At 43.7% G+C, this 264,572-nt stretch overlaps 8 protein-coding genes and 3 long non-coding RNA genes across 17 annotated transcripts; 5 read left to right on the forward strand and 6 right to left on the reverse strand.

Moving 5' to 3' along the window:
* The first annotated feature begins 2,880 nt into the window (after positions 1 to 2,880).
* RANGAP1 (Ran GTPase activating protein 1) lies at positions 2,881 to 19,928 on the forward strand. The gene is made up of 15 exons (XM_061363132.1): positions 2,881 to 3,052; positions 4,243 to 4,370; positions 5,459 to 5,518; positions 6,147 to 6,326; positions 7,630 to 7,764; positions 8,929 to 9,087; positions 9,261 to 9,374; positions 11,495 to 11,594; positions 11,973 to 12,057; positions 12,454 to 12,601; positions 13,068 to 13,181; positions 13,431 to 13,533; positions 15,253 to 15,341; positions 16,957 to 17,078; positions 19,047 to 19,928. The coding sequence occupies exons 1-15, from the start codon at positions 2,941 to 2,943 to the stop codon at positions 19,114 to 19,116; spliced, it is 1,719 nt and encodes a 572-aa protein (XP_061219116.1). The 5' UTR covers positions 2,881 to 2,940; the 3' UTR covers positions 19,117 to 19,928.
* Positions 19,929 to 23,707: 3,779 nt separating this feature from the next.
* Positions 23,708 to 29,061, forward strand: CHADL (chondroadherin like). The gene is made up of 5 exons (XM_061363145.1): positions 23,708 to 23,754; positions 24,733 to 24,903; positions 24,981 to 26,642; positions 27,756 to 27,922; positions 28,249 to 29,061. Exons 2-5 carry the CDS (start codon positions 24,751 to 24,753, stop codon positions 28,439 to 28,441), a joined length of 2,175 nt encoding a protein of 724 aa, XP_061219129.1. The 5' UTR covers positions 23,708 to 23,754; positions 24,733 to 24,750; the 3' UTR covers positions 28,442 to 29,061.
* A 738-nt stretch (positions 29,062 to 29,799) lies between these two features.
* On the reverse strand, positions 29,800 to 45,222 carry L3MBTL2 (L3MBTL histone methyl-lysine binding protein 2). 2 transcript variants are annotated; one of them, XM_061363156.1, is made up of 16 exons: positions 44,906 to 45,221; positions 44,540 to 44,673; positions 44,074 to 44,197; positions 43,010 to 43,089; positions 42,080 to 42,197; positions 41,584 to 41,718; positions 40,832 to 40,920; positions 38,974 to 39,205; positions 38,180 to 38,259; positions 37,512 to 37,616; positions 36,166 to 36,313; positions 35,234 to 35,316; positions 33,879 to 34,113; positions 33,047 to 33,112; positions 31,997 to 32,119; positions 29,800 to 31,162 (listed from the first exon to the last, which is right to left on the reverse strand). In XM_061363156.1, the coding sequence occupies exons 1-16, from the start codon at positions 45,168 to 45,170 to the stop codon at positions 31,050 to 31,052; spliced, it is 2,130 nt and encodes a 709-aa protein (XP_061219140.1). In that variant the 5' UTR covers positions 45,171 to 45,221; the 3' UTR covers positions 29,800 to 31,049. The 2 variants fall into 2 exon arrangements, with proteins under 2 accessions (XP_061219140.1, XP_061219145.1); XM_061363161.1 differs by lacking the exon at positions 33,047 to 33,112 and having other exon boundaries at positions 44,906 to 45,222.
* A 10,402-nt stretch (positions 45,223 to 55,624) lies between these two features.
* On the reverse strand, positions 55,625 to 120,232 carry EP300 (E1A binding protein p300). 4 transcript variants are annotated; one of them, XM_061363177.1, is made up of 33 exons: positions 120,112 to 120,231; positions 119,398 to 119,552; positions 118,183 to 119,082; positions 103,878 to 104,536; positions 95,136 to 95,312; positions 92,776 to 93,037; positions 91,906 to 92,019; positions 90,714 to 90,950; positions 88,623 to 88,716; positions 88,156 to 88,290; positions 87,498 to 87,615; positions 86,897 to 87,071; positions 84,676 to 84,753; positions 83,729 to 83,838; positions 83,083 to 83,238; positions 81,575 to 82,015; positions 80,851 to 81,039; positions 79,759 to 79,915; positions 79,077 to 79,195; positions 77,660 to 77,899; positions 77,023 to 77,111; positions 74,515 to 74,595; positions 73,945 to 74,001; positions 72,409 to 72,486; positions 71,477 to 71,544; positions 69,884 to 70,034; positions 69,391 to 69,537; positions 68,846 to 68,959; positions 64,031 to 64,196; positions 63,257 to 63,421; positions 61,085 to 61,246; positions 60,375 to 60,656; positions 55,625 to 59,071 (listed from the first exon to the last, which is right to left on the reverse strand). In XM_061363177.1, the coding sequence occupies exons 3-33, from the start codon at positions 118,274 to 118,276 to the stop codon at positions 56,843 to 56,845; spliced, it is 7,344 nt and encodes a 2,447-aa protein (XP_061219161.1). In that variant the 5' UTR covers positions 118,277 to 119,082; positions 119,398 to 119,552; positions 120,112 to 120,231; the 3' UTR covers positions 55,625 to 56,842. The 4 variants fall into 4 exon arrangements, with proteins under 4 accessions (XP_061219161.1, XP_061219155.1, XP_061219170.1 ...); XM_061363171.1 differs by having other exon boundaries at positions 118,183 to 119,552; XM_061363186.1 differs by lacking the exon at positions 80,851 to 81,039 and having other exon boundaries at positions 118,183 to 119,552; positions 120,112 to 120,232.
* Positions 120,233 to 121,224: 992 nt separating this feature from the next.
* LOC133217639 (uncharacterized) lies at positions 121,225 to 123,143 on the forward strand. The gene is made up of 2 exons (XR_009726911.1): positions 121,225 to 122,676; positions 122,710 to 123,143. It is a non-coding gene; the product is annotated as an uncharacterized LOC133217639 (long non-coding RNA).
* Positions 123,144 to 147,401: 24,258 nt separating this feature from the next.
* RBX1 (ring-box 1) lies at positions 147,402 to 158,216 on the reverse strand. The gene is made up of 5 exons (XM_061363273.1): positions 158,058 to 158,216; positions 155,875 to 155,953; positions 150,040 to 150,110; positions 148,654 to 148,739; positions 147,402 to 147,559 (listed from the first exon to the last, which is right to left on the reverse strand). Exons 1-5 carry the CDS (start codon positions 158,133 to 158,135, stop codon positions 147,547 to 147,549), a joined length of 327 nt encoding a protein of 108 aa, XP_061219257.1. The 5' UTR covers positions 158,136 to 158,216; the 3' UTR covers positions 147,402 to 147,546.
* Positions 158,217 to 159,816: 1,600 nt separating this feature from the next.
* LOC133217665 (uncharacterized) lies at positions 159,817 to 163,911 on the reverse strand. Its single transcript, XR_009726919.1, has 2 exons — positions 161,923 to 163,911; positions 159,817 to 160,002 (listed from the first exon to the last, which is right to left on the reverse strand). It is a non-coding gene; the product is annotated as an uncharacterized LOC133217665 (long non-coding RNA).
* A 757-nt stretch (positions 163,912 to 164,668) lies between these two features.
* Positions 164,669 to 176,138, reverse strand: LOC133217658 (uncharacterized). 3 transcript variants are annotated; one of them, XR_009726916.1, is made up of 4 exons: positions 174,056 to 176,138; positions 168,157 to 168,243; positions 167,973 to 168,068; positions 164,669 to 166,154 (listed from the first exon to the last, which is right to left on the reverse strand). It is a non-coding gene; the product is annotated as an uncharacterized LOC133217658 (long non-coding RNA). The 3 variants fall into 3 exon arrangements; XR_009726917.1 differs by having other exon boundaries at positions 164,669 to 165,859; positions 166,011 to 166,154; positions 167,973 to 168,243; XR_009726915.1 differs by having other exon boundaries at positions 167,973 to 168,243.
* A 4,396-nt stretch (positions 176,139 to 180,534) lies between these two features.
* Positions 180,535 to 195,519, reverse strand: XPNPEP3 (X-prolyl aminopeptidase 3). Its single transcript, XM_061363284.1, has 10 exons — positions 195,374 to 195,519; positions 193,584 to 193,700; positions 190,593 to 191,000; positions 188,646 to 188,848; positions 187,708 to 187,770; positions 186,659 to 186,772; positions 184,231 to 184,316; positions 183,400 to 183,583; positions 181,804 to 181,924; positions 180,535 to 180,964 (listed from the first exon to the last, which is right to left on the reverse strand). The coding sequence occupies exons 1-10, from the start codon at positions 195,432 to 195,434 to the stop codon at positions 180,798 to 180,800; spliced, it is 1,524 nt and encodes a 507-aa protein (XP_061219268.1). The 5' UTR covers positions 195,435 to 195,519; the 3' UTR covers positions 180,535 to 180,797.
* A 338-nt stretch (positions 195,520 to 195,857) lies between these two features.
* ST13 (ST13 Hsp70 interacting protein) lies at positions 195,858 to 215,376 on the forward strand. Its single transcript, XM_061363321.1, has 12 exons — positions 195,858 to 196,007; positions 200,727 to 200,784; positions 202,035 to 202,104; positions 202,213 to 202,283; positions 202,809 to 202,875; positions 203,459 to 203,543; positions 204,972 to 205,082; positions 206,429 to 206,531; positions 207,344 to 207,460; positions 208,144 to 208,207; positions 209,330 to 209,448; positions 213,540 to 215,376. Exons 1-12 carry the CDS (start codon positions 195,898 to 195,900, stop codon positions 213,666 to 213,668), a joined length of 1,104 nt encoding a protein of 367 aa, XP_061219305.1. The 5' UTR covers positions 195,858 to 195,897; the 3' UTR covers positions 213,669 to 215,376.
* A 5,546-nt stretch (positions 215,377 to 220,922) lies between these two features.
* SLC25A17 (solute carrier family 25 member 17) lies at positions 220,923 to 246,008 on the forward strand. The gene is made up of 9 exons (XM_061363336.1): positions 220,923 to 221,083; positions 231,506 to 231,566; positions 232,608 to 232,674; positions 235,902 to 236,053; positions 238,529 to 238,645; positions 239,326 to 239,471; positions 240,656 to 240,751; positions 244,866 to 244,948; positions 245,414 to 246,008. Exons 1-9 carry the CDS (start codon positions 220,955 to 220,957, stop codon positions 245,559 to 245,561), a joined length of 999 nt encoding a protein of 332 aa, XP_061219320.1. The 5' UTR covers positions 220,923 to 220,954; the 3' UTR covers positions 245,562 to 246,008.
* Positions 246,009 to 264,572: the final 18,564 nt, after the last annotated feature.

Genomic DNA, 264,572 nt, shown 5'->3' on the forward strand with positions numbered 1-264,572 from the left:
AACTCAAAGATAAGGGATTGCCTCAAGAGGATCTGTGCAATCACACTGCAGTAGGAAGCAGGTTTATACACAGCTCACCTTGACCCACCAGATGTACTTTTATTTCTACACTCGAGAAGAAAATGTCACACACAACATACCCACTAAGCGGTCAAGCAAACTGGTGCTTTTTGCGTCCTTAAGTAGGAATGACTGTGCACTGCTGGATGAAACCCTTTCCTTAATGAAAAAGCTTGACAGTAACACGTAAGTACAAGATGAGATCTGCAGAGACATTATCTAAATAAGGCTTCACAGGAAAAGGCACTCGGCTCTCATCTGTGGGTATCTTGGAAGCCTACAGAGCAACTCAGAGCTCCTCTGGTAACATCCTCCCTGAGCCACTGCTGTGAAAGGCCTGACCGCACACCCCAGACCCACTCGGTCCTCCGACACCGGTGGCACGGCTGCCACAGAGCCCAAGCGGCAGGAGCAGTGGGGGCCGAGCGCAGGGACAAGGGCCGGTGTGACACGGCCTCGCTCGAGCCACAGAAAGCCAAACCCGCGTCCCCCCCCAACACAGTAACTCCACCCGACGCATAACGGATATTCCCCTCCTCCGGGACTACACATCCCGGTGTGCCCCACGGCTGACGCCGTTTCGCAGGCCACGTAGCCCCGCCCACACGTGCGAGGCCGGCCGGTGCGGCACGCCGGACGTCAGCACCCAGCGCGGGTCCGGAGGGGGTGGTGTGTGACGTCATGCCGTACAGCCAATCCCGCAACTGAGAGCAGAACTGCCGGCGTTCAAATCCTCCGCCTCCGCCACCCGCCCCTCACCCATCGTCCCCGGCGGCAGCGGCGGCGTGAGGGTTTGTGCCGGTGGCACTCTATCGCCTTTTCCGGGTGGGCGGCAGGCGGATCGCTGGCCGAGGTGAGGTGAGGCGGCAGCCGCCTGCCGCCGCGGGGATGGAGGGCATCGGTGCCACGGCGCGGGGCGGCGGGGCCCGTTAATGGGGGGTGTCGGGGTGGGGCAGCGTGGCCGGCGCTCGGCAGCGTTCTCGGCGGAAATGGGGAATCCTCAGCCGTCACCGGGGCTCGCTGCGCTGGAGGCCGGTCCAGGGCCGGCTGGAGGGTAACCTTGGGCTGTCGCCCAGCGCTCCCGTGTGCCCGGGGAGCAGGGCAGGCCTCTGCCTAGGGTAGCGCAGCAGGTTGCTGCTGTGTGGTCTGTTGGCGTGGATAAAGCGTTGTAATTAAAGCAATTCCCGTTTTGGTTTATTATTTTTTTTTTAGATTACTGGGCAACATACAGCTTCATAGATTCTTTAAGTAACAAGGAAACATTTGTCCAGGTGTTTCCAGGCTGTGGTTGTAGTTGCTAAATTCACTAAGTCTTCAATTTTTATTGTGATCTCTTTAAGGCTTTTTCTCTGGAAAACGTAGCAGTTCGAAAGACTTCTGGTAGGTTGACAGTTGGGTGTGGTTGGTGTGCTTGCAGTAAAACATGCTTCAGGATGTGATGATGAATTTGTATGTTGAAATGGGGCAGTAGCCTGTGTGTAAGTTGAAGAAAGTAAAAGGGGATTTAAGAGAAAGAGAAGCAAAGGGTGTGAGTACACCTGTAGAGTATTGAAGGGCATCAAAGTAGAACAGAACTAATTTTTTAAACAGTAGAGTGATGAGGTATTTAAAAGTAAACTTAATAATTGAGCTAGGTGAATAGTCCAAATTCTTTGGATCCTAGCTTTTGTTCCTGTTTGGTAAAGCCCTCATGGGTGAGAGGATGTCCTCTTTATTCCTTCTTGGTGTTGGATTGGCAGATGTTGGAGATGTCCATCAGTTTGGTGTCTGTGGTAGGAGTGGAGTAAGTTGTGTGAGCCTCTTTCTACTGTCAGCACTTAACTGAGGTGACAGTCATCCTAGAAGAGTGATGTTGATAACCTTGGAGGTCTTTTTTCCCATGTTCAAAAGCAAAACTGAAGCTAATGGAAGTTGGAGGGGAGTTGTGCTCTGTGAAGCTGAAGGCTTCACAACTAGGTATCAGGAGGAGGGTATGAATATGCAACTTTAGGGGGTGTTTTAAAGACAGAACTGTTGAGCTTAAAGAGCTGCAAGGGTGTGGGGCCATTTCTATTTCACACAGAATGGACAGGAACCAGTTTTCTGTCATAGGAATGAACCTTCACCCCTTCTGATATCTGAAGTCTGTTTTACTAGTGCTTCTAAGCACTAGTTGTGTGTAGTCTTTTATTCAAGCAGAGGGGCTGGGGTAAGAAACGTGCTCTGTTTATCCTGCTGAATGAACGGAGGCCAGTTAGTTTATGCAGTGATTGATATTCATTAAATAATGGTATGCAGATTCTACTAGACAAAGCTAGCAAAACTTGCCTCAAGGCAAAATATTTGCTTATCCTTCCTGAGTGTAAGACCATTCTGCTTAATGTGTGATGAACCTGTGTGGGATATCTGCAAAGAAAGAGAGCCCACAAACCTGCAAGAGTTTTGGATGCAACACGTGATGTGTTCAGCAACGCAGCAGTTCTAGAACTGTGCTGACAAGGGCAGTACTGGGGACATCACTGGCAAGGAAAAACAGTTGTTTTCATTCTGGCTTGCTTGGGAGGACAGGGCAGATGTGCAGCAGGTCTAAGTAATGATTGGGGTTTGGGGAGAGGAATAGTATAATGGCAAAAATATTGCCCAGAGTAATGTCTTAATGTGGCCCTAATTCATAGTTTTGGCTACTGATTCTTTATGAAGTATTACAACTCCATCAAAACCCAAGTCCTGTCAGTACTGAAAGAATCAAGACCATCTGACTGACTTTGGAATGTTAATCTAGCCTACCCCGCTGTAATAAGCAAGCTATGGGAAAAATGTTAATGATTATGGATTGTAGTTTGCTTTCTGATGTTGACAGTTTCTTTGAATTGACAGCTCAACACTTAGAAAAGCAGAAAAATGGCATCAGAAGACATCACCAAGCTTGTGGAGTCTCTTGCCAAAACGAAAGTGGGTGGTGGACAGTTGAGCTTCAAAGGCCAGAGCCTTAAACTAAATACAGCTGAAGATGGTAAGAGAAAATACCCTTGTGTCTGGGAAGTGTCTCCCTGAAATTCTAAAGTCTTGTGGTAACCCTCCTGCTAATTCTGCAGGGACAAGTTGTCATATTAGCTGTGCTGCAGTGTTCATTCAGCTACAACTGCTTCTGATGGAGATGCTTCCTTCCCTTGTGCCCTGGTAGTGCTACAGATGGTAGATTTGTGGTTTGACCTTCCTGGTGCATAATTCTTGTTTTCTTGGTGTTCTCTCCAAATGCTTTTGGCAATCACTGGACATTAGAAGTCACTACTTTTAAAAACAGTAAGCAAGTGAATGACAGCTTACTTACTGACAAGTAGATGCCTTAAAGACCTGCACAGAGGAAATGGCTGACAGTCTATTGCAGTGGTCCAGTGTCTAACCAAATTGTGACTAATTTGTTAGACTCTTGACACTTTTTCCTGGATTCTCTCTTGCTGGTATATATTTCTCAATTAAAAATGTCTTCCAATAGCTGCTAATGTAGCAAATACCTGGAGAATATGTATATATTTAGATCAACATTTCTGTCGCACCAAGAAACGGCATGTTCTTCAGAAAGGTTTTGTGTAGTGCATAATTCTACTGACTCCAAAGGTGATGCTTTTTTTGTATGCTATTTTAATAGTGCAAAGCACTGAACTATGGGTAAAGGCTTTGGAACTTCAGAATAACTGACAGGAAAGGGTCTGTAGCCTGCTCCTGTGCCTTGCATAGGATTCCTCTGAAGGTAAATTGCTCCACCCTGACATGTTTGCTAAACAGGCATCTACTTTTACCAGTGGGAGCTTCTTCCTGTTAATGTGGCACCAGTTCCCATCAGCTTTTATCTTAGTCCTTACATCTTTGTAGTCACGTGCACTCTAGCTCCTAAACCATGTACTGAACAGCAGAGTAATCTTTCTTAGGAAGCCAGGAAACTTACTTTTGCAAATAGGAGGATGGCTATCTGAGAATAAAACTAGAAATACAGTATGAAAAAGCAGGATGAGAAATGGGAGAATGTTCTCTTTAGTGACCCGACACTTTAGGTCTGTTCCCATTGCTGTTTCAGGATTCTTTCAGATACTGTTTAGCTGTTTTCCATAAGGGTAGAGTTGAGTGAGTATTGCTGCTTCAAAGTGTTACTGTGGTACCCAAGGTGATAGCTGAAAGGCCTACTAGACTATCTGCTTTTTGCAGCTGAAGGAGTTATCAAGCAAATTGAGGAGTTTGATGGCCTTGAGGCATTGCGTCTGGAAGGCAACACAGTGGGTGTGGAGGCAGCAAAGGTCATTGCCAAAGCCTTGGAGAAGAAATCGGAGCTGAAGGTGAGATCCTCAAATGGGGGCTAATTGAAGGGGAAGTAATGTAGAAATACTGAAGGCCTAGCTATGCTTTCTCCAGTAGCCTGTCTTGAGTAAGGCCCAGAACTTGCTTGGTGGTTCTTCCATTAGGAAGAACATGCATATGAAAATATGGCAGAACTCGGGGACTTCAGGATAATGGGAACACTTTCTGCATTCCTAACTGTTCCTCTTCAGTTGGCTTCCAATTTTAAAGCTGGAAGGCTGTGCAAAGAAGAGCCTTACTGCAGAGACAGGATCTGTGAACAAATGACTGACAACAAAACTTAAGTTCTAATGGAAAAGCTGTGTCATGTAATCTTGGGAATGATCAGATTGTCTGAAACACAAGTCTTCAGGGAATGCCAGAATTGGGAAAACATAATGAAGTGCACCATGAGGTTTTTGTGTTCAAGATACAGTTTCTCTACTGTGTTCTAGCCTAATGCTAGGCGCTGGAACGGTTTGTCCAAAAAAATGGTGAATGCTCCATCCCTGGCGGTGTTAAAAGCCAGGCTGGACTGAGTCTTAGCGTGTGGTGTCCCTGCCTGTGGCAGGGGGGTTGGAACTAGGTGATCTTAAGGTCCTTTCCAACCCCTACTATTCTGATTCTATAATGCTGTGCTGCTAGAGGCACTGTCCTTTGCAGGAGAGGAGCAGGAAACACTGATTCACATTAATCACCGAAGTGTGGCTTTTCAAGCAAATTCAGATTTTTGAGCTTCATACCTTAGCAAAATCTGCATTCCTAATGTATTCCTCAGTTTCCTGCTGCTTTTTTTTTCTGTGGTAATCATCTCAGCAGAAAAGTATTACAGCTTGAATTAAAATCAACAACTCTTGTATAGTGTTAATTTATAATGTGCATTTCAGTGGGTTTATGTGCTTACAGGTGAAGTAATTGTAACATTGGTTGTTGTAGCTCTTTAATACAAATTACAAGCCCAAGGGAAGGCATATACAGTATTAAGATGTCCCAGTGATGTAATGCAGCTTGTATGTGTAAACCTCTGTATAACTAGTGACTTTCCCAAGTATTTTAATGGTTTCTACCTGTATGTTTATTATTTTAGAGGTGCCATTGGAGTGACATGTTCACAGGGAGACTAAGGTCTGAGATCCCTCCTGCTTTGGTAAGTAAAAACTAGGTCTGAGACTGCTGACTAACAACTTTTTTCACCTGTCATGCTTTTTGTGGGAGTGTATTTTTTCAGCAGAGCTGATCTTTATGCTGATAACAGTGAGTGTCTCACTAGATGAATAATTCGTACTTTTTGCTCCCTCTGTATAAGGTGAAAAAGTGTTAATGAAAGGTCAAATGCAAGTCCATGCTAGTGAAGGAGCTTGTCACTTGGGAAAATATCCTCATGATAGAACGGGAGTTAAGCTTTCTAAAGCATGTGGCCATCTCTTCCAAGAGCTCCCTTCCTCCTTGAGTCCTGTGAAACAAAAAATGACAAACCCAACAGAATGGAAGCAATGTTTCTTCTAGCAGTGTAGAGGGGGAAAATCACTTTGAAAGATGTGTTTGACCTAAAGGAATGGGATAACTTCCTGGTAACTTCCTTATGATTATCTTCAGCTTAATTTGCACAACTTCTTCCCTGGCTTTAGCTGTAAAGTTTTATTTACCTGTGCAGTTTTGCTGAAAGACTTCGCAATGGAAATTTTTTGCAGCATCCCTGTCATACCTAGCCACTGCAGTGATGCTATCACTAAGAGTCAATCCACTCCCACCCACTGCCATCTGTTTCCTTACAGATTGCTTTGGGGGATGCACTCATTGCTGCTGGAGCCCAGCTGGTGGAGCTGGACCTGAGTGACAATGCCTTTGGGCCAGATGGAGTGCGTGGCTTTGAGGCACTGCTGAAAAGCCCTGCGTGCTACACCCTACGGGAGCTCAAGCTCAACAACTGTGGTATGGGCATTGGGGGTGGCAAGGTAAGGATTTATCTACTTTTTGGGAATGAGGTTGGAGCCAGGACTTGGCTTCACACTGCCCTGCACAGAATCACAGAATGCTTGAGGTTGGACGGGATCTTTGATAATTGTCTAGTTCAACTCCCCTGCTCAGGGCAACTTGACCAGGTGGCTCAGGGATGTGTCTAGTCAGCTTTTGATTATCTCAGGGGATGGAGACTTTTGATAAGCTCTGTGGATAGTCTGTCCCAGGGTTTAAAAAACCCTCATACACACACACCCCCCCAAAAAAAACCCAAACCACTTTTTTGTGGGTTTGAATGGAATTTTTCTGTATCAGTTTGTGTACATTTGTCTGGCTTTCCCTTTAGGCCACCTTATCTTGTGAATAACATCCTGTTATTCTGGCTGTTCTTACACATGGATAAGGTCTACCCCAGAGCCTTCTCTTCTCCAGTTTTAATTCCATCTCTCAGCACTCTCCCAGTATGTAAAATTCTTCAATTCCTTAATCATCCTCAGGACCCTTTGCTGCACTCACCCAAGTATGTTCATGTAGGAGCCTGATGCAAGGAGTACTTGGATGCATTTCAGAGGGCAGAGCAGAGACTTCCCTTGACCTGATGACAATATTTTTCCCCAAGGTCCAGTAGATTTTCTCCTCTGCAAGCGCATCTTGCTAGCCCACAGTCAACTTCTCATCTACTAGGACCCTCAAGTTCTTCGCTGCCAAGTTATTTTACCCCCAGTTTATGCTGGTTTATGGTGTTACTCTTCCCCGTTTGCAGGACTTCCCATTTCCTTTTAAACTCAAGTTTGTTGTTTGCCCCTTTCTTCAGTCTCCAGATCCCTTCCTTGTACATGCTTTCCTGGATAAATTTCTGAAGTATGAAAAGCTCATCTGTTTTTGTCAAGCATAGGAAAACTTTTTTTTTATCCTAAAAGTTAGTTTCCCTGTCAAGGGAGCTGGTAAACTTAGATTTGTGAATATAGTGTTACCAACCCTAGCACTGAAGGGATGCCTGTTGGAAGAAGCAGAAAACTGGGACTACTATCTTTAAGATATATATGTTTACCTGTTTAAGATTCAAGTGTTCTTAGTGGGGTCACTGTCTTCTAGTTTTGCAAAGTTATTGCGTCTTGCTGAAAACTGTACTGTGGAAGTGTTGTAGTTAGACAGTTTTATTGTATACCCTATTATATGTAGATCAGGTACATATCAGTGGTGACAAAAGTGTTTCTTGAGAGCTGAGTCCTCAAAATACATTTGGGTTCCTTCAGAATGGGATGCTGAGGTAGTATAAACTACTTGTTTTATCTTCAGATATTGGCAGGTGCTCTAAAGGAGTGTCACAGGAAATCAAGTACCCAGGGCAAGCCTCTTGCTTTGAAAATATTTGTGGCTGGCAGAAATCGTCTGGAGAATGATGGTGCCACTGCTCTGGCTGAAGCTTTTGGGGTAAGTACCAAACCAGGGCTCCTTAACAGCAAATAGGAGCAAGGTGTGCTTAAGGCAGTGTACACAGAGCTTGCTTCAGCTTCGAGGCAGTGGCTGGTTGCTTCACTAAAGTAGCAAAGTTGTTTGCTGAAACTGGAGTCTTCAACAAGTGCAGGTAGAATTGATGACTGAATGTTTCTGTGACCCAGGTTTCCAAACACATAATTAGTGGCTGGGTAAAGTAGTTGCTTGAGGGAGAAATAGGTATCTCCTGAGTAATTTAATAATAGCCCTATTCCTTCTCCTCCCTCTGTGCTAATGGAGTTTATTTGGGGTTAGGTGTACCAGCTGACCTCTTGAGTGCTTCTTTGCCTAGTGGTTCAATCATCTGGCAAAAGTAACCTAGTATTTTCACTAGCATTCTCCTTTAAGGGCTCTAAATGCTTCCTTAGCTTTTTCTAGGTGTTACTGGCCAACTTGCACTGTTATTGGGGGAAGTAAATTCATTGTAGTTAGGGGCACATAATTCCTTCTTTCCTTCAGTGATGCTAAAAGTGATTTCTGACTTGTAATGCATATTGTCAGATATATTAATGATATTGCAGGTTATAGGTTGTTTTGTTTTTTGTAAAGAGCTGTCTGGATGTGACTGACTACTCAGTAATCATGGCAAAAATAAGATTGCTTAGATACGTATGCATAAGTGATTCATTAGCAATTTAGACTGAATGGTATTATGAAAATGGGATTCATGATTGTGTTTTGTGACATGCTGTTTAGACCATAAACAGTGTTCATACTGATTTTCCTATGGATTTGCTTCTGCAGTCAAGGTTAAATGTAGATCTTAATTAGAAAAATACTGTATCCAGTGGTGCTGCTTGGTCTGTTTCAGTATTATTGAACAAAGGGTGAAGAAATCCTGTCTTAAGGTATCTAGAGTAGGTGTGCCAGGAGGATGCTACTTGTGAATCTTAAAATCAGGGCTTTGTGTTAATATGACACTTGTCATGAGCCTTCAGTTTCACTTAAATTTGTGACATAATTGCTGGTAAATAATACTGTGTAGAAGAACTGAGTTCTGAGTTGGAAGAGAACAATTTTTCAGCAAATCCTAAAGAGTGGAACTGTACTCCTGAGTTGAATGTCTCCTGACAACTTTTTTCATATGCAATCCTTTCCCAGATCATTGGGACCCTAGAAGAAGTCCATATGCCACAGAATGGAATTAACCATCCTGGCATCACAGCACTGGCCCAGGCCTTCGCCATCAACCCACTGCTTAAGGTTATAAACTTGAATGACAACACCTTCACAGAGAAAGGGGCTGTGGCCATGGCAGAGGTGAGTTGTCCTAAGCAGTGGCTTTGGGTTTGTTTCTCCAGGTATAGCTAGCCTTAGCACCTCTGGGTGGTGGAGCCTGATGCTGTACTGTGTTGGGAAAGATGACCTTCCAGGAGTGATAAGACATTTACTTACTTGCGTGTCTGTACTTTCAAATTTGTGCTGTCATGCAGACTCTGAAGCTACTTCGGCAGATTGAAGCGATCAATTTTGGAGACTGCCTGGTGCGTTCGAAGGGTGCTGTTGCTATTGCTGATGCTGTTAAAGAAGGGCTTCATAAATTAAAGGTATTATAGTCTTGCCGTTCAGCTTTGAATCTCTTTAGAAAATGCCTCTTTCTATGTCTTGCTGTCCATTTGCATACCACTATTGATGATTATAGAGTGGGATTTACTTCAGTGCAGGCTCTGGGCTTACAACTCAAAAGCAATAAGCTGTAGTGTGGATCAGTGGCATCATCTCATCCAGATAAGCCTATTCTACATGGAGTTGTACCAGTGACACAGCTTGATGTTTTTGAAGCTCTTGATTCAACTCAGCAAGTTGCTGTTCAAGAAATCTAATAACAGAGGTATCTGCTTTTTTAGAACCTCTCAGAAGGTCTTGAGTGAGGATTGAGATGTTACTTTTCATGAACAGCTTCAGCATTTCAAAGTTCATGTAGTTAATGCTTTCTCTTTGTTAGGACATGTATCAAAGGTCCAAATATTTTTAGCTTTCTTGGCAATATCAGAGCTTCCTACCTCAGTATTTGCATTTGACAGCATTCTAGACAAGCCTAAGTCCAGACAGTAATGTAAATAAGCCAAGAAGACAACATTTCAGCTCAGTGCTAATATTTATTTACCTATATGAACATGGTACAGAAAGAAGTAGGTACTTTGTGTTGCGTCACTTGCTCAGGCTTCTCTTGGTTATACTGGAACTAGTCTGAATCTCCCAGGAAAACTGAAGTAAGGATTCTACTGGGAGTATTGAGATGAACTGCTAGAAGTTAAATCTTATTTTCCAGAGGAGAAGTGGTTAAGGAAGGGCAGCATGAAGCAATCATAGCAGATTCATTTTGTTCAAGGACTGCTTCCCTTTTTGTTGTTAATATTAAATCCCTTCTCAGCAAAGGATTGAGCACAGTGTGGAATGGTGGGGGATGGTGTCTAGCTGCTGGGTAACTTTATTCTTATTAGTCTGTGCACAGTTTGTCTTCTGGCTGTGTTTATCAGCAGCAGTACCACTTACAGTTTCATTTGAAGTCTAACCTGTGACCCAAGTGTCCAAAAGCAAATGTGCATTCCACTTTATAGTGTTTACCTTTCTTCAGTATGACTTACTGATGTGTGAGTTTTGGAATGCTCTCATGACCCTTGAATAAATGAAGATCACCAGTCAGCTGGTTGCTAAGGACTGAAGTGTCTGCTACCTTTTAGGTGATCAGTCAGAATAGTGTAGTCTCTGTGGCTATCTTAGTGGAGTAGTTACCTTCAGTAGTGCTGCTTACAACAATAGTCTGTATCAAAATGCCCCTTTTAGGTATATGAAGTAGGGGGTATGTCAGGTATTATTTCCAATTAAAAATACATTTTTTACGAAGATCATGTTCAAATAAGTCTTTCCAGAGCTCTTGTGAGTACATGAAACTTATGGGGATGATAGGTGTTAAGAATTCTGCAAATGTCATAGAACAGTGAATTGGAAGGGACCTTAAAGCTCATCTAGTTCCACCCCCTCCCCCGGGCTTATGGGCAGAGACACCATCTACTAGACCAGGTTGCACAAAGCCCCATCCAGCCTGACTTTAAACAATTCCAGGGATAGAGCAGTCACAGCTTCTCCGGGCAACCTGTTCCAGTCTCACCACCCTTGTAGTACAAAACTGTTGGAACAAGTCCAGAGGAGACCACGAGGATGATCAGGGGACTGGAGCACCTCCCATATGAAGACAGGCTGAAAAAGTTGGGGCTGTTCAGCCTGGAGAAGAGAAGGCTGCGTGGAGACCTCATAGCAGCCTTCCAGTATCTGAAGGGGGCCTATAGGGATGCTGGGGATAGACTCTTCATTAGGGACTATAGTGGTAGGACAAGGGGTAATGGATTAAAACTTAAACAGGGGAAGTTTAGATTGGATATAAGGAGGAAATTCTTTCCTGTTAGGGTGGTGAGGCACTAGAATAGGCTGCCCAGGGAGGTTGTGAATGCTCCAACCTTGGCAGTGTTCAAGGCCAGGTTGGACGAGGCTTTGGGTGATACGGTTTAGTGGGAGGTGTCCGTGCCCATGGCAGGGGGGTTGGAACTAGATGATCTTAAGGTCCTTTCCAACCCTAACTATTCTATGATTCTATGAATATCTAAATATACCCCTTTCAGTTTAAAGCAATTACTGATTCTCTTATCAATGTTCTTCTGCTTCATAGGAACTGAATTTGTCCTTCTGTGAGATCAAACGAGATGCTGCGCTGACAGTTGCTGAGGCTGTTGAAGATAAGACAGAGTTGGAGAAACTGGATCTCAATGGTACGCAAGTTTGCTAGATCAAAGTATGTCTAGCCTGATCCTAATGAGAAACCACTAGGAAGAATATTGACAGTATCACACATTCTAGCCTTACAATTGTCAGCATTTAAAAAATGGAAATCTAAGAGTTGCTGAACTTGGATGACTTTACAGGAAGTAAAAATTAGGGGGTTGGCTTTTCTCCAGCTGTTGTGTAATGCTGCTGAAATGGGTTTAACATCTCTTTGATTCTCATAACAGAGGTCTGCCTTGCTGCCTGTAAGGTATTGTGTAGGATAATGGTTCAATTTCAGAAATGAGAGAGACAAGAATATACAGCAAGTCCTCAAGGACAAACTTATGTGCATCTGTTAAATCTACTCTCTTCTGTCAACTTAGGTAACTGTCTGGGAGAAGAGGGATGTGAGCAACTCCACGAGATTCTTGAAGGCTTCAATATGGGAACTGTGCTGGGATCTTTGAGGTAGGCAAGATACCAGAGTTTAAATTGGAAATTTTATGTAAATTGCTATAAATACTTTCATTCATCTATCAGTTTTAAGGCAAAAACTAACATTCCAGATGGACATTGCACAGAACACGAAGTGTGGAGCACAATCAAGGGATTCCATAAGTAGGATAAACATTGTGTCTTGTTTTAATTGATGGACTTGGTATTGACTGCATTTCTTGCTCTTTGCTTCCCATTGTCAACTGGGTAACTGAAGCCTGAGTCCTCTCAATCTGTAGCTGGATATGTACCACCTGCAGTATATCTTGCAGGGGAGGCTGCTTTTTTTTGCTCTTGAAAAGATGCTGTGAGTTCCAGTGCACAGGAATTGCAAGTGTGTAACGTAACATGTTAACTCTCAAACCTTAGTGATGATGAAGGGGAGGAGGAAGATGATGAAGAGGAGGAGGAAGAAGATGAAGATGAAGAGGAGGAGGAAGAAGAACAGCAACAGCTAAAGGAGGAAGGACAGGGAGAACAGGAGTCACTCACTCCTAAGAAGATAATTGATTCACAGGTAAGCTTGCTTCCAGATGCATTCCTGTTTCTTCAGCTGGAGGAAATTAAAGGAGGAAATGTGATTTGGAGTGAATCTGAACTTGGAGTGCAGGGAGGTGTTAGTGTTCCTGTGTGGACTGCCAATGTAGTAACAGGGAGATAACATGAAGGCAATAGGTGAATTGGAAACATGCTTTGTTAAAGTGAACATGTGCACCCATGCATGGAGAGAAAAGCTGAGTAGTGGTCATAACAAACACAGGTAGAAGTCTTCCCATGTTCAGAAAACAGTGGGTACCTTGTACGTGCAATGCCATGCAGTTGAGCTAGCATATTTTGGCTCTTTCAACTCTGGGCTCATTCCAGCCTCGAATGGTTTTCAAATAGAACAAATCCTGACCTGGTGTATGTGTGTCCATGTGCCTTTGCTGCTGAACTGATTTATTTACTTTGAAGAGTAAACTGATGGACTCTGCCTGTTTCAGGATTCAACTCCAGTGCCATCTCCTCCTGTGGATGTTGCCACATTCCTTGCTTTCCCATCACCAGAGAAGTTGCTGCGACTAGGACCAAAGTGCTCTGTGCTGATAGCTCAGCAGGTAGGTGTTTTGCATCTTCTCCCCAGTGATCCCAAGGAACCTAATGGAAGCACAGGATGCAGTTAATGCTTATAATGGCACCAGAGCTTCTACCTAGAGTAATTTTGTGGTGTTCTATGCCTTGCGATATGGCCAAGGCAAAACTGATGTCAATCAGCTGAAGGCTGTAATTCTTGTCACAGCCTTATTGGAGATCTTTTTCTGTAGCTGGTGAGCAGTGTACTGAATGGTCTGTTTTTTATCTTTCAGACAGATACGTCTGATGTAGAAAAAGTAGTTACAACTCTCCTAAGGATATCATCAGTTTTCAAAGATGAAGCCCCAGTGAAGAAAGCAGTGCATGAAACAACAGGTGACTGGGCATTCTTCATTCCATGGCAGGATCTGCCTCAGTGTCAAGGACACCAGTGTGATGAACAGGGCCGTGTGGGCCAGGCCACTGGACTGTTTTGTCCCTGGCAGCAAGAAACCCAGATAACAAAGTACCAAGCTGTGCCATGCCATTGTGTGGAGTGAAAGTAGAGGTTAATTCTGAACTTGCCATGTTGTGTTCTTCTAAAACTCGATCAGTGTCTGTTGTAGTTGCTGTTATTGTACCTGTGTTGCCCTTCATCTCCTTGATGCTAGGCTGTCAATAGAGTCATTCTGTGTTCCAAAGGCAGTTACTTTTTCAAGGCTATTTACTTGGAGTATTTTGTACAGAGTAGCCTCACCAATGTAGTATCAAGAGAGTGTGAAGAGAGACCTCTTAGCGTCTCTTTTTATCAGTCTGAAACATTTTTAGTTTCTTCAGGAAGCAGATACTTGCAACATGAAACAAGGCACAGAAGCTAATGTACAGACAAGGGACTGTGTATTGTGGAGCAGTGATTTGGCTTAGGTCAATTCCCTGTACACTAACAGCATCCCCTTTATGTTTTCATCTGGAAATGGGAATTTCCAAGTGCTCCTAGGCACCTGACCATTGACTTTCATCTTTTTCAAATCCCCTAGCAGTTCTCTCATACATGAGCTATGTAATGTTACTGTGCAAAAAAGCTGGATCAATTACTTTTAAGACCATTTAGTGATCTAATGCTAACAAATATGCACTTCTCTAATTTGGAGTACATAGTCATTGTGAAACTGTTAGCTGTTGTCTGTCACAGTAACGTGTGTTTTCTACAGTTGGCTGTGGTTCCAATCAGCCAGAAATAGTTGGTATGTTGCTAAGCCAGTGCTGGCCTTGGCTCATGCTCTTTGAATTGTCTCAAAAAATGGAGCACAGGATATTCCTGTTGTCTGAATTGTGCTTGTAAATGCATTTATTTCAATAGCTGTTCCTTACTACTCTTAACCCTTAGGGAAATGTAGAACCTGGCAATTACTTTCCTTCCAGGAAAGTAAGCATAAGCTGACCTTGAGGTCCCTGGTTAATGTCTGACACTGTTCTACAGCTGCTCTAATAGGTTCTGCCTGTTCTAAGAAACCAGAACAGTCATGGGTCAAAACAAGGTGCCTTGCCTACCTTGTAGACGTGAGAGGCTAAAGCACTGTTTTGCCCAGAGCTTGTGGCAGAATATTGGTCCTGAGGGAGCCCAGAAAACAGCTAAAGAAACTTTTCTCATTGTGTTCTCATTCCCTTTGGTTTCAAAGGAAAGGTGAATTCTTGCTGGCCTTTAAAATGTCAAGCTTCTAATTTGATGCTCTGTTTCATCTGATCATATTTATATGTCTGCATGTAGCATGCATTTTCAAATGCATTGAGGAGAGCATGTTATGGTGCAGAAGACTGAGGTCAAATAGCATTTGAAGCTTGGCAGTGTGGGGATTTTGGGGGTTTTGTTGTGCTTTTGGGAGGGGGGTGTTTGGGTTGTTCTTCCTTTGTATTGGACTTTATACTTAAGGACTGGGTTTTACTTATCTCAGTGTTTCAGAGTTTATACCTGCTCCCTGAGAGACAACTGTATCTTAATGGGTATTGCACCCCAAAACAGATGATGCTGCACGAGATCCTGTATGATCAATCTCTATCTTAAAATCTGTTACAGCATCCCTTTCTCTATTGCTTAATATGTTTATTTCATTTTAGATGCCTTGATGAAAAAAGCCTTCACTTCTGCCACATTTAATTCAGATGCGTTTGTCACAAGCCTCTTGATCCACATGGGATTACTTAAGGTGAGGAAGCAGCAAAGATCTGTTTAGGCTGTTGAATACCAGGCTGGTTGGGGTTTGGGTAGTTAGGTTGCTGTGGAAGCACCTGGGTACCTATGCATGCCTGATGCCAAGGGACAATGGAAGTCTGCAGGTCCAACAGAAATTGCAGATTGCGAGGTTGCATTATGATGATGTTAGTTCTCTGTACCTCTTCTGCTTAATGTCCTGGGCCTCCTTAGTCATCCCTTAAAGGAAGGGAGGGTCAGGTAAGGAAATAGTGCTGCTGTTGGACTACAGTGTCTATAAAAAGCCATATCCAGGAGTTAACCTACTATGTTACTAATGTGACTTTAGGACATCTCTTAGTAGCATGACTCAAAAACATGTATCCCAACTACTCATGCTAGATCAGCAGCATTCAACTTCATGCTTTGGAGTATCTTGCCAAATACTAGTGTTAAATGTGTAATTACAGGGAATAAACTTTCTTGTGAGAAAAGATGGGGGCATCAGGAAAGTTGAATTAATGGAAGTTAGAATACCTGCAGCTTCACTTTCAGTGAGACGACTGGGGAGAGGTTCTGTCTGCAACCTTAAGCACTTCTGCCTATTTGTGCTACAAGGGCTAGTGTTTCTCATTGCCTTCAGACCTAGAAGCTGAGAATGGACCAGTGCTGAAGCTTACTGTTTCTCAGAGGGGTAAACAGAACCAGAGAGCTTTTTTTGCTCAGTGCCTGGCTTGGGGAGTACCAACTCCCTCTCACAGAAAATAGCAAATATGTATAAGGTACAAAGCATAGACCTGTGCTCCTGAAGAACTTCCAGACCAGGAAGAGCCATTGATGAAGCCAGCTGATTGTCTTCTAATATAGAAGACTCCTCATGGAGTAAGCATATGTGGAGAGGAAGTATCTTCCGTAATTTTGTCCCACATAGCTGGAAGCACATGAGCAATGGTTATTCTGGAATGAACTCATGATCATACATGTAGGAATACAGGTTTAAGTCTATAGAATGTCTGTAGATTGAAGGACTTTAGTTGAAATGGCAGTGGAGAAATAAATGGAAACAATGTAAGAGATGGGACACCTAGGTTAGCATCACATTAGGAGCAGGAGTAACTTGTGTATCATGTAAACAGTGGGATTAGCTTTATCTTGTACATGACTGTGAGACCAGTTCTGGGAATACTACACCAAGTTCTAGAGGAAGCCTGACAAAGAACAGGAGATGGTATAAAAAGGAGCTACAGAATAATACAAAAGAAGTTATTTTAGTGAAGGCAGCTGAATTCTTTGAGTTGAAGTCTGGAATTGCTTAAGAGAACACTCAGGGCCTCTGAGAAGATTTTGTACTTTCACTTGCAAGTTCACTACTTTCCTTTTACCATTATGACTGCTGCCACTTGATACGTAATAGAATGTTCTTGATGCTGCTTTGTTTCAGATGATGGTGCTAGGAGGCTGTGGAATTGCCTTTGTCTTGAGAAACACTGCACAACTTTAGTGACCATCTTTTCTTTCCTGCAGAAAGAAAAGCACTTTCAGCAAAGTTTATTGCCTCTGTGAACTATAGTGGATTAGATAAAACAGTGGTTTTTCTGATGTCTGACTTCATCTTCTTGTCCTTTTCTCAGAGTGAAGAGAAGGTCAAAGTTGTCCCAAGCCTCTATGGTATTCTTATGACCCTGAATCATATGGTCCAGCAAGATTATTTCCCAAAGTCTCTGGCCCTAGTTCTTTCTGCTTTTGTGACAAAGTGAGTATTGTACTTGCCATGCAATCTTCTCCATGGGAGCTAGTGAAACTGAGGGTTAATAGCTATATGCAAGATGTTCTGTTAAAGCCTATGAAATACCTGTTCTGAAATTAAGGATTAATAATATAATAGGCCTCTATTTTACCTTGTTTACTGCAGTATGCAAACTTTAGAGTAAAGAAAAATAAAATATCTTGATCTTAAAGAAGAGCTAATGGAAAGCTGGCTTTGCAACCAGCTGGCTCTGAAACAGACTACTAATGCTATTCACAGAACAGTTGGTTTTGAGCTAAAGGAAACCTGCTGAGTTTCTAGCCACTAATCTTGAGTGAACTATGAGTACACTGGACCTAACTGTGCCCTCAAATCATCCTTCTGAGTATGAGGGTCAGCAGAGCTCTGCCTGGATCATCATGCTGTGTAACACTGAATGCCAGCAGATCAAAACATTGCAAAACACAAAGGCTGAATTTGTTCCTAAATTAAACTTCCTGCTGTGACAGCAGCAAGGTTAGCAATTTTTGAGAACTAAATTGGGAGCATGTGTGCTGAAGAAGCTGCTTCTGCTGCCTGCCTCTAGTGTTTTTTGTAGTATAGGTGTAGAATAAATGTCCCACTAGCTCTAGGTTTTTTAATGTGCTAATGCATATTAAGTGTAATAGCTGTGGAAGCTGTATCTGTTCTGGATTAAATTGGTGTGAACTTCAGCATTGATGGGACTTGTAAAAAAACACACCAAATAGACCTTTCCTCAAGAATGGAAGTATTAAATACTACTGTTCAGCAGTCAACAGGAAAAACAGTTTGAGATTTGTCACTTAAGACAAAACAGCTGAAGCCCCAAATCCATCTGGAGCTTAGTAGTGCTTTGGTGTGAACCAAGTGCTGTGTAGGGTGAGAGCAGCTTTTTAACTGGTTAGAGGATGAGCCTTAAGCCTTCTTGATTTTCATGGTATGGGTAGCATGCAGATGCTTAGGATCTCTTGCTGATAAAAGGCAGAGGCATCAAATACTTGTGATCAGCACAAACCATGGGTGATTAAGGATGCAGTTAAATATTGGTAGTCTTTTCTTAGTTCTGCTGGGACTGGAAGCAGGCCAGTTGTGATAAGGTGTTGGTGTGACTGAAGCTGTTAAAGCTGATGTGTAACAGTGGTATGTGGCCAGCAACCAGCCATGCTAAGGTCAGTTTTGGAAAACAAAACCACATAACTAGCTTGTTTAGTGCTGTGAATCCTAACCTAGAGGCCCTTCTGGTGAAGCAGTTTGCTGTCTATCTCTTTGGCTTCATTGGGCTAGGAATTAGGCAATGATGCCAGTGCTTCTATTGCAGCAGACATGGTGCCCTATCCTAACCAAGCACTGCAGCTATTGCTTCTTGTTTTTACCTAGGTATTCCAATCTTTATTTCAGCTCACCCTTCTTTCTCAGATTGAATAGGCCTCACTACTATTACTTATTAAAGGTTAATTTTGCTGTGGTGGGAGAGATAAAATTGAGTCATAAATAGCAGATGACTTGGTGAGAAAAGGTTTGAGTAGGAACAGGTTTGTCTTCTGTGTTTTGGGGCCTGAAGAGTGGATCTATATGAAAAACCTATTGCCAGAAGTGAGGGAAGGGGGCTTCCACCCTCACCTGCTGTGTTCTACCAAAAATGAGACACTAGCATGCAGAAGCCAACAATCTGTTGCTGGTTTGTGTACCTGTGGAAATAAATGGTCTGATTCTTGGTTGTTGTCTTCCTGGCTTGGATGCAGCAACGGGAGAGTGTTTTCAGCAGCAAGCTCTGAGCGGGAAGCAGTGATCTGTGCAGCAGTGAGGGAATTGTTTCAGAAGAGAGAACCAAAGGGAAAAGATGTAGGCTTTTGGATGTGCATTTGAAACACTGTTTATTTGCTCGCTCAAAGTCAAATACAAAGCAATTCTTAAATTCAGTATTTTAAATCTGTGTCTCTCCTCTTTCCACAGGCCAAACCGTGCTCTTGACTCCTGCTCGTTTGCTCGTCACATGCTCTTACAAACCCTCCACCAGCTGTAGGAAAAAAGAGACATGCTGCTGTGCCCTTTCCTCCTCGTAGGACTGTCATCAGCAGAGAATGAAGAGCTGCATGGTGGGAGAGGACCCCAGAGCCTGTACAGACACACTGTCCATGCCTCTTTCTTTTCCCTTTCTTTTTCTCCTCCTCCCACCCCCTTGTAGCTCTGTCCTTCCTTCTGCTTTCATAAACATGGACAAATAATGCTGGTTTATTTTTTTCTTCCTGCTCTTCATGGAGTGACTCCCTGGTCTGCAGGGTGGGTGCTTATGCTCGAGTATGGCAGTGCTGCTCTGAGCTCTGTGTGAACTGAAGAGTTCTCCACTTTGGTCGTATTGGCAAGAGTCTGTCAAGACTAATGCAGGGCCCAGAAGTGCTCTCGTCAGGATCAACCCGGTTGTGCATTTTATTGGACTGTGACTCCTGTCGGGTAGCATTCAGCATGGTGCAGGAGGGAGGCGATAATGTTCCTGCTTCTCCAGGCCAGGCGAGTGCTTGACCCCCTTCTGCTGGTGCCAGGTCAGAGGGGCAAGCTGTGCTCCCCTTTGCTACTTCTCTCAAGTCCATTTGTCAACGGCAGTGTGTGACTGGTTTGTATTTCAATATACTGCTCCCCTGCTGCTGTGGCTTGGAGTATCTGTAGTGTGGCTAACCCTGGTGGCCATTGCTTAGGGAGCAAGTGTATTTTCATTGTGAATTTTTTTTGCCATTGCCTGTGTTCTTCCTTCTTCCTGCCCTTTCCCTGTTCCTTTGCCTTCTCTTCCTAATTAGATAGGCTTGGCTTGGAAATGAATACAAAAATCCTTGTGGAATACATGTTCCCTTTCTCCTGCCTTTGACAAAACAGTGGGACTGTGTGTGCTGTACGTGTGTTAGAAAACTGAGCATGTGCAAGACTATGAAGAACTAGGGCTGTGCTGATCATTCTTGGGTTGGGCTGTTCTTACTTCTTGCAGTAGAGTAGCAGCAGTATAGACTGCCCCTCAGTCTGGGTGGAGGGATGTCCATGGGCCTGCCTGTGTTTTGTGGCTTCTACCTGTACATCTCCTGAGCACCCAGGCTCATCTTGCTCCCTCTTCATTCAAGCTTCTGAAAATCAGTTCATCTCTTGCTTCAGGTAGCAAAGAGTTAGAATCATAGAATGGTTTGGGTTGGAAGGGACCTTAAGATCATCAAGTTCCAACCCCCCTGCCATGGGCAGGGACACCTCACACTGAACCATGTCACCCAAGGCCCTGTCCAACCTGGCCTTGAATACTGCCAGGGATGAAGCATTCACAGCTTCCTTGGGCAACCTATTCCAGTGCCTCACCACATGCACAGTGAAGCATTTCTTCCTTCTAGCTAACCTGAACTTCCTCCACTTCATTTTAAGCCCATCACCCCTTGTCCTCTTGCTACAGTCCCTGTTGTTCCTTCCCTCTGTTTTCATTTGGAGAAGACCATTCACTTCCCTTAACTGGCCTTGCAGTCAACATGCAGTATAAATGGGGATAGTGCCAGGAAAGGAGGCAGGGGAATGGAGTTAGGTGCCCCTTCCTTGTGAGAGACACGTTCCACAGCTGCTCTAAATGCAGGAAAAGCTGGTGCCAACTCCAGGTTGTGCATGGACGATAACAAGGGCTTGGGGTACTGCATTGAAATACAGTATGTGGTATGTGCAAGACCTGCTTGCACGCACTCTACTTACATTCTTCCAGGCTCTGGGCCTGTTCAGGGCAACCACTGAGGTAACGGGGGTGGCTGTGGGAGGGTTTTTGTGGCTCTGATCCCATCGGGCTCAGGAAAGCAGTGTCTAGCCTGAGGTGTAAGAGATGCTGCTCTTCATGTAGGAGCCAAATGCATCTTCTCCCCATTTCTGTGACCGAAGCTGGGAGCTCCTCTGTGTCCAGATGGATGAAAAACAACTGAAGGTATCTGCGCCTACAGAAGGAGCTTCAATCACTGCCGCTGAGCCCTGCCTCTTTCACCTCATTCCTGGCTCCTTCCTTCAGCTGCCTGTCAAGTTTTACCATCAGCTTCAGGGCAAAAGTGGGACATAAAAGAATCTGTGTTTTCTGTAAGTCTTGAACACAGCTTTTCTTGAGGCTCCTTGGTGTCTTGCTGCTCTTTGTGTCCCTCTGCCCCAAAGGGGGGTCATGGAGAAAAGGAACATGATGCAGAGACCAAACCAAAGGGTTACACTGTACAGGAGGTCATCTGCAGTGAGTCTGGTGGAGCAGTGCATATACAGAGCCTGCTAAAGAAGGTCAGAGGGATGCTGCTGCTCCCACACAGACCTGTGGGAAGCTCTGAGTAGCCATAGTAGCAGAACAAGTTTGAGATGCTGATCCCTAAGTGTTTTTCAAAAGCAAGCAATACTTAGTAGCAGGGTTTTCCTGGTCCTGGTATTCAGTGTCAAGGTCAGATGTTTATAGGAAAAAGGGGTGTGTGAGGGTAGAAGTTAGAGTCTCTGCAGAAACCAGATTGCTTCTAGGTAGCCCATGGACTCAGAAGTCCCTCAGAACTGGCTTGTCTCAAGATTAGGAAAAAAGAGGGTGGGAATTGTTAACTGTTGTTTCCAGCAGAAGTTGATCCCAGAGGAGAGCTGGTTCCCAGTGATACACTGAAGGAAGGCAGGGTCATTCCAGTACTGCTTCAGCCGGTCTTCTGCAACTATCTGACCCCAAAAGCACTGCTGGCTGTTGTGGGTAGCATTTTTAATTTGAACATAGCCCAGCCAGGAAGCAGTGGTGCAGAGCTCTCTGCATGGAGCAGCTTGGGGTGTCAGACTTGATCTTAAAGGTCTTTTCCAGCCTCGTTGATACTATGATGCATGAGCAGTGAAACCCTGTACCGGTCACAATAGGACTGTGCTCCTTTACCAGCAAAGGTAAAACATTTTCTTGCATGGAAAGCAAAAGTATGTGGCCTGGTAGAGGTAGCTTAAGCCCCATCAAGTGGAAGTTCAAGCCTGCTGCCATGCCCCATCAGAGAGCAAAGGCTGCCTGCCTGCCTCCCTCCAGCCTCAGCAGAAGTTAAGGTTCTGCTTTTGATCACTGCTGGGCAAACGAACAAACTAAAAGCCTGGGGGAGGCTGGGGAAAGGGCAGACGTGGCTCTAAATGCCAGGGTGCTTGGTTCCACGCCTCAACCTCCCCATGATCCTCCAGCAGAGCCAGGGATGTGTTGGTGCCTGGGGTGGGTGGGAGGACCTGGCCAGGATAACGGGTGGAGGAGCCATAGTGTGGGGAGCTGGGTGTGCTGGGCAGTGATGGTGGCTGCACAGGTAGCTCCACATGGGCTGGCAGATGGTGTTCCACTGAGGCGCAGGGTGGTCACAGCAGAGGCTCTGGTTCAGGCTCCTCAGACCCCTCCAAGTTTCCAGGCAGAGCTTAGTGATGCTCATTAGGTCTGGGAGGAAACCAGCCTCCAGCATGGGGAAGAGGCAGTGCTGCAAGGTGGTAGCACTGGGATCATAGAATTGTTAGGTTTGAAATGGCCCTTAAAGCTCATCCAGTTCCAACCTCCTGCCACGGGCAGGGACACCTTCTACTAGAGCAGGTTCCTCCAAGACCCGTCCAACCTGGCCTTGAATACTGCCAGGGATGGGGCTGGTGCACAGGGCACAGCACTTGTTAGTAACAGCTCAGAGGGGCATAAGGGCCAGCCATGCACACAGCGGGCGCAGGGTGAAGCCCACCAGCCAGAGCACCCAGAACAGACACAGCTCCCTTCAGGGGGTGCTCCCCAAGGCCACCACCACTTCAGGATGGGTCTTGGTGGCTCGGTGCAAGCTCTGAGCTGCCCAAGGTGACTGCCGCCAGCCCGAGGCAGATTCATCCCCTCTAGATCTGCATCCCCAGTGGTCCCCCCTGCAGAGCAGAGTGGAGATGAGCACCAAAGCGGTGCCACAAAGGTGCAGTTGGGTGACCCTGTGTCATGGGAGCAATAAGCACCCTGGGAGCTGCAGGGATGAAGGGGATGCCAGCCCAAGGCCACAGCTCGGACGGCTTTGGCCATCTGGCAGTGGGGAGGTTGGCAGGTGCCATCCAGCATCTCCATCACCCACAGGTGGCACCAGGATGGGATGTACTGGTTCTGGCAGCTGAGGTGATTGGTGAACAGGGGAAAGGCTTGAAGGGGAGAGAAACCTGAGCATGAGGTATTTGTCAGGCTGCAGATCTGCTTGTGTTCCCTGGGGGAATGAAACCCAGAGCCAAACAAGGGAAATGAGAGTCAGGGAGGAGAACGAAGGCCTTGTTTGTGTGTGTTTGGTGGTTGGGGGGGGTGGGGGGGGGGTGTTGGGGTGGGTGGTGTTTGTGGTTGGTTTTGGTGGTGTTTTTGTGGTTGTTTGTGTTGGGGGGGGGGGTGGGGGGTGTGTGGGTTGGTGGTGGTGTGGGGTGTTGGTTGGGTGGTGTGGTGTGGCCTGTGATACAGGGAGGGAGGTGATGGCTGGGTCTCTGCCCTCTCTCCAAGGTTGGCCTCCCCTTCTTCCCCCCCTTCTCCTCCTCCTGCGTTCCTGGCTCCATGCGGTGAGCGCTGCTGGGAAAGCGACACAATGGGCCCCTTTCAGCTCTCGGCTCTGCAGGGAGAGCAATCAGCGGCACAGGCGCTCGGCTGCTGCTCTCCTCCCTTTCCTTACCCCTCCTTGAGGTCCAGGTACCCCCAGGCCCCAGGTGGGTGACCCCGAAGGTGTGTGGGACAGGGTGGGGGGTGATGCCTGGCATGTGGATGGGGGCTGACAGGGGGACACTGCGTTGTGACACTGGCTGGTGGCTGCATGGGGGGCCTGGTGACCCCAGTGTGTGTGGGGGGGCTGAGGAAGGTCTGGCTGTGGCAGCGGGTGGAGGGCAGACTGGGGATGAGGAGCCAAGGTGGGCAAGGGGATGGGCACCATATGTCTCTATGAGTTACAGCCTTGCAGACCCCACTGCTTCCGCTCCCCAGAGCTTGTGGGGGGAGTGCATTGACCATAGCTGCAGCCCCACCACCCCCCTGTGCTCCCCCCAGCTTTGGCCTCTCTCTGGCATCTCCACCCCAGGGGTTCACCTCTGCCTGGCCAAACCCAACCCCTCCTTCCTGCTGCTGACCAGTGGTGATTTATTGCAAGCCCTGCTATGAACAGCTCGGGGAGGCACAGAGCTGGGAGCTGGGAAGGGGCCAGGGTGGCAGGGAGGGGACATTGGCAGTCAAGAGGTGGCAGCTCAGAAAGCCAGCGTGATCACATCCTGTGAATGGCTATGCCTGCTTGCCTTACACAAACCCTAAGCCTCTCGTAGGGAGTATGTTGATACCTTGTAATGATGAAGAGCATTTTATGCTAGAGCTATACAAAGAAAATGGGGTAGGGGTGTATCTGCTCCAAGCCAATTCCCCGCAGGTGACACCAATGCTCCTGCCAAGCCCCTCGTAGGTGCTCCCAAATGTCCCTCAGGAATTTAGGTTTCAGGTCTCCAAGTGGATCCCTGCTGTTTGTGCCCTTCACTCTTCATTCCAAATGTTTCTTTTCTCCTTCTTCCACTCTCTTCCTTGTTTATGGCCTGTAAGATCACTGTGTGAGAGCAAGAGGCAGTGAGACCAGCCCCACTAGGTCACAGCAACAGCCCCCTTGGCATCCGCTGCTGTTTGTCTCCACAGCCACAGGTGCCCTCCGCCATGAGGCTGTCCTGGGGGCTCTTCCTGCTCACGGTGGCACTGGGGGTGACGGCTGCCTCCCGCTGCCCCGCACCCTGTGTCTGTGACAACCTCCGTGCCCACGTGCTGTGCCTCAACGGGAGCCTGGCTGCCGTCCCCACCGCCATCCCGCAGGTGGGCAAGGGGACAGGGATTGGGGAGGGGGGTGGCAGCCCTGCGGTAACTCAATGTTTTATTTGTGTGCCCGACAGCTCACCAAGAAACTGGACCTTTGGGGCAACAGCTTCACGGCCATCCCAGCGGGAGCCTTCCTTGGCACCCCGTACCTCACGCACTTGGACCTGCAGCGCTGCAAGGTGGAGAAGCTGGAGGAAGGGGCTTTCCGAGGGCTGGGGAGGCTGGTCTACCTCAACCTGGCCTCCAATGACATAGCCATCCTCTACCAGGAGTCCCTGGATGGGCTGTCCTCCCTCCAGCAGCTCATTCTGGAGGGGAACCGCATTGAGGAGATCCAGCCGGGTGCTTTTGGCCATCTGGGGTCCCTCACTGTCCTCGACCTGAGGGCAAATGCCTTGGTTTACCTCCCAGACATGGTCTTCCAGGGCCTGGTGGTCCTCAGGTGGCTCCGGCTGTCCCACAACACCCTCCATGTGCTGGGCAGCGAGGCCTTCGCCGCCCTGCCCGCACTGCACAGGCTGAGCCTGGACCACAACGAGCTACAGGCGTTGCCTGGCGAGGCCCTGGCCAGGCTGGATAGGGTGACCCGGCTGGACATGGGCTATAACCCCATCACCTGCCTGGCCGAGGAGGCGCTGGCCATGGCCTCCCTGAAGCACCTCTTCCTGGACCACGCAGCCCTGCAGGACGTGGCGGCCGAAGCCTTCACCCGCAGCCCCCGGCTGCGCACGCTGGACCTGCACGCTAACCAGCTGCAGGGGCTGCCGGGCCTGGCTGGGGCTGGGGCACTCGTGAGGGTCAACCTGGCCAGCAACCCCCTGCTCTGCTCCTGCCTCCTGCGCCCCTTCCACGAGTGGCTGGTGAGGGAGCGGGTACAGGTGGAGGGGACCTGTGCGGCACCCGCTGCCCTCCGCGGCCGGACCCTGGACTCGCTGAGGCCCCCCGAGATGAGCTGCGGCCACCACGAGCTGCCCCCCACCCCTGCCGCGCCATCGGAGCAGCCGAGGGCAGGCGGCAGCAGGCAGTGCCCCCGCGGGTGCTCCTGCTCCCCCGATGTCCACCATGGGTCCTGTGAGAACAGGGGCCTGCAGGAGATCCCCCAGGGCTTCCCCACGGACACCCGCCTGCTTGACCTGCGCCGGAATGCCTTTGGGATGGTGCCACCGGGCGCCTTCCCTGGCCTCAAGGAGCTGGTGTCCCTCCACCTGCAGAGCTGCAGCATCAGGGCGCTGCACCCCGGGGCGCTGCGGGGACTGGACAGCCTGGTCTACCTCTACCTCACCGACAACCTCCTCTCCACCCTGACAGCCACCGCCTTCGAGGGTGCCCCGCGGCTGGCCTACCTCGACCTGGACCGCAACGCCTTCACCCGCCTGCCCACAGGGGCCTTCCAGCTCCTGCCCAACCTCATCTCCCTCCATCTGCAGCACAACGCCATTGAGGAGCTGGCAGAGGGTGACCTGGCCGGGGCAGGGGGGCTGCGCTGGCTCTACCTTGCTGGGAACACCATCAAGCACATCGCTCCTGCCGCCCTGGCTCCCACCGCGATGCTGGAGAAGCTGTACCTAGAGGGAAACCAGCTGGCAGAGGTGCCCACAGCAGCCCTGCAGGGCCTGCCTGCCCTGAGCGAGCTGAAGCTGTCCCGAAACCCCATCAAGCGCATGGGGGATGGAGTGTTCTTGCCTGTGGCATCCAGCCTGCAGCACCTCTACCTGGACAACATGGGCCTGCAGCGGGTGTGTGGGGCTAGGGACCCCTGAGGGGCAGTCACCACAGGGCACAGCCACTGGTCCCATCTTGTTCCATTGCCCTATAGGGGCTGGTCGCCCCTATAGGAGCATTTAAGCAGATGTCTCCAAACTCCTAAGGCTTCAGTTTGCTCCACAGACTGGCTCAGAAGCGAGGCATCTTCAGGCTCCTCTGGGACAGGCTTATTGCCTCCAGTCCTGAAAGACACCCAATTTCAGTTGAATTCAGACCATTCCCCAACCCCCCCAGCCCCAGCCATATTTCTTCTCTTATGGGCTGCCCTGGGGCTTCATTCACTGTTACTCTGGCTATCTCCATTCTCTCAAGAAAGTGGCATTAGCAGCACTCTTGTAAGTGTCATGGAGCTGTTGGAGCAGGTCCAGAAGAGAGCCACAAGGGGTTGATCAGAGGGATGGAGCACCTTCTGTATGAAGCCAGGCTGAGAATTGGGGCTGTTCAGCCTGGAGAAGAGAAGGCTGCGTGGAGACCTCATAGCAGCCTTGAAATAGCTGAAAGGGACCTACAGGGATGCTAGAGGGACTCTTCATCAGGGACTGTAGTGACAGGACAAGGGGTAATGGGTTTAAACTTAAACAGGGGAAGTTTAGATTGGATATAAGGAGGAAATTCTTTCCTGTTAGGGTGGTGAGGCACTGGAATGGGTTGTCCAGGGAGGTTGTGAATGCTCCATCCCTGGCAGTGTTCAAGGCCATGTTGGACGAGGCCTTGGGTGATATGGTTTAGTGTAAGGTGTCCCTGCCCATGGCAGGGGGGTTGGAACTGGATGGTCTTAAGGTCCTTTCCAACCTAAACCACTCTATGATTCTATGAGCTTAAGAGCACCCAGGGCTCACTTCAATACCTCCTGCATGTCACCTTATTTATTTCTAAGAAGGTTGAACAGGGTCGAATAAGTCCTAAAATGTGATTGAAACCAGTTGAGTTTTTACAGTCCCTACTGTTTAGAATGGCTCTTTCATGTGGCTGCCAGGTTGAGGAGAGGCTCGCAGCCCCCCCAAGCTAACTGGTAGCGGAGGGGCAGGGATTGGCTCTCTTGCACCTGCCAGCACCCCCTGACTCACCCTCTCCCTTCACTGCAGATTTCCCCCGGCGCCTTCACTGGCCTCGGCCCCAAGATCCGAAGCCTCCACCTGGAGGGCAACAAGATGAGCAGCATCCCCAGTATGAGCAACTTCACTGGGCTGGAGATCCTCAACCTGCGGGATGTGCCTTTCCACTGCGACTGCCAGCTCCTTCCCCTGCGCCAGTGAGTGCCACGGGGGGAACAGCCCCAGGGGACATCTACACCCTGGCACGGGGGGGGCGGATGGCATGCTGGCTGGTTTGGGTCATGGTGGTGAGGTGGAGCATGTGCCTGTGGGCAAGGATCAAAGTAGCCTGTGCTTTCCTGGCACAGGGAAAGCAGCCACAGGCTGCGGTAGGCACATATTCAGGTATTCACACGTCACCCAGGTGAGACCCTGAGCAACAGGGCCTGGCTCTGAAATGACCTGTGCCCACTCACAGGCACTGAGTTTCATCTCTCCCTTTGCCCATCCTGTTCCCTTCCCTGATCTCCTGCCATGTTTCCAGGTGGATCGACAAACTCAACCTCCGTGTAGGGGCCACCTGTGGGTCCCCTACAGAAGCCAGAGGGCTGAAAATGAAGCTTTCCACCACCTTCCAAACCTGCCCTGGCTGGGGAGACAAGACCAAGGCTGTAAGCAAGCCCAGCAAGAGGTCAGGAAAATCACTAGCCAGAGGCTTCAAGAAGAGCAGAACTTAGGAAACGTGCAGGCTGCAACAGGATTTCTAGACTTGTCCCAACCAGAGCAACATGGATACGGAACAAGATTCAAAGGAGAAAGGCTGGTGCCACCAAAGTGATGCTCATTTGCCAAAGCATCACAAAGCATTTAGTTTTGCAGGACACAGAGACATGACCTTGGAGAGACCTGGTGCAAAAGCTTCTGAAGTATTTGCAGCGTGCTTTGATGACTTGAACAACAAAGACAAATCCTTGTTTTTTCTTCCTGAGGCTCCCTCCAGCCATACAGGAAAGCTGGAATCCACAAGCTTCGTTCCATTTTTATGAGCGGGCCTGCAAATGGCATCAGTGAAAGATCCTGCACAGGCCTGGGCCTTGAGAGCAGGAAACACAAAAATTATCATGAGTGAAAACATAGCCTGAATTCCCAGCAGCTCCTCAGAATTAAAGCATAAGCAGAACAAAACCTTTCTATGTCCTGCAAAATTTGATCAGTGACCATGTTGATTGAATGGGATCACTGATCCCTTAATTGATCCCATCATAAGCATGTGCTCAACTTACTCCTCATGGCAGGCCAGGCTGGAATGTCCCAAACCCATTTTAAAGTCAGAATTTTGTTTAGATTGAGAAGGCTTTAAGAGGACAGACTCTTCTAGCCATTGAACTACCCTAGCTACAGCAAAATAAAAGAATCACAGAATCAGACTGGTTTGGGTTGGAAGCGACCTTAAAGCTCATCCAGTTCCAACCCCCTGCCACGGGCAGCGCCACCTTCTGCTAGACCAAATTGCTTCATGCCCCGTTCAACCTGGCCTTGAACACTGCCAGGGATGGGGCAGCCACAGCTTCTTTGGACTACCTGTGCCAGCGCCTCAGCACCCTCATAGTGAATCTCTCTTAATATTTAAATCTACCCAATATTTAATCTAAATCTAAGAAAGTTAAAGGCATTTGGAAATTATCATCCTGTGAAGAAAGGTGGCTCTCGATCCCAGCTGTTTGACAAGAGAAACATGCAATGGCTTTGCCCCTGCATTAAGCCATCTATGACAAGTTGGTGATAAGAGGCAGAGGTACTGGGAGAGGCAGCAGCCAGAGGCAGGTGAGCAGGGAGTCCCCATCAAAAGCCTTTGATAAACCTCCCTCCCCTACCATGCTCACCCCATGGTTTCCCTCTCCCAAGGGGCAGTTAGGGGTGGGCTAAGATGGCACCTCTCACACCTGCTTTGACACAGACCCTCCCCACTTCTCCCACCTGTGTTCTATTGCTGCCCCACAGCCCTTTCTTTCCTCTCTGGTGAAAGGCTTTGTTTCCCTCTTTAGAAGGGAAAAAAGAAGAAGACTGTTAATTACTCCCAGTCTCCACCCCATGCTCTATAGACAGCTTGCCAACATTTATTCTTTTTGGTCATGAAAAGCAGGAACTGTTTTAGCATGACAAGCTCTCACCTGGGAGCTTGAGGGAGCATGGCTGAGGCAGTCATTCCATGGCCAAGGCTGTCCCTGCAGGATATGACAAGGAGGCACTTGCTTGCCTCGCAGTGGCACTGCCAGACACATCCTCACCTGCAGACAGCTCACAGGGACCTGCTCCAGATTTAAAACTGGTTTTCCTCACTGTTGCCATACTGACCTTTCTGCTTTTCCTCCTCAACTTTGAGGCCTGTCTGGACAGAGGAATATTACTGTTTTGCCCTAAAATGGGAAATGACATCCCTTAAGTTATCAAAAGTCATAGTCAGCCCTTATGCAGAACTGGCACGTTAACAGCAACAAGTGCACAGAAAAATGCTACTGCATCCCTCAAAAAACATAAAAACCCAAACCCAAACCACTACCGACTTCTACTGATGCACTTAGAGCCCTCTTCTCCTTCCCTAAAACCTTGTATTTTGGTGGCCCGGAAAGAAATAAACAAACCTTTGGCCTCTTCCTTGAGTTTAATTCACAGGGCTTGAAGGTCCAGACTGTAGATTGTGTTTACAGTAGGACTGCTAAAAAAGTTTAAACTTCAAACTGTGCACCATGTCCTCTGCAGTTCTGGGTTCAAAACCAAGGAATGACGACACTCAAAAGGGTCTCTTGCTCCCCCAAGAGCCATCATCATCCCTTTTTGGGGTTTTTTTTCACCTCTTTCTACTCTTCCTGTGCTGACTTTCTCAAGGGTATCAGGGCTTAGAAGAGGGAGCACAGTACTGATGTCCTACAAGGGCATCCGATTTCCTGACACATGTGACCTGCACACATCATCTTGGACTGTAACTCACTACCTCCAGGCACAGCCAAGAACCCAAACTGCCCCTTTGTGCTCTGGCAGCCTCCTTCCCCCTTGGGAGCTCCTGCTCAAAGGCACCTCCAAAGCCAGGCACAGGCAACCCCAGCCTGGTCACACTCCTCAGTGTGCCTGTGGCCTTTCTGGAGTCTGGCTCCCAGGGATTAAAATTACAAATCTGGGGGAAGTTTTCTTGCACACCAGGAAAACAGAGTCGTGCTGTTGCAGAGTGATCTGCCCCAAAGAGCGAAGGCCCTCGTAGTCTTCTGCTTCCCTTTGCCAGGGCCCTCCCCAGAGGGCCACGAAAAGTGAAGTACAGGCTGCTGTGGGCAGCTGGGGGATGCTCCAGGATCAGTCTGTGACTTCCTCCTGCTTTATGCTGCTGATAGGAACAGGAAGTTCTGTGTCTTCAAACTCTGCTATTGAGGGGTCGATTGTTTCTTCTTTCACCTGCACGGCAATGACTAGGAAGAAAGAGAGAGGAAAATAAGTAAGTAAAACGAGCCCATTCTGCTTCACTCTACCTGCAGCACCCCAGAACCTGATCTGCTCATGCAGATGTTCAAAACGCCCCAGGATTCCAGCCCGCTTCTTGAGGGTCTCTTACTGTAGGCAGCCATGTCTTGCCAGCACAAAGCTATCCATGATCACAACAGCAATCAGGATGGGACTAAACCCTGGCAGCATTCAGCTGCCTGATCCCAACAACAGCTTCTCCTGCAGAACCATGGGGTTCCATTGGGGGTCCATTCTCTACCTGTGTGGGTCCACAAAGGGGAAATTAACCCTCTTTGAGCAACAGGAACCTTCGTGAGGCTTCATCCCCATGTGTGCAAAGTGCCTCACCCAACCCTCTTCCCCAGTACCCCCTAGGAGTGTCAGGTGACCCAGCTGCCAGATGCTTTTCTGGTCACCACACCTCCTGATGGTCAGCACAACAGACTGTGTTCACATGCTGCAACAGCCCTTAGAGGGACTGGGATGTGACAGCACACCTTGAACACGTCCATCTTGTCTCTCCTCCCAAACTGACCTCACACAACCAGACTGCTCAGTTAGTGCAGCCAGGCCGTCAGTGGCATCAGCAGTATCAAGATATCTAGCTGTACTGGTGCCACCAAACCTTCTCAGGAGGCAACCCTTCCCAGGGAAAACAGGCAAGGGCTTTCTTCCGCTCTGTCTCCTTTCCCTGCCTACGCAGCCAAGCAGCAGCCCAGGCTTTGAGAGGGCTGGTGGTATGCAGGGTGTATGCAAGAGAGCTGCATGTGCCTGCTGGCTAGAATAACTCACTCCCTTACTCTCATCAGGTGATGGCTCTGGCAAAGCCTTGCTGGCAGCTTTTGCTTCTCGTTTCGCTTTCGTAGCAGGCGGCTTCTTGGCAGTCTGCTTCATGTTGCGGGTTTTGATCGGTAACTTTTTTCCTTAACAAAGAGATAACAGAGCATGGGGAAAAACGTGTTTCTTCTTCCCTGGAAAATCAGCAACCCTGCTCCACTGAGAAACCACAGGCCAGGGACCAGCACACCTGACCAGCAAGCTACACGGTCATTAGCTGTCAACTGGTTACTCCACAGAAATGCCCTACTGGAGAAAAACTCTACAGTTATCATCTCAAGATACGCTCCTCCAGGTTCTCCATTAAAGGCACTTCAGCATGTGCTTAACTTCCAAAGAGTGAGTCCTGTTGGAATCAGTCTGGAGTCAGCTTTGCTTACCTGTCTGGGTCTAGTCCTAGGCAATGGGCATGTTGACTGCAAGGCACGGACATTGTAGCATTAATAAATTCAATTTTAACTGACATTTTTACTTAGGTTGTCTTTAAATTCTTTATATGTCCTTTCCTCTCCACCCCCCAGGAAGGAATTTCTTGTCTGTCTGCTCATGATTTGCCACAGCTACTGCAACAATGATCACAACAAGAAGATTAAACAGTAACATGGTGCAGCCCCGCTACTGGCCTCTTCAGCCATCTTAAGGCCTTCTTTCCCTCAGCACAAAGCAAGCAAGACTGCTCTCCAGCTACCCTTCAGCTGCAGCAATCTCCCTCTGACCGCAGACACAGTAGGGAAAGCAGCACGACCTCATGCCTGGAAGCAAGCGCTATCTATACCTCAGCCAACAGAAAGTAGACTGCAAAACAGATCCTTCCCGCACACAGAGCTCTCTGTTCTTTTAGGTAATAGGGCAGTTAAGAAGGATGAAGCTGTGTTGTCAAACCCACAGCTGAGTGAGGGCATCCACAGCAAGACAAGGCCTCTCTCTCCTGCTCTGAAAGGACATGGACAGGGTTGCTCTAACTGGGCCCAGCCTGCGAGCGAGCGGGAGGGCATTAACCAAACATCACTCACTCTTCTTTCCATAGGGTTTCCTCTTCTTCTTGAGCACCTCCTTGGCCTTCGCTGGAGTTGTGGGCTCTGTCATAGAGACGAGAGGGAAACGAAAGCCAAGTCCCATAACCAGTAGGTAACTGGGATGAAGTGACATAAGTGAGAAACAAGATACACCCGTCCCCCCGAGCTAACGCCCTCTTCCCAAGACAAGCAGCTGAGGAGAAAGCATGGCTCTGGTGGTTGCTGTCTGTGCTTCCAGGTGAGGGCCCAGGAGCAGGCTGGGGCATCACAGGGGAGAGAGGCCCAGTAGAGGTTTGGCAGGGGCAGTAAAGAACCAAGGTTTGTAGCTTGGGAGAAGGAAAACAACTGAAAGGTAAGGCAGTGGCCTCCTCGTGAGAAGGGAAGGAATAAACTCTTGAGAGGGATGCTCTTACCTTTTAACAGACAGAGCCAGAGAACTGATGAGAAAAGGGAGCAGGGGCCAAGCTCCCCCTGCTACCTGGCTGAGGTTGTAGGTAGGCTTAGTAAAAGGGAGCTGTGCAGGGATAGGACCACCTGGAACTCTACTCAACTTCATCAGGAGCAATACTCTGTTGGTGTGTAGGTGGGGAAACAGAGGGAAAACAGAGCCAACCTCAAATCTCAAGCTGTTTTCTCCCCACCACAGACTCCTCCCTCTGCCAGCTACTAGAGTGTGTGGCAGCAAGAAGACTTATGGTAGCCAGCACAAATCAAAGAGGCCATTTTCTGCTCCCTACAAGGCCCATAAAAAAGGAGGAGCCACTCACAGAGAAGGAAGATGGAAACCTTTTCCTCTAGTGTTAGAAACCACAGTAAAATCTTCCCTCACCTGGAACAACAGGTGGCTGAAGCTGGTAGCCTGTCAGCTCACACCACCCCACAGGATAAATGTCTGGAGACTCGCAGTCCACCCACTGGTCATACTCATTGTCCCAGCCATCAAAATGGATGCTAAGGAGACGGTGGACCACACGCTTCACTGTGGCTACACAGATGAGCCGGGGCTCCATCAGGTCCACTGCTTCCACCTTCATGCCTGCCTTGAAGCCATGGTTTGGGTAGTCCTGGTGGCAGAAAATGTGAAAAAAGAAAACTCAGGGACACAGTCCAAACCCACATTTGACCACCAGCGCCCTAGAACAGGCTTGCCTCCAACGTAAAGCAAGCACAGAGAGAGCAAGTCCACAGTGGCACAACAGAACCAACCAGTCACATACAAGAAGGGGGCACACGTGAACAGATCCAAGGCCAGCTGTGTCCTTAGTGAGGCTCAGCCCAGCCTTTGGAAACAAGATCCGGACCCTGGGGGGAGCAGCAGCCAGCAGTTAAGGAGCACCCAATCAAACCCATCAGCCTCATAGCCCTGGGAGATCAGAAAGACCAGCACAGGCCCAGGTGCTGCAGCAGTTTTCCTGGTGCAAAGCAGACCTCCCACTCACCCATATATCCACAGGCAACAAGCAGTGCAGTACCCGCCTGGAGCTCTTGAAAGCTCTACAGAATCACAGGTCACACTCAGAGGGACCAAGATACCATTACATTCACAAATGGCATGACACTGCTCATCCCAATCAGCCAAACAGGGCTTTTCCTCTGCTCAGCACTGGTGAGGCCATACCTGGAGTGCTGTGTTCAGCTCTGGCTTCCCAGTACAAGAGAGGCATGGACATAGTGGAGAGAATCCCAAAAAGAGTCATGAGGATGACAAGGGCACTGGCTCATCTTTTATATGAGGGGAGGCTGAGAGAGCTGGGACTGTTCAGCCTGGAGAAGGCTCAGGGAGATCTTATCAACCTATATAAATGCCTGAAGGGAGGTGCAAAGACAGATCCAGGATCCTCTCAGTGGTGTCCAGGGACAGGACCAGAGGCAGTGGACACAAACCGTAACACAGGAGGTTTCCTCTGAACATCAGAAAACACTCTGCACTGTGAGGGCACCTGCACTGGCACAGGCTGCCCAGAGATGCTGCAGAATCTCCATCCATGGAGATATTCAAAAGCTGTCTGTACATGGTCCTGGACAACCCACTAGAGGTGACCCTGCCTGAGCAGGGATGTGGGACAGGATGACCTCCAGAAGGTCCCTTCCAACCTCAACCACTCTGTGACAGCCAGAGCTCTCATGCTCCTGCTTGCTGACTGCAAGCACCCCTACACCTCTCTTCTTCCCAGCAGCACTCACTGTATTGAAGAGTCGTGATGGAACAGGTTTTGATTTAGTCTTTTCCAGGTAACTTTCCCAGTTGAAGGTCCTTGCGTCTTGCCCTGCAGCAGGAAGTGGTGACAGGAAAAAGGAAATCACTGAAGAGACCAACTGGTGGAAAAGGCAGAATAGGCAGGAAGGAGGCATAGCAACTGATTGCAAAGCAGTTTCATAAACCAGCATGTACAGACCGATCCTGATCTTGGACACAAATCTAGTGCACAGGATCTATGGCAGTCCAGCATTCCCTTCCAGGAGGCAAATACAGAACACTGCAAGCCGCAACTCTGAACATCCACGTCAAGTCATTCATCCAGACCACAGAGAAAGGTGAGAAGAAGCAGTAGGCAGAAGTATGTTCAAAGCACACCACTAAGAACAGTCTTTCTCCCACCAGCAGATATATCAAAGGAGGACAGAACAGCACTCCAGAAAAGTGGTGCAACACAGAAATTCAGAGCAAGCCTTTTTGGGTATGGCCATACAAAGCAGTAAAAATACTCCGAGGGTGATTGCCTCTCAGGATTTTGCAGAAATACTGGTCTCAGATTTATTCATACAAGAACAGAGGTAACTCCTGCCACTTTTAAGTACTGAGTCATGCAGCAATGGCTCTACTTATCCCTGCCCACCCTCCTTGTCCTTTAAACTTCTGATTCTGTTCAGTTTGGGGATCTTACACCTCTCCTGCTGATCTCCCAAGGAGCTATCCACCATGCTATTAATGCCATCTAGAGATGGTACTTCCTTCCACAAAGCAGTAAGACTTGGCATATGGGCAGAGCAAAAATAGACTGGATCTCTGAACCAGCCCTATCTTCCTGAAAACACACAAATCGGGACCTTCTGGTTTTCATTTGCCTGAACCTGACCCTGCAGGTTTGTACCACAGGGCAGAGCCCAAATCTCACCTTTTGGAGGGGTCAGAACGATGTTGTTCTTCTGACAGAAATTGACAGGGAAGATGGCATGTGAGGACGCATGATAGCAGAACCAGTCAGAGCAATCATCAGATGTGGCTCCATCGATGCTGATCATGAGATACCCATCCAAGAGGACCTGAGATGGGAGTGAAGAGTATGAGTGTAGAGCTTTGCTTGTTCTAAAATCTCTCTTTTCAAAGGATCCCCCCAGGAGTCCCCACAGAGGTATCGTAACTGCCACTAGAGAGTAAAATGCAATGTTATATGCTCCAGGGCATGCAGTAGCTTCTGCTTATGTGCCAGTCAACACAAGCTAGTCCCCAAAGCAGCAGCAATTTCTGCAGGACTGGGACCAAGGCTAATAGCCTACTGAAAAGGATTCAGCCATGAATGGTCATAAGCTCTGTTCTCCCTCAGAGACAGACTTTATTGGCAGCCTGGAGACCCACCACAACAGCCAGGTAACGAATTTGTTACTAGGCAGAAGGGAAGAGCATCACCTTCAAACTTGCTACTCCTACAGCAACAAGACTTGTCCCATCCTGTCACTCCCTGGTAACTGGTTCCTGCCAAATGTGATGCCCCAATCTCTTCACATTTCCAAGCAACGGCTGAAGGGAATATTTTACAAACACAAAGAGCTCTCCTAGTATCTCCCTGCCAAACCCCAGGTGTCAAAGTCTCCTGCTTGGGTTCTACAAGGGCAAACAGATTCTGGAGGAAGCAATAAAAAAAACAAGTTGATGCCACACTTTCAGGACATGCAGTGCACCTTGCTGAGGAAACCTGGCCAAGCAATTTACTTCCCCAACACTAGCACAGAATAGAGCTCACTACCACCTCATCAAGAGAGACTGCAGGAGACACATCCATCCTCAGCTTCATGTATCAGTGATGCATGCCCATAAAGATACACTGTTTCCCACACAGAGGTCATCCTGCAACTCTTCCGCTCTTCTCTCTCTCCTCAAGAGAGCACTAGAGGCCTCTCTTTATGCATTCCAAGAACTGGAGAACAAATCTTTCCGACTGCATGCCCAAGGGTGAAGGAAGGGTGGCTGCCAGTCACACACACTGGACAGTTAGCTTGAAGATCAAGCATGCTCATCTTCATGCTGTCCACTGAGGTACACATGGACAACAGCTGGTCTTATCAGCTCCTCACACCTGTGAGGTAACACTCTGATTCCCTCCACACAGCAGCTGCTTACCTCTCTTGACAGCTCTTTCCTAATGCAAAATCCTACCCAACCTTACTCGTTTGCAAAATCCTGAGGAGAGGCTGAGTTCTCTCAGCTAAACAAAGCAGACACCCTTCTGCCCACAGAACTTACCTTGCAAACTGTGGCCACACAAATGTTGCCCAGATTCAGGGGGTCAATGGCCTCCAACTTCATGCCTTCCTCAAACCATCCACCTTCAGCATAGACAGCTCGTACCTAAGGGAGACTCTGGTATACTATGTGCTGTCAGGGGTATGGGACAGTCCCATCCCGACAGAAAGTGCAGATTAGAGCTTCTTTACTTGGCTCAACCCAAGCTAGGAAAGAAATATTACAAGAAATACAAAGAGGCAGGCAAACCAATGCTGTGTTTGAGCCAGCAATCTCCTGCCAGGGCTCTGACCAGTCAGAGTGTCAGGCCCAGTATTCAGCTGCTGTTCGACACCAAAGAAAGTCTCCTTCTCATCTCAGTCCTTATCAGTATGATCCAGCTCCTTGCTGGAACTGGTCTCTCCCATGCAATCATCTTCCCTCTCAAACTCAAAGCTCCAAGCAACTGCTTGCCCTTCACCTGAGCCCCTCAATCTGTCATTGTCTTCTAGTTCCTCTGCCTTTCTATCGTGAGCTGTCCCTGCCCAACCACAGCCTTGACACCCCAAATACCTTACTACCTGGTAGCTGTAAAAGACACAAATAAGCCATTCTCAACAACCCACGCAGCAGCACATATAACCAAGGAAGGAAGTGGTATCATTTCTTCCTTTGCTGATTTGTTCTACCTTCTTAAACAGATAGGGGACAGCATCACAGTAAATCTTCCGGAAGGTGGGATGGTTTGACATTTCACTGCGTTTTTCTTCTGTGAGGAATGAAAGAAACAGGTAAGAAAGCTGCAGCAACTGCAGTAAGAAAACACATTGGTTATTAATTCCCCGGTGAGAGCTCAGCTACTATAAAAAAACCTAGACCAGAGACCATGAGGAGAGTAATAAGAATAGGTCAGTCCCTTTACACCTTCTCATAACATGGGCTGTGATGCAAGGTCTGGCTTAAAAGCAGATGGCTGAGCTTCCTGAGCACTACTGCTAACACCTCTACATGCAGCTGTAATCACTAGGGTGCTGCAGAAAGGAAGAGATGGAAACAGAAGGCTCAGCAGTGCTGGAATCTAGTTTGGGGTTTTTTCTCTACCAATCTAAGCTGATAAAAATTTTTCTCTGTGAAGTCCAGAAAATCACAACCTGATGGGATCTAGTCTTGCAGAAGCCAGCATGAATTTCCTCAAAAAGACTTTCAACACGTGTGATGTTGCAAACTCTGCATTCTCATACTGTGGGGACAGACCGTCTGCTTCAGGCAAGAAACCCTACAGGCCCCCTTTTCCTGAACGTGTGAGAGCAGACCACTGGGCTTTTATCTATCCAGGGGAAAAAGCAGCAGACATGACTCCATAGACTTTGTCTGTCAGATCCTGAGGCAACTGCCTGGCTCCTAATATGTCAAGACCTGTTAACAGCAGGGTCCAGACAGTTCATAGCAAATCAGAAGATGCTTGTGGTGCTATGATCCCTACCTGTCTTCTTCATGTTGTGGCCCACTCTCCGTGACCAGCCCACAGGATGGATGAGGGGACTCCACATGTGGCACCAGAAGTCATCATCACTGTCACCGTCCTCATACAGGAGTCTCAGTCTGCCCCCGATCACTGTGTCCACCACTGCCGTGCGCGTCCGGGAGACGTGGTTCTTATCCACCACCTCCACCCGCATGCCCTGCCGGAACGGGTACTTCATGCTCTCTGCCATCTGGCAACAACCAACAGAGGAACCAAGATCAATCACACTTGATGTTTTCCTTCTCCAAACACTTCAGAGAACAGCCTTCCCCTTAGACTTTGCTGGCCAACACCCTGCACTTCTCAAAGCTGACTGGGAGACACCTCTGGGAAGGGATGCATGGGAGCAGGTTCATCAGGGAGCAGCCAAACCCACACACAGCAGCACAGTGGGGTACATTCACTCATAAGTTTCCCCTGTTCTGTGGCCCAATAACAGCTACCCCCACCCTGGCCCAGCAGCCATGCTCAGCCAGCACCTTCTGTCAATGTCCTAAGTGGGAAAAACAGATGTCACTTCTTGACAACTCCAGCTGACCAAGAACTGAGTGAGGAATCGTGTGCCTTTTTCAGTCATGAAAAGACCGCAAGGGTTTCAAGGCTGGCTGCAGTTAGAGGTGCAGCAGACAGGGCAACAGGATTTTCAGTTGACTTTAAGAGGTCAAGTCCTTATTTTCACTTTTTCACTCTGATCAGAGGTTGAGCAACATGATGATCTATCTGCTCCAATGCCAGAGTTATTCTGCAGACTGACCCAAAGGCACAGGCATGAGTCACTGGCTACCTTCTAACTGATTTGTTTGAGGCTTTCAGTTTGCTGATCCAGCCTGGCCCTACTCCTCCACAAATGGCCAAAAGTGTTTATAGCACTCCTGACATTTTGGTACTGTGATCCCAGAATGCCATGCAGCAACTAGGAAGCACAGCTCAAAACCGACTCAGACAACCCAAAACCAGCCTACACCTGAATCCGAAATTTTTAAGGTAATATCTTTCCCTTTCACTTCCTGTTCATTAGAGGGGAGTTGAGATGCAAAGGGGAGAAAGAAACTGACAACATCTGTCTCCCTCCACCACTTCCCTTCCACGGTATGAGCTCTCAGCTACAAGCTGTGGCCCAGGACCAGGAAGCTACAAACATCCTCTTGACTTTGAGAAGCAACGAGGGAAACACCAACTCTGTCAAGGTCTCCAGCCCAGCGTCACCAATCACCTCACATACAGGAAAACCTACCACTTGTCTGCTGTCTCTGGGACCATCTTCCTTATGTGTGGTTTCCACAGCTGCCAGGGACAAAAGAGCCTCTTTTCCCCTGACAAGGTCTAACTCCAGCACAGGCTCAACCAAGCCAAGGCTGCTTTTCTTTACAGCTGCTTCCATGCACTCTGAGGGAACCTGTACCCCTCTCACTCGCCACAGGCTGCTGTGCTACCAGTACTTAAGGCAAAGGTTTCTGACTCTCAGAACTGAAATGAGGCAGGGAAAGCTCAGGCTGGAGCTTTGCTGGCCTTTCCTTTCAGCAAAAGCATAAACCTTATCCCCAGTATTTCCCAGCAGACTAAATGATAACAGCTTTAAAGCCCATCTATGACCCAAAGGAGAAACAGTTGTGCTGTCAGGGCCTGGAGGCTTTCGCATTCCCCACAGCATCATGACAGGTATCTTAGGAGTATGGGGAAGCATGTCCCTGTCATGCCCAGGTTTCAAGCAGTTACATAAGAGTTGCATGGATCAGAACCAGAAGAGACATGTTGCACATTTATCTCCCGGCTTCAGCTTCATTTCCACACATAAAATGACATCTTCCACATTTACCTTGATGTGAAAATCCACTGGGATTGTCCTGGCTCCCACCAGTTTTTTCATGAGGTAACTCCTCCAGTCAGTGTATTTGGCATGGATACCTACATACGCATAGGGAAAAAGCATATCTTTATGATCAAAGGAATTACAGCATCACACTACACCTTTCTTCCTGAGAGCCCATTTGTCTTAAAAAGGCCTTTTCAGATGCAGATATTGTACCTGCTCTCAGTTCTGCCAGCTTGCCCCCACAGCTGGCTGAAAAGGATGGCCATTACAGACTGGACTGGGCCAAGCAGACACCCAACTTGACTGATCTAGACATGGAAGTGACATTAGAGCAAAACCATGTGAGCCACACCAAGGAAATCTCAGCTTGCCAGAATTTTGCTAAACTGGCACCCAACTCTGAACTGCCAGCTAAGGAGTGATCGGAGCCACTGCTCCCCCCAGAGATGCTGCCCGGGATGTAGGACCAAAAAGTTCCTCCCAAAGGTTAAGCCTAGCCACTGTCTGGGTCAGGAAGAGGGACAGCAGCTGCATTAGTTTTTGTCTGTAGGTTTAACACCAGCTCTGTCACCAGTACCCCCAGGGTGATGCAGAGGGAGCAGTTCAAGTAGTCTCCAGCTTCCCAAAGAACTAACTGCTCCTTGTAAGTCAGAGCACAAATGGAGCTGTGGTCCCATATACACTGGGAGGACCTGTTCCCCTGTTCTAAGGCATAAACCAAGGCTCCTCCACCACCCCTCTCACCCCACACTCACTTTGTGGTGGTACCAGGATTTTGCTGTTGATGGCACACCAGCCAATGGGGTGAATATCCACTGTGCCCAAATTGCACCAGAAGTCATGGCTAGCATCATTCTCAAAGCCCTCATATCGCAGAAGGGCCCGGTACCCTGCCAGGACAGAGCAGACAATCACAGCAAGGCATTAGAGACCAGAAATTTCTCCTTTCCTGCTGGGCACCAGGGGCTTAGTCCTGACATCATGGCCTTCAGAGCTCCGCACGGGTTATCAGAGCTTCTCCAGCCATTCTGGAGGCAGAACCAACCTTGCAAAGAGCCCAGCAATCAGAAGAGGAACCAGATGCTTGTTTCCTCCCACCCCCACCCTGTGGTATTTCCTGTTCCAAAATCTCTCAGCAGTTGCAGAGCTCCAAAGAGCTGACGTTTTCCTTGACCAGCAACACTCAGCTCCCCAAAGGCTCTCTCAGAGGTCAGCCATCCCTAGCTGTCAGGAATTGCATTGCAGACATACCTATAGTCTGCATGACGGATGCAATCCAGTACACACGGCTGGGGAGCACAGCATCACTGTTCAGCACTTCCACTTTCATACCTTTCACCACATCATCCCACTGATCGAAGAGCGGCACCTGAAGGATCGAGGCAGCCACAAGAGACATGGACAGTTAGAGCAGGGCTCATTCTAGCTTTCAGAAACATGTTTCAGGCAGCCACGCTTTCACCTTAGGCACATGCATGCCTTACCCTTCCTGTATCTGCCAACAGTTTGAAAAGCAAACAAACTGCCCCAAACATCTCACTGGGGTATTCACTGAGGATCCCAAAAGGCAGAACACTGTATAGCAATGCTTAACTATTTCACTGTCAGCTGACCTAGAAGCCCAAAGTAATTGCTGCCATTCCTCTATGGTGTCAAAATCCCTAATCATCAATAAAACTGCCAAGTCTTTCTGACCTATCCTCTAGATAAAGGACATTTTGTTAGTATTATCACAGATCACAACTCAAAAGGAATATAACAAGTGAGTCTTATTACACAGAGAATAATATTACATCACATATAACATCTAAGAACTGCCATTCTTCCACATATGTGCCTCAGCTACTTGGCCCATAAGGACTGCAAATCCATGACCCCATCAGCCGAGTTTTTCTCCGCATACCACCCTGGGCTGTGCTCACTCAAACTGCAAACAGGAGCTGTCCCCAGCCAGCAATGGGCCATCACCATCAGCAATGCCTCTATCAAGTCACACTCTGTTTCCTCCCCCAGAACTCCTGGTCCCTCTATGGGACTCCCATTCTGAGCTATGAGAAGCCCCGACTTCCTTCCCTGCACCAGCTCCCCAGGCCTCTCCCCTCCACTTGTCACAGGAGTACAGGAGAGTCCCACACATACAACATGCCCCATGCACACTGCAAGGCACAGTAAAGAACTCACATGTTTAAAGCAACTGACAGGAGCTGCCTTGAAGCCATGTTCCTGCAGGTACTTTCCCCAGTCAAAGCCCAGGACGAGTGCTACAAGCAGACATGAGAGCAGAAAATCAACTGAGATTATAGAAAAGACACAGAGCACCCTGTTACCTGGGACAGATCCCTCTGCCCCAGCACACAGGAACTCTGCATTCCACCACATTTTCCCTGGTGGGAAACTCGATCCTATGAGTGTACAGGGACCAATCTTCCACAGAAGGCACCCAACATTATTAATTAATCCTTGCTGTCATGTGCTTTTGACAAAGAGGGGGCAGGAGGGGCAAGAAAAGGGGCCAAATTCATCCCATGGCTCAAGCACTCCAGGTAAGAGTGGAGAATGCATCCTGTCAGTGTTAAACCCCTTAGCAGCTTCGCTTCTCAGCAGCAACACTGCAGGGTCAGGTCAGCAGCATGTGCTTCGCCAAACGGTGCTGGGAAAAAATGAGAGTGAAGCACTGAGATATTCATTCCACAGTTGCTCCTGATCCAGGGCTATAGATCTGAACTAGCAGCAGCCTGATCAGGGATCAATCCCAGCTACCACCTCCTGGGGCTCATTTCACCCTAACACAGCAGCTTGCTACTACTTCAGCTGCAATAACTGGCTGTTCCTTAAGTTGATCCACGAGTGACTTGGGTTAAATATAAATATACCTTCCCACAGAGAGTGGGGCAGAAAAGGGCTGGGAGCAGCAGGACACCTTTAAGTCAGTTTTGGCAGCAGAATTCAGCACCTTGTGGGACTATGACTACAGAATTTGCACTCCACATCAAGGTGCACAAGGAGTGAGAATGGGGCTGCAGTAGTGGATGGGCAGGAACTCGCCCACCATTAGCACTTGCAGGGAGAGGGAGAGACATGCTTTGTGTCTTGCCAGACTGTGTCAGAGCGATCCACACACATCATTACAGTACAAGGGAGTATAGCAGAGTGGATGAAGAGGACTGCAGAGCTTACAGCCCTCCAGATGTCCCCTTTTCTATAACTCCAGCAAGCTGCACCTCCTCACTGTCATCTACACTCACCGTCCTGGCCTGTCAGTGTCCCATCAGCCAGCTGCCCTGTGCCCTGTGAATGGAGGAAAGCCCCGATCTTGGCTGACCAGGCTGCCTTATGCAGAACTTTAGCTTTCTTCGTTGGTGGCTTCCCCTACAAAAGAAAGCACATGTGGAATATTAGTGGCACAGGAGAGGAAGCCAGTCACTGCAACTGGCCAGCAAGGCATGCATCTCTTCCTTGGGGTGATTTTCAGGTTACTACAATTTTTACTAATGCTCACAGGAACAAGAAGAAACAGCAGGTAAAATAAATCAATGTGTCCTTCCTCAGCTTTTAGGGACCACCACCCTTCAGCTGGCATCCACTCTTTGGGGACTTCAGGCAGGAATAACAAGCCCCTGGCAATGGCAGTCTGATCTTTAGCTACAGAGCAACCACCAATTCCTGTGTACAAGGCACATCCTCAAGGAATAAGGAAGGGGTTTGACTTACCTGAAGTCTAGCCAGGATGCTGGCCTTCTTGGAGTTTGAGGAGTAGCTTCGCGAACAGGAGACGCTGCAGAAACGTTTGGTCTTGGAGAAAAAAGCCTCCCTGGTGCCCACAATCCCACACATCTCACACACAGCTGAGAGAAGGAAGGCACAAAAACATGAGCAGCTGGTACAGTTGATGCACCACAAGAACATAGCTGAGCCCAGGCAATATTCATTACACACAGCCAATCCCCCAAATAGTCCAGGAGCTGCAGTGTCAATCTACTGCTGCTCCCAAGGCATACTCACACATACTCTTCAGCTCCCCCAGCCCTTGTTCCTTCCATCACACACGTGGTTTAGGTAGAACAAACAGTGTAATACCTGGCTCGGAGCCACTGTCGTCTGGGAGCCGCACTGTGGATGGCTGGTGCACAGGAGAGATCGGAAGCTCTCCAGCTTCTCGGTCTGCCACCTCATCATCACTAGACTCATCCAGACAGGAGCTGCTCTCGCTGCCCATACTGCTGTTGTAGCCTCGGAAGCTGTCATAACCTCCAAAGATGTCCAAGTCCTCATCCTCATCATCATCACCTGCATCCTCTGTCCGCTCCAAAGATGAAGTTTTGTGACAGGAGGTAGACACCATCTAAAAATAAAGAGTCAGTCTGCCTTAAGACAGACATTTTACCCACATCCCAAAGTAAACCTGCCTTCCTTGACATGGGGAACCAAGGAGAAGCCTCAGGATGAGCAAAATGTCCATGTAGCAACCCCAAAGGCAAGAGTCCGAATCCTTGGCACCACTCGCTGACCGATGCCCAGCTCATCCTCCACCAGCAATCAGTCCCTTCCAGCCAAGTGCCCCTGTTTCTATGCCAAGCATGACATGCTGTAGTATGGAATAGCCCTTTGGCTGGTTTGAGTCAGGTGTCCTCTCTCTGCTCCCTCCTGGCTTCTTGTGCACCTCCTCACTGGCAGAGCATGAGACTGAAAAGTCCTTGATCAGGGTAGGTGCTACTGAGCAGCAACTAAACCATCAGTGTGTTACCAGCATTGTTCTCAGACTAAAGTCAAAACACAGCACTGCACCAGCTACTAGGAAGAAAATTAACTCTATTCCAGCTGAAACCAGGACACTCTCTGAACACAGCTGCACAGCACAGCAGTGCAGACACCCTCAACCTTAAAGTCACTATAACCTTTCAGCACGGAGCACAGAACTGCCCACTCTGGCTACCATAGCTCACAAGACCAGTACAGGCTGGATGTCAGCAGGACACACCTGACTCTGGGGAAAGGTCATGTTCTCTGGAAGCTGCAGTCCACAGCTGACATCAGTTCAGAAACTGCATCAGCAGGAAGACAGAACAATGTTTAAGAGTTTTTGCCCACAACCAGATGTCTCCACAGCTACACATCTTCTCTAACTCCTCATACTTGCTGTTACAGCAAGAGAGCAGAGAGGCAGTGATTGAAGAAAGCACAGAAATTCACTGTCTGTTTCTCAGATTAGAGAAATCTTGAACTAGGCTCCAACTAAAGGCAAAACGAACTGGGAAAAGGCATCATCAACTCATGAAACACCAGCAAGAAGTCAGCATCAGCAGAGGGAGTGACAGAACAGAAAGGTAGACTGGAACAGCCACACAAGGCACCAGGATACAATTGATCACTCAAGTGTGTGACAACAAAAGATGAGCAGCAACTCCATCAATGTTAAATTCCCTACGATCCCTGGCTCCTGGGTATTATTACAGGCACACAAACAGGAAGATCAGACTTCACTCACTGCTGTCTCCCAACATCCTCCCTGGGTTTCACACAAAACAGACCCATGCTGTTCCCTTAAGACTAAGTTGCTCTCCTGCAGATCCAGCCCTCAGACAGCATTTCTGATGTGTGAACAGCTCAGTAAAGAAGCACATTCACCTCTCTGACCGTAGGAAGTGAGTATCTTCGGGTCATTATGCTTCCACTAAAATGCAAATGAAACAGGCTGACAAACAAGGACAGCACCACTCACAACCACCACAGAAAGGAGAGGCGGCCGCAGAGATCCCTGCCTCCCCGGTCAGCACCATCACCCCTGCAGTACGGAGGGGCGCGAGGGTACCTCGCCATGGCGGCCGGGAGGAGGCGGCCCAGCAAACCCTCTCTCCCTCCGGGGCGCGGGCAGCCGTTACCTCAGTACCACACCACGGCCGATACCCCGCTAACGCTGCCCGGGCCTCGCGCCCTCCCGCAGGGCACCGGGCTGCCCAGTACAGTGTCCCAACGCTTTCCCCAGCACCCTGCGGACACCCGGAGCCGACATCGTTGCTTCGGCCCGGTTGCAGCCTGGTTCCGGAGTCGGAAGAGGCCGCGGCCCATCGCCGCTCGCCGCTCACCTCTCCCTGCTCCTGCTCCTGCTCCATGGCTCCCGGGACGCCACCAGCCCGCCTCACACGAGGAGAGTGCACCCCCCACCTCAACGGCGCATCTGATTGGCGGCGGCTGGGAAAAGAAAGCCAATCAGCGAATAGCTTGTTCTCGCCGTGAAGCACGATGGGAACTGTAGCTCTTTCTCCGCAGCGGCGGGGAAGAGCGGCCGGAGCGGCCCTAGTCAGGGGCTGTGAGAGGCTGGGCGCCTCTGGCACGGCCTCATCCTCTCCAGTAGCTCTGCGTTGCGTTAGTTCGCTGAGGCACAGAACTTTATGCAAACAGAGCAACAAAGGATAATAATGATGATAATAAAAAGCAAAGGCCCCCCCAAACTTCCACTCCACAAACTGATTTGATGCCCAGTAGCCACCAGCATGTGGGTGCGAGTGTAGAGGCCCTGAAACAATGGGAGTTGTACATCTTCAACGTAAGGGAGGAAGCACATGGCTTCCTATGGGAAAGGATTTGGGTTTGGATGGGAGGAATGCCTTTGGCATGGCAGGTACCTAATGTCACACTGGCAACTGACAGCAGCAGCGTATCACCCAGGCTGGGGAACCGCCACTGGATGCTGTGAGAGCTGCCAGCCAAGCAGGGAGGAGGATGGAGGACTCAGGATGGAGGACTCAGGATGGAGAACTGGCCATGCACCCCCACCCTGCCCTGATGGGTCTGAGACTCATACAGTGAATAACCCCTGTGAGTTAATGCTGCCCCTCCCCATCTCCTCATGCAATCAGTCTCAGGGCTTTCATGCAGAAATAGATGTTTTATTTGGCAAGGACAGTATGACCTTGCACAAAAGAGGCCTTGAAGTGCTTACTGTGATATGTAATTGGGTTTAGAATTTTTATGCCTTCATAGCATAGTTTTTTTGTAGTACAAACGATTTTCTCCATTTGGAAGTTGATTTTTGCCCCCATGGAAAAAGCAATGTGGTTGTAGTGGTACCAGTAGCAACATCCCTCATCCCAGCTTTTTGCCAAGAATCAAGTGTCTCACAGTATTGATTCTCTTTTATCCAAACAGTAAGTCTCCTGGAGTTAGTTCTATTCCCTGCTTTACCTTTTATTTTCTTATCACCTTTATTGTGTCAACACTGTAAAAAGAAAAAGCTGTACTGCACAGACTGTGTAGTTAAACAAGTAACATGTGAAGCATATGCACGGTTCCCCTCTGGTGGCCTGTCAATCAAACGGAAAGGAGTATTCCTGTCACATTAGACCATGTCACCCAAAGCTCTGTCCAACCTGGCCTTGAAGACTGCCAGGGATGGAGCATTCACAACTTCCTTGGGCAACCCATTCCAGTGCCTCACCACCCTCACAGCAAAGAACTTCTTCCTTATATCCAATCTAAACTTCCCCTGTTTAAGTTTAAACCCACTGTCCCTTGTCCTGTTGCTGGAGACCCTGATGAAGAGTCCCTCTCTGGCATCCTATCAGCTCAGACTGAGAAAGCAACAAGCAAATACAAAGTCACCTGAGGTCTTTATTTTTAACTCATGATTTTGGGGTGCTAATTTATGGCAGCTCTAACCCTGCAAGTGAACGTGGCTACAGACGCACATCACACCTCAGGCCTGAGGCTGCCCTGGCTTCATCTGACAGGCCTAGTGAGATGCCGGTTGTGTGGCTCCCAAACCTCTGCTTGCCAGGGAGACATTGTACTGGGAGCTCATTTCAGTGCCACACTCCGCTCTTCACACCCTATAGATAGAAAAAGGAGGAGGGATAAACCCTCAAAATCATCCTGGAAATAAGCTTCTGATTGTAATTCCCCACCCTATCCCAGTGCTGAAGGAAGATTTGCTTTGGAATAATAAATTTTGTAATCCCCTTGATTCCTTGGAGCTGAGTGAATTGTGAGAGGAACTCCTGTAATCAGAAACAGAAACTAGAGGAGTGCAAGAGGGAAGGGACATGCATGTCTCACTCTCCTGCCATATAACAAGTTTTCAGGCAAGACACAGCGCATCCACGATCCAGGAGAGAAACAGGAGGTTTCAGTAACAGGGTTACGGTAGATAGACTAAAAAAAACATGTCCAAAATACCTGCCCTAAGGGTTTTCTTTAGTGAAACTTGAGCTTACCAACCTGCTGCCAGAACAGCAGAGCACACCTGCGCAGGAAGAACGTGGGACTCCCCGACCACTGCTATTGCCCTCACTGCAATCTCAAGAAGCACAGGAAAAGCAAACGCCCAAAGGACTTTCAGCTTAAGGACCTAAGATTGCTAGAGCAGAAAAAGTGGCCCTGGCTTCCAGTGCTGTGTTTGCAGACACCACAGCCCTCAGCCCTGCAGCCACTACCCCTGGCAGTACTGCAGAGAGCTGGGCCCTAGCTGACCAAGCCTCATTCCCAGCCAAAATTTAACACCCAGGTCCTGCCTTCCAGCCCTTGGAGAGCCTCTCTGTCAGCCCAGGGATGCCTCTACATCTGAGCTCTTGCTTCGCTGGCCCCAGGGTCCCATGCTGCTGTGACTCTTGCTGCACAGGGTACGCAGCAATACCTGCATTCTTTCCCCATTTTAGAAAGGCTACAGAGGCTCTGTGGGGAAACAAAGACAATAAGAAGAGAAGAAGAAACAAACCTATGTGAGGACTCCTCGCTTTTCTGGGCGGCAGAAGCTATGCCCTTTCAGACAGAGGAGTGGGTTGGCAAAGAGCTTTCTTCTTGCAATGCCACTGTCACTGCCTTCCAATCCCTGCTGTTGCCATGGGGCCTGTGGGGGCATGAGAAGAAGCAGATCACCCACTGATAGAGCTTGTGGCTGCATCCCCCATAGCTCCGTGCTCCCAACATACATCAAAGCCTGACACCACCCAGCACACCTGGGGAAAACAAGAATCTGGGACATGCTGACTTCTCCAGGAGCTCTGAAAGGCTTCAAAGATGGCTGGGGCAGATGGTGCTAATCCTCCAGCCTCCCTAAATCCACCACATTCCCTACAACAGGAATGTAGACTGGCTCCTTGGCTGATTGCCCATAGGATACCCACAGCACCAGTCACAGAACAGGTTTCCCTTTCAAACATCACTGTGTACAGGATCCCTGCTGGGGAGTTACAACCGAGACCCTGCTCTAAGAGACAGCAACTTGAGCACGTCATCAAACCCCTGTTTCTCTAAATGAAGTGCCAGATCAAAGTTGGGCAGGCAAATACCAATGCATGCAATGTACCTATGAGGCTGATGGAGCAGCTCAGCAGCTCTTCAACCATGATGCAGGCATAGACTACTGCTGAAACCACTGCAGATGGAGCCCGCTGTGTTCTCAAAATTTCAGGGACTGGGCTAGGCTCTGTCTTAGGCTGGGATCTACAGCACGTGATCCATTTTGACAAGTCAAGGGGGGAAATGGCTCCTTGTGCACTGACAATTACCCAAGGGTGGTGTGGTACAAAGGCTCATGACAACAAACATTCCCAAACCAGGGCAACCTCTGGCTGTTCTTCAAATGAAATCTGGTTTTAAGGGTAGGAGGCATTAGGAACAGATGCTTCTGACCACTGTTGTCTTTCAATACAGGCCCCACACCAGGCTCTCCAGAGTCTGGGCCAGAGTCTTGGTTGTAACTGGGAGCAGCACAATCAAGGACATGGTGTGTGTAAAAAGACCACCTTGGAAACAGGAGGGGGACAAACTAAGTGTGTATCAAGCACTGCAAAAGGAAGCAGAACCTGGAATGGCTGTCACTGTCACATTATGCACCTCAGCCTTGTGGTGCTGCCACCACTTGTAAGAGGCCACGAGCTCTGCATTATGTGAGGTACTTGGGCCCTGTCAGCTGATTTGTCTGGACTTGTCTTGGCCTGCCAGGCTTTGCCTGGACTTGTCTTGGCCTGCCAGGACCTGCGAGGTAGCTCATTTCACTGTTATAACAGTTATCTAATGACTAGGTGACTGTTACCAACATCGTTCTAGGTTTTGCACAATTACCTGTTGTGACACTTGCTGTGTATGTATTATTGTAACTAACAGACAACAGGTACTAAGGAGAAGCCTGTGTAATTGCTGAGTCCAGAGCGCAGCTCCCAGGGAGCAGCTGAGAGATGTACACAGAAGCTCCCATGGTGATGAAACTGCCAGCTGTGTCCAGTGAAACATCTCAACTGCCTGAGCCATGCAACAGCACCACACTGATGGGTGCTGGCAGTGACAGACTCCCTGCTGCAGGGCAGAGAGGCCACCATCTGCCAACGTGCCTAAGGAGATGTGCTGCTTGCCAGGTTCTAGATGTGGGAGGTTACGGAGAGGCTGCCAAGGCTTGTCCAGCCCTTATACCATTAGTACCCGCTGCTGCTTTTCCATGTGGACATTGATGATACTTCCAGGGGAGACCTGGAGCGTATCATGTGTGAATTCACAGCTCTCAATGCGGCGGCTATGAGTATGTGGGCTGAGTGGTCTTCTGCTGGTGAGGGGGAGCATACGCAGCCTGCAGGTCAACAACTGTTTGTGCAGCTGCTCTCAATAGGGATTCAGCTTTTACGACAATGGGACCCTCTTCAGTGATCAAAGGCTGCTATGAAAATATGGGATCCACCTGACCAAGGGAGCAAAACCACCTTTGCTAAGCTGCAAAAGGCTGTCCAAGCTGTGGAAAAGTGCTTTAGACTAGAGTCAACATGTGAGAGAACTGACAATCAAGTGATGGACTAGCTTGCCAAGCAAAGATTGCACTGTGGCATGGACAGGAGAGATCTTGACACATGGCAGCCTGGGGCCCAGTCCACATGTATGCAGGAAAACAGGGATGTTCTGGGAGGACAGCATCCTACAGAAATGTCTCATAGCTTCTCTGTGAAATCAGCACAGCTGGGTGCCTCTCTGAAGGTCCCTGCCTTCAGCAACCCCAGCTCCGTGGGACCAGGGGGAATGTCTGGAGCACTCTCTGTAGAATTAGGTTAGAGAACATTTAAACAAACTAGACATGCTCAAGTCCATGGAACTTGATGGATGCACAACTAAGTGCAGAGGGAGCCGGCTGATTTCAGAGCAAGGCTATTCTCTATTGTCTTTGGAAGGTCGTGGTGACTGGGGGAAGCTCCTGGAAGAATAGACTCCTGTCTCAAAGGAAGAGAACCTGGGAACGACAGGCCAGTCACCCACACCTTAATCCTTGGGAAGGTGACAGAGCAAACCTTCCAAGAAACTATTTCCAAACACACTAAGGACAAGATGGTGAATGAGAACAGTCATCATGGATTTATGAGGAGAAAATCATGTTAATCATGTTTAACAGATGGTAAGATGACCAGCTTGATGGATGAGAGAGCAGTCAATGTTGTTATCTTGAATTAACCTAAGGCTTTTGACACAGTCTCTGACAACTTCCTCACAAACTGAGAAAGTATGGGCTAGATTAACAGAAAGCAAGGTGCACTGGAAGGTTGGGAACACTGACACAAAGTCCAGTGGAGTCAAGCCACTGGTGGGTGGTACTGGGGGCAATACTGTTCCAAACCATCTTTGTTAGTGACCTGAATGATGGGCAGAGTGCATCCTCAGGAAGTTCACAGATGGTACAACACTGGGAGGAGTGGCTGATACACCAAAAGGTTGTGGTGCCGCCCAGAGGGACCTCAACAGGCTAAAGGAATGGGGTGACAGGAAGTTCAACAAAGAGAAATGTGAAGTCTTGCACATGGGAGGGACAACCCCATGTACCAGCACATGCTGGAAGGCAGCTTGGCAGAAAAGGGCCTGGTGGCGAATTGAATATGCCAAAAACATGCCCTTAATGGCAAATACAGCCAACAGCCTCCTCAGCTGAACTAGAATGAGTGTTGCCAGCAGGTGGAGGAAGGGGATCCTTCCCCTCAGCACTGTTGGGACACATCTGCAATGCCATGTTCAGGACTGGGCTCACCAGTACAAGAGAGACATGGATATAGTGCACAGGTTAGCAAAAGAGACAATGAGAGTCTGGAGCATCCATCAGATGAAGAAAGGCTGGGGGTGTTGGGACATTTCAAGCCTGGAAAAAGAGAAAGCTCAGGGGAATATTATCCATGCATACACATACCTGGTACAGGGAGTACACTGAGAGACTGTGGCACATCCATCCTGGAGATGCTCATCTGGACATGGCCCCATACAGCCTGCCTTAGGAGGCCCTACTTTAAGAGGGGAGGTGGACTAGATGCTCTGCAGAAATGCCTGCCCACCTCAGCTGTTCTATGCTCCTGTGGTAACAAGTGGCTCTGTGCAGAAGAAGATACCTATGATGCTAGAATTAAGAAAAATAAATAAAAAAAGCAATGCAGACACATACAGCCACAGGATGATATGGCAGGCCCAAAGCTATACACAATTCACATTGCCAAACCATCAGAGTAACCAGAAGCTGGATAAAACCAGTTTTAGGAGTAACAAAGAACAAGTCTGCAACATACCTAAACCACTCCATAAACAGTGAATTTGTCCATAATGTGAAACAATGAAACAGGGGAGAGCAATGTGTATTTTTAACAAACAGATGGCCCCAAGACAGAGGGAGAACCCATAAACGTTCCTCCCTGTAACAAACTCACCATAAGCCCTCCCCGCCTGCAATTTCAAGTCATTGATCCTGGGAGTCAATGGAGCACTGGAAGGAGTTGACAACGAGAGAGTTTGCATCACTGAACTGCCTGTTATTTGACTATAAGCATTAGCATTGATATCTTTTTGCTGGTCCAAGTCTAACAAACACATGGCAAGTGAAACAAGCTACTCTGACTTGATGCAGATGATTGGCAAGAGCACACAGCAGTAGTACAGGTGACATCTGAAGTTTGTTGCCATCATGAAGTCCTACCCCATCCCCATCAGCAATAGTATTACTCCAACTGATGGGCTCTGGTTTTCCAGTAGAACTGGGAAAGCAGAGGCAGAAGGATGTAAGGGAAAGAAACCCCATACAAATTCAAGACCATTGATCATCCACACCACCTTAATGAAACATTTGAGCTTAGCTCAGAGACAGCATCTACAGAGGGGGACAGAGCCGCTGTGCTGTCACATAAAATGCCTTGTGGCATCTTTTAAGCAAATCGCTATGTTGGCATTCAAAATTGGAAGATCTATGTCTCTTTGAATCAAAGCTGCTCTGAAAAACCTCAAGGCTTCCCCACTTCAGCATAAGCCAGATGCTCCCATGCAGGCTGGGACAATTTCAAAACATATTCTGTGTGCTAAAAACATAGGCACAAGTAAAAGCAGTTTCCTGGTCTCAGATTCACAAAAGCATACAAGACAGAAAGCTGGGCACACTTTACATCTCACTAACCAGTATGTGGTCAGGAGGAATTTCATTTATATTCCATCCCAGGAAGTCCCCCCAAGGCTGAAAGTAAGGCTAGGCTTTGCTTCGGTGCTGGGAAGAGGAAAGCATGCCTATGAGGGTTACGGAAAACACAAACGTGAGCCAGGCATTCAGTATGTGCTTTTGTGCTTTCTGCTCTCCCTCAGAGCAGGACAGATGCAGCCCCTCCCAAAGCAGACAAGGTAACTGGGGGCTTGGTGCAGAGCTGGTCTGCACCATACAGGTGTGATTAGTACAGGGATTATCTAAGGGAGACTACCAAAGCACAAGGCTGCTTTCCTCCAGCCTTCCAGAAGCTTTCCACCGTCTTGCTAAAGGCTGGTTACCAAACCCCTCTTTTTAATGCAAGACTCATTGTCCTCGTGTTTATATCTAAACATCAGGCATTTGACTCCCTTTTTTTAACAGCCTCTTAACATCTGTGCACACTGCAATACACCATTACTTTGGTTTGGCACTTGGCTGAGGCTCCCATCCATGCAGGTTGCCTCCACATCTTCCACCAGCAGTTTCCCAAGAGCAGCTTGCTCCCATCGTTATTTGTCTTGGATTTGTGGATACACTGATGCTCAGCATACAGCTGGTGTTACAAAGATGTGCTCTGATCACATCTGGGTATTCCAGGTGTGTAGTGCTCTGGTACAAATTATTCCCAAGGCAACCTGCACTGCATGTACAGCACACACAACAAGGCTGTATTGTGGGAAGTCTTCCATGGACTAGCTGCATACATGGTACCCAGCCAGTGCACAGCATGCACTCAGGATTAACTCCATGTGCATACAGCTATGGGCAGCACACAACTATGCTTACTAGAGTGGTGCTCCACAGACAGACTATGTTCAGTAAATACCCTACATGTATCTGTCAAGTCACCACATTCCAACACAGGGTGATGGGGTGCCCAGCACCTATGGGACAAGCTTACCTCATGCTGATGCTTCGGTGCCAAAAGCTGGACAATATATTCTGAGTGAAAGAGCATTTTTTTAATATCACATATCCAAAACAATGGCTTTCATTTCAAAATGCAAAACAGGTCCTTTGAAGATGAGCTGCTCCCAGGCTGGGTGAGCTGATGGGGTATAGCTGTCTGGCACAACTGCTGAGGTCAGACCTCGGTTCTTTGGTAAGACACATGCCGGGAACAGACACGAATGCAGAGCTGTATCAAAAGTGTCCATGTAGAAGACTAATTATTACTCCATATCCCTTATTAGAGATTTACACTTTAAAACCGTCATATACATTAAATAGCTCTCCAACATCTAAGTAGTGAACGCTTGAAGCAACATCTACTTTCTGCTACCCCCATTATCTGAAGAGTAAGTAACACATGGGAGAGAAGGGAGGCATTAAAAACAGGCTGTCTGTCTCACACAGTTTATTTAACAATAGGTAATAAGAAATCAATTTTTAACAGTCTATACAGCGATCGAAAGTTCATATTTATAAGTAATCAACTTTAATTGCATGATTTACAACATTTGAGGGCCTTTTTTGCTTTCTATTTTCAAGTTTTACAGAAAGTGGAAGAGGGTGGGGAAGGGGCACGGGAAAGAGAAAGCAAGCATAAAGAAGAAACCCCAGGGACTTTTTCTCAGGTTAAAATCATCCCTTCGGAATTGTTTCTTACCCTCTTTTTTATTTATTTTTTTTTCCTTTGTTAGATGTAAAAATAACGAAAAAAATTCTTTCAAGAAAACAGAAACCACAATATATATACTACATCCATTTGGCAGCTGCCCCTGTGTATTTGCAAAAATGTCGTCTTCTCTCTACATGTACAAATTAGTTTAATACTTGAAGTTTTTCCTTTAAGCTCAGACTCTTGTATAGAAAATTCTTGGAGGACAAAAGTAGACTTCAGGAGGGGACTGAGTTATTTAATATTTTTTACACTTTTTTTTAATTCAAAGAATTGACATATTTCCAACCAAAGAGGAAAAGATTGGTATTTATTTTTTTAATATATATAATATTTATATATGTAATGTATTTTTAAAGCAACACTAACCCCTTTTGTCCTCCGGTTTTAAGAAAAGGTTCTTAGTTTTGTTTCTGGTGTGGCGTGTTTGGTTTTTTTTCAGTGACATGAAGAAAAACCAGGATAGGGAAAATGTTTACCATCTGCCTCAGTAAATAATAACTATCAATATTACATATTTTCATTAATTTAAAAAAGAAATTCAACAAAAAAAAACCCTATTGGAGGCATGAGGAGGGCCCAGCCTCTGGTGAACAGCCCAAAGACCACCCTCAGCCCAACCTCCCCAATGCACACGAGGAAAAGAAAAAAAAAACCCAAGAAAAAGGACTGGTCAGGATTCCAGCCATAACAAAAATATATTCTTTGTACTCTACTGTCCCTCAGGTTTGTTGTTGGTTTGTTTGTAAAACCACAAACTATTGGTGCAGAGTTCAGATGTGTTCCAGGGAAAAATGTTGGTTTAGCTAAGAAAGATTCAAAAAAATTTGTCTTCAGTACAAAAAGTCTTGAGAAAATAAGTTTTTTTCTTTAATTTTCATTTTTGATTTCATTTTTCTTTTTTTTTTTTTTTTGCTCCCAAAATGCTACAATGTGTCTAGTGTATGTCTAGTGTACTCTGTGAAAGGTTTGAATTCAAGTCTGAGTTCTCGGAGCTGAGCCCCAGTTCCGTGGCGCTTGTACCATGGAGGCCTGCCATGCCGGGATTGCTAGCAAGCTGGGAAAGCATTGCACTCTGGTCCGGGCTGGCAAAGTGCCCTTGATCCATGGGGTTAGCCTGGGCAGCTACCAGTCCTGGATGTGGGGAGCTGGTCTGCGGGGAGACGTGGTGTGGAGAAGGCTGAGGTTGCATCCGAGGGGATGGGCTGGAATGGGGGGGCTGGGACTGGGGCCGTGGTGAAGGGACAGGCTGTGGAGAACGCACTTGATTGGTGAGCGATGAAGGGAGCTGCTGGCCCTGTAGGTGTGGGGACTGGGCCTGGCTGGGAAGCATGTGCTGTTGGGGGCTCATAGGATTGGGCTGAGCTGGGGACCCCATCTGCTGCTGAAGTAGCCTCTGCTGGAACGCCTGCTGCAAGCTAGCTCCCGTCTCTGCACTCATTGCCTGTGGAAGCTGGCTTATTTGTCCCATGTTTCCTTGCTGCATCTGCTGCATGTGGTGCTGCATCCGCTGCTGCTGCTGTTGGGGATACCCGACGCCCTGGGGCTGCTGAAACTGACTGTGGTTGGCCATGCCTGGCCCCAGTGCTGGTCCTGCTCCCTGCTGCTGCTGTTGCTGCTGGTGGCGCTGCTGCTCAATCATCTGGTGCCGCCTCATCAGGAGGTCTCGAAACTGGGGAGCCATCCCCGAGTGATTCATATTCATCTGCTGCGCCTGAGGATTCATTCCAGCCATGGCCTGCTGTGGCTGCTGCTGCGGCTGCTGCTGGGGCATGCTGGGCCTCTGCACTCCTGCTTGCATGGGGTTTATGTTCTGCATTGCTGGGTTGGGGTGCACACCTCCCTGCTGCCCTTGCATGGCCTGCTGCGGCTGGAGACCCGGCTGACCCTGAGGCATGCCAGGCTGGCCCGTCATCCCTTGGGGGTTCTGGGTCCCTGCATACTTGGCAGCCCGCTGCTTGATGAAAGCGGCCAGCAGCTGAGGGTTGGAGTGAAGGATGTTAAGCACCTGCTGCTGCTGCATGGGTGAGCTGGGAGACCTGAGTGTCCGCAGTAGGTTTTGTAAGGCTGCCTGGGGCAGAGGTGGTTGTTTGGGCTGAGCAGCGCCAGGTACCTGACCCATCCCTGGCTGAGGAGCCATATTCATTGGCTGACCTGGCTGGGCTACTGACATCATCGATGGCCTTTGCATTCCTGGCTGCAGCTGAGCTTGGGGTAAGGCCCCCTGCACCCAGGGTGGCTGCTGCTGGATTCCTGCTGGCCCCATTCCTTGATCTATGTGACCACCAGGACCTCTGCCTATCTGTGGAGGGTTCATTCCCATAGGTGGCATCTGGGGCATCTGGTGCTGAATTGGCCTTTGGAAAATCTGAACCTGCGCCATCTGACGCTGGGTCTCTGCTGCCCGCTGGATCTGCATGGCCATTTCCACTGCTGCTGGAGGAGGACCCTGCACCGGTGGTTGAGGTGGCTGGGGTGGCGTTGGAGGAGTCACCTGGCCACCTGCCTTGCCCTGGGACACAGCGCTGGGAGGCTGAGTTCTTGGCATGGTGTAGGGTGGCATGCTGTTGGGAGGTGCAGGTTGAGGCTGCGAGGCAGGCTGGGGTGGAGGCTGGGGCTGTGGGGTTTGTGGCGTTGGGGGCTGCTGGCCTGTTGGAGTTGTCGGGGTGGCTGGCGTTGGGGAGGGCAACCCTTGCTGCTGGCCTACCACACCGGTCCGCTGCATACTCGCCATCCTCCTGCGGAGCATCTGCGCCTGTTGCAGGCGGTGCTGAAGCTGCTGTTGACGGAGCTTGTGTTTAATGTTGAGGCAGAACGGCACCGGGCACTTGTTCTCCTGGCAGTGCTTTGCGTGGTAGCAGCAGAGAGCAATGAGTTGCTTGCAGATGGGGCACCCTCCGTTGGTTTTGCGTTTGCAGCCTTTGGTGTGCTGGACAACCCGTTTCATCTTCTGACAGGATGGCAGCGAGCAGTTGGCATTACGGCACTGGCAGGCGTGCACCAGAGACTGGATACAGCGCTGAATGCTCAGGCGGCGTGAATCACCAGGGCTCTGGGTGGTTGCAGTCTGCTGGTTGTTGCTCTCGTCATCTAGACCAAGGCCTAGTTTTTCCATCTTGTGGTCATGGTTTTTAGTGTTATAGCAGGTGATGCACAGGTCATAATCCTGGAAAGACAATGAAGGAGAAGTTATCGGTGTTCCAGAAATTCTGTACAACAAGTAAATGACGTTATGCTACCTTAACAAATTACTACCAGTCTGTTCCAGGCAAATTGTTGCTCTAGGGAAAAATTCAATCTTTCACACCATGCCGAGTTATTCAAGAAGGAATAAATCCAAATTACAGCCTGGGTAGGTGTGTAGATGTAAGGATGTCTGAAATCTACACAAATATATAGCTTGAAAAACAAGTTTGCTCTGAGGTACTAAGTCACACATTATTCAGCTGGGCCAGGAAAATCCCTTTCTTTCCAGATAGGAAAGGAGAAGAAAAAGGGAGGGAACAAATAGCTGCCCATCTGCTGCTGCCTTAGGAGGCCAAGAGTGGCAGGAGAGGTACTAATTTTCAATGAAGAAAAGAGAATAAAAGCTGTATTTTTGATTTTCAGGCAAGCTAAAAAACAGAGTATGCTGACTGAAGTAACAGAACAGCATTACATTCTGTGAAAGCAACAGCACATGAGTTTGGGCTCAATAATTGATCTTTAAGAAGAAGATCCAAATCCTCAGGATTCATTAATCCACTGGAAAAAAAAAAAACAGAATTTATTTGCTGGTATATAAAAGGAAATGTGAGCATCCAATTTTAATCAGACCTTTTCAGAACTGAATCAGAGACAGTAATTTACTTCCAGCAGGCTAAAAATTTACATTCCAAACCAGATTCAAGGTTAGTCCAGCTTCTGGAGGGCAAAGAATTGACCCACACTGGTGCACTCGATGTTCAAACACACGTGCAAACAAAGATTTCTGAAAACAAAAATGCTGTTTGCAGCATCTACAGAGACACAGCAGAGTAGCAGAAAAATCACCCAAGTACAAGAATCTGACCTCTAGCATAGCAAAACCTTTATGCCAGTAAACCAATGGAGAGTCCCATTTACAGAAATACTGCAGCACAACAGTTCTAACTCTGGGAGAAGAAAGGATGCATCACTTCTCAGAAAAATCAGCTGATCCCGATTATGGCTCAAGCAATTGCTACAGTTCCAAACTGCTTAAGCAGAAGCACTTTAAATGAACTACAGGAAATACAGGAAATTCAGTTCTCCACAGCTTGAAAGTAGAAGACAAAAGTCACACCAAGTAGCGGATTAGTAAAACTGTTTGTTATAGAAACTGCTTCCTCTTGTTTCTTTTGGAACTGCCAGAGGATGAGCTGTACAGATCTTTTTTCATCAGTTAATACTGAGAGATCAGTTCAGGTAAAGATATAGGGACACAAGTAGGAAGAGCATCACCAACATACCTCACAAACAGTGCAGTGCCATCTGGTCTCCACATGATGCTTGCATTCATTGCAGGTGTAAACGAAGCGGTCTTGGCTCTGGGTATGCAGTTCGACCAGCATGCACATGGTTGACCACTGAGCCCTTCGTAGTGAGGAGAACTCCAGGTGCTTGTCTCTAGCAAGAGTTAGGAAAGCATCACGCCCATCCATCAAGTCACACGGAATGAGGGGGTCAGGCTCAACGATGGGGGGCAGGGAGTTGGCTGCAGGGCCAGCAATGAGACGGATGACAAAGAAGACCTGAAAGATAAAAAGACTTAATATGCCAGCACTTGTTAAGATGTTTTGGTTGCCAAACTTCATTACACAGACAGTACAATTCCAGGACCAGCTAACGCTTCAGTGATGGGCCATCAGGCTTGTAAGACCTGAGGAATTTCAAACCTCCAGGTACGTTGCAGGTTTCATCTTCTTCAAAAGCATTAGGTAAGCAGGACTGGACTGAACAGCAAAACTGTTGTGGCAATCCAGACTTTTAGGAAGTTCTGTATGAGCACGGTTGCATTTATCTGCACTGTCCTCACAGCAAAGAACCCAGACTTACTGGTGCACCACTCAATTCTCCAGTCAAACCTATATAATTTACAGGGCATGACTCTGAAGTATCAAAGCTTTGCACACCTCTCTACTGGAGTAAAATACACAGATCTCATTCTATCAACTCTTACCTCCTTGTGCTTCTCCATAGTGGCATACAGCTTTTGGGAGAGGTCATTGGACACATTGGGCATGCCAGGCTTTTTCTTATTGCCACGACTCAAGCTGCTCTTGTTCTTACTTGTCTTCTTATTGTTCTTCTTTTTGGCATTTTTGCTGTCTCCCTTGCTCACCTATTAATTGTAAAGGCATTTTATGTCAGGTATCTAAGCCACATCACATCAGCATTTTATTACTTTCACATCTTCCATAACTGCAGCACAAACCACACTTCACAATCGTTTACTCCAAAGACACTTACCACAGCCCCCTGAAACATTAATCACATTAGAATCACTCCAGAATACATCAAGATCAGCAGTTCTAAAAATATTAAAAGCATAAATGCTCAGGAGGTGCAAGAGAAACGTTATTTACTGAATCCTGTTTGTCTGCTATAGCTGAACACCAAAGAACCTCTTGGATAATCACAAAGAGGTTCAGTAGATGGCTTCTTGATGCAATTCAAAACTCAGCTGAGAAGTACAACTGATATTGCACTAACCAGAAGAAAAACTTAATTCACTTAGATTTAGCTTGTTACAGCTCTGACAGATTTATTTTTAATTTTTATTAGACTGCATTAAACTGATTTTGATAAGAAGCTGTTCTTCTGACTCCAAAAAGCATTAGTAGTGCAATTAATAGTATGTACCTTCCTCCTGTCATATCCTGCAACAGTCAAATGAACCAGGTCAGCTTAATTTCAATTATCATCATTTAGCAATTAATGGTTTATTCTTCTCTGCGCTTCTCAGAAGGCCCCTCAAAATACTACAGCATGTGACGATCAAGGATCAAAGCAATTCTTATCCAAACAGGCATTCTTCCTAAGCTTAAAGTAACTTTGTCAGGACAGAAATTTCCAGTGAACATGAATGACTATCGCTTCATTTGACAGTACAATTTGTTATTGCCTCATTTTCAATAAGTTAAAACATGTGGTCAATAAAGAGTTAAACCTCTTTTTGATGGTAAAGGTTAAATAGTAATATGCCACAAGCTTCCCCCACCACAGGATTTCAGGGCTGAACTCCTGTGAAGGATGGACAAAGTGTGATTCCTCATGACTGGTTTCTACTATAATAGAGAGATGGGAAATTGCAGCTACGCCAAGTAGAAAACAAACCTTTAAATAACACCTCCCTAAATAAGATGTTAGTTAATGCAAATTCATTATCAAGTTGCCTCATTCACAGGTTACTCTTGCACTTAATTCATTCAAAGTCATTGACAGAGCAGCACAGGAGAACCACAAATTCTAGCTGTAACGTTAAACCTAACTTTTTTGATCCAAAGGTCTTTCAGGAAAAAGATTAACTCTAAATCCCCCCAAAAAATCTAGTGAGGTGACAAAGCAGCAGTGCTTAAACAGTTAAGTACTACTGCATGAGCAAAAGTAGTAACCTTATCCTAGATTAAACACTTCCTCCATAAAAGCTCAGAAGATTCAAGGATGGGCAGATACATAAATTTAGCATCTGTTTATTTCAAATTTATTATTAAGAGGCATAGCCTTTTTTTTTTCCGAAGGTGAAAGCACAGTTGGTGCACATTCTCCAAGAAAACTGAACAAGAGAACAGCAAGAAATTTCTCTAAGTACCCCAACAACAATTAGCAGGAATTCGTGCTTCAGATTCACAATGACTTAAAGCTTTCTACTAAAAAAAAAAAACACAACCAAAACCCACCCCTATACAATGTAAACTACTAAATCAAAGCATTGTCACTTTCTCAGAACATTCTGCTAAGACTGGCATTAGAAATAAGTTACAAAGAAAAGACTTAGGCAGCACTCAAAAGCTAAGCTTAAGGAAAAAGCTTCCAAATCAGGCTAAGGTTGCAGCATAGTTGATAGTAATTGGATTTTAGCAGTAAAATATTCAACTAGCAGCTGTTTCAATCTAATTGACTTTGGTAATTAATTAGGTTTAAAGCCATACGAACAGCCACTGCTTGTACCAATGTAGCTGAGTGGTATTTTAACAGTTGCAATTTATGAAATGCAAAATTTAAATTTATATTAGAATAAAGCTAGAAAGGTGAAAAAATCCTCTTAGTCTGGCCCCTTTTTTTTTTCAAGATTAGCCATACATAATCACAACTTTTACATTAGGTCGTGAAATAGCAGAAGCATCCTTACATCCGTGCTTTCATTACTAGTGTTTTCCTCTCTCTTCCGTTCTTCTTCTTCTTGCTCTAGCTCCTTAATACTCTCCTCTAGAACATTAGGCCAGAAATCTCCTTCAAAGTAAGGTAGCTCTTTCGCACTTGTTAGACGATCTTCCGTTGCCTGCTTAAATATATCCTGAAAAGAGCAAAACACTTGGTTACCACTGTTTCAAGTCACAGAAGTAAAGGCAGCCTTTTCAGTATGTGATAAAAAAGGCAGATCAAAGAGCAGCTTAATATTTCATTTTGAGAGCACATTCTAAATGCAGATTTAACACTGCATCAGTTACAGACAGCTCAACAAATACATTTAAACATATGCTAGACTCCAATACACATACTTACCAAATGGGACAAATAATTACTATATTATCAACACTAGTTAAAGCCCTGGTGACTCCAAAGATTTTATATATTTCTAACTGCATCAGCAGCCTAACCCTCAAATCTTATTTAACAGAAGATTAAAAAGTCCACATAATTTGTATTAATGAAATGAGATGTGTGTTCTTTTGCAGTATTCCTCAATAATTTAGTTTGTTCTAAGTAGTTATTTCAACTCTCCTGCTAGAATCATTTCAGAAGCTATATGCTTTGAAAGGGATTTACTTTAAACTTTAAGAGCTCAATTAATTTAAAACTAAAACAGCAAGCTTTAAGAATCAGGTACAACGCAAAAGGCAAGGAAGAAAGCAAGACAAGACTGGTCAAGCCCACCCCCAGTACAAACATACACTTCACAAACCTTGTAATCATGTACGATCCGCTCTGACACAGATTTGTCCAGCATCTTTTTATACCACTCTTGCAGTCGTTTGGGCTTGGGTATCTTTTGGTCAGGAGGATGGCAATGGAAGATGTAGTCATCTCCTTCACTAGGTGGGCATGCCCAGATATGTCCAGTAGTATACCTAGCATAATTTAAAAAGTACATGTAGACTCTGATAATTAATAATAGAATTTGCTTTCCTCTCTGCCACGAGATGGAGCTACCACAGAGTTGGCTGGTGTTACCAGCTGGACAATAATTATAGCTCTCCAAGATTTTAATTCTAGTGTTCATCCCAGCTTCATTAATGCAACAGCATTACCATCTCTTTGCTAATGTTTTAAAATTCAGCACTATATATGGAGTAATTTATATACAGCGTGCATGTTTTTCAATCTGGATACAAATCAAAGCCTCATACAGACATACAATTGCCACCTCCCAATTAACTAATGAGAGAAAGAGGGAGTATTTCTACTTAGTATTACTAAGTATTTCAGTAGTAAAAGCCAGAATTCTTTTTCCTTGAGACAGTGCAGAGTGGTTTAGGTTGGAAGGGACCTCAAATATTAAATACAGAAAAGACAGGCCGGGCAGGCACGGAGGGGGAGTTGCCCTTTATGTTAGCGATAGGCTGGAGAGTATCGAGCTCTGTCTGAGGACGGGTGAGCAGTTAGCGGAGAGTTTGTGGGTCAGGGGTAAAGGGAAAATAGTGATGGGAGACATTACTGTGGGAATCTGTTACAGACCACCTGATCAAGGAGAACCTGCGGATGAAGCACTCTATAGACAGATAGGAAAAGCCTCACATTCACAGGCCCTTGTTCTCATGGGTGACTTCAACCACCCTGACGTCTGTTGGAAAGACGGTACAGCCCGGCACAAGCAATCCAGGAGGTTCCTCAATTGTGTGGAAGACAGCTTCCTTCTGCAAGTAATAGAGGAGCCAACAAGGAGAGGTGCCATGCTTGACCTTGTGCTCACCAACAGGGAAGGGCTCATTGGAAATGTGGCACTGCAGGGCAGCCTTGGATGCAGCGATCACGAGATGGTCGAATTTGAGATCCTCAGGACAGTGAGAAGAGCGTGCAGCAAGCTCACTGCCCTAGACTTCAAGAGAGCAGACTCTGGCCTCTTCAGGAACCTGCTTAGTAAGGTTCCATGGGATATCGTCCTAGAGGGCAGGGGGGCCCAAGACTCTTAGTTGGCCTTCAAGGATCACCTGCTACAAGCTCAGGAGTGTTGCATCCCAACCAGAAGGAAGTGCAGCAGGAGGGCCAGGAGACCTCCCTGGATGGATAAGGAGCTGCTGAGGAAAATTCAAATGAAAAAAAGAGTCTTATGGAAAGTGGAAGCAAGGACAGGCAGCCTGGGAAGAGTACAGGGATGTTGTCTGGGAAGCTAGGGACCAGGTTAGGAAAGCTAAGGCCCAGTTAGAATTAAACTTGGCTAGGGATATTAAGGATAACAGGAAGGGATTCTACAGGTACATAGCAAATAAAAAACAGAGTAGGGAGAATGTAGGCCCCCTCAGGAAGCTCTCAGGTGAACTAGCTACACAGGATTTGGAGAAGGCTGAGGTTGTGAATGACTTCTTTGCCTCGGTCTTCACTGGCAAAGGCTCTGACCGCTCCACCCAAGTCTTGGAAGGCAGACGCAGGGACTGTCAGAATGAAGACCTTGGGCCTACCGTAGGAGAGGAATTGGTTCGAGACCATCTAAAAATCTGAATGTGCACAAGTCCATGGGTCCTGATGAAATCCATCCATGGGTCCTGAAGGAGCTGGCAAATGAAGTTGCTAAGCTGCTGGCCATCGTATTTGAAAAATCATGGCAGTGAGGTGAAGTTCCTGACGACTGGAAAAAGGGAAATATAACCCCCATTTTCAAGAAGGGGAAAATGGATGACCTGGGGAATTACAGACCAGTCAGTCTCACCTCTGTGCCTGGCAAAATCTTGGAGCAGATTCTCCTGGAAGGCATGCTAAGGCACATGGAAAACAACAAGGTGCTTGGTGACAGCCAGCATGGCTTCACTAAGGGGAAATCCTGCCTGACCAATTTGGTGGCCTTCTATGATGGGGCTACGGAACTGATGGACAGGGGTAGAGCAGCTGATGTCATCTACCTGGACTTGTGCAAAGCGTTTGACACTGTCCCACACGACATCCTTGTCTCTAAATTGGAGAGACATCAATTTGATGAATGGACAACTCGGCGGGTAAAGAACTGGCTGGATGGCCGCACACAGTTGTGATCAATAGTTCAGCATCCAGCTGGAGACCAGTAACGAGTGGTGTCCCTCAGGGATTGGTGTTGGGACCGGTCTTGTTTAACATCTTCGTCGCTGACATGGACAGTGGGATTGAGTGCGCCCTCAGCAAGTTTGCTGATGACACCAAGCTGTGTGGTTCGGTTGATACGCTGGAGGGAAGGAATGCCATCCAGAGGGACCTTGACACGCTTGTGAGGTGGGCTGATGCCAACCTCATGAAGTTTAACCATGCCAAGTGCAAGGTCCTACACCTGGGTTGGAGCAATCCCAGGCACAGCTACAGGCTGGGCAGAGAAGAGATTCAGAGCAGCCCTGCGGAGAAGGACTTGGGGGTGCTGGTCGATGAGAAAATGAACATGAGCCGGCTGCAGTGTGCACCTGCAGCCCAGAAAGCCAACCTGGGCTGCATCAAAAGGAGCGTGACCAGCAGGTCGAAGGAGGCGATCCTGACCCTCTACTCTGCTCTCGTGGGACCTCACTTGGAGTATTGTGTGCAGTTCTGGTGTCCTCAGCATAAAAAGGACATGGATCTGTTGGAACAAGTCCAGAGGAGGGCCATGAGAATGATCAGGGGACTGGAGCACCTCCCATATGAAGATAGGCTGAGAAAGTTGGGGCTGTTCAGCCTGGAGAAGAGAAGGTTGTGTGGAGACCTCATAGCAGCCTTCCAGTATCTGAAGGGGGCCTATAGGGATGCTGGGGATAGACTCTTCATTAGGGACTGTAGTGATAGGACAAGGGGTAACGGGTTAAAACTTAAACAGGGGAAGTTTAGATTGGATATAAGGAGGAAATTCTTTCCTGTTAGGGTGGTGAGGCACTGGAATAGGTTGCCCAGGGAGGTTGTGAATGCTCCATCCCTGGCAGTGTTCAAGGCCAGGTTGGACGAGGCCTTGGGTGATATGGTTTAGAGCGAGGTGTCCCTGCCCATGGCAGGGGGGTTGGAACTTGATGATTTTAAGGTCCTTTCCAACCCTAACTATTCTATGATTCTATGATCACCTAATTCCAGGGCAGAGACACCTTCCACTAGACCACATTGCACCAACCCCATCCGACCTGGCCATGAACACTGCCAGGGATGGAACAGCCACAGGTTCTCTGGACAGTCTATGCCAGTGTCTAACTGCCCTCACAGTGAAGAATTTCTTCCTAATATCCAGTCTAAAAACATTTTAAAAAACAATTCACTTAAACACACAATTCACTTTTTCTACCATAAATCCTCTGGCTTTTAACTTTAAGAATCAGTATTGAAAGGTTTCACAATTATATCTGGGAATAAACAGTCACCATTAACCTATATACTATTGGGTGTACAATCTGAGTATTACGAAGACAGGTGACATCCGAATAGTAGCAGCTGCAGAGAAGATGAAACCACGAAGAACACTTTTTCATCTTCAGTTCTTTATTAGTTTTTGAAAAGAACTCCAGTAGGAGGAATAATCAGATCTCAAGTTGGAGAATAACAGCCATCTTTAGCTCTGCAGAATCCTACCCAAACCCTGTAAACTGCAGCCAGTTGTCATTCCTTCTGCCCAAGAAGGGAGAGATGATACTGCATGACCAATACTGTTTTCCCAAAATGAGAACCTGATGTTAGCCATTAGCACAGAAAACAGCCTTAAGTAAAACTGAGCTCTGAGTGCTAAGCAGCATTTTTTTTTTCAGAGTCACAGGTTAGAAAATACACAATAAAAAGGCCAGAAAAGTCTAATATATGCCTCTGAAGTCCTAAGGAACATACCATCTCACTGAGGTACTGAAGAGTACCATCCACCTCCATTCTGACCCCCCTAATTTTTCTTATGCAGCTACTCTAAACATAGTCCCTAACCATTTCTTCATGAATAACTCTGCCAAGCTACAACAGATACCTTTGACAACAGATTGATGTTTCCTTGACTGCCTTTTCTACTTCCATAATTATGGTAGTTTAATTTCCATCTTTCTCATTTCTTCAGTTGTTCTGTGTTCTCTTTTGTGCTGTCCAAAGTATACTTTCCTCTCTCATCTAACTTTTCAGTTTCTCACAAATTTCAGCTATTCTTTCTATAAGAGATTTCTTAGTGGCCTTACACAGCTGTTACAGTAAATCAGTACAGACAAAAATACACTTATCTTTCTCCTTATAAGCATGGGTAAGGACTTGCCAGCCCAAATGAAAGACCTGATTAAAGCACTGGCATTACACAAGGACTGCACTATCAACGCAACCAGCAAAATTTTATGGTCCAGATAAAAGGCTCACTTTTTCTGCTCAGATTTAGAAAAGTTTTACATAGGTTTGGAAACCTTAAAATATCTGAAGCATAAGCCTCTCCTGAAAGACAGGCTTTGTCATTTTGTCTCAACTATACGCAGTTTTGGTCAAGTTATCCTATCACCAGTTGATATTTAGACACCACATTCTGCACAGTAGGATGTAGTTGCATTTGCACTGAGAACTACCTAGCACAAACACTGCACAGAACACAAAAAACCCCAAACAAATCCAAACCAAAAACACTTACCCTAGTTTCTTGACATATTCTAGATATCCAATTAGTATTTCATGATAGACAGCAGTCCTCAAGCATTTAGGGCGGAAGAAATGAACACTGTCAAGGTAAGATATATACACTCGCCTAAAAAACAAAACAAAACCCAAAACAAACACAAAAGGCATTATGAGAAGCAAAGATTTTAAAGTAGTTCTACAAATTTATTCACATTTTTATACATATAAAGCATCCAATATAACAGCAGCCTTTAAAGCCTCTGATCCTTATTTACCTCTAGAAACTCAGCCTTCTTTTGATATCCTAGCCTCCTGTCTAAAATTATTGAATCCCTCCCTTGAGAATACTGACAACTGATCTTTGAGACAGTGCCTGTCAAGCCAGCATCCCCAGTAAGAAGCAACCCCAACTGCCATATTTCCTACAGAAGCTACTTTGTTTCTAGAAGTTAACAGCACTAAGAGTCTTCACAAATGCAACACTGAAGCTCTACACACAGAAGGTTCACCCAAATGGAAAAGTACCAAAATAAAACAAAGTTTCACACAGCTCCTCACCTTTGATTGGGTGGAGGACAGTCTGAGCCATACTCCTGTACATGCATCCCAAAGAAGCACAAGTCTACGCCATCAATCTCCTCAAAGGCAAAAAGCGCTTTTGTTCGATAAGGGAAAGACTCTGCCATCTCTCCACTGTCTACAAACCTGGAGGTTACCGAGGGTAAAGAGGAATACCAAATATATCCACATATTAGAGAATACATGTCACTAGGTAAAGGCAACACTAATGAAGGCTGCTGTAAGTATAACTTTAGTGCAATTTTAAATGCTTACAGACTATTCAAATATAAGGCATACACTTCTTACTGTGAAAAAGCTGACATTCATCACAACTAAGGCACATGCTGCTGTAACATCCGTCTTTCAAGAACTGGTCAGTAGTCAGGTTTTGAATAAAAAAGCATTTTTTCAGAACTGTAACATGTAAGTAAATTCAAATAGCTTCCACCTCCCCCCAAAAGAAGTAATATTAGAAATGGAAAGAACATACCTTGCTTTCATTCCAGGTTTTACTTCAACAGTTTTGTCAGACGCATGTACCACCCTAACTGTAACCTCTCCTGCCTCAGGGTGGTTCTGTCGTCTTAAGAAATCATTGACTCTGTTCTCCAAGAAGGTACCAAGTCTTGTAGCTGGTAACCCTGCAGGAGAAAAATACAGCTCTAAATATATACAGAATTGGAACTGTTCAAATGTGATTATTCAGAATTTAATGCAAAATGACTTTTAATGTATGCAGTATGCAATCATAAATTAAGAGCTTTATCTTTAAACACTAACACTTCTAGATGGGGTGAGATGCTTTTCACCTGCAGCCATGTTTATGGTTTATACATTATTTAAATGAAGACTTCATATTTCAACCCAATTTCTATCTGTCTTAGAAGTCAATTACAATTTAGGCTCCTCCTGAATAGAAGTTCTTTGTTGTTTCAACTATATTACAAAACACTGCTCTCATACATAGCGTCAAGAGCTGACATTGCATTTGGAAGTGTATTCTGCCTATGAAGCCACACTAGCCAAGTTAGTCTCTGTATTTACCAAAAGAATATATCTCAGTAATGGAAAGAACAAGTAAACACAACTGTATCTGCAAGTAACATAGTTTAGAAGTTTCTCAAACAAAACTGACAAAACCCTGAATCTGAAAGGGAGCGTAAGACTTCCGGTGTAACAGGGCCTGACTCACTGCTGCACATTACCCCTGGAAAGTGACACAGCTGCCAATCAGCTTCTCATTTTCCAATTTCAGTAACACATCTCTATGCTATGTTAAGTATACAATACATACAGGTTGCTCAAAATAAAACCTGATACAAACTATAAGAGAACACTTGTATTTTTCCTGTATTCTTGGCAAATCTCAGAAGTTTTCATTTTGGAGATTTTGGAAAAAGCCTCAGACATTGAATCCACTCACTGACTCATTTGCTGAACCTTGATGCTATTGGTTGGCCAGGGATATATATCTATATATTTATTATTATTTTTAGTAGAAATGTAAATACTCACTATTTGCAAGTACACCAACCTAAAAAGATTCTGAAAGACTTACTTGGTCTATAGAACAGATGGTGACTAAACCAATTTCTTCCTACAATGCCTTCAAGTCAGCTGCCTTGATCAAGAGGAAATGTCTACTGAGTGGTCTGGGGTTTTTTGTGATTGAGCCCTTTTCTCCACCAAAGCTTTTAAGAGCAGCAGTAGCATGGCAACTTGGTACATGTTATCATAAATTTAAGTTAGACTACAGTCACACAGTAACCCTTTCCCAATGCTATATGACAGCTGAGATAAAAGGATGTGTATCATGCATTAGCAGTGCTCTAGAACAGTGTGTTAACCTTCTACAACAGACTACTAAGCAAAGGTATCAGCTGTGAATGCAAACATTCTGAACATCACAGAACTGATGTTCAGAACTGATCAAAAGTACCTGCCTTTAACTCAAAAAAGGCCCAAACCCAAAAAAACCTAAACCCAACCCAACCCTGAAAGAAATAAAAAATGAGCCTAAAATCCACCTGTTCCCCATTCTTAAATTATTTAAGATGTATTGGTGTAAATGTCAGAATCTTACTTTTAGCAGAAAATTTGTTCTCCTTCCTGGTTCGTCCTGTTTTCTTTAGGCAGCCATCACAGACAAAGCTGAAACAAAAGGAGAAAAAAAATGAAAACCCACCTCAAGTCAGTCCATGAAGTTCCTTAGCATCTTAACATTAGAAGCCAAGTCTTTCATCAGATCTATCTGGTCTGGAAAATATGTTAATGCAAATTTGAAATAAAAGAACAGCACCAGCAAAAACGGCTCAAGTGTTTCAGAGCTGCAGAGGGGGATCTAAGCTCCACCCAAGTATACTCCATATCCAAGTATACTTCAGCATTGAAGGGTAGATCCTTCCTCAGTTACAGGACATCTACCCTCTTCTGCAGCAATCTGGATGGATCAACAGAATGGTAAAAGACATTTCATATAAAGGGAACGTTTAAGCTCATACAGAGCTTTATCTACACTTACCAGCTTTTTAAAAAAGCTTTAAAAGCAATCAGAATAAACTCCAGTATGTTGATCATGAACCATGGAGTATCTGAAGATCAAATTTTCAGATTTAATCTGATCACCAAAGTCAAAAAAGTGAATTCTCCTGCTAAAATTCTTTTAGTTTTTTTTTAGATGACAAAGCAGTGATTTGTATAGAAAACAGACCATATTAAACTGTTACTAAAACTAAACATATCTTTTCATGAAGGACTAGAATCTTTAAACATGAAAGGCTGAAACAAAGCTGAAAGGTCCTCTTGCACACAAAGGAATGTTAGAAACTTAAAGATTAGAAACAACTTTAGACACAATGCAGTAAGGTATGATGTCATCTTAAAGATTCTGTAGATTTTTCAGCCACGAATGCAGCTTCTTTCATTCGATGCTCTTTTATAACCAACGTAAGGATGTGCATGCACTAACTCTAGTAAATCTATCATATACTCTCTACTTAAGGAGAAATTTCTCACCCAGAAGGCCAGATTATCTCATTGTGAAGAACACAGATCTGGTGCATTTTTCTTCCACACTCTATACATTCAACAAACCTGTAGAAGGAAAAAAGGGGGAAGGGAACAAAGGTTAGTAATAACATTATTTGCTTGTGTAGTATTTTATTAGAGAATTTCTAGTATTTAGGGTCTTGAGCCTATTTAACACAGAGGGCACATCTATGCTGAGAAGTGCCTCCAGAATGCATTAAGAATCTGTCAGCTCAAGTCAGGTACACTATGCAGGGAACACATTATTATTATTACTTGCTTGCTTTACTGCAATCCACTTAAGTCTGTTTTGTTATTTTGTTTTTGATGGGTGTTGGTGTTTTTTTTTCCCTAAAGTGAAGACCTTATAAAGTTAAAAATCTGGAAAGTGCTTGTTGCTGTAATGAAGAGAAGGGAAATAGATCCACAGGTGTCAGAAGCCAAGAACCAGGGGAAGTAGCTAGCTGTTAGTTGCCCCACTATACTTGAAAGCTGGGGTACATTCCAAATATACTACAGAAGAGTGGGCAGGAAGAAAACAGTAGCAACATCAAAGTCACTTTCAGAAGACTAGCAAAGATTTAAAGACAACTGAGGTAAGTGGTAAGATTTACTTCAAATGTTGGTGAATGTAAGTCTCTAAAATACATAAGATTGCTTCATGTGTCGAGACAATCTGACTCCTTTTGAACATGTGTATTTATAAGAGTGAGATTTTGAATGAATAGCTGTCATTTGTGTTGAGCATACGGTACCATACTCTAAGTTAGGCTTGTATTCTGTGTAAAGCTGTATCTTCAGTGTAACCAAGGGAAAGTATGAATCAAGTTACTATTCTCTCCTTCCCACAGGCCTTGTAAAACAGAAGAACTGAGTGACCTTTATGCCCTTAGAAAGATGGTGTGGGAAGAATACACATCCTTTTTTGCTCATTCATTTGAGAATGAGAATAATTTTCGCACAGTAGCGGCACAGGTGTATAATGCAGAACCATGTAAAGTGAATTCAAAAAAAACCCTCAGGACTATAAAGAAAAGCAGCTGGGTCACCATGATCTTTAGTTTACTGGACGTCTACAGTTCTGCTTTCAAAGTAGTGTAGAACCACTGACTGATTCAAATTTAGCAACTTCTACTACAGCTGCCTGTAAAATATGACAACTAGAAAAGCCAGCAGCACTCAAAGAGCTACTGCCAAGCGACTCAAACCAATTCTGAGACTTTGCCACAACAGGGTTTCAGAGCAGAGTTATCTGCATTCATCCTTCTGTGAATCCACATTCAAGAGAATAAAATGCAATAGTTTTGACCCATATGTGTTATGTATTTCTCAAGTACAGCTGTGGTTGTTTGGGTTCTCAGTACAGAATGTTGCTTACTGAGCACCCCCTGCCTACTAACAGAGCTACATGAAATTGGAAAACACTGGAAAGCAAAGCTGATAGAGAATAACATCTTGTTACAAAATAGTAGTAGTAGTAATAATAATAATAATGCTCATTCAAAGTATGACAACATTACTTACAGTTCAGGGTCCAGTGTATCATTTTTCCGTTTTGAAAACTGTTCTTTGTTTATCGTGCTATGGAGAAACAAGCAATAAAATTCAGTTTTAACACACAACACATTTATGCCGTACCACATGTGTCAACATATCAAGACAAAACTTGCAAGCAGGTTTTTTAAAAGCTCACTGACACTACAAAAAATTTACAGTGACAGACAACTGAAGTATATGCCACACTTGATGCATAAAATGTGGAAAATGTTCTTTTTCTATGGGACAGCTTGTAAAGAATCCCATTGCTTCCTTATTCAGTTTTGCTACAAGGATAAATGTTAAAACTTGCTGACACAGACTATGTCAAACTTCTATTTGACTAAGTGCTTATTTTTCACTACAGTCACTCCGGACTTTAAAGAAAAAAATAAAATACCCTACAGCACAAGCTCAAGCTTTTATGAAGAATATCTTGTTCACCTTCTACCAGCCTACAAAAAGCAAGTGTTATCCAAAACTAAGCTTCCCATTAAGGCACTATAGATGATGATACAGCTTATGAATGCACAGCCCAAGGACACAGAGGTCACTCACGTTTGAGGTTGTGATGGGTCATCTCCTAGAGAAACGCTCTCCCCTTGGATTTCATTGAAGCACTTCTCACAGAAATGATACCTGTCAGCAAGAATGTCATATTTGGGTGAACTGCTCCATCCACACAACAAAACCCAAGTCAAGCAATGGAGCCACCAATCCCAGCAGACCAAGGGACAGAAGTAGAGAGCAGGAGAGCAGGTCATCAGCAGCAACAAGGCTATTCAATGATGCAGACTTATGGGGCCCACATTGGTTGGTTTGGGATTTGGGGACATTTTAGAGTTTGGGGTTTTTTGTGCAATCAGAGCCAAGTGCAGACAATGGCAAGCATGAAGAAGAAATAAAATAACAAAAAAAACGGGGGTTTGCAGGATTAAACCAAAAACATAGAAGCAGGACTTCATGATCTTAAAGGCCTTTTCCAAACTAGCTGATTCGATAACAAGAAAACACAAAGCAGAAAGCTGAGGCAAAGCATAGATTAGCATTAAATCTCTCAAATGGGTTCACAAACAGCAAATGATTAAAGCAAATTAAACAAGAGTATTCCATTTTAGCATACCCATACCCTCTTCATTTTAATAATCCATGCCACGTACAGCAAAGGATTAAAAATGAGAAAGGGGAAAGAGCAGAAGGAACGAAAAACTGCTACTCTGACTTTTATGTCAGCACAGCAATTCTGTTGGCAGAGAAGCAGAAGTAGATCAGTGGGAGAGGGGTAGTCTTCCAACTTATACATGTAAATGCTACAAGACCACATTCTCTCCCAGTTGAAACAGAAAGCTAAACATCAGAAGCTTCGAGAACAAAACATGTCCTTGAAAATCTTACAGACATTATAGGACAGTCAAACTGCATGTTAACTAAATTCCTTACGTTAACTACACACATAACACTCTAGAATGACACGATTCTGCCACAGCCCGGTTTCAGTGTAGAACAGTCCAGGCATCAACACAGCAAGCATCACAGAGAAAGATTTCTTTCATACTTGAATAAAATAATGATTAATTCAACACTCTACCCCAGCCCTCAAAAATGTTCTAAAACTGTAGCCTCTCCATTACTAAGACATGTTAACTGAGCACACAAAACATCTAAAAATAGAAAGAAACGAAAGAAAATTCAAACAATTTTATTATAAAGCCACACAAACCAACACTGTAACAGCTGCAAAGACAGGTCTCTTAACCCTCTCCCATTTTTCATCTGAGATACTGCAGAGAACAGTACTTTTGAAATTGTACATTTTGGTCTAATACATATATGTGTGCGTACAACATAATTTACAAGTCACATGTATGCACCTATTACAGTGGAAAGATTTCCTTCTAATGTCTGAACACATGTAAAGCACATCACATTTGTGAGTAATAATCTTTTGGTCCACCTAGTGCTTGCACAGAGATAAGTGTTAAGTGTAAGATACTGACAATATGAAAAGCTCTACACTACAGAAGTCTAAGAGGACAATAGTTATTATGGGATACTATAAGCTTATTTTCTTATTATTTTTTACTCCTAAAAACCTTCATTCACTGCTATAAACCTTTATGAAGCCTAAGGTGGTCAAGACTCAACTTCTGTAGTTCTTCAGCTGTTTTCACCTGATCAGGTGCTTCAGTAAACTGCAACTCTTGCAAAACATTCTTGGCTTTCAGGTAAAAGCCTCAGTGGGTTTGTTGTCCTGGGTATTTTTGTTTAAGATGTTGACAAGAATTAAGAGTGGGAAGTAAATTCATGGAGGTGACAGTCTGGAGGTAACCAAAACCTAACAGGCGCATTTTCTGGTGACAGGATATGGGAGTGTTAAAGCATGTATTTCCCTGCTTCTTCCTGCCTCGCTTCCCCAGTTGGCAGAGATGGCTGGCAAGAAACCTTCCTTCAGAAGTCAAATTAAGTTTAAAGCCTTTAATAAACCCCAAGTAAGATGCGAAAATAATAAGAAAAGAACTCAAAATAGCTGTAGAAGTGACAGCATTTTACAGAGCTGGTGACAGCTACTGCGAGACAACTCCCTTAAGGAACCTTCAGGAAAAAAGCAAGCAATCAATCTGCTGAAGATCTGAATACACAGAAATAAGTTTTGCTCCTGAGTGTTAACATAGTGAGAAAAACAAAGACTTGCCAAGTATAATATGTATTATGAGCACATACTTGCTGCATAGCTTACTCTGTGTTCTGCATGAAAAATACTGCTGCATAATAGGAAGCAAAGACAACAGACTTGTAGACACCTGAAGAAACCTTAATTAACTGCAGGATAAAAATTTACTAAGACATCGCATTACTGCAAGCAAAAGGAGGAAGAGTGAAGGCTGCAGTGAACTTTTGCAGAAAGAAATCATTAACACAAGGTAAACCATTCAATCTGCACTTCCCGCAAATTATCTTAAAACACAAAGCTGTACAGATATTAAGAGGGTGTATATGTAAATACACTCACGCCTTTAACAGATTATTGCAGCATGCAAAAAACGACACAGAGTGAGTTTTCTTTACCTGTTCTGGTAACTGTAGTAAGTGGCATCTCGAGGGATTGTGCATAGCTGTTTGCCATAGCAACACAAAGTCTGTGGTGAGAACTCCAACTGCAAAGAGGAATGGATTGTCTTAGTACTTATACACAGTTTCATTTGCTCTCCAAATGAATGCAAGTGTGACCCAGACAACTATCATTTCCACCTTATTCTGTACACAGATCTCACAGTACATCAAGTGTATGAAGTGCTAGTGATAAAACCAACATGCAGTGGGCTGTTGCATTCAAGCTAACTCTTCTACAAAGATGAAAAGTGTATCAAAACAAGACAATGGACATAGACAGTCTCACTATACAGTGAAGCACTTCTGCAATAACAAACCCACATCTGTTTAATTTGGAAACAGGTTTGCCCTAGTAAAAAATAAGCCTTCAATTACTGACTTTCCCCTCCTCCAAGGGCTTATACACAAATAGATGATGTAAGCACCAGATAGAATATCCATAAACCCCTCAAAATTGGGTTACTCAGGTTTGCTAAAACCTGGTAAACTCTCAAAATTTTTGACACAACAAAAGTGACAACAACTACAACTGCTGTATTTTTCCCCCTTCAATACCAGGAAGCAAACAGCAGACTAATCTTAGTTTTCTTACCTTTCTTCCACAGCAATAACCAAGGCTCTGCATAACTGGGTCAATTTCTTGCTCAAACACCTCCGCCAGTTTGGAACAGTACTTGTATACCCGGGATGTTTTGCGGTTATACAACCAGGCATTATTGAACATGAGCCAGATGTCATCTACATATTGCCAGGGTTCCTGATACTGTCCTGTGTCCAGCTTCCTCTTGATAGTAGAAAGATCCATAGGGTTCTTCACTATGTCAAAATAATCCTGCAAGAAAACAGTGTATCAAAACACCGCTACAGAGCTATGTTGTGACACGACAACATGTGCATTCTCAGCATATAAGTTCATCTCCAGTACATCAAGAAAAACAGGTTCCTCCCTGACTTGATTGTCAAATGATTGTGACACACGGTGAGATCTCTAAGTAATACCATATCTCTAAGCACCATACCCAGTGCTTTCTTTTCTTATTCCTTTATTTCTCAGGTGTTACTGCTCTTCCAATCCTGATGAAATATAGCCACTCTCATTTTAATCACCAAAACAAGTACGACAGAAAGTAGTAAATGGCAATTTTTTTGCAGCCTGTAAGCTGAGGTTATGCACAAGAACATTAATAGAACGTGACTCTCTTTAGTAGATCAGACAACCTGATAAACAAAAAAGAAGTAACTATCAGAGGATGAAAGATACATGTCTCCTTTAAAGAATGCCTTTTCCCAATCCTCATCCCAATCAGTTATGGAACCACTTCTCCTACAAAAGTTCTTCAAATATGACACCAACTGAGAGCTTGTTAAAGAATATCAGCAGTATTTATGCCTGCTTTCAATACAACAGGCCTTGAATTTCTGCAATATTTATCCTTAAAAAAAAACCCCAAAACAAAAAAGACAAAAAACTGAACCCGTAATACAAAATTAAAAAGAATCTTTCAGCCAAAAAAACCCAACAACATTGCCCAAAGCATACAAGTAGGACTTCTATGTATAGATATTTGAATATATAGTAAACTTGTGTGGTCAGTCCAGAGAAGCTTCTTTAACTGGCCTTGATCGGCATAATTTCCCGTAAATTAAGCTAAACTTTATATATGATGAGAAACACCTACAGAACTCAGCAACAGAAATATCACAACATGAAGCAACATCCATAAAAGCCCACATAGCACTGGAGATCTGGGGATCTGCTGGTAATCACTTTAATGTACGGCATACCTGCTTATTTATCAAAAGGAACACAGAACCAAACAAACTTTGGAAAAACACTCCCAAAACTTTTCTAAGCCAGACATCACACATTCCACTGCCTGAGCTAAACCCCTTCAAGTGTATCAATAGATAAACGTTAACAAGATGGCCTTAAGTTGTTCTCAAATGGGTATACCATAATATAGTAGTTTTGAATTAAAGCCAGCAAAGTATCTTGCTAAGACACTCACAGGAATTCCCAGTAGTTGGGGATCCACAGGCTGTCGAAATGGAAGAGACTCTGGATCCTGACGATAAAGTGCCTCCAGTGTTGGCATAAGTGCCTGCCGCAACTCTTCTGGCTTGAAAACTTTGAAAAACAATCAACATTAGAAGGACAGCAGAAACAGCTGTAAGGAAAAAACATACTGGAAAATGTGAGGCCTCTGGAAAAAAAAGTACTACAGACAACGTGTTTAAGGTATCAGCATGCCTTGTTTGTCCTCTGAGCTACAAAGTTCTGAGAAGGATATTAAAATGATCACCTGGACACAAGGAGTTGGCCAAAATATTAGAGGATTTTGTTTTTATCATAGGAAGACACTGCTAAGTTTAATAAAGACAGTTTACATGTCAGGTACAGCCGCTCTCTGAGGTACCAAGAAAATCTTGTTTAGAAATTCTGTAACTGAAGTATTTCAAATCCTATTGTACTGGCAACTTCACTAAGGCTTACCATCCAATACTAAAGCCTTAAAGAACTTGTCCATAGCCAATTACAAGCACATGTACTATTAGGTATTTTGGTCCAAAAGCCACAATCCATACAAGTCTGCTGAGTAGCAATAAAGCAAGCTCAGGGATTCTTTATCCCCTAAGATTTTTCTAGGGAGGGAGATGCAGTGAATTTCAGTCAAAACTCTTACTGCTTACTTTTTTTCTTGGACTGCCCAGCTGCTGGAGAAGACTGAGTAGCTGGAGTAGTAGGCCTTTCTTCCCCCTCTGGTATTTCAGTCTTCACTTCAGATTTCTTCTCATCTTGCTCCGTTGGTTCTGGTTTACATTCCTCCACAACTGGTTCTGCTTTAACCTGAAAAGCAGTTTGAAGCCTGTCACTCAGTCTCATGTGAAGTCACCCATCCACATTTCCATCCTTTAAACCTATCCAACATCCTGCCCACTCTTTCCCAGGATTAAGAGTATCTACTTTGTAGTCACTTGCCTATAACTTGAGCAGATGTACTAGAAAAAAAAAAATCTTTAAATGCTGCCATGTTAGCAGTGATAAACTGTTAACCAGTTTTGAGCTGCAAGTAGACACAGGTATACATCCAGCTCTTCAGGCAGGTCTGACAAGTCTCTCATACAGTGTGGCTGCCAGGATGACACTACTGGGTAGCCACGCTTCTAGCCATCTGCAGTGACAACTTGTCAAAGCCCAGTAAAGCAGCTAATCATGTACATCCAGAATCACAGAATTGTTTAGGTTGGAAAACACTTTCAAGACCATCAAGTCCAACTGTTACCCCAGGACTGCCAAGTCCACTATTAAACTGCATCACTAACCACCACATCTACATGCCTTTAAAATACCCCCAGGGATGGTGACTACACCACTTGCCTGGGCAGCCTGTCCCAATGCTTGAAAACCCTTTTGGGGAAGAAATGTTTCCTAACATCCAACCTAAACCTCCCCTGCTGCAACTTGAAGCCGTTTCCTCTCATCCTAATATCTGCTACTCTAACATTTAAACAACCACAAATAACTTCTGACAGACTGACCAGAGTGCCCCTGTACAAAAAGCCTCACAGCTGCAACTATGTTATCATAGTCTTTTCTGCTTCTACCACCATTTCAGAAGAAAACAGAGACCCTTATTAAGGGAAGTAGAGGAAGGCAATTACTAAAACAGCAGCAGCAGGTAGCACCTACGCAGGTGAACTCTGGAAGGAACGGCTTGAACAGAGACACAAAGCATTCTGCAGTACTAGGTATTCTACCCAACAACTGGCTGACAATCTCACCTCAGATTTTTCATCCACTTCCATTTCTGTTTGTTCTGGCTCCCCTTCATCTGTTTTAATTTCCATTTTTACTTCTTGCAAGGGTGCCTGCTGCTGTTCTGGTACAGTCTGCTGAGAGTTCACCTCTGTGCTGCTGGTAGATGGGGGGTTGGATACCTGCCCATCAATGCTTACAGCTGGCTGTGAAAGCTGAGGGAACAACACCACACACATTATACACAGGCTCCCAATAAACTGAAGCCTTCTTTCTCTAATCTACCTTTTACCTATGTTATGTTTCCACAAAGTTTAAATGCACTCTAGTCCTTCTACTTCTTTCACCTGAAGAACATACTGCTGCACAACTCCAATTACAGAAAAACATGCAACAGAAACATGCACTGGAAGTTCTTAATATACAGAAAGTTACACATTGTTTCGATATTATATGCCATCACTATGCATATACAGAAGTAACTAAAGACCTCATACATATTGCAAAGTAAATTTAAAAACATGTACTATAATTCTGATAAATACTTCCTCTCTGGAAACACCAGATGATCTATAGACTTATCTCAATGAAAAAACTATTACTTCCCAGTTGCAAAAAAAACCCTAATTTTGGTATCAAACGTGCCAGGAGCTCCCTCCATTATCACAGACTCACACAAAAATAAAAGACCAACTGAAAATTAAACCTTAAACATTTGCAGAGGGAAGCACAATTAAAGTATTTCCTTACGGGTGTTGTGGGGTGCTGAGGCTGCAGTGGTGCTGTTGGTGTGGGAACAGATGCAGTCGTGCTCTGCTGTGACAAGGGCTGCTGCTGTTGCTCTGCAGACGGTGTAACTGGAACTGGAGGCTGAACTTGTGGAGGCAGCTGTGCCTGTGGAGGTGTTGGAGTCTGCCTCTGAGGGGGGTGCATAGTTTGTGACTGTGGTCCAGGAGGCATTGCCTGAGGAGTAGGTGTGGGGGCAGTGGGAGCAGCTGCTGCTGTCTGCTGTTGCTGTGATCCCAAGCCTGGGGGTGTATGGTGAGGTGTTGGGGTTCGGCTAGGTACTGGAGAAGGAGAGTTTCGGTGTATGGCAGGCTGTGGAAGGGGTGGACAGTGAATATGGCTCCCTTGAGAACCTGGAGCCATTGCAGGAGAATTCACAGGACAGGAAGTGCTGGTCATTTGTGCCTGTGGAAAAACAAGACAAGTACGCATTTGCAATGACTTGAAATAGAAAAAGTCAGAGAAATTACTGTCAAATGGCTGCTCTCCCACAGTTACTGCATACTTTAAAAAATGTGACAAACTAATCTGTTTTGTTTTTAAAAACTATTTCAAAAGGAGAAATGGTCTACTAGATTTATTTTGCTCCACACAAACAGAAAGCTGATTTATTTATTTAGCTCAAAGAGATGTTTCAATAGAATAACTTCTACTTCTTGGTACATTTAAAGAATGGCACACCTACACTCCCAGATCACAAACCACTTCTCTCTAAGGCTGCAGATTTGTACGTCCTGAATGAGACAATGCACCATAGGGAAAAATCACTTTCAAGTACACTTACCATGCCCATGCCCCCACCCCAAAACTAGAAACTGAATTTATAATCAGAAATATGTACAGCTGTAACTGCACCATTACAAGATTACAAAATAAAAAGAAATAAATGTATTGGTCAAGGAAAAAAGCTGTCACTCCACAAGAATCTTGCCTGCAAACTAGGAAGAAGCATCAACGCGAAGCAAAGTGATGTTCCCTATTTCTTCCTGGCCTGAAACGTTCTTGCTGAAAAGGGACAGGGAAAGGACAGAAAGGAAACTGCTAGACTACAGGTTCAGATCTTCAGTAGTGACAACTCTCCTATCCCCCAAAGCTAGCAACATACATTGTTCCCGGATAGACATGCTTTTTTAGTACTTAGTCACCTATCTCTTAATTTTTCAGCCTTACTGCTTTGCTGTTCAACAAGAAATTCTTAACTACTGCATTCTGCATAACAATTTCTTCTTTGCTCTGTAAAAAGAAACTTAGAAATATTCATTTGTCACACCTAAACTTAAGCCTGAGAACAAGCGAAAAATTCCCATTCCCAGTGCTACATCAGGAAAATGCAGTGTCTCAACAAATGAATTTAGTTGACTATAATTCCAAAAGCATGTTGAGAAAACAAGCTGTTCTCCACTACAAACCAAACAATGAAACCTGTACACGACATAGCCCAGTGACACCACTTCCAGAAATCGGACACTTACTTGAGAAACTGGTGTCTGACTGCCAGGCTGAGTCATAGGCATGCTCGCAGTGTTCATTCCCGGGGAAGAAGCAGGGAACTGGGTCTGTTGTAGAAACTGATTCTGACCAGAAGGCTGGCCTACTCCTGGCTGCTGCATGCGTGAAGGAAATCCCATCTGTTGGAAAAGAAACAAAGTCGTATCACAGAGTGTGCATATAACTCCATAACATTTTACACAAAACAACATTTATCTTGTTGTGGAAATTGATGTTTGCCACTTATCTGTAGAATACAATATGGAAAGTCTGCTTACAGCTCCTCGCAAAAAACAGATATTATGATGATTTCCCTTGTAAGCTAAAGAAAAAGATATTGATTTCAGTTTGGAATTGTGATTTAAGATTAATTTTCATTCCTTTTGCTAAGGATGCAACAACACAAAAACCCTTCCATTTTTGGGCAGTATTTTACTACCCAGTTATAAAGGCTTACTGTAGTCCAAACAAATCTTTCAGAAGAGATGCAAGAGGAGGAACCCAAAGTGTCAAAAGAATGAAGAAATAATACTTGATTCTTTAGATTCTATTTATTTACCTAAGAAAACTACAGCCAACAGAAGTAAACCTCTGAGTTCACCACCCTGGGCAGAGGAAGAACACACTGACCTGGTTCATGGCCCCAGCCTGGCTTAGCTGTCCAGGGTGCTGAAGAGGAGGGGTTTGCCGGGGTCCCATCGGTGACAGCTGCATGTTCATCTGGCCAAACTGATTCATTCCTGTGCATTCACACCAAAGAAACCAAAACAAAAAACAACAAACAAACCCCCACTTATAAACAAAGGAGGCTTAAATTCTGCTTTGGGCACCATTAAACATTTGGTGAAGAAACGCTGTTAACTTCTGAATTTTGTTTTCTATCGATCAGTTTTCTAACATGCAATAGTACTATAAAGAAAATAATTCTGTCAACCAGTTACATGGAATAATTTTAAATATAAAGTGTTCAAGTACCATACTCCTCCAGAATACAGACCAATCTTTCCCCCTGGCAAAAGATTTGTTTCCACTAACTGTTACCAAAGCTTTGACATTTGAGAACTCCTGTAGTACATGGCAAATAACTGAAAGTGTCACTGCTGAAGATCAACTTTCTACAGAAAGTTGCATTATCTTAATTACATATTAGGAATTCATTCACTGAATCCCAGACTCTTCACTTAAGTGCTTTGTATGTTGGCTACTTCTTGAATATGTAACAAATGTTCTGCCTCTTTCCTTCTAAGTAATAAGTCTTATCATCTTCCCTTTGCCACCATGTCCTCATCTATGACCAATCTATGTTCACACAATCAGAAATGTCAAAAGCACAGTTCTTTACTTAACCAAGCAAGCAGCTAACATGCAGCTCAAATCCACAAGATCATGACATTTTACCCAAGATTTTTTTATATATGTAATATATAGTTATATAAGTATTATACAATATAGATTGCTATTTTCTCAATCAAATGGGAAAACTGCAGGTGAAGCAAGGGCTCTAACACTTCAGCAAGAGTTGCCCAATTCCAAGATTCCTTCAAAATCACAGTAGCTAATTTTCTTCACATATTTACCTGGCTGTGCCTGCATGCGATTCATCATCTGGTTTGGCACATTGGCACGTATCAGGGTTGGGTCAGGAAGAGGACCATCTGGATTAAAAAAAAAATTAAAAAAAAAATGAAAAGATACTGGAATGAGATTATGGTGCTCAGAAGACCATCAGGTTTTATCCAGCAAACATACACAAAACCTCATGTGTAAAATAAGCAAACAAAAAAGAAAGGACACAGTCCAGTAACTCTAAATATTCTTAAGGAGTCCTCAAAATCTGAAGCAAAACCAAAAGCCTCCCTGAAAATGTAAGCATGTCCCACTGATAGAAATATCATCTGACATAGAGTCAAGCTTTCAGAAACTGAGGACAAATGTGAAGTATATTATTGAGGTACAACACAAACTCAGTCACTCAGACCACAAGAACTTCTACAGACCACCCTACACTGTTACTGCACTTCTAGGTTTAAAACAGTATGAAAATTATATGAAAATTATAACAGTATTTGTCAAAGCTCTGAAGTTTGAGAACTACTGAGTATATGGTAAGTAACTAAATGCATCATATCTACTACTGAGGATCAACTTTCTACAGAAGTTACACAGCAAGTGAAGTCACGGTATCAACCTTTAAGAATTTTTCTTGGATCTTGGTATGCACCTTGGTGAACCCTGTTCTGACTTCAAGTATAAAAAGATCCAGAGCTGGATTTACCAAGGTACATTCAAATTTAAGCAGAAGAACTCAAGAGGAATATTCTTGCATCATGCCTAAAGCTACTGCAGTGTTATAAAAAAAAAAAAAAACAACAGTAATTTTTTCTGTCTCAATTGACTAAATCACATTTTGACCCAATCTCCTTTGACAAGTTTTTAGTGTCATTGACAGCTGTATATCTGTTTCCCTGAGCTGTCTTTAAGAATTCCATTCTTAACTGTAAAGTATCTAAGAACATGCAAGACAAAGAATCAAGGAGAAAAACCCTTTTCTTCTGAGAAGGAACCTCTTAAGAGAAGGAGTCATTGGAGGGATGAGAGCTCTACAAAGTAGGTTTGCAGAACTGTTGCACTTATTTTTAAGAAAGACTACTTCAGTGGCCAGAGCAGGGAGGTTGGAACTAGGTGATCATAAGGTCCTTTCCAACTCTAACTGTTCTATGAGTCTATGGAGGTGGAGAAGAAGAGTCATCTTAAAACAGATTATGGCTCAAATAATTAAAAAATACTAGCTCTCTTCTACAGTTAAATCAGGGTATGGAGTATAATTTTATTTAGAAATACACACTTTAAAATCCTGTATTTCAATTCTTTACAGGACTTCATTGGAAATACAAGATTACAACATCAGCAGACACCTCTACTTTCTAACTAAAAAATATCACCTGCAGTAATTTTTGTTACCTGTTTTTATGTTACCCAAGTAAAAATATTCTAGATACTTGACAGCCTAGAGCACCTTGTCCCTTCCAATTGTTAAGGAGACATTCCACTCTTTAGCAGTGAGATAGTTTTGACCATTAAATCCTCTACAATTTTATTCTAATATACAAATACATGGTTAGCAGAGGGGAAAAAAAAAAACCCAAAACCCAAACAAAACAAAACCAAGCTGTTTAGCATTAAGAAGGTCAAGTCAAGTAACAGAACTACTGTGAAATACAAGACAGCTGCACAGGGGAAAGAAGCAAAATCTGGTTTTCAGTGCATGCTTGAAAGGACACTTGTCCAAAAAACCCCAAATGCGTCACAGAACAAGCACTATCTAAACTTCTAAACAGTGAAAGGCATAAATACCTAAGCAATGTCAATCATCATACTCCCTTTGCAACAACAGTAACAGTAGTGATAATTTTAAAACTAAACTAAATATTATGAAAACACTTATCTTATAGTAACTGAAGTTATCTTTAAATCAATTCATTCTAGAAGTGAATCTAATGAGACTGAAGCTCTACAGTCTTAAGGATGCAACTTAATCTCCACTCCCTCCACCCTCAAAGTAAGTGTAAAGGTTTACAATTCTTTCATTTGTTCAGAAGACTAAATGCTTTTACATAATCTATGGTCACTAACTAACGCATAAGCAAAGAGGTTGCAGATACTTCAGAACAAAGAGGGAAAAGTTCTGTTTAACTCTGAGAAAGCCAGGTACCTGTGAAACAAGGGCATAATGATCACTAGCTTACTAAAACAACACTACCAGATTCCCCTGCACCAGGGAGTCCCAGCTGCTCTTACTTGCAGACATCCCAGGCTGGGGCTGTCCCATGTTTGGCCCTTGATTCATGGGAGCCTGTGGCATGCCTGGAGCATTCGGGATCATGTTCTGCTTCTGCAGCCTGGTTCTTCGTTTCTCCTCCAGCTCCTTTTGTATCTTATAGATCTTCTCTGCTAGCAAGTGATAGTACTCTGCCTGTTGGGGAGGAAACAAGTCAGGATGGAGATGAGACACTAAGTAAAAGCAACAAGTCACAGTAATTCAAGCTTGCAAAACAACCGCACACACATATTTTGGCTTGGGTGGGCACAGCTCTCCTTTTGCAGGGGCTGCCAGGCAGACAGGAGGGCAAAAAGGGGGCACTGCTGGCAACCATTAAACCAACACAAGACATTTCTTCTGTCCAACACTTCTCTGGGAGAATCACAATGAAGAGCTTCATGCTGCCTTCAGGGGACCCAGAGAAGTCTCAGGCAGAGCAGACCCTGACAGGCACCACCCCCACTCCTGGCACTTCCTCAGACTGTGAGTCTCATCTGGGCTTTCACTCCTCTTCCTCCCCAGTGACTATGGGCTTGGGAAGTCACACACAGAACTGGATGGCAGAGGATGGCATCTCACCCTGCTGTTTGCTGATTCATACATATCACCTTCCACTTTCCGAGCATATGCCACCAGATTCTCCATACGCCGATCCTTCAGTGCTGCAGGATCAGGAGTAGGAAATATGGCTTGAACCCTGAAAGAAAAAAAACATACAAAAGATAACAGGACTCAAGTCCAGACAGGGACCCAGAACTAACCCCAGTGATCTGAACACACAGCAGCAAGCAAATATTCTGAAAGAGTATGGCATTGCTACTGCTCCCAAGGGACACAACCACCGTATTGATGGCATGAGCACACAGTGGGACACTTCCAATTCAACAGCCCCAAACCAGCAGATGCACTCCATCTTTCAGGCTTCTGCTTTCCCTTTTCAGGTACCCTGACAAAACCCATTCCCTGGGGCCCTAGTTTTTGCTAACACCTCTGATGGCAATTCTTTGAGCAACCCTAAATCACTCATTTAAAACTAAACCACACCTCTGATGGCGATTCTTTGAGCAACCCTAAATCGCTCATTTAAAACTAAACCACAACACCCTTCTCAAGCACCCTGACAAGACACAGTCCCTGGCCCCTTAGTTTTGGAAGCCAGGCTTCCTCCTACCGCACATGTACACCTCAGAGGCGGCAACTCACTTAACAGGAGATTGTTTTCATGTTAACTACTCACAGTTTATGAACAAGGTGGTTTCGGAGATCCTGAGTAATGTCTTCATGCCACTGCTTTCGAATTCCAGTATTGGATGGTTGAGCTGTTGGCATGGCTCCCATACTGGCAACGTTGGTGCTTTCACTCATCATGGGGCTTCAAAAACAGAGCAAGAATTGAGGGCACAAGTCTAGTCCAAGCTTAGTCATCTTACAGTCATAGCCTCTTTTAGAATAATGTTAAGACAAAGTGCCAGTTCAGCCATTCCCTAATCAATGGACAAACTCTGCAGAAATAGCTGCACAGATACCAAAACAACACCATGAGTGAGTACACGCTGTACTACCCAAGGATTTGGAAAACTCTGACAAAAGCTACAGAATCCAAAGGGAGAGATGGCCATCAATGGCATTTACCCCACTGCTTATGCAATAAGTGCTATGAGATCAAACCAAAATCGCTGGGGTACAAAGAATAATTCAACTTACTTTTGAGAATTCATGGTTGAATGTAGCATTGAGTCAGGCAGCAGATTAGGAGCTTGAACCCCAACTCCTCCATTCACTCCCATTGGATTTGCACCTAGAAAACAGAAGAGTAAGTATTCTTAAATGAATATCCCATTTACTGTGCAAAATCAGTAATTGCTCAGCAGTAACAAGGGTCTAGACTGGCAAGTACTTTGACTTTTCTGAAGTGAGTTTAGTTACCCATTGCTCTCTTTACTCTCTTCATTCTACAAACTTAAGTCTGAGACACAACACTGGTAACCTCCAAGTGAAGCATGACATCACACTACTGTTCCTCACATAGAACAGTTGGGGTTGAATGGGACCTTAAAGATCACCTAATTCTGCTATCTTACTGTATTTCTCAACAAGCAAGCAATTTCAATTTGCTGCAAACGTTATGTACCAGAGTCCTTTCCTGTGACACCTGTACTGAAGATGCAGCAGTACCAACCACTTCAGGTTTTTTGTTTAGAAGCAGTTGGGTTTTTCTGTCATTCAGAGGTTTAGGATGTATATTCACAAAGGCTTTAAAAAACTTGAAACATCAGCTACCACCTACATCTGACAAGGTCCACTCTCAGCCATTCCATAATCCAGGATCCTACAACCAACATCAATGTCTGTACTACGAAGGAAAACCTGATAATCCTTTGCAGGAAAAACCTCTAGCAATTTGTTATGTATCAAAATCCGTTTTTTTCTGAATCAGAGCAGATCTCAGTCACCATAAAAAATTGCCTACTTTCTTCACACGCTACAGTTAAGACTTAAAAAAATGGGGGAAAATGAAGCATATTTCTGCCTGGAGCTCCTGAATAGATCATTTTGTGAGGTCGAGAGTAGCCTGAATGCCATTTACCAAGCTTCACATATATTTAGGACACCTGAACCCCCCAGAATCTGTATTTCAAGCAAAATTTAACACCGTATACAAGAGAAATCCACTTAAGTATACCAAGCCTAATACAAGCCTCTGGTATCACAACCAAGTGCTTAACAGCCTTTTCATAAAGCTGCCTCCAGCCTCCCTTCCCTTAGTCACTTTCTTCTCCTTCCCAAACTCATTCTGCAATTTGACAACAAGCTGATGTAGAAGACAACTGTCAACCTTTGCCTTAACTCTCCCTTTTCAAACTGCCAAACCCAATCATTTGTTTGATCTACTTAGGACTGCCTCTTTTCACACTGCAGTCCTCACCACCCTGCTGTTTCTCCTAAACCAGCCCTGTTGTCATGTAGGCTATGACAACATAAATCTGGTAATTCCTCTTACCTGTTGCAATTCCCTCCTTAGCCACCCTCTCCTAATAATGAAACAACAGTCAAAAGTCTACGCTCTCCATGCTTGTCCTTCCTACATTAAGATTCAGTTCTCCATTCTCTAGGAGCTCTTCAACCCCATCTCACTGGATTTTCTTATCAGTGCTACAAGGAGCACCCAATGAGAATGCAGAGGCCAAACTCTGAGTCTATAAATAAAATATTTTAAAACTCCATGCAAGAACCATTTTCTTCAGAAAAGGGATCACATCTTGCAATAAGCTACCCATGCAACTTACAGTTATGTACATGCACATGACAGGATTCAGAGAAAGTGTTATTTACTACTTTTTATTTTTAAAATAAACATTACTTATCTGAAATACAGCTGTAAAATGCTGCAGTCTGAGTGACAAGGAAGTACACTTGAATACAGGCATTCCAACACATGCATTTCCAATTAAAAACTCTTAAAAAGCCCTAAGCTTGCATTACAGTACAATTACAAATCTACTAAGCAATAGTAAATAAAATGCCTTAGAAAACTTGTTCACAAACACCCAAACTCTAATCATCTTTCCAAAGAAAATACTTTTCCCAGAGAACATCTTCTCGAAGAGAAGGTATCTGGTCCCTTTAATGTTCCTGTTCCACTGTGCAGCTTGCTACACCTAATCTAAAATATTGCAAAGCCATGCTTTTTGCAAATCAACTAGCAGTATTAACCTAGTAGGTTAAAAAAGTCTGCATTAGATAATAGTACAGGAAAGCTGCATGTAGTCTGTATTTTAACACAGATAAACTTACTCATAGGATTCATAGGGCGCAGACCCTGGGGTGTCTGTCCTTGCTGCTGATTCTTCACTGGAGCCTGGGGCTGTGTCTGCATCTGGTTCCCTTGATAGGTCAGTCCAAGGGCTGCGTAGGCTCTCTCAATGGAGCTGGGGTCTATCTGACTGGTAGTGTTTATGCTGGGTGTTGTCTGCTGCCCCACACCCACAGAGCCAGTATTTGCAAGTCCTACTGCAGCTCCACCCAGCAGCGCTGCAAGAAACATACCAGTATCAAGTGAGTAAGGGCAGCAGGAGGTAGCCCAAGACATCCACAGAAACAGGAAGAGACCCTAAGGAGTACACTAGATAACTAAACCATCTCCTTCTAGCTACATGCAGAGGCCAGATCTGGAAACTTGGCTTGAAACAGGGAGACAAGTTTTGACCCAACCAGCCATTCCAACAACATGCTATTTTCCCTTTGAGCTGCTGAGAGAAAATCCCACTCAAGTATTTAGGATACCTCTGTTTGCTTCAAACTGAAAACAGAAGCACACCAAGACACAGAGGCTAAAGGCAGAAGGGTACATACAGCTCTTCACCAGTCACTATAATGTTTGATTTGTTGTGGGGTTTTCTAAATTTTCTTAAAACAAGAAATAGCTCACATTAGGCATGAGAAGAGCCCAAAGTAACACAAAGGAGACAGAAAATGAACAACAAAACCAACTAAAAAAACCCCTCCAAACTAAACCACCATATAGGTAACACAATGACAAAAGTCGTGCCAAAGATTTCAGCAGGAAGACCAAAAAAGAGACAACAAAGAGGGAAGAGACATCTGATACAAACAAAGGATGAAGACAGAACCAAAGATCATCAGGGCTAAAATGACACAAAAGTGTGTGTATGTGCACGCCTATCTGTCTCTAGAATCTGGCCAACTGGAAGAGATGGTAGTGAAAAGCCAATCATGTGGTTGAAAGATCTTGACTTGTTCACCCCTTACACTCTCCTGCTAGGAAAATCCAATAAAGTTATAGAACTTCCACAGACACTAGCTATCAGACAGAAAAATATTCTGTAACTCTAAAAGCAGTAAGAAAATCATATTACATGTTCCTAGATACCAAGAGCATCACCACTACCATCTGGGTGCAAGAAAGTTTAATTCCCAATATAATTTTATGGTTTATCCAATACATGGAATTCCCCAGTAGACTTACATTGTTGATTTCTTTTGTCCCCAGCATTTTTGAGAGGCAAACATACAGGACAGTCATGTCGTGTGCAATTCTTCCAGTGCGAGATGATTTGTCGGGAAGATGCACAATGTGCCACTGAAAAAGTGAGAGGAATGAAAAGATTTACTACCAGGATCTTCACATGGTGCATACCAACTAGGTAGGGAGCAACTACTTCTCTCAGCGAACACATCTACATTAACATAGGTCAGTACAGTATTACTTGAAATAGCTCAAAATGTAGCTAGATTTCTTTAAGTACTATTGGCTCAACTAAAGCTTACTTCAAAGACCTATGTGACATACCCCAGCCTATGGCTCAAAGTACACCACCATATACATCAGGGCAGACTGTACCAAGCAATTGAGATGCCAACAGGCACAACCCAAATAAGCCTAGGCTACCAAAAAGTTATCATACGTTTTTCCTCAGCTGCTAAGATAGACTAAGAGTTCATCAGTGCCAGTAGCAGCTTAATTCCTGGCTAGCTACTGCTTGAAATTTGTCTCTTCCACTTAAGAGAAACAAGTAGACTACTCCTTGCAGATTGCTGCTTTGCGCCTACCCTTATCAGAATGCAGCATCCAAAAGGTATTGCAGTGAGTTACAGCGTTAAGCAAAAGATCTTTACTCATCTCTCTACTCCTAATCTAGAGATGAGTGCTCTTGTCTCTAACTTGCCTGAATGTTAGAGGTTCAGAAGTTGTTTATGATTTCCATTCTTAAGGGGAGAGACAGCTTAAAGAAATTGTACTTCCCAAGCCACCCACTAGTTTTCCATCTCCTTTGAGAAGATGCCCTTCTCATTCTGCAAATGATGACTGCATCTATATAACTACTCCTCCACTTACCCTGGCAAGATTTGCCAGCCTGACAGTGTGTCATATGGTTCAGGACATTCTTCATGGTTCGGCAGTGAGGAAGGTTGCACTGTCGCACTTCCCCGTTGGCCTGTTCTCGCCGCTGACACTTGTGGGCATGCAGAAGGAGAACTAGTTGCTGCTGAATAAGTTTCCGTTTTTCTGGATCTGCTGTTGGTGCTCCAGAACCCATTCCTTGAGAAGCTGCTGGCCCCATCCCAGCTTGCTGAACTTGAGGAGCCTGCTGCTGGCCCTGGAGGAGATGGAAAAGAAGTTTCCAGAAATAAATCTATTTTTTAAAAGAATTCATTTAGCAATGACAAATAAACAGCAGCAAAAACAAAAGAAGAATTGAAGCAGAGAAACAACTACCACATTCTACAATTAAGGGAATAGCCCACCTATCTGTAGCTCTGGAGGACTCATTAAATACACCCCTTAGCAACAGCCCTGGCAATTCTCTTGCGAGTCACAATTTCCTCCCCATATCACCATCCTAGTCCCAGCTCCTGCCTTATCAATGAGTAGCAGAACTTTGCACATGCTGACAGGTTAATTTGCAGTGCTAGACCAACCAGAAAATATTAATAGCACTTAGACCTCAAATCTCCTCCTCATTTTGGAGGCTAGAAAGTTGCATCCATAATTCCTGCATTAAGGGAAGAAGGTACCTCAATTTGACTGTTCCTAGAAAAGAAGAATGAAGGGGAAGTTCTGGGAACCTTTTTCCATCAGGAAACTTGTATGTAGGCATTCAAAACAAGTATCTCCTAGTCTCTGCTAGAGATGAAGCACAACTTCAGGATAATATACATGCCACAGAACTAATGTCAAGTATGGCAACATCTAGTACTACTTCTGTTTACTTCTTCAGACTTCTTTGTATTTCTTCCAGGAGACATTTGAGGAGTACTTTGCGAAGGACAGAGGCTGGGGGACTCTGCACTGCTTGTATCACTTCAGTTCAACAGCTTTCAGTTTTTAACAGACTCTTTACAGAGGGTTTTAGAGGATGTTTCTGGAGATATCCAGATTTTTAGAGCTCAACTGCTTGCATTTGTAAACCCCAGTTCTCCCATAGCATTTCAATACTAGTATTAAGCTTTCCATTTACAAGGAGACTTTACCAATTACTCAGTCCTCTCAGGGTTTCTGTGTGTTCTGATATGACCCTACCTGTCTTGTTTGCAGCCGGTCATTCTAAATGATAACTGAGATAGCACCAACTTCTCACTCCTAGGTTCAGCTGGCATTCTAAACAGCAAATTTTGGCTGCTGCTTTATCAGTTCATACAACCAACCGGTTTGGAGACTTCCAGTGTTTCATGCTCAAATAAAAAATAAAAAAACAAAAACAAAAACAAAAAGTCATAGGATTGAGCTCTTTAATTCCAAGGTCCAAGTTACCTGGAAATGGTTTTTCAGCAACACTGAAAAGCCAAGAGATTAACCCTCCCAGAGGAGGGAATTGGGGGCATAGAGGGCAGGTGTGGAATTTGAAGCAAGATGAAACATAAGCTGTATTTAGAAATGTGAATTTGTTTCCCCAAATTAAAAAAAAAAAAACACATGTATGTAGGGGATAAAAAGGGAGGACATGTTGCATGTATACCCCTAACCAACTTCTAAAATGAGACAAACACAATCAGCCATGAGCATTAAACTCAAGCTAGGGAATCTAGTGTTCAGGCCTGTCGTTTTTAAACTTGCACCATCCACTGTTTGCAGTCTACTTTTCCCACTTCTTTTCCACTCCTTAAGCCCTGCTTCAATACAGAGTGAAAGGAAAAGGGGAGGCACAGGGCTGCTACAGCAACAACCGCCAAGGAACATCCAACATCAGGACTGTTTGTATTCATGTAATTCAGAACAGAAATGAACACACAACTGGGGCTTCTAAGCACTATAATTTCTGTTTGAGAAGGGATACTTCTCTCTCCAAAAAATCAGTGAGTACAAACAGCAAAACAAGCCTCAAAACAAAGCTACACTGAGAAGAATGGGCCCAATAGAGCAACTTCAAGAGAAGGGATGGGAGAGGAGAGCAGAGGTGCCCAAACAGGTGGCAAATCTCACTTCAGTCAAGAAGCTTAATTTAATTTTCTCTGCTAACCAGGTTTGAAGGGGAAAAAATGGAGGTCCAGCTTCTCCAAAAGAGAAAGTACAACTCAGCTTTCTCCTTCAGATCCGCCTTTTTAAAAGTTAAGTAAATGTATTATGGATGGATTCAGAGCACGCATTCACACTGGGTATGACAGCTGCAAGAACTCATAACATGGCAAGAGCAGAGCATATTGCTCCATTTTAAGTCTACTACAACATTTTCTGGAGACATCTTTCATTCTACTTACCATGTTAGGCATTCCTGCCCCAGGAACTGGCTTCTTGTCCATTGGAAACTGTGGTAAGCTATTCTGCAGTGCAGCTTTATTCTGCATCTGGGGCCCAAGTCCACTGGCTCCAAGCTGCTGCCCAGTATTCTGACTATATGGCTGGCCGTAAGGACTGGGATTGCTCATCATTCCCATCTAGGAATTAAAATGGTAAAATGTTCAAGTAAGACAGCTTAAATTCACAATGTGGAAGGCAAATGAATACTTCAGAGAAGCAAGAGGGATCACAACTATGAACCAGCTGCAATGCAATACTGATCCACATGCTTCCCTGCTCCTCCATGTGCATGTATTTAACCCATCACACAACATCGACTTCTCAACCAGACAGCTCCTGTAAACACAGTGACGCCAACTTGCCAAACTTCAAGGTCAGATTGGTCAAACTGGCCTGATCATTTCTTTTTATAAAGATTTGGTGCAACAGATTTCTCATTTCAGCTTTCCCAACCACAAATTTGTTCCATGGGCTATGTACCTCATAAGTCTGAGAGAATTTCTCTGCTCCCAGCACCTCCACATGAAGACAAATACCACCTTCATTCATATTAGCAAGGTTTATCCCCAGAACCATCCCACCCAACTGTCAGCACTCCCACAGCTCCTCTCCAGACAGCTGTAACAATGCATGTCTGTATACAATCTTTTTCTATTTAAGAATATACCATAGGCATAGATAAAACTACACAGTCACAGTAACCCATTTGCAGTGAGCAGTACTAGAGGTCAAAAAGAGATGTTTGTAGACAAAACAAATCTACTGAACCATTCATCCATAGAGGACGTAGACTTCTATATCATACAAACTATATGTATATTCAACGGGCCTTCTAGAACCAAAACAACTAGCCACAGAAGATCATGAAACATGGAGATCTTTGTTAAGATTACCAAGTTCTCACCATTACTCAGGTAGGATCCTCAAAGAGCCATAACTCGTAATAATAAAGGCACAAACATACTTTAAACAACTGCACTGTTTCAATTCACATTAGCATTTGACTAGACAATGTTCAGTCTCCTTTGATACTTCTTGGTTCAAGTCTGGGCATTTTTCTGCATTCAAAAAGTATACAAGCTCCTATGGTAGGTTTGTTTCCAATCATTCCTACATTTACTCTCAAAGCATCCTCCCCTAGTAGAAACACCTTGCTTCTTCTCCTTAACCTTCTCATTATTAGAGAATATACATGTCCAGCAATTACCTGTGATTAGTCAAACACTTTCAAGGTTGTAACATCTGCCAATCCACTATAACAGTTGCCTTCAATTTGCATTTACAAAGTAAAGCAGAATCAAATCCAAGCTACAGGAAAAGAAACACAGAATTCACTAAAGAGCCTGCCACTTTAGACATCCGATATGTACAACTGAATTCCCTTGAGGACAGTGCCTCTTTTCCACAAACAAGGAATAACAATAATCACAGAGCAGTAATTCATTAGAAAGCAAAGCAAAGAATCTCCACACGTAGAAGATAAATTGCAGTAATTAGGCAGAACCAAAAAAACCTTCCTTTCCTGTCTCCTTTGGGACTACCCCTGCTGTGTCTCAACTGCAATGAATACACATACGGTGACCACTGAGGCAGCTGCTGCCAAAAAAAGGACAGGTAAGACTCAAACCCTTCCTGCTTCTCCCAGAAAACTAATAGAATCTTATTTGCAAGCTGAGCAGCAGGGAAAGGAAGAAAATGTAAGGAGTCATCAAACACTTTTAGGACTCTTTCCCATCATCACTGCTGCCTCAAATTGACCAGCAGTTGGTCAGATTTGATTAAGGACTAAACATGGGAAACATTTCCTTAAGACAAGGTCTGTTTTCCTGTAAGATAGCCTGGATCCCTTTGGCTCCAGAAAGGGTTTTGAAAGCAGGTACATCCCCAAATCCAGAAATTTTTAAGCAAAGTTTTCAAGTTCATTAGCAATCACAGCTCCCAAAGTTAGCTGACACCTTAGAGTACCCTAAAGCAAAGACTATGTTGGCCATTACTAACACTGCTCTCATAACTTCTGCAACTTCCACTGCTATCAGCCTCAAAAAAACCCTAACCAAATAATTCAGAATTGAAGGCTCAAGGTGCATTTTCACACCCTGGTGGCACGGTGAGAAATTAAGATGCCCAACTCAGACAACCGTGGTGACTTCACACACTGATAAAAAAGGATTCAAAATAACTGCGGTCTGAAGAGCTAGCTCTGTCCTGGCTATAGAGGGAGAATCCCAAACTCAGACTTAAAAAAAAAAAAAGCACCTTTACCATGTCACTCATAACACTTTTTCTAATGAATTTCAGGGATGTGGTTTAACCATGCCAATCAACTTTTGTATCTGCCACACAGCTGGACAGAAGCTCTATGTGAAGCAGCTGGCTTTTTCAAATGTACTAATCAAGTTGGCCTAGCAAAAATTTCTGGTATTTTCTTAAGCATGAGTCATTGGAACTGTTTGGGGTATAAAACCAACCCTTCAAACAAGGCTGTCTCCATTGCAGAAACACAGGGCTCCACTCTTCCAAGGGCTGAGAACCCCCACCAAGGGGACTTCCTCCACCCTGGTGTACCCAGGGACCTAGCAGCAGAAAACTGCATGCCCAGTTCAGCTGATCCTGACAGAGATAACCCTCAGTTCTGTCTCAGTCTACAGGAGAGGCAAACACCAGAGAAGCATAGGCCAGGATGGAGGGCAGATGTGCCAAACTGACTCTGAAAGCCACAGACTCAAGCAGCATCTAAGAAGGATGCTAAACCCCAAATGTCTCCAGGTCTGTTGGGGTAAATCAGCAGCCTTTCTTGGTCCAGGTGAAACAGACACCTGCCAGATTCACAGCTGAACCTGATGGCAATGCCTCCCAGTCTTGCTGTCACAGACCCACTAACCTGACACTAACAACCTGCACACAACTCTAGACTGAGTGAAGGGTCATATGTGAGGTTCTTCACCTGGCACAAGGTGGCCTTGTGACCCTGGCACAAGAAGCAGAAACACATGTTCATGTCATTTCCTGTGATATGTTGAGAAATATGGATAAAAGAAAACACCGAACAGGAAGATATGGATGGCCTCATGACTACTGAAGTCAGATAAAAATAACCCTGTATAATTTTATCAGTAGGAAACAAACAGACTGACATAGTTCATCATCACATTCATGATCTACTGGGAGTTAGGGGTAGATAAACAATTAAGTGCAGAAGAACCAGCCAAAGAAATGTGATGTTAGTAGCATTACATGAGACAAGTACAAGGGCTCATCTGCAATACCATGCAAAAACACACATGACTGAATCATAGCTAGAAGTCAGTGAGTGCAACCTCTACACACGCCTTCCTGGCCACCTCCTTCCATTGCTCTTCCCATTTCATCCCATCTGTTGTTTTTCTTCTCCTCAGAGCCTCAACTTACTTTCAGCACATACGAAAAGATTTAGACACAGTAAGAGCAGAAAGAATCCACAGCACAGTAAAGAAGAGGAAACAAGGAAAACTGCAAAAAAATGATAATGCATGGCTAGCAGACAGCAAAGGTAACCTCAAATGGTTATACCTTTACATGCAGTGGAAAACAACTTGACTTCCCTGCCTCCAATGGAAGCAGAGGCTACCATTACCAGCTGGAAGGGGCGCACCACCCACCATGTAAAGGGCATAGATGACAGAAGTTCAGGAAACATCCTAGTTCACAAGCACAAGCAGCATCAGATAGGGCTGTTCAGACACTCCCCCCCTTCTGAGAAAAGCAGCTACAAAGTCTGAGGAAATTCTCTGAAGTTTTGTTCCAGTACCATGAAACGCAAGCATCTTCAGTTGGGTAGGTCAAGTAACTAACTGATTGCCATTCTACTTTCAGTACCATTGAGTACAAATTGAGAAGAGGTACCTGTTAAAGCTATGCACATAGACATCAAATATATTCTGTTTCTCTATAAAAACAATCGCTTCATTTACAGTCTAGGATTTGAAAGATAACTAGGTTTCAGCAGTAGTACTGAAGAACAACCAGTTTTAAGATATGCAGAGATAAATGTAAGCATGGAGAAGTGAAGAAATAGAATTAGTATTAGTTACATTTTTTTGAAATCATCCAACATTTGCAGCATCAACTCTGTATGTCTCTCAGGGTAACTGTAGTGCATGCACTACTTTAAGACCATACTGATAGCACCTAGTATCTTTCCAGATTAAAAATGTTCACAAATGTAAGTTAAAAATCAGGAAAGTTAGTTCTGGTAAATTCCAGATGGCTCTTTAAAACCAAGAATTTATGGTACATCACTTCACAGTGTCATTCTACTGACTGGTAGAGCATTGCTGGACCTAGGCATAACAACAAAATTTTGCTAGTGGTATCCACTGCATTCTTTCCAAGGACTGTTATTGCTCTTCTTTGCACCTGACTGCATAATGTTTTAAGATACCCATTGCAAGACACTAGCATTATTTCACTGTCATCTGTGCAAATAACTCCCCTAACCCCCCCAGAAACTTCAATTCAAATCCATGTCTTTACTTCTCTAGTTCTCCCTCACAAACAAATACACCTCTCTTACGCTCGGATCAAGTGAGGAATTTTCCATTTTTTCACCTTGGTTCAAAGAAGAAAAAGCAAAGGAGCAGCACACACAACTAACTTTACCTGTTGAATCAAACAGCTAATAGGCAACCAAGGACATTGACCTCCTACTGAAATTGTGATTTTAAATATGCTAACACTACGGAACATCATCTGATTTTACAATTTGAGAGTGACATCATCTTCAGTCTCTGTGCAGCTTTGAACAGAACTTTATTCTGAAATTTCTCATTGTTTTACTTAAAGGAAGTTATGGAGATTCTAAAAAATTACATTTGTCTTTGTATAATACTGACATTGATTCTTTTAAGAATCATAGAATGGTTTGGGTTGGAAAGGACCTTAAGATCATTCAGCTCCACCTCCCCTGCCATGGGCAGGGATGCCTCACACTAGGCCACATCGCCCAAGGCTCTGTCCAACCTGGCCTTGAACACTGTTTAACAGAGGTTAAACCAATAACCCAAGTGTATCAATTACAATTGAAGTGTGTATATACTCCAACCAAATGACAAATTACTACTGGAACTCTAAACATTTCATGTAATTTCACATGCAAGTAAAATACATACCAGAGGTAGTAGTAATGCTCTTTACTAATCTGAACTGCCCTCATATCCATTTCATTACTTGAGTAAGGCAATATTTCTTCAATCAGTGGGAGATGAAATCTCAGTGACCTGAAGGCCAGGTCGTTTAGTTACTTTGTGATAGCGAACTGCTAATAGAGAAATGCACAACACAAAATACTCTCCTACCCTAATAAGAGGCTGGACAAAAAGACCGTAACTGAACCTAGTGGAACAACAGACTTAAGTAGATAAAATTGCAAATGAAGAATGGTTCAAAACAGGAAATTTGAATTGCTTCTCAGTCTAATACAGATTTGCTGTTTACTTTTCAATTAATCCAAGTTGTAAAGCTACCTAGTGAAACAAGAAGCCCTCAAAATGCTTAAACACTGAAAGAATCAAGGCTTTACAAATTGCAAGCTTTCATTCTAAGAGTAATAGGCAAGTCTATCACCCTCCTAACTTGCTCCCAACCTAGCGCATAGAAAACAAAAAGCTGTTCAAGAAAGCAAAACTGACGACAATTCCTTTCACTTCCAAACTTCTCAGTTCCTTTCAGGCTAGACTTTCACATGCATCTTTAAGCTAGTACTGTCACCGAAGGAAGGTCCACAACTCCTCTGACTGGCAACACCAATTCCTTTAAGATGACCCGTCCCTAATATCAGCATCAGCTTCCATACTAAGGACCATAAACTGGACCAGAAAAACAATGCAAATGAATCTTTTCTTTTTAAATGACCATCTGAGTTTCAAGCTTGGATTTGCTCCTCAACAGTGTCATGCAACTGGCACGGAGATGGCATGCAGACAGAATTGCTTCTTTGTATGTCAGTGGCTGCTTCCAGCATACGAAAAGCTACAGCATTAAGCCACAGGATGTAAGTGGCACATTTTGACCATACAATTTTATGTATACCAGGTGACCCTAAATCAATCATTTACACTGACGTTTGGGATTTCAAGCCCTAAAAAGTAGCCACACAACTAGAAAAGTTTGGAAGTACATGGGTAATACGTAAAGCAGGTGCTCCACTATTGCTAGCCAATTTTTTGGGAGGAGAGGAAGAATACACTTCAGTAACTCCATAGAACAACAGAACAAAGCAGAAATGCAACCGATTTTGCTTTCCAAATTGACAAACCACTTGTCACAAGCTCATCTTTACTGTTAGAGGAGTATAACACCCTCCCTCCCAAATAGTTCACAGCACAGGAAGCCTAAGCTATTCCTCAGTACAAACCATTGCAGATAATACACCTCCGTTTTACTGCAATGGAGCTCCCAGAGGCAACACTCCCCTCCCATCACCTAAACGGACTGACATGGCAAGGTAACATAATGAAGCTGAACACAACCGAAATGTTTGATCTGGTTTTTTTTTTTTTTCCTTCCATTGAAGGATAGCTCTTGGATAATGCACATTTTTTGCAGTGAGGAAGGAAACCTACAGAAGTTATTACACAAACTCCCACATTAACAGTAACACAGCACTAAAATTACCAATAAAAAAAAAAAGGCTTTTAAAAAACAACTGCTAAGGGTCCTCTGTTTTCATCTACTTTTTGAAGATTTGTAGGTGGGAAAACACAAAAGCAGATGGGTGGAGAGACAAAACAGTCAGACATGACTGTTGTCAGATTTTGCTAACTCCAGTGCATGAAGTGAAACACAGGCTCCCTGCCAACAACCAAACCAATTGAAGACATTCTGGAATTTCAGCCTCCATTTCAGACTGTTCTCTCTAATCCAGCAGTTTCAACTCCTGTGCAAGGGCTATACCCACCACACTCAAAGTCACCAGGTTTTTTTAATCAACAATTAAAGAACTCTGAAATATCTTAACCAGTCTGGGACTGCAAACTAAAACCCAGAAGTTTTGGTCCGAATATTCCCAAAGGCATAAAGTGTTCTTACTTTTGACGTACAACACATTTCAGAATTTAAGTAAGCAAAGAAGACAATTTAATTGTGGGCTACATCAGCCAAAAGATTGATTTTGTGTTCTTCTATTAATTCTCCTAGCTAAATGAGATTTCAGTGCATAACCCTAGAGCTCTGGTAAGTAAGGGTTAAGAAGTTGCGTTTCACCCAATACATCAATTTTTGACCTCTGAATACAGCTTTCTGAGGATCAAAGTAAATTTACTTCTTTTTACAGCCAAGGAATAATGAACAAAATACCATGTCATTCCAATACAAGAATACTTTAAGTAGTTACATATTTCCTTCCACAGCAAACTGCATACATGTTTGCTACTGTAGCAATGAAGCTTTGCAACAACTTTCCTATCAGGCAAAAGTATCTAACATGACCAGGTCACACATTACTAGACACATACATAGATATCTATCAGAACCATTAGCACACTGAGCTTAAGCAAATAGCTCAAGAACTTTATAATTAATAGCATTCACAAGACAACTTACTACATTAAAGTGTATCAAAACCATTAATACACAGCATAATTTTCATTTACATTTCAAATACATTAAAAGACTATGTTACTTATCATTCCAAGTCCTTCAAATGGACTTCAGGCACTCCAATATAGATCTCTTCAAGTATTGGAAAGCATGCTGGAAAAAACTGCCCCCTCATTAGCCAAGAAGCAAAATACCCACCCTTAAAGTGAACTGAAACACTGAAGTAACACTGAAAACTGGAGAATACATACTTAAGTGGCTCCCTACACTAATAAAAACACTAATTGTGCATGACAAAAATTCAGTGCAGACATCTCTTAGTCACTTAAACCACTAGGTCTTTGCTTCTCAGTGACTCATAACAACAGCTTTTTCCCCATCACCTAAACCCCATAAGGACATTTCCTTCTCCAGCATAAAAAAAGAATTTTTTTACCCCAGCTTTCTGATTTACTCTCCTATAGGCAAAGCCTTTATAATGTTTAAAACTAGAACCGAGTTGCTTTAACAGTCTTTTAAGAGCCCACCATTTGTCTTCAGGTGTCTACAGAAGCCTTCATTCTCCATCCTTAACTCACATACCTATTTTTTAAAAGGCCAATGTATGTGTCTTAGCACATACAGTGTGCTAATTCTATTCAAACCTGAAAGTGCCTCTCGGCATCTGCTACAGCAAATACATTCAGTTGATTTCAGACAACACAAACTCTCGTTAAATGTCACAAAGAAAAGAGCACCACCATATCTAAAAGGTCCTGATGGATTCCCATCACACTCAATATCAGGATCACATTAGATGGGAAAGTACATTTGTGGATGATGTATAAAACAGAATAAGATATAACCACGTTACTTTCCAGTGTTGCTGATAAACTATACTGCCACAAGATTTCTACAATAGACTTTTTAATCTAGCAATAGTCTTACTTGTTGTGAAAGACTCAATTTTTGCCTCTCATCACTGCTCCAGGTTTCACTTTAGCAGCATCTGAACTATTTACCACATGATCTGGGACTCTCAAAAGAGAAAAAGTCCTATTCCGTAGAACCCGAATCTCCCACGAATAAATCTTTCCAAAGTCAAGAACAAGAAGGAAGGTAATAAAGTCAAGTTTAGCTTGTCTTACCTTGTTCATAGCTCCAGGCTGTGGCCCCCTCAGTCCAGCCTGTCCTCCCATCTGTGGAGAGCCTTGTTGCAGTGTTTCGGCCAACAGGTTACCAGGACTACCCATTCCTGGGTTTGGGTATGGCATATTAGGTCGACCTCTGCCTGCTCCAATTGAACCGTTCATGACTTGCCCCTGCATTATTCCCTGTCCGTTGCCTGCTGCCAACATCCCAGGATTCATGCCAGCATTCATCCCTGTGTTCATTCCCATGCCAGGCTGATTAACTGGACTGTTTACTGTCGGCATCATTCCTGCTGTGGATTGGGCTGAAGGACCCTGGTTTGGTCCACTTGCACCCATTGCCATATTGGGAGAAGTCAACCCAGCCTGTGCCATGGGGCTTTTCACCATGCTGTTTAACATTCCCATTCCAGGACTGTTTTGTTGGGTTTGACTGGCCATGCCTTGGCCAGGGCCACCTACCCCCATATTGAGATTTGGGGAGCTACCAGCCCGTAAAAGTTCAGACAGCTGCTTGTGTTTAGAGGCAGCATCTTGTGCCAGGCCAAGGCTGGTCTGCAGCTGATTAATGTCACCACCATTGGCGAGTCCCAGTTCTGTGGAGCTGATCAGTTCATCTGGCAAGTCATGTTCCAGATCAAAGAGTGAGCCAAAATCTGAAAAGCAAAACAAATTTTATATGAGGTCAGAGCAATCATCAACATCTTTCAGAAAAATCTTGTTCATTAGTTTTTATTTTTCTATTTCAAGTAACTAGCAAAACTTGACTTTTTATGTTCCAGCAAAATTCCCGGATCAGTCATTACTGAAAGCTATCCAAATTATCATGGTAAAAGTAATTTCTAAACTTTACAGAGTTTAAACTAGAGAAGACTATTCTGCTTCACTCTCCTACAACAGTTTCTGTTGAAAGATCACTAATCAGTGATCTGAGTAAAGCTCAGACTATCATCTCTCAACTTGAGAAATTTGGGAAGGAAAGAGAGAAAAAAACCTATATTAAAATCCCACAGTTAGCCAAGGGAATTAGACAACTATTATAAAGGATTAAAAAAGGTTGATAGGAAAGCACTATCATTTATTTTTAACTTTCAATGAAGTCTGTCACTTTTGGAACAAAGATAACTAATATATGGTTTTCCAAAAAGTGTTTACTATGTATAATAAATAGAGGTTTAGTTGTGGCATTTGGGTTTTTGGTTGGTTGGTTTTGTGTGGACTTTTTTTTTTTGGGGAGGGGGGGGTCCTGTTTTGGGGGGGCACAGAATTGCAAAATTCCACTAAACTTCATTTGGACAGTCAGTATCTTCCCACAAAGAACACCGCTGGAAAACAATCATATAACCCTCCTGGCCACAAAGCTGTGAAAACAACCCCACCAGGATGAAAGAATCAAATTCATATCTCAGGAGCCCATGCAAAGCAATTCCCAAGCTAACCAAGTGGAGAAAGGTCACTATCTGGGATATATAGAAGCAAGAATACTGGATGGCACCAGAATTAATATGCTCAAGAAAACAAAAAGTTTTTATGTCCTCAGAAGGGGCATGCACCTTGAGCTGTATATTTAATCTATGGTAGTTAAAACAAACATAACCCAAAAAGGTTATGGCTAAAAACTGTGCCACTGTGTGATGCTGCTACACATATCTAAAAAATATTTGGAAGAAATACCTAGTACAGAAGAGGGGATTTTAATCTTAATTATTAGAACATCTCAGCACCACTTCTGCCAAAAAGGTCATTTCATGGATGCTCTGTAGGAGGTATTGCACTCCACTTTCAGAAACTTCAGATCCAGCAATGACCTAAAATACTATTCATTATCTCAGCAATTGCATTTAAAGGAAAATCTCAATTAGACTGAATTCTAGAGAGGCTGGCAAGATGACTTGGTCCAAATATTAATAGAAAAATACTACAATTAAACAGCCAGTAAGTCAGAAAATCTCAGCAGCATTAGAAATCAGTTCAAAATGTTTCACACAATACCATACCAAACTGCCAAACTCCAGTACTAACAGAGTTTCTACAACTATGTAACTATTATCACAGATAAGACCGTAACTTAAGAACTCTGAAAACAGAGTACGAGGTTGGCAAGAACACAGGTAAACCACAACAGAGGAGATTTAATAACTCCATTTATATATTCTTCATTACTGCAAAGCACCAGGGACAGAATGGTAACTTTCATGAAAGAACTATGCTTTAAACTATTCAAATCAGTCAGCCCATTCTTCATTAACGTAAATCTTATGCTAAAAATTATGCTTTACAACACCCACTAAGGATTCAGATTTTATTTGCATCACTGGTATTCCTTAGCATGACTGGTTTTTTCAAAAATTCAGAAGTGAAGGATGAACCAGAAGAATAAAGCTTTGTGCAAGTTGCCCCTCATTTAAAGTGATTAATTTACAGTTTGTGTCACTAGACTTAACGCAACCCCTCCAGCCCCCAAAAACCATACAGTACTCAGTGGTTAGCTTAAGAATTAAACATTGATGAAATGGGAAGAGTTACAGTGGAAGAGATCTTTGAGATACCCTTAAATTAGAGGGGAGATCAGGGACATGGGGAAAGCAATCAAAAAGAAAAAACAGTTTAACATAGCTTTTCAGGATGCCTTTAAAAATGAAATGCTGAAGCACTACATCCAGAACACTGACAAACAGCCCATGAGTGAGGTAGAAGTACAAAATATGATGAGTAATTCATAAGTTATTCTGCCACCCAGAAAAAAAAATAAAAATCTCCTTAATGAGGAACAAACAAAAGTGAAACTGAAAGTTAAGTGTCTGAGAAGAACATGAGCCAGCACAAACCCTGTACCTACAACATAACCACGATGGCAGCACACAGCAACCTCCTGTCTGCAAATGGAAACAGTTGTGGAAGCAAAGATGAGTATGCAGCTCAAAGACCAGTTCTGCAAGTGACTGTAGCTTGGGAAAAAAACTTCTTCTCTTGACCAGATACAGCCTCCATGAGAGGACAAGTGCTAAAAGAAAAATCACTACTCCTGTCCTGAGATCATATCACTATCTATTAAGCCTTTCACAAAACCACCTAGAAAGCAATAAGTAAACATCTAAGTATGAAGACCTAATTTGTTTTCAAATGACCACAGAATATTTTCTTCGAAAGACCCCTTTAGACGATTTCAGGTAACACCTATCAGATAATCCCCATCAGATTATTTACAGCAAAATAATGTAGAATATTCTTTCTGTAAGACTAGGATTAAAAATCCTAACAAATTGAAGATTGCACAACAGAAGATTCATCACAGAAGAATACTACTGGCTACAAGCCTAAGTTTTAAGTCCTGAATACCAAAAATGCAACATTCTGGCGTGAGTTTGCTCTTTTTATAAGTCTTTCCCAAAACTTCAAAGTCTTCTTCAACCAGTAGGTAACAAAACTGGATAAATGCTCAGTTGTCTGGTCAACTATGGAAGTTACATTTTTAGTCAACTGCCAGGAAGCCAAAATTTTCAGATGCAGGACTGAAACATGAAGAGTCTCAGAAGACTACAAAGATCAATAGGGCTTTGTGTACCTCTAGCAATACCTGAAATTCATTTCACTATCTTCTACATATAATAGGTATTCTAAAGCCTATAGTAGAGATTCCTACCTATGACCAATCAAAAAAGCTGGTAAGACTGGGCCAGACAGCTCATACACCACATGAAAATAAGAGCACATGCACAAAAGCCAAAGGCATAGCTTAAAACAATGGTGATAATTGTTCGTGGAACTGATTGACTTTTCAGTACACAGAGTTCACTGCTTGCCTTCTTTGCCTACCTGATTCATGATCCCTAGAGATCTTAGGGTAAATTCAGACACAGAAAAATTGGGATGCAATGGAACAGCTGGTATCTGGTCTAGGAGCTCAAACATCCAGTAATATGCAGACATTAACTGGTAGAACTAAACCCTGACCTCCATAAAGTGGCACAGAGTGATTCCACATCATGTTACTTCGGTATTATTACTGTGTTTCTTTCCATGGGTAACAAGAAGATACAGAAAAGATTGCTACTGCCAACTAAGATTCAAAGAAGCAAAGTACCTTAACAAAACAACATCTCAGCAGGTAATCAAGGAAGTCTTAACCTAAGGTAGTCTCAACATCCAAAGGCATATAATAATTCCTCTTAGGAACTCTACCACTAGGTCTGTTTTTGTAGAGTTAAGAAACTTGCTTGATTTGCCCTGGCTACATTAGATCTGTAGTGAGGAAGTGTATCAGAAAAGACAGGAGATGGAGCAGGATCATTTCTTTCAGTGGCAGTCCAGTTACATTGGACTAAGTAGTATAAACTGCACCCTAAACTGTGAGAAAGCAACTTCAAAAATCAGTGTGCTAGTTTGTGTTGCATACTATGGATTACTTCCTTAGGTTCAGACCCTACTTCCAAGAAGTCTGCTTTTGACAGTGTCTGATCTGCAAGATTCATGGAACCTGCCAGCCTGGGCTGGAAACCCAGCTGGCGTCAAAATGGACTTTAAACTGGTACAGATTCAGAGTGTGCAATCAAAATCTTTTAAGTCAATAAGACACGGAAGCCTTATCAAGTGATTAATTTTCAAATGAGTCTAAGTATTTATTTCAAGCTAGTGTTACTGCAAGAGCACCTGTCAGCACCAGGGATGTAACAGTGCTCAAAGCAGGCAAGGCAAGGTAAAGATTTCCTTGCTTAGAACACAAGGAAAATCATAGAATAGTTAGGGTTGGAAAGGACCTTAAGATCATCCAGTTCCAACCTCCCTGCCATGGGCAGGGACACCTCACGCTAAACGATGTCACTCAAGGCTCTGTCCAACCTGGAATCGAACACCATCAGAAATACAGCGTTCACAGCTTCCTTGGGCAACCCATTCCAGGGCCTCACCACCCTTACAGTAAAAAACTTCCTCCAACTTTTTATGTTGAGGACACCAGAACTGTACACAATACTCCAAGTGGGGTCTCACAAGAGCAGAGCAGAGGAACAGGATCACCTCCTTTGACCTGCTGGTCATGCTCCTTTTGATGCAGCCCAGGATACGGTTGGCTTTCTAGGCTGCAAGTGCACGCTGCAGCCAGCTCATGTTCATTTTCTCATCGACCAACGTCCCCAAGTCCTTCTCATTGCTGACCTTGCAGAGAAAGGTAAGAGACTTTACAGTTCCTGTCCCTGCATCCCATTTATTACATTATAGCCTGAACACAGAAATATCAAGATAGAAACTGCTGAACAGTCACCTGTTTGCACAAATGTTCCTGGGCTTGAGAAACCATCAATGGATGAAATTATACCACAGTCATTAGGTTCACAATGAAACAAGTGGACAAGGCTTAATACAGGACACTGAATACAAAGTGTGCATGTGACAGGGTTGACAGGAGGCATAGAGGATTTGGACTACACAGAAGGCATAACACCTTTGATGCACTTTCAGGCTAAGAATAATGATAGGCTGCTGAGGTCAGTCTCTTCTCTGCATAGCAACACAAAAGTTCTCCAGGAATTGACCAGGGCCTTGATGTAACAGAGAAAGTGTTCAGAGGACACCACAATATTCCAGAGAAATGAGCCATTTGGGCTTGCAGTCAAGCATCAGCATTACAGGCCCTAAAATGTGCTGTCTGGAATGCTCTTAAAACACAAAAAAAACACCCCCACACCCAGAACTCAAACACAGAAAAAAGGCAGAAAAGATAAGGAAACTATTCTCACAAGAGAATCCTCTGGTATCCATGAAAATGCAGATGCAAAGATCAAGCAAGCTTGCAACCAAGTTCTAATAAAGAAAGCCATCAATTCCCAAGGCCTCTGCAACAGCAAAAAATTGAGACAAGTTCAGTTTCACTGGGGAAGGGAACCACATCCGAGGCAAAAACTCTTAACATTCTTACCAGGTGGTGTGAGAGAACTTTGCTATAGAGAATTTTGGAGATCAGGTTTATTCTTACCAATAATGCCCAATCAGAAGGTGGCTTTTCATGTAGATCATCTGTAGCCACCATTATCCAATGGTAATGCAAATTCTGCCAAACCACTTTTCCTAATTTAAAATGTAGAGTTAATTTCATTAGTCTCCTAATCTGATGCAAAACGAAGGCGGGAAAAGCAACATAAGCTTAAAAAAGGTTTAGATTCATCATCACAACTACTGCTTCCAAAATCCTAGCTCATCAGGCCCTATATAACACAAAGTACAAGTGTGATATAGAAGTATTCACTACCACTCAGACAACAGCAGCTGAGAATTCTTATGCTGTATTACGCTACTTGGGTAACAGTCTAGAGCATTAGACTTTGGTATTAATTCTGTTCCTTGAAAGAAATTGGGGAAGCACTGCCTCCTTACTTCCCTACTAACCCAGACAAGACCTGAATTTGTTCACTACATCAAGAAACTTGGTAATTTGAAGAATGCAAGAACACGCAGCTATAAAGGACATACTCAAAACCCATGGAAGACAAGAAACACAAAGACACAGAATGCGTCAGCACATCACAGTAGCCCACAACTTTGGCAGAGATGTTTTTAAAGACAACCAAATGTTTATTGGTCAAAGTCCAATTCACCATCTAGAATACAAATGGCACTATCAGTTGTGAAAAACAGGTATAAATATAAGTATTTTACAAGTATAAACAAAAGGAATCATTCTAAAGAAGTAATAACTTATCATTCAACATATACTGAAGTCCTAAAATTAGGACCTCACAGGCTACATCTTTTCTAAGCTATCCTAATTCCTACTCAAACACTGGTGTCATCAACTCCTGCTTAAGGAAATAAAAAATAAAAAATCTCCACTTCATTAAGTCTCAATAATCTCCAAGTTTAAGTCAGACTTGTCCCAAAGCACTACCAACAGAAATATCAATTTTAGTAGACTCTGGGTGATGAATTTTTGCCAATTCAGAAGAAAAATCATATTTATAACAAACTGCCTTCATGATCATATTCAAATTTCTTCAAAACCCAGTATTTAGACCTACAGACAAGAGTAGGTGTTTAGCACTGAAAAAACATAGCAAAAATTCAATGGTTGTGATTTTGGAACACAGAATTGTAGCTGGTCTAGGGAAACAATAGTGGTGTAATCGTATGGAAAAGACTGGGTGCAAGAATCAAGTTAGGGTATGTTTGATATTTTTGACATTACTTAAGGGGGAATTTCAGAGTTACCATGTCCCTGCCTATTCACCCTATTACTTAACAATGCAAAGGTATGAACGAATCTTACCATCACTGAAGACTCAAATATAGTGAAATTTTGTCACTAATTCCAAAATGCTCAAGTCACACAGTTAGTAATTTCCTTGTGGAGATGTTGCTATTTGCATAGATTTCATTGAGCTACCTTTAACTTTTGTGCAAAGTCTCTAAATTAGTACTCCTATTCCCAAGACTACCCTGTGTATGCCAGTGAAGCTCCCATAAGATCACCTTAAGTACCTAATGATGGTCTGTGATATTGTTATATAGTAAGAATGGCGTTTCAATTAGGAGTCTGATAAATTGTGGACCACTGTGCACAGGGAAAGTTAGAGATGCCCTGCGGTCTGCTGTACTGGTGGGCAAAGAATGGGTATAGGCAGATAGGAAGGGAACACCCCCATGTGCACAAACACACAGAATCAGTTTTATTTTAGAAGTGATTATAAATCAGTTTCAAGAAAAAAAGTTCACTTCATTGTCAAGTTAATGATGACTCTGAAATGACGCAATTAACATACATAATTACCTAAAAGTTAAGTCAGTTTTCTGAGTATTACTGACTTAAGTTTGCTCAACATTACTACTGAGTAAAACCAAAAAACAACCCTGAATTTATGTACAAATAAACAAAAAACCAGACATCAGCAGATCCGGCTTCTTTACCCTGAAACAGTAATTCCCCAGGGATCCTGAAATTATATTCAGGAATACATAAAAGGCAGTTTAGCTTCAGCAGACTAAGACAGACACCAGCATTTTGCCAATTTTTTTTTTTTAATTCCAATTCTGAAAAAGGGAAATAAAACCTGAGAATTGGATTATTCTAGTTCATTAACACAGTAAGAGTACGTTCCAAGAGAGATTTTTCTATTCACTTGTATTTGGGAGTTCTACAACATTAAAAACAGTAAACCATAATTCTGCACACAAATACAGATCAAAACTGTACTTGCATCTGGTATGGAGATGCACTAAAAGGTACAGCACAGAGGCGTTCCACACCATCAAGTAGAAAAAAAGCAAAATCTTCCTCTGCCCCATCTCACAACCATCAATAAGAGAAAATAACCTTTGCTGGTTTTGAGAAAGTAACTTGTGCTGTACCTAAGTTGCACTTTTTAAACGAACATCTTGGTTTATACCACAATTTCATCTCCTTGCTGTTCCTGCAAACCCACCTGACATCACCAACTAAACCACAAATTACTATGATTTGAGTTCAGGATTCAAGATTCCATTTTCTGATTTTCTTAAAAAGGTTTTGGAAGAAATGTATGTTTGAAGACTATAGCACATCACATTTTTAAGAGTGCTTTAAATATGTTTGTATGACAATCCATTTTAAGGAAAATTGTTGCAATTTAGGAAGAGAACAAAGTCATGTTGTCAGATAATTAGTGCCCAGAGAGAGTTCTATGAACTGCTCTAGCTCAAGTTCTACTTGAAATTCTACAAATTCAATGTAACCCCATGGAAGTTTTCTGTCAGTGCATACAACCATATGCAGAGACAGATGTACTTTGCTTCAGCCTGCTGCTATAGTTTAAGTAAAGACAGAACAGCCAATTCCTTGGAGACAGGTGCATTGTTTACCTGTCAGTTAAATCTACACAGCAAAATTACTCCATCTGTCAAATAATAAACTTAAATGACTTTCGTCCAATCCCTCTTAGAGGGGGCACTAATTCGGGTGATGAGAAAGGTTATAGTATCGTTATGCAGTTGGAACAACCACTGCTAAACCATCTAAGCAAGACACTGAGGTGAAACGCTGGGTATAATCAAGCAGTCTACAGAGAAGATGCAAGAAACGCATGCTAAATCATACAAAATTGAAATCTAATAGTAAAAATGTTTTCTCCAAGTTGTAAAGGCTCAAGAAACCAGAATTCCTACAGTAGAAATTCAGTGTTTGTTCCTAGTACCTTCTGAAACCCAAATGCCCTAAAAACATACGCTAAACCCAGGAGTCCACTAGACCCTTCCCAGATAAACTCTGGCTTTCTGCAAACACCCAACTGACCAGTAACCTGAACTGGGGACCCTCTAGATTAAAACCAAAGCCTGCTCTAGGAAAGGGACTGACAAGACGCAAAAATTACTTGTTTGGGTTTTTTTTTTCTTTAATCTGGGATTTAAATTCCCAAGTTCAGTAACAAAGGTTTTCCCTGCAATATCAAACTTGTGACTCTGTATTTTAAATAGCAACTGCAAACTGGCTTTTTGGTCTCGAGGTTTTTTTATTGGTAAGTGCTCAAGATTCAGTTTTAGACCACAATATGTACAGTCTTCACATCACAGTACATTTATTTAAATAGGTATCTAACACTGCTCAGAAAAAGTACATAACTGTGTCAGACCCACACAAAATCCACCTGGTGAAGGTGGAAAAAACAGCAGATGCAGCAGTTCAGAAATCTACAGTGTTCAAAAGTCTGCAAGATTTTCTTTAAAAAGTTACTAAGCACCATATGAATCATCAGCTTTCTCTCTAAAGAAAGTCTTGCAGACTTAAATTTCGCTTAAATTTATTCCTAATGCAGTTACTTCAAGAACCTACTTAGCTACAAAGCAAAGATGCCCATTTTTGCCACACAAGCATTTATTACTGCAGTAGACAATTTACAGTGTATGCCACCTATCAAAGCGTATTTCAAAGCATTTCTTATATCACAACAGTTAACAGTCGGGGGGGGGGAAGGAAAAAAAAAAAAGTGGTGCTCAACAACAGGATAAAACTATGTAACTGATGACTAAGTTAAACGTAGCTAATGGCTTGGTCTTAAACACTAGCCAGAAAACGTATTTGTGAAAAGTACTTATTTTTAAAAATAGTATATACAAACACTAGGGAAAAAACATAGCTGCCTGAAAACAGACTTAAAAACCACGCACATGCCTCTGGAAAAGGCAGTGAGACATGGTTAATAAGATTCATTTTGAGCAAAGCAACATTCGGATACATGTGGAACAAATGAAAAAAAGAGTATCAGTTAAATTGGTGAGAAGTTTTGTCACAAGTCTTAGACCCTTGATGTAAGAGTGGTAAAGTTTTGAAGGTCAGAAGCAGTTCCTGAGGAAAAAAAGGAACATAGAAACTTCATAAAAGACTGAAATCTGAAAGGGAGATTGAAGATGTGCTGTTACTCAGAAAAATTCAGCTTTTTGATATAGCGAACTGTGTAAGTCACATATCACAAAAATACATACTGATCTCTGATGCAAAACACATGCCAATTAATTGTAGAAAACTGTCTTACAATGTCACAGCAAGCCAGAAACACTAAGCACTTAAAATCCTGTTTTCAGATCTAGCAGCCCAAAGATATGATACCATACAACCACACTGCAGCAGAGAGTATATTCCATTTTTATTCCCTTACAAAACATGGCGGTTCTGAACCAAGAGTCCTAAAAGCTTTCCTAGTTCACAGAAATCAGGTTATTTCTAAAAAGGGGAAGTGGGATATAAAACATGACTAAACCACACAGAAATCTGTATGTGGCAATTTCAGCACACCTGCATTACTGCAGGAAAAATTGAAAGGTTCACAAATAAAAAGGTCAAATTAAAAAAAAAAAAATCACTGGTTTAAGGCATCCAGTCAGAAATGTTTCTTTACAAAAGACTTCCACCCATTTACTCAATGAGGTGACTCTTCAGGATGCACTCAAATTATTCTGTTATGGGGGAAAGGGACAAGAGTAGCATATAGCAAATACAATGTTTAAGGAAGTCTTGTTAAAGAGTAGTTGCATCATATCGAAACAGTGTTTCTAGCAGTAGAGGAAAGGTAAGACACTGAGCCACAGGGGTAAAGTACTTCTATCAATGTAACCATACTAGTACGGAAGAGCTGCGTACCCAGTGTAACAAACTCACCTCCCATACTACCGGCACTGCACCAACAAAAGGTACGGATCCCAATGTAGAGCTGTATTGGTCCTCAGAAAAGTAAATCTCTGGATAAGATGTATATAAAATTATCACTCTTCTTATCACCCAAATGCAACAAATATTTAAATAGGAAAAAAGAAAAAGTTGTAGAAAAACCTCTGGCAGTTTAAGGGAACCTACACACACAGTCCTGTTCATGAAGCTATTCTAGAAGTACATAGTATTAAAAAGGAAAATGAGACCATTCAAAAATTCTAATATACTACATAACATTGACAACACCAAGACTTCCTAAATTATTTCACAATGCTTGTTAGAAAATGTGCTATGAACACTTCAGTTTCCATGTAAGTCTATGTTATTCTCATGTCCTCAAGAAGGAATTAGCACCAATAAAGCAACTGAAACCTACATTAACACAGCATGTCCTATGGCAAAGCAAATTCTGGGCAGGGAACACACAAATCATATAAGACTTTCAAGACAGAAGGAGATGCAGCACTGCAACGACAGTAGAAAATGCAGCTTTAACAAGTTTAGCACGTTCCAAGCCCAGTATCATCCAGGTCCACTGTGAAAACACATGTGAATTAGAGATTCACCTTAGTTTTCAATATAAACAGACAACATTTTCAAGTTTGGGCATAAGTAACTACAGTCAGTCGTCGTTTTTAGGTATCTGACCAGCTAAAACAGTATTTCAGATTAAGTAAATAAAAAAGTTAACAGCAAAAGAAACACCGAGAAAGCCACTGTGTACATGTGCTGTGAAAAGTTTCATCAACAGTAGTGCAAGTTACCTTTCTTCTTCCCTCTTTCTGACGATGCTGTGAGTAACAGTTTGAAAAACAGTGCTTGAGTAAGTACATAAGCACCGTGTTATTTATTTTCTATAATTAACTAAGGAGTGGGGACAATACAACAGATTCTGTAAGTGGAATTTACTTAATGAAAGCTGCCTGCACTATTTCAAAGGAGCAGATAGGTTAAACATGTAAACTTAAAGTTTCTCACAAGAGCAAAAGTGGGACAAAAAAATAGTCTATCAAGCAGCAAATGAAAAAAACCACCCTCAAATCACACATACTGGTTAAGAGGTTTGATTTCATCTAAATAGAGAACAAGTATGATATCATGTTAGAAAAACACAGAAAGTGGAACTGTCACAAATCCAAGTGTCAACAACAAAAAAAAATCCAACTCAGAAGAGTAAGACTCCTTTAACAGTTTTTATGTAGCATGTATCTAAAGTCTTCGCACCACTATAAACCTCTGCATAGCTATCTGGTGATGACTATCTCCATCACTTTCAGACAAATTACCCCATTTGTGCACTACCGAAGCTGTCCAACAATCCATGATGCTTCAGCATGACTGCAAAAAGTTCACTAAGCTGTCCAGTGAACTAATTATTAAAATAAACTAAGTACTCTGCAAAAATCTGCACCTCTTAAACTGACACAGATTATCCAAACCTTATCTGATCACAAATGTCCTAATTTAGATATGTGAGTTAATCTGAATTAAAATACATCTTTAAATTGGGACTTCTCTCACAGCATGTATTTTTAGTTCACCTCTCTAAACAGAGCAAGCTAACTCCTATAAAGACAAAACCGGTTACCACTCAATTAAGTACTGGTTTCCAAGTCTAGCACAAAACCCCCAATAACTAGCTCTGAAGACCAGCACCTCCAACACTCTTCTACTCTCTTACTAGAGACCTGTTGATATGAGGAACAGTCAAGTCATGTTCTCCAGCTACAGCATAACATTGTCTGTACCTAATACGCATTACATTACACATAAACTTTTTCAGAACTAATACATCACTCACGAAGACCAGAGAAGGCAATAATCAAAATTTGCCTGATGATTCCAAGTAGAATCACAAACACTGCTCAACCAAAAATGGCTACTAAAGCCTTCTGTTCACTGCCAAATAAGAATCACTAAAAACAAATGAACAAAACAAGAAACAACTCTTTTTCTTGCCAGCTGTTAACAGCATGGGCAAGACCACCGGTGGTGGCTTCAGAAATACCACGACTCAGACTCTGGCAGGAGGAAGCCTCCTCCATGTGTCACAGGAAAAGAAGATCTAAAGTGAGTTCAAAGAAACTCCTGTGGGACAGGTAACCAAGTAGTCTCATTGCAAAATGACACCAAATACTCATCTGCTTCTCAAAAAGCATTAAAAAGCTGAACAGCCCTTTGTTACTCCCTCCCCCCCCAGTACAACCAGTTTATATTGGCTAGGATTGGGACACCTAAGATCCCCAACATTTAGCTTGCCTGCATAGCATCACCGAGGACCTTTGCAGGACTGCAGAGGATCTTCAAAACTCTTCAGTCTACAGGGAAATTTCAGACATTTTGGCCTCACAGCAAAGAAACGTGAGCTGTGAGATGAGCTACACTCCATATTGATTCTTAATGCAAACAGGATGAAATAACATTAATTCTATGATAAGAGCCTCAATAAACCTTACACCCCAAGCTTGGGACATGGATTTTGGTTTTAGCTGTTTTTTCTTAAAGTCGATGGTCTCTTAGAATCAGGAAAGCAGTTTTGAGATATCCTTCTGCAAGGAAAAGTAAGGAGGACTGTAAAAAGTGAAGCAAATAAGAAGACTGCATGTAAGAATTAAAAATGGAAGAGAGCAGAGAAGTAAATCTCATTTTTGAACGAGCTGTAAAAAAACCCCTTGTATATGCAAAATAAGAAGACACATACATGTGTACAAGCGTACATACATAATTCAGCAATAAAGTGTACAAAAGCATCATCCTCAGCACTTTCTGTAAGTGGCATTACAGATATATGGTTTGCAAGGAGCTCAGTAAATAACTACTACTGTGAAACACACGAAAATGACAAACTGTTACATCTTATCTGCAGCTGATCAAAAGCACAATAAACTGAACAGCTTTGCTTTCAATCACTTCCGAAAAAATAGAAGGGCAGAAACATCCGAGCGCTCTCCCGATGCCATTAAACGCCAATACGTTCAAACAGAGCAAAACAGAGAGAAAGACAGACGTAAAGGACGAAGGCAGGCAAGAGTGAAGAGCGGCAAGAGAGAGGAGGAGATTTAGGCAGAAGAGGGGAGAAAAGGGCAGTAATTGCAGTACCAAAAGGTGGGGAGAGACAGGGCTCCCGAGACTGACCTGTGCCGTCGCTGGCGGACACGGAGAGCGCCGGTGAGGAGAGTTTAGGCCGCTTGGCTGAAGGCGGGCCCGGCTCCACCACATTCTCGGCCATTTTTAATTCTTTTTTAGACAATCACGCAGAGCAGAGAGACGGGAGGTGCGGAGAGGTGGGGGAGGAGTGAACCCCAAAACCTTCTCCTTCTTCTCGGGCCCCGAGGCAGCTGAAGAATAACAATAACGCCGAGAGCGAGCGAGGAGGATCTGGCGGAGGAGGGGGCCAAGTTCCCCTTTTTCTGCCCCTCGGGCTCCGGGAGGGCGGCAGCGGAGAAGCGGGGAGAAGGTGGGAGCTGGCGCGGGGTGGGGGGAGGCAGAGTCCTCTTCCCCCAGGCGAAAGGGCTGAGCGAAGATAGGAAAAGCAGGTAAAGCTCCAACCAAAAAAAAAAAAGAAAAAAAAAAGAAATAAAAAAATAATAATAAAAAAGCGCTGTTGGGGTTTTGGTTTTGTTGTTTGTTTTTTGTTGGATTTTTTTTTTTCTTCTGTAAAATTAATCCCGGCTGTTGTGTTGCTGGTGCTTCCTCGCCACCGCCACCATCATCTTCTTCATCCTTCGGGGGGTCTCCTCCTCCTGCTGCCTCCTCACCGCCGCCATCAGCCTCTTCCTCCTCGACGCCGTCCTCCTCCTCCTCATCGCCACAAGGAGGCGGGCGAAGGAGGGGAGAGGAGGAGGAAAAAAGAAAAAAAGATCACCGTCCTCTAGCAGCAGCTCCTTCCCCCTCCAACACCACCATGCAAAAAAAAACCCACCGCCAGCGACAGGGCTGGGGAGGTGGCGGCAGGGACAGGGGCAAGGCGTGCGCGGGGTCCCCAGCTCCACTCGCTTCTTCCTCGCCCGTCGCTAATGGCTGCAGAAAGGGGAGCTGTAAAGATGAGGAGGGTGAGGATAAGTCCCAGGAGTCTCCGCTTCACATCTTGTTGTGCAGGGAAGGAGGAGGGGTTGTTGTCCTGATGGAGGCAGCACCGATCGCGGGATGGGAAGGTGGGGGGCGGGTTTCAACACCCTCTCTGCTCCCCCCACCCCTTCTTCTTTCCCCTTCCTCTTTCTCTCGCTCTCAGTAGCAGGCTGCCCCCCCCCCTACGGTGCAGGCAGAGGGGCCGATCCCACAGCAGCGGCAGAAGGAGGAGGAGGAGGAAGAGGAGGAAGAAGAAGCCGGCCCCTCCCCCCCTCAGCCTACCTTCCCCGTTCCCGGACTGCCGAGTACGGCTGGGAGCGCTGGCGCCGGGCAGAGAGGGGGCTGCCCGGTCTCCGCTCCCGGGGACCACGGGCTATGCAGGGCGCGGAAAGCCAGGGAGAAAAATCCCGAGCGCGGCGGGGACTCCCTCTTCGCCTCTGCGAGGGTGGGGAAGGAAGCGAAGAGGTTGGTAGTGGAGGGAAGGAGGCCGGTCAGCGACCCCTCCGAGGACGGGGGAAAAAGGGTAAAATTCAAAGAATAAAATAGAATAAAAACCACGCCGGGGGAGGGCGGGGGACTGGCCCCGGGGTGGGTTAAATTAAATGGCTGGGAGGGGGGTCCCCGGCGCTGCACGGCGAAGGGGGGGGGTGGGGCGGGACGGCGCAAGCAGCGCGGGGGCCGAGCGCAGGCTCCCTACTGCCCCTGCCTGGCGTTCGGCGGCGGCCCGGCTGCGGCCGCTGTTGTGACGTGTGTGGCGGAGCGGGCAGAAGCGGGAGCGGGGGAAGAGAAAGAAGTCGGGGAAAAGGAGAAGAGAGGAAAGCAAAAAGAGAGAAGAGAGCGGGGACGGGCAGGGTGGGTGGGGGGGGCGGGCGTCTCGGCTCCTCGCTTCTCTCCCCGTCCCCTGTCCGGGCCCCTGGGTCTCTCTGCGCTGCCCTCCCCCTGGCTCGCCCCGTCCGGCTCGGCCTCTCGGTATCGCTCCCTCCCTCAGTCGCTCACACACAAACAAAATGGCGGCTGTTGTTTCTTCACTCTCCCGAGTCCTCGGAGGGAAGCAAACGGCGGCGGCGGCGGCCGGAAATGAGCCAAGAGGAAAAGGGGGCGGGGCTAGGCCTGGGGGCGGGGCCCGGCGGGGCTGGCGCACACAATGGAACGCGGGGGGCTGGCGTGCCGCTGGGCGGGCGGCGAAGGGGGGGGGTAGGGGGGGTAGGGTTCAGGTTCTGGAACCGCCCAGCCGCCGTCACGAGACTGCGGCATTCCAATCAGCACCCCGCGTGTGGCCGGGCTCTTCCGCAAACTCCCCTGGCCCTGCCCCTTAAGGCGAAAGGGGGTTTAAGTAATAAAGAAGGGGCTCCGTCGTCCTTCCTTCTTCCTCCGCCTTTTTCTGTCGGCCGAAAAGTGCCGGACTGGGGGGGGGCGGCCGCCTCACCGCTCGGTACCCACTGCGTGGGGGTCCGGCCGGCGGAGCGGGCTTCCGCGGCCCTCCCTCCCTGAAGGGTGCGGGCGCCCGGTGGGTTCCCCGTTTGGCGGTGGGGCGGGGCGCGCCTCCGGTGCCGGGCCTTGCTGCGCCACAGACATGGCAGTTCTGTCAGGCCCCGGGGCAGTGCGGCCTCCTCCCCTTCACCCCCCCCCCCCCCCCGTCCTCGGCCTGGGTGAAGCGCGGGTGAGGCGCAGCATCCCCGTCCTCCGGCAACCAGACGGGGGGGCCACACGGACCCGCAGCGGCCGGTGGGCGGTGAATGAACGAAACCCGGAGACACCCTGCGTACTGCTTCACTCTGGATGGGAGAGCTGCCGCGGGTTTCCATCTGCGTTACAAAAGATAAATGAAAGCCACACTAACACCACCGCCACCTCCAGTTTATGCCATGAATCCACAAACCCCACACTTGATGCCGTATCTTCCTGGGGAAGAAGGCAGGAGGTATATTAATGTGGTATAGCAATGTCCTGAAACCGGCCCCGTGCTCCTGAGGCTGGGCATAGGCTGACCCTTAGGCTGCAGGTAGGGACAGGTAGTATTTGCATGGTCCATCCAAAAGCCTTCACAGCCTTTGAGCCTTTTCAGAGCTTAGTGAGCATTACTGACCCACCAAGAGTTTTCCTCAAATCTTTAAGGACTGGTCAGTGAGGAAATACCTCATCCCTGCTTTTCCCTTTGGTGTGTTTGGGCTCTTTCAGGCCATACACCATCACAGAATGGGAATGGAAGGGAGATGCAGGCCCTAGTATGCGTCTGATGGAAAAAGCAGCAGGATTATTTGCCCACCCTCAAACCTGAGCTCTACACAATACTGTGTGCAAGAACCAAAGCAGGTATTTGGGAAGAGTCTAGCCTAAACAGCAGGATAAATGCACATTGAGAGAAGGTATGAGCAGAGGTTCACAGCCCTGTAACAGCTATCCACCAGCTCCTTCACATACTCCCACCCTTTATCTTCCCTTGTTTGGGCTTTATTTCAAGCAAGATTCTTGTGTCCCCCAGCACAAAAGGGAAAACACAAACAGGGTTACAGTCAAACAGCTCCAAAAGTGCTTAAAGATTGTACATGCATTAGCCTGCTGGAGAACTCATGGAGCCATAGGTAGTGTGCAAATCTGTATTTTTTAGAAGAGAGGAGGAGGGGGCCTTGAAAGAGCAACTAAGCAGTAGGAGAACAGTCTGGAGAGCATAAAGTTTCAGAATTAAGGCTGTCAGAGCTTGCAGCATCAAAACCAACAGTGTCACCTTAGAAACAATGTTATGGTCCTCCCAGTTTTTTGCCTCTTATTGCTACTTAAATCCCACCAAATATTCCACTTACATAAGTCTTATATTACCTCAATTTATTTATTTTGTCAGATTGACTTCGCCTTGCTTGTGAAGCATTTTTAAACACAGCTGAGACTAACTTTACTTTTAAGTCTCCTTAGAATTGAAAGTTGATTGAACTAAGTCTATATAAGGTTTTCAGACTTTCTAGAGGCCCTTAATCTACTGTTCAATAAGGAATTAGTGCCAGCTTTATAAAGACACCAAGGTGCACATAAACACCTAAATGTCAGGCCCTTACTAAACAAGTTTAGAGCAAAGCAGATGTTTCAAATAAGAGTTTCGTGACACTGGTTCCTATCTGGAGACTTAATCCTACCAATAGTTACATGTGTGCTTAGTTTTATATAGCACATAGTTCCACTGAAATCACACTGTACTACTCACCATAGTAAAACTAAGCACATGTGTGCTTGCTGGAGCACAGCCTGAGAGATAAAAATTAAATAACTGGTTAGTTATTTGCTACTCCATAGAGTATCATATGGATCAGTCAGTTTTGTTAAGTTCCAGAAAATTCTGACAAACAAATAATGTCCTTTTTTTTTTTGTGGCAGCTTCCCCTCTGCTCCGAGTACCTATCTATCTACCCTTCAAAGAAGTTCAGGAAAGCTTATTTTAGCTGTGGGAAACAATACTCTTTGCTAAATGCTGCCAAATCAACATATGCCTTCTGAATATGAATTACAGATACAAGCAATTAACTAATATATTAGTAAGACCATACCTCTGCCTTACAAGCATCATAACTGGTAGAATATCTTGGTTCTTTACGTATTAGAAAGACATATTCAGTTATCCTTCCATGTTAGAGACTTAAATGCAAGCTGGAGTATAGGGAAAATAAATAGGAAAGAATTCTACTCATATTTTTTCCTAAAAATGAAGGTCATCCAAACAAGAGAAGGAGGACAAAAAAGGAAAACCCAGGAAAAAAAAAAAAAAGATAAATCATATATATATATATATATATATATAAACAACAAAAAAGAAAACCTCTTCAGCATCTGTTAATTTTTCTAAAAACACTGCTGTTTTCTTAAGTGAACCTTAGTACATTCACACAACCAACTGTTTCTAAATGCTATCTGCCAAAACAATAACAGACTAAATTACTGGAAAGCAATAATAGAATGCAGAACATACTATGAAGCAAACATGTAAAGCTATACAAATAAAACCGGGAAAAGATTACACTATTAAAAGTAAACCAAAGCTATTTACCCAACAACTGCTCTTCCTTGCCTCAGTTTTTCACTTCTTACAGCAAGCATAGCACTATTTATCCCTTGAAAATAGTACCTAGAAGAACTGATTAGCTCATTATTGCTAGTAATTACAGCAGTCATTATGTACTTTGAGATAACTGGATGAAAGTACCATAAGTCTGATTAAAATGAGAATCTGCTCAGGAAAGAAGTAAGAAGAGGAAGGCAGGGCCTTGAACTTCTGTGATGGGATCTCCTTTGACCTTAGCTGGTACTTAACTGAAATTGGTAAGCATGCCCAGCTGCTTTGAGTGCTACATGGAACAAGATACAATCCTCTTGTACTGCAAGGATCAATGTGACACCCAGAGCTCAGCATCCAAGCTTCAGTGAAATGAGCAGGCAGAAAAAGAATCATCTCCGTCAGCTCAGAGGGAGCAAAGGCTGTGGCCTTCAATTCCAGCTGCTGGATGGAGAAGCAGTGTGTGATCTCAAAGTCACTCGGCCAATGCCTCTCTGGAAATCACTTATAGTAACTGAAGCTTCTCTGCTCTCCTTCAGCAGGATTTGCCCTTGCAGCCCTGTGGCTGTGCAAGCATCTCTGACAGAGGTGGACTCAGATGTGGGGAGCAGGAGCCAGGGATGGGGCACTCCCATCTTCTGTTCCTGCTTCTGCCTGCAGTTTTCAGCTGTATTATCTTTTTTCCTTAGCTTCCCAGGGCTGCTGCTTGGGTCTGGCAGGTAATTTCTCCTGTTCCCCAGTTACCTTCCGCCACTGCAGCTCTCTGCTCTCACAGCACCGCTCCTGGGGAGCGAAGGAGGAAGGACCCCCTTCTCCAAACCAGAGGGGAGATCTGCATGTGGAGGGTCCTTCCTTGCACAGGTCAGACGGGTGAGGAAATTATTTAAGGCTGCAATTTTTGCAAGTAATGCCAGAGCGCTGCTATATTTTTGGAAAGCAAGAGCCAGCTGTGCTGGAGCAGAGAACATTGCTCAGCGCGGTGTCAATATGAAAACCCAGCAGCGTCTTGATACGAGACAAATTTTATTAAAACCATAAGAAGTAACCAGCCAATAGCTGGTTCTTGCATGTAGCGTATACATAAAAGAAAGGGCTGGCTTTCTGACAGCAAGCAAAATGCTTTCAGTCCTTCTTCCCAGAAACGCAGGCCTCCTCAGTCACACAGTGTTCAATAGCTGCAAACACAGAGTTATGTTGCTAAATGTTAAGGGCTCAGCTGTTTACCAGAAGAATGTTTCCTCCCTGGAACACATGGTTTTGCTTAAAAGAAGTTCTCCAAAAAAGACCACTTTATTTCATTAGCAAATGCAACATTATAGTCCTAGCAAACTTGCCATCCAGTCTCTCCTTGCAAGAATGAAACAGAGAAAGACAAAAATTGACCTCTCCTTATAAGAGAGGGGTAGAGGTACACTCTGCTGAGGAATACCACAGCTTTCAGCCTGGTGAGGTAGAGCCAGATCTTGTGCTCTGAGATGCATGTATCTTCATGCAATGTTTTCATATTCCGTTCATGCTGGAAGCACAAACGTGGAATAGAGCGAGAGGCTTGCGTGCTCTCCCAGCTTTACCAATGACTGGCCAAAGTGCTGCCTTTCACTTCCTAAAATCAGCTCTCCTGTCTGTAACAGGGAGGTGATTTCCCCCTTACAGAAAGCACATTTGAATCGTTAAATGAAAATGCAGTACTCTTGTATCTTCTAAATGAAATTACACTGCAATTAATGCATTTACATCAGCACTTGATTTATCCCAGAGTATTACAGGGATGCAAGCAAGAGGTTCTAGAATGAAAGTATATTTTTAAGTAAGAGCCCTTGAACTTGCCACATGTTTTGAGCTTGTAGAGAGTGAAATGATGGCAAATTTCTGAACAACTTGGTCAGGTCAGCACTATATTTACAATGATCTGCTAAAAATGGTCATTGTGAGATGGAGCTCAAGCTAACATGAGAAATCTGTGCTGAAAGAAGTAGAGATACTGTAACGACCCGGAGGAAGCATGCTGTTCACATTCCTCCTACTTCTTTTGACTCTGATATCCAATGAGAAAGTTCTTGATAAGCTTTACTGCACTGCAGAAGGTATAAACAATGTGCTTTGAGATCTGGTGAGCTTAAACCCCAAACTTATCTTCTCATTTGTTTCCTGAATTGTCCCACGGATACAAATCCATTGTCAACACATGTGCTTATAAAGAGCAGAATACACTTATTTCTGTTGTACCTTCCCTTCCTTTGCTGGTTTTTTTTTAACATGGTATTTAATTACTTCTTTTTCATTTGCCACAACGTTATGCTGAACTGCAATGTGGTGTTTGATGTCTGCAATCAAAATGCAAAAAGGGAAAAAAATATAACATTTTTGTCTGATTTATTAGTTTTCATGCTTCAAGATAATAAAGGGATTTGTTGATAGGGTCAGGCAGGAATTTACTCTGCAGCAGAGACATTAACTGAATCGAGAGGTTTTCAGAACAGAGGGTATTGGCCTGAGAGAGCTAATGGGACCCTGTTGTTCACAGGATAATGCATTTAGTTAATCAACACAACCTGAGCTGTTTTTACAGTTGCCATGGAAGAAAATTTTTCCACAAGAAATATAGGTCTGGTTGGCTTGTTTCTTTTTCTTTTGTTATTTTTTCCCTGCTTTTCTCTAAGAAGATCTTGTACTTTCTTGGCTTTTTGGCATGCCAGAAAAGGCAATCCCTCCACAACTGTTTTCCTTCTAGACCCAGATAGAAGTCAATAATTAACCACAACACTAAAAGCCAATCCATTCTAATGTGGCAACTCTGCCTAAAACAATAGGGTTAATCCTCGGTTCCTTACCTTCCTAATTTATATGGGTTTAACACTTCTCTTCCCAGAAATTCTTTCATGAACTCTCAAGTTTCAATGCCTGTGAGGTTTTCTTTCTCTTGGTCTTTTCTAGCAAGGGACACCAACATCAGGCAGCCCTGGACTTTCTGTTTGCATCCTCTGATTGCCCCATGCACGAGGCCTGTGCATCAGCCCCTGCTAGTGTTATGCTATTAAAAGCCATTAAGGGAGCAGCAAGAAGGCAGAATCTGTAATGGGCCCTCCATACTTCTCCTCCTGGTGCTCTCACGCTGTCTGAAGCCCTAGCAAGATGATTTCTGCAGAGCAGGGCTGGTGTATGAGCTGATTTATGAGTCCATTTGTGATATTTTGCAATACTACTCCAACCTCTTTTGCCATCTCAAATGTCTTCCCTTTGATGTCAGGACAGGCATGGGAGAGCATGTTCTAGATTAAATGCATAGAGGTGGACACAGCCTGTCAATGGAATGTCAGGGGAGGGCTGGCTGCCTGGTCCAGCGCAGGCAGTGCAATAAGGATGCAACCATCTGGGATTAAAGCTTAAAGCTTTTGGCATGTCTGGACCGGCCATTAAAAAACTTTCATACACCAGCAGACCCCAGTGAGAAGTCAAAGTTGTGGTTGGCCCAGTATTTTGGCAGCAAGGACTTGTTTGTCTTTCATTAGAGCTAGAGAAACATTTAGGTAACTTTTAGGGGAGCATAGAGAGATTTTCTAATGGTCAGAAAAGTAACCGCTTCAAGGCTGACATTACTCCTTTTTTGTCAGTATTTATACGACTGCAAATTGGTTGCTATTTACAAACCGGCTTCACAAAGTGTGAGAGGCACAGCTGGCATCACAAAATGACAGAAAGTTTGGTTCTTTCACCATTGTTTGTGTGATGAGTAAATGTTTTGTGCAGGTGTTGTTTTGGCCCTGCAGGAAGAGGTTTAGCCGTGGTCATTCTGTGTGGTGCTGCAGGGCCAAGCACCAAACCCCAGGAGAAGCTTCCCTGGGCAACCAGGGCACTGTGTTCCTCTGGACAAAGGAAAAGCAGTTGTCTCAGCAAGAGAAAAAAAGGTTTTAATATGGACCCCACAACAATGAACAGAAGGAATTCTGCCTGGACATGCTCCTGGCATGCCTGCTGTCTACCTCCCCCAGGACATCTTGGTGGTGATGTCCCAAACTGGCAAAAAGGATGGTGCTGGTGGAGAAGGGGAGATGCAAACCTTAAACCACCAGAGTGAGTAGCATAGTGAAAAGTCTGTGGCTGGATGTGCCGGTTGTCTTGGCAGCTGTACAGGTGTGGTGTTTTTCTTGTTTGCTTTGCTAGATGTAGGCATCTGAATTCCTACCGAAAAGAAACAGAGGTGCCCGAGGCCTGTTGTGATTTTGCAGTTTGCTGGCTCATGTGTCTTCATATACGTGACATGTATGTGACCGATAAATATGTATAAATACATATGTATATTTCTATACCTCAGGGTTTAGAAATTAAATGTGTTTTGTTTAAAAAATTCAATCCATCCTGGCACATTTAGCCCCTGAAAGAAAAATCTTTCAAAATTATTTGCACTGAGGTGAGTGTCTCTCTATTCACAGAGGAGTATATCAAGACTCCAGGTGAGATGTGTGGAAGATCTCCTGTTCCCATGCGAAGGAGCCAAGGCAAGGGCTAATAACAGTGGTCTGACGCTACAGTATGAAGGGTGAGTGCGTCTGTGCTTGTGTAGGAGTATCCCATATTGGTGCAGAATGGGCCCTTGGATTCCTCCGTCCCTCCTGGGTGTTTCAATTAAAAGCTGAGGAAGAAGTCCAAGAAAATGCCTAAAATGGCTTGAGTCCTTCCTCATGATCTGGAAATGGAAGTCGGCTGTGACTAACTCCAGCCCAGCCACCAAACCCCTCCCTCCTCGACTCTGCATCGCTCCATTCGTTCCCAGCTCCTCTCCTGCCTTTGCAGTCGCAGTGGAAACAGTGAAGCAGCCTGGCTTCGAGTGCCAGGAGCGCACGAGCGGTGTGCAACTGCAGCAGTGACTGTCACCCACCCATCCCAGTGCCTAACCTAGGCAGAAGTGATCAAAATCTGACAGGAACAAGTCTTGATTATAAGCAGAGGAATGATTTTAAAAGAGGCTGCTTCCAAGCCTGGAAACAAAGCCCAATTAAATCCTGCCATTGATTTAAATTGGCTTCAAACCAGGCCTCTAGCAGCTACTCAAGTAAAAAGAAATAAAAAATGCTTTTTAATCATTTTTTAAGCCAGTTTAGGTGGTGTCTCCTGACCTCCCAGCAAGGCTAACATAGAAATATCCGTAAAGAACAAGATTAGCTGAGTGAGTGATCAGGAAAGCCACATCCCTTACTCGATCATGTTGTGATGGCCTCTGTAATATGTGAGTTTTTTGCTGCTGATTCTGTCATGGTATGCACTTGATCTGAATTTGAGATCATCAACCGCAAAAGAAGAGTCACCTGGACACTGAGAGCAGCAGGAGCGTGTGCTCTGATAGTTACTCCATGAGCACCAGCCCAGTTCATTCTCACTATGTTCACTGCCATCCTATGCCAAGCATGAAGCCTCATTCCTTCTGCTCAAAATTTCTAGCTCTCTGGGTGCAAACACCCAATGGAGAGCCTTCCTGTGGGATTTCAGATGCTCCTTTCCTTCCACCACTCATCCATCTCACATAAAAGTCCATCAAGACTTGCTCTTTGTGTGGTACTTGCTCCAGAGGGGGGTGTGATCTCTCCTGGTATCCAACAACTCTGAGAATGCAAAACATAAATAACAGAATGGGATGCTTATGATCCCAATCGTGTGTTATTAAAATCTCACCTTCTCCTTCAGTTTACTTTGTCTCAGTTCTTTCCCTAAGAACTTTAAGGAGTCAGAACCCTGTGTGCTCACCAGTGTAAGATAAGGAAGGATAAATCATTCAGTGCGGGGCCCAGGATGTCCTGTTCTCTCCTCTTTGGTGTTACAGCATGCAGAAGAATGTCCTGGAAAAGTTTGACTTCTGAGATGAAGCACTCCATGCCCCTTGTTCAGCAGTGCACCAGGATGTCTCTTTGGGAGATGCTGGAGACCAAACGTGCCTGGACATGAGTTTATTCACAGGGTGTGTGAGGTGTTGGCTGGAGAGCTTCAGAGCTGAGCTGCCTATATGTGCCCTACCCAAATTTGCCGCTGCCCTCAGGTTTGTGACCTCAGTGACTATTTGATAGGGTAAATCTACCTTGCATATTCACTGCAGAGATTAAAAAGGATGAGTAGATGAAGGCACACCTGAGCAAGAATATTGTTAGACTAATTCATTATTCTTACTAAGCTAATTAAAGACAGATCAATGAAGGGATCGCACTGAGATAATGATTAAGATCAAGTCAATAAATCAATAGATTCACATGATCAGTCATCAGATTATATAGGGGTCTATCAAAGTGATTTGTGAAGTTGCCACTGAGGGAATTACTTAGATTTAATCTTGTCTAGGGAGATTTCAAGGAGAAGGCAGGGTGTTTTCAGGCTAAAACCCCAGCAAGCTTTCCAGCAGATGCAGTGACCCCTCTGGTGAACACAGATCTTCCATGGATATAAGGATGTATATCCTCCCTTCTAAGGAGTTATCTCCCCCACTTCAAAGGGGGATCTCCAGTCATCTTTGGGGTTTTTTGCCAAGCTATATGACCCAGCTTGCACAGTAATCTTGTTTTAGCTCTGTTTGGGGAAGTAACACGATAGGTATCTCCACAGTAACTTTCCTTCAACACATCTTTCCTAAACCTTAAGCTGTTTTAATAAAAGCTTAAAAAGATTTATTGTCTGTGTATTCCTCGTTTCACAAATGGCCCAGTTTTCCTCCACTGCTAAAGCAGAAGGGGTGGTTAAGGTAAGCCCAGCTACTTATGAATAATCTTGTTTTCAGCTCCAAAGACTGCTAATTCACTTACAACTTCATTTTAGCAGTCCTCTGAGGGTATTTTTCACACCAATAGGCCTGATCACCCATTCATACCACCAGAAAATCAGAAGAACAGAAAGTGAGGGAATCAGTTCATTAAAACAAAGGTAAAAATGGACAATGCCATTTCATCTGCATCTTCCCTTGAGGGTTTTAATTCACATAAGCATTTCTTTGTTATGCATAGGACAGCACTGAAGGCTTCCTCCAAGTGCACAGCCTGGAGTCTGACATGGTCCTGGAGCAGGCTGCAGCCTGCCCACCTAGGTGAGAGCCTTCACTTAAGGCCTGTTCATCTTCCTCTGAATGGATTATCCAATGTGAAGCAGAGGTGTTCTGATTTTTGGGAACAGACGATACAAAAGAACCAGGTTCCCACATCATTATCATTTGTATAGGTGTATCTTCTACTTAGATCAGCCATGGGTTCAAGCTGTAGGGCTGGCAGACCAGTTGTGAGCCCTGGTGTTTCAGATGAGATCTGTCATCCAGGTCCCTCACAAATTGGGGTGGAAACCCCATCAGCAGGTGACCTTTAATTTTACCTGATCAAATCTTCGTTGGTAATATAAAATACAGATGTGTATGGGCAGAAGCCTTGCCAGTAAGGCAGATGCCAGTCTCGCAGCACAAGGGAAGGGAGTATAACATGCTGTCAGCAGAAATCAGCTTTCAGAAAAATACTTAGTATCCTGCTCAGCACACTTTCTCCTGAGCACATTTTCCTCATACGAGTTCCTCCTCCAGTGTTGCCAGCAGTTGTTAGAATACTGTGAACTTTTTTAATGGAAAAGAATTTGGGACCTAACTTGGGGTAAATTTTTTACTTACTTTTATGGCTGATAATGACCTACAAAACACCGTTATACTAGTCAGTATTTGACCAGTAAAGTTTCCTCAGGATCAACTGTAATTTGGGCCTATTTTCACCCCACAACCTGCAGTCCAAGCAAGGGTCAGAACATATTTGAATTCCCAATTCATGAAAACTCTAGGCCTGCCAGTAACACAGCAAAGGCTTTTCACATTTCTTTCTCACCCATGTGAATTATAGCGTGCCTGAGGTGAAATAGGGGCCTTAAAAATGAAAAATGAAAATGTAAAATAAAAGATGCTCTGGTTCCCTTTTTGCAGAGACAGCACAAATCAGGAGGTGAGCTCTGCACAGTGCTCTGGTAGGAAGCAATTTCCTGATTTAGGGTGATATGTAGCTATGGATTTTGACTGATCTCATCTATATGTATATTCAGTCTCTTCAAGATGCTATTAGCAAGCATACCAAAAATTTGGATGTCTTATTTTATTGTATAAAGCGTCTTTTATATTATTTTTAGGAGAGTATCTGTGTTACTTGGAGCCCGACACAGCTTTGGGTCATCTGCAGGTTTAACAAACCTGATCTTTCTTCTTTCAGACAGATGATTTATATGAAAGCCATGTACAGGACTGGGCTGGATCCTGGCTCACCCACACTTGGTACAGGCTTTAATTTTGGAAATGAAGTACTGATGAAGACCAGAATAGCACAGGGTCTTCTACATCTAATCTAGACAGAACTAGTCTTTTACTAGTTTCGTTCAATGAGTTTCTGTATCTGGTTTAGGCACACAGTCGTGTGAGACTGTGCTGGAGCTGAGCTGAGCACCTCTGGACCTTTTCCTTTCACCCCAGAGCCTGCTGTTGGTGTGCTTTAGGAGGAAAGAAGGTTGGTTTGGTATGGCTTGCTCTTGACAGATCCAAGGTGGCTGCTTCTCGTCATCTGCTGGATGTTTACAAATAAATTGATTATTTGTTAAATATAAAGTTATAATTTATTAACGTTAAGCTGACTGGTCTGTGATTCCCTTGGCTCTTCTTGTTTTCCTTTTTCTGTTGGTAGGAACTCCTTTGCCCTTGCTTAATCTTGGGGTGCCCTGACGTGTCCATCACGACTTGGTGGCTGTCCTAAGGTCACACTTCTGAAGGTTCCTTCTCAAGATCCCCAAATCCCTACATCTGCCCAATGACACTTTTGGCAAAGCGGGCAGCAGGGAGGACCCTGTCTGCACAAACTCCTGCCTGCCCCTACACAGACTGCCCCCTGTGAAGGACAACCCCAACCCCACTTTCAAAATACTCATGCTTCTTCTGGTACTGTGAATGCTGGTGATGCTCCCGGAGACTGAGGCTTCCCTGCATCCTTTTGGAAGCCTGGTCGCTATGGCGACTATGTGCAGCTTTACAATCTGTTTGTTGTCCACCTATTTCAATCAGAAACACTTCTGGAGCTTTTATATTTCCAGTGATTTTAATTCGAATTGCTAGTGGGTGGTTTTGAATTCAAGAGGGAAACAATATGCTGTGAAGAAAAACTTTCAGAAACCTTTGCAGTCTGCTGTTGCATCCTTTTACATTTTAACGATTAAAAGTGTCTTTTTGTCAGTTTATACCCATTTTGCATCATTGTCGCAGTCCTCTGAGTACATTGCTGAGAGAGAGAAAAATCTTTATCACCTGTTTAGGATGCAAACCCCACCAGATTGCTCATTATGACCTAGCCAGGGTAGCCTGCAGCAGTGAGAGAAGCAGCAGGGCTCCCCAGGATGGACCAGGACCCTTTCAGGGTCTGCAACGTAAAGGCAGTTTTGGCCTCCAGCAGACCTGTGGGTGGCCATGGGGGGATCCCCCTTTTGGTGCTCCCAACCCAACTAGGGGATGAACAGAAAGGAGAAGCAATGAAGGTGAAGCCTAAGAGTATGAACATGGCAACCCCATGCACCTTTGTCCACCTGAAGATGCAGTTGCTCCTCCTAGCTAAGGAGTTAATGCTTTTACCTGCCAGACTGCAGCACTTCTGATCTATGACTACATTAACAAAGGTTCACCAGTTGCATCTGCCTCATTCTTGGCCTGTCCCTCAGAGAGAGGTTTTATTCCTTGTCTTCTGCATGTTCCTCCAGCTGTTTGACCCCCTGGCCACAGCACTTCCCTGGCACCCCCCCCAAATGAAGGAGGTGAGGAGCTGTTCGACTTTGACTAATGGTAGTATCAAAGGCATTGAAATCTCTCTCTTTACCTTTGCTGCATTTCAAACTTTCACATCCAGGTCCTGACATGGGAAGAGCTGTTTGATTGGGAAATCATGGTTTGCTCTGTAGGTTTGAGATGATCAATGAGGAAATCTTATTTCTCAACATGTGGTTTAATGAGAGCTACCGGGTGACTAAGAGTAAGAATGTAAAGACATGAAATCAAAAAAATACTGGGGAGAAAAACTGAACTCTGCTCAGAATGCTTTCAAATAAAGGAAACAAGGATTGTGGTTTTAGTTGTGTTTTCGTGTAGTTTGGTTACTAGTGTTCATTCATTCTAGACAGCCAAAACAAACTGCTTGTTTTAGACTTTGTAACATTTTTACTTACAGAGCATGGCATGATGCTCTTGGAGTTGGTCTTCTAAAATAAAGCTGCTTAAATGGCAAAGGGCTTCCTATGGTTTTGATAAACCTTCCTGTTTTGTGGACAGAGCCATTAGGAATCTGCTTGAGTCCCTCTGGAAAGGACCTTTCTTTTTCATCTAATCCTAGGTGTGACAGTGAGAAGGGATCTGGGGCAAGGGATGGAGGACAGGTTTGCACCCAGCACCAGGATGGTTCTCTCCTCCCTGGGTACGAGGCAGGGCCATGATGGGAGCAGAAGGTCACAGCAGCTTGCACTGCTGAGTGACCTTTTCTGAAGGCTCTGCTGGGGCAAAAGAAGAGCTCTGTGTCCTTCACCATTTTCAGTCACAGCTAATGGTTTGCAGGCAGCTTTGCTCTATGCTGTTGAGCTTGCTGCAATCACAGCCTGCCCCAAGCCCACCTTATTGCCCAAGCACTGCTACCCCACAGGGCAATGCTCAACAGCAGGATAGTGGCTGACAAAACTGGCTCCTTGAAGGAAGTCTCTTCCTATTTACACCAGCAAATACCTGGCAGAAGCCAGCCCTGATGGCTGTGCCCCTCCTCAGGGCAACCTGCACTTGCAAATGGGAATGTGGAAAAATGCTGGTCTTGAGCTTGCCACATGTTTGAGACCAAGGGCAGAAATGCTCAGAGAGAAAACATCACCTTAAATTACAAAACAGCACAAATTCAAATGTAGAGAACCTGGTTGGATGTCTGGGATAACTAGGACTGGTCTTAGGTGCTTCGGTTGATCACCCCACACATCTTGGAGGCCCAGATGTGCATCAGCAAGATGAAGGGTAATGGTGTAACGCAGTCCATCCCTAGACCTGAGGTCTGCAGGGAGCAATGCATGGTGTTTGTCTCACTGAAGAAGGCAGCACTGAAAAGCCACCTCCCTGTTGTGGTGGCACTGTGCTGACTTTTGTGAGGCTGCTCCTACCAACAAGCACGCTCAAGTTGGCCTAGACGTTGCTAAAAAGCTATTCCAAGCACTCTGGCTGGCTGCACGTGTTAGTGACAAGATTATTAGCATCAGAGGAAATCCCAGCTTTTGTTAGGAAGACTGTAAACAACTGCTGCTCACAAAAGAGCTGCTTCATTCATCATCCAGGAAAGAAAAAGAAAGGAGAGGAAAAAAACCCTCTTGGGGCATTGCTGCATGGCTGGCTTCCTGCTCCTAAGCAAAGGGTCTCAAGGCTGTTTAGGGAAACATAGCAGCAGGGAGAAATGATAGGCTGAAATGCAGCATTTCACATGAAAAATGCCTGCTTGCAGGTTTAGATGTCACCTCACCCCAAAACTAGCCCCTGCTCCACATCAGTTGAGCTTCGAGCATCATTTCCAAGATTATCTATCTATCTATCTATCTATCTACTTACAAAAAATGTGTTTTGTAAGCTCCCAGAGTTCTGGGATATCTGAAGGACTGTAAATATGAAAAGTGTTGAACTCATTGCAGCTCAAGGTCCTACACTGGGATCAATATCTCCCCCACCCCATAGTTACCCTGTGGCAGAGCTCAGTACATTGGCTCAGCATTGCCCTTATCCTCTACTATGAATAAAAGGAGTCAGTTTGAAAAATCCCTGTTTTACTTACATTTTCATCTAGGCAGTTGAAAGATAAGCAGTTGAATTCAGGACAAAACAATGAATTATCACATCTTTGAGTGTTATTTTAATCTCTTCTTATATACAGTGCTTTTCCAGATGAACAACAGACATCTTCTGGTTATCTGTCTTTGCTGAAGGACCCAGTTTCAAGCTACTGATCACCACCTCAACCCCAAACCACCATTTAATTGGGCTGAGGCACAAGCTCACCCTGCAGCAGCTCCTCAGATGTCTGTTTTATGGAGCTGTCATGGCACAGTGGGGCACAAAACAGTCCTGGGGATGAGTTGGGATGCTGCAGCCTGGGCCCTGAGCAAATATCTACGCTCAGCTCCTCCAAAGCACCTCGTGGACACTTTAAACCCCAGCCCCAGCCAGCGAGGCTGCCCACATCGCTGCAACAACAGATTGCAGAACTTGCTGAGGTTTTCAGCCACCTCTCAAGCTCACTCCTACCCTGTGATCCCTGTTCCATTGCTCTACTCCAGCTGGGAGTTTATTGCTTTTAGGGTCATTGAATCCCTTTGCCTCTTTAAAGAATGATAGTATCCAACAGGGGCAGATACAGCTGTCACAGAACTGCACAAGCTCAGGGTGACCTGGTGCTAGTCTAGAGACCCCTCTATAAGACCTCCCAGCTGGAGATTCTCCTATTTTTCCAGTGCCATCTAGTAAGTCCATGACGCCCTACTATAACAGCCAGTCTCTGAGCATCATGCTGGAGCCATGGAGCGAGCAGAGCACTTGTGGCTCTGCGGTACCCACACTGCTGCTGCCAGATAGAACATTGCCAGGAGATGGGAAGGGCCATGGAGAAGGCGGTGGGAGGGCTCTGGTGGCTGCAGAGCAGCTCATTTCCCACTTTGCTGCAGCTGCCAGAGGTTGCAGCAGCTCCGGGGTGATTCATTCCGGACCAGGAGTAATTGATTGCTGAAACACGGAGCCCTGAAACTGTTTCATTAGGGTTAGCATTTCCCGCTATATGACAGGCAACTCTGGTGTCTGCTCTGTAGCAAAGCCCTTAGTCACCTCCCTGCAGCGCTGTGTCGGTCCTGGGGATGGAGCAGGCAAAACAGATCTTGCAGGAACAGACTAATTGCTTTCACTTGCTCAAGGAGATAGTTGCAAAGAAAGAAGATATTAAGAAGTGAATAGTTTAAAGAAGCTGGATCCGAAGTGAGTTCCTTTACCATAGAAAAGCCTGCATCATCCACCAGGATGATAAGGGGGTTGCAAGTGCCCAAGTGGTGGTTGGGAGATCTTTGTGAAAGAAGACACACAGGCTGATGGCAAAACAAGGGATCAGGAGTTGTTAACTCCTTGCTTCGGTTCTATCTGACAAGGCTCCTCTCTCAGAGCTAAGAAAATGGCTGCCCTGAGGCTGGCTTTCCCCAGCAAACCTCCATGGCCTGGAGGACTGACACATCCAGTCAGCATATGCTCTGAGAGGAAGATCAGAGAATCAGAGGATGCTTTAAATTAGAAGGGACCTTAAAGCTCATCCAGTTCAACCCCTTGCCATGAGCGGGGACACCTTCCGCTAGAGCAGGTTGCTCCAAGCCCCGTCCAACCTGGCCTTGAACACTGCCAGGGATGGGGCAGCCACAGCTTCTCTGGGCAGCCTGTGACAGGACCTCAGCACCCTCATAGTGAAGAATTTCTTCCTAATATCTCATCCAAACTTTCAGTTTAAAGCCATTCCCCCTTCTCCTGTCAAGGACAATGTCCTTGTTAAAAGTCCTTCTCCAGATTTCTTGTTGCCCCCTTTAGGCACTGGAAGCTGCTCTCCCCAGCTGTCTCCCCAGAGCCTTCTCTTGTCCAGGCTGAACAAGACCAGCTCTTCATACAGCAGAGCTGTTCCAGCCCTCTGAGCACCTTCAGCACCCTTCTCTGGACTCAGTCCAGCAGGTCCATGTCCCTCTTGTGTTGTGTTCCCAGAGATGAACACAGTTTAAACCAAACTTAGAAAGCAACCCAAACACACGAGCACTGCATAATCACCATACATGTTCAGCGCCTAAATAATAAAAGCGCTTGCACTGCGCTTTGCCAATTGGAGTGCTGTAGACTCTGAGTAATCATTTCTAGCCCCGTGCTACCGATGCTCATGTTGCTTTCCCAGGCCTGCTGATGAGGAAGCTGTGGCAAAGGGTGAGCCCCACGTCCTGGAAAGGCCACAGAGTCAGACTGAGAGAGCGCGGGTGTTGCTGAGATGTTCAGCTCTCCCTGCTGCACACAGCCCTTTCAGAAGGGCAGAGCCGGGACTCGCTGCCTGTATTTCTCTTCCTGCTGCCCTTTGAACACCACTCTGCGCACAAGCGTGCCCGTGAACCAAGTATCTCAAAGCTCAGCCTTTCCAGGAGATGCACATTACTTTGTCTTCTCAAGTCTCTGTATGTTTTGTTGTCTTGGTTTTGGCTGGGATAGGGTTAGTTTCTGTCCTAGTAGCTGGTGCAGTGCTGTGCTTTGGCTTCACTCTGAGAACAATGCTGATAACACACTGATGTTTTAGTTGTTGCAAGTAATGCTTATCCCAACCAAGGACTTTCAGTCTCTCGTGCTCTGACAGCGAGGAGGGGCACAAGAAGCAGGTGGGGAGCACAGCCAAGATGCCTCACCCAAAGTAGCCAAAGGGGCATTCCATACCACGTTGCATCATGCTGAGCATAGAAAGCAGGGTGTTAGGGAGGAAGGGGCCGATTGCTGCTCAGGGATGAGCTGAGAATCGGTCAGTGGGTGGTGAGCACTTGCATTGTGCATCACTTGTTTATTACTTTCTCTCTCTCCTTATTTGTTCTTATGATTGTACTTCACTTTTACTTCAGTTATTAAACTGTTCTTACTTCAGCCCATGGCCCTGTACACTTTTCCTCATTCTCCTCCCCATCCTGCTGTGGTGAGCGAGTGGCTGTGTGGTCCTTGGCTGCCAGCTGGGGTTAAACCACAACCCTTCTGCTGCAGCTGAACCCAAAGCAATGGCATGGGGGAAAACAGGGGGGAAAACAACTCGAGGAGAGAAGGGCACCAGAGCAGCTCTGCCGTATCCCCTCCACAAGGCACGACTTGCAGGAAGCACATGCAGCCATGTTCCTCACTCGTAGTAGTTTTAAATGGGGGCAGGAGGACCCATCACCCCGAAAGCAAGCAGTTTTCCTGTGTGTGCTGTGTCGGAGGTGATGCGGCCTGGCCCAGTGTGGTGCCCATTGGGACGCTGTCTGCTGTTGGAGATCGTTGTTGCTTACCTCCCATAACCACCTCCTAGGGCAGGCAGGCAGGCACAGGGGGTCTTGAATCAATGCCTGTAAATGCACAGGAAGCAGTGGAACGGGGAGGTGTGAAGGAGGGCAGATGGACCCAGCGTAGAACACACAGATAGAAACTCGGAATCCCACCCGGGAACAGGTTCCTCACTTTGGAGGCTGTTTGAAGAGCTGCTTTAAAAGATCCCTGCAGTGGACCCAGGGGAAGAAGATGGCATTTATATGCTTGAAGTATAGCACATGTTGCTTTTAGGTGTGTTCCTGGGGACAGCCTGAACTACTGAAGGTGCAAAAGATAGTCCAAGACAGACTGGAAATTTGGAACAAACCCAAAGGACATTATGTTGTTGCACCCAGATAAACACTGTTTCTCTCAAGAATGAACAGATTTTACTGCAGATATTTCTACTTTTTTATCTTCATGTTTTGTACTTGAAGGCAAACTCTCTACACCCACATTGCTGGGGGACAAGCTCCAGGTCCAGCTGGGGAATGAAGTCTCCTCCTCATAAGAAGTTATCCATAATCAGGAAAAAGACTTATCAAAACTGTAGGGAGAGCCACTTAATAAAAACAAAGCAAACCAAAACCAACCTGGTTATATTAGTCCCATGATAAGGAATTCAGCCTGCTCTGACTTTACCTGCAGCTCTTCACCTCTGCTTTTTCAATGGGTGGGAATGGAAACACAGATTCAATGCCAGTCCCAAATGCAAACTCTCTTCAGTTAATAGCTTTAGTTCTGGCCTTCAGTCTCCAACCTTTAAGCAGTCACTCATCAGTGGAGGCCAGAGTTCAGCCCCCAGCTCCTGTGTGGAGGCATCTCCTCAGATTTGCGCATTCAGAGGCTGGATAAAACCCCACTTTCCAAGGAGCCTCTCACAAACCACTGGAGCTTCCTGAGCTTATTTTGTCCAAGAAGAATTGTTTTAGATCCATAACAAGGAGTTTACTCCAGGTCCTTTTCTGTTTAGAATGCAGTATTTTAGTTCTGGCTCTACCCTTCCCAACACCATGAGCTGCTGTTTTATTGTCATTCCTGCTACTGAAGTAAGCAGCCTTGCATTCCAGCTCATGATAATAACACAGCTATATTCCTAGCTGGCCTTGGCCAAGGCAAGCTATTAAAATGAGATTTGTTTGGTCACATTTCATTTTCCGAATCACCTTCAGGAGGCATGGAGCTGGTGGAAGGCATCAAACAGGCTGAGAGGCAAAGGCAGGAAAACCATCCGAGACGAACCCGCTGCACCGGGGCTCCGCTGGGACAAAAGCAATAACACTGCTTGTCTCCTGATGCTGTGCAAAGACACACGTGAGAAAAGGCTCATTTCTGTGTGTGTGTGTTTGAAGCACAGCCCCTTTTTCTCTTAATCCACCACTTGTAAGCCGTGGTGTGCAGACTGCCTGCTCTTGCTGCAGGGAGGTGAAAACACAGCGCTGGGTTTTGTTGAGCCCTTCCCCGTTGCTGGGGTAATTTTGCTCAGTGGCATCTGTGCTGATAGGGGAGAAAAGCTAATAATAAAACAGGTGATTTCACATGAGTTGAGCTCTGCAGCCTGAGACAATCATTAGGAAGCTTTGGCTATGTTTTAAGTAACTCTAGATGCTAGCGCAGCTTTGTGCAAGCTCCTCTCTGAAGCTCCTACCTTGGCAGCTTCTCTCAATAGCCTCACCTAACGTGGAGGCATCCCTGATGGCAGTCGCTGGTGGGGATGGTGGGCTGAAAAGATCATCTTTGTGTTCGCTATATGGAGCTGTTGCTTTCTGGGGATGAGGAAGGCTCAAGCCCTTTCCCCACACTCACCACCCATATGCTCCTTGATGTGGGCTTGTTTCTTTAGCATCCATACCTGGATCCCATAGGGCTTTGGCTGGATGCAGTTCTGGGCAACCTGATCTAGTTGAAGATGTGTGATCATCATAGCAGGGGCTTTGGACTAGGTGACCTTTGAAGGTCCCTTCCAACCCAAACTATTCTATGATTGGCACGGATCTGGGATCCCTCATTGCACAGACAAAACTTTGTTGAAAGCAAGCAGCAAATTTCAGGGCAGCCAGGAAAAAAAGCCTCCTCCTCAGCAAAATAAGCCTCTGAGCAGCTGCCGGTTTGCTGCTGCAACAGATCATGATGTCAGGTAGTGTTTGAAAGCCAGAGATTTATAATCCAGAGACACATAAAGTCTATGGCAAATCAAATCTGTGATGAAAAAAACCAAAGCAGCCTGTAATAAAAAGATTCAACACAGGAAGTCTGATAAACTGTTAATTTCACTTAGGATAATTACAGTATTTACATCGAGGTAGCGCTGACAGTTCAGGGCTTTGATATGCTCTAATGTGATTTATGGGAAGCAGAAAGGAGCTGGGTTGAGGTCATTGTCTTCACCCCAAGGAACATCCGCTCTCCATGCAAAGCTCTGATGAGCATGTGCTGCCCCAGCAGACCACAGGTGCCTCTCCTCTGAAGCAGGGCATCTTTGTGTGCTGCTGCTTCATCGTGCTGATTGAATGCTAATGAAGATACTACATTTATGGACAACCCTAAGAGCTGGACAAAAAGCCCACGGGAATAAGCCAAAAATGGTGTGTGGACCCCAGAGGAGGCAAGTGGGAAAGGAGAAAGGAAATGAGGCTGCCTTAACTTCGAGGAGCTGCTTTGGTGCTTCAGTAGACAGCTCATCAACAGCAGCCACAGCCCCAGGTGTGGAAGAGGCCACCATCATCATCACCCATATCTCCATTCTGCCAACGCAACCTACAGCATCAGGCTGAAGAAACCGCCATGAGACAAACAATGGGCAGGGCTCTAACACTGAGTTTCAGCACACACAGTGCAGCTGCTCGTGCTTTTGAAGGTTTGCTGTGTCCCTCTTTCATGGATCACATCCTGCCCCTTGGAGCTGTAAGCAGGACAAGCCACGTTGCAGGTGGTGGAGGTGGTCACAAACCAGTGTTGCAGGAGCACAGTGCTTACAGAAACAATAAAAGCAATTTTGAGACAGATGTCATGTGTAATATGGGTGAGACTAAGGATAGGCTCCATATCTCCATCAGCAGAAGCAGCACCTCTGGGCGCCAGTCTTAGGTTTTAAAGGTTGGTAGCATCTGGATCAAAAAAAGAGACTGATGTTCAGGGTTATCAGCAGCTGGTGTCTGAAATGAGGCTGGTGCTTGTGGGTGACAACAGTGGGGATGGAGACAAGGGCTGGGAAACAGGCAAAAACCTAGTGAAGCAAACCCAGCACGGGTCTTTCTGAGTTCTACTTTCCTGGAAGTGGTGTCCAGCAGACCCGTTGGGATTCACATCTACCTCAACCCTCTCAAGAAGATCCCCCATGGATAAAGTGAAATCTGTCCCAAAATGCCTGAAAAAGGATGGGGTACCCCATTCTGCCTCCTATGTGGGAGCAACCCCTCTTTGCCATCTCACCACCCTGCAGGGAAGCTAGACCCTGACACCAAGAGACACCCAGAATACCAGCCTGGGAGGACAAGTCTGGGTTGTTCTTCACACCAATCCCTTCCTTAAGGCACTGGTTTGTCTTGTTGGAAGATTTCTGGAGACACCAGAGGCCCAGGGAAGATCCTCACGGAGCTGTCATCTTTCCCGATAGACTTCCAGCTCAGAACAGTTCCGAGATCAGTGATTTATGAGTATTAAATGCTCAGTCTCTGTTTAACCGGGCAGGGAGGTGGATGGCACTCACTCCATGTGCAGCAGAGGGATGTGAGAGCCTTGGCACTGGAGCCAGCTCTCATTCCCAAAAACCAGTGAAAGGGGCAAGCATTAATGACCTGCACACTGGAACTGGACAAAACCAAACTCATGTTTTATGGAGAAGGCTGCAGCTCTGGGATGAATTCTGGCAAACAACACTCCCTTCAAAAAAGCCACAACACTGACATTTGGGGGGAGGACACAGAACATCCAAGCCCATGTTTTTCATTAAAACCCATAATTCTTCATGTCTAAAATGTCAAAATGAATAAATTCAATGCATCCAATACAACTGGGATGAAGAAACTGCTCCAACAGCATGCCACCTCTCCCAGTGAGCACAGGACACTAATGTCCTTCTTGGCTCAAATTGTAGCTCATGTCTCCTAGGACATGGAAGAAGGAGGATGAAAAGGATACTAGGTGGGCTGCATTTCCAGAGAAGAAAACCTCCTTTAATCCCCTTCCCCAGCACATAATCATCCACGTGAGACCCAGGGCAGGAGGATGAAGAGGAGAATGGCCAAGGAAGAACAGCACAACCAGAAGAATGGAACATGTTCCCAAAGGCACTGCCAGCATATTGCCATCTAGGATCATCTGCCCTGGCAGCAGGTCATAGAATCATAGACTCATAGAATGGTTTGGGTTGGAAAGGACCTGAAGATCATCCAGTTCCAACCCCCCTGCCACCTGCAGGGACACCTCACTCTAAACCATGTCAGCCAAGGCTCTGTCCAACCTGGCCTTGAACACTGCCAGGGATGGAGCATTCACAACTTCCCTGGGCAACCCATTCCAGTGCCTCACCACCCTCACAGTAAAGAACTTCCTCCTTATATCCAAAAAGGTCAGCTGAAAACACCCATCTGATGCCCCATGGACAGGAAACCCCAGTGTGCCAGGGTTGTATCCTTTGCAGTCCCATCTTGAGTTTTGATACCTACCATGCTGATAACCCTGGTACCTTTTCATAGACAACTGTCATGCCCTCCTCCTGGCTTATGTGCTGAAGCAGCGAGGCCAGGACCCACCTTTCATGCAGGGACCAAGAAATGAGGTGTTTGAGCCATGATCACAGTCATATGGAAAGAAAAGGCGGCAAAGAGGCAAGCTCTAGGGTGCAGCATTGGGGTGGGTAAGTGCAGCAAGGCAGCAGGCAGCGGTGCATCCCCACACCCAGATCCGGCCCTTGCAGAACCAGCTGGTGCTAATTTTCAACAGATTGTTAAATTTGAAGCACAAATATTTGTTGTTTTTCCTTTGCAGCCAGGGCTGTCCCTGGTGATGGCATGAGCGGAGTCCTGGCGAGCTGTGCCACCACCGGGCTGAGCTTTGGGCACCATTCCCGAAGGGTGTCCCATGGGGAGAGGCTGGAAAGCAGCAGAACAAAGCGAGACGACAGGCTGATGTTCTGTTGTGAGAGAGTCAGGGGGGCAAAAGCGACCTTTCCGCAACTTGCACCTTGACTTCTGGGGCTGGACGCAACTGCAGCCCAGGTGAACCGAAAATCATCCCGTCAATCCCCTCAATCAGGCTGCAGAGGGAGGAACAGCACCATCAGTGCCTTGGGATCTCCATGGGAACCGGATCAGAGAGGGGGAAAGTGAAATAGGAGAGCAGGGAGCAGACCAGAGCAAGCAGCGGGGGAATGGGGAGGGGATGGTGGTGGGGGTAGTCTGTCTGTCTGTGTACCTGCGACGACCCACGATGAGCAACAACGGGCTTGCTGCAGAGCCTGCTGCACTGGGGAGGGAAACGAGCGATGTACAGAGCGTGTGGTGGAGGGAACGGCGTGTTGCTTCACAGCAGATTAAAGCTGGCAGCAGTATTGGCAGAGCAAGCCTGTGGGGAAGAGCAAAAGCAGGCATGAAGAGCTCGCTCTTTCCACGGGTTTTGTGGGCATCAAAAGAGCAGCGTGAGCAAAGCAGGGAGGCAAGGGATGCTTCTCCGCACCCATCCCCTTCCACCCTTCCTGCCCCCTGGGGTCCTGTGGTAGGAAGATACCCCCAGCAGTGTCGTCTCCTCCCCTTTCTCTCGAGCCATTGCCTGTGGTTCTCCGGGCAGTGGTGGCTTTCACCCAGGCTGCGGGGAGCTGCTGGGGGTGCCAGCAGCCACTGAGCCCACACAAAACCTCACTGTCCACTGCTGAGGGGTTCATCCCTTTGCTTGGTGGCAAAGCAGGTGCTGTAAAGCAGGAGCATGGGGCTCATGGCAGGCTAGGGGAAGGACCAGCAACGGGCTGGCCAAGCACCACTCACAGGCATCAGCTCTGCACCCTACAGGTGCCTGCCTGCTGTCCCATGATGCTGGTGCCTCTGCTTGCCTACACACACAGATGCAGACAGCTACTCCAGTCTCCTCTCTCCAAGGTGTATTTTCCCATGTGGGAATCATCACTCCTGATCTGATCACAGTGGTGGGAGCTCCCAGTGCTTCCCTACAACGGGTACATGTACATGACCACCCAAAGCAGTTGCAAAGCTTCCTCATCCCAACCCAGACATCTGCATCTCCACAGATAGTCCCTCCCTATATGACTGGGGCAGGAGGACACAATCATGCAGTTCCAATGGTGTGCTGCTACAAGCCTGGCAAACTGATTGAGGCTTCAGCCATTTCTCTCAGTAAACAGACACCTTTCAAGCAGCAGGCTCCTGAGGGCCATTTGTTTAATCTACAGCCCACTGCATGATTCTGACAGCAAAACTTCCACCCATTCCCTGCTACTCCCGCGCAACCCAACGTATTATCTCAGCCCCACGTTGTCCTGATTTTGGCGTTTTAATGCAAGAGCAGCAAGGGATTTAGCACAGGAGGCACAGCACCTGGAGCTCATTGTCTCCTTTCCAAAAGGAAGAGAAGGAAGCCACTGTCTGGTCATTCTGGCCTGCCTGGAGCATTCTCCACCAGGCCCTGCTCAATGATGAGTCTTGCTTCAGCCCACAAACCCATGGAAAGCATCAGGAATATCAAAATTGCCTTCTGCTCACAGCAGGTCTACCAGTGATTTGTTTTTCTCCGAGCCAAGCAGCTGCAGGATTCGCTGCTCTCTGCAGTTTTAACTGTCATTTTATCCTGATTTTATTTTGGGGTCCACAGTTCAGATGCATCTTCCATTTATAGGACAGGCAAACAGCACAGGCACGACCGTCATTTCTCCCCTGCACACCTACCTTCCCCCCAGGATGCTTAGAAACATGTCCAATTTCTCCTGCCACCCCAAAAAGCTCTCTGTATTTTGCAAGAAGGGGATGCTGCAGATGAAAAACAGGCTTTGGGTAGGAATGGGCTTAACTCCTCCCACCAGCACCACATCCAGCAGAGGTGGAGGCTTGACTGTAAGAGTCAGGATAGTGCAATGCCAGCCTGAGCAAGGAGCTATGCCCTGAGGAAATGGGGCACTTCATTCCTTTGGATGAAGTAGATCCCTCTTACCTTCACTTCATGCTGTCTGTTCTGTGGAGCTTCTCTCTTCAGTCGTTTGCTGAAGCTATTCCTCCTCCCCCCAGACACAACCATTACTGTGCCATGGGCCATGACAGAGTGTAGGCCCTCTGTGATGGGGAAAGCAGTAGCAGAGCCATCTCAGTGGGCAGCAGCTGAAAAGGGATTTTCTTTCCTGGGATTGTTGGCAATTGCTGCGTTACAGTTCGTATTTTTCCATTTGGGAAAACCAGGTTTGGGACAGATGCTACAACAGCAATGTCAAATCAAAGTAGTTAGGAAGGGCTTTACACACTGTAGCAGAACACATGTTCAAAGGGTACGGGAGGAAGAGTGCCTGTAGCTGCTGTTTGGAGGGATCATGAAAAAAAGCAATTAAAAATACAAAAAAACCCCATCTTCTTGCAAGCACAGCCTCAAGCAAATGCATGTGAAACCACAAAGGAGAGGGAAATGCCTGCACTGATGTGTCTGTCCCCAGCCAAAAAACTATGATCAGGGTAATACGGACAGACTAGGGAGACAAACCAGCAGGATGGAGCTGGACCCAGAACAAAGTTCTCAAGGAATTAAACTCCCCAGTCCATGAGCATCTGGATTCCAGGTCCTGAAAAATCCAATACTGCAAACAAAATGGGCAACCATAAACAGGAACATCTGGCATTCTGCGTGGCTGGACAGGACGTTAAATGGGAGTTCAAATTTCAGGGAATGGCATTTAACCTGGATGTCCCACTGCCTGGATGAATGCTCTGACCACTGCTGAGGTCATCTTCCCCCTCCTCTTCTGTTCCATTCCTGCCTCCACCACCAAAAAAACCTTGCAAACTCAGGATGAGCTTTTTATCCACTAAATCTGGTAAATGAGCTGTCTGGCTATAAACTCTCCCAATTTCAACTGTTCCTCTTTCCTTCTTCAAGGTGGAAAACAGCAAATCTGACTCCAGCTGGTAAAATAATCCCAACACTTGCCTGCTGCAGATTAAAGAAAACCCCATAATTACTGAAAAACTCCCAACTTTTGCTTCTGTCAGTGACCATCTTTATTCCCTGTCACTGTTTAACACCAGCTATCAAACTTCCCATCCTCGATAACTAGCAAAAAAGTGGGACCCAAAGGTGGCATCATGAACAGCTAATGAAAGAAATATACTGCATCTATGGCTGCCAACACAAAGGGATGCAGCCTCTTGTAGCCAGAAGAATTTCTTGGGCCTCATTTGGGTTCCTGGCATGTTAACATAGTGGCCAAAATTTGTTGCAGGGAGGAGGATACCAGACCATATGGCAGAGGAGACACCAAACAAAACATTATGTAGCTTTCAGAGTAACAATGGTCAGCCAGTGAGAACTACAGCTTGGCCTGAACTAACTGGGAAAATACCCGTAGGAAGCAAACCAAGAATGAAGTTTGTTCAAATGCTTATTTTTAGCCTTCCAGCCAATCGAGCATGTGAATTTCCTGAGCTCACTTTCACCTGACACATGAAAGTCCCTTTATGAGCACTGATAAAAACTAATGCAGTTCATGTCCCCCAAGCTAAACAGATGAAACTGGGAACAATTAGTGAAATTTTGCTTTCCAGGGGAGCTGCTTTGGTGAAAGCCAGGAGCAGAAGGGAGAGAAGTTTCTAATAATGACACAACTCCTAATTGTACAGCTCATCATTTCAACCGAGCTGCAAGAAAGCATGTCCACATGAAATGCTATTTGCATAAATCACACTTAGCCAGGCCAAGTCCTGCACCCATTGCAGTACACAGTGGAGATTAATGCTGACCTCAGTGAGACACAGGTGTGGCTCAACCTTGTGGAAGTAAGACCAAAAGACCCAGTCAAAAACTGGGCATAGCAATAGGAAGGGCTACTTATCTTAAGATCTGCCTCACTTAAGAGCTGCCTCACTTAAATCCCTGGTCTGCAGATAACTCTCCTCTCTCGTTCACTGACTGCCCACTCCTAACACAAGACAAAAGAACTTGACAGGAAGCTCCAGCAGGATTTTATTCAATACAACAAGACTGAAGAAGATTGGTGTACATTACTGATTTTTCAAGTTGCTAAAACAAACCCATAGTGACAAGAACAACAGAGGCTGATGACATACGCAGAAGCGTGGCGGCCATCTCTCTAGTGCCCGTACCTGCAAACAGACAATATATTAATGCTTTTTAAGAAACCATGTTTCATACTAGTGCAGATTTATTCTCATTCTACCACGATGTAATTAACATGTAACCCAGATGAAGGTGAAATGCTACGCTATGGAAACCTTCCAAAGTTCTCCATATTGCACTTCCCCCAAAAATCTATCCAGGCACTACTTAAAAGAAAGCCTGAGCAATCCACAATATTACACGCACAAGACCCTCGGTATCATCATCATTTGCCCTGAACCTCTTTTCAAATATATCCTGCAGGAAAATAAGGCTAGAGCTTGTCATAGCCCCAGACGTATTACTAAGTACCTGAAGACAACATCCATTCATGCCTCCGTTCCTCATCATGCTGCCCATGCTATATTAAGTCACCGGCCAGGCAATACGGGCCCAGTTTTCACTACTTTGCTCAGTTAGGCAAACATCTTAACTTCTCTTGATGCAAAATCAATTATCCCTCAAAAACTTATCCATTGTTATTCTAACATCACACCTTTGAAAAACACAAAACAAAACAAAGAATACAGAAATTATGAATAAATGGTCCAAGGATGTAGCAATGGCTACATGGACATTTGATTTCAAGATGCTATTAAATCAGCTGTAGGAATCTCTAAGCCTAATAGAGTTATAAAACAAATCACCAAGATACAAAGGGACCCAATAAGATGTCTGGCACCTCAGCAGAAATGCTTTGCAACATAAGCAACTAAATTCAGGTCATTTTCTAAACCCAAGTTACTCATGTGGCAGCATAATATTCACCTGAGGCCCACTTTCAGTGAATTCCATTTCTTTCCTGCTCTCTGTTCTTTAGAGAAAATGTCAATAGAAATTACTGCTTCCTACCAACTGCCACTTAACACGCAGTGTTTGGGATTCCTTCAGAACTCATTTAGCATCAGATGACCGAGGAAAGGTCCTTACACAGCAAAGGTGGAGAAGAAAAAACACCTTTCCCAACAGTAACTATGCCCTCAGACCCACAGATAAGAGACATTACTATCTGGTATTGATAATTTCTATTAACAGAAGGATAATTGGATATTTCATCTTAAAATCTGTGCAGGATACCTACTTTTGGAACTCCCATTCCCTGTTGTCCAGCGGACATACTTGGCGAGTTTTGAGCCAGCGAGAGATACAGTGGAAGTGGAAAGCATGCTGGAAGAGAAAGTTCACATCACTTCATAATACACAAACGTATCTCCATGTGAAAACTACCACTGAAAGCATCAGGGTAAGAAGAGAGTAGCAAGTGTTTGCAGACAAAGGTGAGGAGGACTAATCAGCCAGCTCACTGATAAACACCAAGGAATTGATCCAGATTTTCAGAGGGGAAGGGGATATTAGCGAAATGGCAGCAGGGACCCTGTTCCACACTGCACACAGTGCTAACAGACTAACTTCTGAGGAAGGAAAGAACACAGAGTTTAGGCAGCTGCTAAAATTGGCAGATCAGATGCTGATAAGAAGCATAATCAGAAAGACAAGAAAGAGGATTTCACAGTGAGTAGCAGGGATGATATGTATGTATACACGCTTAAGCTTTCTGCCAGTCATCTGGACAAACCAGAGCCCAAATTAAAAAGGAACTTTCAAAATTAGAAGAGAAAACAGAATCTGTTTGTGTTTAATAAAATAAGGTCACACTTTTCCGTATCACATACATCTAGTTAAAAACAAGGTTCCACTTGTGGTAACTCTTGCACATAAAGACGCAATTTTGACACTAGAATATTCTGACATGGTTAAAAAAATTGCTCTTGTCCTCTACAAACAGAATTGCAACATTTATAATCCTGTTCAAGGCATTATCACACTGTGACTCGATCCCACAGCAGAGTGAGGATGGGACTGAGGAACAGGTAGTTATTTCATTATGGAAAATTTTACCTTCCAACTCAGGCCTCGCTAGCTAAGAGATATGCAAGTCTGAGTTCACATGGTAGTGGGACCATGTATGAAGGAACGCATACAGCAAAAAATTGAAGAGCTGGAGATTATACACCAGAACCAGTTTGAGCTTTCTCCAAAATGAAAAGCAAATCACCTGTTACCCCATACTGACTCCTCGAATCAGCCTGCACAAGGACAAATGAAGCATGCTGAGATCAAAATAATCCTATTGCCAGGAAAAAAGAAGGCATAGTTCCTAGGCAGAACCTTGATCAGGAAAATCATGCTCAAAGGTCCATTATTATTTTAAAATTAAAAAAAAAAAAAAAAGGGCCTATTTTCCTCCCTTTTCTTCTGTGTCTTCTATATTACACCTCTCCAACTCTCACTTCCCCCCACCTTCTCTCTCCTTTCTACACTCTACTAAAACATATGGTGTTTAAGGTTCTTTTTTTTTTCTGGTGGATTATCTGAAACATTTTACAGAACTCATTTTGTCCCAAGTTGTGAAAAAAGGGGATAGCATCACCACACATGAGCTCCGCAATAGAACAGTCTTCCTTACATTGCAGACTCCCCATGCAACTGTGCACTCTTCAGAGGTAGCTGATGCTTGGTTTGCTTGACATTCTATGCCTGTGAAAACAAAGATTAAACACATATATGCAGGAGTAGAAGATGGACATGGAACGCCAACTGGTAGATTCCTTCTCTTAACATAAACTTACTGTTTTATCACACTTTATGTAATATCAGTTATATTTACAAATTAATTTGCTCATGTAACCCTGGGGCTTGCCTGTCTTTTTTTTCCTATAGTCTTGTGACAGGTAAGTACACACCAAAAACACACAGTAGGAAATACAGTTTACAAAATCATGTTTTGAAATTTTTATGCCTTGGAATTGAGTACCCAGGAGGATCCCAAAAAGCATAAAGACTATTTATGAGTTTAGGTTGTGTTTTAGGGGTTTTGTATAAGGTGACATGGATGAAAAAGACAAGAGAAAGTGAGGAAAGAAGGAAAAACAGCACTGGGAAAATAAATTCAGTAGCCTGGTTCTCCATTCTAGGGCCTGAACAATTCACTTCTGCTCCAGCTCAAGAAACAACTTTAGGAGAAAATAGGGATTACCTATTACCTCCCTCCACAGTTACCAGCACAAACCTACAAACCCAACATTTTACTTCCTAAAGTATTAAAGGAAGTTTTAATAACTTCCTTAATAAACAGTTCTAATAAGTGTTAAAGGATGCTTTCTTTAAATGCCAAGGCCAAATTATTTAGAAAAGACCCATGCTAACAGCATGCTAATAACATAGTCATTTAAAAAAAACACAGCTCAGAACTCAATACATGGGCTTGTTGCTGGCTTGTTTTGCAGATCTTGGCAAAGAAAATGGCTGAATGAGCTCCAGTTGTCTCTTCACTGTTCATGTGCCCAAATATGCTCAGAGAAAAAGGAATTTGATTCACCAATTAAAGATTCAAAAACTTTCAAACCCCACAGGTTTGGCTGAAAAATGTGATCTTTACTTGCTCTGTCCTTTCTTCATTTTTCACTCTCTTTCAGGTGTGGAGATGAACAAAATCAGAGAAGGGCCTGTTTTTCCATGAGATGTTAACTGTTTCCATCAGTTAACCTTGGTAAGGAGGAGCTGTTCAAAACGAGACTGAGGTTTACAGAAACTCAGTATTAATGACTGTTCTGCAAGATTCAAATGAACCTGTATTTATTATGTTTTACATCAAGATACAGATAGGTGGAAGTCCAAAGCTGGCCAGCCTATAGGAGAATAAAATCTAGCACACCTGAAACATCTGAGGTCTTAATTCCTTAAGCCCTCAGTACATACAGCAATAAAACTAAATCTGGTTATGAAAATGGGAAATGCTCAAGAACCTTGAAGAGCTTCAATTACTTTGGACATTTGTTTAAAATTTGACACCCAAGATTGCCAAAATACTATTACTGCAGTACAGACTTATGATCCTGCTGAGTATCATGGGGCATATGATATTAAGTATTTGGCATGAGTCTGTACAGTAACAGAGAACAGAGAGAAGATGAGCAGTGGAAAAAGGAGAGGAAACTCATTTGAAGGAAGAAAATTTAACTCCCTCGCTCTCTAAGTGGCCCTAACCAGTGAGCTTTATGCTTTGGAACACAATACAGTTATTTAATTTTTTTAGGCTTTAATGGACTTTGTGACCGGGAGTGAGAGGGCAGAAAGGTGGTTTAGATAAGGAAGAAAAGCAGCACTGAAATTCATTTCAGCATTACTCAAACATTTGCCAAGAAGTAGATACAGTCCCAAAAGCTTAAAAGGACAAATGAACTTTTGCAAACATAGCCAAGGAGGAGTTCTCTGGTGGTGATGTAAGGCTCTTCCAACAAGACACCCAGATTTAACTCCCTCATCAAACAGGCTGGAGACTACTGCTGGCATCACTAAATCTGGCTGCCAAAAAAGGGCCTCCCAAAAGCTGAAGCACTTTTGAGTCTCCTGCTTGCCTCATTTCAGAAACGGACAGTATCTTAACAGAGAAATGTAACAAATGATCAATTACTGCTAGAGAATGAAAGCTGCTAGTTCTGACTTTTGAAAGGAAGAGAAGCCATTTACTGTCTGCTGACCCAAAAGAAGTGGCAAGACAGTAACAGGTACTGGAGGAATACTGAAGAACTCTTCTGTTGCCTTGCTTTTGACAGAGTATTTGTAGGTGCAGGCAGAAAGATATAGCTAAAACCTGAAATACCTGTAAATAATTGTGAAAGATGCAACAGAAGCATTTCAACTCAGCTAGTTACAGAAATGCTTGTTATATAATGCCAACTTCTGAATCTTGGCATCTATTAAGAACCATCCCTCTTCCTATACATTTTCTGTTGCAGAAATCTGTATACCTAACAAGAAAAGTAATCCAAGATTTAAGTAGCCATAATGGAAAGTAACAGAAGTACCTATCTTTCATTCGCAGCTACAATAGCCCACTGCACTGGTAAATGTAATGGTAAAAGCTCTTCAAAGTGGCTTTCACTTGAGCAAAGATAAGCAATGTATAGGTTTCCCTTTCTCTTTCCGTGTAGCCTTCTAAAACTATGTCATGAAGGGATCAGCTTATTTGGGAGAAATAAATACACATAGCTTGGCTAATATGACACATCATGTACTCACTCAGAAAACAGAGACAAAAAATACCAATAACCAGGCAAATAAACTTCAAATACAATTCTACTTGTCCTGTGAGGAGTGGCTGAGGACTTTGGGTTTGTCTAGTTTGGAAAACAGGAGGCTGAGGGGCAATCTCATTGTTCTTTACAGCTTCTTGAGAAGGGGAAGTGAAGAGGGAGGTGCTGAGCTCTTCTCCCTGATAACCAATAATAGGATGCATGGAAATGGTTCAGAGCTGCATCAGGGGAGGCTTAGACTGGACATTAGGAAGCATTTCTCTACCAAGAGGGTAGTCAAACACTGAAACGAGATTCCTAGAGGTGGTGAATACCCCAAGCCTGTCAGTGTTCAAGACATTTGGAAAATGCCCTTAACAACATGCTTTTGGTCAGCCCTGAATTGGTAAGGCAGTTGGACTGTAGGTCCCTTAGAACTGAAATATTCCCTCAAAATGCAAAATGAGCTCTTCAATTTAGTTTTTCAAACTTCTGAGGAACTTCAGAATTTTCCCCTTGCAACTCTCTCCAATTTCTTAAGAATTATCTGCAGATTTTACTAAATCCTTACCCTAAGTTCCCCCTATCATATCATCATATGATTCCTTCTACTTATAAACCCCTTGTATGACACTCAGTATTTCCTGTTGGTATCACACTCCCAAAATACATGTACACTGCTATCATCTTCCACTCCTACTTGTGACTTGGGAAACTATATATACTTAGTTCTGTTCTTTTATTCTTCTCATAAATCCAAGCCCATTCTTATCACCAAATCATAATGTACATGCATGAGGCAAACTGCATGACACCTTAACATTGATGCCTGACTGTAATGTTAACAACCTTCCATTAGCATGGCTGATGTTACTTATCACTCTTTTAATGATTTCACTTTCAAAGTTTCTCTTCATCACTAGCAGAGAGACATTAGTATTCTGCATTTTATCAAATTGAATCTTGTGTTGTTCTTCCCTGCACATTCTATTAATTTTTCCTCAATTTCCCATTACTTCACATCTTATGTTTGAAAATCTAATTAAAGTGCTGTTTAACAACATTAATGGTCTGTAACAAGGAAGTAAGTAAATCTAGAGCCAACACTGATCTCGGAACACCAATTTAGATACCCCTTCTACTCTGTATACTGTCAATTGTGGTCTGCCATTTGCAGTCCAGGCTTTTTCTAACATTGCTCATACCCAAACTAACAACATGTTATGCTTGAGCAACAAAAAAAGAGAGGCGGGGAGGAAATCTACCTACATCCTCTTCCTTCACTGTTTTGTTTAGCCTACCTATACACTCTCAACCCCACACCCATTTTGGTAGTACCTGTTTTCCTTTTCCATCCCCCAAGAACTGACACAAGAAATTCACTACTGGAAAATAACACTGATCCACTCTCCTTCCAGTTCCTCCACATCTCGCCTTCATCTCCATGCCCTATCTGCTGTTTATAAAAAATAACAAATACTTGAGACTGTATTTATTCTGTCATGGGAGGCACTATTAATTTTGAGGCAGATTCATAAAATGAAACATACCAGCATCCACTATCCTACAATATATCCCTCTTGTCATGAACAATTATCTTGAATTACAGGATTTTATATATTCATTGTATACATTTGGAAATTCTGTGGATGTAACTTATATCCTAACAAGTGTTTAAATTCCATTTGCCTGTCCGTGGCATGCTTTTCTCTCTAATATATCATAAATCTGAGACACTGACTAGTAGCCAAGTGTCCACCTCCTTTGTGAAACTTCTTTTCAAGATGGTACAGGTTAGAGGTACTTAAAAAGAAAATCATTACATCAAAGAACATCAGCATATTTCATAGCCCCTATTCTCACTTGTTTCTCGTTAGTGTTGTCATTCTCTTTCTAATAACCAGCAATAAACTGAGGCATGGAAAGGCATTAGTTGGCTCAAAATACAAACGTATCTGTCCCAAAGCAACAAAAAGAAGATGCTTAACCCATTTTCAGCCTTGTGTGTCACAATGTGTTTTCTATTAAAAAAACCACCAAACAACAAAAAAACCAAACAAAGAACAAAAACTGATGAAAGTAGTATTGTAATTATTATTTACACGTGATGTAAAACCAGGTTCATCTCTCACTAGTTGTTACTATAAACTTAAGGTCTCATTTTTCTGAAACGACTTATTTTCAGATAGGCTCACTAACAGTAAATCACTATGATCAGTAGTTCCAAGGTGCAACAAAACGATCACAAGCAGATCATGACAGGCCATTCCCAAGCACTTGTAGCTGTACGTGCTCCAGTTTAGGAGGGTTCCACAATCCTCACATTCTAGTAATAAAGGTAAATAAGGCAAACTCCTACCTGGGGTATACTAAAAGGTCTTCTGTCCCTCATGACTGAAACAAGATGGACAGTTATGGTGCCAGCAGTACCTTGTCATTTTTGAGAAAAAACCAAAATGGTTTTGTACTCATTATCAATCCTTCAAGGGACTGAAACCAGTGAATTTATAATGCACACCTATTTCATGACAGAAATTTGTATACTTATTTCCATTATCTCTTTATTTTTCTACATAGCAAGCCTATATGCTAGCTGAACCATCAAAATTTTACAGAAAACAAAAAAATCAAACCAATACTAGCATTACTATTTTTTTAATTATTATTTAGACTCTCCTTTGTAAATGAACAATGCTCTAGGTGGCTACAGGATTCCCCACAATATAATAAGAACTAACTTATTTATGCAAAGTAGTTTTTGTAGAATGAGGAGTCAGATGAAGTCACTGGTCCAAAGCCTTTCCTGGCCAAGCACAGACTGCTAAAAGATTTCATCCTGATGAGTGTCATCAAAAAGTGGATACCTATATCAACATGACTGACTCCAAAATCTAATACCTCTCTTTGTGAGCAATACCCCAAATAATTTCAGTTCCTCCAGGCTCTTTACTCCTTTTCCTTTGTTGTATCCCAGATACACTCAGCAACATCACCTCATCTATAGCTGTGATATTCTTCACAAGAAAAGCAGTAGAGTTGACAGGGGTCACAAAGACAGATTATAGGACTTCACCATTACATAAAACAGAGCTTAGTATTTGCACTGTGAAGACTTATTTCCTAACTGAAAGCTGTATGTGCTGAATTATACCCTCAACAGAGGAAATTTTCAGCTGTGCACCACATACAAGTTAAAACTGCCAATGTCTTCCCCACCATTTACTTACATAGATCCATAATATGGTTTCTGCAAATGGCACAGTTATCAACCACAATGTCCCATGCCCACAGAGCTACTGCGTTCCACTAGAGAGAAGGGGAGGAAAAAAGAAAAACATAGTTTTGACTGAATTTACAGCACACAGAAATCCTTGTTGTTTCTCAAAATCACATGTATTTTTTAAATGGAAAAGCTGAGATATTTAAAAAAGATACCTTAGAAGTCCAGAGTAACTCTTTATCGTGGGTTCAGATTACTAGAAAGCAGTAGTACATTCCTCTCACATACCTCCCAGACTCAATGTCTCCTTACAAATTCAGAAACAAGTCCCCTTTTTTGTTAAACAAATGCAAACATCTGCATTTCTATTCAAGATCCAGAGGCAAGGTTGCAGCTCAAGCCACCTCTCCAATTTTGATGGAAAGGACAGTGCCTTAGAGAAAAGCCAGTCCAGGTGCTGTTTTAAAAGGAATTTCCATTACTTGCAGCAGTTCTTCTAGTAATCACCTCCCTCAGAGCAGCTGGGGTCAAGAACTAAAATCATCACTAATGCTACACTTTCACTGACTCCTGAACAATCTCCTCTGTTCCCTGCTACAAATTTCCATGGCAATTTCAGAAAACTGATTCAGAATGAGGACTTGAAGATAAGTTATGCAGAAAAGCATAGTGCCTTTTCATTCCTCTGCACAAAACCCCCAGTAATCACGTCTTTTGTAAATGTATGAAAAAGGTGGGGTTGCCTTCAGCATTCAAAGCAAATCATATTGGTAGCCACGATAATCTTCATTTACTATGTAAGTAATCTAGGTATTTTGTTTCCTTCCATTTTTTTCAGTATGATTGCATTGACTCTATTACAGTAAATCTTCTCTACTACATTCCGTTTCTGTTTTAACATTCTCATTGTTTCCCCTCAGTTTGTGACTCTGAAGGAGAAACGCAGACTGACAAATATTGATAAGCAATAACAATGTAGATCAGTACTTCGATGTTTCATTAGTGCCAATATAAAATTCCATCAGAATACTACTACATCATTTAGGAAATGGGTCAGTAATGGTCTGATTTTTTCCCCCCTGCCTTCCAACTTCAGGTCTAGCCAACCTCCTGGGTCTCAAGGACTTCATCCACATCCGAAGGCAGCTAGGATGAAACTTCCCAGCACCCTTCTCTCTCCCACACTCTCAGGAGATTTCAGGTCCCATCATAATGTACTCCTACAACCAGAGCCACACACACACAACAAACTGCACGCTGGTACCTTGCTGGGGAGGATAAATGCCACTGACACATAAAAGGTGCCGCTTCCTGCTGTTCTCATGTGCTATTATATCTGCCCCTATTTCCTAAGGACAAGCAATCACGTCACTCAGACACCTCCTTCAGCATAGAGCTGCAGCTCTGTACAGAGGCTTCCACTACCAGTGATGACAGCTGCATTCCAAACAAAGCACAGAGCACTGGAAATGTTTCCTGATAGCCAGCCCAGGAGTCATTTTCCGTCAAATTCTACCTCAGCACAACCTCACAGGGCCTCCCCACCTCCTCTGCTCCCTCCTGCAACAGGCTGGGGCTATTATCACCATCCACCTGACAAACCGGTGGCACTAGGCAGAAAAGCAATATTATGTCTGGGGGGAGCAGGCAAAGCCAGGGTGACAGCAGACGGTTCGCTGCCTACACGCACGATGTTATGGCTCGATTTAAAGAATAAGGAAATAAAAAAGAGCCACATGAATTTGTGCAAGGCGTCTTAACGCAGCACACGGTGCGGCGGGGCCGGGGCTGAGGAGGAGGCGGCAGCACTGCACCAGTGCACCTCGGTCCGAGCTGCCCAGAGGGCCCAGGGAGGACACAGCGCGGCCAAGGCCCGGCAAAGCTGCGACACCCAGCCCTCGAAACCCTCTGACAGCGACAGCCCTTTCAGACCTCCCGCCAGCCGCGCTCGCTGATTGGCCAGGCTCCGCCCCACGTGCAGCTGCCCGCCTCAACTATTGGCCCGCGTTCATGCCAAGGCTTCCCGCAGGCCCCACCCCTCCCCTGCAGCCGCGCCGGTGCAGAACCAAGAGCCCGGCTCCGTGAGGGGAGCAGGAAGGGGTCCTCTTCCCCGCCCCTCTCGCCGCCACCAGGCCGGCCCTGGCCCCCCCCTCAACTCCGTCCCCCGAGGAGCCTGCCGGCGGTCCTCACTTTCTTCACTTCGAAGCGCTTCTTGCCCGCCCCGCTGTTGGTGCCGCTAGGGGTGTCCACATCCATCGCGGCCGCCATTTTTGGTGCGTGAGCCGACCGTCCTGCCCTGCGCGCATGCGCGGAGCGGGGAGGGGCGGGGAGAGCGGAAGGGGGTGGGCAGGGCCAACCCGGGGCATGCCCTCCGTTGACAGGTGCTGCATGTCACGTGACGGGAGCGCTTAAAGGCGCCGGGCAGGGCGGGGTTCTGCACAGTTACCTCATCCTGCGCCATGGGAGGGAGGGAGTGTAGCAGTGGCCGGGAGCGGGAACGCCGACACCGGCACCGACGCGCGGGGCGGGGAGCAGGCGATGGTGTGGAACCGAGTCCGCCTGCAGCTGTTAGTGACTCCTGCGCGCCTCCCTGCCTGAGGAATCGCCTCTTTGTACGACCCCAGGCCGTGCTTTGCCCTCTCGAGGTCTCATTCCTCACTAAAATCACCCCGGAGTTGTCCCTGTGCCCTCATATGGAGGGCTTCAGCCCTGAATAAGCGTTTAGTTTGTTTTATTACATTTAAGTTGGTGTCCAGCAAGTGCAGATCGAGGAAGGGTCATTGGTGTTAACTGCTGTAGCCATTCTATTCACTGTCAGTCCGCTTACTTTTTTTAAATGAAATGTCAGGTTGCTAGATAGAATTCACAGTGTCCAGGCTACTCTTTTGGCACGCAAATTAGGCTAACAATAGCTATAACTAACATGGAATTTACTTGCAGCTGCTAGAGCTGCCTGAGCCCTGCCTATTCTGTTGCAGAGATAGGTAACAACAGGCATGAAAGTTAGTACTGGGAGCTTCCTCTCTCCATCAGCACAGCTCAGAGTACTTCTTTGAGGTGGTCAGTACCAGTATTCCCCAAGATACAGAAGCTGGGGGGAAGATGCCTCCCTAGCGTACCTTGAAATGTCACCAGCTTTGCACATCCTGGTAGACATGCTGTCTCTGGAGAGTCAAGCCTTTAAATCAGTTTGTACACCACATTGCTGCATGCATGTGAAAAGGGGGAGGTAGCAGAGAAAAGCAGATAAAGGGCATTCTCCTGTGTATAAACAGGCAAGCAATATCCGTACTGTACCTGTCACAAGCATTTGGGCCAAACAGCACTGTTCTGGTCTGACTCCACCATATCTGCCTTGTACGCACACAGCCTTTACCAGAGATCCAGTGCTTGCTGGGATGGGATGTCTGCCAATCTCCAAATGAGCTTTAACCTCAAGTAGGGGCCTGTGGTAAGCACAAGGTGATGCTGCCATTGGATGTGTTGGGATAATTTTCAATGGGGTTCGTATTTGAAAGACCTTTAACACTTGTGCCTTGACTGAAGCACATAACTAAATGTGTGCAGTGTCAGGCTGAGCCTGAAAGTTACATATGCAGAGTAAAGATAAGTTTGAAGAAGAAAAAAATGCCATCTCTCATCTATACACCTTGTAGTTATCAACATGGGAATCTCCCATTTCACCTAACTGCCCCTTTCCCCAGACGCTGCCCGGTTGTGGTGCATATCTTACTGCTATCAATGAAATGAAGCTGCAAAGATTCAGGGGTTTGTCCTGTTGCTCCTTATTCAGGACTGTAGTGTGAAGGCCACTGCAAAGTTGTATCTTGAAAATGGGATGTGGGTGCTTACCCCTAAGTCTGTGTGGTAATGACTCCAGTAGGACACTAGTCAGCAGGAATCTAGGATGGTAAACAAACATGTAGAGCAGGGCAGGTGCATACCAGAGAAATGTTAATGTTCATTTTTACTTTAAATGACTACTGTGATATAAAATTATAGTCTTTCCACCTCAGCTGATGTCACCACGAGGAGATGGTTGCCAATGGGTAAAAGCCATGCAGACAGCAATCATGTTGTCTGGATTGATCTTCCTGTATCTGGCAGCAAAAGGAGTGTAGCAATGCAGGTCTTGCTAAAAAGGTGGAGGTGCTTTCAGAAAAGAAAGATAACAGACGGTGCAGAACAGAACCTATATCTGCGTGCTTATTTGGTTAATATTCACTGATTTGTGTGTGCAGATACATAATACTGACAATGGGAAGGACATTAAGAGAACTCCAGCGTGCTTCACTGAGTGAAATCAGTGATGATATTCCCCAACAGTCCTGCACATCATAAAAAGGTCTAAGTTACCCAATTTGCTGCACACAAAATAATCTGTTTTCTGTCAATCTTAGTGCCTCCCCCCATCTCCTCCTAGGAAAAGTGCAGCCCCTCAGACCTGTTTTCCCCCTGCTGTGTGTTACAGAGAAGTGTCAGTGATTGCTGCAGAAAGAAAGGCTGTGGATTTGAAAAGCATCAGCCTCAACAGAAATGCAACACTGGTCCAAATTACCAGGGGTGCTTTGAAGAATGGATTATTTTTCAAATCACTGGGACATGCAGGGGAAAAAAGAGGAGACTGCCAAGCTGAAAAGGCAGGGAGACAGACAGCCGAGGTGACACATGACAACTGCTCTGAATATCGTTAGTCCCAATTAAAATGAGACAGACTCCTCCCAGTTGTCACAAGCCATTCCAACAGGCAAGGTACCAACAACCTGGTGACTAGTGCAATTACCTTCCAAACCCAGTGTCTCCTTTTTGGTTGTTGCCCTTCTCCTTTATACTCATTCTGTTGTCTTTTGGTTTGCTTGTTTGTTGTTTTTCTGCAGCCAATATTTTCTTACATGGGATTTATCCCCATGTGACTGCCTCCCTCTCCACCCCCGTGCATTCACCCTCTGAACCTGTGTGCCTGACTGGGTGCTGTGTAACTGCTAGTGGAGGGGCAGCTGCTGGCAGGCCTGGCTCTCCATGACTACACCTACATGGGGACCAGGTAGAAGGCCTTACAGCAGTGGCACTGACAAAACTCGTTCCTCCAAGTCACCAGAACAGAGGGATCCACACAGCAGCAGTGTGGATCCATCTATCCCAGAACTATCCAGATCAGAAGGAAAATGCACACAGAACAGGTTGCTTTGCTTTCCAGTCTTCACTGCCTGAGCCTTTTGCATTTGGCTTCCCAGCCCCTCAGACAAGATGGTCCAGGCACAGCTACATATTGGGCAAAGAACAGCTACAGCTACAATCCCAGGCACAGCTACAGGCTGGGCAGAGAAGAGATTCAGAGCAGCCCTGAGGAGAAGGACTTGGGAGTGCTGGTCAATGAGAAAATGAACATGAGCTGGCTGCAGTGTGCGCTTGCAGCCCAGAAAGCCAACCATATCCTGGGCTGCATCAAAAGGAGCGTGCCCAGCAGGTCGAAGGAGGTGATCCTGCCCCTTTATTCTGCTCTCGTGAGACCTCACCTGGAGAATTGTGTGCAGTTCTGGTGTCCTCAGCATAGAATGGGCATGGAACTGTTGGAACAAGTCCAGAGGAGGGCCACGAGAATGATCAGGGGACTGGAGCACCTCCCATATGAAGATAGGCTGGGAAAGTTGAGGCTGTTCAGCCTGGAGAAGGCTGCGTGGAGACCTCATAGCAGCCTTCCAGTATCTGAAGGGGGCATATAGGGATGCTGGGGAGGGACTCTTCATTAGGGACTGTAGTGACAGGACAAGGGGTAATGGGTTAAAACTTAAACAGGGGAAGTTTAGATTGGATATAAGGAGGAAATTCTTTCCTGTTAGGGTGGTGAGGCACTGGAATAGGTTGGCCAGGGAGGTTGTGAATGCTCCATCCCTGGCAGTGTTCAAGGCCAGGTTGGATGAAGCCTTAGGTGAGATTGTTTAGTGTAAGGTGTCCCTGCCCATGGCAGGGGGGTTGAACTAGATGATCTTAAGGTCCTTTCCAACCCTAACTATTCTGTGATTCTATGATTGATTCTATGAACATCCTCTGTTACCACCACTTGTCCTTAGTGCACACGCCAATGCCACAAGCTCTCTCTGGGGCATGAGGGTTACTCTCAGGAATGAAACTGTTCTGAAAGAGAGAATTTCAACACTTTCAGACACTTTAGAGAAAATTTCCTTTTCTGTACAGTCACGAGAGTAGGGATGGGCCTTCCAAGGCTGCCGGGAGCAAAGAGTGGGGAGAAAAAAATGGGAGGTGGCCCCTTTCTAAGTGCTTGCAAACCTCAGGTTTTTCTGTTGCCTTTCTGTGCTTCACCATCTCAGTGCTGCCTGCTTAAGGTGTGGTTTCAATGGTGCCCTAAGCAGTGTCAAGCAGGAATTACCTGGTATATGAGACTAGTTCCCCTTCAGTGGTTATAAAACAAGGAGTAAAACTCAAGTACATTGTTTTACTTTTTGAAGGACTGTAGGGCTGGCTGGCCACCCTCTAGTTGCTGATGCTATTAACACAGTTTGAATTGACTGAATTGGGATTTGCAGCACCCTTTGCTTTTGGATGCCCAAACCTACAGACAGCATTCACAAATTACTACTGGGGCAAAACTGAATCTACTGTGTTTCCCATGTTGCCACAAAACTTCCCAAAGTTCATGAAGTAAGCAAACATCCTCCCACCAAGGCTCTGCAGCATCCCCAGCTGATTCAGTGTTCTTGGCTGGCTGAATTCAAAGAATAGAGACAGAGGGGTATATTAAGCAATATACCCATGGATTTCTGGACCAGACTGTGTCTGGTTTCTGCAGAAACCCAACCCCCTGCATCTGTGCGTGTTTTCCAGGTGATGGTCACACTGTATCACCTATAGTATCCTTGGCTTTCTGATCCATTACTAAAACCTCAGGCAAGAACCAGAGCTTCCAGGCTTCACAAATCTAGATAAAAAGAACAGATGAGATTCTGAGAGAGGAGCAGGTTGTAGCATTTAATGGGATGGTGACTAATCATTGCTCTTCCTTTCTCATGGCATTTTACCTAACGCTGCCTGATAACTTGCAGATAAAATAACATACAAGTATTGTGGCAGCCTGCAGGTTAAGTAGGTGCTTGCAAAAACCCTGCTACTTAAGGGCTGTGCCCAATCTCCTGTAGACAGCCTTTCCCCACACATGGGAGAAAGTAGCTAGGGGTCTTGCTCCCTGGCCACCAAATGACACTCTCCCCACAGCAGAATCTCAGGCCTTCACCATACCTGACAATCCGCTGCAGCTGATACAAAGGAATCTGATCAGGAGAGATGGACCCCAGTGTGTTACAGTGAGGATGTTGGGCTGATTCCACTCCGCTTCAAGAAAGGGTTTGAAGCGATCCCTCCTATGCATCAACACCCTCATGCTCCCCATCCTAATCCTTACCTCCAACTACGGAGCTTCAGTTTAGGACGGAAGGAATCCCACACCAACCCCACCGCCTCCCTGCCACCCCTTTGCAGTTCTGGCCGCCAAGCTGCAGATGCGAATCGCGTCTGCCTGTGCTGCCACCTCCCGAGAGAAACCAGCATCCCACCTCCTGCTCGGAGGAGAGGACATGTTCTGCGGCCGGGCTTGCAGCCTGCGCTGGAGGTCCCCAGGGGAGCCAGGACTTTCCATGCTGCCCATAGCCTGAGGAGACGTGACTCAGGCCCAGGAGTCACCATACCTGCAGCCCGGCCGCCTCTTCTATTCACAAGGCTGAAAAAGAGGTGGGAGAGTGAAACTGCCTCCAGCAACCGCGACTAAAATGCATACGCAGGAAAGTGTCCTGCTTTAACCTGAGCTGGGATCCTGAAGAGATGTCAGGGACAGAGGCTGAGACTGTAATTCAGAAAGAGGGCAAGTCTGTCAGAGGGTAACAGGAAAGCAGTCAGGGGAGCAATGGTTTTTAACCCAAACATCCCAGAAGAGCTATATGATGTGACAAGAGTCTATGGGATAGTCCAAATGCAAGATACAGCACCGCTAACCGCACTAGAGACATCATTTGAGTACCAGGTCACAGTCTGGACCTCCATTGCTTAGTCAAGAATCTTCAAAGTGCCTTTTATCCTTAAAAGAATGATGCAAAAAGTAAAAAAATAAAGGAGGATGTTATGATAGCTCAATACAAGTAGTTATATTCATCCAGTATTGCATGTAAGCAACATTGGAAGATCTGCCAGGCTAATTAACAGTAGCCAGGAAAAACCAGGAGAGTAACCAGAGTAGTAACACAAGCTTGCCTGCATATAAATCAATGAACTCCTACTGATCTGGGAACTCTATGAACCTTCTGTAACACAAGGAAAGGCAGTTCCAAACTGCTGTGTGGGAGACACTAAATATGTTTATAGTTATTCTTATCCACCACTTCTCCCTGACAGTCCTCAATGTGGGGAGAGAGTCACAGAGAGGGAATAAGCAGTAAAATCAGAAGGCAAAAAATCACATTATCAAGAAAGGGAGGTCTGGAAACTAACTCCACTGAGTCAAAAGTTTTGATGCTCTTTGAAAGGAGATAAAACCATTGAGCTACAGCTTTGCATTTGTCTTCCCACATTAATTCTCTGTCCTTTTTCCAAAATATATAGTACCCCGAAATCCCTCTGAAGATCACTTCTAACTGACACCATTCATTAGCCTTTGCCATCCTTCTTTGACGTAGATGCTGCTATTGGTAAAAACATTTTCTTGAAGCCCCTCATAGTAATAGGAAAGGTACCATTTGCCAACTGAAAACTGTAAAAATCCAACTCCAAGCTTTTTTTTGGGGGGGGAGGGGGTGGGGAGGAGGAGAAGGAGGGAGGCAGAATTTGAAAGTGCAGCTCAGATGTGATTTCAGGGCAAAAAAGTAACAAATTTTACACCACTTCTTCTCAGAGAGACACAAAGGAATTGGAAAAACAAATGAGGTGGCCCCCAGAAACAGCAATTATCAGTGTGAAAACTATGTGGGTATTACAGAAGAAACCAAGAGTGAGGGACCCAGCAGTCCCCTGTCTCCCATACCAGCATAAGCCAGAACAAAACCTGTGGTGCCTAACTCAGTTCTCAGAAGCAGAATTTCAAATACTTCTGACATTTAACTGCTTGCTGTCGTGAATGCCTGGGTAAAGACAATATCCTGAGTTTAGGCTTACATTGGACTCCACTGGAAAGTTCATTATGGCATCTCAGCCAGCAGCTCCCACAGGAGATGGTCTGCCTGCCAGTCTATACCAAACAATAAATTAACAAACTGTCATAATTCTTTGCAGTTTCATACACCTTTGTGTATCTGGCTGCGTCAAACATCCTCTCCTTTAATTCTGAAGCTCAGCACAACTGGATCTGCAGAACTCCAAAGAGAGAAGGGCCATGTGAAGCAGCAAGCTTTTACTGATCAGCTTTCATGGATCTTCCCAATCCTGACTCTTTCAGGAAATGCAGAAAATAGAAGTGTAAGGTGCAGGGCCTAGTGCTTTGGTAATTTTTGCTTTTTGGTTGTGTAGCACTGCAAAGGATGTAGTCCCTTCTCCCCTCCAGTCACTGTGTTCTTGTTTGTTTGCTTGTTTTTCTTCTTTCACCACATTCATAAGTTGTATTTCTCAACCCAGTTTAAGGATTCACTGATTCCTATCTGTGCTACGAGGAAGAGGAAAGAGGCATATCCAGCACTAGGAATACTCTCCCACCTACCTGCACTATCAGCAAGACTTTCTCAAAAAAGAACAGAACAACATGCAACAGCTTCAGGGAGGTTTTAACAAGATAGATACACAGATAGTTCTATATCAGGTGAGTGTTTACTACAACTACCAAGGAGTTAACTCCCTTACTTCATATAGAAATACTCATGAGTTTATCGTGGATGAGCCTTGTGTTGAAGTTCATCCACATCCCATAACCTTCTTTTGTGAGTCTGCAATCATTCAGGACAACCAGTTGCACAGGTCTGAATAGGAGTATGATAAGTAACTTTGAGGAACCAGGAAAGCTGTTAAAAGGAAGAGGCCAGAGGTCTGGTAATGCCATACAGAGCCAAACCATCAGCAGCTACCAGCCCCTTTTGATTCCCTGGAGGAGAAAAAACGAAGTCCCATTCTCTTAACTTCCTTTACTCACACAAAGATTGACAGAGTACCTACCTTTGCATTTAGATACATTTCTCTTGCTGGGGGTTGGACTGGCTAAGACAGCTTCTGCAAACACTTGTCAAACAGCAGCTCTTGGTTAGAAAGGGGCTTGAAGCCAAGGAAGAGCCCTTAAAACTCATCCTTCATACAGCAAAACTGAATTAATGGAAACACTTTGGAGAGTATAAAGAAAACTGTTAATTTTCTTTCTGCAGTTCTACTACAAGGGAAAATATGGCAGATGACAATTTATCAGCGCAAGAGTGGGGTGGAAAGGCTGAGGGACCAATAGCCCCTAGAAGTTTGCGTAAGTGCAACTTGCACGTTACCTGATTAATGATTTAGTTGCTTATGCTAAATTAGATTTCCCTCAATTTACCCCACTATTCCCTTCTGTTTGCTCATTTCATTCCTGCTTTCTCTCACAGTGTGTTTTCTTGCATGATTCTATGATTGTATGTTTGTATTTCACTGTATTTTTAAACTCAATCATTAAAACCCAGGTTGTCATTTTGTTGGTGTGTAGAAATTATCAGGTAATCATTCCCTTCTAAAAATACCCATTTGTATTGGGTTTGTGTGGCAAGGTTTTGCTAGTGGGGGGGGCTACAGGGGTGGCTTCTGTGAGAAGCTGCCAGAAGCTTCCCCTGTGTCCAACAAAGCCGATGTCAACCAGCTCCAAGATGGACCCGTGCTGGCCAAGGCTGTGCAATGGTGTTAGCGCCTCTGGGATAACATATTTAAGAGGGAAGAGTTACTGTACAGAGCAATTGCAGTTGAGAGAACCAGTTCTGCAGACAGCAAGGTCAGCGCAAAAGGAGGGGATGAGGTGCTCCAGGCACTGGAGCAAAGATCCCCTTGCAGCCCATGGTGAAGGCCACGGTGAGGCAGGCTGTGCCCCTGCAGTCCATGGAGGTCCATGGTAGAGTAAGGGGATGCCTAAAGGAGGCTGTGACCCCGTGGGAAGCTCTTACTGGAGCAGGCTTCTGGCAGGACCTGCGGCCTCATGGAAAGAGCAGGTTTGCTGGCAGGACTTGTGACCCCATGAAGGGATCCACACTGGAGCAGTCTGTTCCTGAAGGACTGCACCCATGGAAGGGCCCCGTGCTGGAGCAGTCTGTTCCTGAAGCACTGTAGCCATGGAAGGGAGCCATGCTGGAGCAGTCTGTTCCTGAAGGACTGCACCCATGGAAGGGACCCACACTGGAGCAGTCTGTTCCTGAAGGACTGCACCCATGGAAGGGACCCATGCTGGAGAACTCTGTTCCTGAAGGGCTGTAGCCGTGGAAGGGACCCACACTGGAGCAGTCTGTTCCTGAAGGACTGTAGCCATGGAAGGGACCCATGCTGGAGCAGTTCATGAAGAACTGCAGCCTGTGGGAAGGACTCACACTGGAGAAGTTTGTGGAGAACCATCTCCTGTGAGAGGGACACTACACTGCAGCAGGAGAACAGTGTGAGGAATCTTCCCCTGAGGAAGAAGGAGCAGCAGAGATGTGGTGAACTGACCACAACCACCATTCCCCATCCCCCTGCACCACTGGAAGGGAAGAGGTAGAGAAAACTGAAGGTAAAGTTAAGCCTGAGAAGAAGGAGGGGGGGAGGAAAGGTGGGTTTTTTTTAAGATTTGGGTTTATTTCTCATTATCCTATTCTGATTTGATTGGAAACAAATTGAACTGATTTCCCCAGGTCGAGTCTGTTTTGCCTATGACAACTTTTGGTAATTGGTAAATGATCTCTTCTGTCCTTGCATCATGAGCTTTTTGCTCTATTTTCTCTCCTCTGTCCAGTTGAGGAGGGAGAGTGGTAGAATAACTTTGTTGGGCACCTGACATCCAGCCAGGGTCAACCCACCACACCATTTCATTCCATCTTATTTGCATTATGAATTAATATGGATTATGGTTCATTTTCCATCTCCCATTTCTCTGATGCGAGGCCAGAAGGCTCTAGAATTCCCCTGTAGACTTACGGGTTGTGAAGATAAAGGGGCTCCTCTGCAGTCATGCAAAAGTCTTTGGTGAGGCATCAGGAGGGAGGAATAATCTACTCTGTAAAAACACCAGACCTGTTGGGAAGGCAAGCTGAAAGTTGGAAATCTTAGGTGTTCCAGTCCCTAGCGAACACGAAATAGAGGGGGTTTCCTATAAACTCACTTCTGATCTTTTTAGCCTGTGGGATAAAGAGGCCTCCTCCTGCTGGAGTCTGGTGAGTGCAACCCATCTTGTTCACTGCAATTATAGCTGTCAAGACAGAAAAGTCTTTTGGCAGTGTACAGGTTTATAAACGCAGCTTTCAGCTGAACCTTGGATATTTGTTTGTAAGCTTCTTGCCATGGTTTATAATCACCTCCCCCTTCTTGACAGAGATGAGCAGATTCCACTCCATTAACTGCATCTCCCTCAGGTTCTCTGCTCAAGTTAAAAAGAAAGTTCTCATAGAACTTGGAGGGCACATTTGGGACTCGCGCACAACACAACGGTGGTTTGTTTACAGCAGCTTAATTTAAATTGGATTTCACATCAATTTGTTGAACAGCTGAGGAACCCTGTGTGGACACACTTATTTGCCTTAAAAGCTGCCTTAAAATCAGTTCCTTATCGATTTAAACTCCACTGATCAGATTTAAATATACATTCAAAAGGTCAACACAACCTTTTGCATTGATTTAATGAAATGATATTGAAAGCAATGCTTGAGTAAACTGGTGGAGCTCTGTGTAAAAGCTGTCCAAATTAAGGTAATATGGATTGTCAAAAGATGGAGAAACATTTCTTCCCATCAAAGCTTGCAAATTCAATCTCTTGATTGGATGCTAGCAAGACAGAGGCTGATGGATCTCTCCTCTGATGGAACCATGTATTGATTTTATCATTAGATATACAAAACAAATGCCTAATTCAGTAATAGGCACATTTTATGCCTTCCCTTGATGGTGTTGATCTGAGCCCTACAATATATTTATTTTGGCTCAAAATCACACATATTGCCTCTTCAATATAAAAGTTCAACATTCAGGCCTAGATATATTTTAAAACCTATGATCTTTTTAAGATTATAATTGGTAAAGATAGGACCTTTCAAAAATTTAGCTAAATAACAGCATGAAAGGATCATTCATGTCAGGAGCCTATTTCACTGTTTAACAGGTGCAGATATTCACCATAAATTAAGTCTCATTTGTGCTGATTGCTTGAATTGCTGAGGAATCACTTTACTGGTATGTGAAATATTTACTATGTATAGCTGGACAGCTTCCCAGGAATTCTTATGAAGCACATTAATGCACAAGAAAGAACATCCTTTCCTCATAAGACCTATGAAAACATAAGCTTTGCTCCTCTCAGCATCTTATACACAGGCTTTTCTTCAGCTGAGTTGCCCATACAAATTTATCTAGATAACTATTAAGAAAGATATTTCTAGATAGAAAATTCTCTATCTGTTGAGTATAGATGCTGTTATAAACATGAATATAATGAAATAAAATACACTTTTACATTTTCCTTCACTCTAGTTAGAAATTGCATTTTGTTTACAGGAGGGTGAAAAACCACATGTTGCTTTAAACCATTTCAGATGTCCAGAAGAGAGAAGTGATATTGGGATCACTTCAAAAAGCACGTGAACTCAAAAGCCAGTAACTAACATTTGGCTGGGAATTATTTGCACGTGTCCTTTGAATAAGGTGTAATACTTGCTAAGAATGATTTATTTAGACAATTCAGCTATGGATGTCTGGATCTGTGGAACATCCAAAATATGGTACAAAGGTAGGAGAGATTTACAGTTACTATCTAGAAGTTCTGGGTTCCCACCTGTAATAGGAGATCTGGGTTTGCTATGTAATTATCTGCATGAGGAATATAGGCAAGTTTAGGTCTTAGAGTGTTACAATATGCAAGAATTAAAAAGGATGTCAATAGCACGTTTACACAGACAAGAAAAATTTCAAACAAGCATAGGCCACATTCCTTGCTTTTGAAGAGCCACAAAAAACCTCACCCAACCTAAATTAAACAGCAGTAAAAGCCAATATGAACTGTGTTATATTAAAAAGCTAATACTGAGAGAGCCATGAAAGCTCAAGAGTTTACATGAGCAGCCTATAAAATGCTGATGTAACTAACACCAGGGAACTCTGTAGAAACCATCCCTCTGGAAATACAAAACTGTATTAAAAAAAACCCAAACCAAACTACTTCCAGGGCCAGGAAGAACAGACATACACAAACTCGCAAGGTTAAAATTTGTTCTCTGCTCCTAATTTCACAGGTGCATGTCACCAAAGTGTCCATACGATTTTCAAGGATATGTTTCTCTGAGGTGAAAGCAAGTTTCCTGTCTTTGCCTGGTATAAAATGCCCCTGAGTTTAAGTTCAGGCTACATGAACACAAGTAGTACAATTTCTTTTCCATCCTCTGAACATTATGGCTATGCAGTGGACTGCTCATCATGGTCTGAAGAGCTCCTTTAGACTGCCTGTGAACAACAGTACTTATTTTTTCACAGATGCTTGTGAATTTTGTGTATTTTGAACATTTGAACATTTTATTCAAAATACACGGGAAAGACTAGTTGCAGAGGGCAGCACGCATATGTGTGCCCTGGCTTTGACTCTAGTGTGAGAACATTTCATTCTCTGAACAGTTAGTGAAAGAATGTGAAAAAGAGGCAACAATTCTGTGTTTACTTACTACGATGCACAGCAAACTGCTGGAAAGCAGTCAGGGGTCAAATCTTTCACGTCTCTTTTCCCAAGAAGATAGAAACTGCCCAAGTAAGAAGTGGATGAAGCTTTTCTCCATGAACATTACTTACATCAGGCTCAAACCATTGCACTAGTTTATTTTAAAACTGCAGAGTAAGTGACAAAGTGTCTTTTTTATTATAACATTATTTTAATTAAAAGGGGAATTGTGGCTTCTGCCAGTAGTGTAGTGCAATTCATACAGATTTGCAAAAAAGAACTTACTTTCTTATAGAATGGAAGTTTCTTTCTGGCCCCATATGCAAAAGCTCATCGAGAGCTTGCAGTGTCACTATACCCAACTAATAGAGCAGCAGTTACATGGAGAACGGTCTTTTGAGTAAAGGAGAAATTTTCCCCATAATTCAAATGCACTGTTCATACTTAACGTTTCAAATACTCATTAGAGTATGAGAGAGAACACCAGTCACTTCCATCAAGACTGGAATTCATGGGAGTAGAAGTCCTATCCTATCAACTAAAACATTGCTGGGATAACACTGGAAAACACTTGTTCATGTTTCCATAGGCTCAGCAATACTTCAGCTGGCCTTTTTATGAAGATCAGGGGAGGATATGATAAGCAGTAGCAGAACATACAGAAATCATACTTCCAGTCCAAGGCTGGAATGTGCCACTTCAAGTCCTGTCTAATCTCAGCTCTTTACAAAGGATATTTAACTGCTGGGAGCTGTGAATACCATACTCTAAAACTTTTGTATATTAAAAAGATACAAAATTAATCAAAATTAATATTAACTTTTCTACATGAATTCATCTTCTACTTAAAACGTTGTCTTTTTCTTATAAATGCGTTCCTTGAATGAAAAAGCAAAAAATAACCTATTTCCATTTTCCCCAGATTTTTAAAATAAGAAATATTTTTAGTCTTCTTATTTATATAACAATTCCAAAATTGGGGAAGATGATACAATGTTTGCAACAAGCATAAATGTCAAGAATGCTTCTAGTTGCCACGTGGTAGTTAAATAATATTATTTTGAAAACCATAGTACACATAATAAAGGAGATAATGCAGATTGTTGGTCCTTGACACTGGTGACCTCTAGAAACTTCCCGAAACAAATGATATGTTATCATCAGCTATCTGCAGATAGAATGAAAGAATGATTTGTGCACATGAAGATTCTGAGACTGAATATAAGACCCTGAAAAGCACAATTCAAAATGTATCGAGGCAGACTGGGTGCAAAATCATGCATAATATGACTGACTTGAAAAGGAAGAGGGTATAATGAACTCAAGCAATAGAGACTGCCCATCACTGTGTGCTCAATTTGCAAGTGCTGCATGACATAGTCATTTCTCCTGGATTAATTACTGAAGAGAGGAAAGTAGAAGTACATCGGCTTCCCCCGTCTGAACTGAAAAGGAAGCATGTAGAAAAACACACAGTGGGTGTACACAAGCTCACACCCCTTCTCCTCCAAGTGTGGAATAAAGCTCTCAAGGAGACATCATTCCAGTCAGTGTCTGGGGTTGGGACAGGCTGCCTGGGTCAATCTCTTCCAGACTTCTCCAAACTTCTTTCAGACCAAATCTGGGTTAGACCCCGTAAAGGTTACCCCTCCTTTTAACTCCACTGAGTGTCATTCATGTCTTCCAGCATGTAATCTGGAGCAAGCTTTCCAATGGAAATGTTGTTCTGAAAACATCAGGTGACAGGGTGAAGATGTCTCCTGCCACACTGTTACCTAGTAGATATATTAGAACTAGATCAATACAAATTTACCAAGTGGGCTGGGAAAGAGTTGGAGGTACATGCAATTTCTATCACGCCTGTCAGATTTCAAATGAGAAGCAAGAAGAAAAGACACTGAGGATTTCAAGGGAAGAGCTTCGCTACTGAGGAGGTTAAAGTGATCAAGTAGAACACAGTCTCAAGACCAGCCTTGAAACTGAAACACCTGATCCTAAGTCCAGAATGTGACCCAACGGGCAACACTGACTCACAGGATTGCTGCTCTCCCACTCTTTAGGATGTGGATTTTGTCTTTCACTTTGTGTTGGCACAAATACTCCAAACCTAGGTGAATGAATCAGGGAGCAGCTGGAAGACTTAGATAATATCTGGACTATGCTCATATCCTGTACAATTTCTTGTTTTATGGGAACAAACATGATGGCAAGAAGAGGGGGAAGCCGTGGGGCAGTATGGATCCAGGTCCAGAGGAGTCATTTTGCAGCCCCCTCCCACAACTTTACATTTAACTTTTTAAAGGCACAAAGATTATGTTAAGTACCAGGGAAAAAAAGAATAAAAAGAGGATGACACTATTTACTGGAAGACATGATTTTCTTTCATGTGCATATATGTGTCCAAGATCTTTTCTATTAGAGGAGTGTCATGCAACACATAATGTCTCTTCACTGCTTATTTTCTTCCCTTCCTTTGTGGTTCTTTGTCTTCTAGGTTTGTTTCCCTTGCTAAACTGTTGTGTAGCTCTGGGGACTCTGAAAAATGCAGCTCCATGAGGACATGAAGTTCAGAGTGGTAGATATTTTTACAGAAGTACAGTCACAGTTCCATGGTCAAGGCTAAACTGTACCCAGAGTGGATAAACAAACTTTTCATTAAACGTAAAGTTGCTGCTTATCCTCCCTATGCTTGTTGGGAGGCAGGCAAAGAAAGGTGTGTAGATTTTTAATGATGGGGTGGTTAACAAATGACTGAAAGAAACAGTTCTCCATCTCATCCTTCTCCATCCCCCATCCTTCAGATCAAGGCTTGACGCCTTACTGAGGATCTGCTGCTGTCACACATGAGCTACCAGGCTCAGAACTAAGTTGAGGAGGTGAAATACAGTGGCTGTAATGGGAAGGCGCTCAAACTATTTGATCAAAGGGTGCCTTGTACCCTCTCATTCAGTCACTGTTAAGCAAAGATATGCAACATTCGAGACGATTTTCAACTCAGTCTTCTATTACCTTGTGACTCATTAAAAATGGTCTCCTTAAGAAATGTAGCATTTGGTGCATTTCTTGTCTTAAATGAGCTTATCAGTCTTCTAATTTATTATTAACATTCACTAGAATTTCAGAGAGAGTTGCACACCAGAGGAAAACAGCTCTCATACCTAATGGCTGAGATTAACTTGCAGTTATCAGTATATTAGGAATTTAGCTTTGCACTACAATCCTCCTTTTCATTAATTGCTACACTTTTCTGTTTTATTTCCCTAAGAACCTAAGTTAGAATGATACATTTGGGTTCAAAACTCATATAGTTATAACTGTGAATTTTAAGGGTAATAATCACATCTTTCAGATAGCACATTCTCACCTTTTTTGGAAAGGCACTCAGGGGAGAATCACAGAATGCTGTCTTCTCAAAAACCTCATACTGCAGGGAAATGACATTATAAGACTGAAAAAAACCCACCCTGAAGATGGAGGAAATGTTAAGGCTACATGGCAGTGATTTACAGTAAAATATATTACAGAGATATTCCTATTATTCAAAACCCACGAATTATAAACCCTGAAAATTCTGAGATAAACAAGAAATCCAGATAAAGCATAAAGAAATTAGAAGCATCTAAACAATCATAACTAAGCTTGGAGAAATGTGTTCTAAATCTCTAACTAGCTAAAAGTCACAACATTTGTTTGCATAATATGTCTGTGTTTGTATATATATACACCAATACACACATGCTTTTGAAGATGAATCATACTTTTCCACTTCATAGCGTGCAACTGAAAGCTCATGAGAAACCTCTCTCTGTTCTGCAATGAAGGGGAAAAAATACAGCATGCTTTAAAAATCTCTTAATCATAACCAAGTCCACAAATGTAAAACTATCTCTATACAAACTGTATGTTTTTGTCTGGTTACAGTCACCACAGTAACACCCATATAGGTGTCAAAAAGCTCATCTCCTGGGAAAAAAGAACAGGGTAAAGTATAAATTAGAAAGCAATATACATACCAGATATCTGCAACACATCACAGGACCCTCATCAGCAAGTTATGGACTCTGACAAAAAGTCATTACAATGAGCACACTGGAGGCTATGGCTGTTTCAGCTGCACTCTGGTACAAGTCTGGAGGGGGAACAGTCAGAAGAACAGTTGGAGACTGAAGGCCTCCGTGACAGGGGCAGCTGCATGGTGATGTGAGGACTGCAGATTCCTGAGCCGTGTCTCTCTGTCCTCTGAGAACAGGAAGAGATGCAACTGGGCTGAGGGAGCATATGCACAGTGTGCAAGGAGTCAGCCAGACCTGGCTCTGCAGCAGTTTCAATCCCATGATAGGAACTCTCTTAATCGCTGATGCCATATCAAACCTTGTCTATCCAAGAAGCTAGGTTGAACATGTTAAGCTGTTACCAGATCAAAATAGGATCCTGGTGGCACATTAGGACAACAACATGGAAATGCCTACACAAACAATGAACTTCACAGAGGCCGCTTGGTAGTAACGATCAGTCTGCCAAGGGGAGGCAAGAAAGGTTGCTCATAGGCAGTAAGGAACACCAGGTTTTGTAGCCTGGAATGAGACCTGCACAGAGAGAGCTTAAACCCCAGCCCCTTTTGTGCCATTAACAGCTGCACTTTCTCTGAATGACTACAATGTTTTCTACCTGTACACAACTGAGATGTAATATTTATTACAGAGGTATTGGTTGTAGCTCCCATAGGCAAAACTGATGTTATATGTCGCACTCTGTGTGCACATTAGACTTGAAAAGCAAAGTATATTATCCCCAAACTTTAGTATCACTTCTCTGAGTAGAAGATTCACATGGTAAGAGATTATACAGCATCTGCTAAATATTTCCTGGTACAAGAGTCAGACTGCTTAATCTCAGTTTGGATCAGTGGACTAATCCCATTTTGTGCTAATTTCCCAGAAGTGCACATTGAGGCAGAAGTCTTGTTCTGCCTAGGAATAAAAAGAACCTGAGCTTTTCTCCCTCTCACATGCTATTGTTCATATTCACCTGATTTACTGACCAAAAACACAGTGAGCCAATTTCCCTACGAAATGCTGCATTTCAACCAGTTTTTGCTGGACTGCAAACTTCTAGTTGATGACTGAAAAACAGGCTGAGTTTTCCCAACTTTTGCTGCCAGAATCATGAAACCCTTTGAAAAGCCACAGCCTCATGGTCTTGAGAGGAGAAAACCAACAACAGAGCTTCAACCACTGTCAGTTTTGGCCAATGACACCATGCTGGAAACCAGCATTTGCAAGAAGCTCTCAAATTGAGACGGCACATGGCTCCTTGCAGTGCTTCTTGTTTCCCCAGCATCCAAGGAGGAGGAACAGAATGAAGCCTACAGGAGCTATTCTCACTCCTGGGCCTACAACCAGCTTTCTTGTTAACTTCTCATTTGCTCAAAAATCTCAACATCAGACTTACACAGACAGGAAACATTTTCATTTTCTTTGCCATTGTTAATGGATAACTCTGTCATGGTAGTTAAAAAGGCATACGTGGCATGAGTCAGCAAGAGAAGGTAACACACATGGAGGACCTGGAAATTCTTCCTTGCTCCTTTCTGCCCATCTTCTGAAGAGTCTGGTTTTGGTTAACCAAGTATCAGGTGGTGTTTCAGAGAAACAACCAGCTGGGCTGAGGCACCATAGCTTGTCTCAGGAAGACAAGGGTCCATTGCTCCACTTGCTGCTGGTGAGGAAGGGTTGGGGCCGGCAGCCAGTTAAGACAAGACAAACTCTGAGAAGGAGAAAGTAGCTGAAGGGAGAAATTGAACAGCATGGAGATCACATGCTTCGCTGTCCATCTCAATTATAATTCTGCTTTAAAACATAACTTAATGTTACACTTCTGAAATACAGTGAATATTCTAAGTCAGATCCACTCCTAGAGCCAGCACTGTGACGGTGTCCAAATGATGATTTTTAATCAAGTGGAGGCTGAACATGCACGTAGGGAGCACATTTAAGAGAGATGCTGTAATGATCCCAGAAAATTATAAACTTCAATGCAGTTTAGATCTGCATGCTAATGAAGAGATGCCTAGATGGGATTTGGGACAACTCAGCTCAAAAGAAATAAAAAATGTCAATTAATTGCAGTGTAGAGTTTTGTTATCAAATTACACAAAGTATTAAAGCATCTCATCATTATTAAAGCATTTTTGTCACTTATCTTGTATAGATTTTTGTCTAAATTTAACCCTAACTCTTTTTGCTTTATGGTAATTCTCCTGGGAGTAATTACTAAATTTCCACAGCAGTAATTTGGGAAGCATAAGAGCAGGTAACCTCAGCCTTGCTCTCTCCATCATAATGAAGATTCTGTCTAGAAATGTACTTTTTCTCCTTCACATTATTTAAAATATGACACATGATCAATAACATGAAACTGCAGAAAACTTTCTCGTATGATAATTCTATTGATTTTTAAAAGAAATAATTAAACTAACTGTTAAGACTAAGTTCATCAATACAATCTGACTCCTTTGTTTCCCTCTCCTGAGTAGGACAAATCGATCAGGACCTGCTGGTTAACCAGTTTCCTGAAGCTTTTGCACCATACTGACAACACACTGAATAATCATTTTATACCCTGTTGTTCTCTGCTTGCTCTTGCATCCACCTGTACACATCCCCACAGCTTCAGATCACACTCTTTCCCTGAATCTTCTCCATTGCATTGTATATTCCCCCAAACCTCCACCTTCATTTTCTTCTACATGCTCCCTCAATTTGCCTCTTCCTACACCACCAGGTTCCTTTGCAAAATTCAATTATAGGAAAGACATACTGTATTCTTCACAGATAACAGAATGCCAAATTGTGTAAAATGACAAATTTCTTTCCACTTGGATGACAGAAGCATACCTGCAAATTAGCACCTCTGCTCAGACCATATGTTAACAACACGATTTTACTACTAGCTAGCTCTCTGCAAGGCAAAGCAGTCCCCTGGTAGAAGGTGAAATGTAATGCTAAAAGCCTCCCGGGCTTCCTCTGAAAGCAAAGCAGCTTTTCCATAGAGGTGGCTGGCTTCAATTTTCTCTTAACTCTGATACCCTTAAGACCAGTTGCAATAAAATCTCTCCCCAAGTGAACTTGCATATACCTCAGCTCCCCTTTCACTTCCAGTGATCGCACCAACACCCTCATGAAGCAGCTGGTGACTTGTACTGCCACCGAGCTGCTCCTGCACCCAAGTGGTTGGAGTGAGGAATCTCTTCTATGGCAGAGAGACTAAAACTGGCAGTATGGGATTGGTTAGCGAGGAGGTACACATGAGTACCTGCTGCTGGAGAAGGGATTCTTTACAGTCTCTTGATGAAGGTCATGTAAAATGTGCATGGATTTGGTTGTATTCAAGGGACACTGCAGCATCTATGTAGGTTCCAGGTGATACTCTGGTTATCCCCCTCTGCAATGACTGAGAAAAAGCTTTCAAAAAATGCAGGTTGATAAGACTCAAATTTAATACATTCTGCAAAATGCACTCTTCTTTACCACGACAATAGAACAATGGATTCAAAACATTAGCAGCAGCTTATGCTGCAGAAATGGCTGAGTGCTGTGCCAGAACTACAGAATGTGGAGCTATGCACAGCAAATCAGATATATGTGGCATGGTGGGGCACAGCAGCACTAGCAAATCCATTACTCCCCACTCAGCAGAGTCACAAGCACTTCTTTACTGGCAGAAACATTTGTCCATAACATTCCTAAGATCTAATGGTGTCTGCAAGTTGCAAGATATTCCTGAGAGGAGTATGAACTAGTGTGTGCCTCCATTTCACAATGTTATTTCAAGTTTAGGACAGGTCACAGATAATTTATAAATCTCCCTGGAAAATAACACTCTTTCTGGAGGTGTTTCTATCTCTTCAGTAGCCCTGTATCTTGATGGCTTAACAAACTACTTTCTACAAATTGTTTTATTTTTAAAATTAGTTTTAAATATGTATTTTGAAGTGTTATTTATAGCAGGTACAGTTATTAACTTGGCTAGGTACATGGGCAGACATGCAGACCAGCACACACATATAGCTCTCAGTTAGTTATTTTAAGTCTCTCACATAATTCCAAAAGCCAATTTTTGTCTCGGTTCACATGGCTCTAACAGGTGTAATCGAAACCACAGATGTGTTACAGGCCAGAACAACATCAAAAGTATTCATTGGTTCTGTACTCACACTTAAAATGCCTTCCTGCTAACAATTTACACTGCATGTATCACCGTAATGCATGAGCACCAAGCAGATTCCATTAGCGGATTCCCTTAACCAGGTGAAACTTGATACACTAAACTCTGTAAAAGCAGTTACTTTTCATCATGTTTGAAAAACAAAATTATAGCATGTCTTGGCTGCCCTTCAATTCAAACCCCAGTGCATGCACCCAGCTTCCACTAAAAGCAATGACAGACAAAAGACACCGTCCATTTGGCCTTTACTAAGTGAAATGAAACACTGAGAAGAATAAAAAAAGAGAAACCCCCCAGATTTTGCTTGAGGTTACATAGCAGCAGAGACAGAGGTTGACCTCAGGAACCCTGACTACCTTCCCCACGTGCTTCTGACTACATTTACTGTGGGGAATTAGGGTAAACTGGGGAAGAGGCAGTGATGTTGATTAGAAAGCAAAATGGATTAGGAAGCAGTCACATTACAGTGGGTCAAAGATAGACAATGTAGGAAGAGAAAAGAAAAAGAAGGAAAATTGAGAATAACAGATGAAAAATACTGAAAGCTACCATCAGAAAGGAAGTATAATGTCATGCAACAGCAAGCATAAATAATAGGACATGCACTGATGAGAGGCATTTTTCAGACACATCAGATAGCTGATTGTCAAAATACTTTCAATAAATAAACAGATGCCATGTTTGCCTCTAGTAGGTGAATTTACTACTGTAAACATTGGTCTGTGCTTTAGGCTGATGTTAAGGAAAGGTAACTCTTCCCTTTTCTTGTCATCTGTTATAGCCTCTACTCACATTTGCAGCTGCCTCAAAAATATTATCACAGAGCATTAGTTACTGACTGCACTTGGCAAAACCCAAAAGGCAGCTGTGATCATGCCCTCAGAGTTTTGAAAAAGAGAATTACTTTAAATTCCATATAAGAGCCATAGAAATACTTGAGACTTGCCATAGGGCAGAGTCTTCAAAAAATACACTGCTGAAGTTGCTGGTACTTACAGCATAAACCAGAAAGATACTGTGAATGTCCCAGAACTGGAAACCTCACATCTAGGTGACAACCAGCAGCTCACCAGTAGAACACAGCACAGACAACACTGCCCTGCTCCCAGGGTAGAGGCAGGCTCAGAACAGGACACACATGTAGCACAAAAAGAAGAGAACGTGGAAGACAGCAAGAACTGGTATGTCCAACCTTCTGAGTCCTGTCTGTCCTTTCTGAAATTACCAAACACTCCAATAAGCTCAAAGACCGGACAAGATGTTTTTGCCTGCTGCTGGCCTATTTTGCATATGCCTGCACAAGGCCCAAACACACCCTTATGCTTAAAATACTGTAAGTGTTCTCCAGAGGCTTCAGATAAAACTACCTCCCAACCAAACTCATCTTCCTGACTACCAAAACCCCTCCTTCCAGGGCTCTGTAAAAATCAAAGCTGTCTGACACACTTTATGCCCCTAAAACAGCATTTATCAAAGCTTCCATTTTTAAAATCCATTGTGAAACTACTGCTGAAGGGGAAAAAATGGGGGCGCCGGCCGGTCTCAGCATTTACACCTATGCACTTGGAGAGGGCAGAAGCCCTGCTGGTGGCACTGATAAAATTCATCCCTCCTGATAAAATTCATCCCTCCAAGGGCACCAGAACAACTGGATCTTTGCAGAATAGGGATGAATCCACCCCCATGTCCTACAGCTCAGCATCAGCACTAATCAAATCAGAGGAAAATGCACACAGAAGAGGTTGCTTTGCTTTTTCACCCAGCCTCTCTTAGAAACAGCCATCAACTGTCCAAATCCTTCAGCACTTGACAGCCACAGGGACGTGCATCCTTGGAGCCCTGCTTCTCCCAAAGAGGATGAAAGAAGCAGAGAAGGGGCATCATGACTTGCGGCCACAGATCTGCTCGATGTCGTAGATCTCCTTGGGACAGTCAGCAGACAAGATGAGAGGCGCACCCTCTGTTATCAGAACATCATCCTCAATGCGCACACCAATGCCACGAAACCTCTCTGGGGCGCTCAAGTCATCCTCAGGGATATAAATGCCTGAAAGAAGAAAAGGGAATTAAAACACACAACGCTCTCCAGAATAACACCTTTCCCTTACTGCACCACCATGAGAGCAGCGCTGGATTTTCAGCAACATAAAGTAAGTCTGATCCCAAAAATTTTTAATAAGGAAAGCTGCTCTTTCCTTTCACTCATGGCAGTTGGTGGGCAAAGAAAGGAAAGTGTTCCTCAGTACTGACAGGCATGTTAATAGAAACTTACACAATTATATCTGGCCTTTCTGCACTTCTTGCTCTCAATGCTATATTCACAGTGATGATTTTAACAATGTTCTGAATAGGGAGAGAGAGAGAGAGCGAAGAGCTAGGCATTAAGTATCAGATTCCAGCTGACAGCTCCAAATCCAGTGACAAGCAGAAAGAAAGATTCAATGTGAAATACCTAATTTGCAAACCTAAGTTGTGAATGCCTGTAATTGCAGACTGCAATGCTTGAGATTTCCACTACCAGTGACTGGTAGTAGTTCAGTCACAGTAACACAAACCACAGCACAAGTGAATTGACCCTGCTTCTCTGCACTGTGATTGACCTGTGCTGCTGTGGGTCAAACACTAACAGTCTGAGGTCTACATTACTCTCTTCTTGCTGCACAGATACAGTTTGTCACCTTGGCTGTGTCTGGGGGGGAATGGGTTTTTCTAATACGATACTGACTTTGGGAGGGGAATAACTTCAGGTTTTCCAATACTGTAATTATTTTCAATTTCACCAGAAAGGACCTGAATGCTTTGGTCAGAGGGACCAACTAACTACTGAAAGCAGTATTATTACCCTCAGTGTTGCATGTTTTTGTCCACCACTGACTATCTTTTTACCTGGTTCAATGGTTATCACCATGCCTGGCTGGAGCGGGAGCGATCGGGATATATCTGGGGTATCATGAACATCCATGCCCAAGTAATGGCCCACATGATGTGGGCAGTACTTTCGAACCGCCTGGCAGAAGACAAAACAAGTGTCACAGAGGCAGTTAAACACACCCCAACCTGTTGTTCCAATACAAAAGATAGGGAGAAGAGACAGAATAGTTACGTGCTTGACTAGCAATCATACTGCCATGACTAGTTACAAAGGCCTGCTTTCCATTTACTGGACCTGGATGGCCCTCAAAACCTATCAGTACCAGATGCCTATTATGAGCGTATTGTACTCTGCCTCTCCTCCTCACTGAAAAGAACAGTCTAAGCCTATCACCACCTCAGCATGAGGAAAGACTTTAGTTTTCTGTCCCAACCCTTTCGATGCCTTAAACATCCTAGCCCTGCATTGCTCCCATCAGCAGACCCTGACAACTGGCAGTAGCTGACACAGCTGGTATGTGATGTGGCAAGAGATCTCCTATGCACAACAGAGCAGATGCTGTGCTGATTTCACTCCATAGCTACAGCAGGATTTTAATTCACCTCTGTAGAACACAGACAACACCTTCACCACCCCTGCCACTCGAATCCCCCTCCCTCCACAGAGGAGCTCCTTGGCACCAGGAATCAGAATTCCTCCTCTGTCCCTGCTCCTCACATTCACTGGGAGCTGAGCTGCAGACACTGGTCTCATCTTGCTGTGCTGTCACTTGCTGAGAAAAACCAGGATGATAGCCTCTGTGCACAAGCAAGAACTTGTGCTGTTATTGTACTAACACTGTAGGGCAATTAAATCTGGCAGAAATCTGTCCTACTGCCAAAGGGGTAGTTTTGTCACCTGGTTCTGCCACCTTTCTTGTACTGGTATCAGCAATCATGCAGGTTTGCAGTGAGCGGGAACAGAAATAAACTTCTCTAACTGCAAACCAATCCTATTTTAGCTGCAGGTCCAGCTCTAAGGCAGGGCAGTTTCCCAATCTTAGCTCTGAAAATCCCAATACTGACAAAAAATGGTGCAGAAGAGGCAGCCCATGGAGTGACTGAGAAGAACGGGCTGCACCCTTTGGTGGCACTGCAGATTTATGCTGTTATACAGATCACAAAACTGTGACTAACTGCCTGCTGACAGCCCTGAACCCAGAATTTTGTGTTATTGTTGTATCTCGATAGATCTCTTCGAATGGTCTGTACTTTAAAGCTGCACCTGCACTAACAAGCAGTGCAGACCAACAGGAACGGATCTGCAGAGTGAAATGGCAAGTGCGGAAGAACAAATATTCACACTGTGTGTATATAAGACTGGGGGGTTACTTCAGACCAAATTGTGCGCAGGATGGTTGAAATGCATCCTCAAGTTTAGCTGTGTAAGACAGAAATCCAGTCTTATGCTGAGATCAGCCCCGAACAGGAACTAAAGCACAATGTGTAGCTATGATTTGAAGATGCGCCTCAAAAGCACATTATTAAGGCAAACTAAAAACATTAACATAACCCAAGGAGAAAACAGGAAGGTCTAGTAGAGGGAATCTGGAATATAAGGACTTCAAGTACCTTGAAGAAGTGGCTCTCAGTGATGCTGCTCTTTAGGACCCCCAAATCTTTCAGTTTCTGTCCAATAAGACTCAACATGAGGCTGTAGATACTCTCTAGACTCACACCTGGGGAGCAGAGGCTCAGGCAGGATTTTTGGATATCCAGAACAGCCTGGTATAATTCTGCTTGGGGTTTGGTAAACCTGAAAACCAGTAAGAAAAGGAAAAAAGGACATTTCTCACAATTAAACCTCTAGAACCTATTCTAGGGATGGATTTAGTTCAATGCTGGAGCAGGAAAAGTCAAAAAGGAAAGCAACTGGCTCCTTACATGAAATGCCAGACAAGACATCACTGCAACATGCCCTTCAATACACTGGGTAAAGGCAGGGTTTCTCAGCTGAAAGACTAACCCCAAAGCAAAGCAAGGCAAAGCTAGTGCAGAGAAAAGAATGCACTTGAGCCAAAACATACAGGAATCAAACACACAACCACAGCACATCACACCACCAAATTCACAATTGACGGAACCATGTATACGTCAGCTAAACTCTTGTCTTTCTTACACACAACCAAAGTCAGCCACAGCTGAATGCCCAAAAGCCCTCTCTGCACTTTATGTATGCTGGAAATAGCAGTAATTACACATATTCATGTAGCAATTAATGAGGCAGTGGGGAATACAGCTTCTCATGCTGAAAGATTACTTTATATAATTTGATTATTCTGAAGAACCACAGAATGGGACACATTAAAGCTACTCACACAGAGATTAAACACATATACACTCAATCCATCAATTATTTAAGAGCTTCTCAAAGACCTTTCAAACAGCCATATCACAGCTTACCTTCCATTGACAGGCCAGGTACGTGTGATGTCACTTACGTAGCAGGCAGACTCACACCCACCATCCAGCAAGACCAGTTCACCATCCTGGAGAATAACAGGAAAAAATTCCCTGTGTGTCAGTCTGGCTATTAACTGAATTGATTTTTCTGTCTGAGAGCAGAAAAGGAGATTATGTATTTATTTTCGCAAAGCAGCTGCAGAGATGTGAACTCTTTTTGCAGAACAACGTTCCAGGTGCTACTGTTTATAAATAGGCTATTCCAGTTGGAATTGTTTCACCGCAAGGTAGTTTCTGACTGTTATGCTTTTCTACAGCCTGAAATCTTAACACACTGATTTGGAAACGTTTTGGAGTAAAAAGAGACATTTTCCTTAAACTAAGCTGCGCTCTGAAACATCGGTTCCATTCACATCTGTGGCGCTTACTCTAGCAAATGACACCAGTGACTCCTTTCACTAGAAGTTCTCTGCTAGTGATGGAGACAAAAGGGGTTTGCAACAAAAGCATAGATTTCTGAGCTACCCACAAGATCATTAGTAGCTAAAGATTTAGCCTTGTTACAAGATAGGAGGCCTCAGCAAAACCACTTATTTGACAGTGCATTACTACTATAAATGCCCTATTGAATAATTTGTATCATCTTCCCTGTTCTCTTCTGGGACCTCCTTGACTGTGTCTAAGATACACTTCTGAATCCATCTGCCAATGAAGAAAAAACTTTTGGAAGAGAACCTCCAATTCACTTCAGCAAAATTGTTCCTTGTCAATTAAATCACTGACTGCACATCTTCCAAAAGCCATGCAAAAAAGCCCAAGGGCCAGGAACAAACCCACGGTCTTGCTTTCCCTCCTTAAAGGGGCTAACAAGAATTAGACCAGTAAGATCTGTAAAAAATTCAGACTAAATTCTCTATGGTTTTACACTGCATGGAATCCAAGGCCTTTTATAGAGATTGACTCCACAGATCCGTGACTGTGCCAGCAGCCATAGTGTGAAATGACAAGTAATAATTCTAGTACATTAAGCAGAAAAATAAGAAGCAGAACTTCACTGCTAGCACAATGGCCAGCGCTAGCTGCTATCATTGTGTACAGTTAAGTGCCACAAACACTTACACAGTAGATTAACAGTGAGTAGATCTCACTATCCCACTGAATAGATAGGCCTTTAAATATCAATTTAAATAGTTAGGCTTTATTCCAGAAAACCTCAGTTTTTTAAGTAAAATACAAAAAATTGCTGCCCTCTTCCAGCAATTAAGCAAGCTAAGTAACAGGGAATTCAGCCTGTGGTTTGATTATCCAGTAAGTGCCTTATGTTGTGCATTTTGTCCTCTTTCTTTAAAGCTGAGCTCACTAAGTGGGGGATTGAATAAAGTCTACGTGAGGCCACAAGCAGCTTTCAGATACCTTCCAAATTAGACACTTTCTTAGCTTATTTGTCAACAAGATCTGTAGGAAGCAGCACACAAAGGAAGAGTCAAGTTTATGGGTTGAACCTCCTACTTAACAGTTTTGGAAAGAAAAAAAGGTCATGGGCATTTAACTGAAGTAACTGGAGTTACCTGAGAATGCCTGACCTTGGAAGTCAGTACAACAGAGGAGGCTTATTTCTGCCAAAAGCAGCCTGTCATATCTTTTGTGTTTGTCTTATCTTTTTGTTTGTCTCTGCAGATCATTTCAAGGTCTGCTTGCATGCCAGCTTCAAGAAAAGATAATGCTAGTGGGAATGTTTCATCTTGCATTAAGACAGGAAAAACACGCTCCTCTGAAAAGTGCATCACGAGTAGAGCAGTGGGAGAATGCTGCTCCTGAAAAACCTTATTTGACTCTAAAGGTGTATTGTCAGGAAAGCTGGAGAGGGTTCAGTTCAATAATGTGAATCTTCAAAATAAGACAATTTCCCTACAGCCATCTAATCCACCTCTCAACATTTAATGCTGATCTCTTCCCTTTTTCTCCTTTCCTGCTTTACTGGCCTACCTGGAGTCCAAAATGCTTTTCAGCTTCACCAGAACACACTATTGCACCTTCTGTTGCAAAGCATGGCCAAGCAATGCAAGTGACAGCAGACGACCCCCAACAGTGCCTTCACTCTGCCTGCTGCAGGAGTCCCTTTTTCCTCTTTTGTGAGGTTACAACCCACTCAGTATGGGAGCAGACGTGCTTGCTAAATGAAGCGATGTGCAAGCTTGTTCACAAGTCCTTCCACTGTTAGGAAATACTGCAGCAAGTGGAAAGAGGACAGAGACTATCTGGAGTGAAGTTAATCCGTCACTGATAGTAAAACTAACCAGGAAAGGATTCCTTTCCCCTGCACACTTGAAAAAAAATAATTAAGTGGTTTGATCTGTTCAGTCAAAAAAATGACACTATGGGGATGGTGTGGACTGCATTTTGAATTACTAAACAGCATATGGTTTACCTTGATGAGCTGATTGTTCTTCACATAGTGCAAAGTATTTGATCTGTTGCCACCAGCAACAACGGGGGGGTACGCCAAGATGTCAGCACCACGAGCCCGGCACTCAAACTCAAACTGGAATTCCAATTCAGAGAGAAGGAAACTGTTAGTGCTGATGCAGCTGATTAACTGCCCTGAAGCTCTTATAATCTATGTCCTACAATTGTTTGCTTAATTTGTACATCACAAAGTGAAATAGGAAAGTGAATTCACTAAATGAAAGCAGCCTTGACAGTTTTTGAAGAAGACTGGAGAATGCATGCACGACCTAAGCCTCAAGACCTTTACCCTTCTGGAGTGATGAAGCTGATGAAAGCATGGAAATGAATGAACTTACATCTATAAAGATTCTCTATGTCCTCAAGATATTAGTAACATGTCTTTTCTGTAATTACCAAAACCACATGGAACAGAACACTCCAGGATGGCTACGTGTAGTAAAGTAGGTCTTACAATCTTGATATGGAGTGAAAAAATTATCTGTAAAATAAATTTCAACTAAAATAATTTTCTTTACAAGTCCGTGCTGCTGCTCAGTGCCATGTCAGCACAGGCTCACCTATGTCGTAACACAGGGTCAAATCCTGCTTATGTTTCTAAAACAGGCATCTTACTGCAATTCCTTACAGAATTCCTTCTAAATGTGTCAGCAAATTAGTCCTTATTTCGTAAGGAGTGCATCTACACTGCTTCAAGACAGCTGTGGTAATCTGACATAGCAAGGGGTTAGAGTCAAGAGAAGCAAGCTTTAGAAATAGGTGCTATAACTACTTAAATTCTGCACAATAGAAAACTGTATTATAAAATAACTTTATCTTTTATGGTTTAGGGGGTTTTGTATTTAAATACAGTAGAAAAGGGCATCAATAGCAGGTAAACTTAGACAACCACTACATTCCTTCAATAAGGGTACAAGAAGTACAACTGAAGAATTCCTCACACTGACACTTCCACGTGTCCTTGGGCGAAGGAACCACATGATTTGGGTGAAGGACAAACATGCTACTCACCTTTGCATACAGAAAGGCTTCATCCACTGGGGATTTGCTGGCAAACATTGTCTCTGTGAAAGCCTATGAAAAAGAAAGGCCTTTCAGTTACCAAAGGAACCTGAACTTAAAGAAAGTTCTTTTTTTTTTAACCTGCTCTCTTTTGAGGAAGGCCTAAAATCAGCTGGCCCAGACACAGGAACCAGAAGCACCTGAAAAAACAGAATGCTGCCAAGACTAGAATCAATCAAGCTCTGTTCCCTGTGAAACTGTATTTAGAGTCTGATTGACTGTAGTTTTTGAGAAAGAATTAGATGATTGAAGCTGATCCCATGGGCTGGCATTTTACAAGTTACCTCACCTATGGATTTCCCCATTTAAACAGGAGTGCCTTATGCAGCTTTTCCTTCAGAAAAAGACAAGCTGTACCTCTCTTTTCTATCTGGCTATCTACTTTAATAGTATTTACAAAAACATAATTGCATTTGAAGTATCTGTCAGATTTGTTTCAAATGGGGCAATGAGTTCAAAAGATATTTGAGGGAGAAGGGGTCATACCATACGGAGACATAGGCGAAGTGTTCACAAAATCCCAATTCCTAAAAATCAACAGGATAAATGGGAAAGAAAATGGCGTGGGGAAGGAGAGGTGAAGCTGGGAAGAGAGCGAAGAGACTATCCCTGTTCCTGAACAGAGACTGCTTTTAAAGGAAATCTAATAGATCCTGGCTTGTCTTCACACGAGTTACAGTAATGAGAGAAGCTGGTAAACCAAGCAGTTTCCTGTTTCTCCTTGTCATGTTGAGGGAGCTAAGCCCAGCTAATGGTTAAGACACAGCAGTTCAGTAACAGATTAGACCAAAGCTATCCTTCCAACCAGTGCCACCCCATCAACAGCCCTCCCCCCTTTCTTCTTTAAAAGAATGCACTGGTTCATTTGGAGAGCACATGACCCACACCTCTGCTGTCACTCGTCCAGCTATCTTCATCCTTTCAATCTCTGCAGGAGATTTGATGAGACGAAGGTTTTGCACTAGATGTCGGATGTGCTGGATGTGGTTTTTGTTCCGAGCTTTTATCTCAGCCAGGGGCTGCAGGTAGTCAGAGTGCAGTTCTGTATGCACTGGTTTTGCCAAGTCGTACCAAACAATGTTGGACTCACCTGGAACACAAAATGACAGCTGAAATAGACAAAAATAAATGAAGAATATCTTCCCCATACTGAACAAACTCACTCCTCCTGAACTAGAACTGCTGTCGTGTTTGAGAAACTGATTTCCTCTGAATCTGCATTCACAGACCATATAGACACTTTCACTGTCATGGGATACTAGCGATCTCTTTGAAATCTTGAAGATTACCGGTTCATAGCATGTAGACTGGACAAATCCCCACCTCTATGCAAATACTGGGTTTTACAATTATCACTGAATATATGTGTCTTGCACAGATCCATGAAGACTTTGTATATCAAAGTTGCACTTGTATAAGCTAAGCAGCCATTGCACTACACTGGTGCATGTTCTGAATCAGTCTTTTAGCCTCTCCTCCAAAGCCGTAAGGCAATTTACCTTTTACCCATTACATGGAATCTGCTTATTTCAGCCATTCAAAGAAGATGAACTTACTGAGGACAAACATATTTATCTATATGGAAATCTATTTAGAACATTAGAGTTAGCACCCACATTCTCCCCACAGGAGCATTTTAAATGGGAATAGAGTACAAAAGCTATACTAAGTCCACCACTGCCCTCTTTCTTTGGTGACAATAGCCATTAGCAGGTGCTCAAAAAGGTCTTTAAGAAACTGGGTGATAACAAAACAGTATTTCCCTTAGCACAACCTCCCTACTTTCTTCATTTTAAGGCTGCATCTTTATAACAGCGATAAACTGCTTTTCATGGACCTCTCCCCTGTGGAACCAAACACTTCAGAATCCATTTATGCTTCTGACATACCAAACCTTCCATGAATGATCTACAACTTAAAAGGTGTCAAAACTCACCATGTCATCATTTTATTCAGTGTTCTCTTTGTTTGGAAATTAAGAAAAACAGTAACTAATCATTCCTACTCATCTGCTTAGTACTTTCCATAACATTACACATCTCTCTCACACACCTTACTTTCCATTTTCTCTTTTTCAAACTGAGCAAGATTGTTCAGCATGTATCTCACACACACTCCATAGTTTTGAGCATCCTTATCGCCCTTTCTGTGACTTTTCAATATATCCTTTTTTGAAACAAAAGAACTAGAATCCAAGATGCTATTTAAGACTCCAGAATTCACTCTATTTATTTGTGTAATACCCCAAGCACTTGCCCTTTTTGTATTGTCATAAGCCTTTAGCTTCAATTTCTAATGCATTTAAGTTCACCCTGGACTGTAAATATTGAGGCTATATGGTGAGCTTAGATGCAGAAAAACCCGTCTAAAGGACTGCAATGTTCATAACTCAACATCTAGACAAAAAAGGCAAGCGGGTTAGCAACCTTCCTGTGTGGATCATTTTCCAAGTCTATTATGAATAAAATAGCTTCAAGTTTCCTACACTTTATCTGGTTCTAGTTCTGTCAGCAAAAGACATGACTAATACAGTAACATGGTTTGCAATGCTCTGTTACTTACCTGCTCCTTATATTTCACAGATGTGCAACTGGCATCCAAATGGATCCACAAGGAATTCAGAGGGGAGGAACAAGCATTATTTTCAAAACTCTATTTCCATTGGTGACCCTCAAGAAGCTAACAAGAACTTCCAACAGCCTTTATCACACTGTCATACCCCCTGCACCTCTGCAAGTTCATCATCGTCTTGAATTAGCACCACAGACCACCTTCCAAACCTGTACCATCAGACCTTGCAAACCACATCTCATTTCCCCTCCACTTTCTGTTACCTTTTAGCTTGGCCACCAAGTGCCTGAACTCCTCAATGGTGTAAGCTTCATCTACTCCTGTGAGAGCAATTGCCCCATCGGTACCTGATCTGGGCCCATCCCACAGTTCTCGGCTTGGATCTCTCCGGGGCACAAAAAGTATGGATCTGTGGGATGGCAGTGCTTTGCCAGGAATGCTCTGCAGCACCAGGATGCTGTCAGGCTCCTGGAACCCACAGAGGTACAGGAAGTTAGTGTCCTGGTGGAAAACGTAGGGTATGTCATTGCTCATGTAGTAGGTGGGGTTGGATAGCAGAATCACTGTGTGGTCCAATCCATCCCACCCATTGGCTTCCTTCTGGATCAATGCCATCAGTTTGTGTCGACGAAGAGCATATTCCACCTGTGACAATCCTGGGGTTACTTCTCCTATGAATAAAAACCAAATCAGATTGAGAAATTAAATGCACTTGTGCTATTTTACTAGTTGAACGCCTAATTCTCGCCTACTCCCTGATGCCTTTCATAGGCATGGCTTCATTGTAATCCCTCAAAAGCCTTTCCATTACTTTCCCTTGCACCTCTTCAGCTTCCATCCCTACCGTACAGCCTCATTCAACTGCTCCTCCACCATGCAAAGACAGAAATGTGTTTTAACCAATCAGATTTTCTGTTATGCATTTTTGCGCACAGGCAGAAATCACAAAACCTGGTAGATTCAGACAAACATTCAAACCAGAGGAATGTTTGCTGACAGACATGTAAAAAAAAGGGGAAGGGGCAAGGCAAACTGAACTTTGACTGCTGAAAACTGACGGGGTTTATAGCACCTGGACATTGAACACAAGATTACCTCCTGAGGCTGAGCATGAATTTCCTCAGATAAAGCTAGAATGTCTATTCAAATACACAGTCAAGTCAGAGTAACTAGTTCTAAACCTTAATGGGCAGACTAAGTGTTACAGATACTGGGAGATCAGGCAGAGACACAGAGGCTGCAGACTCTAACCAGTCACAGGATTTCAGGCAGAAACAAACCACGATTTGCAGGCTGGCGTCAGACTGCAATTCAGAGAAAGAATCCTCTCCAGGGCAGAGGTATCTTTGCTCAATAATAACCAATCTGCGTTTTTCCAAAGTTAAATGCTGTATTCCTGATGACTCTAATTACATAAATGATCTTTCAGATGGAAGTACGTTTTGAACTGCTCCAGTCACAAGAGATACAAAGTACAGCAATCAAGATACTCACCAAAACCAGACTGAAGTTGAAAGAATAATCAACAGCTGCTGAAGTATGTATTTTTTAAAATGTGAGACTCCTTAACTATGATCTAAATTAATACAGAAGCCTTAATCAGTACTTTAGCTAATACCCAATTTTAACACAAATTGCATTTTCATACTGTTAACCTTTTAATCTAATAATCTTATTTTCCCCTAATGAATTCTGCAGTGACAATTATAGAATAAAAATTGAAATTTAATTTGTACTGTAAGTTAAATTTCAAGTTAAAAAGTAAGTTAAAAAGTGGGTTCTTGCATGAGTGGGGTGGGATGGGCAAGTTCTATCCATAAAGTTTTTTCCTTGACAAAAGTGTTTAAGAAAATCACTTATGTTGAATATGCATTAAACTTTACACCTTTTCAAAATCCTAACAGCTATTTGGTGTAAAAACCTAAAAAAACCCAAAACCACAAACCAAAAACCAACAAAACCAAAACAACAAACAAACCATATCAAACATCAAAACCACCATATTTGGTTTACTCTCTAGATCTGGAAATTACAGAGAACACAGAAACTGTTTCAAAGCAATCTGACCTCACATTTCTGCAGTTTTATACTGCAAATTTCCTATGCTCCACTGTATTCCAGTCAGCCTTCTAACTACAACAGTTCAGTGAAGTTTAGAAGCTGCAATAGGGCGGAACATGGGATTCCCATTTGTCTTCTGACTGTGAGGCCTGAAAATTCTCTTTGCCTTAAAGGCATTCGCTTCTTAAAACAATAACTGTAATAAAAAAAATTATTATTTTAAGGAAAGCACAGCTCCTTTATTAAATGGAAAATTACTGGGGACAACTAGAATCCACTTGGAGAGTTTCAGTTGTGAGTACTTCTAAAGGATCGGCCTCACTTACTGAAAGCTGCTAATCAGTGCCCTGAGCAACCTTATCTAATATTGAAGTTAGCCTGGCTTGGAGCAGAGGGTTAACTTTGTGAAGTTCCTTCTGACCTGAATCATTCTACAATTAAATATACTAGTATACCGTTATGTATTAATCTGTTCTCTCTGTATACCTACCTATGGAAAAAGAACACAGAACCAGAATGGTCTCCCGAACATATTCTTGAATATAATTTTATCTTATTCTTTTTATTTAATCATGGTCATCTCATACCTACATGCTCATTTTCATTAATCTCAAAAAAATGCACAACCTCAGCGTCTCTTTCACCAGTACCATCTAACTTTGTAGCCACAAGTCTCTTTTTCTTCTTTTCCTCACTGCTTGAATATTCTTCTGAAGGGGCCATGTTCTTTAGTCCAGTGTTGTCCATCTATCAGTAAGTGTCTCCCCAGCCTCCTTTTCTGAATGACACCTTTGTTTTGTGACTCACAAGACACCGGGTATGAAGGATTCTGGCAGTTCATCATCTTGCACAAAGGCCTCCCCTTAATATAAACCATATGTACTTGCAGGAGAAGCTCATGAAATGCCACTGCCATGAAAAGTCTGCACTACCCAAGCAAGTGACTCTGAGCACTTCATGAGGAAAAGGTAAAAGCTAGCATGTTGAAGCCTATTTCTGGAATCAATATCATCTCAGACAAGGAAATGAGCTCCTGAGCTACTAAATATAATTAATGACTAATGAAGTTAATAACAGCTGAAAACACAGACACCTGTATGATGCAGAAAAACAATACTTTGTCCTGGAAACCTCAGAAAAATAGAGACCAGAAAGAATAACAATGACTGGTTCATACAGGACCTGAACCTCACCTGGTTTGAGAAGGTGAGGGTGTGTGAAAGGGCTGGGCTGGCCCAGATACCGGTTTGGAATCTTCTTCTGCTGGGCAGGTTGGATGGAAAATCTTCGGAGAGCACATGACTTGCAAACTAGAGGAAAAGAAACGCACCAGGTCAAGGTAAAGACCTTTTCAGTTCTGACTCTAAATATAATTTATTCACCTTATATGGCACGAATATCCCTCCTTAACTTCTCTATTTGTTGTGTACCACAATAGTTTACGGAACAACATGCACACAACTCAACTAATAAACAAATATTCATAAAATATTGAAAAAATAAACAAATTTTTTTCTGCATGAAAGATATTCAAAGAGTCCCCATTTATGTATTAATTTACTTTATAGTGGCAATACCCACACTGGAAATGGTTCCTCAGAAGCATAGAGTTATGTACCCAACTTCCAAATCCACACACAGCCAAAGCAGGCAAGTTCTAAAGTGAATTACAATGTGCGTTTGGAAGCTGGGGGTACATGGGGTAAGACAAAAGCTAAAATGAAATACAATTTTATTGTATTTATTAAATATTAGAATATTATTGTATTATTAAATACAAGCTTTACCAACTTTGGAATTCTCTGTTACAGCCTTTTGCAGTTGGAAAATTGCTTGTGCTAGATACAGATCATAAAACATGTGGATGGATGTAACTGATGTTTTGGAAACTGGTTCTCTTTCATGTCACTTGCCATACGGCTACTAAAAAATCAATCCATGCTACCATAGCACGACACTGGATTCTTGGAAGTCTTTGCTAGCATAAGCAAGTGCAACCCAAGCAAACCAGCTGTCTGAATTTTCAGGGCATTGAGACTCAAAAGGCTTACAACAAAATGTACAGACTGTCAATTTTCTGTGGGAGCCTGTATTATTAGCCACTAATTGAAGATTACTTATGCATGCCAACTAATAGTCATAATATAAAGCATTCACTATGTGATGATCAATGGGAGTAACAGCCTGGAGACCCAGGCAGTGAAACATTATTATAGCTTTTTGTGTGATTTCATAGACTCACAGACTGGTCCAGGTTGGAAGGGACCTTAAAGCTCCTCCTGTTCCAACCCCCTGCCATAGGCAGGGGCACGTTCCACCAGACCAGGTTGCTCCAAGCCCCGTCCAACCTGGCCTTGAACACTGCCAGGGATGGGGCAGCCACAGCTTCTGTGGGCAACCTGTGCCAGGGCCTCAGCACCCTCACAGTAAATAATTCCTTATTTCTAACCTAAATCTTCCCCCTTTCAGTGTAAAGCCATTCCCCCATGCCCTGTCACTACCTGCCCTTGTAAAAAGTTCTCTCCAAATTTCTTGTAGGCCCCCTGTAGGCACTGGAAGCTGCTCTAAGATCTCCAGAGCCTTCCCCAAAAAGAAGAGTGTAAAGTGTTTCCGTTTCTCTCCATTTACACAGAAGAGAAATAGGACAGCTTGCAACGGAACGCATCCCTCATTAAGCAAAGCAGTATTTTGAAGACTGCGAGGAGCTTTCCACGCCGTTGCTTTGTTTTTCAACCAATAAGCCACTTCCCCCTCATTCAGCCCTGATAGGGCCTGTAACTCCGCTGCCTGAGCGAGATGCCACCCTCGCCTCCACAGCGACAAAGGTGCCGAGGGCAGCCTCACCCCTCGCCCACCCTAGTGAGAAGGACGGTCTCTAAGCGTGGATAACCCTTAGCGTGTCCTGAGCCGCCTGTCACCGGAGCCCGTGGGCACTGCATGTGTAGAGTGAAGCAAGGCCCGTTAAGTGGGGGTGGTGTCTGACCTGAGCAGCCGCGCCAGCCCCTCACCGCCGCCACAAGCCCCCGGCCGGGAAGCCGCGACATGTCCAAGGGCGCGGGGCTCAGCTCCCTCCCCTCTTCCTTTCCCCCGGCCCGCGCATGGCGGGGCCTTCCCCTGCACCGGCGCCGTGCTCTGACACCATCAACGAGCGCGGGCACCGTGCCCGGCCCCGCCGCCAATGAGCAGCGCCACACAGCGTTAGGCGCCCGCGGAGGCCGCCTGTTCCGCACGGGGGGGAGACGCGGGGAGAAACCCGGGCTACAGCAGGACAGCGGCGGAGGGGAAGGCATGCCATAACGCTGCGGAAAGAGCTGTGGCGCGACTCAGCCATCTACCCCACTTCTAGAACTTTCCCGCCGCGGTGCGGCGGCAGGGCGGGGCCAGGCCCCTGGGGGGCGGGGCCTGGCGGGGAGAGGGGCGTGGCGTCGCTGTGAACAGGGCGGGCTGGAAGCTTCTACTGCGCCGCGCGGCGGTTGGGCTCGGGACTCGTGTGCGCGGTGCTCCACCATGGACGCGCGTAAACTGAGCGAGCTGCGGGCCTTCGTGCGGCTGTGCAAGCAGAACCCGGGCCTGCTGCACACCGAGGAGCTCGCCTTCCTCCGGGACTGGGTGGAGAGGTCGGTCACGGGCCGCGCTGCGCCTCCGTCAGAGGAGGCCGTGAGGGGACTGTGATGGCGGGGTGGGGGGGTTAAGGAACGGGTGGTCTTGCGCGGGACGCGGTGAGGAGAAGGGGGAGGGAGAGAGGAGGGTGCGCATCTCAGCGGTGGGGGAGGGGCGGCACGTGTGCAGGGACTGGGGCGTGGGGTCGCCGCTGCGGGTCTGGCCGGGTGCTGCTTGATGGGTGATTTATACCCCACCCGTTCCCATCCGTGTTACAGTCATTAAAGAGGTCTGTAATTATTGTGTTTTTTATTCCCCTTGCAAAAATGTGCCCCCCGGCCGTCTCAGTCAGTGGCTCAGCTTTCCAGACTGGAAAGCCCCAGAGTTATACTTAACCGAGCTAATTCTCGCATTATGCTGCAGAGTTGGCTAAGCGTGACTTAAAAGGAGCCGAGTTTTGTGGGGAGGTGAGTGGCGTTGGTTTACATCCTGGTACCTGAAAGCATAAGTAACGTGCCAGTTTAATGCGTGGAGTGGTTCCTGATCAAACAGAGTGCTTTGTCCTTTGAAGTTTGATACATCAGGTAGTTCAAATCTTGCTCCCCTGTAAGGCACTTTGGGCCTCTGCTGTTTTTGCTGCACGTAGGCTTTGCGCACCTGTGGCCTGGCCTGGCAGATGCTGCTTGATATAAAAACACCTTTGCGCTCCACCTTCAGCACCCAAAAGCACCAGGCTGGAAAGGCTGAGGGGCTTTGCTGCTGGCAGGGAGTCCACAGCACCCTTATATTCACTAAGGGTACTCTTGCTTGGCATCTGTAGCCACAACCCTTGCTTGGAGAACTGAGTAAAGAAAACTCATTGCAGATAACACCTTTTATGAAAAGGGAAGTTAGAAAGTTTTTATCTAGTGACACACTGGGGTTTTAGCAAGTTCGCTTTAAATTTTAATCTGAAAGTATTTTAACTGTATTTTCTGCTGTATAGTACTTGTATTAGTTAAAAAACTAGTGAGGCTTTTTGTGCATTTATATAAGTAAATGTATCTCAGTATGTCATAATGAAAATTACTACAAGGATCTGTTTAGGTTTTGGGGTTTTTTTTTACAGTGATATTTAAACTTCTGTTTATCTGAATGTTAGCGTGGTTGTAAAACCACTCCTATTTAACTTCGCTTGGTTTTGCAGTACTGAGAGTAGCTAGCTGCACGTATGCCTAGGGAGGAGGTACATACCTATTTGATCCTGCTGCACGTATTTAGTTCCATTTGCTACTGTGTAAAAAAGCTTCAGTACCTCACCCTGGGTTACCTCCATTCTTGAGCAATTCTGAAGGTGTGAACAAAATATTTTGAGAGGGAGAAAAAGAGCACAATCTTCTTTTGATCAGATAAAGCATTAGGGAATGGAAACGTGATCATTGGATTTCTAATTTTCTCCATGTTAATGGAGATGGCTCTAACTTGCAGATTAATTTTTAGTTTGTATTTGGTTAATAGAAGGGTGCTTGTGTTATAAGTATAAAAATTAGGGTTTGAATTGTGGAATTTTTGTTATTTTTTTCCCCATTCCATAATCTTCCCTGATTATCTTTATATGAGAAGTTAAAAATTATTTCAAAGCAGAACCTCCTATAGCTCTTAACTTCTCTGGTTTTCTTTACATAAGTATTTGGGTAAGTTCTACCCTTGAGTATTTGGAGTGGTACTCAAATTACTTTTAATGTCAAAATGTTGGAAGTCTGGTGGGTTTCCCTCTGTCCTTCCATAATAGTGCTGTGTGCAGTAGGACTATTAAGTGCATTTATAGAGTCTTTTCATTCTTTGGAAACTGCTTGAAACTAAGCATGGCAATAAGCTGGAAATAAACTCAGTAATTCTTACAGCTCTGTCAGGCTTACCTGCATTAATATGGAAGACATGGGTTTAGTTGCCAGGGTAATGTTGTGAGTGATTACGGAATAATGACTAAATGATACTGAAATCCATCATTAAAATTATCAATTAAAATTCTGATAACTGATTGTATTTTTTTTTTCCATAATGATTCGAACTTAAATGATGCTAACTGCTAAATGTGAAACCGGAATGGGGTGGTTTATTGCTGACTAGTATTGCATCAGAAACCTTAAGCCTTACCTGATTTTATGCACTTGCTAGCTTCTAACCTTTACTCTGTCTAGCTGTTTTACTTCATTTCTGTATAGATGCCCTCGGTATAGAAAGCGTTACACTAGTGTATGATTATGTTTGGAAAGTGTTCTGCCATCCCTTTTAATTATGCCTGCTTTTTCATAATTACACAAAAAGACAAATAGTTTTACTTGAATTGTTATTTAATGAGTCATTAAAGGGAATATGTTTCAAATTGGTTTTGCAGTTGAGCAAAGAAACAATAGCAGTCCTTAAAAGTAAAGCACAGAATCTCTAATTAATGAACGGGGCTTTGTCCTCCCCCTTTTGGAGGGATGATGTTGTTTTGTTCAAATAGGTTTTGGCCCTTTGCAATTCAGAGTAATCCAGTTTTTCACTAAGTTGATTTTGCTGTCAGTGATGAAAGTGGATGCAGATGTAACAGTTGCTGTTCTTCCAAAAAGTCATAAAAGCAGCACTTCTCATCACTGTGGTGAGTGGAAGTACAGAGTCATTGTTGCAATGGAATCCTGAGAGCTCCCAAGAGGAGTTACTGGAATTGCACAACTCCGTTTTAGCACAAAGGTTTAATTTAGTTTTTGTGTGTGTGTGTGCGCTATTTATATGGCTCAGTACCTGCTTTTTCCTACAAGAGTCTCTCATATATCTGTACTGCTGAGGTTAAATACATTACTCTCTTTGTATATATCCTTGCTGTGAATTTAATCATTGTAATCAACTACTGGTTAAAGGGATTTTAAAGTAACTTGCTTTTGAATTATTTTTGGATTGTAACTACTTTAAGTAGAGGATAACTGGATAGTAAAAACATTTTAAAGAATTTGATTCCTGCATTTTCTTTTAGCCTGGCCTGTTCTTAAATACACAATTGGAAGTTGGGAATTTTGCTGACCTTTTTGAGTTAGAGGGTTCTCAGTCTTCTTCAAGTAAGCCAAGCTTTGAAAGTTTGGGGGAGGGCGGGAGGGAGAAGGGGAGAAAAAAAGTGTTGCCAACAGCCATTAGATGGATCTTGTGAGCATTATGTTACCCTGGATATTGTTTGTCAGCACTACTAAAATGCTTCAGAATTTATAGTTATTTATAGCTTCCTTTGTGCAGGAGAAGTTCGAAGCCTTCTCTAGAGAGTCCTTACAGTCCTAGAGAAAACTTGGTTGGTTTGGTTTTTTTTTTTTTGCAGACTGGTAGAGAATTATGTGTGCTATTGCCAGCCTACAAGGGTAAAAATTCAGGATAAAAAGTTACTACATGTACTGTGTTTTGCCTAGCTCTGTAATGCTTTGTCTGATAAACACTGCTTTATCAGTTGTTTAGTCCTTGCAGTATAAAAAGTAATGTCAACATTACAGAGACATCTAAATTTTTGAAATAGTTTCAGAACACGCTGGATTTTGTAACTTGTGGTATATTTTCTTGACAGTTTATCCTTATAAACTAGAGGTAGTGTAGTGCTGTTTCCTTGCCTTTTGCTGCAGGGCCTTCTGCCAGGACCTGTCAGTCCTGTCACCTCCTTTTCCCTTTCCTGTCTTTTCTCCCCCAATTCATTCCTATCTCTTGTCTTGTCTGATCCCATCCAGGTTGGTTTTCATCTCGTTTGGGGCCTGTGACATAGTGCTGGTGACAAGAAGAAGGAAAAGAGCAGAGAATGGGACTGCTGCTGCAGCCTGACTTAAGCTGTAGGGTCTCATCCTTAGGATATAGTTTTATGTTGCACTAATTCCTGAGAGCAGATAGTCCTGCACCCTTTCAGTTCCTCCTGCCCACTCCTCTGCCCACTGCCTTCTTTCCCCTATATCACAACTAAGCGATTATTTTGTGCCCCAAGAAGGCAGTAGAGCCTGTTTTGTTGATAGACCTGTAGTTTTGTCTCCCTTTGGAGTGTGAATGGCTGGAGCAACTGAAAACATCCAGCAGATGGGAATGCAGGTGGATGGGAATGGTAGTTCTTGTGGTAGCTTGCCATTAGGTGTGATTAGATGTTATATGAAACAGTTGGAGAATTCAGCCTGTGCTTATTTCTGGCTGTTAACCAAAGTTGATATAGTATAGAAGTTCATTCTATATTGAAAGAATGCTGACTATACAGAGAATGCTTCTTAACTTGTTGCTAAGGAAAGGCATGAATATTGCAGTACGTAAGAGAAAAGGCATTGATTTTGTAATAGCGTTAGCGTTTTAGGTCATGGTTCTTGTGAATTATTTCACCTCTGTTCCAAATTCTAATTTTAGTAAGGTCTATAAAAATCGTATTTAGTTTTGGCTTAAAACGTAAATGGTATTGTATGAACAAAATCTGTTTGAGCCAATGAGGCAGATTTTCCTTGTGAGCGTGGGTGAGTGGGTGATGTTCATGGGTACAAGTCACAGTGGAGTTCTAGGTGAAAAAGTCAACAGAGTGTGCATTATGTTACACTGAGAAAAGCATGGTGGATGTGTGCTTTTTGTTTGCTGGTTCTACAGCAGGTTGGATCATCATGTTTTGTATCACAACAAAAGCCAAGATTATCAGCAGGATTTGAGTCCATAAAATACATGTCAATGTTTTGATAATCTGTTCTGTTTTTTCTCTTCTCTGTTTTGCTCAAAAGTATGGGAGGCACAATACCACCTGCTCCAGCTAATGCCTCCACAGAGGAGACGAGGAAGGTGAGATATGAAGAATTTACCATTGAAAAGTAACATTTAAACTCTGCAGAAATTACTGAGCAGGAACAGGGAAAAAATTGCTGTCAATTTTCATTTGAATGGGGTGGGTGAATCCACAAGGGTGAGTGAGTGTGACAGTTCAGGCTGAAGCCTGCCCATTGCATGTTGTAGATGACTTGTCACAGATGGCTCCCTAGTTTATTTCAAGTATTATCATGCTCCATTTCCCTAATCCTGAATGCCTGATGTTCTGTGCAGTGCAAATGCTAAACAAAATCTTGATGGCTTTTTTTATGTTCTTGCTGTCGGTGTATGCATTTGTTCTGTAGTCATTAGTGGATTAAATTATAATCTTTGCATGAGAAGAAATATGAGTGAGCATGATGGGTAACGAACAGTTGAACTATCAACTTTTTAAGGCAGTATTATAGAAGAGATTTTCATTTCTTTTCATTCATTGTTTTAAGGGAGAGAATAAATATAGCATGTAGATATTTATAACAGGATTTTCCCCAAGCTGAAAATTTTTTTGAAAGAAGTAGAATTTTTGTTTTGATTTAACAAGAGTGGATGCTGGAATCCCTGGCTGGTGGAGGGATTGTGTATTTAGTGAGTATAGCCTGTGACACTGAATAGGAAGACAAGCAGCTTATGTCTTGTGTTAAAGCAGGATGTGCCAAGTTGCAGGATTCAGAGGAAATTAGTGATGTAGTTAGAAGCTGACAGAATACCTGAAAATAAAAACGTTCTATATATATTCTGTATATAAGTGACAAAGACCTCTGACCTTTGCAATTGGAAACAGTATTTTAGTCATTGACAACAGTTTATTGTTCACTGCTAAAGGACCTTGGCTTAACAGTAGTAGTAGAGTTTTTGATCCAGAGAATGTGTGAGGGAAGGCAGAAAGATTGCAAGGGTTGGTTAGTAATCATTGAAAAACTGATTCTGAATTGGGTGCTATCTGGATTATTTGGTTTTATTATTGAATTACACAATTTGAAGGACAGGCTTTGCCAGTAGTAGAAGTTCATGAGTGAAGATTTGGGCTCTGAATTATTTGCATGCATGATAGGCGTAGTCTGAGAGGAGGAAAAAGAAGACTTGTACCTTAAAAATAAAACGGTTATAGAGCAGTATAATACTTTGAAGATTTAATTTTGGATTTTCTGATGTGTTTTCATTTATCAGAGTGGGAATATAGTATCAGTCAGAAATAACGTATGCTTACAAATACATTTCTCTTTCAGGGCAAAGCAGAGGAACAGCCAGAGGAGCCGGTTAAACCGCCTGAACCAGAAAGTGAAGAGAGTGACTTAGGTGTGGAAAATAGATTGCTTATCACATTTTGCCAATTTGAGCATGATTCTGGAAATCCTTTTTCTGTTTGTGGATGGAGCTTAATCTTAATTTTTGTTTTTCCTGTAGAAATTGACAATGATGGAGTGATTGAACCAGACAATGATGACCCACAAGAAATGGGGGATGAAAATGTGGAGGTAAGCACATCATTTCCTACTGCCAAAGACATGGAAAATACAGGGACAAGTTTTGAGTTTAGTCAAGGATAGCAGCTGAGACGTCTTGAGTACTATATTAACTAGGTAGCTAGCTGTTGCTATGGCTCTTTTTTTCCTAAGCCCCCCCCCCTTTACTGGCTTCAGAACAACAGTCTTATTTAAGGTTAGACTCCATCTGAAAGTTCAGTGGGGAAAATCAGGTCAGAAAACACACACAGAATTTAGCAAAACACACATGAAAACTAGATATGTAGAAACCTGCCATTATTTAACTTAACCTTTTGAGCATTTTCTAGCTAAAACTAATGGTGGGTAATGTCCCTAAGCTGAAAGCAAAGGATTTTTGTGTGTTTTATTGTTTGAACTATGATTTCAATGCAAATTAAGAACAAGATTCTGGATTCAGCAAACTAACTCCCTTCCTTGGTGCTGTTGTAGCATGGTAATTCTGGCCTCAACTCTACAGCTTTTGGGGTTTGTGTGTTTTTTGTTTTATTTTCTTAGGTAACTGAAGAGATGATGGATCAAGCTAATGAGAAGAAGATTGAAGCAATAAATGCTCTTAGTGAAGGTGATAATTATTTTTTTTTAGTACATGTTCAAGGACACGAGGTTTTGTTCTTTTAAAAAAGGAAGTAAATATCTTGAACCATTTTGAGTGCTTTTGAGGGAAAGAAAACCTGCGTCTTTTTGGATGCCCAAAACTTTCTAGAACATGACAGCTTCTTTAAGTAGCTTTCAGAGCTTCCCAGTGTAGCTCTAGTTTTGAGCAGGGGGGATGGACTATGAGTTCCTGCAGTGACTTAATTACAGATTGATCTTTATAGTACTTCCCTGTGTATTATTAGTGTCTCTAGTAGTTTATCTTAATTCAGTGAAAAGCTGTGTAATAGAGGTGACTTCCTATTTGATTGCATGCGAAGTTAAACATACAAATTCAACTGGAAAAAGTCTCTTCTCTGTTCCAGCATGAATTTTGGAGTTTGTACTGCAGTAACATAGCAAGAGGGAGAAACTGATTTTTTTTTTTTTCCTTTGTTGATAATAGTTCATTTAAGAAGTGCCTAGGGATGTCACCTTGTAAGGCAGGTTTGGCAATTTCGATATAATTTCACTTGTGTGATGATTGAATCTTTATTGGTCCTCATATTTAGGTGAACTTCAGAAGGCTGTTGACTTGTTCACAGATGCTATCAAGTTGAATCCTTGTTTGGCCATCTTGTATGCCAAGAGGGCAAGGTGAGTGATTTGTTTCTACCTGTTACTTCATTTTCCTTAAGGAACCTAAATACAATGGCAACTTGAGGATGTGTGTAAACTTAAACCACATGAGGGAAAGAGAAAAGCAGACTTTACGTGTTTTCTCTTATCTGTGATTAACCAGATTTGCTGGAGCAGCTATATAAAGAAACTTGGTAATAGAATAAGTAAGTGATGTTCCAGAATGCATTATGATAACAGGGCTTTTAGTGTGTTGAATTAGACACTTGTAAAATCTGAAGCTTGTTTTAGGATTAAGATGACAACTGAAATCTTGTCCTCTTAGAAAAGAATTCATTCGCTATGGAGTAGGTTTGTTTCTGTTGAATAATCCTATGTTTGAACAGGACACATGTGTTTCTCAACCCAGCCACCTTACTGCTAATTAAGTATATTAGACTGCAGGTACTCCACTGGGAACACTGTCAGATTTGATATGTAGTAGCCATAACTTCATAATGCCAATAATTCATTATAAGGTAGGGGTGTGAGGTGGAGGTGTTGTGTATTTGGGAGATGAGGGGATTTGTGCAGCCCGCAGCATTGGAATGTCTCAGTAGTGATGTGTATCTCTGGGACAGTTTCCTGACATGTCCACCTGTTTCTAGAAGAGAATGTATGACTTCATGCTTGCTCTATACCTAGCCTTCATAATGAAATTACAGGCTGGTAAATTGTTTTCAAGTAGATGTGGAAGAACAGAACTTCTGACTTGAGTTATCTTGAGTATCAAATCTTTTGTCAATTCAGGAATGTGTTTTTGTTTTGTTTTTTGATTTTTCCTTTAGAAGTCTTTTAATTTGAAATGCCCAAGCCTCCTATAGTGCCATACTAGTTAACCTGATATGCTTGTATGATGTGAAAGTTGCAGTTATTTCACTTCACTAACAAAAGATTGGGACTACTTTTTGGGTTTGCCTTTTGTTTTGCCTCTCTTAATTTTGATGATTCATATCCTATCTCCTTTTGTAGTTCCTGATAATGATAGCTGTTGATCCTTGTAGGCTGTACGATAACTCATACTTTCCTTCTCTTGTTTTAAATATTATGTAATATGGCATGCATGATGTTACTGTTCTGTTCAAATTGCTAGTTGCTATTGCCTGTAGATGCCAGATACCATGGAACTGAATTATCCTTTGCATTTTATATCTGTTCCTTGTGCACTAAAGTTGTTCTTACTGGGAAGGCTTGAGTCTAAACAATGAATTCTTTTGCTTCTTGCTAATGCTCCCCCTGCAGTGGCAGGGACTGAACTAAATTTCAGTGACTTCATTATCACTATGAAATCTTTTTGAACTCAACTCTTCTCTCACTAGTTTTCCTGTTAGTCATACAGAATTATTTCCAGCTTAAATTAGTAACCTGGTATTTTAGTACGTATAATAAACATTCTTGTTCCAACAGTGTTTTTGTGAAGCTGCAGAAGCCAAATGCTGCCATCAGAGATTGTGACAGAGCCATCAAGATTAATCCTGACTCGGCACAGACATACAAATGGAGGGGGAAAGCACATAGGTAATGAACTGCACATGTACTTGATTCTCTCTTTGCTTACTCGGTGAACAGTTTTGCTTATGCATTCCCTCCTCGTGTGTCTCTGTCTCTTACCTGAGGGCAGTAGCCATAAGCTAGGAAACCACTGTGCTGAGTGTATGGCTTATAGGGAAGAAAGGGTGATGGGGGTTTATTGATGGCAATTTATGAGTAGTCCTGTTGGCCCTGTCATCTTTTTCTGTCTCCTTTTTTTTTTTTTTTTCTTAGCATACATTCTAAGATATTACTGCTGTTCTGAATAGCGTTTTCGAATTACTTGCTGAGGATTGTGAGTTCTAGGACTGTGGGGTTTGTGTGGAGTTCTTTTGTTTCCACTTAGTTCTGTTTTTATGTATTAGCCTTAAACATTTCTCTGCTTCCTTTATTCCATTAGATCATAGAGCTCTTCTACACAGTAAAATGAGATTAAACTGTCTAGTTATTAATAGAAGCATTTGTTGCAAACAGTGTAATTAACTGAAATGAGATTAGCCCATTGTGTATCCTCCCCAGTTATGTTTAAACTTTAAAAAAACACAATACATCAGTAAAAAAAATAATTGACACGGTGTGTCTAGAAGTGAAAGGAGTAAATGCTAAAAAGCTGTCTTTTCTTTAAAAAAGGGCATTTTTTTTAAACAGTGTTCAGAAAGAAGTTTAATGTCTATGGTTTAATAAAAGTCATGGAGCCTAATAGTGAGAAGACTGGAGCGTAGTTTGGGGTAACACCTCTGTCTGCAAGCAGAAGTGCTTAGACCATTTAGGAATACCATCATTTGCTTAAATTTATTATCAATCTATAGATGAAAAGTTAGTAAGTATGCACAGTAGCTTGTATAACCTCTTTGGCGAAGACATGGTACATCTAGTTAGCTAGGATGTTTGAGTGCTGGATAGAGAGAGTCCACTTAAGCTTGAGATAGTGCTGTAGACTTGTACAGAACGCTGTATATGTAGTTTTATACTGAACATCTAATGCTGCAGAGTATCTTTATTGATGTGCTTCACCTGGTTAGGGTACCTTCTCCCTGTTAGACCCTTGTTGTTTATGGCAGGCAATGACATTAGCTGATGGGGGAGTTTTTTCCTCATTGTTACTTCAAGTGAAAGTTATTGGTAAAAAGGGTATGAAGCAAACAAGTATCCTCTTAATGCCACTATAGTGTGCTGATTACAGAAAGTACCCTGATTATTGGATGTTAAACTTCTGTAAGTCTGTATAACTGCAGGTAAAAACGCTGAATGCTGCATGGTTATAAATACTTTGAAGAACTGTAAGAGTTAAGTTTGCTTTTTCCTTCTGAATGTTGGTGTTTTCTGAATTTCAGACTGCTGGGTCACTGGGAGGAGGCTGCTCATGATCTTGCATTAGCTTGTAAACTGGATTATGATGAAGATGCGAGTGCCATGCTGAAGGAGGTGCAACCAAAAGTAAGTGGGGAGCACAATGGAGGTCCATCCTCTTTTTGTTTGACATTGCTGCCTTCAGATTCTCGCATTGCCTTGTGGGAATGTGTTCATATGTCATCTGACACTTCAGACCAAGTTATACACATTTTTGTCTCCAATCATTGCTGTTTATGGCTATGTGTAGAGAAGCTGAGTCTCTGGGGCTGGGCAGGTAACCAGACTGTGAAATAATACATGCCCTTTTAAAAACCTTACAGAAGAATCTGAAGCAGTTAACTGCCAGGCTAGATTTTAGAAGCTATACTGAAGACAGGCAGAAGAACAAGAGAACACTGATAATGGATTTTTATTTATTTATTTATTTATTTATTTATTTTAAAGCTACTTCTAATGGATCAAAGTTTTCACCCTAAACATGTTTTACAAATGAGGCATTCCCTGCTGTGATTTGTACTTTCATTAATCTGCCTCCGGAGGGCAGTATAATCTCTGTAAGACCTGTTCTCAGCTTTACTAAAGTGCTTGACCCCAGCGTTCCTCTAAGGAAGAACTTTTGCGTAACAAATATAAGATTGTTGATAGCAGGCTTTCTTTCTCATCTGCTTTGCATTTTCCTTTAAAGTGGTTGATACACGACAGATTGCAGATGATGCGTTGTATTTGGTTTACAGGGCAGCGTTGGGGGAAGGTAGAGACTGCAGGGCTGACTTCTTGTAAGAAGAGACATGGGGGTGCCCCTGTGTCAAACAGCTGGTTCCAGCTGTCTCTAAAACAAGACCACAGAGGTGATAGGCTGGAGATGTGTGTGAAATGTTGGTATTGTATTGTAACAGGCTCAGAAAATTGCAGAACATCGCCGAAAATATGAGCGGAAGCGTGAGGAAAAGGAAATCAAGGAAAGAATGGAAAGAGTGAAGAAGGCACGGGAGGAGCATGAGAGAGCACAAAGGGTGAATACTTGGGCTTTAATATTTGTTAATCATTTGGACAATGTAATAATTATTTTGGTTCAGTTATTTTGCTTAAAATGAACTGCAGAGGATAATTGCTTTCCTTGGTGTTAAATACTGGAGAGAGTCTATTTCTGTTTTGGTTACTTGACCAGTACTGGAATCTGGAAAAGAGGGGATTGTGCTGCATCTGCTTTTATTGCTTATGACAAAACTAGGCTCTGGAATCTCTACTAATGCTGCATTTCAAGAAGTCAGTTATTGTATGACTAAACTGAAATAGTTTTCACTTAAAGTACTTATGTCCCCCAAAGTCTGAGATTTTAAATTCAGGATAATGCTTCTCTTCCTCATTTCCTGACACATTTTGCTTGCCTTTCCTTTGTGCTATACTGATGTATTTTAATATGTTGGGGGCAGGAGTTAGTTCTAAAAATTTAAGTTGAAGAGCTAAAACAAATCATGCAGTTTATATTCAAGTAGAAACATGCTAAAGTAAGAGTAGGCATTGCTATTTCTAGTCAGTGGTCTTTTCACATAGTAAAGTGTTTTGTTTATTGGATAACCTACCTGTCTGAAATGGTCTCGGCTGGTTTTCTTTTTATCTCCTAAAGCCAGTTGAGCAGTAGAAAGCAGGCTGCACTTCTGTTGCTTTGTGTGGAATGATGTGCTTTCATCTGCAGGAGGAAGAAGCAAGACGACAGGCAGGAGGAGCTCAGTTTGGTGGTTTTCCAGGTGGCTTCCCAGGTATTTTATTTTCAAGCACCAATACGTGTGGCAGAAGCAGTTATTGTTTCCATGTGGAGTGTTATAATCACAGTTTTTATAGCATTTGTCCTCAAAACAAAGAGAAAAGTATTTTATGAAGTTTAGAACTTGTCTACAAATAAGTCTTTGAGCACTAGCGGGAAGAGGGAGGGATTGGATTCTTTCTCTTAAAGACGATTATTGCTGGGTAGCAAGTAGAGGGAAGACAGAAATTAATAATGATGGATAACAGAATTAAAGGATTTAAGTAAAAAAAGCAGAGGTGCAGTATTTGCTTGATAATATGTGCTGAAAAACTAGTATAAAAATGTTTTCTAAATCACCCAAGGTACAATTCAAATGTTCAGGAAATTTGTGTTGGTTACAAGCTATTGTTGAATAGAATAGTTTCTCAAAGGAGTTAGTGCAGTTCAGCTTATAGAAAAGCTGGCTTTGAAAAGTAAAAAAAAAAATATCAGGTTTTCCATGTTACTTTGGGGCACAATAAATTGGGGAGAAATAATAGTAAATACTAATGCCCTTGAAGATTGAGATGTAGTTGAGGCAGGCTGTGTGCATGCTCCAGCCAGATCAGCAACCAAATAGAGATCATTATGTAGCCTGCTCAGCACAGCTGGGGTAGCTGCTGATAAGGGATTTAAAAACAGAATTTAGTTTCAGGGGTCTTGTTTCTTTGGAAGTATAATTTTTTCAAACTTGAAGTTGCCACCAAACATGGATTGTACCTTGGACATACCACTACTGATCTGTTTTTGTCCTGAGTGGTTCATCCCAGGCATTCAAACTCGTGTTCCTGAGGTTGAGACCTACCTGATTTAAGTTCACCAGAAAAAAAAAAGGCATTTGTGTACAAGGTGCTGGAACACCTGTGACAAGGCTCCTTCTCAATTGCATTAAAAACTTGGATGAAATAAGATGAAGGTCTTCACAGAAAGAGGAGGTGAAACCTCTGCTTTCCATTCAGTGGACCAGCTGTAGCCTTATGGAAGACATGGCTTTAGAGGTGTGGCAAAGGAAGTATTTCTTGGTCTCTCGGTGACCTTCCTGTGTAGATGAATTCAGTTTTTTTAATCATGCATTCTTCTTGTCTTGGCTTTTCAGGTGGGTTTCCTGGGGCTATGCCTGGAGGCATGCCAGGAATGGCAGGTATGCCAGGAATGGCAGGTATGCCTGGTGTCAATGAGATTCTCAGTGATCCAGAAGTCCTTGCTGCCATGCAGGTGAGTATTTGCTAAAATCAAAGCTAAATATTCTGAATAAGGGAAGAACAGCACCTGTGAGCTAAGAAAAAGAAGAAAGATGTGACCTGGATAGCATAATGGGATACTTGCTTATTTCTGTTGTGAAATTACGTGTGTGTGTGGCACCAGACTGTCTGGAATCAATGTTAGCTATTTTTCAAGCTGATTTGTGAGCTTAATTAAAGATGCCTCCCCTTGCCGCCGAGTACTCACTTATGATAGGCAAAACTATGTTTTATAGAGTTCTTCATTTATTTGGAGCATCTTGAATGGTTATTTTCCACATGGTATAATTCACTTGCTCCTTTTTGGAATGGCAAACAAAAAATTATTGTTAATATTGTTGCAACACAATACATTGCAGTAATACTGAGAGGAGAATTGCTTTTCTCTTAGGGGATTAAGTGTTTGGATTTTGCCAGAGGCAAAGTAGTATCAGAATAGTTCTGCTTCTGGCACTTTCTAAATTTACGTTTAGAAAGCTTACTTCCCCTGTGGGCCTGATTAATTGCTCAGTTAATTAATTATTCAATGTCATGACTTCTTTTTCACAAGTATTCCAGCAGATTAAATAGAACATATCTGACAGCATCAATTTTAGGGGCAGGGGGGCTAGGAAAAATCTGAGCTATACAGTTATATTTGTGTACTAATACGACCACATATGAAGGTGTCTTGTTACTTTTTCTGGATTGCTGTGTTCAAACTAGTTATATGTTGTTCTTGGCTTATTGAACGTGTATGATCCCTATCCAAATAAAAGCATCACAAGGGACCTTTTGTATGGCCTAAAATAAAAAGCAGGCATCACTTCCCATACAAAAGTTCCAGGGTTCCCTTAATGCTTGCTAGTGTTTGGAAGCACATGTACTTAGGCTGCCACAGTCAGCAATGTTGATTTGCATGCAAACAGTCCGCCCAAAAAAGCCTGACTTGTAGTTGTTACCTGGCTAACTTATGCTGTAATAAGAGTTTGAAATTAGATTTGCTGAAACAAAGCTTTGAGATGCATCTAAGTATTAAGTGATTGCTGCTTGCCTTTAAGAAGATTTCATTGCATGCTGATTTTATTTAGATACGTACATATATACCCCTAGATATTGTAGGACTCTTGCAAGAATCTGATATTGCAGGCTTTAACATGTAGAACCTGCCAGCACAGCCTTAACTCTCAGCTTCAGATGTAGATATGATTTATGCAGCATTTCACCGGTTTGCACTGCCACTCTTTATTGTAAAATGTCCAACAGACTATGGTCTGGCCCTCTCTGAATTGGCAGTGTATGTTCTAGTCTTAAAAGACAGTAGTTTCTACTGCTTGGCTTCTGCTTAGTGCAGCTATGGAATTTGTTGATGGATATGATGGTAGCTGGGAGCTATTATGTGGGTTATCTGAGGTGCTAAGTCTGAACATGCTGAATCACACAAGCCTCTCCCACATCACTAATCTCAATATACTGTTTTAACTGACAGTATGTAGTGGCTTTTCATAGTGAGGATTTATTGCTGAAACTGGAGTATTCTCAGAGTAAGGACCATCTCTTCCTAACCTCTTTATACATAGTAACTACTGTTTCATTGTCTTTAAGAGTATTGTCTATGAGCTAACATTAAAATACACCTGTAACACGTTGGTAGACCTTATAACCCTGTGTGCCTGAACATCAGCAAGATTAGTCCTGTTACACTCTCAACTTCAGCTTGTCTCCTGTAGAAGCAACCAAAGGACCAGATGTGACTACCTATGGAGATGTTTAATAGCAGTTATTGTTCATCATTGGTATAAAGATAAGAATCTCTGCAAATTAGTATAAAAACTTGAAGATTTTGAGTTCCATTACCTGAGGATTTATTGTCTTCAGGATTTTGGTTTTTTTTTAAATTGTGGCTGATATTAGTCTTTTATGGCAAAAGATTCTCTTGCATTTCTTCTCATAGCTTCTTAATGGTAGTAGTAGTGACCTTTTACAAGGACTTCCAATGCATGTTGGTTTAGCTCATCTGCTTCTTAGTCTAGAAGTGGCTGAAATTGGTATGTGTGCTTTTCTTATTTTTCTGTTGTGGCTGTCTGGAGGATTTTGTAATGCCTCCTGTCTTGCATGGGCAACTGCTTTCTCAGGACACAACATGACACTTCTGTTTTGGAAATCTGTCATGAGCCATGTTGTTTTCATAAGGGAGTGATGTGCAAGATGAACTTATGGCTTCCTTACTTGACATGCAGTCAAATGGTAGACCCAGACTTCCACTAAAACGTGTTAAGTTGGGAAGAAGAGTGATAACTTTCCCCTTAGAGTATTTTTTCATCTTGCTACTAAAGACTAAAGCATTAGGAAAAAATGTTTTGCCAATGCCATTTATACAGTGGTTCCCATTCCATCTTATATGCTAGTTATTTACCTATGGAAATGTTGGTATCTTCAGCCTTAAACTTTATTCTGATAATATTGCTCATCAATGTCTAACAGATCCAAGGCTTCACATCTTTATAAAGACAGTGGAAGATTGAGGGCTTCCAGGGAGTTGCACAAATACAGAATAATTTACTTGCTGTGAATTCTTAGGACCATAAAATCGAATATTTAACATTTATTTAGGTGTAGTTTGACACAAACCAGTAACTAAGCTTAGTCAGCTTTTTGTTCTGGATTCATATACAGGTGAAAACATTAACAGCATGACATGATCCTTATAGTGATGTCCCCTATTTTGAAATAGGCAATTCAGAAAGTTTGAGGCTGTGAAATTTTTATTCTTTGCGTAAGAATCCTGTAAAATGGAGAAAATATCTAATATCTGTTCTGAACTAAAGCATCCTGTTCTATCTAGACTTTGCACCTTCCCTTTTGTGAGGGAGACAAAACATTTGTAAATCCTTCTCACAACAGACTTGACTCTTGGTTCCCAACAGGTATAAACCATGGCAGAACTACGTGGGTGATTTTAGTGGAGCCCACACTTACCAAATGCAGTTTTGGAACTGACTTATTAAACAGCTTTTGTCTGTGTCTGATAATGGAGTAGATGCAGCATGGTGTTACTGAAGCACAGGCAGCTCTGAGGACACCAGCTGGTTTTCGATGGCTTCCAAAGAATGTATCTGCAGTAGCAGTGGGCTAGAAGTCTAGGGAAGATTGTATTTTTCAGTGAAACTATATTAGTGTGCTAGAAAGAACAGTAGATGAAATTACAGCTAATGCAGATGATTTGTATCAGACATAATAAACTGCTTGCAGTTTAGCTCAATTGAAGGAAACTTGAATCTTTGCAGAAGTTGCTTATATCAGCAGCATTTTTCCAGGCTGAGATGTTAAATTAGTCTATACAGATTTATTAAAGGGCACTGTTCAAAGTATATACATGTAAAATGAGTAAAACCAGTTCTAGTTCAGTAGAGGCCAAAGGTACACTAGAAGTACAGAAAAAAGGTATTAATGCTTCTCATGCTATAAAGAGAGAAGATAAAGTTGACCACTGATTTTAATGTATGTGTGAACTTATTATCAACTGCAGCACAGAAGCGTGATGAGAAAAAACAAAGTTCCATTTCTCAGAGGAGGTGGGAAATGACTGAGAATCTGCTGCATTTTTAAAAGCCAAACATTGCCACATCAGCTGCTCATAGTCCAGCAGGTTAAATTTTCTGCTGTTAGAAGGAAAAGGGGTTAAAGGGAACAGTACCAGCTGTTAATCAGTGGTGGGTCATCCTATCATGCATACTACACACACAGAACTCCTCCCTCGTTCAAAACACATTTGAAAATGCTTGAATAGAAGTAATCCAGTAGGTGTGGCTCTGTTTGAATGCTCCTGTTTTGGGGAAGAAGAACTCTTACCTTATTCCCTTTCTCATACATCGAGCTATTACTGTAACAAGTTCAGTAGTGTTCACTGATACAGTGTTAACAACATGCACTGTATCATTAGGCTCTCTTCAGGGACTTTTTGCCCAGAACTCGTCTCATCGTGTTAAAGCTCAGCAAGACTAGATTTGTGTTGGAATCACATAACCACTAACTTTTGTAGACTTGTTGTGTAAATGCCTTAATTTTTTGCTTTTTGTCCTGTAGGATCCTGAAGTTATGGCTGCATTCCAAGATGTTGCCCAGAACCCAGCAAATATGTCCAAGTACCAGAACAATCCTAAGGTCATGAGTCTCATCAGTAAATTGTCTGCCAAATTTGGCAGTAAACCATAAAGTCCCTGGTTCTTAAAAATCGTGTCTGAATGGGAAGGATTGGATTTGGCTAACCAGTGTTGCAATAAAACAAACCATGGTACCTCTGATCTTCTTAAGAAGAGAAACGGGGTGTTCTAAGGAGAACTGTTCTATGGCCCCAAGTGTTGACTTTATTCAGTGATTGGCTTATAGCACCCAAACTACCTTCACATGATCTAGTTTCAACCATCTCTCCTTACCCAAGAGTTACAAGCTTTTATCCTAAGTATTACAGACAGTTTCCTTTGAATGAACACTCCTGTAAGAAATTGTAATACTCCAGGAGTGCAAGATAAAAACCTGCTGTTGTGTTGGTTTGGATTTCTCTTTTTTTTTCTTTTTTTTAATTATTTTTAATTATTCTCAGTGAGCAAAGAGGAAGGAATTTGAAGGAACTTTAACAGTTGAAGTCTGTCTTAATCTCTTTGGGACAGAAAAGTTGGCCTAGTCAGGTAGCAAAGGTGGGACAAATCTGAAAAATTAACTGGATGAAGGAATTGTCTGCAATCCAAGTCCTTTATATTTTCTAAGTGGGTGACTGACTTTGTATAGTTATTAATCAGTGTAACCATGCAAGCTAGTTACACACTGGAACTTGTGGCAGTACTGCAAATAATGTAATGTTTTGATCACCAAAACTGTGCAAGAAAGGTACAGTCCTGTCCTTTATACAGCTTGGTGTGAAGTACACATTGCAGAGCCACAGAGGTTCTATTACTTGTTCAGTTGTTGTCCGGCACCTTTATGTAATATATTTACTGGTCTGGGTATGGGAAAGCAGCTCACAAGAGTGCTTCTGCTTGTCTGTTTCCAGTTGTCAGGTCCTCCACTGGTTGCACTCCCCCTTCCTTGGGGCCATGCTTACCAGGTTTCACCTATTGGGAAATTCTAGGGAAGGAATCGTGTTCCCATCGCTACCTCTGTCCCACTAAGCTCAAGCCATCCAGAACATGTAAATGCAGAGTTATAAATCAGTGCAGGGGAGAATCCCCAACAAAACTGCAGCTCTGGGTTTGAGTCCTTACATGCTTACTGATTAAAATTTCTTGGCCAAAGTCCTGCTGTCTCTTTAGAGGTGATGACTCTTCTTTCACTGCATACTGTAGTCTTCTATCTTTTCTTGTGTCCTTTTTTTTGACAAACAACAAACCAACAAAGAAACCCCACAAAAAAATCCCAAGAAACCAAACACTTGTCATGGTTTCATAGTTGTGTGTTCTTGAGGTTGTGATAATGGAGGAAAAGGTGAAGTAAATCACAGCAGACAGAAGGTTGTTCTAACACTTGCGGATTAACAGCCGCACGGGTATCCTTGGAGTGGTGTCTGTGCTGATGATGTTCAGTTCATTTGTCTACCAATAAAGACAGTTGTTTCTTCTGTTTGTCTTAGCTAAAACATGATGTTTCTGTGGAAAAAAAAAAGACCAGTTACCTGTTCATCCCTTAAGACTCAATGTTTGTGTTACTTTTTTGTAATTCTGTATCTTAAGCCATAACTAAGGTTACCAGTTCAAAATAAATCTGGATTGGTGTAGGAACTCAGTAACAGTTGCAAAAAATAAATGCCCAAATGCTTTTTCTCATACTAATGACCCTGCAGAATGAAATGTGAATCTTTTTGCTTAAGAAATATAGTTCTGAATACTTCTCTTAGCCTTTAAAAAATAAAGTATGGTTTTGAAAAAGCTTTTTGGGTTTCTGTAACTTTCTGATAAAACCTATTTTGCTTAAATGTGGAAGTGCTTTAATTAAACTGTATATATAACTTGTGGTTTAATAGGAGCTAGTTGCCTAAGGGCTTGTCTTCGTGACAAAGTGAACTCCAGTTACGATTGAGTGTTGCTGTGTGCCTGGCTTTTGGGTCTGCTGTTCCCAAGAGGAGATGCTTGAAGTAGGTCACCCCTCAGTATAGGCGGAAGCTCAACTTTGTCACTAAGGCTGGTGCAGATGGGCTGTGCATGAAGCAAGAGTATCTTGAATATAGATTTATTCCCCATAGTTTCCTGTTAATCCATCCTAGCTGTTTGTGTGTCTACCCATGACTAGTCAAAAGTATGGTTACACCTATCTAGTAGGAACGATCATAGCTGCACTTACACATCAGATGCTGTTATTCAAAGCTGACTGCCTCAAGATTGTCCCTCATTTTGGTGTTAGCATGAGTAATCTAGCCAACTTCTTGTCTTTTGGGAATGCACATACAAAGATTCCCTCAGTGCGTGTGTGGTTTTTTTAGTGTTACCCAGTAAATTAATTGAGATGGCTGGACCTCATCTCAGTTCCCCAAGTTGGCATGTGGACATCTAAGCAGCCAAACTGGTTTGAACAGAAATGCACTTGGGGAAAGTTAACTGTACAGGAGGTGAGCAAAAATAAGTTCCAAATGTGGGATATAAGTGGCTATGATGAAGTTCTTATTTTCATTGTTTGCTTCAGTATTTACTGGCAGCTCCTTCAGGCTGTTTGCTTCCATTGCAGCAGAGCGTATGGGTAGTTCTTGCAAGTACTATGACAATAAGTGGCTCAGCTGACAAATTGACTCTCAAAGCTGCCTGTGTGTATGAATGGTTCTGCTAGCATGGTGCAATGTCAGACATGCTGACCCAGGCTCAGGGATGGCTGATGGATCTATGCTATGGAGCAACAACAAAATTCAGGTGACTGGGCTACAAGTTGTTGTCAACCTTGGGGATCAGAGCTTAGGTAAGTTGTACTCTCCTGCTGTGGTACTCACAAACAGGAACTTTATGTGAGACAAACCTTCGTTCAGACGCACTGGCTGGAGGTCCTACTGAACATAAACATCAAGAATTTTCCTGCATATCTCAATCTTGGCAATGAACTAAATCAAGATGTTACCCTGTAATCTTGCTAATGAAGTGTTACTGCTGTACCTATCTGATGTACAAATAGGCTTTTGAAATGTATATTCTAGATGGATGGTCTCGGACAAGCTTGAGATCTTGTCAATAAATAAATATATTTGCAGAATGTGTTATGACTCTTTTTGTTAACTAAGTGGGTAACAATCTTTGGCACCTTTTGGTGTTGCACATATTTACTAAACCCAGGGTTGTCTTTTAGTGTACAAATGTGATAGTGGCTACAAGGAACAGAAGTTCCTAGTACATGTAAATAAATTAGATGCAAAAGATTACAAGATTGGGAGTAGCAGTTTATCTTGGAATTTCTTCTGGAAGTACAGCAGCTGAAGCAGTCTGATGGTAAGCATAATTGGTATAGGTATAAAGGTATTTAGCAAGACAGGGTGCTTACTACTCAACTGTAAAGTAAAAAAGAGGAGAGGTCTAAGCCAGTTAATAGTGAAGGGAATCGTTATTGCAACCTTTAGTTTTATAAATCTCATGTTCTCACTCTAGAGGATAAGTTTCTAGAAATGAGTTGGTTTGCATTTTGCATTTCAGAAAGAGAAGTATCATAGCAGAAAATAGAGCAGTTCATGTAACCACTGGTGTGCAATGTTCAATAAAATTACCTTTTTAAATAGACTGAAGGTACAAATTGTTAGGAAGTCGTCAGAATTAGATGAAAAAAAATCAAGGTATTACAGTGAGAATAAGGTTCCTGAGTGGCTGACACTGGCGCTGGCTCTCATTGGAGAAAATTCATGCTGAAGTTCAGCCGCTAGTGTCTGGAAAAGAAAAGCAGAAGCTGCCACCCGTGCTTTCTTATTTCAGGTTTTAAAAAACATCTAAAAAATGGCTTGTTGCTAACAGTTTATGAGGTAAAATGAACACAGCCGTTTTAAAGGGAGATCACTGTGGCTTTTTTTGTTGTTATCCTAAAATATGGAAAAGTACTTGAGGGAAAAATAGATTTTCAGGAGCTATTTTGTAATCCATGATATTATTTCCTTAGTCTGTTGTGTGAAAACTTTTCAAACCAGAATATAAATCAAACTGGAATGAATTACTAGCCTTTTCAGGGAAAACAAACAAAAACAAGACCACAAAAATAGGCAGTTAGATGTTAAGATGTTTATCAAGTAAAACAAGCTGACAGAACACAGCAAGGTACCAAAATTTGTGCTTGACAATTACTTAGTCTATGTAAAACTGAAGGTGGCTATGGAAAATTTGGTCTGAACTAGTAAAGCGGTTGAACAAGTAGTGTAATAGGAGATTAAATTTAATAATGGCAAATGTAAGTAACTTCCACTGAAAAGCATTTCAATCTCTGATGTCCCTAAGCCTAGATGAAGTGTGTAGGGAAAACTCAGCAGCATCCCAGAGGCTCAGTCAGAATCTCTTCAGGCAAAGCACACACACACACACAAAAGAAACGGGCTTTTTAATGTTTGTGATTACAAGGCTTTCTTCTAGAGCAGGCTGGTCTTGCTCTGTTTGCATGATCAAACACTGCACTATGTCATGGATTCAAACTGTCAGCACATGCAGTCTCATTTGTTAATCTCTACTTGCTTTCATCTGGATGTACTGGGAGTATGATCCAGTTTATCAACCTCTTCTGAAAGATAAAATTTTGCAACAGATTCAGAAATGCTTTTGAAAGTTGCCATTAAATCTGCCCTAGTGTGTTTCCACTCTAATGGATCAAATTTCTAAGCCAAGAAGGAGACATGTTTTTTGGTTGGGCTTTTTTTTGGGGGGGGGGGTGGGTGGGTTGGTAAATTAATGTTAGAATAAGGAGAGCACTAGAGTAAAATTTGTTTAAGTTCAGAGTTCATTCTTTATTTGCTAAGGTAAGACACAGTGCAGAGGCAGTAAGTCTGACTTCTGGAGTAACTAACTTTGTCATGAATTAGAAGCAAAGCTGGGAGCTGGCCAAAGAAAATCTGTCAAGGTTAATGTTTCTCAAGATCTGTTCCTGCTTCTACAGGAATCTGCAGAGTTAAAATCATGCAAACAAGAAATCACTGAAATGCAGTTCATATACAGAAAATGTGTTTGTATTGGAGTCTGCTTAACTTGGTTCACTTCTAGGCTTTCTAGTAGAATTGACAAATTGGAGGAAAAGGAGGTAACTTGGCCCTTCTGTGCTTCAGTAAGCTCCACTTGTGCGTGTTATGTGTGTGCTTGGAAACCTGTTGAATTTGTGGTGTTTCTGTGAAGAGCTATTGTCCTTATGAGACTTTTTATAGATAGGTTCCATTTCCCCCCTGCAGAAGAGACTGGCATGTCTTATTTAACCTAATCTGTAGCGTTTTTCTTGGGCAGCTTCACTAGGTCTGTGTGTTCCAAATAAAGTAAGTTGGGTTTGGAATACTGCAATTGTTGTGTTACCTGTTAATACACTGTTTTGCAATATATACAGGGCATAGTGTCTTATAAAAGTGTTGCAAAATAGAATAGTAATAGTATAGAATGATTTGGGTGTACGTTTATGATGGAAATCCAATCTGCGGTACAAACTGACTCTTGGGGAAAGCATTCTGCTGCACAAGAGGGACAGAAGCACAAAGAACAGCAGTCATACGAGTTTATGCCCTGCTTGAAGGTGTTTTTTGTTTCCAAAAGCACCTGTGCCTGCCTGTGCAAAGTCACTTTGCGTAAGTGTTCCTTGGTTTTGTAAAACCTAATCTACTCCTGGCTGCATTAGTGATGGGAGACAACCAGTGAACTGTGTATACCTTAATTCTGCATTAAGGTTTGAGTCTTTTCAATGCAGGGCAGGTGTCAGAGGTGAATTAAGAGAAGGCATCATTGTGGGGTTAACTAATAGGGTTTTATTAAAGATTAAACAATTATTAAAGGATAATTAATTGATGACCAAATGAAAATGAAATACTAATGGAATGGTTATTAAGCAATAATTCAATGGCAATTAAACAGTGATTTAACAATGACTTAAATTTGGATTTAAACAATTCATATGGCGGTCACTCTACTATTTATGACACTTGTAATAATTAAGCTATAGCTGGATATGTATTAGGGTTAGCATACATATTGTATGCTGCATACAATACACTCCTGTATGATTATAGGTACAAGATCATTACAGGTACAAGATGCTGGGTCAGGGGTCTCTCAGCCTTGAGGTGTAACCTTGAAAGGCACCCCTGCTCAAGAGGAAGGTCACTGCCGAGCAGCCCACTGGTGCACAGGAGAGCAAAATGAGTGCTGCAAGTACAGCATAAGGTGATTGACTCATAGTCAAGCCTCCTTTTGGTGTACGTGCAGCTGTAGCAGTTTCAGTTCTGTCTAGGCCCAGCTCAGGTGCTCACGTACTGTTAGTTCCTGGTAAGACATGCCCTGAGCTCCTTCATTCCTGAGAAGATGAGGCTTAGAACAGTGCCCAGGGTTTGCATGGCCAGGCTGGTTTCAGTCAGTGATGTCTGAAACAAACTACCGCTCACTCAGAGTGGTGCACCCATCACAGGGGATCTTATTAAAAAGAAATACAGGGACTACCAATGGTTGCATAAAAGAATTGACAGTTGTTGCCTCTCAGGTTGCCAGTGTCAGCAGCTGATGTTGGAGCACAGGGGTGTTGAAGCAGTGCAATGGAGGAATGCTTTTCTCAGACAGAAAGGGTTGCCTCAGGCAGATTAGCCTGTGTTCTTTACAGCCCCGCTCCCTCACAAAAGATCATGGGATTTTCCTTGAAGAAGGATAAGTAAAGACATGTGCTCTGTTATTGGGCCACCTTATGTAGGAATGTCTTACCAAAAGGAAATGCCCGTCGGGCTCTGTGGTAGTAAAACTCTTGGGCAATGTGTAAGGTGCTAACTGCCCTGTTTAGATAATGCACGGTATGGTGATTCTTGGGTCTAAGTGGTAGGAGCTCTTGGCAGCTCAACCAAGAGGCAGCAGGAGAGCTATGGTCAAAGAACTAACTGCAAATATGAACGAGAAGTTATGAAGTTATTTTTTCTGTTCAGAAAGAGAATGAAAGATGACGGAGTAACATGATACAAAGCTAAGGAGAATATTCATTTTTATCTTCAATTACCATTTTTCCTTAAGTATAGGTGACTATGGTAAGAAGAGGGGAAGGATTGTTAACAAGGCAACGCATGACGGTATCCGTTCTTCCAATCCAGCTGCTTTTTAGCGCCCAGGGTTTCCAGTGACACAGCTGGGTGCTAAAGTTCCCTGCCTAGAGCCTTTCCGAGCTGTTCCCGCACCCCTTCCGCGGGTGTTGGCAGCCGCCCTACTTGACCACCGCGCCCCTCCGCTCCACCATTCCCACTCAGCCCCGTCGGCTGCGGCGCGGTGGTGCGCATGAGCAGGACCCGGCGGAGGGCGGGGCCAGGCGTGACGCGCCGGGCGGGCGGGATCATGGCGCGGGAGGGTGTCGGCGGTGCCGCGGCTCTACCGGGGCGGCCGGCGGTTGAGCCCGCGAGATCCGTGGCCATGTCTTCCATCGCCTCTTACGAGAGCTTGGTGCATGCCGTGTCCGGGGCCGTGGTGAGCGAGCGGGTCGGGGCTTGCGGGGCAGCTGCTGGCGGCGCCGGGTGGGGGAAGGGGGCGTCTCCACCACCGTTCGTGGTGACGGGGCCGAGGCCGGGGGGTCTGGTCGGTAGGGTGTGCCCAGGCCAGCGGTGAGGAAGGGCGGGCGGAGCAGCCGGACGGCAGGGTGGGGGCCATGCGGGATAACCGGCAGCCTTAAGCCTTTGTTTGACTGAGGGGCCACCGGAGGGGAACCCCGCGCTTGAGGGGCGGCTTCGGGGGTAGGGAGGCTGGTAGCCGGGCTGAGGTGGGACCAGGCCCTTCATGGGGTTGGGGTGAGGGGGCCTTGACACTGAGTCCCAGCTCTGCCACTCATCCCATAAGAGCACGCTTGCAAGCCCCCCATTGTGTTTGTCAGTAGTTTTGGTTGTGGGGTTTAATGAGCAGCACAGGAGCTGTAGGTGTGCTCCCTTAGACAGTAAGACTCCAAGCATCTGAAGTTGGGCATCTAATTAGCAATGAAAATTTAAGCCTTTCAGAAGTTCGGGTAGAGGGACATCTTCAGCTGTGCAGTGTAAGAGTTGTACTAAACGTTTGCCTTCTGCAATTGTTTCATAAATCATAGAATCAGACTGGTTTGTGTTGGAATGGACCATAAATCTCACCCAGTTCCAACCTGCTGACACGGGCTGGGACACCTTCCACTAGAGCAGGAGGCTACAAGCCCTATCTAGCCTGGCCTTGAACACTGTCAGGGATGGGACAGCCACAGCTTCTCTGGGCAACCTGTGCCAGGGCCTCACCACCCTCACAGGGAAGACTCTTTTCTTAATGTCTAATCTAAATCTCCCCTCTGTACAGTTTAAAGCCATTCTCTCTTGTCCTGTCACTACTGGCCCCTGTAAGATGTACCTCTCCAGATATCTTATAGGCTGCCTTTAGGCACTGGAAGCTGCTCTAAGGTCTCCCTGGAGCTTTCTCTTCTTCAGGCTGAACAAGCCCAGCTCTCACAGCCTGTCTCCATTGGAGAGGTGCTGCAGCCCTCTGAGCATCATCTTCATGGCCCTCTAATACTTAGAAGTTGTGAAGGATGAAGTAATACATAGGTGTTAACCAAAGCATAAAGCAAGCACAGTGCAGCTAGAGGAGGATTGTATGGATTATTTAATTCAATTTTTCATATGATGCTTGTAAATTAAAAAGTAGTGTTTAATTTCTGTAGATTTTCTTGTATGCTGAAATGACTGCTAGCTCTGTAAATAGCAAATCAGCCTTGTACTTCCAATAGATTGAGAATTTTGGCTCAATATAGCATTTTGGACTGGACATACTGATGGATTTCAAGCGAGCTGATGCAGCTGTACTCTTGGGTTATTCCAGACTGGCAAGAACACCTAAACTTGTGTTTTGGCAGTTGCCAATGTACTGTTCTGGCCAAACTTCCTGTTCTAATTTGAGTCTTTAGAACTCTCAATGTCTTCTGTAGGATGAAAGTTGCTAAATGTTATTGAACGATAAGGGCTGATTCTAAAGGGAAAAAATACTTTAAAGGGTTTCGTGCCTTTATAATAAATAAACATGGAGTTACTGTGCTCTTTAAAGTGTTTTATGTCTGCTTATTTAAGTATCAAAGGCAGTGGGGATTTTGTTTCCACTTTCAAGAAATGGAACTCTTGAGTGATCTTGTTATTGCAGTAGTGCTTGCTCTCCTTTTGCTGGTCTGTACAGAAGCTGATAACAACTTCTAGCCCTCACTGTTAGGTTTTCACTCTCGTCTCCAGATCGTTATAACCAGGCTGTACTTCTGAAGAAATTTTGTGTTATAAACCGAACCTATAAATCCAGCCATACATTTAAAACACATAATGAAATGGTATCTCAAGGCCCTTGGTGGTGTTAATAAGATTAATAGAAATTCACAATTGTACTTGAAGATGCTTAAATGTCAGCAGTGATGTTGCTATGAAGGAAGACAGAGCTTTTTGGAGCTCTTGGACTTCAGTACCCTTGTACAGAAGTCCTTTCTTAACTGCCTTATGCTGGATGCCTTGGTATTTTTATGTCATAGTAAAGGTGTACTTACCAATTTAGATACTTGTTTACTGCTTTAATACATACATTTTGGTAAGATCTTTGACTTGGGTACTAACTGTTCTGATATTGTCTCACCATTTGCTTAAATTATTATAAAGCACACTGATGTGCAGATGTGGTGCAAGACTTTAAAGAAATAAAAGAGAAAAAGCAACCCACAGAACTATCCTGAAGTAATGAGCCAGAAGAACATGCCAGATCACAACATGATAGTTTCTGTTTCTGTTCAGCTATGGTCAAAGTTCATATATCTTGTAGGCTGCCTGGTCAAAAATTCTGAGCAGCAGAAAACTCAGGGCTTGATTTCCTGTGAGCTTTAATTGAATTACAGAAGTAGTCCTTAGCTCTGCACATAGCTATAAAGTAAACCTTCCTGTTACAAAAGCTGTAGGAATGGGAATTTTATAGGCATATTATGAGAGCAGTCAAGCTGCTTTTATATATATATATATATATATATATATATATATAATTTTTTTTTCAATTATTGTTGTTTTTTAGACAACCAGACTTCAGGCTGCACACCTCTTCTTTGCAGGAGTCGCCTCAGTCCATTGGTTCTGGCTGCTTACTGCCACTTCTTGGCTACTGCACAGTTGTATGTGGTGCAGTGGCTCATCAGGGAACTGATCAGACTAAAGAAGTAGCCCAGTGGAAAAAGTTGTTTATTCAGTTACATTAGTTTTCTTCTTGCATCATTGTGTAGGTGCCCAAAAAGTTATGCCACCAGAACAGAGGAAGTAGAGGTGCAAACACAGTTGACCAAGAGCTGGGATTGCTTAAGCCAGTTTGTACCTGTCCTAGTGATCATCCAGCAATAACATGACTTGACTTGGCAAGGCACCAAGATTCAGTGCTGACAGGGAGGTGATGGGAAGGCAGACAGTGAGGCCTCACCCTTTCAACAGTACAGGGTCATGCATTTCAGTATACATTCATGAAGTCAATAATAGGAGTTACTTACTTTTCTTGCTCGCCTCAAGTGTGATCAGTAAGGAATTTCAGCTCATCTCAAGGTGTTTTGTTGCTGGGGAAAGGGCTGGTCTTGCTCATCCCTTTCTTTTCCCTTACTTTCAGCCATGAAATCATGTCTCCTTCACATAGAATCATAGAATAGTTAGGGTTGGAAAGGACCTTAAGATCACCAACTTCCAACCCCCCTGACAGGGGCAGGAACACCTCGCTTTAAACCATATCGCCCAAGGCCTCATCCAACCTAGCCTTGAACACTGCCAGGGATGGAGCATTCACAACCTCCCTGGGCAACCTATTTCAGTGCCTCACCACCCTAACAGGAAAGAATTTCCTCCTTATATCCAATCTAAACTTCCCCTGTTTAAGTTTTAACCCATTACCAGTTGTCCTATCGCTGCAGTCCCTAATGAAGAGTCCTTGCCATATAGTTCAGCTGTTCCATTTATAAAACTAGGAGAAAAGTAACTGCTTTTCTGAGTTTCTTTTCCTCGATTTAGCAAAAAGAGAGGTTACAAGTTACCTTTTATTGGCAGTAATCTGTTAGATCAGCTGACTTATCTCTTGACATTCTGTTGCGTTATAGCTTTATATATGTTTTAAACCAGTTTGAGCCTGTAGAGCTTATTGCATGGGAATGATCCGAAGCTGCATCAGGGATGGCTCAGACTTTGCATTAGGAAGCATTTCTTTACTGAGAGGGTGGTCAAACACTGGAACAAGCTTCTTACAGAGGTTGATGCCCCATCCCTGTTGGTGTTCAAGAGCCATTTGAAAAATGCCCTTAATAACATGCTTTAACTTTTGGTCAGCCCTGAAGTGGTCAGGCAGTTGGACTAGGTCATCATTGTAGATCCAACTGAAGTACTCTATTCTGTACTTTGTGACTCTATTTGTCCTGTGTGCCACCACCCCAACTATTTCCCCATTAATGTTTTCTGATTTTGAATGCAAGTGTGTATGTTGCTGTAGGATGAATTGCTTGAGAGTACAATTCAGGATAAATCTCACTTCAGGAGGGTGAAAGCAGGATAAATTGAGCAGGGTAATTTTGGAACTTGCAGTGGCTGTTTAGTATTGTGGCTGTTCTGTGCATAAGTGTGTGCAATTGAGTTTTGAGATTGGTTTCAGAGCTGCTGTAATGCAGCTGTCATTAAGAAGTATATTTTGGCTCCTTTTTACACTTGTTTTTGTGCTGTCTTCTAACCAAAATTTATTTTTTGTAAGTTTTTAGTCAGTTGGGTTTATTAATCCTACTTGCTATGCAGCTGTGAACACTGTAGGTGCTGAGAATGAGCAGGCACGGAAGAAGTCTGTGGAAGGGCAGAACCAACCCTTTTGACTAGAGCCCAGACTAAATGGGTTAAAATAACCAGGTAATTATGGCCAAGTATTTCCTTTCATATGTTTCAAGTGTTTTGGCCAGGAGACCTCCTTGAATGGATAAGGAGCTTCTGAGGAAACTTCGAAGGCAAAAAGAGGCTTATAAAAGGTGAAAGCAAGGACAGAGGGCCTGGGAAGAATACAGCGATGTTGTCTGGGAGGCGAGGGACCAGATTAGGAAAGCTAAGGCCCAGTTAGAATTAAATTTGGCTAGGGATGTTAAAAATAACAGGAAGGGATTCTGTAGGTACACTGCAAATAAAAGACAGACTGGGGACATCGTGGGCCCTCTCTGGAAGCTATCAGAAGAACTGGCTACCCTGGATGTGGAGAAGACCGAGGTTCTGAATGACTTCCTTGCCTCAGTCTTCACTGGCAAATGCTCTGACCACAACACCCAAGTCTTGGAAGGCAGGGGCAGGGACTGTGAGAATGAAGACCTTGGGCCCACTGTGGGAGAGGATCTGGTTCGAGACCATCTTAAGAGCCTGAATGTACACAAGTCCATGGGACCTGATGAAATCTATCCATGGGTCCTGAAGGAGCTGGCAAATGAAATTGCTAAGCCGCTGGCCATCATATTTGAAAAATCCTGGCAGTCAGGTGAAGCTCCTGACGACTGGAAAAAGGGAAATGTAACCCCCATTTTCAAGAAGGGGAAAATGGATGACCTGAGGAATTATAGACTCACCTCTGTGCCTGGCAAAATCTTGGAGCAGATTCTCCTGAAGGCATGCTGAGGCACATGAAAAACAACAAGGTGCTTGGTGACAGCCAGCATGGCTTCACTAAGGGGCAATCCTGCCTGACCAATTTGGTGGCCTTCTATGATGGGGCTAAGGAACTGATTCACAGGGGTAGAGCAGTTGATGTCATCTACCTGGACTTGTGCAAAGCATTCGACACTGTCCCACACAACATCCTTGTCTCTAAATTGGAGAGACATCAATTTGATAGGTGGACCACTCAGTGGATAAAAACTGGCTGGATGGCCGCATGCAAAGAGTTGTGGTCAATGCTTTAGTGTCCGGCTGGAGAACAGTAACAAGTGGTGTCCCTCAGGGATTGGTGTTGGGACTGATCTTGTTTAACATCTTCGTCGCTGACATGGACAGTGGGATTGAGTGCACCCTCAGCAAGTTTGCTGATGACACCAAGCTGTGTGGTTCGGTTGATACACTGGAGGGAAGGAATGCCATCCAGAGGGACCTGGACATGCTTGTGAGGTGGGCTGATGCCAACCTCATGAAGTTTAACCATGCAAGGTCCTACAACTGTATCGGAGCATTTCCAGACACAGCTACAGGCTGGGCAGAGAAGAGATACAGAGCAGCCCTGCGGAGAAGGACTTAGGGGTGTTGGTCAATGAGAAACTGAACATGAGCCAGCTGCAGCATGTGCTCACAGCCCAGAAAGCCAACTGGCTTTCTGCCTGGGCTGCATCAAAAGGAGTGTGACCAGCAGGTCGAAGGAGGTGATCCTGTCCCTCTACTCTGCTCTCATAAGACCTCACTTGGAGTATTGTGTTCAGTTCTGGTGTCCTCAGCATAGAATGGGCATGGAACTGTTGGAACAAGTCCAGAGGAGGGCCACGAGAATGATCAGGGGACTGGAGCATCTCTCCTATGAAGATCGGCTGAGAGAGTTGGGACTGTTCAGCCTGGAGAAGAGAAGGCTGCGTGGAGACCTCATAGCAGCCTTCCAGTATCTGAAGGGGGCCTATAGGGATGCTGGGGATGGACTCTTCATTAGGGACTGTAGTGGTAGGACAAGGGGTAATGGGTTAAAGCTTAAACAGGGGAAGTTGAGATTGGGTATAAGGAAGAAGTTCTTTACTGTAAGGATGGTGAGGCACTGGAATCGGTTGCCCAGGGAAGTTGTGAATGCTCCATTCCTGGCAGTGTTCAGGGCCATGTTGGACAGAGCTTTGGGTGACATAGTTCAGTGTGAGGTGTCCCTGCCCATGGCAGGGGGGTTGGAACTTGATGATCTTAAGGTCCTTTCCAACCCTAACTATTCTATGATTCTGTCTGCTACCTGCTATTATGAAAAACTTAAGTCATGTTAAAACTTCAACCAAGAGTTGTCTTAGTGAGGAAACACCACCTGAAAAATAATCCTCTATTGGTGATTGTAGAGATTATTCCAAGCAGCCTTCTCCAGAGCTGGAGTGTTTCCAGAGCCAAAACTTGCTTAAATGCATGGCATTTCTAGCTGTAGGAAAGTTGAATTCACATTGTGCAGTCTACGCTGTGCAGTTTGCTTTAAACGCAGTCCTTGTGTTACTAGCTGTATCCTGTACCTTGCCACTGTTTAAATGTTTTGCATGGCTACTAACAGAAGTGTGACACAGCTTTAGCAGCCACTTAATGCATTTAACAGTACTGTGGAGTGTTAACAGGCTTTCCACCAAGCCTGGGTCTTTTTGAGTTAGGTATCCTTTCCAAAAGCTGTATAATATTAATGCTAGAGTACTAAAGAAGAAGGAAGCTAACTGATGGCAGGGAGAAAGGGGGAACAGCTCCAGAACTGTGTGGTGCAGTTGGCATGCTGGAGGGAATGGATGGGATCCAGAGGGACCTTGAAAAGGGCATATGCAAATACTTAACCCTGTTGTAAAGGAGAGAGACTGCCTGCTTTTCCATTTAGAGGCTTTACAGTTTGGATCACATAGGAAATGAAGAAGGTGTTGAATTCACAAGAAGTGAATCTGATACACCTAGGCCATGTAAATGCCTCTATGCAAACATGTGTAGCATGGGGAATAAACAAGAGGAGTTAGAGATGTGCACACACCTTCAGGGCTATGATCTTACTGGCATCACAGAGATGTGGTGGTATTGCTTCTATGACTGGAGTGCTGGAATGGAAGGATACAAGCTTTTCAGGAAGGACAGGCAGGGTACATGAAGAAGGGGAGTCACCCTCTCTGTCAATGGCCAGCTGAGGTACATGGACATCTGTCTGGGGGTCGATGAAGAGCTGACTGAGAGCTTATGAGTCAGGATTAAAGGGAGGGCAGAGACAGGGGACATTACACTGGGGATCTGCTACAGGCTGCCTGACCTTTAGCAGGAAGATTGCGTGGATGAGGCCCTCTGTAGACAGGAGCAACCTCATTCACAAGCTGTGGTCCTCATAGGGAATTTCAACCACCCCACTATCTATTGGAGGGGCAACACATCAGGACATAAATAATCCAAGAGGTTCCAGGAATGTGTTGATGAGAACTTCCTTCTCCAAGTCACAGAAGAGCCAATGAAGAGAGGGGCTATGCTGGACCTTGTTTGCACTGAAAAGCAAGGGCTGGTGGGGAGTGTGAAGATCAAGAGGAGCTTTGGCTGTATAATGATCATAAAATGCTGGAGTTCAATATCCTTAGGGCTGCAAGGAGGGTGCATAGCAAGCTCGCTACCCTGGTCTTCATGGGAGCATACTTTGGCCTTTTCAGGGATTTTTTTTTGATAGGGTATGACATGATAAAGCTCTGGGGAAAAGAGTGGCCCAAGAAAGCTGGTTAATATTCAAGGATCGCATCCTTCAAGCTGGTGCATCCTGACAAAGAGGAAGTCAGGCAAGAATGCTAGGAGGTGTGGATGAACAAGGAAGAGCCCAAACACAAAAAGGAAGCCTGCAGAAGGTAGAAGCAGGGACTGGTAGCCTGGGAGGAATACAGAGAAATTGTTAAAGCAGGTAGGGATCAGATTAGGAAAGATAAAGCCCTGACAGAATTAAATCCGGCCAGGGACATCGAGGGCAACAGAAAAAGCTTCTGTAGGTGATGTTGGTGATAAAAGGAAGCCCAGGGAAAATGTGGGACCTCTCTGGAAGGCTATGGGAGACCTGGTTACCCAATACATAGAGGAGGCTGAGGTATTCAATTACTTTTTTGCCTTATCTTCACCAGTAAGTGCTCCAGCCACACGGTCCAAATCACGGCAGGAAAAGGCAGGGACTGGAAGGATGAAGAACTGCCCTCTATAGGAGGTCAGGTTTGAGACCATCTAAAGAAACTGAACGTGCACAAGACCATGGAAGCTGATGAGATGCATCCGTGGGTCCTGAGGGAAGTGATGGCTGTAGTCGCCAAGCCATTATCCATTATGTTTGAGAAGTTGTGTCAGTTTGGTGAAGATCCACTGATTGGAAAAGGGGAAACATAACCCCATTTTTTAAAAAAGGAACTACAGGCCAGTCAGTCTCACCTTAGTGCCTGGCAAGATTGTTAAACAGATCCTCTTGGAACCTGTGCCACAGAAAATGAGGTGACTGATGATAGTCAACATGACTTCACCAAAGGCCAGTTGTGCCTGAAAAATTTGGTGGCCTTCTGTGACAAGGTTATAGCATTGGCAGATAAGGGAAGAGAGAGTGAAGTCATCTACCTGGACTTGTGCAGAGTATTTGACACTATCCTCTATAACATCCTTGTCATTAAACTGGAGAGACATGGGTTTGATGGATGGATAGATCACTCGGTGGATAAGGAATTGTCTGAATGGTTGCACTCAATGACTTGATGTCCAAGTGGAGACCAGTGATGAGTAGTGTCCCTCAGGTTGGTATTGGGTCCAGCGCTGTTCAATGTCTTTGTCAGTAACATGGACAGTGAAATTGAATGTGCACTCAGCAGGTTTGCCAGGACACCAAGCTGTGTGGTGCAGTCAACACACTGGAGGGAAGGGACCTTGACAGACTTGAGAGGTGGGCCAATGCCAGCCTCATGAAGTTCAACCAGGCTGAGTGCAAGGTCCTGCTCCTGGGATGGTGCAGGCACAAATACAGGCTGGACTGAGAGCAGCCTTGAGGAGAAAGACTTGGGGGTGTTTGTTGACAAGAAGCTCCACATGACCTTGCAATGTATGTTTGCAGCCCAGAAAGCCAACCATGTGCTGGGCCGCATCAGAAAGAGCGTGGCCAGCAGATGATGGGAGTTGATTCTCCCCCTCTACTCTGCTCTAGTGAGACCCCACCTAGTGTATTGCATTCAGTTCTAGGGCCACCAACACAAGAAGGATGTGGATGTGTTTGCACAAGTCCAGAGGAGGGTGATGAAGATGCTCAAAGAGCTGGAGCACCTCTCCAATGGAGACAGACTGAGAGGGCTGGGCTTGTTCAGTCTGGAGAAGAGAAAGCTCCAGGGAGACCTTAGAGCAGCTTCCAGTGCCTAAAGGTGCCCTACAAGAAATCTGGAGAGGGACTTTTGACAGGGGCCTGTAGTGACAGGACAAGGGGGAATGGCTTTAACCTGACAGAGGGGAGATTTAGGTTAGATATAAGGAAGGAATTATTTACTGTGGGGGTGGTGAGGCCCTGGCACAGGTTGCCCACAGAAGCTGTGGCTGCCCCATCCCTGGCAGTGTTCAAGGCCAGATTGGACACAGGGGCTTGAAGCAACCTGCTCTAGTGGAAGGTGTCCCTGCCCATGGCAGGGGGTTGGGACTGGATGAGCTTTAAGGTCCCTTCCAACCCAAACCATTTTCTGATTCAATTCATCATGTGTAATTCATGCCATAGGGGGTGTCTTGGTAGACAGATCTTCATTGCCTAAATCGGAATTTAGTATCGTGCTAGATTAAGTCCTGAGAAACATGTACTGTCAGGTTTTAATGAACAAAAGTTTGTGTTAGGTTTTTTTCCTCATGTCAGAACAAGGTTATTGTAAGACAATGGTGGTTTGTGGTTGTGTTTGGTTTTTTTTTTCTTGTGTAAACTAGAAATTGAGAACTGAGGCCAATGGAGAAAGTGCAATGTTTGTCTCCTCCTGACCAGTTTATTGGCTCTGTCTTTCTGTTTGGGCAAAAAGCTTTAAAGCTTTTGAAGATTTCATTTTAGCTTGATATAAGTAAAGTTTTGTAATCATGGAACCAAAGCAACACTTCAAATATACATTGTTGTATATGAGTTTACCCCTTTTTTAAACTTACTCAGTAGACTGGTTTCTGTACAAGCAATTGATACGCTATATAGCCAGTTTATTTTGTTTTTCAGGGCAGTATGACTGCAATGACTGTGTTTTTTCCTTTGGATACAGCTAGGCTTAGACTTCAGGGTAAGTGTCAAACTCTAGTTTCTTTGAATGATGGTGTTTCTGTTCATCTTGGCTGGGGCACTTGTGAGGGTGGTTGTAGGGGGCCTGTCTTGCATGAACAGGAATCTTACCTGTGTAACACTAACACCATTTAATCACTATTTTTCAGCTGAAGGTAATTTTGCCTTTTGGGAGATGGGGCAACTTTTTAACTAGCTGAAAAGCTGTGTGAACTATGGCCAGACATGGCTTTTAATGGTTATCTAAGAGCAAAAAAAGAAAAATAAAGATGTGGGATTACACAGGATTACATTTGTGTATTGTTGCTTTTGGCTGCTGAGAACACTTTAAAACATGGGGCAGTATCATGGAAAACTAATCTAGAATTATTCCTGAGGATGGTTTAAAGGGAAAAATCGGGGTTAGAACTGAGAGTGGGAACATCCAGTATTTACACAAATGTGTCTGGGTATAAAATTTGTTGTTGTAATGCTCTACCAACTAATCAAAAGTCACAGAATCACCAAGTGTTTTAGAGCTGTGCCTGAAGTGCTATTAAGAACTAGAAGGAGATCATCAGCCAGGTCATCAGAAATCTATGGCTGAGAAATGAGCACCATGTTGCTGCTGAGCAGCTTTCAGTGAAGGAAGAGACAGTGTTTTGCTAAGGCTTAGCTCTTTGCTTTGCTGGAGGTGCTAGTCTGGAGTCCAAGGAATCATTTTGAGAGCAGTTAGGCAGGCCCAGTTCTGGCCTCTTACCTAATGGGAACCTACCTTCAGTTCATGTTGCAACCATCCAGTTAGGAACAGATAACTACAGATACTCTAGTGCACAATTTATATGCCAGTCTGGCAAAGAATAAAACAAGGAAGGAGCCTTACTTAGCAGATGAAATGAAGGAGACACTTTCTTGTTTTGCTGCAGAAATAGGTAACATCTGTTCTTTATGAGGAAGAGGAAACGTGCTTTTCTGGGATATGTTCAGAGTAGGAAGGATAAGGACTTGAAAATGAGTGCTAAAAATTGGAATAATGTAAAAGGTCGGTTCTTCTGTTTTCCAGTTGATGAGAAGCGGAAGTCTAAGACAACACCAGCAGTCTTACTGGAAATAATCAAAGAAGAAGGCCTGTGAGTAGATTCCAATTTTCTGCTTGTTTCATGTAGACAAGCTCTAAAACTAACTTGGATTTGCTTTTAAAGTGGAATAGTTAGCCCATATCTGTGTGGGCAGGTTTTTACTCTGAATTGTCTTCATGTAAGTGTGATATGATTTGCATTATCTTATGTGTTCATCTTTAGTTGATTTGGATTAATTTTCTTGAGCACCTTATGCAATTGATCTGCTCAGTGATGTAACTGTGCCTTCATTAGCGAGGTAGCCGTGCCTCCTTAGAAATGCAGTTTGCACGCAAACGTACTTTCATGTACCTGATAAACCAGCTTCGTCTGCCTGGAATCTTGGGTGTGTCCATTTCTCATAACTAAGATGAAACTCTTGGGCAGCTGAGCCACTTTCAACAGGAGAATTGAGACATGCTTCCCAGTTGGAAGTTTTCTGTTCTCCAAAGTATGTGCAAGTAAACAAGAAGTAATTATTTATCTTGGTGAGAGTCAAGATCTATCTAAAAGCGGTTCACTTCCAGCAATGGTGTGCTTTAGTATTTGCCACGCAGTCTGAGCTGAGCTGGCGGGGAAAACAGTTGTATGCATGTCTTTGTTACAACTGTTTTTCCTAAGTGGATCCCTGGAACTCTTCAGTAGATCAGAGCTTCCAGGACATTGAAGTTGACAAAAGTTTAGCTTGGCCAATAATGTTTTGCCAGCTTTGAACTTGAGCGGTTTGTAGTTGTGCACACAAATACTTCTCAGTCAGTTGCTGATCTCTCTTGTTCGTGTTCCCTCATTACTTTGTCACAGGAGGGTGGCAAGTAAACTTTCATTAAAAAAAAAAGAAAGGAAAGAAAGAAGAGAAAAAAAGAAGTAAATTGGAGAGACTGCAAAAGTGGTCATCCTACTTTTCCTGTGAAACAGAAAAAAGTAAATCTAGCAAGATGGGAACATTGTTACTTCCAAAGGTTTTGGGAAGGCCTGGCTAAGCAGTGAATGATACTATAGTTTCAGGGATGTGTCTTGAGACAACGGAAAACCCAAAACAACAATAAATCTGAAATGTGATGCGAGATCATAAGCTTAAACAGGGGAAGTTCAGGTTAGATCTAAGGAAGTAGTTCTTTACTGTGAGGGTGGTGAGGCACTGGAACAGGCTGCCCAAAAAAGTGGTAAATGCTCCATCCCTGACAGTGTACAAGGCCAGGACAGAGCCTTGGGTGACATGGTCTAGTGTGAGGCATCCGTGCCCGTGGCAGGGGGTTGGAACTAGATGACCTTAAGGTCCTTTTTAAGCTGAACCATTCTATGATTGTGTATTGTTTGTGTGAGTTTGTAGACTCTTTTATCACATCACACTTTAGTGAGACTGCTTTTCTTACCTAGATAAAGCAAATGGATTTAGCTAATGGACATTCTGTAGAAGTTCATCAAACAGCTTTGCTTTCATCCTTTTCTAGGTGAGATGAAATATGTTCACTGGTATACACTGAGTTTTCCTCAAGGTTGCAGTTTAGGTTTTAAGTTAGATTTTATTTGTGTGCAGAAATATCTGTGTGAAGTACAGGTGGTAGCACTGACAACTCATTAAAATAATGTTTCTTGTCTTGGTTTTGTGTTTTGTACTGCAAGATGCTTAAATTGAAAATCATTAGAAGTTTTTCTTACTAAATCAAGCAAAACCAAACTAAACCTCTCAGAGGCCATGGCCCTTAAAGGGTGCTTCTCCTTTTCTTTTTCAGCACAGAAAAGATAGGTGATGCAAAAATTGTTTTAATTCTGCACATGACTAACTGTGTAGTCAGTTAACTTGTAACTGTTGGGATAGCTAAGCCTGGAGCTTCAGAGACACTCTTAATACTGTGCTGTATTCCCACCTATGTGGGAGAAGCACTTGATGCATCCAAGATTAAAAACTAGCATTTACATTATAAGAACAGTTAGATGCTGTGTTTACCATCCTTGCATCTTTTATGGTCTCCTTCTTGGAGATCCTTATATTCTGTGTATTGCCAATATTCTGATGAATACTAAAGAGCCTCCAACTAGTTGTTGAAGGGATTTCTTATGCACTTGATACCAGTCCTCTACCTGTCCCATGCAGTATCAGTGTATGGCATGCAGAAGGTGTGTGTCATTGTCTCTTTCTGGATGTATTGTAGAACATGCTGTTGAGTTGTCCTTGTTTTACAGGCTCTTCAGGCCTGCCAGAGAAGGGAGCTTTGTTAGTCAGTGTTATGAAATCATTCTTAAATTAAGATAGATTTAGATGATAAACAATGATGATTACTCACAGCATCTCAAAAATAACACAGCTGTGAATCATAAGGCAATATTCAGTTTTTCATCTATTTGATTGATCTAGTTAAATTTCAGTAGGTGATGTCTGTTTCTTGCTTACCTGACTGATTTGCTCTAGATTTTAATGGAAGACATTTGTTAGAAATTCCTCCCACCTGCGTATCTCATATGCCATATGTCTCAGGTTGCATCGTTTGGAAAACTCCTCTTGGTGAAATACATTCATTTCAGTAATTAGTCTTCTGGTTTTAAACATTATGGGAGAATCCAGACTTTTTTTTTTTCTTCCTTATCTTAAGTGTTTGCAGTGTTTTTTTCTTTTTTTTTTTTTATTTATTTTGTATTGAAGGGGTAGTTGTCTTTTTATTTTTTGTCCAGCTTTATTAAGCATTGCGTTGTTTCCTTAGAGATTTCAGCATCTCTTTACTGGGCTTTTTTCTTTTGTATTGGACTGATGACCCTGTTTCTCAACAAAGATGAGAATTCCTGTCATGCCTTTGTGTGTTTTAGTACTTGGTTTGAACTGATTGTATCAGCATTGTATGCTAACATACAGACTGCAAACATGTATACATCCCCTGGATGCTTGTAATTCACTGCCAGCTGTTGGTAGAGAGGAAATATGGTGATAATACTCGCTTTTGGAGTTAGTGAGCCCCAAGCTTCTCACTGTAAATATCTTGTACCTCTATGGCTCCTTTTCAGTGCAGTTATTCCTGATTACTATAATTCATAAATACAAGTATTTAAGGGTGGGGGGTTTTTGTTTTGTTTTGTTTTTATGGTGCAGTCAGAAGTTTAGTATGGTTTGTTACCATTATTGATAAGACATATCTAGTTAGTGTTGCACGTTGAATACCGTATTGTGTCTCTGGGACCATCCATGTAACATCAACCAAGTCACATAAATATTTTGCTGACCTTTATGAATTTTTCCTCTCCGTTAGGTTGGCACCATATCGAGGGTGGTTCCCTGTTATCTCCAGCCTTTGCTGTTCCAATTTTGTTTATTTTTATACATTTAATAGTCTTAAAGGTCTCTGGGTCAAAGGTCAGCATTCTACCACTGGAAAAGACTTGGTTCTTGGGGTTGTTGCAGGTAAGACTTAAAAACCTCAATTTAATCCAAAATTGATTTTTAGTATATCAATATTTTTATTTATGAAGTCCACTGGAGATCACACTGAGTGCTTACACCTTCCACTGTATGTAGAGCTGCTTCATTGTACAGCTCTGATTTGCCTGTGTGTCCTCCCTGCCTCATAAGTAAGTGCATAAACTGTTCTATAGTGAATTCTGGCACAAAGCACAGTATTTTATTTGTCTGGTGTGTTCCTTACCATGGTGTCTAAGCATCATTATTAAGATTTTGAAGACAAATGGCAAGGGAAGGTGATAGTTTATTTCAGAGGAAAACATATATGCCAGTTCTAAGATATTTTCAATTATGGTAAGTAAGTTTTTAATGTAAGCATTTGGGTGTCTCTTTCCAGACCTTTTTAGGGTTATCAACTGAAAGTGACAGTAAAGAACCTAGATATATTCAGATCCAGCGGGACTATATGTTCTTTTTCATCCCTACTTCTCATGAGGATGCTACAGTGGTTTTTTTGAAGGGATGGTGACATTAAGTGACTTTTCTAGCCAATCCAGTGTGAAAAATCACCAGCGTGTGCCTGTATTTGCCAGTAATATTCCACAGAAACAATTGCTCGTGCAACCATACTGAAAGAAGCTGATTTAACAAAAAAAATCCTGCATAAAAGGCTTGTGACTTTTAATTTTTTGGGGGAGTGGGTAGGGGAAGGCTTTTTTTTTTTTTTTTTCTTTTTAGTTTTTGGTATTTTCTTGTACTTTCAGTGTCACAATGAATGGCAGAATAGTTGGGGGAAAGTAAGGAAGGAAATTCTGAAGTTGGCTTTATACATTCTGGAACAAAGGCTACAGGAATTAGGGTAACAGCTTGTGACTGTAGCTAAATGACTTCTTCAGAGTCAGTAGATTATATCCTTATAGTGAAATAATATCTGGTAGAAATTGAAAAATTCCACTTAAGGTGTTTACTAATTCTTTCTAACTACCTTTCATTCCTACTACTGCTAGCAAATACAGACTGGGAAAATACATTAAAAAAAACAACAAACCAAACCACACAGAAAACCCACCAGAACAAACAAAACAAACAAACAAAAAGACCCCCAAAAATGTTTCCAGTCTGGAAGATAAAGTTTTATGACTTAAACCAGGTACTGGTGAAAAATTACAAATAGACTGTGCTCTAACCTTTTGCCTCTTAACGTAAACACATTGACTTCGATTAAGAGAGATTAATGCAGCTTGCCTTTTCTAGTGCTTGATTTTGTTCAGAACATCTTTGGAGAGCTCACTGTAGGCCTTATGAAGGATACTGAAATGTATTTATGACTATATTCTGCTTTTCTGAACCCTCTTTAAGGAAAAGAAAAAGAACAAAGAGGAACAATGTAGGTGGTAAAGTTTCACCTTTGTCAGATTCACTGTTCCGATAGTATCTCAATGTTCCTGATGTATCTCAGTGTAACTGAATCTGTCACTTGGATTCCTACCAAAGCAACCTATGTAGAAGCAATTGCTAATTTCTGTGACGCAGAATATTGGTAAGAAAGATCAGAAACTTGTTTTTACTTAGTTACTTCAGAGTAACTGCCTGTGTCATTACTGGACAGGAGAGATCCGTATCAGGTGGTTGCAGAAGAGATGTCCCTTAATTCTTTTCCCTGTTTGTTTAGAGCTGTATTTTGCAGCACCTCCTTTTTTTCTTTTTTTTTTTTCTTTTTTTTTTTTTTTAGCCTGTATATGCTTGTCTACTTTTTTTTACCCCATCCTACTTTCTGGTATTCAACTTTCAAGCTTTACTGCTGGGGTTTGTTATTGTGTATAATCTCTTGCCACTCTAAGCCTTACTTAGAATATTTGCAGAATCCTGTGTTTTCCACGTTAAGTGTACTTAGTGAACCTAAAAGCTAGATATTCTCATTCTTTTGGCAGTGTAGGAGCTATGTTCTGGTAATCAAGCTACATGCATTTATCTCTTTTGATCTCTCATTATAAAATAATCCTTCTAACATTACCACTCTGTGTTTCTGAAAGTAGGCAGGCAGCAACTCATAATGGAGTGAAGTAAGACATGAAAAAGTAGAGCATCTTGTGCTCCAGTGTGGTGTAGTATGCAGCAAGATAACAAGTTCACTTAAGATTCCTTCAGCATGTTCACATTTGGTGTATTTTGTTGTCTGGTGTGACTTTTTGTTTGGTTTTGTTTGGTTAGTTGGTTTGGGGTTTTTTGTGTTAGTTTTGGGGAAGGGTAGCAGGGATGTCTTCCTGCTGCGTGCAGTGGTGGGACTGTGGGCGATACCTGAAGTACCCCATTAAAAAGTACCACTGTACCTTTCCCATATGCTGTGTTAATCGTGTTTCCTTCTTCCTACCAGTAATTTCAGTAGCCTGTGAATCAGGGTAAAAGCAAATAAGAAAACATTTGAAATTATCTCCTAGTTCTTGCTGATTTTCTTTTTTGCGTTGTGTTTTGTATTAGGTGTAGTGAATGTTCTCTTGACCACTCCTCTTTGGGTGGTGAACACACGTCTGAAGCTGCAGGGAGCAAAATTTAGAAACGAAGACATCGTACCAACCAATTACAAAGGCATAATAGGTAAGCGCCTGTTATTGTCTTTAACCAAAGAAAAGTTCATTAAATTAAATATATCAAGGACTCTGAAGTTTGAAGGCTTTTGTTCACCTAACTGATTTCACTCTGGAATCTCTATGCTTCCCTTCTGCTTTGCTGTATTTGAGTTTTGCACGAAACTGGCCGTGGCTGTTTCTGATGGTAATTAAGAGTTTAAAGTATGCATACCTGTAACTAAATACCTTTTGCAAAGGCAGGTATCTTATCATAGAAAGTAGTGAGCCCAGTGAGGTGGTAGTGGGGGTCTGAGTTTGGACAGACAATTTGCAGATTAAACTTCACTCACTTTAATCTCTTCCTCACTCACATGTTCAGGCTGTCTTAAAAATAGAAATATATATTGTTGTAATTTTGAGGAAGGTTTAGAAGATCTTAATGTTGATGCTGAGCTTGTACTAAAGAAAGCAAGATGTCTGTGCAGATGATAAGCTTTGTTTATGTTAATGGTGATATGTGCAAGAACCACCTTTGTCACTGTTTTTCTGTCAAATTCCATATTAGAATGGAAGATTAAACAGTTAGAGAAAAGACTGCAGTGGACTTCTAAACACTTTGAATTTTATGCTTTAGCTTTTCTTACCTTCTACAGTCAGAATTTTGTACTCAAAATTTTAACGACTCCTCTGTTCCCCCTTTCTTCTCAGATGCCTTTCATCAGATAATACGAGATGAAGGAGTCTTAGCTTTATGGAATGGTACTTTCCCCTCCTTGCTTCTGGTCTTCAATCCTGCCATACAGTTCATGTTTTATGAAGGCTTTAAACGAAAGCTTTTGAAAAAGCAGCTGCAAGTGAGTATGGTTTGAGGCCAGTTCATATCAATATGTTAAAAAGTCATAGTTTTTCCTCAGGATGTAGCGAGATTATTTTTACATGAGATCTTCCATTATAAATGAGGCTTGGGTTTTTACCATCTTTAGTCAGTACTGCAGCCGTAGCACTCTACTTGTGCCTGGTGGATCTATCTGGTTACATTATGGACAATACGTTTTTTGAATGATGAGCTTCCCTCTGAATCATTATTATGTGCTGGCTAATTGCTATATTTATTTCTCATGTTTCTTTTAAGTAACTTAGTTCTGTCTTAAATTAGAGTATGCTTTGTCCATCATCAGTAGAGAGGGAAAAAATACATTTTTCCCCTCGCACTGGTCACTTTTATTTTTGACAACTTTTTTCTCCCTATTTGATCTTTTATTTATTGTCTTAAGTATATCAGATTGGCTTTTGTTTTCTTATGATCTGCATGAGTGTGCATATTTCTGATTGCAGTCAACATATTTTGCAAATGTGGAACATGTTTTGAAATGGGCACGTACTTACTTTCAGTGATTAATTCAAGCTGTTAGACTGAGGTAGGCTGTAATCAGTCTTAGGCTGTAACTATGTTTTTGGTACATGGTGGAACACTCTTGGCTTTGGAGATGACTTTGGGCTTCCAGGTAGTGTTCTTATAGGAGGAGATTTTTAGCCTATGTCGTCAAGACTAAAATTCTGCCTGATAGCGTAGTGATTACGTCTCAGGATTATAGAATGGTGTTCAAGGAGTCTTTACTGTAACCTTTTCACAAGTGCTGTGTGACTTGTTGATTTAAATGATGCAAAAGCTGAAGTACTTACTGATTGATGGTATGCTTAAATGCTATCTTCTGGTCTTTTGTCTACTCTTGGTGCTTTAAATTGGTCTAGTTGTATGGCTTTCTCCACTATGTTTTACTAACCTAGTTATAATGAGAAATGCAAAAGCTTGTGAGCAGGTAGAAGCTACAGATAAACATTAGTTGTGGGAAAGTAAGTTGGTTGAAGTATAACTAACTCTTTAAAATGAGGAGACACAGATCCTTTGTGAGATCTCTATGCCAAAGATACTTAGACAAACCCATAGCAGGCAGCAATATAGAACCCCCAAATACATATGACTAATTGACTGTTTCAGTGCTGTGTGGAAGTAGTATGTTCTTTGTCTATTGAACAGCTCACATCTTTGGATGCTTTTGTCATTGGTGCAGTAGCCAAAGCAGTTGCCACGACCCTCACTTATCCTCTGCAGACAGTACAGTCAATTCTGCGGGTAAGTAATAATTTCATTCCAGTGTAGCTGCCTCTGACTTGTTCTGTATAATGCAAGCCTTTTTCATATGGCTTGTTTTTCTTGATGTTAATGAACCCTTTAGTTTGGGATATCCTTCTGCAGAATGCAGGCCACTGATAAGGATGCCTCTCTTTTTTGATTCTGTACTGACAGATTCTGCTAGAACTTGGTATTACTGGTGCATATCTGTTTCAAACAGCCAGTAGGGTTGATAACATAATGCACTGGTGTAGTGTCTCACAGAAGATAGTGCACCCTACTACAGAAATGTAGATTTTCCTCTTTGAATATAAATAGAAAACATGTCAAGTGGGAAGTTAAAATTAAATCCTTTAAACCTGGCTTGTTTCCAGATGACCTAGGGTAATCCAGAAAAGTTCTGTTCATAGGACTGGTTTTATTCACATGATGGCCTGACGTTGTCAGTAGCCAGAATATGATTCATCAGGGGATGCTGAACTCCCTCATGAATAGTACCTTTAACCACTTGTCTGGCCTTGTACGCTAATTGTAATGCTAATGGAAGCCATTGCATTTATTCTCACTTGTGATTTGTCAGTATGCTGGATAATGCTGCTACCGTCAGTGTGTACTAGTACATAAGTATATTCTGTGATTTTTAATCTATTTTTGTTTCTTGATGGTTTCTATAACAGCTAAATATTAATAAATGTTACCTCATGAAATATGCTACTTTCCTAAGGAAAAGCCATAACTTGCCTGTATGTTAAAGCCATTCTATATGTTCTAAAACTTGCGTGAATTTGGCGAATTAGTTGAACGTGAGCCTTCCGTGGCTAGTGTCTAGTCTTGTCTAACAGTGGATTTTTCTTTGTTGTTCATCTGGAAAAGTGATTTTCATCTAAATTTTATAATTATTTTAGTTTTTCTTCTCTCTAATTAGAGTGGACTTATGTGTATTTTGCTTTTTGATAACCTGTAAAAAAATAGTTTGGATGCTATATTTCTAACTAACAAGATTTGAATATGTTTACTGTGTGGTATTGCTACCCTGAAAAGGCACTAGATAAAACTCTCTTCACAGCTTTCTACTTCAACACCCTAATGGTGCACAAAATGGCATCTGCATTGTAGATGTGTGAGCCACACGTTAATTTTGTCAGCAGTCACCTTTTCTGAAGTTTTCATAATTTTTGATGATCAATGCCTTCATTCAATGTCTTGCCCCGTTTTAATAGCCTGGACACGTCTCAGGAATTAAAAGTAGTAACACGGGCTTCTATTACTGAAGTGACAGATACAGAAAAACATTTAACAAATACAGCTTTGTGTGGAGAAGTTGCAACATCAGTTATTCCCAATCGATGCATTTTCTGCTGGTGTGAAGGTGAACTGGAAAGAAAGTTGGAGTGATCTATTTTAGCCTTAGCATTGCACAGCAATGCAATTTTCACTGGGCTACATCAATATAACAACTTCAACCCTCATTCCTTTCTGTAGTTGCTATAGAAGTGGTTGCAATTTTGTGACTATTATTTCATGTTCTGTCTATCTCCTTTTGGCTTTTTGAACAGAATTCTTCCGTCTCTTCCTGATAGCGTTATCCTTTAAGAACAGGGCAGCTCTGGTACATTGTGCTGCCAGCTTGATGTACTCAGCAGCTGCTGCTTACTGCTCACCTCAGCTGAAGTCAGCTAGTTGGTGCTGGCTTGCCATGATCAGTTTCTAGAGCACAGCTAGCCACAGCCTGGTGGTGGGCTGTTTCTCACAGTGGCCCACTGAAATAAAGTGGCCTATATGCTACTTCTCAGTGCCAAACCATTCTCTCCCTGTGATGATGGGAAATACAAGAACCCTCTCTCTAGTTCTGCAGTCACTGTGGAGGACTTGTTTCTCTTTTCTCTGTGAAAGAAGTAATAGCCAGAAACCCTGAACACCTCTGGCGAGAACAGTGGAAATGTGCATCTGGGACACCTGTGCTGTCCAGTTCAAACTTGCTCTATTTCATAATCAATTATAGAATACCAGGTTGGAAGGGACCGCAAGGATTATCTGGTCCAATCTTAATGTGTTTTCTAATCTAAAGATAGCATTGTTATATTTTATGATGCTTTTGTCACTCACACTGATATATATATATATATATGTGTGAAAAAGGTTATAAATAAAGGTTTAGTAGTTTCAGAAATAACATTCTGCGTGAAGCAACACTTTGTATACTTGTGGGGTTATTTGAAACAATTTTAGCAGATTTAAGCACAAGCTAATACAATCTCTGTTCATGATTCATAAAAAACTTATGATAATCATTAAATATGAATCATTAAATATTATTCATAAACTTAAACATAATCAAGTTATATTATCGAAGTAGAAGTACAGGTCTCTTTTTCAATCTTAAGCCTTTAGAAGCTTACTATTATTTGGAAGTTACTAGGGTTCTTTATAAAGAAGTCACTGAACATTAGCTTTCAGTTTTTTGGCAGAGCATTCTTCTAGCTTCCATACAATGAACAGTTACCCTGTGTAATGGATAGCGGTCAGCATGTTCCAGCCTTGCCATGTCTGTGTCATTTTCAGTAATTAAAAATACATGGGGCGAGGGTTACTTATTAGGCATTGAAACTGTTCTTTAGTTTATGCGTTGGTAAAGAGTGGATGAATTAAATTTGCCGTTGGAGAAATAGCACTAGTGTTAATGTTCTTAGTCACACTGGGTGAAAGCATTCTCGTTAAAATTCAAGCCTCTTTTCTCCAGTACAGAGAATGCCAGTCCTTTTGGGAAATCTTCTGCAGTAATCAGTGAAGTATTGATGACCTCCAGAGAAAGTAACTTTTTTTTTCCTTTTGATGAACCTTTGTTTACAGTACAAAAATTGTCCAGTGGTAGAGAAAAAAGGAGAAAGAAACACCTAATCCTGGAGTTGTTTGGAAGCCTATGAGTAACCTGGGCAGTGACTGGCATCGGTGCTTGGAACCTAGTTAGCAATTTTTGGGGGTGTGTCTGAGTCTTTGACAGTAATCCTTAGCACTGATTTATGAATATCAAATGAGTTACTTGTTGATGAGAAGATAGTGGATTGTGAGCAGATGTTTACCTAATAAAGGGAGATTTCCAATAATGGTCTGTCATTGCTGTTTCAAAGTCTTTAAGACATAGCAAAAGGGACCTGTGTCATCTTACAGTTTCTGAACTGCCTCAGTCTGTTTGCATACTCTTCCTACAGTCAGTGGTCATTTCTTACAGCAAAGAAGTAGCAGTTGCCTGAGTAAGTTCTGGGCGAAACTCATCCACAGGCAGTTGCTCAAGTTCACTTTTCTTAGCACAGAAGTAAATACAGGTAAAATAGCTTCAAAAGCTGTTTGGCTATGTTGTTATAAATACAAGTGTGGCAAGCCTTGTATATTAATAATTCATAGTTACAGCTTGCATAGTTCTATCAACCTGTGTCAGATAAGAGTGTCCATGAATCCTGGAAAAGGAGTTGCTGAAATTGCTAGTTTAACTCTTGAGACATAAAATTACAGCAGCAGCTATCATGCCTGCTGGAAAACAGTTTGTGGATAAGCAAATGCAGTGAGTAAGAGAGTATTATTTAGACCAGGTAGGTGGATCAAACAATTTTGGATTCTTCCACAGCAGTTCACATGTAAATGTTTTGCTCTGAGATGCATCACTGGGCAGATGAATTCTGGGTTCAGCTCTGCAATCTCAGTGTAATAATGGTTTGTAGGTGTATGAGGCTTTGAATCTTTGTGAAATGAAAACTGTGCAAGCCAGAAGTTGTTTTGAATGTCATGTCCCTACTAAGGCTGCAAATTACACTTTTAAGATCTTGAAAACTGTTTCCTCCAGAGCAATTGAAAGAGAGCATATATGGCTATGTGTAATTTCTTAGAATCCATCTTAAAATGAAAACCAATTACTGTAGCAAATACCATTTTAATGCTTTCTGTGTAAAGTTCAGTAGTGTCATCTTTGGCCTCAGTTCTTCACTGATGGCTAGTACAACCTGGAAGATGTTAAAAGAGGTTTAAGATAGGTTTTCCAGATTTCACACGTGTTGGGTTCTTTGCCCAGCACCATGGAGAAATAGTGAAACAAAATGCTCTGCCTTTATTTGTTTTCCAGTTTGGACGCCACAGGTTGAACCCAGAGAACCGAACTCTAGGCAGTCTTAGAAACATTCTTTACCTTCTTCAACAGAGAGTGAGGTGAGTTTTCTGTGGTGGTTTTATTTTTTCTAACATGATATAGAAGACATGAGTATTACTAATATGTTGAAAATGTTGGATCTACATTATGGGGGCTCTGCCTCCCTTAAACTTGCTATTAGAACCAACCTGGTTTTTGTAATATTGCAGAACAAGTACACAAACACAAATTCTTCTAAATATCTGTACAGTAACTGTTATCAAGGGTATCTGTGGGTATCAGTTCACCTCTCATCTTGAAAAGAAGCAAGTTCCTTGCACAAAAGACAACTTTCTGCAGGATTTTCTCTTTAATATTATTTCTCTTTAATATATTATTAAACATAGCTGGCACTAGATCAAGAATGAATTTAAGGTTCTTACGGTTGTGATTAGTTATGGTATTAATTGTTCTTTGTAGTGTACTGATTTACTTATAGGGGGCTATTCACACTTGTTTTCTTGTTTGCTTGTTTTCTTTCTTAGGCGTTTTGGACTAATGGGACTCTACAAAGGCCTGGAAGCAAAGCTCCTGCAGACAGTTCTCACTGCTGCTCTTATGTTTCTAGTGTATGAGAAACTGACTGCTGCAACCTTCACAGTCATGGGATTAAAGCATTCTCGCAGGCATTGAAAAAGGGACCTATGCCAAAGATTATGGGGTCTGGAGAATACATGCTGTTTCTGAGACCAGACCGGGTAACAAAGGGTGCTCACTTCCTCTATTTCTTTTTAGCCATCTCCATCTCCATTACTTGGAGAAATTTGGAATACACTCTATAGGGCCTGTTATCAGGAGTTCAGGAATAGCCCATTCCTTATTCTTCTGTGGACCCACAGTGTTAAGGAACAAAGCAGAGACCTTATTTAAGCACTTGATGTGAGATTTTAATGATTTGGTTGACATTCTTGGCAAGAACAAGTCTCTCTCACTTTGCTTTCTTGTTTTCCCTCAAATAATTCTTTTCTTCTACCTTTACCTTCTGTCAGCAGCTGCTGGGGCTGGTTTTATGTTATTTTCCTTGTCCTGTGTTTATGTCAATTCTTACGTGGTTCATTAAAATAATTCATAAAGAACAAGGTTTTAGACGTGGTTTTCTTTTAACTTCAAGTGTGTTTGTGGCACAGGATGATGGGATATTGCCCCGAATATCTGGTGGTGAGATTTCTGAACTGCTAGAATGTGCATTATCAGTCGATAGGTATGCTGCTTAATCCTGAAAATTTCAAATGCGGATACTGACTAGATACTGGCTTGCTTTTTCAAGATGAGTGCCTCCAGCTGCCTCGAAAAATGGACTTGCTGCTCAGAAATACAGGAAGTTTTGTAACCCTGGTTCTTGTGAGTGCATGTGAATTCACACCATGTTCTCAGAGCAGACAGGGAGCTTTGCCCTATGCTTCAGAAGTGGTGTGTCCTTTAAAAAATGTGCTGTAATTATTTTTATACTGATCTTCCCAGGCACTTTCCTGACCACAAAGCTTAAAGGCCATAACTGTTGTCCCAGTTACTATGTTTATGTTCTTTTTCTATAGTTTTGGTCAATAGTCTTAGGTTGTGTAGTCCAAGTAAATCCTGCAGCACCCATCATTACGAGTGCAGTAGTATTGTTCTGAAGAACAGTTTCATATTTGAAGTATTGAGAAATTCCATGGTAGTTTAACACTAAGACTGTCTGGGAGAAGAATTGGGTGCTGCAGGGAATAGATTACTGAATTGCTAAATGGCATCCTTTTGGGGGTCTGAATTGAGTTAATTCAAAGTATGAAATTGCAATGCAGCTTGCAGATAATGCTGTCTTTTGAACAAGAATGCAAACTTTTACACTGACTACTTCTTTAAGAGAATGATGATTATCTTTACACAACAAAAATACTCTTAGTTCAGTGCTGAATGCTTTTAAGCCCAAATGAGACTTACACATGACAAGTGAGAGCAAAAAAGCGTAATGATTATACTGTAATTATACTCTGATAGATGCCATGAAATTTAAGGAGAGACTGTAGACCTTACCACTGGAAAAGATACAATCACAATCCTGAGAATTTCAGTGGAAATACTTGACTGAAATGAGTTATCCTGGGGAAAAGTAGTCTGCTGTCTTTTTGGTGGTTTTAATAGAAATTCAGAATCAGTAGTATGGCTCTTGATAAGCTACCTCACTTGGAAATTCCTGTTCTCAGGATCATTGTGGGGAAGCTGAGAGACTGTTGGCTTTATGCAAATGAAAAGTGATTCTCGTGTCACTTCTTGGGCTGAAATCTGTGTGGCTGCTAGAAGCTGTAGTTCAGTGTGTCTTGCATTTTTCTGCTCTGTGGCAGGAAAGAGCAATTCCTGCAAATACAGGACCATTTTTTTTCTGATTGCTATATCTGTAAGAAGAAAGTAAATGCTTGCTTGCTATCTAGCCAAGGAAATACTTGCCTATCAGCCAATGTGGTTTCACAGGCATAAAGTACCTCACTCTTGCAAAATAACCTGCATGCAGAACTGTGTGGAGGAGTTCTGCTTTTTGTTGTGTCTGTGTGACCATTAAATCTAGAATAGCCATTTTGCACGATACACTCTGCTGACCAGTTGTAATGAAACAGCTTCCTAAAGGGATGGAAACAAAAGCTATTGAAGATGAGAGCATCTTCAGTTTCCTTTTAGTGATAGATCTGTGATATTTAAATAATGCATTCTGCAGTATTGATTGAAACATTAGACTGAGCTAACTGAGAGACTACTAGAGATGGCTGAGGAATTGCTCAGTGATTTGTGCAATCAGCAGGCACCATTCATGTTACAGGTGGCCCACTTAAGTTTTCTCAGGTGTAGTTTGAACAAGTGATTAACATTTCTGTTAGAATTCCTAAACTTATCTCAGGCTTCAGAGATGTATGTGAGAATCTTTGAGATTAAAGAAGCTAATGTATCAAAGCAATCTATGAAAGACAGTATTTCTAATCTGGGTATTGAAGTTGTGTGTCACCTATAGTAGAGAAATACTGTTCAGAAATGAACCCAAAATACAGTAATTCTATTTCAAAATATGTTTAGACAAAGTATTGTTTCCTGACATCACCCTCACAAGGGGGAAGGAATGCAAGGGGTGAAAGGAATGCAGGGGGAGCTTCAGGAGGTGTTGTGAAGACACAATTCAGCTACTCTGAATCATTTCACTGGAAAAAAATGTGTTACAGAATCACAGAATGTTTTGTGAGGGACGTTAAAGTTCATGGAGTTCCAACCGGAAACATTGTAGGAGAACATTTCCATGATGAGCAGCACAAGAGATACAAGTGTTCTTACTGACCCCTAATCCATGTGATTTTGGCATTTGAAGGTGGAAACAGGTGCAGAGGTGGAGTACAAGGGTCGTGTGGCACAAGAAGCTCTACACACAAGTACCTGCAATGAAAGCCTTAATGCTGGGATTTGCCAGTGTGCTGCATTTCAGCTGTGTGGTCAGTATGTTACTGCATGTTCCAGCCAAAAATTGGTGTCAGTTCACTTTTAAAGAACCTAACAGAAAATATTTTGTCTTGAAGACCAGCCCTCCTCCCTCTCTTTAAAATATGTATATATATATATATATATATAATTTTCAGGGACAAAAGAAGGGAGAGATGATTACAAAAGACAGCAGCAGAGAGGATCTTCTGTCTTAGCCAAGTTCTATCAGGGATAATTCTATCCCTAGCTCAATTTAGGAGATTTAAATTTAATCCTGTCCTGTTCTTTCTCCTGCCTGTTCCACACTTTAACTGAAGGTAGGAACCCCCTTAGGCACCTTAGAGACTGTGAAGCAAGTGGCTTCTCCGGTATCTGTAATGTTTGGACTGAATTCTGCTATTTGTATTCTAGACCATGCCTCTCATGACTACAGGTTGTTTGCCTGTGCAGTAGAGCAGTATTTAACACATTTTAGCTTACTGAATGTTCTTCACTAAGCTTCAGGTTAGAGGTTGAGAGCTGATATGGTAGAAGGTGTACTCTCTGTCTTAAATAATTTGCTGAACTGCTAAATGCTGCTAAACAGCAGTATCTGTTGCCAGAGCTGGCTGTACTTTACAAGAAGAGTCACTCCATTGTACATTTTGCCTTTGCAGGCTGCCCTGAAGGAAGTTACTGAAACCTGAAAGCTGGGGCACATACCCCGTGTGGGAGGAAAAATGAGATTTGCCTCCAGTCTGTCCAAGAGGAACAGAGCATGCTGCACTGCAAAGCTGCTCGGGCGGATTAATCCTTCCATTACGCATCTTACTGCTCATCCCTGAGGAAGGAAAAGGGCAGTGCTGACCCTGTTCCTTGCTGGTCTTTTGCAGCAAAGGCAGGCAAGTGCAGTCCATTCACAGAAAAAATAGGTTTTTCCAGACAGGGATATCTCACCACAGGGGCTGTTAAAAAATGCAGTAATTGCCATGGATGGAATTATTTTTAACCTCACATGTGAAAAACATTTCTCAACCGATGAGCATGGGTCAGGAAAGCAGAGAGCCCTGGGAGATCTCATTTACTTAGTAATATTTATAGCTTCCAGGGTTTTGATAGCACTAGATAAAATAGGTTAGCTTTAGGATTTGGTAAACAACAAAAAGAGCTTGTTTTGAGCCGGAGCTTCACCATGCAATAAGCTACTCGGTACAGAGTTCTTTAACTTCTCTATTTTTCATTTTGTTCATCAGGGCAATACCAGTGCAGTTACTGCGGCTGGAGGAGAGAGAAGAGCTGTAATTTGGTGGTGGTCCAGATCAGAAAGCTCAGCAAAACAAGAGCCTGCTCCTGTAGCTAGCAGCGATGGAGATGTGCAAATGATAGCAAGGGTGAAAACTGTCTCTGAGAGGTTCCAAGGTGCGTATCCCCAGCACATTAACAGATCCCCATGTAGCACTTGTGCAGTGGGGTCTGACTCATGAGGGTGCTATCGCAGCAGTAATGAACTACACAGTTCACATCATCCCTTCAGTGTATCAGCAGCAAGAGTCTTCATTTTTACAATCACTGGCTGAAAAATTTATATTCTCTTGGAGCTGGAATTGCCTGGACAAGGCTTTTATTTCCTTGCAGAATATCCCATCACTCCGTGCTTTCCATTTCCAGTGTTGCTTGCTGTGATTTTTCAGATCAGCTGAAGAAAATCATAGGTGTATCCAGGTTGCTGGTACTTTCACTTGGATTTTGGTTGCTGAAGTTGCTGATATGCTAGGTTGTAACTGAGTCAGAAAGAACTGAAAAGGCACACCGTTACACATTGGGAACAGCACCTCAGAACAGCAGGTTTTGATAATGGGGAATTCCTCCTCACAGTGTGTATTTGTAGCCTTATCTCTAATGCTGAACTCCAGCTGGGTATATGTGTGCTGGGCACAGGGGCATCTATACACAAGAGGCCTGGGATCAAACCCCACCTGCCTCAGCATGGTGGGATCAGTCCTGGTTTGTCCATAGGAAACACTGACTTTCCCAGTGCTCAGCTCACACTGGGACCAATTGCAGTCAATAGCATTTGTTATCCTCCAGTCGTCACAGTGCACGTTTGTCTTATTCTTAGTAACGGCTAATCTCTTCTGTATGGTTACATCCAGAGATGGGGGACATGGGTTTGGGTTTTTTCCTGATAGGATTTATTTGGAATGAGAGACAAAAGCCAACCAGGCTTTGTCAGGCTTCACTGTGGCTTCCTTACTGAAAGTTGTTGCATTATGATTCTTGTCTTGGCCTTTCCGATCTTAATTGATGATGGACAGAAGATTTCAGCATGTCTGACTGAATTAGAGACGTGACAGGGCCCCCCCAAATGTCCCGTTATCTCAGCTGAGTGATGCACATTGAGGCACGGAGTTTTGTTTGGAACAGAAGAATCTCCTGGCCCTGTCGTTAGAAGTTCACTGTTCTTTCACTGTCCTTGAGAAGCTGCAGTGACTTGCTGATGAGAAGGCTTCATAAAGCGCTGCCTTTCATGAATGCTGATGGGAGAAAACTAATTTGATGGATTTTTCCCTTATGCACATGTCCACGCAGTCCTGAGCCTCAGTCACCCGCTGCATGCAGAATAAGCATCTTCCTTTCTTCTGAATTACTCCTCTTATGCTTGCCTCGTGGCCATGAATCAAAGTACATTTTGACACCACAGTTTTGTGATTTCGAAATTCCCCAGATTGCAGCAGGCAATGTATGAGGGGTTTGTATGTTTTTTTTCATGAGAGAAGGCAGCCTTTTCTCTCCCTGCTTCATTTCTACTCTTTCTATAATGCTTTGAAAAACACAAGTCAGAGACTTCATATGCTGATTTTGAAACTCTTCAAGTATTTATCAAGAACAAAACAGAATGTTCCAAGAAAACTGAAATGTGTTTAGTGCTAGACGATAAAGTGGGAGAATGTTCTCCCTTCCTCATAAGCAGAGAAGAGAACAAAGAAATGGGGAAAGATGTAATAACTCCTATTTCCTCATTGCTTTTCTCTGGAGCAAATACACATAAACTTTACCTAAAGCTGAAGTAGAAACACTCACAGAAGCCCTAACAGAGCAGTATGTTTGTCTGACTGACCTTTTGATAATGAAAACTGACTCTGGAGACCTTGCAGCTTCTACCTGCAAGATGTAAACTGCTTCCATAGCTGAGTCTAAAACTGCACTCAACCACGAAGCTCAGCACCCTTAAACTCAGCAACCTTGATGATGCACCTTTTCTCCTTGAGGAGTCTGTTTTATTCCTGGTGGGTTTGAGGGGGCCCAGTGTGGGGAGCCGGGAAGCAGTGCCTGTATTATTTGCATTTTTAGTATATTCCGGGTTTTTCTGCGTTTTCTGATGTATGGCCGGGAGGAAGGAGGCCGAACACCGGCAGGTGGCAGCCAAGCTGAAGATTTGAGCCTGGAAGGAAGGGAACACCAGGAGCTGGATATGAGGAAAGTGTCAGTGCCATTCTGCGCAGAGAAGCTGCAACCCCTTACAGAGGGGGATGCTCGCTTTTGGACTACGCTGTCCGCATCATACACTGCTCCTATAAATTGGTGGGGTAGTTTTTTCCCCTGGTGTCATTATAGTGAACTAAAGCCCCCGATGAACTTAAAGCCTTTGTTTTAATACAGGCAAAATTTGTTTTGATGCTGTGTCAGAATATTAATGAATTGAATATGCTGCCGGTTGTGTTGAGCGCTGCTGCGGAAGAAATGCTTTAGTTGAGTAACTATATATTGAAAGAAGTGAGGCAGAGTTTGGTGGGAAGAAAAGGAAATAGCCAACTGGTGTGTTCCTTGGGCTGGCAAAAGTAGACACTGTTGCTGCCTGTGATTGTTTGCATTTTGGGCGATTTCTTTCTAGTGCTTGGCTTAGAGATATCGCCAAATAATTCCACAGTGCAACGGTGACCATGACCAAGTCATGATTTCAGTCTCTGCTTTCTGGTTCGTACAGTTGAGTCCTTTCTGATGAACTGAGCCTGGCCTGTGTTCCTCTGCCCATCTACAACCTCACCATAGCTCTCATCTTGCCTAAGTGCACTCTGTGTTTTCCCCTCTGAGTTTACTTTCTAGTGCATTAGAAAGTTAGAGGTGAATGAAAGGATGTAGTTTGATAGCTGTGGAAACATGCATTTTCCAGTTGTAAAAGCCTGTGCAGTTAGTAGGGTGGTTGTACTTGTGGAATTCCTTTGTTTGAGGGAACACAGAAGACTTCAAAGCATTGTGTTAAGAAAACTGACTCCTTGCAACCAGGCAGCCACATCTCCAGAAAGTCAGAGGCATTTAGGTTAGCTGCCAGTGGAAGAAACGGGAAGGAAAAGTCAAACTCATCTGTTCACTGGACAGCACAATGACCTTGAACTCCTTTATTCTGTCCTGACAGATCTTCGTGTTCTGTCATTTTCTGTTCACAGAAAGAGGTGTGCGGTTCTGGCAGGTAAACAAAGGGAAAAACAACACAGCCTCACCCTGCCAGGCACATCAGCTAAGGAAGAACGTGCTTGTCAAAAGGCTTCCTGCAGCACTGCTCTGCCACCATAATGACCAATTAATGTTAAAATCGCATTAATGAATCTTGACTGTCCCTTCCGAGCTGCGTGAACAGCTAACGTGATATATGATACGATGCCTGAGCAGAAAGCTCTGCTTTCCAGTGCCACACAGAAAGACATCTGACCGCTCTTGGCAGGGGGTGGCAGCCACAGTGCCATGGCAGAGCCCCCCCAGACCCTGCTCAGTCAGCTGAGAAGGCTTCTCCTTCCCAGGCATCTCTCCAACACAGGATAGGGGAATTGCTCTTTAATGTTTCCTCACTGCACCCTCTTTGCTGAGGGACTGACGAGCCCCTGAGCCACTGTATGACCAGAAGTGAATCTGTTGCCTGTGGTGTGAGGATGATGGGTCCCATGAAATGACTGATGTCTGTGTGCAGGCCAGGCCATCTGGCTAGTGTTGCACACATTGCCCAACATCCAACTGGCTCTACTGTGTGATACAAAAGGAGCATGAGGCATACAGTGTGGCTTGGTCCATGTGAAGAGACCCTCTGCAGCTCTTCAAGAAGGTCGGGGAGCTACCAAGCTCGACAGCATGGGCTCTGATCTTCCAGCTGTCTTGATCGGGTTCAGATTGTGTTGTAAACCTTTTCCAGTGTCTCACGCTGTGTAGAAAAAGGCACGTGTGCTTGATTTTACAGCAAAATCTGGTCCTTTTGTCTGTCTCATGATCGGTAAATTGGAGATAACATCCAACCACACTTCCCAAGAGGAGAGGCCTTTATAGAAATAATTTCCTTGTTCAGTGCTTTGGGGCCAGTGCAAATGCCATGTGAATGTGAGCGCTCTTAAGCTTGAAAAGTGAACTGGTTCAATGCTGACTTGTGGAGCAGCCAGTGCTGACACAATACCATCAGCTTGCAGAGATGTGGCCAAATCAAGTTCAGGGCAGATTACAGCAAATGAAGTCCATCTCTTGACAGCTCACAAAGCAAGGATGCTTTCATCACCCCGTCTACCCTGGTGGTACTACTGATAAGATGAAGCAGCAATTACACCTTGTTGCTCTCTTACAATGCACTGCTCCCCTCTAGACGCAGCTGTAGAAAGTCCCTTGTCCAGTGAGCACAGTGAGAGATGTGAATGCAATGTGTTTCTTGTTTTTAGTAACCACAGGCAGCAGTGCTTACAAAAGCCCAGTGTTACCCCCAGGAAGGGGCTTCAAATAACCTAGGATGGCAGCTTGACATCTTTCTTCCCTTGGCCATGATGCAACCAGTGGCTGGGGGAGTGCTCTGAGCCCTCTCAGCCAGTGGGGGACCTTTAGGAGAGCTCCTAAACTAAACCTCAGCAACTGCCCAGAGATGTCGTAAGCCCAGGAATTCCCCCTGCGAGGGCTGCTCTGATGAGCCAGGCTGAGCTGTTTGATGCAATCAGTTACTTGTGGACAGGAGTCCATGCTATGCCAGCACTGCTACAACTGGTATCAATATACTCCTGCCCTGTCCTGCAAGGAGTCTGGAAAGAGAATCAGAAAACTGCAGGGACCATGGAAAGTGCCTACATCCTGGTCTCCTGCTGATTGTCCCTTGTGTAATGCACCCTGTGTCTTACGGTGAGTTTGTATTTTCCATCCATTATTGTAGTGACCACTACTATGGAATACAGGTAAGAAATGCAAGTACACTTTGAACTCATTGATGGTTGTTTTCATTAGAGGAATCCCTGGAAGCGTGAGTTTGGTGTGCTGGTTATGCTGAAGGCATCAGAGAGCTTCTTATTACCTCTTTAACTGAGAAAAGGCCTGGCAGGACTGAGGACAGTTTCTATCAAGCCTTTATTTTATCGTTCTGCTCTCCAGTGTTGATCATTTTAAAAGATACAAACAGAAAAGGAAGAAAAGGCCTCCTTTTCTCTTTCTGACTTCACCATGCAAATTCCTTTTTGCCACAGTAACGGGTGGAAACTTTAAGCTTTAAACACTTTCCAATGGAAAGCAAACATGAAGTTCCTGGTTTAGTTTCCCATGTGTCACTTTGCTAGGATGGGTGCTAGGCAGAAAAGGATTAAAAATAGTTTCCTTCCCCATGGCTGGAGTTATTTGTGCAAAGCAGGGGCATTAACTTTTCTCTCTGCTTTTCAGTCTTGGGATGCGAGGTTGGTCTGAGGGGGAGTCAACCGGCTGAACTGAGTCTCCTCAGGACAGAATTAGTAATTTTACACAGAACGAGTAATCTTTCCCCTCCTCCTTTTTCATAGTAAACCCAACAAAAAGAAGTTAGATGGGAGCTAAAGATACTCCTGCATTTTTCTTGTTTTCGTCCTTATCTGGACTATTGCCACACTCAGGAATCACAGCATTGCAGATGGATCTTCCAAGGGGTAATTTTGACTGCGAGTGTCCAGCAGTGGAGTGTTCCCTGCCACTTTGCCCATGGCAAGAGCATACTGTCCAGGATAGGAAATGAAAGACCCCGCTGTGTGCACCCAGTGAATGAGTTCAGGCTGGCCCCTGCACACTCACATGAGCTGTTTTCATGGGCTCCCTCCCTGCCCTCACACCGAGGGTTCATGTTCGATTCATTGAGTCCATTTTCCCTTCTTCCCAGGCTTGCTGCTAAGCCAGGGCAGGGCAGTTCAGCCTGGAGGAATTTCCTGGGAGACCTTATTGCAGCCTTTCAGTTCTTAAAAGGGGCCTATGAGAAAGACAGGGAGAGACTATTTAGCAGGGCCTGTTGCAATAGGATAAGGGGTGATGGTTTTAAACTAAAAGAGGAAGACTCAGGCTGGGTGTGGGGAAGAAACCTTTCACAATGAGTGTGTTAAAACACTGGCACAGGTTGCCCAGAGAGGAGGTGAATGTGCCATCCCTGGAGACACTCAAGCTCAGGCTGGATGGAGCTCTGAGCAAGTTGATCTAGTTGAAGATGTCCCTGCTCATGCAGGGGGGTTGGACCAGATGAGCTCTGAAGGTCCCTTCCAACCCAAACTATTCTGTGATTCTATTTTATGTCTTGGTGAGCCTGCGGATGGGAGTCAAGCGGCTTCCTGTCCAGAAGGGTTGGGGACCATCACCTTTAGGCTGCCTTTTGGGCAAGCCTTATCCTGACAGTGGGCTACAGCCAGAAACATCTGAAAACTCTTAGCACAGGGTCCACTTCTAAAACTTTGTATGTGTGTCAGAAAACAAAAGGGAAATAAATCTGTGGCTTCTTCTGGAGCACGCAGAAGGCTTGAGACTCATCTGGAGCGAGAGCTGGTCTTGTGAAATTTGGGCTGTTTGGTGAAAAATACCGGATGCCTCCAATTTGTGATGCTGGTTGAGAAAAGCTGTGGAATCACGGTTTATTTTTCTAAGCAAGTACCTCTTGTTCTGGCTCAGTTCTCAGGCGGGACTCTGGGTTGAAATCAGACAGCAGCAGCCACCCATCTTGTATTAAATGGTATGTGTAGAGATGCTAGGTAGTTTGGATATCTTTTAAACATAAGATCACTCCTATAATTTCCACCTCCCTTCACAACCTAGACCATTTCTCCAACCATTCACAAGTTTAATTATTTGATAGATTTGTTATTTATTAAAGCAGATTGAAGCCTGGTGCAGTATGGAGTGGATGGAGCTGGCACAGGCAGAGCAGGGGAAACCGTCACTACATCCCCATGAGCCAAAGCACATCTGGACAGATCAGTCCCCGGTGTTCCTGGCTGGGGTGGGTGAGAAATCCAGTTCTCCCTTATGCAAAGGTTCCTGTGCATCCCTCCCTTCCTACCCTTGGTCCCGGTGCACTTCATGCCCACCTCATTCCTGCTCAGACACCACCAATCCCCTGCTCCTTTGTGCTCTGCAGCTTTCTGCCCCTGAGCCACAGCACTGGTTATTTTCGGAACTGAAGGCTGACAGTGTGGACATGCACATCCAACAGTGGCATCAACAAGTGCAGATGGGATACGGGTTATGCAGAAGAATGGGCTCCTTCTTCTGGGCTCTGAAGCTGAAGGACAGGTGCTCCCCTCTCTTTTAGCCATTCTTAACAACGGCAGCCCTTCTTCACCTGTTCCAGCCATCATTCCGTGCTCTGGCACTTCACACCCATTCAGCTTTGCTTCCTCCTGCCTCCATTCTAAACCCAGCCTCCCACTAGTTCTGCTTTGTGCCACAGCATAATCCCTCAGGCAATCACAGCTCCATCCCCTCGGTGTGCCAGCAGCCCTGCAAACAGGGAGATGAGAAGGATGCTCTGCAAGAGAAAGCCGGCTCCGTTTTATCAGGTGTCAGACACCCTATGTGCACAAAGGCTGATGGTGATGGAGGCACCATGACAAGAGTTTGTGACAGAAAAGAAGGAAACTAAGTCACATTTCTGTACCATATCCCTTTCCATTGCACGTACACATGTGAGGGTGTTAGGTGAGAGCCTACAAAGCTCTTGGAGGAGGTGCTGTGGGGACAAGTGACAAGGATTGCTGCCCCCTGCTTTTCTCATTCTTTCCACCTCTGTTTTCCTATTCCAGCTCTCATTTTTTTCCTCCCTCAGTTAACTTTGTGCTGATTCAGCTCTTCTTGATGGGAGCTCAGGCTGCAGTTTTAGCAGGACTCGCAAGTGCTGGCAGGGAACCACACTGGTACTTTATCCTGCTGGTGTTCCACTTCTCCCTCTTCTCAGAATTACCTTCCTGACAATACTCACTTATCGGCAACAGAAAATCACAGCTCCTGTGATAAGAGATGCTCAGGAGAGGCCTTCAGCAGTGCTGGGGATTGGGAACAGGGAGCCACATGCGAGCTCTGGCTGTGTTCCCAGCCCCATGCTGGCAATGATGTGGAGGTCAGCACTGAGCTGTGGCTTGGATGTGCGGGTTTGCAGTGGCTGAGGGGACTCCTGTCCTTGCCCCATGCCTTGCAGTACTGGCTGTGCCTGACCCATTCTGACTTTGGGAGACCCTGTGGAAAGGGAGTAACATCACCTTGATTCTTCTGTGGGTGGTTCAGAATTTCCCCAAAACCCTGGGGCTTTCTCTCTGGTCATCCTGTTCCACATGTATCCTGAGGGCACCATGGTGGGTGCCAAAGCTGTGCCCCATGTGTTCCACTCTTTCTCCCTCCTGTCCACAGCTTACAGGATTGTTGTGCACATTGCTCCATTTGCAGTGCTGCAGACACCAGGAGGAAACAGAGGACTCCTGGGGATGTCCATGTGAGTGGTACAAGGTTCTGCTCCATTCCTGAGTGCTGTAGAAAAGGAGTGCTGACCCAAGCAGCTTGGGAGCTGCTGGTGGAACCACCACAGAGGCAGCCAGCATAAAACCTGGGACAAAATCCTGCCTGCTCTAAAGCAGCTGAGGTGCTCTGGGTGCCAAGCTGCTGCTCCTCAGCATCCCCCCTTGTCTCCTTGGCCAGGCAGCAGCTACAGGCTGGGTCACTGGAGGGGAGCTGCTGGCCAGAAGCGGTTCCTCTTCTCTTCTGCTGTCCTGAGGCAGCAGCTATGGGACGGCCAAATCTCCTCAGAGCAACCAGACAATAGCAGAGGGAACTTGTCAGGCTTTTTTATTGTATTTATGGGCAATTTTAGCTGTGACATCACCAATGAGGTTGAATAGTTTAAATCATCAAACAGTAAAACTGAAGCTTATTTTGCACAGAACTTCCCTTTTGTTCTTTGCTGAAGTACTCTTGCTTAAAATGCCCTTTGGCTGTTATTAATCCCATCCACGGCTCTCTAAACAGCTTCATCTGTGGAAGTCAGTTTGCGGGGAGAGCCAAGATCCAGTTCATCCGAAAGCGATATTCCTGCTCCTTTTAATCGTAACAGATTTGCATCGATCCTTGCAGCACTGTGAAAGCAAAGCATGAGCTGTACAGCAGAGGATACAAATACACCCCAGTGAAGCCAAGTAAATCAACTGCTGTGGGCTTTGCCTCCAGGGCAGGGCTGGGTTACAAGGCCACAAACATAGGTGTGGGCAGAAAGGCACAATAGCCTTCTGTATTTAATATGGGCAGAAGGACACAGTAATTGTCCTCTGCTTTTTAGAACCACACCATGACCATCACATTAGATTCTGTCACCAGCCATTAGAAAGGGGCTAAGCTGCTATTTCTGCTCCCAAGCCTCCCTGCTTGATGCAACTGATTTCAATGCATCAGAGTCCTTCACGACTGATGTGTGAGCAGTCAAACGACGCAGCCAGCCCCCACAATATGATCAAACTCATTATTTTATTGAGGAAATCTATTTAAAACTGAAGGGAAAGGTGTTTTCTCACCTGCCTGGAAACACACTGCTTTTTCAAAACAAGCAAGTGAGCTCTCCCCAAGGACAATGGGAGGCTGCTGCAAGGGTGTTACTATTTAAGGTTGCTTTTGCAACAGAAATGGCAATTTTGGCTTCTTTAAGGGAGGGGAATCAGCACCCCAGCCTCCCTGGGATACAGAAATCAGCATGTTATCCTGCCCAGCTGCTGGCACTATAGAAGGGGAGTCCCCAGCTGTATATTCTCTGGGCTACAAAGAATAGAATTGTAGAATCACAGAATCATTTAGGCTGGAAAAGACCTGATGATGATCAAGTCCAACCTTTATCCCAGGATTGCCAAGTCCATCACTAACCCATGTCCCTAAGCACATCATCTACTTGTTTTCTAAATACCTCCAGGGATGGTGACTCAACCACTTCCCTGGACAGCCTGTTCCAATGCTTTTGGGGAAGAAATGTTTCCTAATATCCAGTTTAAGGCACAGCTTGAGGCCAGTTCCTCTTGTCCTGTCTCTTGTTACTTGGGAGAAGAGACCGACCCCACCTCTCTCCATCCTCCTTTCAGGCAGTTGTAGAGAACGATAAGGTCCCCCTGAACCTTCTCTTCTCCAGACTAAACCCCCCCAGGTACCTCAGTTGTTCCCCATTGCACTTGTGCTCCAGACCCTTCACCAGCTTCACTGGACCCGCTCTAACACCTCAATGTCTCTCTTGTAGCGAAGGGCCCAGAACTGAGCACAGTGTTTGAGGTGCAGCCTCACCAGTGCCCAGCACAGGGGGATGATCACTGCCCTGGCCCTGCCACCACACTATTGCTGGTACAAAATGTCACAGCCAACGTGTTTTATGATATTTGTTTTTAAGCAAAGTTGCCCACAGGGAATTCCAGCCCCCGGTCACTGGCCCAGGTCACTGAGGTTGTGGCTCCAGCAGGCACACAGCCAGCATGGATGCTGTTGAAGGGGCCCAAGTGCTTCCTCAGTGCCATTTCTTCCTCTGTGTTAGGTGAAGGGAAACTCCCAGGGGGCACAAGCTCACACCCAGGGCTTTCAGGACACTCACGCATTTCAGCTCATTTGGTTCCTGGTTTTGCTCCCTGGTTGTATCTCAGACTGAGCTGAGCACGATGTTGGCTTTGCAGGTGTGGAAGGAGAACTTCACTGTGAAATCTGTTGCTGCCCTCAAGGGTAAACCATGCGGGTGGGTTGGGGGTGCTGGTGATTCCCAGCCACCTCCTGGCCCTACCGCTCACAGCATTCACCCCACAGCAAGTGAGGACACTGACAGTTGATGCTCTCCAAAGCCACCCACGTTTGAGTGTGGACAAACTTGTCCTCAAGAGCCCATCCCTTCCCATGAGGATTCAGCCAGCACAGGCCGGCCAGCTTCCCCACCAAGTCCAATCCCATTTATCACACCATGCGGGACTACTGATGGCAGCTGATTGACTAACAGCGCATTTCCCGGTACTAGGAATAGCCTTTCCTGTTGCCCATTGCCCGTCTTTCATTCCTATAATCCCAAGTGGACACTTTTGCTCCGGTTTTGGTTTATTTTCCTCTTAAGAAGAAATAAACACATTTCTTATTTTCCTGCTTGGAGCAAAGTGGCCAAGTCAGGACTAAAACCACCTCTGAGTGCCTGCTCTGGGTGAAGGCCGGAGTGAGTGGCTGTAGAGCATTGCCTCAGTTTCCTCCATCCTAAATTCATCTTCCTACGTGCTTCAGACAGGACTTAGCACAGCCAGTGGCCACCCCTGCTCTTGGGCTCCCCATCTGTCAGCAGTTTTTCCTTGACCTCTTAAGTCTGGAAACATCTGCATCATTGCAGCCACTGCCAGCAGCTGGCCAGCCCTGTGAACACAGCTTCCACCCAGCTTCTCTCTCCAAGCCTTTGTGCATCCCAGTTTTTCCAGTAAAGTCTCCTTGTCACCCCAACAGACCATGAGCTTTGCCCAGCCCTCAGCGTGGTGCAGAGCTGGCACCTCAGGGACCCTCTGGCCCCTTGCTGGGTCTGGGGAAGGTGCTCACTGCTGCAGTGGAGCCTTGGCCAGTGGGGATGTTTTCTGGCTTTGCAGGAGACCAAATGTCAGTCTGCTCCTTCTGGAGGGGGCTCAGCCCCACCAGCTCTTACACGGCCTGGCCTTGTGCATTGCAGCGCACATCGAGTGCTGGGGTGGGCAATGCCATGAGGGAGCTGCACCATCCCCAGGAGCTCCCTTTGCTGGGAGTCTTTCAGCTGTATGAGGGGACATTCCTCGTTGGAGGAGGCAGGGCACGGTGGCCAAGCCACTGCAATCCCATTTGGTTCCCCTCCTGGGAACCCTTCAGGCTGAGATGAACAGCTTCAGCCGCAGAGGAACACAGGCAAGGGGGTTGAGAGAGGCTGCATATTTTACACTGCTAACTCACAGTGTTTCAGGACAAAGGGCAAACAAGTTCTCACGTCCCTGGACCCGGGGACTGCAGGCAGCACTGTTTGTCCTGCGGCACATGAGAAATCCCCCAAACAACCCAGGGAATTTCTTTGGCAGGCCCTGGGGAGCTGAGCCCAGCCCACCCCCTTCCCGGGTTGTCCTCTTTGAGCTGCCCCGACATTTGTGTAGTCGAACAGCTCACGACATCCTGCCTCCCAGATCTCACAGGGCTTAGTCTGTATCTGTACCCTGCTCAAGTGCTTTGTGTCACCCATCCCACAGACAGGCAGTGCCAGGGCAGGGGCAACGCAAGGACAGGAGCAAGTGGGGCCACCCTCACCCCAATATAATCCCCATGGAAGCCTTTAATGAGCCAGTGCAGGGAGCAGATCTTGCCCCCTCCCCCCCCTTCTGTGTGTTCTTGTAAAGCTCTGCTTGATTTTATTTTATATTTGTCTAAATTCGACCAGCTCAGACTGGTTCTGCATGGGATCAAACAGCAACGTTGCCACGGGTGTTCAGCAGGGGGGCTCCTCTCAGTGGCAGAGCTCTCCCGCCAAGAAGGAGAGGTCAGGGGACCATAACATGGGGTGGAAATCCAGCTCAGGAAGGAAATGCTGATGTTTTCATCACCAACCAAACTTCCTACCTCCAGACCAATGGATGGTAGCACCATCAAGCCTTCGCACCTTTGTTTTCCTCTCTCCCATCTGACAGAAATTGAGTAGTAAATCAATTCCTTGAGTGATATTAATGTAATAAAACATAGAATCATAGGATAGTTAGGGTTGGAAAGGACCTTAAGATCATCCAGTTCCAACCCAAGACAGGGGACACAGGATGAGGAGGACAGACAACAACGGCCTAGAGGTGTTTGCCAGGCCACAAGTGAGCTTAGGCCTGAAGCAGTGCTTCTCTCCTTCCCAGATGACCGGGACCAGCTCTTCCAGGGCTTTGCTTGATGAAATCATGCCTAGAGAAGTCAGAACCAGCTGGAGCCATGGGGACTGAACTGTATTAGGGCCTCTTTCAGAGGTTCCTGCTCAAACAAGACACGTAGGCAAGGGCCAGCTGAGTCACAGCTGCAGGAGGGGCTGCAGCCAGCAGATCAAAGGTCTGCATCACCAGGAGCAGTCAGAATGAGTGCTAAATGAAGTAGAAGAGACACATGTTGTGCTCAAGGCTCAATTTACTGCTCCTTTTCACCATGAAAGCTCACACTCATGCTTTTACTATGCCCCCTGCATTTTAACTGAGCTCTATCACCGACCATTTAGCAGCAGTATCTGCTTGGGGCTCAGCCCACGTCCACATGTGGGCAGCTCTTTCAGGGCTGTGGTGAACTTCAAAAGGAGAACCACATAGAGCACCTTCTTTACCAGCTGAGGAAGCAGAGCTCAGGCTGCAGGAGGCTCTGAAGGGGCAGCAGTGGGAAGCCCAAAAGCCATGCAAGAGGGGCTGAACTGCAAGTAGAATTGGAGTCTGTGGCTGTGATTTGAGGGAGAGATTTTATTAGGGTGTAACACAGGGTGTCACCCACTTCTGGGCATTTTTGTATTTGCAAAGCCAATTCACCAGTGAAATCCTGTGCAATGACTGTTTCCCTGTTGCACTTGGAAACTTTACCTTTTGCTGCTTCTTTCTGCCTGTTGCCCATCAGTCCCCTCAGTGGCACACAAGAGCTCTCAGGGGGTCTCCATGAGCTCATTTCCCCTCCCTCAGATTTCCCCTGCCTGTTGCTGCAGCTGGTGACTCACACAGCTGCTCCTTCTTTATCACCAGAAGCTTTTAAGGGAAGGAGCTTGTTAAGACACCAATCTAGTTGAAGATGTCCCTGCTCATTGCTGGGGGTTGGACAAGATGACCTCTGAAGGCCCCTTCCAATCCAAACCATACTATGATTTCTGACACAGTGGAAAAATATGAAGGTGAGGAAGGGCACTTTCCCAACCACTTTTGTTTATCATTGAGTAGTGAAAAAAGTGGGAGCAGAAAGGCACCCCCTTTCTTTTTTTCCATGTGAAGAGTATCTCTGAACACAGGAACAGACCTGGTCAGTGGAACAAAGCAGGGCAGCCATGCAGACAAGTTTCCTTTGTCACATTTGCTTTTCCCACCCTAGTCATGTGGATGGCCTGCTGGAGTTCCCAGCTCTGAGCAGGCTTTGGGATGTCTGGAAGTGCTCATATGGCCACAGAGCATGTGGTGTGTGGTTCCCCTCTGCTCTGCTGGGGGAAGGCAGGCAGGACCTGTGAGTCCCACGCTCACACTCAGACAGGACTGGTCATGCTCATGGCTGGCCACCTGAATCCCCGGGGCTGCATCTTCCTGAAGGGCTTTTTGTTTCAACACTCCTTTACTATACTAATAGATGAGTTTACCTGACCCTTCCTCTAATCAATCTTGTTTCAAATGGCTGATAACACTGATGAGTGATACAGGCAAAAAATGTCTGTGCTGGGTGTCTGTCCATGGCCTGTGTTGTCTCAGGAAAATTTCAGCTATAACAATTCAGTTGTTTCCCCAAAGCTGACTTGGGGAAACAGGCTTTGTTAGCGTACACCCTGAAACAGGGACTTCAGATGTAAAGCTGGTCTGTCTACCTCCCCGCCTGTTGAGATTATAGACCTTTAAATAAAAACACTGAGCACCAACAACTTGGTTCCTTACATCTCCCTTGGCACGGGCATGGGTTGTCCCCAAAGCACGTGCCATCCTCGGATGGAGTAGTGCCTTCCTGGGAATTATTCCTCCCAGTTGAAGGATACTATTATGTTACTGGCATTATTTTACTCAGTTTATATATTATTGTGATTATTACAGAATCACATGTTTCTGGGTACATTCAGGACCCCCAGTATTTGTGTTCAAGTGTAGGAGCTGGATGTGTGTTAGTAGAGGGGATAAAGGGGTTAAACTGAAAAAAACCCCAGGATCTGTGGGAAAAATATCAATCAAAATAAAAATTTGGAGAGCAGAAGACAACAAACAGGATTTAAAAAGAGGGAAGGATGGGGCTTGGGAGGGAAAC

This window comes from Neopsephotus bourkii, unplaced genomic scaffold, assembly GCF_033783945.1.
Source record: "Neopsephotus bourkii isolate Nb327-2 ecotype Australia unplaced genomic scaffold, CSIRO-AGI_Nbou_v1 NB_107, whole genome shotgun sequence".
In the NCBI taxonomy this organism is placed as follows: Eukaryota; Metazoa; Chordata; class Aves; order Psittaciformes; family Psittacidae; genus Neopsephotus; species Neopsephotus bourkii.

Bases quoted from the DNA above. Each gene is read 5' to 3' on its own strand.
- RANGAP1 (XM_061363132.1), top strand. From the start codon at position 2,941: ATGGCATCAGAAGACATCACCAAGCTTGTGGAGTCTCTTGCCAAAACG. The intron at 9,088-9,260 runs GTGAGTTGTCCT...GCTGTCATGCAG, and splicing joins GGGCTGTGGCCATGGCAGAG to ACTCTGAAGCTACTTCGGCA. The intron at 13,182-13,430 runs GTAGGTGTTTTG...TTTATCTTTCAG, and splicing joins CTGTGCTGATAGCTCAGCAG to ACAGATACGTCTGATGTAGA.
- CHADL (XM_061363145.1), top strand. From the start codon at position 24,751: ATGAGGCTGTCCTGGGGGCTCTTCCTGCTCACGGTGGCACTGGGGGTG. The intron at 26,643-27,755 runs GTGTGTGGGGCT...CCTTCACTGCAG, and splicing joins ACAACATGGGCCTGCAGCGG to ATTTCCCCCGGCGCCTTCAC. The intron at 27,923-28,248 runs GTGAGTGCCACG...CCATGTTTCCAG, and splicing joins CAGCTCCTTCCCCTGCGCCA to GTGGATCGACAAACTCAACC.
- L3MBTL2 (XM_061363156.1), bottom strand. From the start codon at position 45,170: ATGGTGTCTACCTCCTGTCACAAAACTTCATCTTTGGAGCGGACAGAG. The intron at 43,090-44,073 runs GTGAGTGTAGAT...GTCTGCTTGTAG, and splicing joins GACACTGACAGGCCAGGACG to CACTCGTCCTGGGCTTTGAC. The intron at 38,260-38,973 runs GTAGGGATCATA...CATTCCTCACAG, and splicing joins CCACAACATGAAGAAGACAG to AAGAAAAACGCAGTGAAATG.
- EP300 (XM_061363177.1), bottom strand. From the start codon at position 118,276: ATGGCCGAGAATGTGGTGGAGCCGGGCCCGCCTTCAGCCAAGCGGCCT. The intron at 92,020-92,775 runs GTAAGTGGAGGA...TCACTTTTTCAG, and splicing joins GGCTGGCAAATCTTGCCAGG to TGGCACATTGTGCATCTTCC. The intron at 59,072-60,374 runs GTATGTTGGTGA...TTGTCTTTCCAG, and splicing joins GGCACTGCACTGTTTGTGAG to GATTATGACCTGTGCATCAC.
- RBX1 (XM_061363273.1), bottom strand. From the start codon at position 158,135: ATGGCGGCCGCGATGGATGTGGACACCCCTAGCGGCACCAACAGCGGG. The intron at 150,111-155,874 runs GTAAGTAAATGG...TTGTTTTCACAG, and splicing joins AAACCATATTATGGATCTAT to GCATAGAATGTCAAGCAAAC. The intron at 148,740-150,039 runs GTAAGGAAGACT...TTTCTCTTCCAG, and splicing joins TTGCATGGGGAGTCTGCAAT to CATGCTTTCCACTTCCACTG.
- XPNPEP3 (XM_061363284.1), bottom strand. From the start codon at position 195,434: ATGTCGCGGCTTCCCGGCCGGGGGCTTGTGGCGGCGGTGAGGGGCTGG. The intron at 191,001-193,583 runs GTGAGGTTCAGG...TTTTATTCATAG, and splicing joins CCCTCACCTTCTCAAACCAG to GAGAAGTAACCCCAGGATTG. The intron at 181,925-183,399 runs GTACTTGAAGTC...GTCTTCTGCCAG, and splicing joins CTGAGAGCCACTTCTTCAAG to GCGGTTCGAAAGTACTGCCC.
- ST13 (XM_061363321.1), top strand. From the start codon at position 195,898: ATGGACGCGCGTAAACTGAGCGAGCTGCGGGCCTTCGTGCGGCTGTGC. The intron at 207,461-208,143 runs GTGAATACTTGG...TTTCATCTGCAG, and splicing joins AGCATGAGAGAGCACAAAGG to GAGGAAGAAGCAAGACGACA. The intron at 208,208-209,329 runs GTATTTTATTTT...TTGGCTTTTCAG, and splicing joins TTTTCCAGGTGGCTTCCCAG to GTGGGTTTCCTGGGGCTATG.
- SLC25A17 (XM_061363336.1), top strand. From the start codon at position 220,955: ATGGCGCGGGAGGGTGTCGGCGGTGCCGCGGCTCTACCGGGGCGGCCG. The intron at 232,675-235,901 runs GTGAGTAGATTC...CCTCTCCGTTAG, and splicing joins ATAATCAAAGAAGAAGGCCT to GTTGGCACCATATCGAGGGT. The intron at 240,752-244,865 runs GTAAGTAATAAT...TTTGTTTTCCAG, and splicing joins CAGTACAGTCAATTCTGCGG to TTTGGACGCCACAGGTTGAA.